Here is a 218,569-nt window from a genome sequence, read left to right as displayed (position 1 = left end):
TGAACATGGGGTCCTGGATTCGAATCACGGTGAAGGATTATGAACTTGGGGATTTTTAGGGCGCTCCTGAGTCCAGCCAACTCTAATGCCACTCTAATGGGTGCCTGAATTTAGTTGGGGAAAGTATAGACGGTTAGTCGTTGTGCTGGCCACATGACACCCTGCTCGTTAACTGTTATGTGCATTATTAATTGACCTTAACATCATCTGCCATAGAGACCGCATGGTCTGAAAGTAGTAACTTTACTATAGTGCATTATGCTTATATATAAGAATTGGGCTAATTTGCAAATATTAGGAATAGTAATTAGTATAATTAGAATGTCATATACTAGATGATAAATACATATCTCTTATTATTTCTATTCTACAAGTTTCTTTGTGTTTTAGATTCAACTTAAAATAATGAGGTCATTATCGTCATTACAATATTCTTGCTAAATCCATATTTATTGCCCTTTCTTCTAATATTTTTTTTTCTCCCTTTAAGTCGCCTGAAACAACTATTTTCAGCTTGATTAGTAGCCAAAGGAGAGATTAATCTAGATGTGATGCTAAGTTGCAGAAGTGGAAGAAAAAAAAAAGGGCGGGAGATTCACATATCGCCATAATGTCCCATAATTCACTGGGTAATCTGAAAGAACATTAGAAAGACAAGAGAAAAAGCGGAGTGGGGGGGGGGGGGGGGGGAGAGACCAAAGAAGTTCCGTAAGTCGTGGCCGGCGATTCGGCTAATAACCAAGAAATCCCGCGGTGGAAAGGGGGGGGCTGGAAGAATGTGGGGGGGCCTACTCTCCCCCACACACGCTCTTGATCTGACCCTTCAATTCCAAGAACCAGCGAAAAACACGCGCCTGCGTAAATGGAAGTCACGTGAACCGGGTATCGTTCAGACTTCAGGGGCCCATAGATCAGCCTGAATATGAAAAGGGATCTTCGCAGTGTGAGTAGATCTAAAAACATGGACCGGCGCCCCCCCCCCCTTTTCATCCGCACTTTTTTTTCTCCCCTTCCTAGCCAAGGACGTGAGCCGGTTCGTGGTACTACAAATTACAGTGTTCCTCCGCGAAATCAATTCAGATATGGCTTTAGTCCGTGACAAGAGCCAATCCATCACGTCCATTTAGCTGCTGTCCACCAGGATTGGCCGGAGTGTCCGCGGCAACATTTGTTACCATTTATGACCGTAAATCTGGACAGAGATTACATTATATTTTGTTGACATTTTGCATTTGTCCATCAAATGTCTTTTGAAATGTCCACTAAACGTGTGAACTTGTTTGCCCCGCCTTCATTGGAGGTCACGTGGATGGGTGTATTTTTAGATCTGTCTTTGCCATAGTTTCTTGAACAGCTGGCCGAAAAACGAGAGAAGTACAGAAAGAGAAGCATGTTTTAAGCTGTTCCCCCGTTCAGGGAATGCAATGTGCCCTGAAGTGACGTAATCTTAGATCGAGTTGCATCAGCTTTCTTTATTAAAAAAAAATTGGTCTTATTTAACTATTGTTATCCGTTTCAGGCCTTGCTATCTATAGAGGCAGATGATGCCAAGCTCATCTATTCCTATGGCCGACGATTCACGAGGTTGTTTATGTGGTCAACACAACGACCAACCGGAAGTCCTACATCGGGATTTGAACTTGAGACTCTTTGGTTTGAAAGTCAAGCGCCTAACCACTCGACCACTACTCCCCTACTATGACTATACACATTATATACCATAGAGTTCAGGTCATATGTTTCTTGTTTAACTGCTAACGAGCGCGTTATGAGGCCAACACAATGACCTATTCGTTCAGTCCAGGTACCCATTAGAACTGAATAAGCTTAGAAAGTATGTTTTAGAGCTCATAGTAGATAAAAAATTACATAACAGCATTTAGCCTTAATCAGGACTTGAACCCTAACCTTAAGAATTTAAAAACAAAAGGTATTGATTGCTGTTATCGAACTTTGCTCTTTGACCTATTCTTTAAGTACCCCCCCCCCCACACACACACACACATCTCCAGTCTAGAAACAGTGAATAGATTGAGGCCATTTTTTTTTAATTTTCTACGTGGAAGTATTAAATTTCCTCTAAAGCTTGTGAAATTTCCCGTTTAAAAAAAATGGCGCAAATTTAATCCTTCCATCAAGGGCTTATGATGCCCAGTTAGTTTGGATTAAATTATAGCTCAGCCATTTAACGATTAGGTTTTTAAACTTAGCAAAGTAAGTTTTTTTTTTTTACTTAAAAAAACAACTTAGACTAAGTGTAGGACAAACAAGTAAATCTAGGAATGACACAAAGAAAACAATCAGAAGTGTAAGCCACAAGGTGAGAGTTATGTGCTCTTATTTGTTACCGCTGGGACAGACATGTCAATACAGCGAGCTAATTATGGCTACCACACGTGATGGGTTGTTTTTGTGTAAGCCAGTTATCTATGAGACTTAATTACTTTCTTCACCTTTGATGGAGACTAGCGACTCCTGGCCTGAGGCATTATTTTTAGTTTTAGTTGAAACACGATGGGACATCTTCATACTTATTGGTAATTAACATCAAAGTAATTTAGCATGTCTCAAAAAATAAAGGAAGCTTAGTTTGTCTTAAAAAACTATTGAAATATGATAGATGGGTATAAGAAGTTGACTTTAAAAAAATATATAAAAATTCCAAAATTCCATATGCACGAGGCAAATACTGCTCTGTTCTACTTTATCAGGAGCCAGTAAAACGATCATATTTATACAAGAAATACTTGCCAAACGATGTCAAACATGGACGTTTTTTTTTTCTATTAGAATGTATTTGTAAACACATTTTCTTTTTTTACACCCATAAACTTGACGGGTGTATCTAGAGCTACTAGTATTGTCAACTTTCATTTCCTGGTTCTTAGAGTGTAGTTAATTTACAGTTGATTTACGGTTGAACTGAGAACATGTATATACATCACTAAAAAAATATATAGGTCTATGAAGAAGTGGGCGAAAAAAAAAAAAGAACGAAATAATTAAACTCATGAAAGCGAGAGACGGGGGCTCCTAGTGATTCATGACGGGTCAATGTGAAAATGATGGAAACTCAGGGGTGTCAACATAGTCACCTATTGATCGGGAGATTGGGGCGCGGGGGTACTCATTTGTACCATAACCCAGCATCGCTTAACGCTACGAAATTTCCCCTCTTCCTCCTCCATCTCCTTCTTAGTGGGATTACATTCCTTTTCCTCGCATGGGGAGGCAATACACCCCTCCTTTACAAATATCCACACATCAATGCCCCAACACACACACACTAACTCAGCCGCCCCACAGCCCTATTTCTAAGCCTACTAAATGACGGCTTGAGGCTTAAGACTCTATAAAGATTATATTCTTTTTTTTATAGATTCATTTCGTTTGACAAACTTTTAAGAACTACTGATCAACATTCCCTTGTACTTGAAGACTAAAGAGAATACTGCGAACGGGTTAGTCAGACATAAACAGAGACAAATATAAGACAGCAGACTCGAGTAGACAGGCACTACTAGCCTGGGGCGCAGGGTGCTAGTTATTCTCAATGAACCTCTGCAGTAGTCACAGCGACGTTGTGATCCATCTCAAATAGCTGAGCATGCACATTGAAATTACACATACACACCATACATTTTTTATCATATACATAGTTATCAGCTCATACACACAGACTGTCACAGACACATTTAGCCAATTTTTAAAAAAGTATTTATGAACGTTCTATAAATAAATTACCTTCACCTAATTATTTCTAAGTCAATTCTGGAAATTCCAGTAGCTATTTATTACACAATTCATGCAGCATTTCCAGGCAAATGCAAACCAAATAAATCACAAGGGGACATTATCAGATTATTCTGACCAAAAATATACCGATACCGTTACATTTCTAATACATTGGCCAGGGAAAAAATATCTTTGTAAGGATAAGGTGGGAAGAGATAAAATAAATGTATATCATTACTGACTTAATAAATATTGTGTGTTATTTAAAACGGGAAACATTAAATTATAAGATTCTAGAAAATGAGCTTCCATTACATTTCAACAATTTAGAAATAGGGCATTCTTCAGTAGAGAATCAATAAGAAGGTAACCATACATTCTTATGTCTGTCTGTCTGTCTGTCTGTCTGTCTCTCTCTCTCTCTCTGTCTTTGTCTCTCTCTCTTTCTGTCTGTCTGTGTGTGTGTGTGTGTGAAAACAGTGCCGGCCTTGGGTAATTGGAGGCCCTATGCGAACTGAATTTCCTTACCCCCAAATGATATAGAAAAATGAAAAACACCGAAAAAAATAGAATTACGCAATTTATTATCGAAACTAATTGTATCTATTATAATTTATATCTAAACCAATAAAGGAATTAAATTCCGATAGCGCTATTCTCATAGGGTTCACCTAAAATCGCAGTAAAGCTTCTTTGACATATTCTTCCAGATATCAGATATCACGATTGAGGGCCGGATATAAGAAAGTGGTGGCCTCGAGGGATGATCTTGTGAAAGGCTCTACACCTTTTCAAAAGTTTTAATAAAAATCTATCTATTATGTAGTAGGCCTAGACATGGAGCTGCGATTTAATCAAGTTTCGCAGTTGTTGTTTTTCTTTTTAAACAAATTTGTTTTAGAGATGGGCTAGGCCCCCACCAATCGGAGGAGTAGGCTACTGCCTAGTTTGCCTATACCTAAGGCCGGCCCTGATATAAATATATCCTTGTTTCTTGTAGATTCCTATTATTTTACACGCGAGCGTTCCCTCAACACATAGACTTCAAAACTGCGAGCAGACTTCAGGAGAGTTAGTGCCCCTTAGGCGGGAAGATGGGCTTAAATAAATTTGGAGGGGGGGATTGTGTTAAAAGAGATACTTCTGCCACACTGCCTCCATCTTGATTCACGCTTACTCCGCCCCCCCCCCCCAGCCTCTTTACTGAATAATTAATTGGCTCTACACATCCGGTTTAGCTAATTGACTTATGAGAAATGGGAGGGAAAAAAAAACAAGAAGGGGAAGAAAAAAAAACATAACCATGTTCAGCTTAATCATGGCCTTAGGGTGCCAAAGCTTTGTGCGAAAGGGGAGTAAGGGGGCGTGTGGAGGAGGGAAAGCGTGAGGGTAAAATTTTGTTGACCTTGGCCTTCATTAAGCCAAATCCTCCTGTGACTGTTTATCCGCTGATGAAAACAAATATTTGCACTTACATAGATGTAAGTGGGAAAGATTGTTCGGCGCCAAAAAGGAAAAAAAAAAAAAAAGACTTCTGCTATTGAGCCATCGGGTGCACTATGTCAAAGATTTTAATTGTATGTACTTCATTACTATCATGAGTTTGTTTGTGTGTGTGTGTGTGTGTGTGTGTGTGTGTGTGTGTGCCAAGGGAGACAAGACAGGTCTACCTTGTAGTCCATCATATCGGTAATCTCCCTTTCATTTCCTGATTATCTTGTCTTCCTTTCTCTTTCTTACCCTACCCTCCCCCCCCCCCTCATCCCTTTGGGTTTTTTTTTTTTTTCCTTTTTCTCATTTTGACGGAAATATTGTTACAAACTATGTGTGATGGCGTCATCAAGTTACAAGGCTACCGAGTGAAATACTCTCGAAAACTAAAAGAATCCACGGGCTTATGACATTTTTGTTAAATTGTTTTGAGATTAGTTTCGTTTTACCGTCCCCGCCTCACCCCCCCCCCCCGCCCCCTTAGCCTTCTCAATCAGCTGGAGTGAACGCGCGTCTGTGAGTAAAAATATTGAAGAAAACTACAGTAAATTGTCTCTAGACTTTGGCTGAGATACTCCATACAATTTCCAAGATTTAAACCATGGTCTTGTTTTGTTTTGTTTGTTTTGTTTCTGCATTTGTAAATTTATTAGAGTTTGATAATACAATATTTTAAATCTAGACAGAGATACAGACAGACAGACAGACAGACAGAGGTAAATGGGAATATTGAGAAAATAGGAATGTAAGGATGGAGAAAAATAAAGAAATAAAGAAAGAGAGAGAGAGAGAGAGAGAGAGAGAGAAAGAAACTGATAGATAGATAGATAGATAGATAGATAGATAGATAGATAGATAGATAGATAGATAAATAGATAGATAGATAGATAGATAAATAGATAGATAGATAGATAGATAGATAGATAGATAGATAGATAGATAGATAGATAGATAGATAGTAGATAGATAGATAGATAGATAAATTGATTGATTGAATGAGTGAGTGAGTGAGTGAGTGAGTGATTGAGTGAGTGAGTGAGTGATTGAGTGAGTGATTGAGTGAGTGAGTGCTTGTGGTAGAGAAAGAGAGAGCAACAGAGATTGAACGAGAATGGTGAGAGAGAGAAAGAGATGGGGTGGGTGCAGAAAGATTGATAGAGAGGCGGGAGGGGGGGGGCTACAAATTATTTCTTTCCCCTCATGGCATGTGTTAAATAGAGCTTATATTTCTTTGGCTTATAAAATTGAAATCGAAAACTGGTTCCGGTTTTAATTCTATGTTTAATCTGTGGCCTGCCATTCCAAAACTTAGGACTCACCCTAGTCATCTCATTCTCGTCTGCTCTCACGTGCACGTCCTATGTACACAGAAACACGTGTTGGCGCCATTTTAGTTTTCATGTACGATAGCGCAATCTCGTGTTGCTAATGTTTTTGTTTTCGCATATCAAAAACTTAAACCTTCTGTCGTCTGCCTCTGGCAGAAAGAAACGGATTGCGCCATATCGCGACGTGTGATAATAAAATCAACAAGGACTGGCCAAGCACTGATGGAGCTTTGACATTGGATTTTCACCTTCACAGGGTCAAGGAATATGTGCTTGGAGAAACGTATTTATTCCCGCGCTTTTTTTTTTAAACAGACCTCCTCATTACAATTGCTCAGTTTCTCGAGTCTATTACCCACTTACTACAATTGCTTAGTTTCTCGAGTCTATTACCCACTTACTCTACTGGGATCGACTTATAGGCTATTCTATAAATAGACAATAAAGTACATTGCAATCGATCACATCTACTTTTTTAAATTGACAAATAAAAAATTAGCAATTGACAATGTAGTACTATTATCCTAGAGAGTATAAACACACAGACATACACACACACACACACACACACACACACACACCAACAAAGACAACTATTTAAGTCTAAAATCTGAAACTCATCGCCAGCTAGATAAAGCAACTATGGAAGTTCATTAAAATTGCAATATTCCCAACTGTGATGTCATCCGAAGGGTGGTGACTAGTTCCCCCCACCCCCTGCAGGCGGCCACAGACATCTATGAGACCTTGACCAATCTTAAGATAATTTTTTTCTCCCTTTCAGTCTAGAGTGCAGCGGTTCTCAAACTTTTAAGCTCGGCGACCCTTTTTACAATCCCCCACTCTGCCGCGACTCCCCACCCCATAAACATACGACAATAGAAGAGTAGACAATAACAATCCATATTTTCGATGGTCTTGGGCGACCCCTGGCAAATGGTCAATCGACCCCCAAGGCGGTCTCGACCCACAGGTTGAGAACCCCTGGTCTAGAGGGTGGAACTGCTGCAATTGAAAGACATATATAAATAACTACTAAAACAGGAGATTAAAAAAAAGAAGAGCGAGTGCTTTCCCTCGAATACTCGGTGCGACTCGGCCATGTACAAATCTTCATTCTCAACAGACGTATACTTTTTCTGAGTTTATACATAGGGCCAGACAGATGCGTTCCAATTTGGTTTGCTTTGTTACGGCCAGTTTATACATAGGACCAGATAGATGCGTTCCAATTTGGTTTGCTTTGTTACGGCTAGTTTATACATCGGACCAGACAGATGCGTTCCAATTTGGTTTGCTTTGTTACGGCCAGTTTATACATAGGACCAGATAGATGCGTTCCAATTTGGTTTGCTTTGTTACGGCTAGTTTATACATCGGACCAGACAGATGCGTTCCAATTTGGTTTGCGTTGTTACGGCCAGTTTATACATAGGACCAGATAGATGCGTTCCAATTCGGTTTGCGTTGTTACGGCCCGTCTATTATGTTATTAATGAACTCTAGTCCTGCTTTATAGCGGCTGTATATGTTTCGCAATAAAATTATTTATAAAATTAACAACTTCTAAAATTAATTACGATGAATGCAGATTAAGGGGATATAAATCCAGTCCTGACCTGACAGAGACGATCATAACAATGAAATATTGAATACAAATTTGGTAAAATATAAAACGGCACGAGCTATTCCTCCTGGAACACAGTGTTTTTGCGGTTACAAACTATTGACTGGGATGACACTGATCGTCGACCGGACTCTTGAAATGGATGGCCTCCCCTGATTTAGAATTGGGTTGGCATTTCATCTATAAGGAACTCATCAATTATTTACCAACACGGCAACTGAAATCCCCTCTCCCCCCCCCCCCCACACACACACTATTTTTTTCTCACATTTTTTTTTTCCTGATTTAGTGCAAGACCTTTTCTTTCTTGTTTTTTCACCCCCTGGAATCGAGACGCCCTCGTTTCGGTGTTGACCCACAGCCTCCCCCCCCCCCCCACCACACATTTTTTTTATCTCCCCCTCTCGTGTTTTGTATTAAATCTGATAGAATGTGGGCTTTCTCTTTGACTTCTCCTTGTCGCCCTAACTACAGGTCGTCCATCATGATTTTGTCGTCTGCTAGAATGAGCGGCCACTCAATCCTATTAGGGAGGATGACCAGGGTACAGAAAGAAGGGAAGCGCTTCGGGAGGACATCTTCCCTCAAAACGGATTACCCTCCCAGCGAAATTTGTTCATTTCCTCGCCATTGTCCACACTTCATCGAAAAGAGAAAAAAAAAATTATTCCTCCCTGTACAAACTGCTCATTGATTTCAAGAACAAACAAATGAAAAAAAAAATTGGGTGGAGGTTCGGTAGGGAGGATGGTGCATAAAAGTTCATTACAAAAAGGTTAAATACATAACCAAATGTACACAGAGTGACTATTGAAATCCATTACTGATTGGATAAAGAAACAAGTCAATAACCAATCACCGTTAGCGGAGAACTTAAAATCTTCAAAAACATTTTCGCGCTGTTAGTCTAGCGTCACTGGCCTATAGAAAAGATTTTTATAGCTATACTTATACATCACACAAAAAAAAAAGAAGGGAGCAAACGTAAATATTCTTGTATTGCATTACGTTTTCATTGTTACCTCTCTTTGTTTTAAATAATTTATTTCCATATAATATATCTGACGGGTATGTACTAACTTCAGCAAGACGGTCAGAGATTATTTGGTTGATCTATTTTTAGCAACATTTAAACTTTAATAATGATGTACAAAGTTATTTTAACACAATATTCTTTTGTTATGTATTCCAGGCCGTCTTGTTCTATATCCGCAAATTGCACTTTACCTAGGTCCTAGGATAATATTTCAATTATTATAAAAGAACAAAACACTGTACCACATATAAAACAGTTATATTCCATTGAAAAGAACAGAAGGACTAGGATTATCGCAACATTCCATAACAGCAACAAGAGATACTGGGTACCGTTTTTTCTTTCTGTTATACATTTTCATGATTTTTGGCCGCTGTAATAAACAAGCAAATGTGGTGATAAAATGTGCATTCAGTGGCAAGGCAAGGGCGCCGCATTTCGACCACCCAACTAGCAAAAACTTATCAAGGAGAAAAGGAAGTGACGCTCTGCGCATGCCTACAAAAGTTTTCATCAATTTCCTCCCCCCTCCCCAGCAATTTGTCAAATCCGTTAAAGAAATGGCGTTGTATATTTAGGCAAGTGACTAAGAGTAGATTACCTCCGTCGGCACCTTCAAGGGTTGCCTCCTCTGGTTAGAGTTATGAATAGGGTTACAGGGGCGCAGGGTGTTCTTGGTGAGAGTGAGACTGAACCAATATTTACATTATCTTCATAATGGAATAATGTGCTCTAAAAAAGACACAACACATACATACATACACACATACATACAGAAATACACACCTACCCACTGACAAGAGTATAATATATAACATTTCATTTCTTAATGCATGTTTTTCAATTAGCAAAGGAAGTAAAATTCCGCTTTCAGACCTTACGCTCTATAAGGCATATGATCTTAAAGTCAGTGGCTTCTATGGCTCCGTTAACGAGGAGGCCATGTAGCCAGCACAACCACCAACCGCCTTTCGTTTCCATAACTAATACCCATTAGAGTTTTGTGAATTCAGGAAAATCATAAAAAACTCTGAAATTGAAAACCTAGTCTTTTCCGCGATTCGAACCCGAAACTTTAAGCACATTACCTCTGAGAGCCCACTCCTCTTGCTACTAACATTAAAACAAAAACAGTCGCAAAAGGTTAGGGTTGGCGGGGGGGGGGGGGGGGCTTAGTCCTGGGTTTTAACTTCTTTATAAACTACGGACTCTCTAAACCTAACGAGTAACTTGACCGCGTATTGTTCGTCACGAAATACTGCTATTGTCAGATTTATTTCCCTTGTTTAAACACACACTAAATATGAAACAAAAACTTCAAGAAAGACTTATCTACTAACTTAGTACGCCCCCCCCCTCTTCCCCCTCCCCTCTACCGCACACGGGCGCACATCTCTAGGTTTGCGCAAGTCTTACGGGAAAACAGTTTTGTTTATAAACTGCTGAGATATAATGGTGAAACTTTCGGCCGCTGCGGTGAGATAATTGGTCAAAGAAAACTGCTCACTGGGGAGTCTAATCTTTACATCACAGCCTCTGTGACGGCGCCGAGCACTAAAAGCTTACTGGGAAATTATTTCGTGAAAATGCACAATATAGCACACACACACACACAATAGTAATAACTTCGGGTTACTTTCTCTTGCCAAAAACATAGCACCCCAAACAAGCACGAACACGCAGACGCAAATAGACACTCACCCGCGCGCGCACCAACACCACTGACCCAGATCTACAGACACCGAGATAGCCTGGCAAGCCTAGACAAATGACGTGCCTTTTTAAAGTTTTATCTTGGAAGGGACGGGGGTGGGGGGACTGTTGATGTTGGTTGTGTGATATCAACTGATGGGATGAAGCAGAAATGAGATATAGCGTCCACACCCCAGTATACACCACATACACTCTTGGCAAAACAGACGGAAACAAATGGTAGGAAAACACAGACCCACACCCAGACACACACCCAGACACACACTAGGAGACCAGGCACACAGCAAACTTACAAAGAGATTCGCACAACGAAAACTAAGAGACAGACAGCAAGCAAATAAGGAGACCATTACTATGTACACTCAGAGACAGACAAAAATCAAACTAAAAGACGAACAAAGCAGACTAAGAGACAGACACAAAGCAAACTAAGAGAAAGACTAACTATAATTTCTTGAAATAATATACACTTACAATCTAATGTTTGTACACGTTTCGTATGTTCCTTCAGAGATAATTTACTTCCTAGTCCAAACCTCCCGCAGAACGACGGGGGATGACAGCGGATAGTGGCATGGAACAGGGACCATCGAGAAGTCCGTATGATAGTCCAGCGCGCATACCGCATGACCAGGCAGCTAATGGAAGAGTTCTTTAATTAATGCGATGTTCCATTTAGTGCTTTAGTTTACCAGCGACAAGATTACTGTCGGTATATTTGTCTCTTCTTTGTTCCATTAAAGCTGAAAAAAAATAATTGTCGAAACATTTTTTTTTATCTTCTCAGGATCTAATTTAAGTCAGCAACAAACTGTTGCTAATTGAAGTACGCCTGAACTTGTTTTTTTTTTCCCTCCCATAATTAACTGTAGTTTCCAATTAACCCCTCGCTATCGGTCTCCTTGTTTATATTATTACAGTATGCGAGCCAGGAAAGGGGGCAGCAGCCCATGTAAGGTCTGCTCGAGTGACTTCCCCTTGCTTGGCTAGCAACGCGCCATTCCGCGTCCCTGACTACACTAATAACTACCAGTACTCAAGGGGGTGCTGCTGTTACACCGCGAACTTTGTTTTGAAGCGAAGTCATCTTAAAAGAGTAATACAGACCCTCCAAAAAAAAAAAAAAAAAGATTTACAACAACAAATGGGGTTTGGTTGGAAAGGAACAGGCAAGAAGAGGATTTTTTTTTCTACCAAGAAAACCATTGCAGTCTCGGGCATAATGAGCTGCGGTCGATGAACATAAAGATGTCATCCAGTTCGAATCTAAGATCCATCTCGTTTCTGTCCTGACTTGAATGGAATGTTTTAAGAGTGGGGGGAGGGGGGCGGCAGACGAGCAATGACCTCATCAACTTCTTCTCGGAGACAAAACGAATGTGTCCTGGAAGTTCGTTGTTGTTGTTGTTTAACTTTAAGCCATCTAAAATATCCACAACTTCTTGTCTTCTCTAACATCAGGGCCGGTCTTAGGCATAGGCAAACAGGGCAGGCACCTGGACCTCCGATTGGGGAACTCAAAAATAATATTTTTGAAAAAAAAAATGTGCAACTTGAATCAATTCTTTAAAATAGGAGAGCTCTACGTCAACTAGCCTAGTTCCATTCTGATATAACGTTTACACACTTGTTAAACTAGACACTTGTTACACTTCCATTTGGTGAAGATGTTTAAGCTTTATTACAGGTCTACTATAATTCACCTTCATAACATCTGCATGAACATGTTAAAGACGCTTACGAAGCTAAACTATACAGCATGCATATTTCTCTAAATAAATTTCAGTTAATTATTGGCTAAGATATAGATACAAATACGTTTTGAATAAATTGCATAATTTTATTATTTTGGTGTTTACTATTTACTTTTTTTTCATTGGGACCCTCAAATTCAATTCTGCTAGGGCCCCCAGTTGGATGGGTCCGGCCCTGCTTCCATATTCTATTCTTATTAATTTTCAAATTGTATAAAAGTTCTAAATTTGTATCTTGCAGGTAATTCAAGAGAATAACTTAAACCTTCCGACGTCCAATATGTCTGATGTAGATCTGTTACAGACATTTCACAACTCTAAGGTAGGTCTAGTTATATCTCACACAGACATATTTAGGCAAGTAAACTATAGACGGTTTTCCTATATCCATATTTGATCTTCACCCTTAACGGAAGTTAGGGGAACTCTTTAAAGTAAAGTACCCCTTTTAGACCTTTCAATCTATGATAGATGGTAACGATGGTATCGTGTGGCCAGCACAACGATCAACCGCCTTTACTTTCCCCAACTGATACCCATTAAAGTTGGATGGACTCAGGGGCGTCCTAAAAATCCTCTCTGAGATTTGAGAAGTCTCAAAGAAAAAAATAATAAACTTTCATTTAATAACCATTTTATGCTGCCCTCTAGATACCTCAAGTATCCTCTATATCCACATTATACTATCCTCTACTACCTCCTTTATACTATCTTCTACTTCCAGGTTTTCCTCGACGCATTGACAAAGTTATCTTTAGATTACATCGTTATAGATAAAAAAAACAACTTTCTAACAATTTTAAAAAAAAACAAACTTTTAATAACTTTTGGCGCTCTGTAAAGGTCTGGATTCGAACTCTAGCCCCCTTGATAGGCAGCCAACTGGTTTATGCCATTCAACCACACTTCCGTAGAAAGTGTGTACAGTAACTTTAATTAGGGCGGATCTTCTTAAAGTAGGTTGCCTTTAATGGGCGTCACGATGTCTACACATATCACCTGCTGGCGCTGACTAACAGAGTTAGTTCTCACTACTTAAAGAACTCTTCAATAATTCTTAGTACTTTTTCACTTCCTTCACAGAGTTGCGGCGTTGTTCCAGAAGATGGCGCCAGCGACTCCTCAGGGGAGACCATCACCAGCGACAGTGGGCGTGGCGGAAGTGACGAGGACATTAGTGCTTCGAACAATTTGTCTGGCAACCTGGGTAGGTAGTTATCATATTTGAACATGAGAAGATAGCAAGTTTTTCAGTCCAACATGTACATAAACTGGTTAAGATTTATAACAGTTCTCCAAAATCATCAGACATTTTATATTTAATCCTTCAATCAGAAGCTCGTTTCATGATTACCAAATAGTTCATAGTGCTGGATCATGATTTGGAAAAGTGTTATTCACTCTTCTAATTAAGACATTTATCGAAACTACGCCACAATACTATTTGATCTTTGGAAATTTTAGACAAGAAGGCGTGGGTTCCAATCCCGCTCCAAAAACCTCATCGAGCTCTTAAAAAGCGGAAAAATATAAATAAATACACATCTCTATGTCAAATGAACCAAAGAAAAATATTATCTTATAAAGTACAGACGTTACTTCAAAAACATTTAAAAAAAAAAGAAGATGGAAAAGTCAATAGAAAGTGAAACCATAAAAGGCAGCTCATCTTTTTTTGTGTGAATATAGTGAAGTGTTTTAGATCTATGACACTTTTGTTTAGATGGCGATACCTCGTTTGTTAATTAGTTTATAGAAACTCTATAGAAGCTAAGTAACGTCAAAAATTATTCGCCATTCGACTCGTGCCTACGTCATAACTAATGGTGTATAGAGTTAGAGATTATTTCTTTTTGTATTACTTAATGACGTCATCACACAAGGCGTTGAACTATTCGTGACATATCATAAACTTTCTTTGTCCACAAGAAACTAAATCACTTTTAGACCTTTCTTTTTTTTCCTGGCAATGTCACTCTATTTGGCGTGCGCTTGTTTAGGCAATATATGAATTTATTTCCTACAGATGGAACATAGGTCAATGGCACATTCGCATAAGATACTATCTGTATCCTACTTATCATAAGTGGTAGAACTGAAAGATTATCTCGGGGCAAGAGACACGAAAGACGTCAAAGCAAAAATGTCTTTTGTCCAATCGTTTCTACCCCCCCCTCCCCCCGCCCCCACGTTAAGACACCGGCCCATTGCTCATGATACCTTAACGGCCCTCCGATCTACGCTCCTTGTCTCACAGCGCTTGATAAGACCTTGTAATCCCCCCCGTTGTCTCCTTTCCCCCTCTGTACTCCGTGTTGAATGTTTGTGTTTCAAGTTTGTTCGTTGACTTGTTAAATGAAACTCGCCAGTGAAAAAAAAGGGGGGGGGGGGAGGCATGCAAAGAGCACTTTTGTCTCCAACGGGCCTGGCTGGGGCAGGAGCCGGGCGCTAAATGAGCAGTGGGGGAGGGGGAAGCTAATATTGACATCGCCCCCCCCCCCTTTTATTTTTTTTTACACGTCCGACGCCCCCCCCCCCTCCCCTCCTCATCTACCACAGTCACGTTCGTTGTTTGTCCGTGATCTGTCCGTCCACAGCCGGACAGTTAAAACTTTCTTAGCGTTTCTCTCCTACATTTTAGCCTTTGAACCTGGAAGCGGCGAAAGAGGCCGGGACTGGCTTTGTTAAAACAACTGAGAAACTGAAGACAATAGCCTCTTTATGTCATTTCTCAGGCTGCCTCAACAGCCTCAAAAAGCCTCCCGCATTAAAACCAGCAAACATTTGCAGCCTTCATCCTGTTCATCCATTTCAGAATGTATTCATTGTTTATACATTTATGATATCAAATAAGTCACGTGACTTAATAAGAGTCTAGGACAAAAAAAAGTTTTTTTTTTGGATTCAAAACGCTGTAAGTGCTGCAGTGTTTACTCAACTTTCTGGGAGATATTTGACAAAGATTTTCAATCCGTTCAACCATTATAGCTGCTGAATTTGTACTATTTGATTGCTATCGGAAAGAAATCATAAATTTAACATGTGATTACAATCAATATGTGGCCGACGGGCTTGGCTACCTATCAAGTGGGCTTAAATTCGAAGCCCAACTCGAGCAGAACTTATTCGATGAAAACCGAAAGGCAGCACTGAAACCTTCTCCCAGATACCGCCAACCCCCCTTCCCAACTGGTCCACAAAAGGGATTGGACCATTCCACCCACTGAGCGTGCTATAAACATGAAAGCTGCACAATGTAAAAGCTATTTATTTTTTAAAACCTTATACTTGACATGTTTATATAAGAAGTACTCACCAAGTCTTCACGTATGTAATCATAAAAACATCAATTTTTTAAATGGTATCACCGCAATAGCGTAGATGCCTTAATGATAACAAGATACTCGCAATAAAATTATTTTATTGGGTATTTGGGTTTAAGTGCAACTCGAAAGGTCGCGGGGGCCTTTGAAGCGTGAAGCCTAGGGCTGCATCCTCAACTGTCCACTCCATAGGGCCCTTCCTGCCTAGATGCAAAAATATTATCTAATTCAATCAGAATCTCCAAACTTGGCAAACTTTTTTTGAGAACCATTAAAGAATTATCATAACCTGGAACAATCCCAGCAATTACTCCATTGCATGCCGGTATAAAAAAGGTCAAAGGTCAAAACAGCAATTATGAGCACCAACTAAAACGAGACCGTTAGTGGCTACTGTTGTACATAGAGTAATGTAGAAGACTTTGAAGAAATTGTTTGATTTAAAATAACTAAACGAAATTTGCATAATGCGATCATATTGTCGTTGTTCACGTTATCTTGGTTATAACAAAAGCAAGCATGTATCTTTAAATATGATCTGTAGAGTCTACCTATTAAAATAGTGCTAGATCTACTATCGATTTGGACCAGGGACCAAGAACTGATTGACTAGTTTTTAAACGATTTTAACGTTGCTAGCGTTATGTTTGGAATTGGTATCGGTTGCCTTGCTATTCAAAGAAGTACAGGGGAGAAGTCAATAACAAAAACAATATATAGCCTGGTAACATAACTTCCGGTGTAGAAGATGGGTAAATCTAGTCTATCTATTTATCTATCTTATTCTCTCTCTCTCTCTCTCCTTAAAATTGAGAGTGACAGTTTATGTATATCTTGAGGTTGGAGGGAAAAAAAAGGGGGGGGGGGAATCACTATTTGCCAATTGGTCAAACACTGAAAACTCTGGTTTGACCGTTATAATTTCTCATAAGTATTACATTGCGTTGGCAGACGTTAAGTTTTGCAACACGATATCCAACCATTGCCGAAGAATTGTAAAATGGGAGATAAATCAACAGAAGACCATTTTATAAACTGGTATTCAAAACAGAGATCACAAAATAAATAAACACAAACAATACTCCAAGTATATAAAACCACAATATAAATTCATTTGAATAATAAATTCACAGTGATAGTGTCCAAATAGAAACATAAAAAAACAATGGACACGAGTGGACATTTTCGCCCCTTTTTATAAATCCACGACCTAACAATACTTTCTAGAACATTCTGGATTATCGTTATTGCGTTGTGTAATAACACATTTCACAAAGCGGCCTCGGGAATAACATAAATACTAGATATAGCTAAATATGTAAACATAAGATTTTAATTTCACGTTGATTTTCTCTTGTTTTCAGACGATTCCCGAGGCGGTCACAATGGAAGCTTCCAATCCAACCTAAGCACGTTCTGTAACTCTGCCAGTCTCAAGTCCAGTGTAAAAGACCCGGTCAGAGGAAGCTCCAGGAAACACGTGACCTTCAAAGACATGGAGCGCTTCAGAAACAGCATCAGATGCCAGCCCGACTCAGGGGAGAGCGCCACGTTGCCCATGACGATGCAGGAAGGCGGCACCTCCCAGGGACTAGTTTTCAACCCCGTTCGCCCCCAGCAAGCTCCAATGAGGGAGATGAACATTCCTGTTACTCGGGAAAAATCCAGCAACGATCGCTTGGCGGCGCAGCCCAACTACGGCAGCTTTTCGGGGAATCCCGTTTCTAAATATAACCCAAGGAGTTTAACGTCTTCTGCATACAACGAAAGCCTTGGGCGAGATTCTCCGAGATTGCTGACGTTTTCCACGTCAGAGCCCCCGCAGCAATCGTTCCAGAATCTCTGCAACCCGAGGTTACCTATGTACTGTACCGAGGACAACATACCCAGCCCGATGCCCACGGAGGCACAACGGGACTGGAAGACCTATCCGGTGACCGGGTGCACCGAGCCAAGCAATGGGAGCATGGCTTACACTCAGATGACCTCTCCCATCGACAAACTGTTTCATTCACAGCACAGAACATCAAGTCCCTACACCGTCCAAAACATGGCTGACCAAAGGCCAGCTCACCCCAAAGAGACCAGCTGGTCAGAGCTGCTCAACAACATGAACACATCGAAAGATAAACTTTTTCAGAGGGCGCCTTCCAACGCCTCTCTCCACCCCGACCCTCGCCTTCACTCGCCCGCCCCGCACATCCCACCGCGTCGTCACGACGTCCAGTCACCGCGAAGGGACGTCCACGCGTCGCAGGCGTCCTTGACTGGTAGAGACGTCAGCAAATTTCAGACATGCGAGCTGCCCAGAAACACCTCGTCCCATCTGGCACCCTCCAGAGACTGGACCAGCGACAGCATCGCCACCACGGAAGACGGCGATGACCAACGGTCAACGACAACGACCTCTGGGAGCTACACCATCGACAACGAGGAAGACTATTTATCATTAGAATACAAACCCAAGGACATTGTTGTATAGTAATGCACCACTATCATTAAGATAATAGGATTATCATTGCCACTAATAAAACTATCATTTATCTCGGGATTATCATAATCAGTAGTGAAGCTATTAACAAAGCCATTGGTGGACATCTTAAGGAACAATCATACGTGATACTATCAAAGTATCCTTGATAAACTTATCCAAGTCATTAGATGAAAACAGTCTTGATTATCTACAATCTATGACCATCATTGATATTAACATTGCCGTTTGTAAATTCATGGCTATGGATATTCTAATTTGTTCCATTTTCATTGTTGTGTGAAACCGTAGTGACTGTAATAAACATAGACACACGCTGAGATAAAAATATGTGTATGAAATTGTGAACGTTTATTAGAGGAATGAAACAGACACAAGACTCTCTATAAATAGATTTACTTTCAACTAGAAATGTATTATCATTAAGACATTCATTACAGCCAAGATTCAGAAGTATTCATACGATTAGTATAGAGTATTCTTTGTATAAACAGATTGTATAGTGTGATTGTTTACTATGTGTGTCTGCCCACCTTTCTCTGCGATATTGTAGAGGTGTCATGATGCAGTGGCGGCATCGCGGCCATGAAGACTCATTTAATAATCCAAATCACTATTTAAAGTAATGTTCATTTATCTGTTGTTGTTTTCTCTCCCCCTCCCCCCCCCCCCCCCACCATCAAGCAACCATCCTAACCCAGTGGCGCTACGGCCCATGGAGGCCTCTGGCCTGCCTCTTTTCTCCATTCGGATCTCTCCTGAACCTTTCGACTCCACCTCGCCCTTAAAACAGTGACACCCTAACTGCGGCCCGCGGGCCGAATCCGACCCGTGAAATAGTGTTATCCGGGTTCGACACTTCTGCTTACGGTATATGACGGGGCTAAAGCATTGGCTAGCACTTATTTCAATAATTAGGTTTCTTTGAAATAACGTGTTTATTTTTGTTGTTGTTGTTGTTTTTTTTACAATGCCTTTATGTCGACGGACGTAAGGGTGCCAAAGCTGTGCACATTATTTTGTTTGCCTAAGACTGTCTTGATGGTGAATAATTGCAACGAGATTATGCTTTAAACCAATATTAAAGGATTCATTTGTGGTGACAGTGTAATGAAATACGCTTAATAAATGAGTTTAAATAGTGGATGTTGTGAATGAGTGTTTTTTCAATGAGTGTAACGAATGACTTTGAAGATTGAAGTGAATAACTGATGAAGGTGTGGCGAATGACTTTGGTGAATTTAGTGAATGACTTTAGTCAAAGAGCTTAGTGAATGACTTTAGTCAAAGAGCTTAGTGAATGACTTTAGTGAAAGAGTTTAGTGAATGACTTTAGTCAAAGAGCTTATTGAATAGTAAAAGAGCTTAGTGAATGACTTTAGTCAAAGAGCTTAGTGAATGACTTTAGTCAAAGAACTTATTGAATAGTAAAAGAGCTTAGTGAAATACTTAGTCAAAGAGCTTAGTGAATGACTATAGTCAAAGAGCTTAGTGAATGACTTTAGTGAAAGAGCTTAGTGAATGACTTTAGTCAAAGAGCTTATTGAATAGTAAAAGAGCTTAGTAAATGACTTTAGTCAAAGAGCTTAGTGAATGACTTTAGTCAAAGAGCTTAGTGAATGACTCTAGTCAAAGAGCTTAGTGAATGACTCTAGTCAAAGAGCTTAGTGACTGAATGTAGTGGTTAAAGTGTCTGTCAGACAGATCAATGGGGGAAAAAAATGTAAATGTGTAAATAGACAACTTGGGGGAAATTGGGGCATTGTGTCCTTAGTAACACAGGGAAACAATTAAGATCAAGAGAGTGAGTAAACGGCAGGAGTGAGAGAGAGAGTATGTGTGTGTGTGAGAGAGAGAGAGAGAGAGAGAGAGAGAGTAATGCTGTGAGAGAAAGAACAAATGTAATTTATAACATAGACATTTGAATGCCGCCATTAAAACATGTACAGCCAGTAGAGGCAGTTTGTCTGTAGGGAGAATGAGCGCATGCGCAGTGTAGTGACCTTCTTTAGTCTTTATTGCACACTAATTAATTGTTAACAATATGTACATGTATCTGTCTACTGTGGTGTATAGTAGTTGTGTACTGTACAGAGGATTAAGTAGCCTACAACTCTAAACAATAAATTGGCATGTTCAAAGTTTGAAAGTACACCGGTCACATGAGTTTGAGTGATTTCATTGAATCAAAGTTTGAGTGATTTCATTGATTCAAAGTTTGAGTGATTTTATTGATTCAAAGTTTGAGTGATTTTATTGATTCAAAGTATGAGTGATTTCATTGATTCAAAGTTTGAGTGATTTTATTGATTCAAAGTATGAGTGATTTCATTGATTCAAAGTTTGAGTGATTTTATTGATTCAAAGTATGAGTGATTTCATTGATTCAAAGTTTGAGTGATTTTATTGATTCAAAGTTTGAGTGATTTCATTGAATCAAAGTTTGAGTGATTTCAATGATTTAAAGTTTGAGTGATTTCGTTGATTCAAAGTTTGAGTGATTTCATCGATACAAAGTGATGCTCGCATTTGTTATTGTTTTAATTTATATTCTAAATAAAATTATACTTTTTGTACAAATATTTTTTGTATTTAATTTAATGTAATTTTTGAACAAAATAAATGAATTGATTGAAATAAGTTTCTGTCGTTTCTGTAATTAAATGTGCGAAGTCATGTAGACAGTCATGTAGACAGTCATGTAGACAGTTATTTAGACAGTTATATTCATATTTGCTTCTGTCTCTCTTATCTCACATGTCTCCTGACTTTTAGGGATGCTGCCGCAGCGACACTAAATTCCTCCACTTTTCCCGGTCAGTAGTTCTTCTTAGCAGATACCAAGAGAGAGGCCGGTCCATTCTTGTACGTTGTCCATCCCACTTTTCGCTGGACGACCCTTTCTTTGTGCTCTCTCCACTGTACCTTGAAAGATGACTTTGGACAGTGAGTCGTGTCTTACAAAATGACCAAACCAGCTCAGCTTTCGTCTCACCACAGTATTGAGGAGTTTCTTCCTTTGGCCAGCCAGAGTGTTGTCTTCTAAAAGTAAAAGTAGTTCTAAAAGTACAGACTCGTTTGTCTGCTTTCCCTGGTGTCACGATTAGATCTGGACAGCTGCGTTTTGTCTCCCCAATCATATGGTATACACGGAGGTGCCATTAAAACATATTCAACACACTGCGTGGATATTCTGAAGAAATACATCGCCGAACTCAGTTCAATAGAGTAAGCTATACAATGAAATATAAATCACTTGTACAATGATAACTTGAATTTACACAGCAAAGTAAATACACTGGTTATCAAATGACTGTTATAGTAAAAAAAAAAAAAGAGTGATCTTTCTTGGTTACAACGGTCCGGCCCTGCTATTTTGTGAATACTTGTTCTCCCCCCCCCCCCCTCTTGTTTTATTCATGGGGTGACTATCCGCAGAAATAAGAGAGTGATCTTTCCTTTACTTCTTGCTCGTCCAAACTGTTGAGCGAAGAAGAGAATTATATATATTATAGATAGAATACTTGGAGCAATGGCCAATGATTAGTGACTAAGGACCAACAACGCAATGGCCACGATAGTTAGCTTTACATTTCTTATACAGTACCGTGCAAAGAACTTTCTGGATTGTTTATGTTATAGATAGTAAAATTTTCAGGCTTCGCTAAAGTCCAACTTGAGCCTACATTTAATTAAGTCAAATCTAGAAGGATCTTTTTTTTTTAAATTACGCACACGGACAGTTCGGGTACCACTGAGAGCTGCTATCGTGTCCTGTCAGGCGTTACACCTGGTATCTGATACTCAGCAATCTTCTGAGGCATTGCTCTCAATTTTGGTTCGATGCTATGTAAAAAAAAAAATTTATTAAAAAATTGAGTATGTAAATATTATAAAAAATGTTACATTCACACCAGTGCGTAAGAAATTAAAAATATAATAAATTAATAATAAACCTTAAAATACAAGAAGAGTAATAATTTTTTCCCCACATTGAAAAAGGTGCCGGTACGCCGTACCAGTGCATACCGACACAAAAAAAGCCCAGCATTCACACATCACCAAACAAGTGCGCACACACAGACTCTTATTTGTCCACTGACTTGCAAGCGCCAAACATTTTAGTAGGTGTTTGGAACTGGCTGGAAGAATAAAAAGACAAAATGAAAACCGCAAAAGTTGTTTTTACAAAGCTTATATCGACACACTCTGTCTGGGATATCGACACACTCTGTCTGTTTGGTAAATCGACACACTCTGTCTGTCTGTCTGTCTATCTGGTACAGATTTCGAACACGTTAGTTCTCCCATTTCCAATTTTGTGGCCAAGTTGAAACTTTGCACAATTATTTATTGTTGAAGACTACACATGAATCAATACAAAAAAACAAAACAACATATTAGTTAACTAAATAGTGTTAATAAAATTCATTTCTGTTTCATATCGAAAAATGGAAAATTATTACTGTATTGAGATATATGGCTTTAAATGTGGAGTTATTCCCTTAGATAAGCTTTTTATTTTTTTAGAAATAATTTTTTTTTTAATATTTTTTTTTATTGAATATAACCTGAACGTCCATTTGGCCTCTGTCCAGCTCTGGCGCCTTCAGTTGACTAAAGGTACCAAATTTGGGTTTAGGCTTTTTACCTTTTCCAGTGACGAGTCTATTTATTTATTTAATTGCTTGTTTTGTTGTTTGTTTTCTTAACAAATTTAAGAGATTGAGTCAGAATCTATTTATAGAAATTGGCAGCCGACTTCGTCTTTTGCGCCGACTCCATATTTTAACGAATACAATTTTAATATTTGAATTTTAAGTCTTCCTATTCTGAACAAAAACAAAACAAAAAAAAAAAAAGATTTAAAAAAATTACATTTTTAAGTTTTAGACATCCGCCAGCAGTTTATCGGATGACGTGTTGACAGTATTTACAATATACAGTTGCCTGTATGACAGAGTGTGTATACACATTTTAGACAGGAAGATTGTGGATCTAGACAACAGATCCTGCCGCGAAACAAATAATGAAATAAACGAAGGGAAGGGGAGAGGGGTGTCTGGGGGGAGGGGCGGGGAGGAGGGGGGGGGAGAAAGTTCTAGAAAGCAAGACAACCTTTTCGGAAGTCTTTGTGGCTGCACCACTAATTTTGTTCCTGCTGCTTAGTCTGCTGTATAAACAGATTAGCCATTTTTTAATTAAAGAAAGCTATAACCGATGTACCACCTGGCAAGCCTGTGTTAAACTAAGATGGCTGCTGTTGTCGATGCATCGTCTGGCAAGGTTGCATTATTGTCCCTGTTGACTGTTTTAACTGGGGGGAAAAAAATCTGGCAAGTTTAACACATACACACACACGCACACATACGCACGCAAACACACACGCACACGCACACACACGCACAGTGTTGTATCTGAAAATCATGTTTATAAAAGGATTACTGACAACTAGACCCCTTGTTTTCTATATGAGTTAAAAGTCACAGAGGCATGTGAAAAATTGTACGAAACAAATTGTAATGCGAATCATGTTTCTCTTCCTGTCCACAAAACAAAAATAATGAATGTCTACATGTCTATATATCAACTCTGTCTGTCTGTCTGGTAGAAAGTGTGTACACCTTATTTCTCCCACACCCACCCTCGGATCAACTTGAAATGTTGCACAATTTTACCCGCCAACACCAGAAACAATAAAAAGAAATTAAGATATAACCTATTAATTAATGAACTATTGGTAATCAATTATTTTGTTTGGTATCGAACAAGGGAAAGAAATTGTACGTGACAGATGTGGTGGTATAAGTGGAATAAGTCCCCCTTTTGGCGTTGCTTATATGTTTAAAACTAACGATAGATAACTATTAAACTTTCAATTTTCATAAGCACTTCTTTGGCACAGTGGTTAGAGTATTAGCTGAAGAAGGCATGAGCACGTTCGTACCACACTAACATTTGCCCAATGACTTCCTTCTTTCTCCTCCCTCGCCTTTTACCCCCCCCCCTTTTTTTCTTTTCCAACTGGTCCTGACACGTGATAGGATCATAGCGCATTGAGAAAGGTGAATCGCGCTAAACAAAACAATTGGTTACAATAGTTCTTACCATACAGATTTATTGTTGTAGGTCTAAATCTATTACAAAGTTAATTACATGATTGATCCAAAGTAATCGCTACAATTACACTTAATATAAGCTTTTTTTTTTTCTTATTTTAAATATTAATACATAACAAAGACACTAAGACTTGATATTTCTAACTATTGTATTTTCAAAATAAAGTGGAAAATTAAGCCAGTCTGTATATTAACATTTAAAAGTAGTTTTATTCTAAATATAAAGCTCGCATTGAATATACACATAAAATGCGAATGCTATTGCTTTGTATTCTTCCAGTGCCTATTGTGTTAATAAAAGGGCGTTTTGATCCATTTACACGGGGGAAAAGCTCACTGAACTTTGACTTTTGCCGTGAACTCGTGGTGTTACTATGACTACGAGGGAGTACTGTGATCATGTTTGAGGATTGTGACCAAGTGGAAGTAATAAGACCACGTTTACGTGCTGTGACGATGTGGAAGTACTACTCCTTGTAGAGGTACTGTGACCATATGAATGTGCTAAGTCCAGCCGAACATTCCTGAGGAGACAAGGCCCCATGGAGTGGTCATCAGCGAACCACGAAGAAAGAAATATACTATGTCCGCGTGGAAGTACTGTGGCCATGTGAGTATACTCGATGAAGTCAGTAATCGGGGCTAATCGCTGATAGTTTTTTAAAAGTAATTAAGTAAGACATGGCAATCCACAGGTTTTTGATCTACGAAATTTAATGGATGGCCACATCAGATAGTCTTTCGTCACTAAATAAGTCTTATATACACTTTGCAAATTCGATGAAATTCATATTCAAGAAACGTGACTGAAACTTGGTTATCTAAAAAATACATATTTTAAAACAGAACAAGACAAACTATTTTGCGTGCACACAAAATGACGAAGAGAAAAAAAAAACACAACAGAATGAACAATGGATGATACTATTTTTTTGTGTGAAGGCAAGTAAATTTAATTAACACTAAACCACTTGAAACACCACAATTACCCCTCCTCCCATTTTTAGTTGTTTTTGCTTTTTTTTAAAAAAAAGTCTCCTTTGCCTAACCCAGACATCGCGGATGGATATCAATTTGACGCCATGATCACATCAGTACATTAATGCCAATGGCAGAAGAACACATCCGCTTGTAATGGGGTCAATAAAATTCAGATCTAATCACTATGACAACCGGAAACGAACGCAGCGTGCCCGACAGCTATTGGTTGATATAAATTTAAAAAAAAAATCTTTAATAATCTCTGCAGTTTATTTTGTTAAATGTGTCCCAGCATCAAATTACTTGACATTTAAAGCTTATAATTAGTGGTTTTAGCATATATTTTGTTCTTTTGTACACTTTTTGTTAAACAAGATCTTTGTTTCATTTTGTTGTATATGTTATTAATTTAAAAATAGAACAGTTCAGGACCAAAAAAAAAAAAAACAAAAAAAAAAAAAAAAACTAAAAAAAAAAAGAAGCAGAACTGAAACATGAACTTTTATAAACTAACATTGAGTTATCAAACACAAACAAAAGATTAATAATTGGCGCCCACATGGAGAATATGCTCGAGAATTTTTTTTTATTTTATTTTTTGTGTCTTTAAATAATAAGCTAATTTTTGTGTTTTATTATATTTTTCTTTGTCTTCTTTTTAACACGCTTTTTTTTTTTTTACGGAAATGAAAGGAGGCTGGCAAAGGAAGGAAATAAATTTGGCCTCAGGCTTCACTAGTCTAAATTTCCCTGGACAGTTGGGGGTGTACGGAAGCTTGTTTACTTTCAAGGCATGCCAGTTTGGCTCGAGTGAGCTATTAAATCAGTGCGTCTTTAAGGAGTAATTGGCAAACTTTCTTTCGTTGCTGCCAAATCTGGGCGGATGCAGGCTTCTGGATTAACTGTTAATGAGATATGTCTTGATGTTATGGGGGCCATAAACAAAAAAAAAACGAAAAATTCTGGCTTGCATTTGGCAAATGACGACTTTTTTATCAGTTATTTTGGCCACACAAATCAAGGTTATATCATGATACACATAGTTTCTACCCCGTCCTATGTAGCGGTTATATCTGCAATATGATACAGTTTTAACATTCTTGTGTCAATGATGCAGTGAAAAGGTTTTAACACTCTTACGTTAGTTGTGATTATGATGATGCATGACACAAACTCAAAATCGGCCCCCGAAGTGGTCCACCCAGGCAGGCTTCAATATTTTCAGAAAAAACATCCGAATAAAATTATATCATAGACAAATGAGAGATAAGAATGGAGAAAGAAGGTTAACAGATCTTGTGTAGTGCCCCAACGGTCCCGCAGATCAAAGGATAGGTGAAAGTGAATGTAAAGTTAGATGTGAACCTGGCCTAACTAGTTCCCTTTTGAGACCCTGTGGTCTATAAGGCAGATGATGTAAAGTTCATCTGTTTTTGTTTCTCTTTAAAAAACTGCTTGCATAGCTGATTTTAAAAATTAGATTTTTCGCTTTCAAAAAAAAAAAAAAAGTAGCCGTTGCATCAGAACTTTGAATGGACTAAAATATTGTGATGTCGGATTTTCAATATCTTTTCTAGTTTACGAGATCTAAACGGGACGGACGGACAGACGGACAGACATTTCGCAGAAAACTAATAGCGTCTTTTCCCCTTTCGGGGGCCGCTAAAAATGAAGTTATGTAATGATTTCCTCGTATATTCTAGTACTTTTGAGAATTTTAGTAATGGAGGCTCAAGGTAGGATTTTACTTCTACAGGCAGAGGAGTGGCTAGTCGGAAATAAAAGGGGTTTTCATGGGTTCGCCTTTGGCGCCTAAACTCTATAAACTTACTTCTAAAGAGGCGCAAAAAAAATAAATTATAAAATAACACTCTATAAAAAAATAAAATTTATAGCACTTTTCAAAGGTAGACTCTTGTAGAATTATCGTTCACGCCTTTCTATTCTTTTTCCTTGCTTACTCCCCTTTACAACAAAAAGCATGCCAATACGAACGTGTAGCTGTGGCGTCACATGACCGGTCCTCACCACGTCTGAATGGGCTAATGAACGTCAAATAAATCCGTGGCTTACGTAGAGAAAACTGGGTCCTTTTGATTTACGGAAAGGGCACTTCACAAATGTCAGTTTTTAAGAAATTAGATCTCGCCTCAGATTAAATTTTGTTTGGCAAAGAGCATGAAAAATTCCCGCCCTCTAACCCGGCGCCCCAGACGCGTATCCCTCTCCCAAAAGCATCCGTCTCCTAGTTCTGTTGAACGCACCAATCAAAACGAATGGCTGCCAAATTTTGCGGCTGTGAGAAAGGGAGGAAATTTTTCGGGATTCAATTTTCGGAGTGATCGATGATTTGTGGTTTGTATTCTGTCTTAATCTAGGTACTGACATTCACACACTCACATGTAGTACATAGTACACACACTAACATTGGCACAAACACACAAAACGGAAAAAACACACACCTACACATACACACACACATTAATATCGGTACACGAACACTAAAATATTTCTTAGAAATTCAACCAGTGGCCTAGCTAGGGTGGGGGAAAGGGTGGGAGTCCAAATTTAAAAATCCCACCCCGGGCCCCCACTTGAGAGGGGGACCCTTAAATGAGTGTCTGAAATCTTTATTACATGTCATGATGTTGAATGTCAAAATGCAGGGGCCCTTAGAGAGGCCAAGCCCCCCCCCCCCCGGGGGGCCCCAAATCCTAAGCTACGCCACTGAATCCAACCATCTATCTCTGACGTATAACGGTTTCCGGTGGTCAAACGGGCATTAATAGTTTTTGGACAAAATGCATTCTTTATTTTCGGTTGATTAAGTCTAAATTTGTGGTCGCGAGGCAGGAGTAGGTGGGTGTCTTGGATGAGATTGGGGATGGGGGGGGGGGCGGACTTTCGATCTGAGCTGATTGATTATCTTCCATTAGATATTGGCCATAACTCAGGTTTTATTGGTGTCTGGCGAGAGAAGTCATGAGAGGATCTCGAGTTGGGAGTTTAGTCTAATGTTGGTGATGGGTGGATTTTTCTCTTTCTCTCTTTCATCACCATCTTTCTCTATCATCCGTTCTTTCTCTATGTAAATGCATTATCAATGTGAAACATCTCTCTGTCTCTCTCTCTCTTTCTCTCTCTCATATTAGGGCCTAGTGAAAAATGTTCATTTTTTTAAAATCTATCATTCATTACTTTTTAAGAGCAAAATAATCGCTTTATAATCTATATAAAGAATGAATTGTCTTTTTTAAAGGGTTTTTTAATATATTATTTATATGTTTTTCTTGTTTACATACTTGTGTCAGATCCGAACCTGTAACAAAAAGCAAGTAATGAAAAAGAGTTGGGACATAAGCCGCAAAACAGAACTCAAGTATCCCATTAGTACTCAGAAAGACACAAAGATTAAGTCACATTCCTCGTTTCATATGCTAGGACAAATTTGTACAAATGCTCCTTCTTCCCTAGTGCGAATAGAGCATTGAATGGGTTGCCTGAGCTAGGAAGGAAAACCAGGGACTTGGCAAAATTTAAGCCATTGATTAACATAGATGACTAGATGCTTGAAGAGTAGGAGGTAGTCATCTTCTTCTTTGAAGTAACGTCTGTATTTTATAAGATAATATACGATAAGAGAGTTACTATCTGGAAGTTTGTGGAGGCAGACATGGATTCCTAGGATGTAAACAGCTCGATAACTGACGTCAAAGGCTAAAAAGCTGAGGTATCCTAAAAAAAAATAAGAGAGAAAAATAAAGAAAAAAAAAAAAAAGAAAAAAGGATGACTGGTTAATCTCGGACTTGTGCAGTGGCGTAGCAACTTCATATTCTTGAATACCGATCTCACTGGTACCATGAAAAGCCAAAACATTTGTGAGGTCAAGGAAAACATTATCGCTATTTTATCAAAGGTTGTACAACTGGTTTACCAGCACCTAATAGCACTAAGGGGCAGTAACTCATTTTTTTAAAAAGAGCTCTTAGTAAAGGGAAGCAACTGTCTTAGAGATACGTGACGTCTCATCTAAACACACACACACACGCACACACAAACACACATGCACTGTCATCACCAGTGAGTAGCTTGTAAACTATATCCAAGGAAGGGCCGTCACTGGGATTAATGGAGGTGTAGAAACGCGGCTCCTTCTCCGAGTGTCCGGCCATGGTCAGTGACTAATGTAGGACCCTTACAATTCATCGCCGCAGCATTCTACTGAAACACATTTGTCATTCGACGCCCCTGCACTAAAAAGAAAGAAGCTAAAAAAAATGGATGGGAGTTGGAATGAAAGTGTACGATGGCCGCGGTCACCCGCATCTGACCATATGTCAAAGGACGGCCGGAGGGTGGCTTGACACTTGTATAAAGAAGCTCTGCGGCCATGGTCAGAACTTAGTCAGAAGTCTGCATTGGCGAACAGAGACAGTGGAGCGCAACAAAAAACATGAATCTTATCCGATGTAGACGTAGTCTTGTTAAGCTTACCAAGGATGAATGCTCACAGGAATAAGATTTAGTGTCACTTCCAACTTCAGGGGCCGGCCCTAGGCATAGGCAAGCTAGGCAGCCACAAAAAGCCCCTGATTGGTGGGCGTCTAGAACAAGACTCAAAAATTATTTTTTAAAAAGTTTTTTTCGAGGTTTTTTTTTTCTAATTTCATTTGGGAGGCACCAAATTTACTTCGCTTAGGACCTCCAACTATCTAAGGCGGCCCTGCCAACACAGACACACGTGCACACTGGTACATAAACATAGACATACATGCACACTTGTAAATCCACATAGACACACATGCACACTGGTACATACACATAGACATATATGCACACTTGTAAATCCACATAGACACACATGCACACTGGTACATAAACATAGACACACATGTACAATTGTAAATCCAAATAGACACACATGCACACTGGTACATAAACATAGACACACATGCGCACTTGTAAAACCACATAGACACAAATGCACACTAGTAAATCCATATAGACACACATGCACACTAGTACATCCACATAGACACACATGCACACTAGTACATCCACATAGACACACATGCACACTAGTACATCCACATAGACACACATGCACACTGGTACATCCACATAGACACAAATGCACACTAGTACATCCACATAGACACACATGCACACTTGTAAATCCACATAGACACACATGCACACTTGTAAATCCACATAGACACACATGCACACTTGTAAATCCACATAGACACACATGCACTTTTGTAAATCCACATAGACACACATGCACACTTGTAAATCCACACAGACACACATGCACACTGGTACATAAAACATAGACACATGCACACTTGTAAATCCACAGACACACATGCACACTTGTAAATCCACATAGACACACATGCACACTGGTACATAAAACATAAACACACATGCACACTTGTAAATCCACATAGACACACATGCACACTTGTAAATCCACATAGACACACATGCACACTGGTACATAAAACATAGACACACATGCACACTTGTAAATCCACATAGACACACATGCACACTGGTACATAAAACATAGACACACATGCACACTGGCACATAAACATAGCAGAAAGTCGTGGCTCTCGTTATAGAGTGTGTTTGTGTGTTTCTATCGTGACGCTGGGAAGAGGTTAGCGATTGGTTGTGAATGATGCAACATAGGTGGCATTGTCGTCAGCGGTCCTAGTTAGGACATACGACTCCAGAACGTGAGACTGAAAAGAAGTGTTATTGTAGTGAGTTAGATTTTGTTCAATACCAGTTCATATTATCACTAAAGCCTACCACATTTAGTTCATTTCGTACCAAGTTGATTTTGTCCATCTATATTATAAAGTAGAATGTGTGGAGTATGTATGTATGTATGTATGTATGTATGTTACTTATAGACATCAAAACCGCTTGACCAATCTTGATAAAACTAGGCAGGAATGTTCCTTGGGTACCAACTTAGACCTTAGTGAATGTATTGTAGCCCTAAAACAAATGTAAGACCCTCAAAAAAAAATAAAGTTGTCCGACTCTATTACAGCTATAGTATTTTATGAATCTAGGCCATGTCTACAATGTTGACATGAGAAAAGATAGAAAGGATTTAGACCTAGATCTAATTTTAAGAAATACACTTTGCGCAGATTATTTTTTACTTTGACACATGAAAAGACAAAAGAAGATCCATTGATTTCATTATATAATAAAATTAACCTTCAATTTTGTGTTTCAAAAGCATTTTTTACATTAATTAGTTCCTTATATCTGTGATTACAGATTTCCTGACGAACATTCTTTCATTAGACAATTCCGTAATGAATCGCGTACTAAATATTAATTCGTTTAATTGTTTACTTTATAATCCCATCCCTAGATCTAAAACTCTAATTCAACTCTAAGATGATAAAACTTCTCTTCGCACATATAGTTTTATACTTTAACACATAAACATATTAATTAAAGTCCATTCATTTCATATTTTGATCAAATAAACATTCAAATTTGGTTTTCTAAAGCTACATTCGCTTACGAAAGCTGCGAAGCCGAGTTGAGATAGGCCTAGATCTATATTCATTCATGAATCGCGTACTAAATATAATTTCGTTTAATTGTTCACTTTATAATCCCATTCATTTAACAAAGCTATCGCTCTTTTCGTTTTTAATAGATAAGAATGTATCGACTTCGGGTAAACCCATTTTCGCAAACCTAATTTTATTTTCGTAGCGAAAGAGAAATAACGTGAAAGGATCATTAGCTAAGTTTAACATACATATAAATCCAATCCACTAGATTATTCAAAAGCATTTTTTACATAAATTAGTTCCTGATATCTACAGATTTCCTGGCGAACATTCTTTCATTAGACATTACCAAATGGTTACACATTAACACATCTCTCTTCTGAGGTCTAAAACTCTTACTGAACTCTAAGAAGATAAAACTTCTTTTCGCAAAGATAGTTTTATGCTTTAACACATAAACATACTAATTATTGTCCATTCATTTGATATTTTAATCAAATTAACATTCAAATTTGTTTTTCTAAAGCATTTTTAATACATTCGTTCGCTGTTCGCTAAAGCTGCGTAGCCGTGTTGAGATAGGCTTATATTCATTCATGAAAAAAAGTTCACACATGCGCAGCACAGAACTCTAGATTAGTGTAGATTTAGATCTACGTCTACCTCAAGATCTACTTTATACTTTATACACATGAACATACAAAATTTAGTCTATTCATCTCAAATTTTAATCAAATATATGTAGGCCTACAAGCAAATGTTTTAATTTGAAAAAAGAATGGATTCAATTAAGCCTATTAGCTATTTTGATTTAATAGCTTCATTCACACTTTTTTTACTTTGACACATTCGCTTTACTTATTACATTATTATTTTGTTTAATTGTTTACAAAACACTCTCAGTGACTATATCGACAGTAATGCGCAAATAAAGACCCGCGGGTCGCGGGTAAACATATGTCTAGTATTCTATAAAAGTTACATTTAGTTCTATTCACAGAGTTATTCAAGTTACTTTAAGTTGTATAAGTTAAAATATAATACGTCTACAACGGTTTAGTTGTCTACCAGAAGTTTGGTGCTACAAGACAACGACCGTCAACCACAATTATACGCTTTGACACTACCTTTTGATAAAACATAAAGTAGATCTTTTCATCTTATCTTCTTATCTTATATAATACAGACGTTACTTCAAAAAAGAAGATGATTACGTCCTACGCGTCATGCATTTAGTCATGCATATTAACCAATGACTTAAATACTGCCAAGTCACTGGTTTTCCTGGCTAGCTCAGGCAACCCATTCCATGCTCTAATAGCACTAGGGAAGAAGGAGTATTTGTACAAATTTGTCCTAGCATATGGGACGAGGAATGTGCCTTTATCTTTGTGTCTTTCAGAGTATTTTATTAAATTTTGTTTTTGTATTTGAAGATTATGGTTCAGTGTTTTATGTATTATTGCTACTTTACTTTTGAGCCTTCTGTCCTGAAGGCTTTCTAAATTTAGTGATTTTACTAAAGGTGTTACTCTAGTCAAATGTGAATATTCGTTTGTTATGAATCGCACTGCTCTATTTTGTGTCTGTTCTAGTTTCTTAATGTTTTCTTGAGTTGAGGGGTCCCAAACAGAGGATGCATATTCTATTATTGGCCTAACCAAGGTTAAATAACATTTTAGTTTTATGTTCTTATTTGATTTATAGAAATTTCTTTTAATAAATCCTAATGCTTTGTTTGATTTTTTTGTAGTTTCATCAATATGTGGATTCCATGACAGTTTTTCATTTATTATAACACCTAGGTATTTTGCGTTTTTAGTCTGTGTTACTGGTTTGCCATGAATAAGATAAGTGGAATTAATTTGTTTTAGTTTTTTTGTTACTCTTAACAACTGACATTTTTCTGGGTGGAAAGACATGCTCCAATTTGATTCCCATTTCTGTAATTCATCTAATTCTCTTTGTAAAATATCTGTGTCTTGTGTTGTTTTTATTGTTCTATATATTATGCAATCGTCTGCAAATAATCTGACTTTTGTTCCTGAAGTAATGCAATTTGGTAAATCATTTATGTAAATTAAGAATAGTAGTGGACCCAAGACTGTTCCTTGAGGTACACCTGAGTTTACTGTTATCGGTGTTGATTTAGAGCCATTTATTATTACAGTTTGTTCATCTTTTGGGGAAGATCATCTTCAATCAATATCTCAGCCTGCTCGGGAATAACTTTATAGGATAACTAACATTACCCATCGACTTCGCCCGTTGATTCGTTCCCAGGCTATATAGGGTGTTTATTTTGCCATGCATCCCTCCCTATCGTTTTCCTGAATTTCCGAATTCAAGAATATTATTGATTCATGAGTTTAATAAATTAATGTCCAGTAAAATTTCTCGCATCGTCTTTTATATCTAAAGGCCTATCATTGGAATATTATAAATTGTAGTGGATCTATACATTTGGGAGGATGGGGGGGGGGGGGGAGATAGGTAAAGAATGTTCCATTATTTTTTAATCTAACATTCATTACTAAGAAAACTGTCCTCGTTTAATGTTAGCGAAAAGGCCTTGGCTATGTTTTATCACGCTCATATCTGCAATATTTTAAGTTTTAGTATCACTGCCTGGTAAGGCAATCTGAGTATTAAAAATAAAAATAAAATTCATAGAATCCTAAATGCTGCTGGTAAAATCATTGGCAAAAAACAAACCCCATTTGGGCAGCTGTTTGAGACAAACATCTATAAAAAAAAAAAAAAAGCTAAAAAGATTCTAGGAATAAAAAATCCCCCTTTGGGTCAGGATTTGTGATTTTACCATCACAAAAAAGATACAAGACACCGATAGCAAAGACAAACAGACACAAACACTCTTTTGTTCCCCTGGCAATCAAATCATTAAATAAGAACAATTTGATATAAACTTTTCGCACGCAAATGGCTAGGGTTTAAGGTGTGAATGTACACTTTCATTTCTTATAGTTATAAATTATGTTTTTTGTTTGGTGTAATGCACAAATTGTGAGACAAATTTACATACGGACAACAAAAGATATTATTATTATTATTATTATTATACAAATAATCGCTCTGTAAATTATGTAAAGGAGATATTATCTTTTGAACAAATACTATGCAGTAATGCTTTTCTTATTGTTTTGTTACTCTACGATCAGTATTCGATCCGTTTGGTAAGTGCGTGTTTTTTAATGGGGAAAAAAAAACAACAATCGACCAACAAAGCAAGCTTCTAAAAGGCCACAAAGGATCTAAAGGTTGAATTAATCTGCTGATTATCTAGACATATTGAATAGTCAACAGGATCTGGTGATAGGTAACTAAGGCAACAGGGCCGTCAACTCAATAAATAATGTATAAACAGTAGAATGTTTGTTCCCCTTTGATGTTGGCTGGCTAGCGTGACGAGCCAAACAAAGAACAAGATTTGGCCCGTTTAGTTTATCCATGTCTTTATAACACAACTATGGCCACGGTTCAGGGAAAAAAAAATGCCGACCAAAATGGATCGAGCTTTTTTTTGCGTGACAAACTGGCACATTGTTGAATTACGCGATATTATACACCAACATGCGAGATTGCCAGGGCGGATTCTTTAGAAGCGTCGTTTTCTTGCTACATTATACATGTGCGGAAATTTTTGGTTGACTAGGTCGCCAGGGTTAGCAACACATTTTTAGTTTCTTCAATCATCCCTGAAATCGCTATTTAATTAAAACGTGTTCAGGTCATTTTATATCCGCGATGTAATAATGTTTTTATAAACGAAAAACGTGACTTAAAAACATCCGGGCCAAGGAGATTCTACAACCAGACGAAATTTCGCCGGGAAAAGTTTTCTGGCGGGAAGAAGAAGAACAGACGTTACTGCTTTGATTAGCTGTTAGGGAAACAGACAAACGAATACGTCTCAATGATCCATCGGCGGTGCATGGGGGGAAGTCAAGCGAGTAATTACTTCACAACGGATACGCCGAGTGTTACCGGTGATACTGCAACAACGGTAAAGGGGTCTGGGGAGGCGCGTAAAGGGGGCGCCGGTAAGAAGACTCATCTCTTTAGCTTCTTTTTTCCCTCCACACCCTCGTGGGTGAATGTAGATTAAGAAATAACTAGAGGTGTTAGCGTTTTGGTTCGGAGAGTAATATGACATTTTACACGTGCTTACCGAGAGTAGGCCTAGAAATAAACGCGAGTCGTCTGCTCCTAGTTGTGAGGCGGGCGGGAAAATAAGGTAGCAACAGAAAACGTGGAGCGCCAGACGCTGGTCATCAATCCTCGCGTCTTATCTTTAAACGTCGTCTTGTCTTATCATTATAAATAATACGGCTTTCTTTTCTTTACAAGATGCGAAGAGAAAAAAATCTTTTAGCATAGTTATATTGTGTCTTCTCTTCTAGGAGTAAGTGTTATGACCTTGCTGAGAGAGATGTATTAGTCCTGGCCCAGGCAGCCATTAATATGTAATGGGATCTTGTTGTCTGAACAATCTGGATGGAATATGAAACTGGTAATAGACTACGTTACCCATAATACCAGGACGTAAACGGATAAGTTTTTTCCACCATAAATATGTTTTTTTGTTGTTTTTTTTATATCGACAGAATCTCTAATAGCCAAGGGTAATTTTAGATGTGAGCTTAGAGACTACGCTGACCATTGCTGTGGATATAGCGTGCAAGAGTGTTAGATAACATGTTTATGATTGTATCCGCTCTATTTTCATTATATACTAAACGGCTATTGAAAAGAAAGTTTACATTAAATAACTTGGATCAATCTTCAAAAAATAAACGATCTAGGTTTTATTAAAAGCCATGGTTCTAGGTTTTTGTTATGCCACGATTAGGAATTAGTTATTTGTTTCGTAAATAGGGGAAGTTTTGACGCGACTAGTAAAAACTAGACTAGGCTTTCAGAAAGAAAAGCGAAATATCAACGAGGTAAACAGACTATTCTTGGCGGCTTTACAGAGAAGGAGCTTATTATGAACGTAGAGATTTAGCTTGACGACATTCGACAGTTCCCTTCGTTATTATTTAAACTTCAGCGTCGACTAACTTATAGTGTTGACCTTTCGACTATTATGTTATTGGATTCCGTTATTTGAATTACTGTGTTACCCCCGTTTGATTTATCTGGTGTTGTTAGACACAGAGCGGAAGCGTCTAACATTTTATTTAAAGATGAATCACTTCTGTTCTGGATTTCTGTACAAGCTACACAAGCTTTGGTTTTGGGGCCCACAAGAAGTGATGACTTATATCAGACAAAAAGTTCCCTATGAGTTTGTTATAAATAATAATGATTTTATGTTAAAGAATTCTTATTTATCTTGTTATATATTTCTTAGTTGTGATCCAATTTAACGGTCTTAATTTCGAAATAAAAATTAAAAGCAAAACATACTTGGCTTGCGAACGCCGGTATGGAGAGTATAGAGGGACTTCTTATGGTCCGACAGCTACGCTGGGCAGGGCACGTATCCCGTATGGGAGACGAACGTATGCCTAAGGCAGTCTTTTTTGGTGAGCTAAAAGGTGGTCGACGTAACAGAGGCGCCCCACGGAAACGCTTTAAAGACCAGCTTAGGCGTCAACTTTCCTTGGCTGACATAGAAGAGAGCACCTGGCTGCATGCAGCGTTGGACGAGAAATCAGGAGGTCACTCACGAAGGCCGCGGGATACACATTTGAGACCAAAAGAAAATCTGCTGCCGAGGACAAACGCAGACGACGAAAATAAAATCTAAATCGACCACCTGCGGACAATGGTCATGCTTACCCTGGATGTGGCAAAATATGCAGGTCACAGCTGGGGCTACGCAGCCATGGGAAATACTGTATTCCTCATTAATCTTCGGACTCGAAGACAAGCCTTATTATAAAGTGCTAGCGTCACAGATAGCTTAGGACCTTATTAAATCTAAATCAGGCCCTCAGTTAGAGAGAGAGAGAGAGAGAGAGAGAGAAACAAAATAAAATTAGCCTAGCTAAAACTCTTGTATCTTGTCTTGTATAATACAGACGTTACTTCAAAAAAGAAGATGATTACGTCCTACGCGTCATGCATTTAGTCATGCATATTAACCAATGACTTAAATTCTGCCAAGTCACTGGTTTTCCTGGCTAGCTCAGGCAACCCATTCCATGCTCTAATAGCACTAGGGAAGAAGGAGTATCTTAATCGTTTCACTATACTAACGTAATTTATCTATCATAATTTTAATTTAGTTTTTGCACCACGTGACGTATAGATGTATGTGTGTATGTGTGTGAATACTTACTTGTTGGCATAAAACTTCTGGTGGCTGACTCGTGTCAGAGCCCTGCACGTGATAGGGTGAAGCCTCAAGTTTAGGACTATCTCACCAGCGGAGCTCATTTATTTCAGACCAGATCGATGTGAGTGATAAGTCCGTATATCAGTGCATCTTGAAACTTTCACACTCTCTGCAGGATCTCACGGGGGTACATTCATCAAGGTAGAGCTCATCTTTGATCATCTTCAGAATCTGTCTGAAGTGAGGTTACACCATCCAATCAGATCTGAGAGTGGGAAAAACTCAAAAGATAAAATAGTTATTCGCTGTCAGCCAATGGGATTGACGCTTACATGAACACATCTGGTGCCAAAGATCAAGCGATTAGCAATAAAAAAAATCAAGAACTTTTGCATTTTCTTGGTTGGGAATTCAAACCGAACACTGAACAAGTTCATAACTGAATAAATATGTTTGGTTTATCTTCACCTTCCCCTTAGTCTGTTGGACCGTTGGGGCACCACACAAGATCTGTTGACCATCTTTCTCTATTCCTCTTTGTCTTTTGCCTTTCATAGATTTTCTTTCAATGGCAGGCCCGTCCATTCGGCTGTCTTCCCATCGCTTTCTCAGTCTGCCTCTTCTTCTTTTTCTTGGTACTGTTCCCTGAAGGAAGTTTTTTTTTTTTTTGCGAGCCCAGGGGACCTTGTGATATGTTTTTATATTTAGATCTATGTAAAACATATACAATGCAGTTTTAGAACATTTAGCTTCCATTATCTTACGTCCATTTATTTCAAGTTCAAAGGTCAACACCTGAAAATAAAGTCAATAAAGTTATGCGCTCCAACTGCACAGTTCGATCATCAGTGTCCAAGTTTTATCAAGGGTAACCGCTTTCTTCTTCTGAGAGCTTCCATCGACTTTAGATACTAGGAGATGATCTTTTAGACCCTTCCTATGTTGTTGCTTGTAAAACTATTGATATCTTATCTTATTAAGTAAACTAAAGACGTTTTAAAAAAAAAATTAAAAAATTACATGCTACGCCTATTATTGTGTTAATCTAGTTTTGCATGTTAATTAGAGACTTAAGCTCTGCTTCAGGAAAACTTCTTGTTTTAGCTGTATGGATGCTTGTCTTAAAACGCTGTTGCACCATGATATAGTCGATCTGGTTGTGGTGCTCTCCGTTCGGACTGTGCCATGTGGTTATACGCGATTTTTTGTGGCATCCTGGAGCTGACATTGGAAGCGACCATGACCTTGTTATGATGACCTTTAAAGTACACCTAAAAAAGGTAACAAAACAAGGACCTACCAGGATAAAATTTGACCTGGACAAGCTGAAAGACCCCCAAGTAGCTGCCATATTCGAGGCACAAGTAGGAGGACGCTTTGCAGCCCTCAACATCTTGGACTCCAATGACCAGGATATCGATACGCAAGTCAATATGCTAAACACAGCAGTCACAGATACAGCCCTGGAAATATTAGGGAAGCTCCGCCCGCCCAAAAAACCCTGGGTAACAGAGGATATACTCCAACTCTGTGACAAGCGACGGGAGTTTAAAGGGAAAAAGCTGTCCGACCCAAAATATGTCCAAGAATACAAAAGCGTCAACAAACGGATTAGAAAGGGAATGAAAGAAGCGAAGAAAAAGTGGATAGAGAATAAGTGTCAAGAAATTGAACAGGGACTTAATAGAAACAACAGCAAAAAAGCGTACCAATTAGTAAAGGACCTCACTACTTCAAAGCATGGAAGAACCAACACAATACAAGACAAAAACAACAAATGCTTAACCGAGGACAAAGATGTGTTGAAAAGATGGACGGAATACTGTTCAGAGTTGTATAACTTTGAAATCTCAGGAGATCCAGAGATACTAAATGTCCCGACAGTTTCCAACATTGACGACTATCCGATTCTTCGCTCGGAAGTAGCAGCAGCAGTAAAAGCCCTGAAAAAGGGAAAATCGGCCGGAGTTGACAACATTCCTGGCGAACTTCTTCAGGCGGGAGGAGAAACTATGATAAACGCACTCTATATGATTTGCAACAAGATCTGGCAATCAGGAGATTGGCCCAAACCCTGGACCCAATCACTCATAATAACCCTTCCAAAGAAAGGCAACTTACAACTCTGTCAAAACTATCGCACCATCAGCCTCATAAGTCACCCCAGCAAAGTTTTGTTAAAAATCATATTAAACCGGCTAAAACCGATAGCAGACAACATCATATCAGAAGAACAAGCAGGTTTTAGACAAGGTCGCAGCACAACAGAGCAAATCCTAAACCTCAGAATACTCTGTGAGAAATATCTCCAACACCAAGAGAATCTTTTCCATGTCTTTATTGATTTCAAGAAAGCTTTCGATCGAGTATGGCACGGAGCACTCTGGGCGACAATGGAAAAGTACAACATTAATAAAAACATAATCAAAGTTATCCAGAACCTCTACAAGGAGGCCACCAGTGCGGTGTACTTCAACAATAATATTGGGGACTGGTTCAAAACCACAGTTGGAGTAAGACAAGGCTGCCTACTGTCACCAACACTCTTCAATATCTTCCTTGAAAGGATAATGGAAGATGCCCTCGAGGGCTATGAAGGTACTGTTAGCATTGGAGGAAGAAGAATTACTAACTTGCGCTTCGCAGATGACATTGACGGCCTAGCAGGGACAGAAGAAGAACTAGCTGACCTGGTGATGCGCATTGACAAGACTTCTGCAGCATATGGCATGCAAATAAATGCCGAAAAAACTCAAATTATGACCAATAGCCATCAGGGCTTTAAAAGAGGCATCAGTATTGGAGGTGAAAAGCTAACTAGTGTTAACAGCTTCAAATACCTCGGAGCTATTGTCTCAGATGAGGGAACAAAACCCGAATTATTGGCTCGAATAGCACAGTCCACAGCAGCCCTTTCAAAACTTAAAATAATGGAAAGATAAGGGCTTAGCCCTCGGCACCAAAATTAGACTGATGCGCTCTCTGGTCATGGCCACATTTTTATATGCTTGCGAGTCGTGGACGTTGAATGCAGAGCTTGAGAGGAGGATCCTAGCAATGGAATTGAGATGCTACAGAAGGATCCTAGGCATCACATTCAAAGACCGCATCACAAACCAAGAAATCAGAGACAGGGTTACTGTAGCGATCGGAGCTCATGACGACCTGCTTACTATTGTGAAAAAACGAAAGCTTAAAACCTTTGGCCACATTACAAGATCTACGGGGCTCGCAAAGACCTTTCTTCAGGGAACAGTGCCAGGAAAAAGAAGAAGAGGCAGACAGAAAAAGCGATGGGAGGACAACATTAAAGAATGGACAGGCCTGCCATTGAGAGAGGTTCTGATCAAGGCAAAAAAAAGGGAGGAATGGAGAAAGACGGTCGACAAATCTTGCCTGGTGCCCCAACGGTCCAACAGACTAAGGGATAGGTAAAGGTAAAGGTAAAGCTCTGCTTAGTCATTGGTTTTCCTGTCTGATTCAAGCAACCCGTTCCAGGCTCTAATGGGGCTAGGGAATAAGGAGCACTTGTTTGAACATATCCTAGTATATGGAATAAGAACATTGGCCTTATCTTTATGTTATTCTGGGTATTTTATTAGCTACTTGTACCTGTCCGTTATAATTCTGTGTATTATGTATTATTGCAAGTTTACGTTTTAATCATCAGGCATGCATCTCTTCTATAGGCCTGTACAACTTTGCCTATGGAACTATTGGTATAACTTCTCTAGAGGCCTGTACAACTTTGCCTATGGAACTATTGGTATAACTTCTATAGAGGCCCGTACAACTGTGCCTATGGAACTATTGGTATAACTTCTCTAGAGGCCCGTACAACTTTGCCTATGGAACTATTGGTATAACTTCTCTAGAGGCCCGTACAACTGTGCCTATGGAACTATTGGTATAACTTCTCTATAGGCCCGTACAACTGTGCCTATGGAACTATTGGTATAACTTCTCTATAGGCCCGTACAACTTTGCCTATGGAACTATTGGTATAACTTCTCTAGAGGCCCGTACAACTTTGCCTATGGAACTATTGGTATAACTTCTCTATAGGCCCGTACAACTTTGCCTATGGAACTATTGGTATAACTTCTCTATAGGCCCGTACAACTTTGCCTATGGAACTATTGGTATAACTTCTCTATAGGCCTGTACAACTTTGCCTATGGAACTATTGGTATAACTTCTCTAGAGGCCTGTACAACTTTGCCTATGGAACTATTGGTATAACTTCTCTAGAGCCCCGTACAACTGTGCCTATGGAACTATTGGTATAACTTCTCTATAGGCCTGTACAACTTTGCCTATGGAACTATTGGTATAACTTCTCTATAGGCCTGTACAACTGTGCCTATGGAACTATTGGTATAACTTCTCTAGAGGCCCGTACAACTTTGCCTATGGAACTATTGGTATAACTTCTCTAGAGGCCCGTACAACTGTGCCTATGGAACTATTGGTATAACTTCTCTATAGGCCCGTACAACTGTGCCTATGGAACTATTGGTATAACTTCTCTATAGGCCCGTACAACTTTGCCTATGGAACTATTGGTATAACTTCTCTAGAGGCCCGTACAACTTTGCCTATGGAACTATTGGTATAACTTCTCTATAGGCCCGTACAACTTTGCCTATGGAACTATTGGTATAACCTCTCTATAGGCCCGTACAACTTTGCCTATGGAACTATTGGTATAACTTCTCTATAGGCCTGTACAACTTTGCCTATGGAACTATTGGTATAACTTCTCTAGAGGCCTGTACAACTTTGCCTATGGAACTATTGGTATAACTTCTCTAGAGCCCCGTACAACTGTGCCTATGGAACTATTGGTATAACTTCTCTATAGGCCTGTACAACTTTGCCTATGGAACTATTGGTATAACTTCTCTATAGGCCTGTACAACTTTGCCTATGGAACTATTGGTATAACTTCTCTATAGTCCCGTACAACTTTGCCTATGGAACTATTGGTATAACTTCTCTAGAGGCCCGTACAACTTTGCCTATGGAACTATTGGTATAACTTCTCTATAGGCCCGTACAACTGTGCCTATGGAACTATTGGTATAACTTCTCTAGAGGCCCGTACAACTTTGGCTATGGAACTATTGGTATAACTTCTCTATAGGCCCGTACAACTGTGCCTATGGAACTATTGGTATAACTTCTCTATAGGCCCGTACAACTGTGCCATGGAACTATTGGTATAACTTCTCTAGAGGCCCGTACAACTTTGCCTATGGAACTATTGGTATAACTTCTCTATAGGCCCGTACAACTGTGCCTATGGAACTATTGGTATAACTTCTCTATAGGCCTGTACAACTGTGCCTATGGAACTATTGGTATAGCTTCTCTAGAGGCCCGTACAACTTTGCCTATGGAACTATTGGTATAACTTCTCTATAGGCCCGTACAACTTTGCCTATGGAACTATTGGTATAACTTCTCTAGAGGCCCGTACAACTTTGCCTATGGAACTATTGGTATAACTTCTCTATAGGCCCGTACAACTGTGCCTATGGAACTATTGGTATAACTTCTCTATAGGCCTGTACAACTGTGCCTATGGAACTATTGGTATAGCTTCTCTAGAGGCCCGTACAACTTTGCCTATAGAACTATTGGTATAACTTCTCTATAGGCCCGTACAACTGTGCCTATGGAACTATTGGTATAACTTCTCTATAGGCCCGTACAACTGTGTCTATGGAACTATTGGTATAACTTCTCTATAGGCCTGTACAACTGTGCATATGGAACTATTGGTATAGCTTCTCTAGAGGCCCGTACAACTTTGCCTATGGAACTATTGGTATAACTTCTCTATAGGCCCGTACAACTGTGCCTATGGAACTATTGGTATAACTTCTCTAGAGGCCCGTACAACTTTGCCTATGGAACTATTGGTATAACTTCTCTAGAGGCCCGTACAACTTTGCCTATGGAACTATTGGTATAACTTCTCTAGAGGCCCGTACAACTTTGCCTATGGAACTATTGGTATAACTTCTCTAGAGGTTGTTGTTAGTTGTTACATAATTTTTAAAGATGATACAAGCAAAGAAACGAAATGATACGATCAAACAGTAAACTTCTCTAAAAAAAAAAAAGATGAGAAAAATTGGAGGGGGGGGGGGAGGACAGACCAACCGTCTATTGACTATTGACTATTGACTATTGCATTTTTACGTCTCCCCCCCCCCCCCCCAATATCCTCTCTACAGTTTTTGAAAGTCCCGCCCTTTCATCTCGTAGTACGTGCCTATAAAAACAGTACATTCTCACGTGGAGGGAAATAATTGAGTATCACTTCTGGCTATCTCCACACAGTCCCAGGTCTTCCTTCATCGAGGAACTTATCTCAGCTTTCATCTTCAATCGAGCAGGATGCCTGGGTGAAAACAACAGCTTAGCTCTCTCTCTCACTCTCTCTTTTTTTTTTTCTTGCAGTCTATACGTCATCATAACTTCATAACTGAATTCCGTCAAACTTCGTGTCACGAGTGTTGAAAGAAAACAAGAACTCTTCTTCTTTTCACGCCTGCAAAGTTTTTTTTTTCAAACCTAACCTATATAACATATAATATTCACGATATAAATTTTTTGTAAAAATTTTTAGATCCAGAATATTGCGTAAATTTTTACTTCTAGTTCCTTGTCCTCCGCATTGGCTGGCCAATCTGTACCATTTGCGACTTTTGATTACCTGCTCTATTGGTGCTTACTGAGCTGTATGCCACAGACTGTAGACTGATTTTGTTTAGCAATTTAGCTACCATTACATAAGCATTTGTTGGTGAACGCCTGGAGCGAGTCGGCATCGCTGTTTGGTACTCTCTATGTTTCTGTTCGAGTCCGCTCGAATCGCATGGCCTTGGGGGGATCGCCCACGTTTCCTACATCTTGCGTCGCCTCTGCCGCTTGAAAACCCGCGTTGTTTTCTTTCAATATTAGACTAGAGGTGCCAGGTTTCTTTCGCTATTTTTCTCCTTGACTCTGTATCGCTCTCCCCCCTCCCACCTTTTCTCCCCCTCTCCTTCACTTACTCTCACACAAGAAAACAAAAGCTCATTATTTTAGTTCCCTCCACCCGTGATTCCCTAATCCCGTGCTTTACATGCACACAGATCAATCCCATTATGCAGTAAAAGTACACTGAGAGTCTTGCACTGTTTCTGACCACAGATGTATCTACTTCACGCCAGGGGCGAGCACGTAGCAGGTAGGTCTGGCAGAAAGACGGAAGACAGAGGTAGGGAAAGAAAACATGCTAGTCCTGACACTGAAGGAAAACACCAGGGGGGGGGTGCAGGCGGGAGAGTGACGGAACGTCGTGGGAATGATAGCAGACATCTAGAGCCGAGAGAAGAGCGAAGAGCTGAAAGAAGAGCTGAGAGCTGAAAGAAGAGCTGGGAGATGAGAGAAAAGACGATAGTCAAGATCTAGAACCATTACAGTATCCTTACACTATCGCGGAACTAAATGAGTGAACAATCAAAGCAGATAAAATACCAAACAGCGATCACTCGTAGCACTTTGGTTCAACGTCGCTTTATTTAACAGCTGAATCATGGGCGTATCTACATTGGTCTTGGCAAATCCTTTATCTGTTACTTCCATTACCCTTTCGTTCCCACCTTCCAATGTCCCAAATAATAGTGGAAGGATTTCCCAACTAATAGTGAAACGATTTCCTCTGTTGAAGAAAACAAAATTTAAAAAATAAATAAATAAACTTTTGAAAAAACTTCGCGTATATTTAGTGACATTGCGTCCTATATTTCGAATCAATCTTGTAATTAATTTTTAATGACTCAAAATTTAACCGAGCACATACAATTTTACCATGTAGGTTTGTGGCATAAAAAGGATAAACCGTTTGATTTATCAGTGGATCTCAATTTTTTTTTAACGCGCTCTGAGAGCATTTTTACAATTGGTCAAGTCAATGTATATATTTTGTCCTTTAATTGGTAATTGTGGACTTGTGGTTGACCTTTAAATTGGATGGAACCTGTTTAGCGCAACTTCCATGCTTAAAGCATTCTCAGTGCGCTGTGGCCCAATCACTTTTGTCAATCAGCCGGTGTGTGTTTGTGGGGGGAGGGTGTGAGGTGTGGGGGGACAAGAATTCCGTGCTGCCTTTTCAAAAACAATTTTAACACACACAAAAAAAGTTGATTGAGTCTGAATCTAAACCTCCATGTTGGAAGGCCTACATGTTTTGACACTGAGCTATTCAAGTGCTTGTACAAAAATAAAGTCCAACTATAAAAACAAACACTATGACATAAAAAGTGAAAGCTTATCTGAAGTTCCCAACTGAGCCTACCCCCATCTCCCAGCTCCTGTCGTTTATCGACATCTTTGTATTGTCTATGGTCTACCAAATTTTTATCGACATCTTCGTGCTGTCTATAGTCTGCCACAAGTTTATCGGCAATTTGCGCCAAACCCCAGCAACCTTCAGCCTTCACCGCGGATCCTTTGTCTAATATTATCACTACACGATTTTACTCAGAATGGTGGGGTATGAAACGGTGTGGGGGTGGGGAGGTGGAGGCTAGTCACCTGGTAAGTTCCAAGACAGAACAAACGATGCAGCTGATAGCCAGGATATATGTCACACCGGGGCGCCAATACAGAGAAATTGTGGTGAAAGGGAACTCGAGGGAGGGAAGGGTGGAATAATTGTGTTCCTTGCCCTAATTTAGATATGACGTCGTGATAGCCGATGTGAAGCAGGAGCAGCCTTCCCATAATAATCTGAGATATACTCCGTGAAACCCCCCCCCCTCCCTCCTGTTATAACATTGCCAGTTTTTGTTTGGTGGAGAGCTGTTTTCCGGGCTAATTACACCAGCGGACAGATAGGCCCCCTTTTTCTTTCATCTTTATATGTGTCCCTCTATACTGGAATAGAGCTCCTGTAGGGAGACTGGCTCTTTTTTTTCATGCGCAGAAGCACATCTGCTTAGAAGTAAATCGCCCCAAGAAAGTATTTCCAGTATGATAACGCGCGTGTTAATTATTGCGCGAGCAGAGAGTACAACAGTAATGAGATGCAAGTTCATTATGGTAGTTTTAATAGGATTATAGGATAGCTACTTTGTAAAGATCAGTTTAGAAAATGTTTTCATAATAGACATGCGCATGAATATTTTCAACGCAAGGTGACGCGAGAATTTACGGAAACGAGATTTGATGGAAAAGATAATTTTTTTAAAATGCGAGTTTATCGTCTTTTTACAATTTTTCATTCAGAATTGAAGATTATTACGTCCTAGCCCAAACCTTCTGTTTGATGGCAGGCGCTCGGCTGGGTTTAGAACCTGGGAATCGAGGTGACGATACAGAGCGCATACCACGCGACCATGCAGCCGTCGTGAGAATGTGTTCACAACATTTGATGCAGGTGTACGGTGTCTTTGCCTGAATATTTTTGTAAATCAATGATTCGTACCAGCTGAATGAGTTTTATAATTTTATAATTACTATTGATTTAATTTGATATAAGAATGTGATGCAACATAATATACACATGGGTTCAAATATCAATAAGTAGCTTACATTACATATATATATATAGATAGATAGATAGATAGATAGACAGACAGACAGACAGACAGACAGACAGACAGACAGACAGATAGATAGATAGATAGATAGATAGATAGATAGATAGATAGATAGATAGATAGATAGATAGATAGATAGATAGATATTTCTTTTCTGTTTTTTTCTTATAAATATTCCAGACCATGCCAAGTCCTAATTTCACCAGTGACTAATGGCGCCCTGCTGTCTTTTGGTTTGACCTTTTCTTCTAAGACCTCTCTCTCCGGCAATAACAATGATGTAACATCGGACAAGAACCAGAGGCTTGTCTCCAGGACTCATTTGGCCTCCTCATTTTCTTTCTTGTACAGCCACATCACGTGGCCTGCCTGGGACTGGATCATGGGCAAGATGTTTTAGGGCGGCTCAAATTAAAATGCAACTCTTGTCTTGGTGAAGTAACATTGTTATGGCCACCCCGTACCCTTACCCACCACCCTCCTAGCACGCCCTCAAGTAGTTCCCCCCCCCCCAGTGCTGGCTATTGACCCAGCCATGGCTTGACTTTGTTCAGGGGATGATATTTTCTTGGATAGGGGGGGGGGGGGAGATGTTTTAAACTGGTAAAGCAGGGGTGAGTGTGGGGTAACGAAATCTCTAACACAGATTCTATTACCTCAACATTGCTTAATAATTTCTGACGCATCGATTCAAAGGAATCGAATCAGACCATTGCCCTTATTTTGCAAACAAATTTCGTTAATAAGAACTGTTATATGGGCCGGTATTTTAAAGTACAGATTCTATTATTTCAACATTGCCTAATAATTTCTGACATATTGATTCAAATGATTCGAATCACAAAATTGCCCTTTATTTTGAAAACGAATATCGTTTATAAGACGTGTTTTATAAGCCAGTGTACAACACTGCATTAAAAATGCAGAAATAAAAGGGGAAAAAAACTTTCGTTTAAACAGGGGTCCGACAACTCTCTCTCTCTCTTTCTCTCTCTCTGTCTCTCTCTTTCTCTCTCTCTCTCGCTTTCTCTCTCTCTCTCTCTCACTCTTTCTCTCTCTTTCTCTCTCTCTCTCTCTCTCTCTCTCTCTCTCTCTCTCTCTCTCTCTCTCTCCAAATAGTTCAAAATAAAATATATATATAGGTCTGTGATTCCAACTGAGATATATCTATCATTCCTTATAACAAAATAAAAAAAATGGCTTCTCTTAACACCAAATGTTTTGTGTAGTCTTCAACAAACAAATCCATTTTATTGTGTGCAGGCCATAGACATACATTAATATAGACTGGAAAAAGGAAGTACCTTCATGTAACTTGAAAACATGTATATCTATTGTATTCGGATTTCCGAATTATGAAAAATTGCATGATCTTCACGCTGAGAGATTTAAAAAAAAAACACTAGTGATAATATTGTAATACTTATATAGGTGTGTGGCTGAAATAAATATGAATACTTAACTTTTATACTGCTCATAAATGCTGTATAATAAAGTACACAAAATTGCAAGTCACAAATTTTCGTTTCACAAAACTCTTTAATCGGCCAGTCTATATTTATGTATGTCTATGGTGCAGGCATAAATAGCAAGATTTAGTGGTGTTTCCGGTATATAAAAGACGGAAGCATTGATAAAAGAAGTTTATAAATCAACCATCTAATAATTTTGTACACTTTTTTAGCGATGAGTTTAAATCCAGGTCGTTCCCTCCCCCCCCCCCCTTTGTCTAGGTGTATTACAAATTTGATTACATGACCGATCCAAACTAATTGATACAGTATGCTCAATATAAGCTTTGTTTTCTTTGAAGGCATTTTTCTTCATTTTATTGTTTCTTTTTATATAAGCCCTCGCATATTTTGCTTGAGATTCTTCCGCCGAGAGATCTAACTTACCATTAATAACAGAAAAACTGATTTGGTTTAGACAACTTTTAAAAAAAAAAATGGTTTATTCAGATTATACTTTCATTTACACTAACACACAAGACAAACAGGTGAACGATCCAAGTCTATGCAATACTGTTGAGCAGTCAAGGTTTTTGTAATGTATATTGTTCATTATCAATTTCATCGAATTTTTTTTATTTTTTTCCTTTTATTCACTTTTCAAAAGATACATTGCATAAAATAAGCATCTAATTTTATGGTATCATAACAACAAATGTAAGAACTTTGTTCAGAATTGTTCATAGTTCTCGGTTTCCTTTGCTTGTCCCTTTTCCAGCCCTAGACATTCTAGCCACATAAGGTTTTCATCGAATTATATATCTACCGGTTATCCCTGGTTAAAACAATCTTGATGCTTGTAACATATAAAAAAATTTATCGTCTTAAAAAAGGTTTAAAGTGTTTAATTATTTTGTCACAGTATGTTATATTTTTAAACATGTTTAGAATTTTACAGTGCATTGCATTATTCCTCCCCCCCCCCCCCCCGGGCAGCACCTTACTACGCCTCCCGTTTGATTTGATCTGCCTCTGATCAGTAACCATCCATTTTTCACTCAGCTGAGACAGAGACACAATTATAAACTAATTTGCGTTTTATTCACTCTATTTAAAGGCTGAACACTGGGGAGGGGGCGAGGGGGGGGGCGAGGGGGGGGGGGTCGACTTGGGAAGGGGTGGAGTTATTCGCATGGCCGTTCATGAGTGGCCCAATTATAAGAGAGGAGAATGATAATAGAAGTCATTATTTTGGTCGATTTGGTTAACTTTCGTTTGTCTGAAGTTATTTGTGGCTCACAAAATGTGTCCTGGGATAATTTAGAGATCTAAAAAAGTATATTGAGTAGAGACGGAAGACTGTGGAAGATTCTAGAATAACGGTCCTCTAGAGGTCTCAGCGCGTAATGATAGACTAGACATTATAAATTTTGATCGACCACATCTTCTTTCTTTTTATTGACAGTCTAAAAAAAAATATGCAATAATTTATTGATATCACCATCCCTCAAACGTGAACAAAGAATGTGAGTGTCTGGTCGTTCGATGTGCGCATAGGTTTTTATCACTGTGGTCCTGTGTTCAAACCTTACCCGCAGACAAGTTCGGAAAAAACGTCATCATTTCCATTCTGAAGGAGTTATATAAAACGTCTTAGATGGATCTAAATTATACTATTTTATTATTATCTAATCTTATCGTATATAATACAGACGTTACTTCAAAAAAGAAGATGATTACGTCCTACGCGTCATGTATTCAGTCATGCATATTAACCAATGACTTAAATTCTGCCAAGTCACTGGTTTTCCTGGCTAGCTCAGGCAACCCATTCTAAATTATCAAGACAAATAGATGTCTGTTTATCTATCTGTCCACCTGTCTGATCACCGTTTATTTATTTATCCTGTACTTTTATTCTCTCTCTCTCTTTCCTATTCTCTCCCCCCCCCCCCCCCCCCCCCATCAGGGGCTCTATTTTGCGCCTGTTCTAGTTTCTGAATTTTAAAAAATTTTTTTTTTGAGTTGAGGGGAACCAAACAGAGGATTCATATTCTTATATTGGCCTAACTAAATTTAAACAGTGGCGTCACTAGGGAGGTGTAGAGGTTCGATCCCATCGGAGGACACCCATTGGGGTTGACGCCAGAATTAGAAAAATTGCATGTTGGCAAAAGTCGGCAAGTTAAAAAAAAATTAAAACTCTCTATATTGCGGGAAGCGTGGTCGAGAGGCTAAGTGCGCTTGCACTTGGCTTGTCTTGGCTACCTAGAAGGGTGCAGAGTTGCGTTTACTGAGCACCTACAGGCAGCACGGAAAACCAACTCCTAGATACCCCCTCCTCCCCACTGGTCCACAAAGGAAATTGGACCAAAGCGCTCTGAGCATGCTATAAGCATGAAAGTAGCGCTATATAAAAGCTATAATAATAATAATATTGATAACCAAACATACCTAGGCATATATTTTGTTTTCTTTAGTGCACATGTCCTAAAAGTTACATCTTAACAAGATAGGTGCAAAATCTGTCTTTCTTTTAAGAACAAAAAATCAGTTGTAATAGCATTGTAGGAATGTAGGCTCTACCCCCTTTTTAAATATAAAGTGTCCAAAGTTATTCATTTTTGTCATGTTTTTTATAGATACTGTAAAGGGACTTTCAAATTCAGGAAGATTTACTTGAATCTTTTTTCTTTCACAGCTACGTGTTCAAAATCTCCCGCCTCCCAATAGTCTCTGAATGTCTGGGAAATGAAAAGCATCATTGAATGAAACAAAATCATCTTCAATTTGTGATAGAAAAAAACTGCAAGGACTCTCAAATAGACTTGGAACTCCCCGCCCTCGATTGTCTCTGAATGTCTGGGAAATAACAGCAACATTGAATGAAACATAAACATCTTCAATTTGTGATAGAAAAAAACTTGCAAGGACTCTCAAATAGACTTGGAACTCCCCCCCCCCCCAAAAAAAAAAATGTCACCACTAAAACACAATAAGACATCTGTCGTGCCTGTACACTCAAGTTGATTCAAAACCAAAGCGTTCATCCAACTAATTCCTCGTCCAGCATCTGGTTAGGTTTATTAAATCTATTGTCATAGAGAAACAACTCAAGAGCAGGAAATTACAAGAGCCACGATTGCCTTCCCGACTTATCAGACAAGTGTTGCTTCCACTTGTAACAGACAAAAGTTACCTTCCCCTGTAACAGATTACTTGCTTGAACTCCGAGGCGAAAAACGGCTAAATTCACACATTGTAAAAGGGAATCATTATTATTTTTTAAATATTGCTATTTCACAGGTAGTAATTTGTCCCCCATTAAGCCTTCGCCCTTCAATGTCAGGTGGACATTGAACGATTCTGCTAGAAAGTTGTACACAAAACGCCAGTCCAGGGGCGCCGAGTCAATACCTCCCTGTGACTTGAATGACCAACTGTCGCCGCCCACTGCAACACTCCTGCGACTAGCTGTGACCTTTCTAACCTTCACCCGACAAGAGTGTCTTGTCCAAAGGGTAGATAATTCCTATAATTTCCATCTCTTGCGTCAACAATTCGGTCCGAGGGGGGGGATGCTCTTCTCGTGGGGGCCTGAGTTTCTCAATCATTCTGTTTCCTCCGTACTCTCCCCCCTGCTCCCATCGACTTTACTGGCGGAACCGATTGTCTAATTGCAGCTTTTGCAAATTGTATGATTAACTGCCTTCCCGCCTCCCCCCCTTTAATACCCGCCCCAAATGATAGGGTGCTCATCGTCGGGGCGTTCATAGACACCATGGCCTCCAAAAAGATTTGACCACGAAATTGAAGATCTCGCGCAGCGTGTTTGAATGGCTTGACAGTTTCGTCTGCCAACTCTATTTGCCTCGAATGAAAACCAACAGGAAGTCGTAAGTGTCACGTGTCTCTCTTTTCGTAAAAATGGCGGTAATGGAGTGGCATGACCTAGATAAACTTGCGGCTACAAGACACTGGAAATCGAGGCACCAGGGAGGTTATCTTGATCTAATGTTTCAGAACAATCTGCTATGAAGGGTTTAGTTTCATCCCAAACTTCTTTTCAATGGTAGCACCGGACGATTAACTATTTATGTTTCAATGTCATTAATATTTAAGCGTCAACTTTGACGTGTAAAAACTAAATAAAGTTGAACACGGATTAATATAATAGACTGGCTTAGTAGTTGCTCTGTGTTATGTAGTGTGTGTCAGGGGCGTAGCTAAGAATTTTTTTATCATCTGGGGGCCGGGGTGTGTGACCTCTTTGGTGGCCCCTGCATTTTGCGTAATATTAAACATTTAATGTAAAAAACACTTATTTGGGCCCCCCCCTCAAGTGGGGGCCCGGGGGGGGTTTCTAATTCTCCCACCTTCTCCCCCACCCTAGCTACGCCACTGGTGTGTGTGTTTATATGGTGACGGTGGGAAGAGGGTTAGCGATTGGTTATGACTGATGCAACATAGGTGGCACTGTCGTCACTTGGTCGTAGACTCTTAGTTAAGGGAGGTGAATCAAGAACGTGAGACTGAAAGGTTGTGTTATTGTAGTGTGTTAGATTGTGTTAAAAAAATGTTTATTATTTAAGTCTACTACATTTATTTGATCTCAAATTAACTTGATTTTGTCTATATTATAAATAAAGTGTTATTTATTTTGTTCACAAAGGGAAGTTATTCACGTTATTTGAAGTTTTATTAGTTAAGATACATTACGCCTACAGCGTTTTAGTTGTCTACCAGCAGTTTGGTGCTACAAGTCAATGACCGTAACCAGAGGCGTAGATTTGGTGGGGGAGGCATGGGGAGAATATGAAAATCTCTCCTCGTCCCCACTTGAGAGGGAGGCCAAATGAGTGTTTTTTACATTAAATATTTAATATTACGCAAAAATGCAGGGGCCACTTAAACAGGTCAATGATGGCAAATTCCTAGCTACGGTACTATATATTACAACTCTCTGGTGTCTTAAATTTGATTATGAAAAAAAAAATTCACTCTTCTAAGCTTAGTGCAGAGGTGTGATCTGTGGATCTATTTCCAAACTGCCCACCTCAGAGTGGTTATAGTTAAGGATTTGTATCTTAGATAATACAGACGTTATTTCAAAAAAAAATATTTAAAAAAAAATTATTACGTCCTACGCGTCATGCTACTGCCAAAGTTGAAAATCGCTCAACAATTAAAGAGAAACAAAATCCAGTGTTGTCTCCCTTAAAATATTCCTTCATGATTTTTAAAATTATTTGTCAGGTTTGCAGAGGTTTTGCTTCCTGACTTTAAAAAATTCTAAAATATTCATGACTTTTTAAGTTAACGGAAAGAGAAAGAATGCTATATTTAAAAGTGAAGTCACGTGAATCATATTAACCAATGGTAAAAGACGCCAATGATTTTTACATCGTTTATAAAAAAAAATGATTCTGGATCACGGCTGCCCCATTAGTGATGTCAGACATCAGACAATGACGTATGAAAGACAAAATCTGTATGCGTGTTGGTGTGTGTGTGAGTGTGTCAGTACGTCCCATTGTGTGAGTGAGAACGTGGGTTTGACATTGAATTATGTAAAGTGTTTACCCAAGACACAGGTGGTTCACGTATGCTGTGACACAAACCTTCTGTAACACATTGTCTTGGCGCGTTTTTTTGTTTTCTGTCATTAGTCATATACCGCAAGCTGTCTTCCGTCTGCCCTCGTATTCCGTTACTTTTACTTTCACTTTGAATTCGCGGATTCGTTTCCTGAAGGGAGACTATTTGGTACTTTACACAAAAGAAAGAAATGTGTTTGAAAGAAAACGGGAAATGACGAAAGAAGAGACAATGTGCAAAAATAATCGAAGAATGACCCATTAGCCTGCCAGTGTCATTATTTTATCTTGTAGGCACTTCCGATCTGTTATCATTTATTGAGAACTAGCCGGATATGAACCACGGCCTGCGGACATTAGATTAAATATTACTGATCTACTGAATTGAATTTAGATCTTTGTTAAACATGGTGAATGTTCCATTCACTTTTTGTTATTTGGCCACGAAAATAAAAGAAGAGTGTGAAAATGGGTTTACCCGTTCAGGCGACATATTTACATCAAATATGAAATACTGTGAAAACGGGTTTACCCGAGTGGTTCAAAAGTTTCGTTCTTTAATAGAGATACAGTTAGGTACTTTTTGTTTATTTTTAGGGCCCTCTGGTTGTGGAGGGGGACAATAAATGTACACTACGGTCTCCACCATGCCATACAGAACATTTATGCTAAATTTTATCAAGATCGTTAAAACGGTTTTGATTTTTATTTAGGACATATATACATACATACTCCTTACATTGTGTTTTATGTAATAGATTTTCACGTAAAGTTGTACAAATAGTAATTCACCTCTTGGTTTAGTTGTCGATGTTAACTCTCTAGTTTACACTATTGAAGAAAATTTAAAAAAAGACATAGCATAGGAAAAGAAAAGTAAGCAATATGTAGAAATGTCGAGGCGAAATATATCAATAGGATTTGTAGAGATTTAAAAAATAAAAAGACTAACCAGTCATAACAATGTTAAAAACGCTATATTGAAGGATGACTTTTGCCAACTAAATAATGTAAATTTATATTTGCTGAAAAGCTCCAGAAATTTTAACATTTAAAATTTCATAGCTCATCAACACGTCCTATATTCCGTACACCAGAAATGCCAAAAACAGCTAGCTATTTATAACTATCCGTTATAGATGGAATTTTTTTTATTTAAAAAAATACCAAGAATGTCACGTGACTCATGATTGACCACTAGTAGAAAATCACCGATGACTTTTTAATGACAAATAGATCGAATTCAATTATCAAGTCTTGTATGCTTTTTTTTCCTGAAATCATCTGGATGGGATGGACCACCATGTGTATGTCGTATCACATGTTATTATGTTATACCACAAGGCGACACCTGGTGGTGCAACTAGTGGATTTTACTTTTATGTTTGACACGCGGGGCAAAGGTCAATACTACATGAGTTTGGATAGAATGACAGTGACGTCACATTTGGGAAACAAGGTGATACTTCACTAATTAATAATCAAGAAAATTTTTAAAAAGTCTTTATAAGTAGACATTTTTTTTGTACGTTTCTCTTTTTATTTTTTTTTTCTTTCTTTTGTTTTCTTTCTTTCTTTTCTTATTTTCTCTCTATCTTTTTCTGTCTCAGTCGCTCCATATTACTTATAAACGTGGTGGCTGACGCCTAGTGTGGTTGACTATATTAGCTAAGGTCCTGGATTTAAATCTCCGTTGACACCGCGCCTTTTCTTCAAAACTCACATTTTAATCTCTGCTCAACCTTTTGCTAGCTCTAAAATTTACCCCATGCTTCAGATCTGATGAGAAAATAAAATGGGTTTGTGGTTTTGCTGGTCCCTCGTGACGCCCTCGTCAACCCTTCTGGTAACACGATGTAGGGGCCACCTATGTCTTGTAGAACCATAAGATCGCAAAAGAGAAATGCTTTAATCATTCTTTATCCATTGCACAAAACTATTTGATACTAAACAACTGACTTTTATTTAGAAATTTTTATTCCTGATGGGAATGAGTTGATACGAGTTTATTTGTGATGTAATGAATACTGTTGTAACTCTCTAAGGCAGGCACTCGATGAAAGACAAGCTGGCAACAGTATACGATGTATTTATTTAGTATAACTAGCACAAGCATCAACAAATAGTAATAGTTACTAGTTAGACTTGGACGTCTGCTATAAAGTCACAGGGAGTAATATGTCTAAGTTCTAAGAGTCCTACTTCATACCAGAACACAGAACAGACCACCGACACACTTCCCAGTGTCGCTCCAGGTCTCCCACACAGTTTCCTAGTATCACACAGGACAGCACTCAGCACCAGACTGTTCAGACTCCCATGACTTTTAGCCGGCTCACAACAGTCCTTCTTCCTGTCTCTATATGTCTTTCACTAGTCGTGTTCAGTAGTGCTCAGATGCGCACCATTAGTGTAGCGCGGGAGCGGGGTTACAACAATACGTTGTACAACAGAGTTCTATTTCAATATCCACAGCACTTTTCTGTTTGTATATTTTTCTTAAATTACTTTTTCTCATCCCATCGACTTTATCTTATTTCGACAGCGTAGGACGACTCTTTTGTTCCCCCCCCCCCTCTAGTTCCTATAAGAAAACAGATTCAGGTCGAGCAATAGAGAATGAAAACTAGGAAATAGCTGGGAGAGAGAGAAAGAGAAATGGGGAGAGAGAGGGGGAGACTTAGAGAAAAAAATAGTGAGCGAGAGAGAGAGAGAGAGAGAGAGTTAAAAAGAGCATTAGATGGTTAAAGAGAGAGAGAGAGAGAGGGGGGAGGGGGTTAGAGAGAGAGAGAGAGAGAGAGAGTTACATATATATATATATATATATATATATATATATATATAAAATATATATATATATATATATATCGAAAGAGACAGAGAGAGTTGACAGAGAGTGAAAGAGAGGAGAGTTTCAAAGAGAGAGAGAGAGAGAGAGAACTGGATAGAAAAAAAAAGAAAGACCCAGACAGAATTGAGTGCACAGGTCACTAGAGTATCGAATATTCAAATTATAATTCAGCTCTGTGACACTGATTGAAACGACATGCACCGGTTTCCGCCAAGAAGGAGGCCTGGAAGATAAACGGGCCTTTAAGCTGTGACATTTACACGGTCCTTACGGTAATTTTCGGATCATCGTTAGTCTTAATTTTCGGCTCAATGTACACAGGCTACGGAGCGCCACGAGAGACACCTAGTGTGAATTCTGAAGAGGACAATGTGAGGAAGAGAAGGGGAGAGAAAGGAAAGGGGAGAAACTACACAACGCCAAAGTGGCCAATTATCACCTAATAATAGACAGGAGACATTTCCGCGATTCTTTCCCCTCGTTCATCTAAAGAAAAGGTAACTTGGGTTTATTTGATTAGACCCCTGATGGATTCTCAAAATGTGTATAATCTCAAAGGGGGTTGGCGAGTATTTTTTTTAAATTCTTCAACAAGATATTTTTTCTTCACTGAGATATTTTGGTCCTAGAAGTTGGAAGTTTTTATTCTAATTTCTAAATGTTTTCCCCTTTCAATAGTATTGCAGGATAAGGTGGCATTCGCTTTGGTGGTAGAGGAGCCCGCCATTATTCTTTTTGGCACGCTTTTCTTCCAGAGTCCAATGCTTTTTAGCTGTCCATGGCTACTTTTCTCTCTTGTTTTGCATAGTTAGTCCACGAATCACTGCCTTACACTAATAGCGCATGCCTTGTAGACCTCCATTTCGGTAATTGTGGTTCGAGTCTAGTAAAGGTTGACACAGCCTTCCTTAATGTTTTTTTTTCTACCTCCTCTTCTAGAGACATATGTACTTGAATTGTGGCTCCCAGGTAGCAGAACTCATGTACGACATCTAGCTAGTTGTAATCAATGAAAATGGAGGAGGGTGTTGTATTAGGTGGCCCCATCACGTTTGTTTTCTTCGTGCTAATGGTTAGCCCATACTCTTTGCAGTCCTGAGAGAAGCGGGACCTTAGTGGCTGATCCTCCTCTTTCACTGCTGCTGCGTCATCTGAGAATAACATCTCTTACAGAGTCATCTTGGCTTTCGTGTTTGCCCTCAGTCTGGAAATAGTCAAAAGTTTGCCCTCGAATCTGGAATGGAGATAGATGCCTTTTGTCAAATGCTTGGCGGATACACCAAGAAGCTAGTTAATAATAGTTTTTCCGCCATGTATGAAAATCTCTAATAAAACTAAAAGCACAGACCTATATAATGTATAAATATAAATCCCTTGATTAAAAACTAGTATCCGGTAAGTCAAATAACCTATCACATCAAGACAGACATTTATTATGTTTTTATTCGGTCACATTAATAAATACCTTGTAATATGATTCCAACAGCTACACAACACACCTGTAAGCTTCCACTTTAAACTTCAATCACATTGCTTTGCCAATGAGCACAATGCCGAATTCTTTTATCCAGGGGACGCAATACGTTGTAAAATATTGACCATAGAAAGTAAACATAGTTGTCTTCCTGAACAGGATTGACGCACAGCAATTTTTTTAATGCATCATTTTAATACATTATTGACAGGGGCGGACTGGATGTCAAAATGGGCACAGGCATTTCTATACAATACCGCTCATAAATTGTATATCATATAGTGGGCCTCCAACTGCCTCGTTCGGGAGCCACCTGATTTCTTGAAGCAGTTCTATAGAAGTCTTACATAAGTCATATCTAAAGTTAATTTAACTTGGATAAAGCTAAAAGTTTGGAAGTCTACACAATTCCTCCTTCTATTAACCAACAATGTTAGAACGACATATAGAGACAACAATTTAAGATCAATACTCTTTCTGTTTTGTTGTTTAAATATTATGTAGTTTATTTTTGTTTTTTTAAATACGTTTTTTCAGTATGCGTTTCTAAGTAACCGAGACTAGTAGACTTTACAAGTAATGTACAAAAAAATAGGATATTATATTCTCAATGTGTATACTGCTTTACAAAACATTCTATATATATATCAGGGGCGGACTGGCTATATGGACATTCGGGCAAATGCCCGGTGGGCCGGTAATTAAATGGGCCTGTAGGACCACAGTAATCATCTTTTTTTTTAAATCGCGTCTGTATTTTATAAGATAAGGGCCGCATGGATGTCACTATGCCACGTAGTAAATTGTTCAAGGTTTTCTAGTATTCTCTTACAAAAGAGTGAAGTACTTATAGTCACTGTATGCATGTGTACAGCTATCGATACATTATCAAACTTGACAGAATGGTTTTGAGGACATGTTGACCTAGAATTGGATGTCCATCATATAATATACAATGCCCGGGCCGATTTTGACACCCACTCCGACCCTGATATATATATATATATATATATATATATATATATATATAAAGTAGACATTAGATGTAATACTGGTAATTGCAGAAAATCAAGAGATTTGCCATTGAGCTGCTTTTCGGCGATCACCTAGCTTGCTTTGTAATTTCATAACTTCTGTATCTTGAATGATGATTTTGATAGTGAGTCTTTTCTAACAATATGACCAATTCAGCTCAGCATTTGTCTCTTTATAGTACTGAGAGTTACTCCTATTTTGACAAACAACATGGTACACCACTATCAATTTAATACTTTTTTATTCGTTCAAAAAAGTTAAAATAAAAAATGTACTAAAAAAAATTATTTTTTTTTTTAAGTTTTTCTTTATTATTTCACTCAATCAGAAATTGAAATCAGACCACACACACACACACACTTTGTTAAACTCTGGTTTTGTTTAATAGACATCAGTCGGAACATAAAACAATAGACATGTTTTATAGTTAATACGTTTGCTTGTTTGTTGATGAAGAAGATTTTTGGGTGTGTTTCCTTTTGGTCAGTGCTTGATTTAGCTATAGGCAACATAAACTATAGCTTAGAGCCCCCACCTCTTTTTTTTGGGCATTGCCTCTTTTTTTGGCTATTGGCCTCTTTATTGGGCTTTTTTTTTTTTTTAATCAATTTTTTTTCAAAGAAAACATATAACATATTATTTTATATTAATAATAATACAAAGAAAATTTCATAAAAATAACATTTTTATGAGGGAAATAGATTTCAAAAACACATTCCAGGATTTCCAGCATGACCGTGGAGTAGGCTGCAGCAAAGTTTCATAAAATGATGACAGCAAGGGTCCAGAAAATGGTGACAGCGAAGGTCCAGAAAGTGATGACAGCAAAGGTCCAGAAAATAATGGCAAAGACCACTCATAAGATTATTTCAAATGATCCTCAAAATAAAAAATATGTTCTAAATATTTTTTTTTTTTTTTTTTTTTTTAGGAAACCTCAGCTTTTTAGCTTTTGACTTCAGTTGTCTAGCTTTGTACATCCTAGGAATCCTTGGGCTTTTGCCTCTTTTCTTTGCCTCTTTTTTGGGCGTTGCCTCTTTTTTGGGCTCTTGGCCTCTTTATTGGGCTTCTTTTTTTTTTTTTTTTTCTTTTTTTTTTCCAAGAAAACACACAAAACATCATTCTAAATTAATAAATGTACAAGGAAAATTTCATAAAAAAAAGACATTTTTATCAAAGTTATATTCCAGGATTTTCAGTATGTTCGCGGAGTAGGCTGCAGCGAAGATCCATAAAATGGTGACAGCAAGGGGTCCAGAAAATGATGACAGCAGAGGTCCAAAAAATGATGACAGCAAAAGTCCAATAAAATGATGACAGCAAAGGTCCAATAAAATGATGACAGCAGAGGTTCAGAAAAGGTGACAGCAAAGGTCCATAAAATGATGACAGCAAATGTCCAGAAATTGATGACATCAAGGGTCCAAAAACATTCACAAAAATTTGGAAAGTGTTCCTTAAAATAAGTATTCCCAAAAATTATTATTTTTTTATTATTATTATTTTTTTTTTTTAGTGACTTATGAGTTATTAAAAATTTATTTTTATTTCTATTATTTTTGCAACAATTTTTCACTTAAGAACCTAAGACAAAGGACCTCCATCCTATATCCTTAGGAATTCTCTGGGGTCTGCTAGAGTTACAAAAATGTACATATTATGAAACAATTTGGTTTCTATAAAGTACAGAGCTCAAAGTAAGTATGTGTATGAAGAGCTTACAAAATTATTTCATTTTGGAATATAACTCATTTTAAGATTAAATTCATTATTTATTTTTATTATTATTTATTGTGATAGTGTTTTTGTTTTTTTTATCAATTTAGTAGTCCATTTGCTCCATTTTCATGAAATCCTGTCCTGTTTGGGTTGTCTTGAAATTTTATTAATTTGGTCAAAGGGATGTAACCAAAAGAAATTTCCACCTTGCATCTTCCAGTCCTAATTGTCTCTCTTGTTGAAAAAAGAAATTAATAAATAGTTTATAGGTAATTTTTAGTAATTATAATTTTAAAGCAAATAAATGATGTATTAAATACATACACATGCAAATTTTAATAGTTATTATTTATACAAACACACACACACCCATACATTCAAAACTTATTTTCTTCATTGTTTAAACAGACTTTGTGAATTGATAATTTATGATAAAAATGGAACCTTCCAATTCATTGGAAGAAAATAAAGGAATCCTTGAAAAAAAAAAAAAAAAAAAAAATTCCTTGATTTAATATATAACATATGTACATACAATGGATCAATATAAAATTTCATTTGGGGTTAGCCTTTATAGTGTTTAATTTTAAAATCAACTATATTTCTATATATTTTATCCAAATCATTAGGGTTAAAATTGACATTATGATACACAGCTTTAAGTCTACTGTTCCATACTAAGTTTCTGTATTCTGATAAAATTATTAAGTTAAAATTATGTATCATCTTGTGTTTAGCTTTAGGCAACTTGTTTAAGAGAATAGATAAATTAATATTCACATAGGTTTCACAATTTCCTTCTAATAAATCTCTTACAGTATTTCTAACATTACTAAATAAAGAACATTCTAAATATAAATGCTTTTCATTGTCACCATTAACAGATTGACAAAATTTACAATATTTTACACCAGGTTTTTTCTTTGAAAATGGAGTCATCCCAAAGATAAGTCTGTAAGATATTTCTTTAGCTTTTGTTGCAATGTGTCTGTTATGAAGGTTAGTAAAAGTGTCTTTAAAATCTGTTATATTTAAATCTTTTCCCCATTTAATCCTAATAGCTAAATTTTCTTGTAACTGTTTTTTTAATGTTGTGTATATTTCTTTATATTTATTGTGTATTAAAGGTTCATTGCCAGAAAGAGTTCTTGAGATGAATCTGTAAAAGGGATGTAAGTTTGTGCCAAAATAGTGTGGAGTGTTGTTTTGTATTGGAATTAAATTGCTTAATCTCAAACCATAATAGTATATTGTAAGGGGGAAATCATTTGGATTCTTAACTACTTGACCTATGAATTTTAATCTGAGTGCACATATTTTAGTTTTGATGTCTTGTAAATTGATCCCCCCATCCTCTTTATTTTGAATGATTGTAGTATGTTTGATGTTTTTAAGTGTGTTTTTGAAGATGAAACTTCTAATTATGTTGTTTAATTGAAATATGTATTTTGTAGGGGGTTCTATAATATTGGCTAAATAGACTATCTTTGGGATGACCAAATTGTTTATAAGGATGGCTCTACCAAAAATTGTTGAACCAGTGTGCTTGTACATGTTAATTATATTGGATGCCTTAATAATAATATTTTTCCACTGATCTTCACAGAAGAAAAAAGGGTTACTATTGTATTCTATACCACATATTTTGATTTTATTTACAAGTTTAAAAGAATATTTTTCCTTAAATGTCCACTTCCCTACACCCATTATTGAGGATTTATTTATATTAATTTTAGAACCACTGGCATGGCCAAAAATTGTAAACTTTTTAACTATGTTATTAATATCATTTTCAGAGGAGGGAAAAAATGTTGTATCGTCGGCATAAGCCTTAACTTTGACTACCGGGATGGGTCCTGGGATTTTTGTTCCTTTGATAGATGGGTCAGACCTGATAGATTCTAGAAAGGGTTCTAGACAAAGGATGTATAAAAATGGGGATAAGGGACAGCCCTGTCTAACAGATCTTTGAATTGGGAAGGATTGGCTTAAGGAATGGTTGATTATTAGTCTACTGTTAGCATTGGCGTAAATTAGTTTAATAAATTTTATTAAAAAAAAGCTGATTTTACATTTTTCTAATACTTTAAAGAGATAATTATGGCTGACTCTATCAAAAGCTTTCTCTTGATCTACAGATAACAAGGAAACGCTAGAGTTTTTTTCATGACTGTACATGATAAAATCTCGAATGAAATGTGTCATTCCATCAATACTCCTGTCGGGGTGGGTGCAGTATTGGTCTTGTCCTACGAGTTGGGGAATGAAGGGTTTAAGTCGTTTAAAAATCATTTTTGTCAGCAGTTTATAGTCTGTATTGAGTAGTGAGATGGGCCTGTAGTCACTTGGAGAACTGTTATCTGTTGTTTTTTTGGCTAATAGTGTAATATATGCCTCGTTGAAATTTTTAGGAAGTTGTCCTGTTTTAAACGCGTCACTATACAGTCGCAGTAGTAGAGGGCTTATTAAAGGAAAAAAAGTCTTATAGAACTCAAATGTCAGACCGTCCGGTCCGGGAGATTTATTGTTTTGTGTCGAGTCTAGTGCTGTTTGGAGTTCGTCTAGAGTAAATGGAGTCCCCAAAAGTTCTTCGTCGGTCTGCTTCAACTGTTTACAATATTTTAGAAAACATTCTTGAGCCTCTTTGTTTATAGGTTCCATCTGGTAGATATTTGTAAAATGACTTATGAAAACATCTTTAATTTTGTCTTCGTCTTCAACTTTGGAGCCATGTCTATCAAGAACACTTGTTATGCATTTACTAGACTGAACATTTTGTTCAATCGACAAGAAAAGTTTGTTTGGGCCTTCTTGACTTAAGTAGTTCCTACATCTAACTTCTGCTCCTTTGTAGATGTAGTTATTTAATTCTTCCAACTTTAATGAGGCTTGAGTTCTATCTATTTCTTCTTCAGCGTGTAATAGTGTGTGCTTCAGTTTCTCTAGTTCTTGTTTTCTACGTGTCTGTACTAGTGTTGATATGACCTGACATTGTTGTTTTATTGAATTTTTTACCAGTGACCATGTTGTTGTTAGGTTAAAATTTGGATTGTTTGTATCCTGTAAGCAAGACTTGAATGTGTTTGAGATTAGTTCTATAAAAAGAGGTATTTCTAGAAGAGAATTATTAAATTTCCAATGACTAGTTTTCCTTTTCTTTTTTTTACTTTCCTTACTTATCGTAACTATTATTGCCTTATGGTCTGAATATTCCAGAGACTCTTCCAAATGAGCTACCTTACTTATATGGTACTCTGTTGGTACGTAAATTCTGTCTAGTCTGGAAGTTACGGGATAAGCTTTATTCACCGAAGTAGTGTCCTGACCTGTGGGATTTACACTCCTATACGAATCAAGTAATTGGAATTCACTCTCAATGTCTTTCAAGAAATTATTAATGGTAGTGTACATCTGTGAAGGAAGATTCACCGTTGTTGTGTACTGCTTGTCTAGTGTCGACGTGATGTAATTAAAATCCCCTCCTAAAATTAAACTATCCCCTCTGTATGTATCGTGTAATTTTTCACTCAAATATTCAAAAAATTCCCGTTTTTCTGTTTTTTTCGCTGGTGCATAGATGTTAGCCAGTGTAAATGTTTCATTTCTTGTTTCTACTTTTATGATGACTACTCTCCCTTTATTGTCACTATAGTTGTGGACTATTTTAAACCTATCTGATACCTGAAAAATGGCTACCCCCCTGCATCTGCTACCATAACTAAAACACCCTTCCTTAAAACCCATGTCTGTTGTGTATGTGTGTGCTTTGTGTTCTGTACCTAAATTTGTCTCTTGTAAAAAAATAAAGTCTGGTTTATACTTTCTTGATAAATATACTACATATTTTTGTTTGTTTGTGAGTCCATGAATGTTTAGAGACAAAACCGTGATGTCCTCCATGATTTTATATTTAAATGGGTTTGTTTGTAACTAAGATGTATGTGTGTTTTGGAGAAAATTGAAATGATATCGGATACCTGTAAGAGAAAAAAAGTCCGGTTCGCGTGTTTTAGTTGAGTGAACTGTGTATTTTTGTTTATTTTTCAAACTTCGAATGTTAAATGAAAGAATTGTAATGTCAGCCATGATTGTGTGTTGGTGGGTTTTTGCGTTGTGTGTGTGTGTGTGTGCCTACTATTTAAAAATGTTTATGTGTTTGGCGGTGTGTCAGGGTCCTCCCCCTCGTCGATTACTAGAGGTGGAGGAGAGTTGAGGATATCTTCCAAATCCTCCACTTCCTCTCCCGTTCTCCCCCTTTCCCTTCTCACCACAGTGCCTTCCCCCTGGTCATCTGAGGTAGAGGACAGAGAAAGAGTTCTTTTCCTGTTCGTTTTATTTGGAGAACTAGGCTCCGATCTAGCGTGTCCGGCAGTTTTCATTTTTTTGTGTGTGTTAGACCCTGTGCTACTTTCGCCTTTTTTTGGAGGGGAAAGGGTACCCATCCCACTGTCCATACATTTTTCAGGTGTTGTACCTTTTTTTTTGCTTTTTACTAGTTCGAACCCGTCTCCGTCTACCTCCGGGGGTATAGCCTTGGTCTGCCCTTTTTCATTATCTTTTTTCACGACCGACGCATACGTGCTTTTTCTAGCTTCCAAGGACCTCTCAACGTCCTTTTTAGGACCCCTAGCAGCCCTGTTGGGACATTGGTTTGACCAATGGTCTTCCTTTTGGCAGAACCAACATTGCTGCCTTCTCCCCGGTGTAGTGATTAAAACCTTGTAAGTCCTGGGGTCTTCCTCATACTTCAGTTGTATGTAATGGGGTAGCTCGGTACCCTTGCGGGGTTTAATCCAAGCCGCCCACTTGTCACTAACCCCTAGTCTAAAAGCTTCTATTTTAGAGCCTTCTGCAGCGAGGGTGCTGAAAATCTCCTCAATTTTGTTCTTAGAAATGGTGGGTGACACCCAGTGAAGCGTCACTTTAATTTTTTCTTCCTCCAGGGTGGTAACTTCCACCCTGAAGGTGTCTTCGCTTCCGAAGACCTTTCCTATGATCCTGTTCCTCACCACCGGTGAGGAAACACCCAGGAACCATAGGAAAGGGTTCTCAAAACGGTACAGGGAACCCACCTCCTCCGGCCCGAGCCTCAAGGCGGCGACGATGGACGCCATCGAAGCTCGAACTGCTCCCTGTCCGGACAGTTTTATTAGTAGAGTACCTGTACTAAGAAAGGGTTATTGCATTTTGTTTATTTTCTCCTATAAATAGAAATTGAAACTTAAAATACTATATAAAGTAGATATTCAATGTAAAACTGGTATTTGATTGAAATGTACGAGTTCGAAATTGTTTAAATTGAAATTCAAATATTTATATAAATAAACATTTATTTTGTAACATTTTTGTAATAAAGAAGTGTAAACATTTTGTATACATATTATGCTATTCTAAATTTTTATTTTAAAAAAGGGATTTTTCAAGACGAAAAATGCAAAAATTTGTTCATAAAAAGTCTCTAGAGTTCTCTATGTCATTGTACTACGGAAATAAAATACGGAAAGGTCATTGTCAAAGGCAGATAACTGTTCGAAAAAGATGAAATCTATTTTTAATTTATATAAATATTACTAGATAAACTATATCAAAGGTCAACCTTATAAAAATGTTTTTAAAAATATAGTGGGTTTTTTTTTACAAATACTGTTTTAAATCATTTAAATTGTTTTATTTCAAATATATTTCAAAACTTTAAAGAAATATTTGTAAAATAAAGCAGAAAATCTTTTGTAGGTCTATCTTTTGAAAAGCAAATGAAGTTGTATGTTTATATTATTGTACCTTTCACCATGAACCTTATCGGCCGTGTGGCAATCCCGTTGAGAGTTTGACTCTAGAGCTTAACCTAGTGAGAACAGTTCTTACCGAGAGCAGGTTTTTTTTTTTTTTTTTTTTGCTGGCTTTTTTCTTTTCTTTGTACTAAATAAAACTATGTACTACGATTACCGAATAAATGGATAATATTTTTCTGAATATATATATTAGAGATGGGAATCGAACCCAACTTTTAAAGTTCGGGTTCGGTTCGGTTCGGTCAGATTTAAGTTCGAGTTCGGTTCGGTTCGATGACGAGTATAGTTCGGATTCGGTTCGGTTCGGTCAGGTCTAAAGTTCGGGTTCGTCTCGGTTCGATGCTATGAAATTATGTAATAGCAAAATTAAGTTATAAGATTTAATGCAATTTATTAGTTAAAACTTTTTTATTTGAATTTTTACATGAAACAAATACTTTGCAATATATAATAGGCCTATGGGCAATACTTTTTCCAAAATAGTGTTGCCTAAATACATTTAAAGCGTTGTAAAAATTTCTTAATGGAGATAGAAATGAAGATGCGGCAGGTTTTCGCTCATGTCGGCAAGTGGTTTAATTCAGGGCGTGACTCGGCGCTAAGCGAATTTTTTAAAAAGGCTAATATCGATGTGCTTTCTTTCAGAAAGCACTATTCATCATAATAAAAAAAAGTCGAGGGCCATATTAAATCTAATAATAAAGAGGCAGACCTGGCCAATAGAATTATGCAAGGGACATTCTAGGTAGGCCTACATATTGCGCACGTACTTCTATAATGGGCGTGATCTTTTTAAAGAAATATTCTTCGTGTAAAGACGTCTCTATCGAGGATTTTTTTCACACATAAGTCGTCACTATTATAAATTGCAATATACGGAAGAAATTCGACTATTCTGAGACAAAAAAAATGCAGAAGAATCACACTAGCGGAGATGTTTTAAAATGTTTTCTTCAAAACGTTTTGACCCATATTGTGCATACTAGCCTCGTAAAAAGCAGTCTTCAGTTGAAAAGGTCTTATTAGAAGATAAAATGACATCTCCTACTTAATATATTTTAATTTTTAAACATGTAATTATACTAATATTCAGATAAGTTACGCTAAAAATAAAACTTTTTTTTTCGATGCCCCCTCTCTTTGTTAGTTGGTACAATTGAACCAATATAGGCGTTTTATATTTTTACCGGTAAGGACAGTATAGATGGACTTCTTATGGTCCGACAGTTATGCTGGGCAGGGCAGGGCACGTATCCCGTATGGGAGACGAACGTATGCCAAAGGCAGTCTTTTTGTTTTGGTGAGCTAAAAGGTGGTCGACGTTACAGAAAACGCTTCAAAGACCAGCTTAGGCGTCAACTTTGCTTAGCTGACATAGAAGAGAGCACCTGGTTGCATGCGGCCTTAGAACGAGTCAGTTGGAGTTCACTCCGCGGGATACACATTTGAGACCAAAAGAAAATCCGCTGCCGAGGACAAACGCAGACGCGAAAAGAAAAACTAAATCGACCACCTGCGAACAGTGGTTATGCTTGCCCTGGATGTGGCAAAATATGTAGGTCACAGCTGGGCAAGCGCAGCCATGGGAAAAACTGCATTCCTCACTAATCTTCGGACTCGAAGACAAGCCTTATAATAATATATAAACTTAATAAACTTTAAAATAAAGTTCTTATGTGAACAACTCAATATAGCCTAACTCACTAACTGTTATTACAATATTCACATATTTAATTTGAGATAGAGATGTAATATTAATGAAATATACTGATATTTAAACAAAATCTAGGTCACCACAAAACAACGTCTTTACTCTTTCATGTCTCAAGATTGTTTGCCGTTTCACATTTGCATTACGCTAATTTCAACATCTTTAATGCATAAACACCAATCAATCGCTTAACCTCTTCTTACCGCCACCAGAAAACACACACACACACTCTATGACACCCCTTTTTGTCAAGAAGTTGCGTCTCCCCATCCCCCAATTCAAGGTACTAACCATCCCCACCCACTGGAGAGGACCCAAAGTTTGAGAAACTCTGCATTAAAAATACTGATGATCAATAATGCAAAACATAATAATAGTAAAAATATTCAGGGGCGTAGATAGGAATTTTTCATCATTTGGGGGCCCGGACCTCTTTGGGGGCCCCTGCATTTTGCGTAATATTGAATATTTATTGTAAAAAAAACACTAATTTGGGGCCCCCCTCAAGTGGAGGCTCGGGGGGATTTTACATTTCTCCCCCTCCTCCCCCACCCTTTCTACGCCACTGATAATATTACAATATGGAATACTTCACAATTTTGTAAAAATAAATCACTTAATAGAAGATAATTAAAATTTATTTTAAACTAGAACACAAATGAACTTATTGTAGATATCTACACTCTCTAATCGGCAAAAAATATTCTACTCTCAACTAACAGTCATCTCAAATAAAAGTGACAATATTTTAATGTTGACTTTCTACTTACTAGGAACTAGAGTCTAGATCTAGATCTAATTAGAGGGCGCCTATTCGACTCAAAACCAATATTGCAAACAGCCCGCGAAAATTCAAGGTTAGGGGGAGAGTCGGCACATACGGAAAAACCCATGGGAATCAAAGCGCGCCGCTTTTTTTTTTCAAAATACCACCACCCCCTCCCAAGTTTTCAAAGTATAATGGAATCATTAGAATTTAAATAAAATATTTAAGTAATTATTTTTTTAAAACACAAAATATAAAAAAGGGATGCAAAAATTGCAAAATTAGTTCGGTTAAGAAAAGGAGGGTTCGTTCGGTTCGGTTCGTACCAAGCAGTTTCAAAGTTCGGGTTCGGTTCGGTTCGGTCATAAGTGAGGTTCGAGTTCGGTTCGTTCGGTTCGGGTTCGGTTCGTTTCCCATCTCTAATATATATTCATGCCAGGGGCGGACTGGATGTCAAAATCGGCCCAGGCATTTCTATACAGTACAGCTCATTCAGCTATTACGATTAATTAGATCATTATACTAACATTTGTTATACAGCATGCATAGGAGGCGACTCAAACGCAATAGGCGCCAGTGAGTTAATTGAAGTTACGTTAATCGTAGGATAGGCCTACACTAAAATGTTTACCCTCTAAGAGCCTACATCTTTACAAACCTGTAACAAAAGCCATGACTGATAATGATATGCTTTAAGCAAATTGCGGGGCTCCTGCCAGGCGCGGGGCCCTACTGGAGCAATCGGCCAAATCGGCCTAAGACCGGCTCGCAGCAGGGTAACGAAACACATACTCTCACACATTACTATGTCACACATTAGCTACCACTTTACACATTACCATTTAATACACTACCACTTTACACATTACCATTTAATACACTACCACTTTAAACATTACCATTTAATACACTACCACTTCACAATTTACCATTTCATACATAATGTCGTTTTTTTTTATCCAACATTCTTTAGTTATGAAGAGCCAAATATCTATAACTTGTAGAAAAGAAGAATTTTCGTTTTGACAATTTTTGTTTGTTTTGTTTTTCTAGTACAAATTAAAACGGCGATCCTAAAGAAATCTTCTTAGTTCTAGTGAGAAAAACTCAGTGTCTAAAAAACCGATAGCCGATTAACACGCTCGTGGTACAATTTATTTGTCGTTTTTGTTACTGCGTTTCTAAGTTTATTATTTATTGACGTCTACATATCATGTTATTTTTATCCACAAGTCTTTGCATAGTTTAATTGGGTACCAAGGAGAACTTCGTTTCATGTCATACATGTAGATTAACTTGTTTGATTTTTAGTTAGATTACAGGTCACAATATTTTTTATGTTATTATTAATAACGTGGGGGTAGCGACCCCACCCTGTAAAACCACAATTGCTACAGAAACGGCAAACTTGACACACCAAGTAGATCAAGACCTATAACAAATGGATCTAATGACTCCAATATTTTAATAGTGTATATTTCATGTCTAATAAGTACTTTTCAGGTTGTCATTATAAAGTGTTAGTATCAATTCTGCATGTTGTAGTTAGCAATTAAAAGTTGCATTGCAGAATAATCTAGCATAAACTTATTTCCATACTTAATATCTATGTTGATGTTATTTATTAGGGAATAGCGCGAACGCAGTTCCCCATACGCAAAAATTACGCACCCGAGTCACCCACATTTGGGGTGATCGCAGGGTTCAGCCCACCCGAAGTGCAATGGGTAAGCCTCGACCTGGGAGAACCGCCATCTTTTTTTTTTTTTTTTTTTTTTTTTTTTTTTTTTTTAGGAAACCTCAGCTTTTTAGCTTTTGACTACAGTTGTCTAGCTTAGTACATCCTAGGAATCCTTGGGCTTTTGCCTCTTTTCTTTGCCTCTTTTTTGGGCGTTGCCTCTTTTTTGGGCTCTTGCCTCTTTATTGGGCTTCTTTTTTTTTTTTTTTTTTTTTTTTTTTTTTTTTTTTCAAAGAAAGAACACAAAACATCATTCTAAATTAATAATTAACACAAGGAAAATTTCATAAAAAAAAAATAGATAAATAAATAAAAAAAAGACATTTTTATCAAAGTCATGTTCCAGGATTTTCAGTATGATCGCGGAGTAGGCTGCATCGAAGATCCATAAAATGGTGACAGGAATGGGTCCAGAAAATGATGACAGCAGAGTTCCAAATAAATGAAGACAGCAAAGGTCCAGAAATAGGTGACAGCAACGGTCCATAAAATGTTGACAGCAAATGTCCAGAAATAGGTGACAGCAACGGTCCATAAAAAGTTGACAGCAAATGTCCAGAAATTGGTGAAAAAAAAAAAAAAAAAAAAAAAATATTCACAAAAATTTTGAAGGTGTTCCTTAAAATGAGTATTGCCAAACTAAATTTTTTTTTTTTTTTTTTTAAAGACTTATGAGTCATTAGCATTCATTTTAATTTATATTTATATTTATTTTTATTTTTGCAACAATTTTTCCCTTAAGAACCTAAGACAAAGGACCTCTATCCTATATCCTTGGACATTCTCTGGGGTCTGCTAGAGTTACAAAAATGTACATATAATGAAGCAAATTGGTTTCTATTTAAGTACAGATCACAAAGTAAGTGTGTGTGTGAAGAGCTTAAAAAATTATTTCATTTTGGCATATAACTCATTTTAAGATTAGATTTATTATTATTATTATTTATTGTAATAGTGTTTTTTTTTTCCGTTTCTGTTTTATTTTTCAACAATTTAGTAGTCCATTTGGTCCATTTTCATGAAATCCTGTCCTGTTTGGGTTGTCTTGAAGATTTATTAATTTGGTCAAGGGATGTAACCAAAAGAAATTTCCGCTTTGCATCTTCCAGTCCTAATTGTCTCTCTTGTTGAAAAAAGAAATTAATAAATAGTTTATAGGTAGTTTTTAGTAATTATAATTTTAAAGCAAATAAATGATGTATTAAATACATACACATGCAAATTTTTAATAGTTATTACTTATACAAAACCACACACCCATACATTCAAACTTATTTTCTTCATTGTTTAAAAAGACTTTGTAAATTGATAATCTATGATACAAATGGAATCTACCAATTCATTGATAGAAAATAAAGGATTCCTTGAACAAGAAAACAATAAATAAATAAATAAATAAATACCTTAATTTAATATGTAACATATGTACATACAATGGGTCAATGTAAAATTACATTTGGGGTTAGCCTTTATAGTGTTCAATTTTAAAATCAACTATATTTCTATATATTATTTCTAAATCATTAGGGTTAAAAATGGCATTATGGTACACAGCTTTAAGTCTACTGTTCCATACTAAGTTTCTGTATTCTGATACAATTATTAGGTTGAAATTATGTATCATCTTGTGTTTAGTTTTAGGTAACTTATTTAAGAGAATAGATAAATTAATATTCACATTGGTTTCACAATTTCCTTCTAATAAATCTCTTACAGTATTTCTAACATTACTAAATAAAGAACATTCTAGATATAAATGCTTTTCATTGTCACCATTAACAGATTGACAAAATTTACAATATTTTACACCAGGTTTTTTCTTTGAAAATGGAGTCATCCCAAAGATAAGTCTGTAAGATATTTCTTTAGCTTTTGTTGCAATGTATTTGTTATGAAGGTTAGTAAAAGTGTCTTTAAAATCTGTTATATTTAAATCTTTTCCCCATTTAATCCTAATAGCTAAATTTTCCTGTAACTGTTTTTTTAATGTTGTGTATATTTCTTTATATTTATTGTGTATTAAAGGTTCATTTCCAGAAAGAGTTCTTGAAATGGATCTGTAAAAAGGATGTAAGTTTGTACCAAAATAGTGTGGAGTGTTGTTTTGTATTGGAATTAAATTGCTTAATCTCAAACCATAATAGTATATTGTAAGGGGGAAATCATCTGGGTTCTTAACTACTTGACCTATGAATTTTAATCTGAGTGCACATATTTTAGTTTTGATGTCTTGTAAATTGATCCCCCCATCCTCTTTGTTTTGAATGATTGTAGTATGTTTGATGTTTTTAAGTGTGTTTTTGAAGATGAAACTTCTAATTATGTTATTTAATTGAAATATGTATTTTGTAGGGGGTTCTATAATATTGGCTAAATAGACTATCTTTGGGATGACCAGATTGTTTATAAGGATGGCTCTACCAAAAATAGTAGAACCTGTGTGCTTGTACATGTTAACTATATTGGATGCCTTAATAATAATATTTTTCCACTGATCTTCACAGAAGAAAAAAGGGTTACTATTGTATTCTATACCACATATTTTGATTTTATTTACAAGTTTAAAAGAATAAATTTCCTTAAATGTCCACTTCCCTACACCCATTATTGAGGATTTATTTATATTAATTTTGGAACCACTGGCATGGCCGAAAATTGTAAACTTTTTAACTATGTTATTAATATCATTTTCAGAGGAGGGAAAAAATGTTGTGTCGTCGGCATAAGCCTTAACTTTGACTACCGGGATGGGTCCTGGGATTTTTGTTCCTTTGATAGATGGGTCTGACCTAATAGATTCTAGAAAGGGTTCTAGACAAAGGATGTATAAAAATGGGGATAAGGGACAGCCCTGTCTAACAGATCTTTGAATTGGAAAGGATTGGCTTAAGGAATGGTTGATTATTAGTCTACTGTTAGCATTGGCGTAAATTAGTTTAATAAATTTTATTAAAAAAGAGCTGATTTTACATTTTTCTAATACTTTAAAGAGATAATTATGGCTGACTCTATCAAAAGCTTTCTCTTGATCTACAGATAACAAGGAAACGCTAGAGTTTTTTTCATGACTGTACATGATAAAATCTCGAATGAAATGTGTCATTCCATCAATACTCCTGTCGGGGTGGGTGCAGTATTGGTCTTGTCCTACGAGTTGGGGAATGAAGGGTTTAAGTCGTTTAAAAATCATTTTTGTCAGTAGTTTATAGTCTGTATTAAGTAGTGAGATGGGCCTGTAGTCACTTGGAGAACTGTTATCTGTTGTTTTTTTGGCTAATAGTGTAATATATGCTTCGTTGAAATTTTTTGGAAGTTGTCCTGTTTTAAACGCGTCACTATACAGTCGCAGTAGTAGAGGGCTTATTAAAGGAAAAAAAATCTTATAGAACTCAAATGTCAGACCATCCGGTCCGGGAGATTTATTGTTTTGTGTCGAGTCTAGTGCTGTTTGGAGTTCGTCTAGAGTAAATGGAGTCCCCAAAAGTTCTTCGTCGGTCTGTTTCAACTGTTTACAATATTTTAGAAACCATTCTTGAGCCTCCTTGTTTATAGGTTCCATCTGGTAGATATTTGTAAAATGACTTATGAAAACATCTTTAATTTTGTCTTCGTCTTCAACTTTGGAGCCGTGTTTATCAAGAACACTTGTTATGCATTTACTAGACTGAACATTTTGTTCAATCGACAAGAAAAGTTTGTTTGGGCCTTCTTGACTTAAATAGTTCCTACATCTAACTTCTGCTCCTTTGTAGATGTAGTTGTTTAATTCTTCCAGTTTTAATGAAGCCTGTGTTCTCTCTATTTCGTCTTCAGCGTGTAAAAGTGTGTGCTTCAGTTTCTCTAGTTCTTGTTTTCTACGTGTCTGTACCAGTGTTGATATGACCTGACATTGTTGTTTTATTGAATTTTTTACCAGTGACCATGTTGTTGTTAGGTTAAAATTTGGATTGTCTGTATCTTGTAAGCAAGACTTGAATGTGTTTGAGATTAATTCTATAAAAAGGGGTATTTCTAGAAGAGAATTATTAAATTTCCAATGACTAGTTTTTCTATTCTTTTTTTTACTTTCCTTACTTATCGTAACTATTATTGCCTTATGGTCTGAATATTGCAGAGACTCTTCTAGATGAGCAACTTTACTTATATGATACTTGGTTGGTACGTAAATTCTATCTAGTCTGGAAGTTACAGGATGAGCTTTATTCACCGAAGTAGTGTCCTGACCTGTCGGATTCACACTTCTGTATGCATCCTGTAACTTCAATTGAAACTCAATGTCTTTCAAGAAATTATTAATAGTAGTGTTCCTCTGTGGAGGAAGATTTACCGTAGTTGTGTACTGCTTGTCTAGTGTGGACGTGATATAATTAAAATCCCCTCCTAAAATTAAACTATCCCCTTTATATGTGTCGTGTAATTTTTCACTCAAATATTCAAAAAATTCCCGTTTCTCTGTTCTTTTTGCTGGTGCATAGATGTTAGCCAGTGTAATTGTTTCATTTCTTGTTTCTACTTTTATAATGACTACTCTCCCTTTTTTGTCACTATAGTTGTGGACTATTTTAAACCTATCTGACACCTGAAAAATGGCTACCCCCCGGCATCTGCTACCATAACTAAAACACCCTTCCTTAAAACCCATGTCTGTTGTGTATGTGTGTGCTTTGTGTTCTGTACCTAAGTTTGTCTCTTGTAAAAAAATAAAGTCTGGTTTGTACTTTCTTGATAAGTGAACTACATATTTTTGTTTGTTTGTGAGTCCGTGAATGTTGAGAGACAAAATCGTGATGTCCTCCATGATTTTATATTTAAGTGGGTTTGTTTATAAATAGGATGTATGTGTGTTTTTGTGAAAATTGAAGTGATATTGGATACCTGTAAGAAAAAGAAAAACCGGTTTGCGTGTTTTAGTTGAGTGAACTATGAATTTTTGTTTATTTTTCAGACTTCGAATGTTAAGTGAAAGAGGTGTAATGTCTGCCATGATTGTGTGTTGGTGGGTTGTGCGTTGTGTGTGTGTATCTGACACTGTGCGTATATGTGCCTACTATTTAAAAGTAGTTCATGCGTTAGGCGGTGTGTCAGGGTCCTCCCCCTCATCAATTACTAGAGGTGCGGGAGAGCTGGGGCTATCTTCCGAATCCTCCATTTCCTCTCCCGTTCTCCCCCTTTCCCTTCTCACTTCAGAGCCTTCCCCCTGGTCATCTGAGGTAGAGGACAGGGAAAGAGTTCTTTTTCTGTTTGTTTTGCTTGGAGAGCTTGGCTCCGATCTAGCGTGTCCGGTAGTTTTAATTTTTTTGTATGTACTAGACCCTGTGTTACTTTCGCCTTTTTTTTGGGGGGAAAGGGTACCCTTCCTACTGTCCATACGTTTTTCAGGTGTTGTACCTTTTTTTTTGCTTTTCACTGGTTCGAACCCATCTTCATCTACCTCAGGGGGTATAGCTTTGGTCTGCCCTTTTTCATTATCTTTTTTCAAGACCGACGCATACGTGCTTTTTTTACCTTCCAGGGACCTCTCAACGTCCTTTTTGGGACCCCTAGGGGTAGCCCTGTTGGGACATTGGTTCGACCAATGGTCTTCCTTCTGGCAGAACCAACATTGCCGCCATCGTGACCACGGTAGTCTCCTGTGCCAGGTAAGTATGATAAAATGTGCTAGGTTTAGAGGCGTCTTTAAAAAATTAATGTAACACATTTAAGCTTTTGGCAATATTATAAAATAATAGATATTCTTAATGATAAATATTTTTGTCTAACAATCTTTTTATAATAAAAAAATATTTGTATTTTACTAACAATTATTAATCTTTTCTATCGAAAACATTGAATATTGTTTTGTAAAACATATAGTTGTGAAAAATTAGGCCCTTAAAATAATTGTGCAAACATTTCTTTTGATTACCTCCCCTATTTCTTGGGCCAAGTATTGCAGTTTGAATATCTGTTAGTTACTTCTCTTTACTTTATCGGAACTTTATCCGAAGCTTAATTGATTGTCTATGTACCAATAGTTCACTTAGAAAGTTAAACTGTTATAACAAAGTACTGAATTATTTGTACACACATGGGCGTAGCCAGGATTATTTTTCGGGGGGGGGGGAGATTTTTTCCGCCCCCCCCCAGGCGAACAAAAAAATGTATATGTATGTATGTGTGTGTGTGTGTGTACTTAATCTTTATTACATTCTGACTCTTCATTCTTTCTGCAGACGTTTATTGTGCCCTAGAATGAGTTCTTCCTGGAGTTAGTGGAAAAATTGTAGACTATCCGCCATTGTCAGCAAGGGGTCTGGGGGACAGCTGTGAGCCACCAAGCACTATTTCTGGTATTGAAAGCCAACAAAATGCATAATCTGAGGTTTCTACAGTGCATTACCCTGCTATTAAAAAGTTTTATTTCAAAAACCTAATGTGACTTAGACCCTCCCGCGCCGTTCGGCGCATTTGCCGTCAAGCTGTTTCCACAGAAATCTGTCACTGGTAATGTCGGAAGCCTCTTCCTGCTCTGAGGACCTCCATGAATGTGTGGCGCCAAGTTGTGCTAGGATGTCATCGCAACTCTTATTATGCGTAATTCATTTTGTCGGAGAACAAGCGTCGCAAACCTCAAGCGATGCTCTGTCACAATCTTACTAAGGGGTCGACTCCCAGTTTGGCATAGGATTTCCTTGATTTAGACCCGATCTCTATAACTGACTCATAAAATCTGTCTTAGCCATCTTTGTTGAGCCAAATTTAGTGTTTTTCAATTTCACTGCACTTAATTAATGCAGCCCGCCACTGGTAGAAATGTGTAACCTCTCTTGAATACGCTCTTGGAATTAGGTGACTGTAGTTTGCTTTAGATTTTATATCGAAAAGGGAAGTTTTATCGTCAAAATCATCCGTTGGAGGTTTTAAACTAAAAAATCTCTGGAATTGTTCTTTTTTTTTAATTCAAAATCTTCCTTAACTGTGCTCTTGGAATTTGGGGATAGTCGTTTGCATTTTTTTTTTTTTTGCTTTTTTTTCATAGAAGAGGTGGATATAACTGCGAAAACCCCTGGTAGGGGGTTTTAAACTCAAAACCCCTGGTAGGGGGTTTTAAACTCAAAACCCCTGGTAGGGGGTTTTAAACTCAAAAACCCCTAGTAGTTGGTTTCAAACTCAAAACCCCCTGGTAAGCGGGTTAAAACTGCTTTAAAGACCAGCTTAGGCGTCAACTTGCCTTAGCTGACACAGAGGAGAACACCTGGTTGCAGGCGGCTTTAGAACGAGACAGCTGGTGGTCACTTACCAAGGCCGCGTGATACACTTTTGAGACCAAATGAAAATCGTCTGCCGATGACAGTCGTCGAAAAGAAAATCTCAATCGACCACCGGCGGACAATGGTTATGCAAAATATATAGGTCACAGCTGGGGCTGCGTAGCCACGGGAAATACTGCATTCCTTATTAATCTTTGAACTCGGAGACAAGCCTTATTATTAGTATTATTACGTTTCATTTGCACTCATCTTGGTTTGTGTTATTTGGTATGTATATTGTTATTATTTAAAATTTGACTGCCATTGTAGCGCTTGTGCTACGTGGCACAACAAATAAAAATGTTAAATCGTTAAAATACATTGACACTTTTTTTCATTTTAGTTCAGATATTTAATACACTAACTAGTTGTAAAAATGCTTAGTAAACAACACTACCCAGCACTTATAATTTAATAATAAATGTACACTATAAACACGATTTTCTCAACATCTGCAATATCCCAACAAAATTACAAACTAGTCATCACTATAGAGTTTCATGAATGACAATTTCCTCTCAAACTGCAAGGCCCAGTCTAAGGTAAAACATGCGACCTGCTGCTTTGAGCACTGGGTTTATAAAAGCCAGATTTATAAAGTCACGTTAAGCAGTTAGGAAAATACCTTAGAATTGTCCATCTTTTTTTGTGTGTACACACACCTGCCTACATCTGCAGTGGTGGGGAGAGAAAGGCGGCTAGTATCTGGGAAAGACTTTTGTGCTGTCATAAATGACTAAGAAAGACAACCCACGAAAATCTTGACTTAGGAATTCCTAAAACAAAGATTTACTGCTGCGGGATTAAAAGTCTGTATAGAAAATACGAAAAACATGCATATATGTAACCCTGCTGGACCAAGTAGAACAAAGGACGTTTGGGCCACGAGGCCTTCATCAGCTACAAAACAAACAGAAAATAAAATAGGAATTCCTAGTTTCAATCTGGTTTGAAAGCAAGACTCTCACTTATTATTATTTTTTTTTTTGGACATTGTGATGTGTACAGAGAGATACAATGTAGCATTGATTAACATAAATTAAGAGTACTGGCAAATTATTGTATTGTGTGTCTCCATTGTGACCGAAGTCATTGTAAATTTTCTATATTTTTATTCATTATTCATGTCTCAGAATGAAGACATCATAAACTACTTTCACTGAAGTTGTTCAGTATTTCCAAATGGCATAATCAAAGTTGCCTTTATGAGGACTCTGGTCCGCTCATTTTAACGACATTTTTAAGCCACTTAAACACATTTGGTAGACATAGAAATAATATCCAAACTAAAACACAAACATAAACACACAAAAAAAACAACAGAAGAGTCGTCATGTGTTCAGCAAACAGTTTATTGAACTCAATGCTGTAGTCTAGCAGTCAATGAAATCAGTAAGTACACAATATATATATATATATATAAGTATATACACTAGACAGAAGCCACCAACACACAGCTTGGCTTAGACAGACCCACCACACCAGTACAAAGTCCTACAATGCCAGCAGTAGAAAACACTATTTAAGATCTATCATTTAGCTGTTTGAGGGTGGGAGGTGGGGGAATGAGGTGGATAGAGTTGCACAATGTGAGTTTACTTAATCCTAGATCTAAAGTCATTCAAGCCCATACTGTGTTACTCTCTCCACAAACAAACTCTATATGACTGGCTCTGCTCTTGATCAATTCTACAACCCTAACTACTACAATAAGACAAATTCCTTCATTATTTAGAACAAAGGTTCTGGACCTGTCATTTGAAAGCCACTAAAGGGAAATAATTTGGTGAAGTATAAAACATTTGTAGATCAATTTATTCTACAAAATTTTTTTAGTAGTGTGCATTACAGTGTCAAGAAAAAAAAAACAACTATTTCTGGTGGACATCTTGTATCAAGTGACAATAAAAAAAAAGTGCAGCTTTACTTGAGAGGAACCAATGACACAAGTGGCGGTACTTTAAGCACTTTTTTTTTTCTCTATTTTGAGTATTTCTTATCAGGGAGCAGAGACCATTTATTTTCACGCTCATAAGACAAAGATAAACAAACAAATTGTATCTGCAATGCTGTTTTATGGAATTAATAGAAAGTAATATAAATAAAAAAAATAATATAAGAACCATTCATAAGAATTTTCAATACTTTGTGCAATCCTGTGTTATATCTTTCACCACAAGCGCCAACCTCTTCAAATTGTTTTCAGACCAAAGCCGCAGGATTTCTAAGGTGTACATAAGATACAACGACAAGAGAGACTACATGATACTGTACCAATACCAACCTAGTTATCAAGAGCACACAGCAGTTAGTTTGAAGGTATGCAGATCAAACTTGAAAATGTGAGTGAGTAGTCAAATAAGAAATGTAACAAATCTACCAAGCAAGCGACAACTAAATGTTGATATGACCAAAAAAAAACAAGTATCACAGAATGACAGCAACTTTCGATGACATCAGCAATATTAGATGACCAAAGCTGACACGTGGAACATATTTGGAACATGATCAGGACACCTCTGTTATGAAATATTGATTTGTTTCACATCCTAAATGTATGTTGTTTTGAGTGACACTGGCAATGAAAAAATTAACTTGTGATGATGAAACACAACCTTTCTTTTGGAAATTGAGCTTATGTTGATCATAGTAAACAAAGTCGACAAAATATTTCTTAACTTTCGTCTCGACTCACTAGCCTTACCGCTAATAATCAACAGAACATTTGTTGATAAAAGCCAACAAAAATTACCCCTCAATAATGACAAGGAATAACTTTTTGCAGGCTACTTTGTAAAACCTAAGTAACAGTTTACTGGACATAAAAAGTCTGGAACAAGTAAAGTTTTTTTTTTTCTTTAAATTAAGCTACATGAGATTAATTTTTGTTAAATTCAGTTTTATGAGTATCAAAAAAAAATATTTTTTTTGTCTCTGTCACATGCAGTGAGCCTATAACTATGGACTATATCACTGAATGCATCAAGTTATTGCTTACCTACATTAAAAAATTAAGAACAAATGCCTTAATCAATAAATATAAACAAAAAACAAAATTATAATCTTTTTTTAAAGACTGTTGCCATAAAGTAGTTGAAAAAAAAAAAAAAAAAAAAAAAAAAAGTTACACTAATGTTGCATGGTGTAATAAATATGATATCCAATGTTCTAATGTAGACATATTAAGCTATGTAATGTTTATAATTATAAACCTAAAAAAATCAAAGATAATTTAAGATCAAATGCATTAAAAAATAAATATAAAACAAAAAACAAAATTGGCATCTTTTTTAAAGACTGTTGCCATGAAGAAATTGCACACACAAAAAAAAAAAATAATTTTTTAATGTTACAATAGAATTTCAGAATAAGTCTTTCCAAAATGTTCTAATGTGAAGAAATAACCTGTATAATGTTAATAAATAATGTTTCAATGTAATTAGGCCAAACCATTTAGAAAAAGAAAAGCATGTCTAGATTTCAATTATTTGTATCCCAATTCTATCATTGTGTAAGCTGACAAATGTTTGAGAACTGCAACCGTCTTCAAGGCACCAGTCAAGTGCAAAAATAGATCATAACACGTACGTAATAAATAGTCTGAGATCTCGTACAGGCCATACACGTAAAAATAAAAAGTGGAAAACAAAAAAAGAGGGCAATTCACATGTAAACATTATTATTCTAGAACAATGACATCACAAACAAACAAAAAATGTTTATCTACATTATCCAGTCATAATTTACAACATTGCATAAAGCAAACAAAAATTGTCTTTCTAGCCAGTCTTCCCAGCATGCAACCAGTATTCAAATCAAATGTCACAGGGATATCAAGGAGTGTATCATTAGAAATGTCATGTCAGGTAGGTATCTAGTTGAACTTAATCATTAAAACACAAGTGAAGTCTATAGCTTTATTACCCAAGCATCAAGGTCTCTGCCACATACACACATACATGCACGTAATGGATGAACATGGCATAAAATACTTTTAGTCCAGATAGCGCCAGGGCAATATTTTATTAACATGCGCATCGCACAGTTTAAAATTTGCTTCTAGACAAAAGAAAAAATTGTTTGGCCAACAAAATATGAAAGCACCAAGTTTGATTTCAAGGAAAGAAGCTCGTCCATCACATTCTACCTACCATCAAGCTCATCCATCACATTCTACCTACCATCAAGCTCGTCCATCACATTCTACCTACCATCAAGCTCGTCCATCACATTCTACCTACCATCAAGCTCGTCCATCACATTCTACCTACCATCAAGCTCGTCCATCACATTCTACCTACCATCAAGCTCATTCATCCCATTCTACCTACCATCAAGCTCATTCATCCCATTCTACCTACCATCAAGCTCATTCATCACATTCTACCTACCATTAAGCTCATTCATCACAATCTACCTACCATCAAGCTCATCCAACACAATCTACCTACCATCAAGCTCATCCATCACATCACACTATGTAAACTCTTCAGTATGAGGGAAATACACACTCAAATGCATAGACAGTATGAATTCAAAACTGGCCATACTGGAACTCTTTTGTGTTTTCAGGTTGTCAAACAGAACCAGTTACAAAGGATACTTATATTGTATAATTATATCAAAAGTGTTCACTTTGGTTTGAGAGTGTTTGGTAAGATCTAAAGCAATAACACCCCCAATTAACACCAGCACTGAGAATTTACCATTAGGTAGAGAGTGCATTCATTGTGATAGTGCAATGAGGCATTTTTTTTTTTTAAATGCCAGTTTGTAAATAACTTGACAAAAAAAAAAAAGATAAACTGATTTATAAAATTGTGTAAATTGTTTCAAAGTAGATACAAGAGCTTGTGGTCTCTAAGGTAGAGACTTGCTAAACCAAACTATAGAAATGTTTCAAAAGTTATCTTTCCTTGCCAGAGCTACTTTATTTCTCAATGTAGATGGCCCCCCCCCCCTAAAATTATGTAATTTCTTTTTTCAAGACAAGACCTAACCACAAGCACTTAAGCATTATGTTTTATGGTATGTGACCATCCAGTTATCTTATTTAAATACTTAGCCTCTATGGAGTATCACTGCTGATTCTTACACAGATTCATGTATTTCAATGTAAATAACCACTTTCTATGTTAAACTATTTATATACAAAGTGTAGCATTTCTTCCTAGCCCCAAACAATATAACGATTTAAAATGCAAATGTGTAAGCGTGTCTTCCTAGCACCAACTACTCTTCAATGGTTAAAGGAAGATATTTACTTCCAAATCTATTTATAAGTTGAGGTTCATAATAATTTAAAATCGTAGGCTGACCTAGCATAAAAATATCAGGCATTCTTACTCATACCAAATGAAATTATCCGAATCCGTTCCAGAATGTCGCCTCAATACCACAAGGTATTTTATATGTATTTTTCTGATACTTTTTAAAGATTTTCATGTGTTCACATAAAGAGGTCAACAAAATTTTCTATGAAATTTGTATCAGATGATCAGACGAAGACCAACCTGTCCAGTAACAATGTTAAGTCATTGAAATGTAGGCACAAAATGTCAAAGTAATATCCAGGTCAGCCAGTAAAGGGAATCTTTTGATACTGAATCCAAACTGCTTGTAACTGGAACAAGTTAAATGGTTTTTATGTTCTCTTCAGTGTCTTTAATCTTGTAACACATATATCTCTACTAGCATGTCACACATATAAAGCAGACAAAGGATTGCTTCAGTCAAAAACAGCCATCCTTCCAGTTTTCCTCAACGCGTCCTGTTGGTTTAGGTGACGGAGCATTAGCTCTGGGGAGAAAATAAATATGGGAACAAAGTGTAAATTATTTAATTTAAAAAACAACTTTGAAACTAATTATAAAAATATGGTGCAAAGCATTATCATAATATCAAGCATTTTAAAAGCAATTTTTTAATAACATAATATCAAGCTTATTATAGAGCTTTAAAAAAATCAAGGGCAATCAAAAGCTTTGGAATAATTTTAGGAATTTAAAAAGACTGGTGTTGACATGGAAATTCTATAACAGTTTATAAGATAAAATCATTTTGATTGGTCCAATGAAATGGAAATTCAGTTTGACTACAATTGACCACCTCAGCGTAACTACCTGTAACAATAACAATATAGATGCAAATATGAACAACATTCACACCATTAACTTTGCTATATTGACCTCACTTGTAGGAAAGATCATATCAGCATATAAAAATAAGTGTGCTAGGTCAGTGTTACGTATTTAATAGACTTATCTATTAAACAATGAACTCAGCTAACTCTTAGCAGTCAATGGTGACTCACAAGCTTTCTTAAGAAGACAAGACTGTATTGTTATTCTATCTCACCAGTTGGTTTTGTTTCATTATCATTTACAAAACTAAATCTCAAACTAAAAAAAGGGTGGAGAACAAAAGGAATGCTAAAAATGTGTTTTTTCCCTCAAAGTTTTCACTTTCTATCAATAAAGGAAGAAATTTAATTTGCTTCGTTTAAAAATTATTATTTTTTCTCTGCAAGTGCTAAAAGATGACTATAAACAAACATAGAACTGGACACAAATAAATACACAAAGAACAACTTGTTCACATTTAACCTAGATACCATCCTATACATTTCAAGCCTCAACTACCTTTTAAATGTGGGTAAAGAAGATCTAGTGGCAGAGTTGGGCCTCATTATCTGCCGCCTAGGAGTAGGCAAGCCACTTGTTCTCTGGGGAGATACTCCGCGTTGTTGTTGTTGCTGGGCCAGGCCAGGCAGCAAGCCCGACGAGACAACTCGTTTAGGGGTCATGTTGTTGTTGGCCCTGTAGCTGGGCTGTTGTAACCTGGAGGACATGGTCCTGTTAGCTTCTGGTGCCAGGTTCATCTCATCACTATTGACACTGTGCCTCTCTAGACTAGAGTCACTGGAGTTATGGGACTTGTACTGTAAAGCTGGTGTTGTTGGAAGACTCCGACGTCCTCTGGAGTCTAGTAATACAAAAATATTTATTGGCTAATACACATTTTGTTATAGTTTTCTTAACTAAAAACATTCAGTCTATATGATAATTTATGATAAATTTATTTGGCGCATGGGTAGACTATAGGAAATGTCGTACCTTTAATCCTTAATGAATTCTACCCATCTACTCAGTAAATACAAACAAGACGTTAAAACCAGCTTATTGATAATTGAAACATTAAAAAATTCTAGCTCTAACTACTAACATAATAAAGACTAAAAATAGTAGTCTAAAACAATTTGAAAGTATTTCAGTAGCTTCCAGAGACAAGAGTCACAAAGAGAATGGAGTGTTAATTGTAATTCTAGTTTAAAATACAAACATTTCTTTCAATTAAGTCACATTTTTTACATTTAAGGAGGCGCTGTGGTTGAGGGCTTTCTGAACTGTTAACCATGTGACACAGAAACAGATGACCTTTATGTCATCTTTCCCATGGAATGCAAGATCTGAAAGGGGAACTTTACTTTTTTTATTTACTAATTTTACTGAAACATTCTACAAGGAGAAGCTCCTCTACTTGCTTATATTACACACAGTGAAACCGATTAAGTTTTCAAGCTGCCATTTTATTGTCTGAGAGTCAGCATCTTCTTTCTGAGCCTGCATCACGTTCAAGTGATGAATACATTTATGGCTCATTGTAACATCCAGTTAAATGTGACAAGCTGATCAAAATAACTGAACCTGCCATATATCACATTTTCTCAGCATGCTACTTCAAACCATTAATTAAAATTTCAAATTAATTAAAACAGGTTTTTTTAATTAAATAAATCACAAACATTAATATTAATTCTGCCTCAATTAAAAACCTGCAACAACTAAAATTGGACTAACCATTTGAATTGTTGAGATGGAATTGCTGATTGTTGTGTGGACTGTCTGGTGGAGTGCTGTGATCTGAGCCCAGGCTACCTCTGTGATGGGAAATGTAAGCCCCTTCTACTGGAATTTAATGGTTACAAAAGATTATTTCAAAATTAAAAAAAAAAAAATGTATGTTCTAACAGAAAACATTAAAATAATTTTCAATCCTAAACACGAACAAGAAAGAGATTAATAGTTGCTAGCTGGGGATTTAAAGGTAAGAAGCTAAAATAAACACTGTCTATGTCTTTACCTACACCTCTCCTGTCCAAGTCTGCATACTGCTGCTTAACTCTCTTCTATCCAAGTATGTCTAAATAAACACCCATGAACCTTGTTCTGTCCAAGTCAACTTCACCTCCTGATTAACCCTATCATATCGAAGCCTAACAGGAGAACTGTTTTTCTTTGTTATCCACACATAGTTGGGGTAAAAATACAGCAGATGGTTTGACAGGACAGCAAACAAAATAAAATCTAAGTCAATATTCCTTGTCGACTGTTTTAAGTGAGAAGAAGAATGGGACAATCAGTAAACTAAGTAATATAAAGTTGTGTATAGAGTCAGCATTTTCCTTATAAATATTTTTGAAAGTAAATAGAGGAAAAATTCAAGCTCCCGACCAAGAAAATGTTGGGGCTGAGATACAGATGTGTGTAATCAGAGAAGAGACATTGATTTATTACTAATACAAATCAATCAGGCAACTATTGATTTAAAAAAAAAATACAATTTGTTATTTCATCAGTTGAATAAATACTTTTATTGGTTCTCCAGTCATACATACACATTTTTAAAAAATTAATTTAAGTATCCGAAGTATTTTTAGAACACTTAAAGTGTAATAGTTTCTAAAAATAAGTGAGCACAATTAAAGTGTAATAGTTTCTAAAAATAAGTGAGGACTATTCCTGTCTTTAGGATCCATCTTTTGTAGGCTTAAATGCAAGTGAATAGGAAAATCTTTTTGATTTAATTAGAGACTGCATTTTGAAACAAAAATATAAATGTCTATTTTTTTAATTTTTTTTTTTTTTTTAGAAAAAACTTTTTAAACAAAACATTTATGAAAAGTGAGATTTTCTTCCTGTTTTTTGTGAAGTCAAGATTAAAAAACAAGCTTGTTGCAAGATCATATAAATATAAAAGTATTAAATTTACCAATAATGGAACTGACAATAATAAGCTTAAAGAACCCATGATAATAACAGTTATTTTAAAAAATAATCCAATCTTTAATATGGAGGCTGAGTGACAAAGTGCTTGGCTTATGAACCGGAGGGTTCCGGGTTCAAATCCTTGAGAAGACTGGGATTTTAATTTTGAGATCTTTAGGCCACCTCTAAGTCCATCAAGCTCTAATGGATACCTGACTCAAGTTGGAAAAAAGTAAAGATGGCTGGTCATTGAGCTGGCCACAAAACACCCTCGTTAACAGTAGGCCACATAGACGACCTTTAAATCATCTGCCCTATAGCTTGTAAGGGGAAATTTACTTTTTTTTTTTTTATAAAGTTTTTACATAAAAAGTATATAATCTGTATTTGCAAAGTGTTGCATTGTAGACAAAAAAATTGGGAAAACCAATGATGTATAATATGCAAAAATAAACTTACCATCAAAACGACTAGGGCTTAACCTTGCACCGTTATCTCCTTCCATTAGTCCTTGCTTTGTTCTCAAAGCTATCCAAAACAAAAAATCTCATGTCAAATGCAGTATGTCCAATATGATTCAACAAAAGTTAAAATTTAAACATAAATAAAGGTGTTAGAGCTTAAACACAATCTACATAGAGAAATGGAGTATTAACAATGGAAAGAATGAAGATGGTTTTATTTTACCTTTTCTGTTAGCAGGAGTCATACTTTGTCTCAAACCTATAAGATACAAAGTAACCATCGTAAGAACAGAAACTACATTGAAAATAAAAAAGCTAAATATTGAATGATATGATGGAGAAATGAACAGAAAACAAAACTACTTCCTATAACTTTGGATAGTACTCACTCTCTTCTTGTTGCTTAGCAAGTATCTCAATCTCACTAATATCTGATGCTATAAGCTCCTGAGGTGGATCACCTTCTCCGTGCATAGGTGCATTTGTTCGTTTTTGTCTTGTGTAAGTACCAGAGTCAAATGCCAATTTACCCATACCTGTTGTAAAAAAAAACAAAAAACATTTAAACAAAATTTATAATCAGTGAAGTGAATATTTCTTCAGTCATTTTTCAGACAGACAGTCAATATTTAGAACAAATTAGTAATATAAATTGACTTCCTCACCAGGAGCAGCCAATCCAGATTTTCTTGGTAAAATATTTTTAATCACTGGTGTTTGGCCAGATTCCTCAGTAGACTTACTCAGTGCATAAGCTGATCTACTGGCATACGGCTGGCTACTTATAACTGGTGAACTAGAACTGTGTTTCACTGAAAAATAAGTAGGATTCAAATGTGTCACGTCATTGTAAGTTGGAATAAAACACCAATGCAAATATTAGGAGCCTGGCACAAAATAGCAACATAGGACTGCTTACTTCTAGCAGCTTCATCCAATTTACTGATAAGAGCCCTTCTTGAAGACTGCACCTCTGGACTTGGATGGTCAAAGTCTTGTCGAACCCAGGACAGGAGTTGTTCTTGAGATTGTTGTGGACTAGCAGCTTTTGGAGATGTATACAACCTATTATATAGTAATAGCGAACCTTTGTATTATGATACAGATGCTGGTGTCATGGTGTTGTATTGTTAATTAGTTTCAAAGGTGTTCTCACGGCTCACCCATAAGACTCGACAGCGTAGAGAAAAAGGGTAGGAACAGTGTTATACAGATTTAAACCTGTAGGGCAATTAGATACTTGAAGGTCTGGGCAGACACAGAAGATTTAGTAGCATTAGTTTAGGCTTGGGTTAGAGTCTCAGCCTATTTAGAGTTTTGGGGCAGACCGGACACAGCACCATGTAATGACTGTCAGGGCCAGAACTTTTTCTGCTAAACAACACATGCAGGTGTTGGGAGCACATCCCCGAGGCTGCCAGAGTGTGTTGATTGACAGGGACAATGAGCACCATGTAGAAAAAAGTTCTAAGAGACCAGGGTAAGAAAATGTTTCTAGATTACTTTTAGTGTAAGAAATTAGTTGATTGACAGATAATTATCAATGCATTTATTCTAGTAATTCATTTTGAGCCTTCTTTTAAATTATGTTACATTATATAAACATCGGGCATCGTGACTGTTTAACAGTTAGAAACTTATGATTTAATTTGTGGAGTTTTGACCTAACATTGAGCACAATGGAACAAGTGAGAGAAGAGCTTGTTGCGAGCTAAGGCGGGCTTAGCTGGGTGAGACCCCCCCCCCCCCCCCAGGTCAAAAGTTCAAAGTTGAAGTTTCGTAGATGATAGCTCTACTTATTATATTAAATTTAATAGATATCTATTCTAGTAGATATCTTGAATCTAGATCTAGTATTAGATCTAGATCTAGTAGTAAATTTCTAGCTCACAAAACTGATTTCATTTATATATGAACTTTACTTGTTTAGAATTAGAATACTTTAATACTATAAATAGATTTAAATAGATCTAATTTTCTAGAGTAGTACAGACTAGACTAGAGTTTAGTAGAGTAGTAGATCTAGAATCTAGATAGATTAAAAAATTTAACTAAAAATTAGTTTACCAGCTTTCATCTTCAACAGACAAATCTGAAAAGTTAACATCTTCATAATCCTCAAGAACCAGTTTATTACTATATTTGTTTTTCGGGACGTCGTTAGAGTCTTCCTCAGAGTTAAGGTTGTTGTTTTTGTTTATAAAATCTATTTCACCATTTTGTAGCTGGGATCCAACTCCTTGTTTACTTCTCCGCAACACTTCATTCTGTCGCTCTAATTTTTTGACGAGTTCTTGAAGCTTTTTCACTTCAAGCTGTGGATCTATAAAATCATCTGTGTTGTCCATAGTATCTGCTTAACTCTGTAAACGTACTATTGTTTATGAACACAACTTCAATTGTAAAATTATAGATCTAAAATCTTTTGTTTAACTGATGTGGAAAACTTTAACTAATGACGCCATATTGAAAACTAAATCACGCATGCGCAGTTGTTAGTAAATAAACGGAGGCGGATCTAGGCATATCGAAAGTACAAAACACAGTTTCATTGTTTTATATTATATATGTAGGTCTGGGTACTTTTCTTCCTGGTAAGGAGAAAAAAAATAGAAGTAAAGTTTTCCCTTTCAGACCTTGCGATCTATGGGGCGATGATGTAAAGGTCATATGTTTCTGTGGCCCATGGTTAACGAGGGTGTCATGTGGCCAGCACAACGACCAATCGCCTTTACTTTTCCCCAACTAATGTCAGGTACCCGTTAGAGATGGTGGACTCAGAAGCGCCCAAAGATACCGAAATTAAAAATCCCAGTCTTCAGCAGGATTCGAACCCGGGACCCCCGGTTCGGAAGCGAAGCGCGTTACCGCTAAGCCACCGCACCTCTTTACTTCCTGGTGTTACATACATTTAAGATCTACCAGCTGGCGTTCTTAGAATCTTACAGTGGCGTTCGTGTGGAAGCGGTCGTTACAGAGGAGACGATATATTGGGCCAGTGCCGTCCGCACCGGGTGACGCCCGTTAGGGCGGTGACACCCAAATTTTAAAAAATGCACTTTGGGAATAACTGACAATTAAAAAAAATAAACGACAATGGCTAAATATTGGAACATGTTATTTACAATTAATAAATAGATATTTACTTTTTTTTTTTCATTTCGACTAAACATATTTAGATCTTTTTATGAAATTTTACCAAAAGGTTTAAAATGCAATATCATACTTAATATATCAAGGAAAACGTGAAACCTTACTTTCAGATGTATGGGCCTACCAGCTGCATGTATGTATATGAACACTGCTTTGATTCAAATAAATGTTTTAATCTGGTTGCCTGGTCGTGCGGTTTGCGCGCTGGACTGTCGTTCGAATTTATCGATGGTCGAGGGTTCAAATCCTGCCCACTCCCATCCCCCGTCGTCCTGCGGGAGGTTTGGACTAGGAAGTAAACTATCTTCAACTCTGAAGGAACATCCGAAACATGTAAAACATTTTACAAACAAAACATCTCACCTATTGAATTTGTAGCTAGCAACGTAATAACAGGACACCAACCAATAGTCACTGTTTAACAAAAGACGACATTCTTCAGGCATAAAATATTACTGAAATCTCACATGTAATTAATGTCAATTTTGTAGAACTGGAAAGGAAATATAAGTGGCCGTTGAGATTTATGAAGATTATGATGTTATTTCATTTTTCTGTAAAAGAAGGAAATGTTACAATGTGTCAGTCGAATATATCATATCGAATATATTTTAGGGGATTTTTTTTTTTATTCTTGGCTAGTGCCAAGAATGGTTCTGATGATTCCTAATGGGGACTATTTAGTCACTTAATAGCAAAAAAAAACTGTATTCTTTTGTTGTCGACTATTTTCAACTTATTGTATTGAAACGAAATAGAAATTTGTAACTTAATTTAATGAGTATATGAAATTAAGTCCGATATTGGACATCTTAAAAGACAGTATGAAGAATTTATCTGGATTGGAAAATTGGAAAACTAGAACACCCGGTTACACAAACATTTGACAAGGAAGTCGTTGCTATGATTGATGCAAAGAAGAAAAACAATGAAAGGAATTATTGTACGGACTGTTTCTATAAAAGCAGAATTTTCGACATTTTGTAACTATATTAACAACGAGTCTTTATTGAATAAAGAATTTCCATGAGATGATGGAAATGTTATGTAAGTAAAACCCATATCTGAAAGTGCATTTGTAATGGTAAAAGGTTATAAATGTTTTAGCAAACAACGTAAAGATAGTAGAACCAGAATGACTGTAAGCACCTTTGTATTTTGTTTGACATAGCACACCTGACATAGCAAATTTGACATAGCACACCTGACATAGCAAATTTGACATAGCACACCTGACATAGCAAATTTGACATAGCACACCTGACATAGCAAATTTGACATAGCACACCTGACATAGCAAATTTGACATAGCACACCTGACATAGCAAATTTGACATAGCACACCTGACATAGCAAGCCTAACATCAGTTTACGTCGCGAGAGAAGATGCCTTCCCTTTGCAACTTCTTGTGAGACTAAAGAGGCCAATCCTTAATACACAACTGCGGTCACAGGTTGGGCATATGTAATCACCAGGCGCCGCTGCATTTACTCCACTTTCTTCATGTCGCGTTTTCATACATCCGTATACCGCAAACCTAACATAGCACACACTGATCAAATTCAGAAGCTATACGATTTTAAAAGAGACAAAAAAAGCTGATGAGATCAACTAAATTAGACTAAATATCTTCAAATGTCCAGAAAAGGTTGAGCTTGAATTTATATGTGGAGCTCAAAGATATGAAAATACAGCTTCAATGTCTAGAACCATGGAGTCCAAGGGGGAGTACAAGAAAATTAGTTACGTACCAACAGAATAGCTATTTAATAGATGTGTATAACATTCACTCAACTTATGTGTTCAACATTCCTTTTCAGAAATCAGCATTTTGCCAAGCATTTTTCTGATACGATTGAAATAAATTTTTTATTCTGAAATTATTGCTCTTAGAGGCCCAACTTAAGATCTTTTATTTTACCTATCTTATGGGGGGGGGGGGGTAAAGATGTACTAAAAGGCCAAAGATACACAAGAGTAGGCCTATCTTTAAACCATTGACAAAGTGGTGACTAATTAAATCATTTCTTTAACAAAACCAAAACACGTAAACGCACAGTGCTATATATAAAAAAAAAGGCTCCTCTAAACAAAAAAGTATTGTGATACAGACCAACAAAATATTAAAACAAGAAGAAAATGTCTGGCTAGCAATGACAAGATGCCGGACTCACTGTTTAAGAAAAGAAATGTGCATTGGTCGTTTTTCAACGCTGAGCTTCAAGTCCTACTGGAAGCAATATGTGATGTAGCAGATAAATTTGGAGAAATCCAACCGAAAAATTCTTCTGTTCAACAACCAACCAAGTGTTGTACTTTGTAGATGACAGTTTCAAAATATTCGCGTATATGATGATTTTCCAAAAGGTGACATTCAAACAGAAGTACCAAGACTGAGAAGAGATCTAAAGGCAGCAAAAATTATTCTTGAAGCAAAAATTATTCTTGAAGAAAATAAAAGTTGACAGTGCATGATTCATATGCTACTAAGATCTTAAAAAAAATTCTCTAAATCATTTATGATTTAACCATTAACAAAGCCTTCCACCGTTTCTTACCATCTGCTTTATTTATGGCGTCTCGTGTGAAAAAGGATTTTTAAAATTAAAATTAAGAACATTTTGAGACAAAGGAACAGACGACACATTCACAAAGGGAAATTCTATTAAATATGAGATCGTTAAAGACATAAACTTTCATTAAGTTTATTTTAAGTTTTCAAGTTTGAAATCCAGAAAAAAAAAAACCAGTGTAATTTACCAATGGTGGCATTGTTGCAAAATTGAACTATAGACTAATGGCAATGTCTTCGATTCCAAAGATTAAGGATGCGTGAAGAGTTTCACATGACTACGTAGGCCTAAACCCAGTGAACTAAAGATAAATTGTAATAACTGAATTTAAAAATTGAGCAGACACTAATTTTATAGTTGTTGAACAATCAAATAATGTAGGTAATTATAAACTATATGCATTACAGTGCAACAAACAAACGAAAAAAAAAGGTAGGGGGCGAGGGGGTGACACCCTGAGCTGACCCCATGCACCGGGTGACACCCACGCTAGTGACGCCACTGGGTTAGGCCATAGGGCTGAGTTCATTGCACTGGTGGGGAAAGACCCAACGAACATGTCCCTATCCACACATCGTTCCTCAGTTAGCCGTTTTTATGTTGGACACCTGCACGGCCAGGGCCGGTCTTAGGCCACTGCAACCTATGCGGTCGCAGTGGGCCCCGCGCTTTCATAGGCCCCGCACTAATTCTAGGTGTAATTATTAAATTGCAGAATATATACGAAAAAGTCATAGAAATCTCGTGAATTTAGTAAATCTCCTGAAAAATAGTCAAAATTGTCATTTGTGGGTGTCATTCATTGCGGAAAACGCCAATCCTACGCGAGATAAAAGAAAAAAGGCATTGTCAGCTTTCATGTAATAAAATGTAATAATTGGGCAATTTTTAACCTTTATCGGAAGTTACAATTCTTTATTTACTTTTATAGTCACTGCAGTGGCGTAGCTAGAGCATATGATGCCTGGTGCGGTACCTCATCTTGATGCCCCCCCCAAAAAAAAAAAAAAAAAAAAAAAACAACAACAAAACTAACTAAATAATAACATTGTAAAACCTTACTTTTTTGTTCAAAATATTATGTATTCATAAATCAAATATTGTTAATTTAAAAAAATCACTTTTACATAAACATACTACAAATGATTTTTACGCGCTTTCTTGCTGGCAAAAGTATCAATAATTTTATCGAAATCCATTTTTTTCCACCAGCTCTTGTTCAATGGACAAAATGGCCAAATTAGTGAGTCATCGTTGATCGCAAATAATTCTTGATCAGTTTAAGTTTGCAAAAACTTCGCATGTAGCGACGCTTACTGCAATAGTCAAAAATATGTGAATCATGATGACGATATTCGGGACTGAATCATCTAGCTGATATTTATTAATAAAATTCAAGAGCTGAACAGGTCCTTGTTTTGGAAGTTCGGAGGCCTCTGATGAAACTGTGACAAACCGTTGAAGCCTCTTTCGCTCCAGCAGAAATTCGTTTTATCAATGTCGCTAGGAGTACTATTGAGATTGATGTCGACCTGAGGATTTAATAGCTGGGAAGGCGACAAAAATTCATCTGCTACATCATGAAGTTGCTCGAATCGGGTGATTATTTCTTGAACAATCCTGTCCAAGGTAGAATAAATTTCCCTTCGTAGCTCAGAGTAGTCACTTTTCTCACCAGGCATCTTTTTCTTATGGCCAATACGTTTTTGAGGTTCTGTACTGATTCTCAGATCTGAACACACGATTTCGGCAAAGGTAATGCTGATGCTGGCTTCAGCGATGTCCTCTCGATTACTACTTAAAAATGTCTCTAATGTTTTTAGTTTGAGTGAGCAGTCTCGAATAGACAATCATTGTTTTTGAAGCTAGAATTGCGCATCATTAATTTCAGTTAATACAGGAGCCCAAAATCCAAGATAGGTGAGAAAATTAAAAGACTGAACAGCAACCAATAATCCACCTGCTTCAGATCTAGTCGATGAATTTTCATCTCTGCTAGTTAATGAGTTAATGTTAAACTCTAATGAATTTGAGCAGGCAATAAATAGTGACTTCTAGAATACGTTTTTGGACACCGTAGTTTTGACCTTTCATGACCGCAGCATTATCATAGCGTTGACCCCTGCAGTCCATTATGTCTAAGCCATCCGAACGCAGTTTCTCTAGAATCATCTCAGCGATTCCAGCAGCATGCTTGTCCTTTGTGTCGATGAAGTCAAAAATAGACTCACGAACCTGCACCCCGTCATTATCCATGACAACATACCGTAAAATTTGGGAAGTTTGATCCAGCTTTAAGATGTCAGGTGTACTGTCAAAAATAATATAGAAATATTTGGCTTGTTTTACTTGTTGTATGTTTTGTTTTTTAGCGTGATCCCCCAATATTGTAATAAATTCATTTTGTATTTGTGGAGACATGTATGTATTCGGTCTGGAACAAAGGTTAGTTCGAAGCACATGCAGAGTGGATCGTACTTTGATAGTAAATTTACTAACTCTCCAGGTTTTCGTCTCTTGTATAATCAAATCTTGGGCCTTGTTGTCCATATTGTTTCCTAATCTCAGGCGAACTTCAAGTTCCGTCCAAGCAAGCGATGACTGAATGTGAGCTCTGCTGGTCTCATGTTTTTCTATTTTCGGGGATAACCTCCACCACTCATTGAATCCATCTTTGGATTTAAATGAAGATGATGAAATCTTAACAAACGTGGCCCCTTTACATTTAAGAAGGAAGAGGGCGGTACTTACGGCCTACGAGCGCTACAAAAGGGCAAGAGGGAGCCATCAAGAGGCGATTAACACCTGCAATACTCCAAAACTTGGCATCAGCTACACTAAAGTCCTACCCATCAGATGCCATTTTCTGCTACACCGATGGGTCGGTAATGAGGGACCCCGATAGATCTGGGTATGGGGCCCTTATAGACTACACAGACTGGACAGAACCAGAGATGCCGATTTCTCCGTCTGAGCTTAAAAGGGTTTTGAGGTGCCAGCCAGACAAGTCAGTCTTGAGCACTGTTCATCATTTTGTTTACGTTACAGTATTACGTTACAGTATTACAATTAACTAGTTGGTTAAAAAAACTCGTAGAAAACAAAGGTTAGCTTATTTAAAAATATTGACATTACAATAGAATTATTTCAAAAATTAAACTATTAAGAATCATAAAGAAATGAATAAACTAGGACAATTGTTTAGAGCTAGTGCTAAGTAATATATTTGTAAACTCAATATCTAGATTAAACCAATGAACTAAACAATGAAGTAAAAAAAAGGTTGGCCTATTTTTTCTTCTCCTCTATATTACAGAGCATCGATCAGTGTAGTAACAACATGTACCGTGTGTCCGAAATAAATGTAGTAAATTAGATTCAAACTGTTCTATAGCTTACATTGTATGGAAGAAATAGTCAAGGAAATGAAACAAAATAACGACATGACTAGTTTATAAATCGTTAGTTCATGTTTTAAATTCAGTAGTTTATGTTTGTTCGTGTCCATACAATTAGCCGTTTTTACTGAAATGCTCAGGGAAATAGGAAATCAATACACTCTGGGAGAATTTTGGTGCCCCTCTCCACCTGGTGCCCTGTGCAGCCCGCACCACCCGCACATTGGTAGCTACGCCACTGAGTCACTGGCATATGGTTGCAATGTTCGTAAATTAAAGTTAATTTGATCACAATTTTGTTCATAGTAAAGAATAAATAAAATTCAAAGTCGAATTTTTTTTTCTATTACAAAATCTTAATTTTCACTTATTATCCTTATTCCCACCCAGACTAGGCCCAGCGCAATCAGTTTTGCATAGGGCCCCGCAATTGTTAGGACCGGCTCTGTGCACGGCTAATCATCTAATGGGGTACAGAGAAGGAATATGGGGGAGTTACCCCTGTGTGCTCAGCCTGGGAAACGAGTTATCGATCGGTAATAGGGATGTATATAAAAGTACCGTAATTAAAGCACTAACGGATCCAGAACTTTGGAGTAATGGTGTGGGGGGGGGGGCGATTTTTGCCAAACCCTAACCCTAAGCATGAACGCGAGTACATCACATATATATATAAGAATTTAAAAAAAAAAAACAACTCTGTATCTCAACCTGAAAAAAAAAAGCCTTTGGCTAGGGGGTCTGGGGGAGCGCTGCAAGCTCCCCCATTGGGGTCCGGGGCAAAGCCCCGCCACCAAAAGCGTTTTCTTGCATTCTTCACAACAGAAACGCATTCCCCCGACGTTTTGAAAATGTTTTTCTTGAAAAATATTCTAATATGAAATTACAGAAATTAGGAAGTGGGAGGAGAAATTAAGTGGGCCAATTAGATTCTACTTAATTTTTTTTTTGCATTTTTAGGATTCAAGCATATATTGTGAGTTATAGTCTCAAATTTTTTTATGCAATAGAAAAATATCAGTATGAGTAAATTTTGGAAAAAGGTGACTAGGAAAATAATATTTGGGTTCAGAACTCATCTCAATTGTTACTCTTATAATGAAAAATTTTGTATGAATTCTAAATTTTTCTAAATAAAGTCTTTCTTAAAAATAATTATGTAAATTATGTGCAATTACATAAACTCTGTTGCCATATTTGATTATTCTGTTTTAAAATGTCATGTTTTTGTCTGGAAAGGGGAGAGGGCGGTTAAGTGAAAACGTTAATCCTCGCTCCTTTTTATAATTTCTGCTAATGATTGCATTTGGAATTAAATAATAGGGGTGGGGCGTCTCGATATAAAAATTTAATTTATAGCATATATAAATTATATTAGTGACATATTTTTTTTTTTATTTTGTAATTTCTTAACTTAAATACAAAATGAAAAATGTATTGGTTTGTCCAATGGGCGGATTGCATGTATCGCCCCTCCCAGCTGGTACAACCCTTTTTCATTTTATATTTACTAATGATAAAATTTTAGATCAGAGTCTGTATGTGACATAATATATAAATGGGTTAAAACATCAATATGTACCTAATATTATATAGATATTTAACTAATTTTGTTCACAAACTATGATTTCTCCATAAAAATAGCCCCCCCCCCCACCTCACTGAATTGGCAAAGATACCAGAAGTGTAGCGATATAATATAAAAATTATATAGTAATTCAACTAATTTTGTTCACAAACTATGATTTCTAAATCAAAGGGTTTAGGTGGGAAGGGCAGTAGATGTATTCAAACCCCCCACCCACCTAAACGGTTAACAGGGGAACGACATAATATAAAGATCGATTAAAATATCAATAACAAGTTTTAATTATGTAGATATTTAATTGATTCTGTTCATCATCATCATCATCAAACTCCATTAGAGTGAGGGCTTGAGAGGCTCAAACCCTCTCTTGCAAAAGCCCTGGACAGAAACCCTGCTGTCTTGCGTAGTGCATAAATGTGGCCATACAGGTCGAGAATTTTGGGTTTCCCAGACCTGTCGAGACGGAGATCAGCAAGTCTGGGGCAGTCAAACAGAATATGAGGCACGGTTTCCTCTTCTTGCCCGCAGTGGGGGCACCGTGAATCAAAATTTGGCCACAGCCGCGAGCAATATGAGCCAACAGGACAGTGGCCTGTCCTGCACTGTGCTATAATAGCTTGCTCAGGCCTGGACAGCCTCCACCACGGGGAAGTGGGGTCAGGGCGCCTCATGCGCTCCCAGACTCTACGGGTTTTTTGGGACTTGTCCCAGCACTCAAACCACTTTTCCATTTCTGTTTTTTGTATTATAGCCAGGGCTTGATGAAAGCTTACAGCCTCATCAGTGGGTGGAATTTGCCCTCCCTGGTGGGCCAAAGAGTATGCAATTGTGTTGTTAACAAGCTGTGATTTCTGCTAATAAATTGGACCGCTCCCACACTCGAAAGTTTATTGGAGGGGGGGCAGGATTGATGCCACCAAATGGACCAACATACTAACAAACTATAAATAATCTAAAAATAAGTTGAATATAAATAATTAGTATATATTATTAACATTATTAATAAATTATTTACTAAAATTCGTCTAGAGCAAAAAGTTCCCCTTTCAGACCATGCAGTAAATTACCCTCCTTTAAACCAAAGAAACATTAGTTACAAAGTAGATGAAAAAAAAAAAGGCAAAACATTTTATAAGAAATTTTATTCACTATCATCGCTATCACTTTCATCATCGTCACTAGTACCATTAGCAGCTTTTTCATCTGATGCTTCCACTAGGCCAGCAAAAAAGTTCTTAGATTTGCTAAAATGTACAGGCCTTTTATTATTTTTAGAGGCCTTTTTACTAGTGTCCACCGTCTGTGTCTTGAGTTCTTCTATGTTCCAGAACTTGACTAGCTGGTCATGTGAACAGCTGGCGATGCAGGTTTTGTCAGCAGTGAGGCTCAAAGCTTCTACTGGAAAGTCACCAGTGTGTTGACCAACTAACCCAAGAACTCTATTAGGCAAGACATGGACAGCCCTTGAAATGAAATTAAAAAAAAAAATTAAAATAGATATATAACAAAATTTATTTCAAACTGGCTTTAAAGTAGAGCATAATTTTGTATTTATTAAAGCTAAACACAATAGGTAGCCATTAGCCAGATTTATTTGGATCAATTTAGTCAAGGTAGAGACTATAAGGATGCTTGCACGCTAGAAGCATAATTTTATATTTATTAAAGCTAAACACAATAGGTAGCCATTAGCCAGATTTATTTGGATCAATTTAGTCAAGGTAGAGACTTTAAGGGTGCATGCACGCTAGAAGGTTTCATCATATGGCAGAAAAACTCCTTAAATTGAAGATGTGAAGAAGAGTGCTTGGGCGCTTTCACAAAATATATAGCAACCTTAAAGTGGCTGTACAAAATATACAGCAACCCTAAAGTGGCTGTACGGTGCTTTGAAATAACTTGAAGGTTGCAGTATAGCACCGTGACTCAATGGCCTACATGACTAAAGGCACGCTTTCACACCAGATGGTTTTTTAGTCGCACTACCATGAGAGATGAACCAATCACATGGAAGTAATTTGAAATGAAAAATTTACAAAATTAGAAATAGCTAGATAGGGCATGACGAAGTAATGTTAAGTGTAAAAGTTGCAATATCACTGCAAAAACTTGTCAAACTTGTGTGGTGTAATCTCCCCAAAAAGCACATAAATCCACAGAAATGTGGGGTAAGATGGTTACTATAAATATCTACCACCAAAGAATCAACTAAATATCTACCACCAAAGAATCAACTAATCTAATTTGATATTGCCGTATTTTAATTTTTTGTTACTTCTAGCTATAATTGTGTGAACACACAAAAAAACTTAAGTTTTTTTTAAAGGCAAACATGACAAAACATTGTATGCTCTCGCTTAATTAGCCAGGATAATTAGACAGTACATATTATAAGTATAAATAAAGTAGCAAAAAAAAAAAAAGAAAAGAACTAGCCCAAACAAACATTTGCATTAACACTAAGTTTGAACAACCACATATCAATGGTGTTGTGCATTCTTTATAGAGTGGTTGAGAAATAATAAACAATTTTATGCTGTAGATTGGTGTTAAGAACAGAGAAAACGTCATCATTGGTGCCAATATACAAGAATCCCTAAATATAAAACCGATAAGAATTACTTTATAAATTCCCATCATAGGTGCCACAATATATCTATATGACTTACCTTACAAAACCATTATTAGTACCAATACATAAGACGTCATCTGTGATAGGCACCACACTATCAATCTGTTCTTTATCACAAGGAAATCTATCACTTATGTTTCCCCATTCACCCCAGTTGAAAACATTCAAGACTCCTTCTCCTGTTCCACAGACGAGCTTATGACCACCCTGACAAACCAAATAGAAAAAAAAATGAAATCTTTTATTTGTCATGAAGTTCTTAAAATCAGTAAAAAGCTTAAGAAACAAAAAATGGAATATTTAACTGAATTAATAAACCGTTGTAAAAACTAATGAAAGTTGTTAGGAAAGGAAACACATACCTTCATTTTTGCTAAACACAAAAGTTCTGAATCAAACAACTCTGATTGAACATCCATTCTTTTTCTACGAATGTTGAAAGCTGTTAATGTTCCTTCGCCACTGAAAAGAGAATGAAAATATAAAACAATATTTTGATCAGCACTAGCATTAATATCTGATTGACTCTGTCCCACTATGTGGTTTTAGGTTTAAAACTTTCACAATCGATCACATTTTTTTTTCACTAAGATGTATACTAAAAAAATGCTATGAATACAGTATCAAAACACCATCATGACAGCAGCAAAAGGAAAAATCTCTATGAGGGACTACAGGATTGTGGAATACCCAACAAACTGACAAGACTTTTACATATGACATTACACAGCTCAAAAAAGTAAATTCATAATACAGGCAGAACATTCACAGAAATTTAGGATTAAACGAGGACTAAGACAAGGAGACTTACTTTCATGCATACTTTACTGACTCAAAAGCAATAAGGAATATACACAAGAGCACAAGAGAAAACTAAATGGAGGATACACGCTAACCAGTAGATATACCAATTGTAGGAAGAATCCTCGATAGCGGTGGAAATATTTTTAAAAAAAGTTTTTATGTTCAGCAGGTCATCTCAAAAGAATGTCAAAGAACACAGGAGCCAAAAATAGTATACCGACAAAAAAAAAAAAGGTAGGCACCCCAAAGGCAGAGCCTAAACATAATGGCTTGATGATGATATAGAGGCAGATCTACAACAGTTAAAATTTCGGCATGAAAAGAAAAAGCACAGGAGAGATCTTAATGGAAATATGTGTGGATGTAGGCCAGAGGCCTCCATGGTCTGCATAGATGGATATAGAATAAGAAATGTGTCTTTATCTTTGTGTCTGAGTATTTTATTAGGCTGTGTTTATGTATTTGTAAATTTGTGCTTTAAGTATTATAGTTACTTTACTTTTCAGTCTTCTGACCTGAAGGGTCTCTAAATTTAATGCTTTTACTAAATGTGTTACTCTAGTAAAATGTGAATATTTTTTTTTTAAATAAATCTCACAGCTATATTTTGTGTCTGTTCTAGTTTCTTAATGTGTTTGTTGAGTTGAAGAGTACCAAACAAAGGACGCATATTCTAATATTGGTCTAACCAAGGTTGTTGCATGATATTTAGTAGTAGATACAAGAAATAATATTTGTACCTGGCTGCAATAATTATCTTGTTATCTTCAACAATCATATCACTAATGAACTCCTCACACTCTTTCAACTCCATGGTGGCTTGTTTTGATCTCATATCCCAAACCTAAAGGAAAGCAAGGAGAAATGTAGCCAAACAATATCAGTATTTAAGTAATTAGAATAATTATGCATAATGCAATGTAATCTTCCTCACAAAATGAATTAATAATAATAATCAAAAAGTTTTCTTATTAGTTGTCTATTTCCGTATAGTCTATGCCTATAAAGTAACATGTCATTGTCTTTATAAACAATTTAGAGCAGTTGTGATGTAAGGTGAGGATGAATATGTATATACAACACAATTCTTAGAATTACCATCTGACTTTTTGTTCTATCCTCATTTTGTTACACTCACAAAATTAAAACATCTAATATTTTAAAACTGTACAAAAATATTTAATTTTTCAGTAGATCAAAAAAAAAATTAATTAATGCTCAGTTTAACTCTTTCATTGCAAGATTTTTGTTTTTCTACTTTACAAAATAAGTTTATTTGGACAGCACTACTTTTGGTATGGGAGAAAAAAATAGTTTAAAGTTACTGATATACCTTTACAAAAACGAGCAATGGTTAATAATGCAAACTAATGATATGAAGCTTTTCAATTATATTTAATAACTTAATGGGAATAAAGTAGAGCGCCACTTCTGTGATCCATATTGTGCAGGGTACATTTTCTCAATTAAAGTATATATCACTCTCTTGATAGCAAGGATTTTTTGTTTGTTTACTCTAATAAAGCATTTCATATTGTAATTGATATTGCTAACATTGAAAACAATTGATTTGATAGAAAGTGTGACAATGATAATGACTGGAGAGAGTGATAAATTAAAGTATCGAATCATAATAAAAAGAAATTCTTTCAATCTTTCAGTTTAAAAAAAAATAGTATTTCTATTGAAGGGAGGTAATTTCTATGATTTTTGTTAGTTAATCCAATATTTAAATAGCATATAAGAAACTCTTAAAAGTTGAGCATGATTAAAAAAATATATATTACTTTAAGAACTCCATCATCATCTCCAGTAGCTACAAAAGTATCACCAGTCTGAACCATACTATAAATAGGGGATCTGAAAACAAACCAAAGACACTATTATAACATCAAACTATCAATATTATAAAGTAGAATGTGTGGAGTATGTATGTATGCGTGCATGCTACTTATAGACATCAAAACCGCTTGACCAATCTTGATAAAACTAGGCAGGAATGTTCCTTGGGTACCAACTTAGACCTTAGTGAATGTATTGTAGCCCTAAAACAAATGTAAGACCCTCAAAAAAAATAAAGTTGTCCGACTCTATTACAGCTATAGTATTTTATGGATCTAGGCCATGTCTACAATGTTGACATAAGAAAAGATAGAAAGGATTTAGACCTAGATCTAATTTTAAGAAATACACTTTGCGCAGATAGTTTTTTACTTTGACACATGAAAATACAAAAGAAGATCCATTGATTTCATTATATAATAAAATTAATCTTCAATTTTGTGTTTCAAAAGCATTTTTTACATTAATTAGTTCCTTATATCTGTGATTACAGATTTCCTGACGAACATTCTTTCATTAGACAATACCGTAATGAATCGCGTACTAAAAATTAATTCGTTTAATTGTTTACTTTATAATCCCATCCCTAGATCTAAAACTCTAATTCAACTCTAAGATGATAAAACTTCTCTTCGCACAGATAGTTTTATACTTTAACACATAAACATATTAATTAAAGTCCATTCATTTCATATTTTGATCAAATAAACATTCAAATTTGGTTTTCTAAAGCTACATTCGTTTACGACAGCTGCGAAGCCAAGTTAATTAAAGGCCTAGATCTATATTCATTCATGAATCGCGTACTAAAAATTATTTCGTTTAATTGTTCACTTTATAATCCCATTCATTTAACAAAGCTATCGCTCTTTTCGTTTGTAATAGATATGAATTTATCGGCTTCGGGTAATCCCATTTTCGCAAACCTAATTTTATTTTCGTAGCGAAAGAGAAAAAACTTGAAAGGATCATTAGTTAAGTTTAACATACATCTAAATCCAATCCACTAGATTATTCAAAAGCATTTTTTACATAAATTAGTTCCTGATATCTGTGACTACAGATTTCCTGGCGAACATTATTTCATTAGACATTACCAATGGTTACACATTAACACATCTCTCTACTGAGTCTATTCCTAGGCCTAGGTCTAAAACTCTTATTGAACTCTAAGATAATAAAACTTCTTTTCGCAAAGATAGTTTTATGCTTTAACACATAAACATACTAATTATTGTCCACTCACTTCATATTTTAATCAAATTAACATTCAAATTTGTTTTTCTAAAGCATTTTTAATACATTCGTTCGCTGTTCGCTAAATAAAGCTGCGTATCCGTGTTGAGATAGGCCTATATTCATTCATGAAAAAAGGTCACGCATGCGCAACACAGAAAGAATTCTATAAAAGGCAACTAGATTAGTGTAGATTTAGATCTATGTCTACCTCAAGATCTACTTTATACTTTAACACATGAACATACAAAATTAAGTCTATTCATCTCAATTTTTAATCAAATATATGTAGGCCTACAAGCAAATGTTTTAATTTGGAAAAATGGATTTAAGCCTATTAGCTATTCTGATTTGATAGCTTCATTCACACTATTTTTACATCGACACATTCGCTTTACTTATTACATTATTATTTCGTTTAATTGTTAACAAAACACTCTCAGTGACTATATCGACAGTAATGCGCAAATAAAGACCCGCGGGTCGCGGGTAACATATGTCTAGTATCTAATAAAACTATGAAGTACCAACATAGAAGCCTATCCCAAATACTTAATCTCTAGTACTAATAAAACTAATAAATAATTCCCTAATCATTACCAAATTGTTAACACTTTTCTAACACAAACACTAAAACATGAATTCCAAAGATTTCTGTAACCAAACTCTAAATAATTAATTTTAATGCTCTAAGTCCTACATTTTTTCTAATGCCCTAATACAAGTACTAGATTAAATAGATTTAATCAAATCAAACCATTAAAATATCTCATTGTAAAACTAAACATTCACAAATGAAATTATACCAGAGCAGGTTAGAGATGCATACATTTTTTTTTTAGTGACTATAAAAAAAATACATTAATTATACCAGAAGGGAAGGAAAAAAAAAGAGTCAATAACAAACTCTATGACTAACTCATGAGCCTTCTTTATCTTTCTTTTAAGCTTGCCTGTCTCAACATCAACACAATAAATTGATTTATCTTTTGAGGCAGAGAACAATCGTCTTCCATCGCTAGAAAATCTGAGAGCTCTGCATGCTTTCTTGTGATGTACAAATTTATGAAGTTTCTCACCATTAGATGTAGGGCTGAATCTTTGTCTGTTCAATAATTGAAAAAAAACAACAACATACTAATAATTTTTTATATGCATTAACTAAATAAATATCTTTTATTGGTATGAGGTTGATCATGGCCGAAGCCTCTAAATAAATAAATTTTGTTGATAAATAGTTACTGATACAAGAAGCCTCTAAATATATATATATATTTATTTATAGATAAAAAGCACAGCACTGAAGCATCTAAATAAATATTTTTTTATTAATAAAATTATGTATTTGCTGATGCTTCTAAAAATATATTTTACTGATATATAGCTGCTCCATGCTGAAGCCTCTAAAAATTCTGTTTATTAATATATTGTTGCTCATAGATTTGACATCAAAAAATATATTTTATTGATATATTTATAATTGCTCAACGCTGAAACCTCTAGCACCCACATTCTCAACAGATTTGAGAAAAAAAAATTGGAGGTGCATGTGACTAAGAAGAGAGAAAATGGCAAGGCTGCCAAACTAAGAATCTTAAGTTAATGTAGAGCGAGAAAATCAAATTTAATTTCTCAAAGTTCAAGCTAAATTGCGGTGGTTGAATATCTAAAGGCAGCATGGAAACATAGTCCTGGTTTTGATTCCTTGGCTCCACAAAAGACATTAATCCAGATAAAACTGAGTATCCTATGGATACATGTATTGCATAGAAATATGCAATACAAGAACGAATAATAATATATATGTAATACACATTTAGGTATAGGGTTCTCTGCGACTATTGTCAATCAAAACAAGAACAGAGCGATACAACAATTCATTCGTACCATTCTTGGTCAGACTATATCAACGCCACTCGATCAGGAAACATGAATAGGACCAAAATGCCTGTGTGCAGTCGCTGAATGAACTTTCTATGTTGTATCTGTTGTATTTATGTGTATGTTTCTGTTTTGTTGTCTTTATATGAGAAAAGAGTCCTTGTAATCACAACAACTTTCCATAAGAATCAATAAAGCAGTCTTATGTCTTATAAGCATGCATATATTATAAATTATAGACATTACTTAAACAGAAGACAATTACGTCCTACCTATTTTATGTTTAATCCAGTCATGCATTTTAATCAGTGACTTAAACTCTGCTAAGTCATTAGTTTTCAGGTAACCCATTCCATGTTCTAATAACACTAGGGAAAAAGAAGCACTGGACCAGCTAATGAATAGATCAAGAACAGAGAATTAAAAGTACTTACAATAAAACATTCCCTCCTATTTGTCCACAGGCTACAATATTGTGCGTAGGATGACATTGCAATGTTGTTATGATTTCATTGAATATTAAATCCTTAGGACATTCATCAACCTGCTGATCAAAAAAGGGTTAACATCTGGATTAGATAAAGTGATATAATGCATCTAAATATAGATTTCATTATGTACAGAAATGCTCCCAAACTTTACAATTTATCAACTAAGACGTGTCTGATAATTTTATTTATCATCTAAAGTCTGTTATCAAAAAGTTATAATTTTATTAAATTCAGAGTATTTTGGAAGAACAGTGACAATTACAAGTGTGTGCAAAATGTTGTGATATAATTTGTTTATCAGGGTTCAATGATGACTGCTTTGGCATCCAGGGGGCTAAGGGCTTTGCACTGGGGTTTGTGTAACCCTAAAAAACTCCTTTAAGTTCAGTTAAAGAAAGGGAAGCAATCACAAGGATAAACCACAGTGCAAAGCCCTCAGCCCTCCTGGATGATGGAAATGGTCATCATCAAACCAGATGGATGAACTATAGCTGGATTCGATCTAGAAATCTAAATTTATTAATGTGTCGAGAATTCAAGTTTAGACTTGGAAATGGTCATTACAGGAAATGACTAGGCCAAAAGGGTAGCAAAACAAACTCCCATCAGCGTCCCTAAGAACATTGTTCATTGTGCAGGAGGTGATTGAAAGGGAGCCCAACAGACCTTTCATAATTCTTATGCGCTACTGAGGCTTCTCAAAGGCTGTTGTATGGCCACTGTGATACTATGATACTTTGAAGGAAAATAGAGGAGGTTACCCAGTGTAATGGATCTTGTTTCTAGTCCACAGTCTTCTAAAGGACATAAGGCACAAGATGTGATGTATCTGCATATGCTTGGATCTCTCCCAGAAAGAACAATGGACCTCATTCACCAATCGTAAACAAACAACATTTAGTCACGTGATAATATTGATAACACAACAAAAACCAAACTGTCATGTGATAGCCATTATGATTTAAAAATTAGATCGTTGTTGTTTGTTTACTAATGGTGACTGAGGTCCATTGTTCAAACTTGCTAAAGAAAGAAAGCTTCCAGAGTTTTAAGAGTCCACAACTCAACTCATGCAAAATTACAAATTTAGTGTGGGCAGCTGTAGATAGTCATCAGTCAAAGTGTAATTGTAAGTAATATAATATATATATATAATATATTATATATATATATAATAATTATCACCAGAGTCTGTCTGACTGTTAGTGTTACTGCCAGTTACTGAGTTAGCAGTTACACTGTAAGTTAGTAACAGTGTAAAGTGTCTATCTTATCTTATATAATACAGACGTTAAACTTCAAAAAAGAAGATGATTATGTCCTACGCGTCATGCATTTAGTCATGCCAGTCATGCATATTAACCAATGACTTAAATTCTGCCAAGTCACTGGTTTTCCTGGCTATCTCAGACAACCCATTCCATGCTCTAATAGCACTAGGGAAGAAGGAGTATTTGTACAAATTTGTCCTAGCATATGGGACGAGGAATGTGCCTTTATCTTTGTGTCTTTCAGAGTATTTTATTAAATTTTGTTTTTGTATTTGAAGATTATGGTTCAGTGTTTTATGTATAATTGCTACTTTACTTTTGAGTCTTCTGTCCTGAAGGCTTTCTAAATTTAGTGATTTTACTAAAGGCTAAAGGTGTTACTCTAGTGACAGTCTAGTCAAATGTGAATATTCGTTTGTTATGAATCTCACTGCTCTATTTTGTGTCTGTTCCAGTTTCTTAATGTTTTCTTGAGTTGAGGGGTAAGTGTAAGTACTAAGTCTTAACTAAGTTCAAAGTTGTAACTCATTAGATTAGTATTAATAGTTTTTTAATAGTAACAATAGATCTAGAGTAACTGTGCTTTGAGTTTGACTGATGTCTGTGCGGTGTGCCCCCCCCCGATCTGATCCTGTGACTAGTGTGACGGACGTCCTGGCCTGTGGTATTTTACTATTAGTAATTAGTTTACGTGCCTAATAGTGTTACTCTAATGGATGATAGATTCAAATTATCTTGGAAAAATGTAATAAAATGTATTAGTGGAACTGTTCTAGACCTAGATTTTTGATGAAACTACAAAAAAATCAAACAAAGCATTAGGATTTATTAAAAGAAATTTCTATAAATCAAATAAGAACATAAAACTAAAATGTTATTTAACCTTGGTTAGGCCAATAATAGAATATGCATCCTCTGTTTGGGACCCCTCAACTCAAGAAAACATTAAGAAACTAGAACAGACACAAAATAGAGCAGTGCGATTCATAACAAACGAATATTCACATTTGACTAGAGTAACACCTTTAGTAAAATCACTAAATTTAGAAAGCCTTCAGGACAGAAGGCTCAAAAGTAAAGTAGCAATAATACATAAAACACTGAACCATAATCTTCAAATACAAAAACAAAATTTAATAAAATACTCTGAAAGACACAAAGATAAAGGCACATTCCTCGTCCCATATGCTAGGACAAATTTGTACAAATACTCCTTCTTCCCTAGTGCTATATTTTTATAGAGCATGGAATGGGTTGCCTGAGCTAGCCAGGAAAACCAGTGACTTGGCAGAATTTAAGTCATTGGTTAATATGCATGACTAAACGCATGACGCGTAGGACGTAATCATCTTCTTTTTTGAAGTAACGTCTGTATTATATAAGATAAGATAAGATAGATATTAAAGGCCGCCTTAGACTAGTCCAAAGCTAACAAATTTAAAAGCGAAAGTACATGCCTGGGTATTGACGGCAGCCATTACAATCAAATATATAAAAAAATATAACTTTTTAAATACTAGAATTTAAATTTCAGTGAATTAAAATGAAATATTATGATATAAAAATAAGTTAAATCTAGAACCTAGCTCTAAATTATAAATATAATTTTAAAGTAACATTTTAAATATTTTTTGATCATTAGATGTAGATCTATTTTAAAGAAGAAACCGCAGTCTGTTTATTTTTTTGTCATTAAATAGCTAGTAAAAATCTAGACTAGATCTAGAAAATATCTAATCTTATTTTTTAAATCGCACTAAGAATATAATCGGCAATAAGATTCTGTACTTATAGACTGGACTAAATTCTATTACTAGATCTAGTATAATCTAGCATCTCTGTCATCTGTATAGATCTAGATCTAGTGACAATCTAGTCTAATAAAATCTAATTATTGATTGTTCATGATAACTTCACATCTGAAGTCAGTCATCGTTTTATCCCAAGCATAGATCTAGATCGGCTTGTCGCTATGGCTAAAACTAAAAGTAAAGGGGTGGTAGAAGAAATATTTTTAAATATTCCTATGTGGCCATTTGCAGTCGTTACGGTTTCTTTGCCTGGAGTTGCATTATTTGTGTGTTTTGTCACCGCTGTAATATTCCAGTTTGATGATGTTAACGAAACAATGTGCAATGTAAGTAGATCTAGTATATTATAATCTAGTCTGATTTTGCATGAGTAAAGAAAGTCAGGGTTTAGTGTCAACACAACACTCAACTCAACAGTAACAGTTAATCTATCTAATTATCTAGATTTCTATTCAAATCAAGATCAAATACTACTGAAGTGAAAAAGCCAGATCATAAATTCATATAAATGATATATATATCTAGAAATTAGAAATATCTTTACTTAGAAGTAAATCTCTGAGAATAATCTAGTTATAGATTCTACTAGATTATAATAAAATTTAGAATCTAGATCTTTAATAAAGGAAGTTTGTCGGCCACCCAGGTTTCATCTTGCTTATCGGATACCTCACTGTAATATAAAAATTGTCTTTATTTGAATGTTTACTACCCAACTTATTCATAAATATTGTGCATGCACCATTTTGCTACACTTCCGACACATAGACCTACAGTTCCCTTTTTCTTTGAGAGAAAAAATCTGTGGTCAAAGTAGACTACTGTAAAACTGACCTTTTTTTTCCCCAAACCAGACTCTCCTTTCCCACCTATATAAACAATTTTGTTGTTTGTCAAAATAATATCTATAGTACAAAATGTATATTATATATATATATATATATAAAGTTATATGTATGTATTCTTGTGTGGGTTTGTTACATGATTCACTAAAAAAAAATTCATAACATTTAAAAGAAAGCTAATATGATGTATGCAAAAAATACTACCATTTTTTTAAACCATTTAATAGGCAACAAATATATACACAGGTTATGACTCTTGAGTGCAGAATGCTATTCAATGATAAATTGTCATCAATAGGCGGCTGAAAAAAAAGTCACAGTATTTTTTTATTATCATTATTATAGCTTTTATATAGCACTACTTTCATGCTTATAACATGCTCAGAGCGCTTTTGGTCCAATCTCATTTGTGGACCCGTGGGGGGAGGGGTATCTAGGAGTTGGTTTTCCGTGCTGCCTTTAGGCACTCAGTAAACACAACTCTGCCCGAGTCGGGTGTCGAACCTCGAGCCCCCTTCTAGGTAGCCAAGCCAAGTTCAAGCGCTCTTGGCCTCTTGACCATGCTTCCCACAGTAGCAATATCAATGTAGACCCCGAACCTGCAATTATTGATCAACCAGGTGTGCTAAAGGCATATATAAAAACCCAATATTACATTTGACATAATAGTCGACCTCGCAAGTGTTACACATTCTGGTGCTAAAATACACATTTTGACCATCAGTGCTACACATTTTGACTTTTTTAGGTAGGCAAGTTTTTTTTTTAAATATAATTTTAGACTACAGCCCAATGATAGTTGAATGAAGATTATTTACACTGTCGCCAGTTTAGTCAACAAAGTTAATTTAATCTAGAAAACAGATGACCCCACACACGGACACCTCAACCATAAAAATGCAAGAACATATATTTAAATAGCTTTATGCTCCTGCTGCTAAAATTGTCTTTCTCCCAGTCACTAGATTTTCCTTAAACTGAGTTGTAAACAACTTCTTTCATCTTTCATGTTAATAGCATACTCAGTGTGCTGTGGTCCCATCTCTCTTGTGGACCAGTAGTTAATCACTTAGTCAAGAATGAAGTGCTAATGCCTAAAATAATAGGTAACAATAGACATACAAAAGATTAAATGACCTCCTGAGACTCAAAGATATCAGGTGGACAAATTAAGCCTGTAGAATTGTGCAATCTTATCAAGGCCCATTTATGTTTCTGCAGCAGTGAAATAGGACCTCTAGAGGCAAACTGGTTTTATAATTCATTTAAAATTACACTTCATTATCAAAAACTGAATTGCATGATGTCATACAATCAGAGTATCAGTCAAGGTGGTAAGAAATAGTCAGTGCCCAGAGAAAGGTCAAATATTAATACTTTAAACTTGTAAACAAATTCAGCTCGGATCATATGCAAGCATGAAATATTTTTGATATCAATGATTACAAAATTTAAAATTTGGAGGAAAAAAATTTTTTTTTTAAGCTTAGGATAACTTCTCTAGCCAAAAAAAAAGATTATCTAATAATGTATATGTATTCTCTTCCCCCAACACAACATATTTGTCATAAATATTTCTCTAGACAAGCTGTGTTATTAAGTTCTGGAAGTTACTAGCCTTCTGAAGTTTTACTTCATCTGGGGTGACCTATCTACTTTAAGAAAGATGCTTTGTTCAAGTAGAAAAAATTGAAAAAAAGGCAGAAAGAGTTTCTAAAAAGTATATTAAGTATATTAAAATAAAACACCTAACCTAAAAAGTAAGCAGACAGCTGCAGAGTGAATACATAAACAATATGTAATATCTAAAGATAACAACAAAAACCTATGTTCATACATTAAGTCTAAGAAAATGGAAACAACAGGCATAGCGCCATTAAAAGGAGAAGACAACCTAACACATAATGATAATGATTCATAACAAACGAACATTCACATTTGACTAGAGTAACACCTTTAGTAAAATCACTAAATTTAGAAAGCCTTAAGGACAGAAGACTCAAAAGTAAAGTAGCAATTATACATAAAACACTGAACCATAATCTTCAATTACAAAAATAAAATTTAATAAAATACTCAGAAAGACATAAAGCTAAAGGCACATTCCTCATCCCATATGCTAGGACAAATTTGTACAAATACTCCTTTTTCCCTAGTGCTATTAGAGCATGGAATGGGTTGCTTGAGCTAACCAGGAAAACCAGTGACTTGGCAGAATTTAAGTCATTGGTTAATATGCATGGCTGAATGCATGACGCATAGGACGTTATCATCTTCTTTTTTAAAGTAACGTCTGTATTATATAAGATAAGAAGATTATACAATTCACACTGACTTAATCAGATGACAAATTAAATTAGCACATAAATGATCTTTTATTATTTTTCAGAAGATTTGCATGACATATATATGTGCTTTAAAAACGTAAAACAATTTTATTTAGTTTTAATTTCGTCAACTTGAATTGTGTTAATTACTTTTATGTTGGGTTTTTATTTTTGTTAAAGATGTTATTTATCAATATATTAAAACTTTTATTATTTTTTGTTACATTTTTAATAGTATAACAAGATTTAGTAAAACATGAGTTGCAATAAAATATAATTAATAACTCTTTTGTACATCTGCATACCATGAAAATAGGTGTGTCAGTTATAACTTTGAGATAGTTATTCCAATCTGCACAGACTTCTCCCATCCTTTGGAGCAAATTAGAATCACCTAATTAATGTTTGTTTAAAAACCATTGAGAAGTAATAAGTAGTATAGGACCCTCACCGTATCTGTATATATATATTCCTATCCATATTTCTATGTATATGCAAAGTATGTATTTAGTTCATTGCTATTCCTTTTAGCTGTCAACACTTGTTATAAATATATACGAGCCAACCTGCGGTGTAGCATACGCCGCTATTTAGTGACAGGTAAATACTTCCTGAAAGACACAGTTCTCCAAATGGGGTGGGTGGTTGGGCGACGTAGAGAAATAATATACAGAGAAGATTAGTTGTTCTCCCCACCCCCTCTTTTTTTTTCTAAGCCGCGCAATCTGTCGCCATGAAAGTTACATGGGGTAACTCTAGTCCGACTTGCAAAAATAAAGAGTTATCTTTCAATGGCTTTTTTATTGAGGATTAAAGAATCGGCGTTCGTTCATCTTGTCAAGCATGGCTGGGTGACGTAGAGAATAATATAAACACATGTCCTATTACACGAGTACACAAAAATACCCAGAAATTTTTTATTCTTAGATAAAATATCAAAGGACTAGCAGAAGAAGAGTCAAGACACCTTAAAAAACACATATTGTATAGAAATTCCAAAGTTACTTTTAAAAAAAAAACAACATTGAAATTTTTTTAATGCACTAAGTGCTACAGTTCAAATGATTCGGTCTTCTAAAATTTTCATTTCATGCCAGAAATCATATTGAATCATTTAAAATTGTTTCCTCCTATCAAATGTTATATGAAAATCATGTCTGGTGGATTGTTTAAAAGTGTTTCCTGTATCTCATGTCACAGGTTAAAAATTTCATCCCTTCCATCAGTGCAGTGACCGGAGTGACTCCACAGACCTACTTGTGGCGCACATGTATAGCCCTTCACTCCACACCCAGGTTTGCAGTCTGTCTGTTCACTTACAATCACTACGTCAGCCGGGCCCACAGTGTGCACCCACAGAGGTTGGCCAAATATATGTTTCTTATCAAGGTCAACTTCTGGCTGAACTTTGTTGAGAACTCCTGTCTCACTCTGGTGGCGTATATAACCAATCGAGAGAACTACCGTAGGTGGATTTAAGTTTTTATGTTGTTGTACTATATTTCATTTTTTATTATTACTTTCCCATTTCTTTGTAAAATGTCTTTAGATTTCAGTTCTTAACACATTTATATGAAAATGACTATTTGGCATATTATATTCAACAAAGGTTACTTTAAAAAAAAATTTTCATTTAATGTTTGCCATTAGCAGACCTGCCTACCGTTACGCAAAATGCGTATTCGTTACGCAAAATCTCCCAAAAATGACCGTCAGTACGCAAATACGCATTGAACTCGTCACGTTACGCATTTCGTATCCTTTTTTTTTCCCCTCTCTTGACTAGCTTACGAGCGGTCACGGAGGTCACGCTAAGCCGTCCTGTTGGGGGGGGGGGGGGAACAGAAAAAGGTGGGGGAACACATTGTGTCCAGATCTATACGTTGATTGGTTCTTAAAAGCAATTAGGTTTAGTCTAGAAATGAAGAACGCGAGATTGAGGGAGTGGCGGGTTGGTACCGTCAGTTAGCTGATACACCAACGTGTCTTTTTTTTTTTTGTAAGTTCATTAGTAGAAATTAATTATGTTTAATCCCTGATTCCCGTATTTATTTCTATAGAAAACAAATATCGAAGTGCTATCAATTCAAAACACATTGAGTGACATTGTAGATATCTAGTCTAGATCTAGAATGTAGATAACATTATTAACATATTATACAGGAATAGATCTAGCTAGAGTCTAGCTAGTCATGTGCTTACGTTATGTCATGATTCTCTACATTACTCTACTCTACAATCTAGATCCAATTTAGTTGTAGTATGATTTAGATTGACTAGATCTAGATCGATAACTATACTACCATCTAGTCTAGATCTAGACTAGATTCTTAGTCTTAGTATAGGATAATAGATCAAGAATGAAGGTAGGCCTACGAAAGTTTGGAGTAGACCTACGTTTGTAGCGGATCAACGGCATCGGTAACACTCTTGAGCCCAGATCTAGAGTAGATTATATTCATTATATAGACATAGATCCAGATCTAGTCTAGATATCATCTCTATTGTCGTATTGATTTAGATTATAGATCTAATCATGACATCTAGATCTAATATATATATATATATATATATGACAAAATAGTGGATCGCGTAAGTGTTACGCATTCTGGTGCCAAAATACGCATTTTGACCATCAGCGTTACGCATTTGGACTTTTTTTGGTAGGCAGGTCTGCATTAGCAAACATAATTGTGTTAAGCAATGCCATTTAATTGATTATTCAAATTATTAGATGTGTTTGTACTGTAGTACAGCAGCATTTATAGTAGCCTATTACGGCATTACTAATTTCTACTTCACATTCTTCTAGTCTTTTGAACCAATGGGGCACCACAAATGTCCAGTCATTGATATTCTATTCCCATCATTTCTTTATTGAGTCAAATTAACTGTAAAAAAAATTATATGTATTGAACTAAAACATAACTTGAAAAAAATCAATACTGAAGATATGGGGGGTATTTTAATTATGATTATAAATGTTACCAAAATTATCTTTTGATAAGATCAAGTTTGACATTTATTTTTCAAAATATTTTCATTCTCCTCAGCCATTCATGAGAAAATCTTTGTAGTCTTCATGGTAACATCATTAGCTTACATGCTTCTGAATACTATTCTTTTCAACTGGAGCAGAGCAGGATCGTTTAGTGAAACAGTAAGAATTACTTTTTTTGGGGACTAATTTAGCATTTGTTAGCCACATTCACATGTAGTTCAGCACATTCACATGTAGTTCAGCACATTCACATGTAGTTCAGTTCAACATAGCAATTCACTTCTCATTATATTAGCATCATCCACTGTGAAGTACTGTGGATAGTATCCACTGTAAAGTACTGTGGAAGGTATTCACTGTAAATTACTGTGGAAAGTAACTTGGAAGGCATCCACTGTGAAGTACTGTAGAAAGTATCCACCGAAATGTACTGTGAAAGGAGTTCACTGTAAAGTACTTTGGAAGGTGTTCACTATAAAGTACTGTGGAGGAGGAGATATTAGGTTTCACTGTGCCAGTAAATAGATGGACTTTTGTCAGTGGTCAAATATGTGTGAGAGTACAGTGTGGTTAGCACACCAAATAACTGCTTTAAACCTTTTTCCTTTCTTAATCCACAAAATTTCATCTTGCACTGTAGGCCTTTAACTATTGACTTCTACCGTGGGGTTGTTGTTTCTCTCGTTTTCTTTCTCCCCACCTTATCCAAGATGTCTTAAACATGGTAGTGGTTGCACCACTAAACCCCAAGTTTTCCCAAGTGCAGCAGAAGATGATATTGTTAGGGTTTGTACCCCTTAGCAGGAACTACACAACTAGCCAGTCGACTCTTTTAAGTTAGTGTTAGGAGGAATGTCCTTAATTCCTAAATGTTAATTTTGACAGGCACAGCCTTTTATATATATATATCACCATACAAATTTTTAATTAGTGGTTCTCAAAATTTGTATACACTAGTTTTCATACAGTTTCTGGATAATTGTTAAGGTTATTGATTAGAAATAGAATAAATGGCAAATGATTAAAATAGTTTCTGAAAGAGTGATCTTAAATTAGAATCCTAATATAGATTAAAAGAAAAAGAAGTCCCTGCTGAGAACATTCATCTCAAATGAGTACTTGACATTTGTTCAGGAAACAAGAGCCATTGATTCCTGCAATAGTGACACAATATTGTCATTTATTAATGTCCATAGAACCAGGTGAACTTAACCTCAAATACACTTTTGACCTTTGAGTCTTAGAGTATAATGTTCTTACTTTAATGTTAGACAATGCTATGATCATGAGGATCAGAGTTTTTCATGCTTGGAAGATTTTTTTTGCCTGGTACATTTTCAAAGTGAGGTGTCAATCTTATTGATTTGAGCTGTACCTTGCTATTTGCTCAGGTGCATGATAATTGATTGTCCTATCAATTTTCTTCTCCCAACAGGACAGAGTATCTTATTATTGGAAAAAAGTGATGTTTGCCTCTATAGCAACGGCTACAGCCGGCCTATTAGCTAGTTTTATTCTTCATCGAGTTTACTGTGTAGTTGGTGGTAAGTTTCATTTCCATGTCAAATCTATAATAGAATCCAGTTCTGCTACTTAGATTGAAAAGAACATGTTACATTTAACTGACTCTCAGCTATATTTATTTTTTTATGTAGAATAGAGTTAATTTTAAAAAATCTTAGATTAGAGCAGTAGAGAATTTTTATTTTGGGAATTTAAAGTGGTTCCTTAAATGAAACATTTGACCTGGATGTAGCTGAATTAATGGATTTAGTATATATGTATATTAATAGAATTAGAAGGCAACAACAACAGATTGTATAGTTGCATTTGCACTTAATGCCATCAAATGTAATAAATACTGGAACATTTATGAGTGAAACAATACACAAGTTTTATTATACACCCTGATCAATTGTAGTTAGTGTTTTTTTTCTTCTATGACTGCTTGGAGTCGCAATAGCTTATCTGTTGTTTTTTATTTTGGCCTACTGTTAGAGAGGGTTTCATGTGATCGGCCCAGCGAGCAACCGCTTGTACTTCCCCATTGTATGTCAGGTACAGGTAGCATCCTAAAAATCTAGGAATTTAAAATCCCACTTTTCACCTAGATTTGAACTTGAGGCACCATGCATACCTCCCCCGCCCCCCCATTATTTCATCATTATTAATTTTTTAACTAGTTTTCTTAGTTGTTAGTATGATTGACAATGTACAATGATTTTTTTTTTTCAGCCTTTAGTGTGTTTTCAGCCTGCGAGTATGTCATAGCCTACACCAATATGGGCTACCATTTCACTGCCTATCTAGATTTCAAAGACAGGTCTTTCCTGTTTGGGAGGCTCTGTCCATACCCAAGAAACAACAACGAGTCCTCCTCTCTAGCAGTGACCAACAACAATGTTAAGCTCAAGAACAAAGCTCACTAGTGTATACCTGGATGTCATGTGCAGTACGGCCCGGCACACACGCAGGCAGTGTTGTTTGCTCCTGTGGCCCCTCTTGTTGTAGAGTGTTGACGAAACACCTCATTCCACTTGTGATGTCTGGCACCTCACATATTGTAAGGTCTCTCTCTAAATGACTTGCATTTTTGTATTATGTTTTAAGTCAATGGCTTGCCTTCCTTTTGTTTTACAGTCTAGATTGTCTATGTATTTACAGCTTGCTTGGGACGTGTGAATACTACAATGTATGGCACCACCTTTCCTTTTTTAAGGCCAAAAACACTAATTTAAAAAAAAAAAACATCAACAAAAAATAATACATTTCCAAATCATTATTAGTCGATTTTAGGCACCCTCTGAGGAAGCAGAATGAAATAACAAAATAAAAAATCTTAATTATACTTTTCTATCTTTTGTTGACTGAGTTGTATACCATCACTTCCTAGTCTACCCTTGGCATTTTTCACACTCTACAGATCCACCGAAAAACTGATATATCAATGAGCACAGTTTTAAATGTTTGTAGCTTTGTTTACAAAGAAACAGAGACAAAATGGCTTGTATTGAAAATTTGTTAGTTTTTTGTCAAGTCGCTAATGAATGGAAAGAATTCCAAGGTCTAGTTGTTGATTTAAACAATATCTTGCCTGGCTTCCATGTATCATTTGTTTCATTTAGCTCTCACATGTTTCAAATTTTTAAACCTTGAATTATTTTTAAAAAGATTTTTTTTTTATCAACAAAGTTGTTAGGGCCACTTCATCTTTCTCTTGACGTGAACAATTAAATGTAACTTGATCGGAATTCAAACCCCGGACCTTCAGCTAGCCCTTAAGCACACTCTGTTAACTTGACTTGAAATGTGCAAAGAGTTAAACAGCATGTTTGTTTGTTTTATTAAATTATTTAAATTTAATTAGAATACCAGTAGAGTACATATTTGTCCCATTCCTACATATTTTAGTTTTGGGTAGATTATTATTTAGTGCATTTTTTTCCCGCTGCTCTGCTCATTTAGAGTTTGGCCCCTAGAACAAATCTGAAGTCTTTTTAACTGTAACATCAAGCTAAACTTAAAAACTTAAGGAACCATTTTTCTTTACTATAAGTCACAAGTATATAATATATAACTGTATATAAATATGTGACTAGTTGATGTAAAAGTATATGTGTGATATAAATTGATGAAATGTTTTTAATTTGCATTTCTTTTAATGTTAATTTTATGTATGCATTTAAATGGTTAACAATTCTGTTCTTGTATGTGAGTAAGTCTTATTTTACTTATTGCGTTGGTTCTTATTCCAAAATCCTTGGTTGCTTCTAAAATTCATGCAGAAGTGTTAAATCCTCACTGTTGTTTTAGATAATACACGTGATGCTCTATAGTTGACTAGGGACAACATTTGGATGTGATTGCCCAGCTGATTGATATCAATGTTTGGTGTTGTTGTCTAGTTCCTTCTAGCTAAATGTCTATTTATTGGAGAACTATGTGTGTGAACACTGTTTGTGGTTTCTATTAAATTCTATTGTTTTAGTGTCATTCTTAGATATTAAAGGAGGGTGCAATATGTATTATCTTTTCATGTGCTCTGGATGTAATCAAAGATAAAAGTTTCTTGTCTTAGACAAAATGTCCTAAAATTATGTTGTAGACTCATATGTCAGAATGTACCTTGCTGGCGTTTACTGTATGCACCATTGGTTTGCTCCTTGTTGTTAAGACTACTGCATCATATACAATTATAATGTGGGTTAATGGAATCTAGAACATGAGCTTTCATACAAACATTAGGTAGGTCTGTAAGAGACTTACATTAGTTAATTCTATTTAAATTATTGGTCGGACAATAAGTGTACTAGAGCAGTGATACCCAAACTTTTTCTGTCTGAGGGCCAAATAAATTTCCGACAGGCCTGTCATGGGCCGCAATTGGAACCAAGTCACTGTGGCTTCTTTTGTGCTTCTATTGGCAGGAGCTTTGACAGCCCTTTAACACAGCGAGTCGTTGTTTGGGCGTCACTGTATTAAAGGGCTGGATAACTAGATCATGGACCCTGGGTTACATTTTTTTTCTGTCTTGTTTGTAGGTCTTAGTCGGCACTATTTGATCTCAGAGACCAACTCATTCTTCTGCTTTGGTTGAAAATCTCCCACCAACACAATGTTTACCATGACATTTTTTTTAAAACTTTAAATGGGGTTAAAACTTTTTTCTACTTTCAAGTCATTTGTGACAATAAACAATTTTAGTTTTTAGGAATTATGACAAAAATTTGAGTTTTTTACCATTTTATTATTTATTAATGAATGTCTCTCCTATACTTTAAAAAAAAATGTGTTACAAACACTTTATATGACTTGATACTTTCATGGTAATACTACTTACAAATTAGTAATAGCAATTAGTCAGTGTTGCATTTTTACTTTTAGCATTTTCTGAATGTGTGACATAACAAATAATTTGTTGACTATTCTAGTTTTGAATATCTCAGATTTATGGTATGAAGTCTCTTGGTAGTACTTTTGGGACTCAGGAGTTCTTACTATATTTGGATATAGCAAACATCTCAAAATGACAAAGACATAGGTCTGCATGTGTCAAATGAGGGAGGGAGGGGTGATTGATAGGAGAAAAAAAATACAGTTCAGCAACTTTGTATTAATTTAGATGCATTTGTTTTGTGTGTGTGTGTGTTCCATTTGTGTGAGTGTGTAGATAAAAATTACTCTTTAAGTTACTGATCAGAGGACTTGTTACTACAAATCTTTTGAAGCAATCAAATGTGGCGCCTTAACTCTTTTTTTGACCACTCTGTTTTGTATCTCATATATATATATATATATTGTGAGGGTAGTCTTACTATACACACAAGTATTTTTTTATACACTTGTTTTGTATTGATTATTATATACACATATTGGAGGCGGGTTTATACTAAAAGTTCTTTTGATAAGTACACCCCATACACCATATTATTATGGTAAGCAGATCGGTAGAGGTTACATAGCAGCAATTGGGTTTAAAGCCTATCAGTGAATTTTTAAAGTTTTTATCTCTCTTGGTTTTGTCAACAAATAATTAAGTTAATGTCATCAAGGCACAATTATACAATCATTTCTGTATCAATTGTATATTATTATTATCATCGATGACTAACAGTCGCTGGCCATTAAAGTTGACTGGATCAGACTCTGGGTTTTATATTTGTCATTCTACATTGATGCTCATCATTTCTACTTTGTGGCTCATTGAGAAACATTCTTGAGTATTGATGTCCTTGTAACTGATGTTGGGGAATCAAATGTTAAGACCATCTAGAACTGATTGTATACAATGTTATTATTTTTTAACTCAAAATGTTTTGTTTAATTAAAAGGCTTTTAGGAATAATGATATACTTGGAAATATTTAGATCTCAACTAGGTTTAGGAGGCGCGGTGGCCGAGCGGTAAAGCGCTTGGCTTCCGAACCGAGGTCCCTGGTTCGAATCCTGGGATTTTTAGCTTCGGGATATTTGGGCGCCTCTTAGTCCACCCACTTCTAATGGGTACCTGACAATAGTTGGGGAAAAGTAAATGCAGTTGGTCATTATGCTGGCCACATGACACCCTCGTTTAACCGTGGGCCACAGAAACAGATGACCTTTACATCATCTGCCACCATAGATCGCAAGATCTGAAAGAGGAGCTTTACTTTACTACTTTACAACTAAGTTTGATTGGGGTTCTAGCATCTCTTATGGCTGACCACTTGGTAAACATAAATCTTTTTGTTATTTATTGTGTAGAGGCTGTGAGTAGTGCTTTCAGTGATTGCTGTCTATAAGAATAATAGCTTATGAGCTTTGTAATGAATATATATATATATACTAATTATTTCTTTTGATTTCTTTGTACAATTACTTGGTACAATATGTTAGTAAACGTTGTTTGATAAATATTTATACATTATATGCAACTATCCATTGTATTACAGAGCATATCACAGTTTTGTGTTGTGGTGTAGGCTATTGATCATGTAGTCATGAACTGTCGCCCTAGCTAAAGTGACTGGCCTAGTAGATTTAACTGTTAACTGTTTATTGTTTTGATACAAACAGTATTCTTTAAGGAACATTTTACCTAGCTAGTTTCCGTCCTAAACAAACCCTTTAAAATAAATGTTCTGCTTTCTGTCAAATAATTTTTTTATTCTTTTTAAAAATCTTAATGACCATCCCACTGAGTTGGTTTGATGACATCAGATACACACTTTTGCTTGTATTTAGTTTTTTAAAAGCCCTATAATAAACAATTCAGATCAAATAAAAGCACTGATGTTTTATACAATATCCAAGTACACATCTCCCCTTTTATTTTGGTTTACTGTGCTTGTGCCAGTGGAATGTTAAGGCCCTAATTCTTACATATTATTGACTTGTTTCAAAAAAAAAAGAAGATAATTGCGTTCTAGGCATTTCAATCTAGCCATGCATGTTAATCAATGACTTAAACTCTGCTAAGTCATTCTGGAAGGCAATAGTTGATTACTTTATCTTAAGACTAAGATTGCTTAATTTATTCTAATAGGAAATTTATGATTACATGACATAGACTCACTGTCAATAACCTACATAACACAATAAGATATTAATTAAATGACTACACACATACCATTTAGGTCTTTTCCACATCCTTTAATCAATGAACAACTCTGATACAGTCTGACAGTCAATGATAAGCACTGATACAGTCTGACAGTCAATGATAAGCTCTGATACAGTCAATGATAAGGACTGATAGTCTACCAGAGTAAGAAGCAAATGAGTTTTTAAAAGCATTTTGTTCTTGCCTTAATGTCACCCACTTGGAGACATTGAATGTCATTGGGGTGGATCTAGTTCTGCCATTTTCCTTTTCTTCTGCTGAATACTTGTTCAATGATCCCTTAGAATCGCAATTGATCCTTTTGTTTTCTCAACAAAGAAAATGTGTGTCCTTGCATTGTGTTTCTGATTAAGAGGGTATCATCTGGCCAGCATAGTGACCAACCACCAATGTGTGTGGTACCCACCAGAGATAACAGGACAAAGGGGTGTCCTAAAAAAATCCCCCCAGACTCAAAATCTTAGTCATCACTGAGATACTAACTCATGACCACTCTGTTCGTAAGTCAAATTCTTTTAGCTTGTTTCAGTCAAATAAACAAATTGAGCTTTACATCATCATCACCCATAGATCACAAGGCCTGAAAGGGTTTACCTTTGTACCCTTTACTGGGCCTTTACCATATATATACACATCACTTAATCAGTGTTAACAAGCCATGTGCTCACAATTCCTGGCTACAAAATTTCTACGTTCGTATTAGGTTATAGTAATATTTCCCTGCTATTTTTCTCCAGTCTTCATTGGGTCTTAGGTAATGGCTATAATTCTATGCATGTACATGTCTTGTTGTGTGTTGTTTTTTTTAAAAAAGCGCCTTCTGCTTATAGTATGTTTATTATACATTGATAAATTATTATTAAACATAGAGCTTGTGTAATCTTTGTGTGCTGGTTCTGGAGAGACACTGGCTGGTTTTATGAAATTGTGTAACACTTTGAAATAATCATTTGAAAAGTTGTCTAACGATGTCACAGGGTTATAATTTATGTATTCACATCTACTATCATCCAGCGCATTTATATGTACTATTATTTGGTATATTTACATATAGTAGGCCTATCATTCAATGTACTCTGTATAGTATCATTCATTGTATTTAGATAGTTAATACTACTGTGATGTTTCATGTGGATACTTTGTAAAGGTGCCATGTCATTATATGCTGATCATGATTCATGCATGGCGACTGTATTGTTGTTCACTGTTATAGAATACATCTCACTCTGTTACCATAGTAACGTGTTGTTCCAAAAGTAAATGTTCATGTATCATGTGTATTCCTATGGAGATTTAAAATTTAACTATATCTTCTCATCTACCGTACCTTTGAAAACAAAATCATGTTTCAGTGGTGCAATGAGATTAAAATTTTATTCACCCCCTTCCCCGTCGATTGATTTTGTTTGATTCTTTCCTGTGAAGTTCTTAGTTTATCTATTTTAAATTTTCCATTTTTATTATGATTGAATGTTATAGTTGGTTCTGATTAATTTGTATTTTCACATCCATCTAAAATGCCCATCCTAAGACCTTATAAAAAGTAATGTTCCCCTAACAGACCTTGCGATCTATAGAGCAGAGGATCTGTTTCTTTGGCCAATGGCAGAGTGTCGTGTGGCCAGCACAACGACCAGCCGCCTTTACTTTCCCCAAACTAAGGTCATGTACTCATAAGAGTTGGTTGGACTAAAAATGTTGAAATTCAAAATCCTAGTCTTCACTGAGATACGAACCCCAGGACTCTAGGTTCGGAAGCCAAGTGCTCAACTACTCAGCCACCGCACCCCCCTAAAGACCTTAAAAAGATTGAATATTATTATTATGTTTGAATGTTATTGTTGGTTCTGATTAATATTTATTTTCACATCCATCTTAAAGACCCATCTGAAGATCTTAAAAGATGGAAGATACTATGACACCACTAGTATTAGACCATTCTGAAGCTGGTCGTGTAGTAGGCTCTTCTGACTATTGTCCTGGTGGTGGTAAGTTCAAAACCTGCCCTCTGCCATTCCCAGCCTTCACGCAGAAGGTTAGCGCTAGGACTATTCTGAAACATAGGAAGTTGATAAGTAGCATGTCTACAGCTTTGTGCATGCTGTTCTCAAGCAATGTGGGGAGAATGTATCTGAGGTAGTTTCAGGTGGAAATCTCCAATAAAACATTCCTAACTTTCTTCAGGACTTGACCATAAGAATCTTAGTTTGGCTCAGCAAGCGCAAAGAGGAGTGGCTCAACCAATGGGCATCAGCCCCAGGAAGCACGGGCAGAGCTATGTACAAAGAAATAACCACGCCAAACAAACTACAATCTTCCAACTAAGAACAGGACACACACCTTTCAATTTTAATCTTAACAAAATCAATCACACAGACTCAACAATATGAAACTGTGAATCAAGCCCTCTTTCAACGACCCAATTCAATACACTTTAGGCAGACCCTATTATAACTACCAAGTCAACATAACCATCACTCTCATTGGCAGTGATGAACAACTGATTTAAAATAAGAACGCTATTTTCCCCTTGACACAGTGTGCAAAAGAGCCTTCAGCTTAGCAGGTATACGCTTACTATCTCCCAAATGTATTTTTTAAAATTATTATTATTAATGTAATAGTGAATAGTTGTAAAAATGGTATTAAATTTTTCGAACTTTGAAAGATCTAATATACCGGTATCATGATGTCGGATTTTCAAATATTTTCTAGTTACGAGATGTAAACTGGACGGGCGATCTGACAGACCACACAAAACTTAATAACGGCTATTCCCCTTTCAGGGGCCGCTAAAAATTATAGAAATTAAAGGCTTGCAAATTTCGGTATATATATATATATATATTTAATTAAAGTTGATAATCAAGTTCCGAAAAGAAATGCCGTCATAACAGTACATTTTTGTTTCTAAAAGTTTTGGTCTATAATGTTGTGTACTTAGTGACTGCTCAACTAATGATGTTAAGTTTTAGCTAATTAAAACTCATTGAAACAAGTTGCGAAGAGCAGTCGGCAATCTACATTTGGAATTTTAAAAATGTTGGCGCCTTTTTTCACCATATCCCACTTCCGAAGTCCTAACGCCCGCGCCATCTTGAGCAGGAATACACCTTCCGGTTTGTCTGCTGTAGCCAACCGTACGTTTTCTTTGAACACGCGGACCGTAGAGACGCTCCTAGAGCTCATGACTAAGCAAACCAGAGCAGACGACGGCAGTGATAAGCAGGAAAGGAAAGCTGTCAACTGGACGCAGTTGCGACCTAGATACTTGAAGCTTTCATTGATCTCTCCGAGGTCTGCAAAATGCATGAGAAACTCCCAGTAATTACTGCAGAAGGCCAGGATACGCAGTGTAGAGCCATACTGATCTGCGATGCGACGTAACAGTTTAGCGGAGATATTGCTGGACAAATTATCGAATATAAGAGAGTGGAGCAGCGGATTGGGATGCAGATCTTCGTGGCTCATGGCTCTGTTTCTAAATATGTAATGAACCATTAAAAATCGCTTCTTCTTCTTTTTCCTCGCAAGCTCTTTGCTAATTTTTTCCCAATCCAAATACATCTTTTCTAGGAAGCCAGCTTCTTGCGTGTGATCGTCGTTAACGAGATATAATTGTTTTAGTTTCTTCTTGGCCATGCTCAGGACGATTGTGGTGTTGACAGAGTGGATCGGGCATTTCAGAATGCTTATGTTTTCACAGTTCACTAGCCCAAACATGTAAGAAGCACACTGAGCATCGAAAACCAGGCCATGAGAAAAATCTAAGCACGAGATGTGTCTTAGCAAATCATTTTCTTGGAGATAGAGAAGGTAGCTTACTATGCCTGTAGCGATTGTGTTGACGGAAGAATAGAACAAACGGCTCAGACATAGCCTGAAGCTCTCGCCACGCTTGGCGGCTAAACTTTTGATGTGCTTCATGTAGTAGCTCGATATTGACTTGAAGTCCGTCAGCGTGACGTCAGGTGGGTGCATGATACTGAGGAGCTTGAGGTTCGTGCAGTTCTCTGTGATGGCTTTGAGAAGCAGGCAGTCGCTGTCGCCGCACTCTTCGGCGCCGACCAAGCTGTGAAGCCAGATTGAGCAGGACTGGAAATAGCGTCCGTAGCGCTGGATAACTATGAGCTCGCGCGTGACGATCACGCTATAGTACATGTGCAGGACGTCTATGGGGTACGTCCTATCGTTCTCGAAGTTTTCCCAGGCCAGGGGCGAGTTGATGATGCGCGCCATCGATGGGATGGCAAGGACTAGCCATTCTCGCTCGAGCCAGTGTAAGTAGGACATGATTTTCCCGATGACGACGTCGGGCATATGGTCGAATCGAGTCTCTGGTAGTGCATGCCTGGGTTTATAAGCCTCGTTCTTGGTGATGGATTTAGATCGTTTTTTGACTAGGCTAGCGTGCAGGACAATAATCCGAGTTTCACTCACTTCATTCATAGCATCACAGCTGTAGAAATATTGAACACTTTTAATTAGCTAAAGTAGTACAACTTTCATTTTTTTAAAAATCACAAAATTAATATAAAGAAAAAAAAAGTTCTCCTTTCAGACCGTGTGGTTGGTTTAGATTATCTATTCGCCGTCCACATCTCTCCTCGGCAGTGGGTTTTCTTTTGGTGTCAAATATGTACCGCGAAGCCGCCTGCTGCCAGGTGCTTTCTTCAAATGTCAGATAAAGCAAGTTGGCGCCTAAGCTGGTCTTTAAAGCGTTACGTCTGTTACGCCGACCATCTTTCAGCTCACAAAAAAAAGAGTGCCTATAGCATACGTTCGTTCCCTTACGGCAGTGTTTCCCAAAGTGGGGCACGCGTACCCCCAGAGGTACGGGAAGACTATGGAGGGGGTAAGCGTTGCACCTCATTAACTATGCAGATGTTTAAAAATGCCCATTTATTATGTTCTGTTTAAAAATTAAAGTGTGGTGACCGTGGGTGAAAAGGGGGGAGGGGGCGAGAGGTACTCAGCATTACAAAAATTATAAAAGGGGTACACATAAGTCAAAAGTTTGGTAAGCACTGCCTTACGGGATACGTGCCCTGCTCAGCGTAGCTCTCAGACTGCCGTATAAGAAATTCCTCCATAGGCTTACTGTCCAAACCGGCTTTCGCAAGAACTTCGCTGAAGGAGGTAATTTACTTACGTAGGCCTAGATATTTGTGGCTACCTGGTTGAATGTTATTGAACGATTGGCAGCTTATGCTCTGTTCTTATTCTCAAGATGGCACATTTGCTACACATTTGCTATTCGAAATGCGCAAATGTCACGTCCTGAAATCATTCAGCAGGCTAAGATAGCTTTTAAAACCCGGGAAATTCTATGATAATAATTTATTCGTGCATGTTAGATCTAATTAGAAACAGAAACTCTGCTAAGTCATCGGCATTCCTGGCTAATTCAGGCAACCCACTCCATGCTCTAATGGTACTAGCCTAGGGAAGTAGAAGTGCTTGTTACCTCTTGTAGGAAATAGATCTAGTCCTAGTAGGCCTATTTGAAATAATAAGCGTGCCTTCAGTAAATTCAGGTCAGAGATAAGATAAGATTTTACTAATTGTGTTACTCTAGTTAAATGCCAACATTCGTTTGTTCTAAATCTCGCAATCTCTAGTTCTATGTCTTGGTAGATACTTACTTTTTATTTCAAAATAATGATTAGGTGAAGGATTTCAGATAGAGAAAAAAACAAATTTAAGTATGAAACTGATGTTTTACCATGATGTTCTCAATCCCTATCAGAGTTTTAAAAACAAAGCCTTTGCTGTTGCTATGACAACACTATTCTATTCCTTTCTTTGCCATGAAGAGCTTACTTCAAGGGAGTGTAATTTCTTTCGCCGAATAAGTCAAAACCATGGATCACGTGACTGCAGCTTTTCATTTGAAATGAAAAAAAAAAAAGGTTTTTATTAGATCACTCACTAATCATATAACCCATACAACTAGTAATATAAAAAAATCGAGATGTTTATTAATATTCCAGTATTATTATTCAGCAAAGATTTTCTTAAAATATATAATTAGGTCTAATTTTACAATACTAAAATGAAAATGAAATCTAAATAAGACAAATACCCCATTGTGATTTTAGTATTCGCACCGGATTGTCATCTCGAGATTCTCGACCGTCCCATGGTTCGAACTTTGCCCGCTGCCAGTACCCCGCCGACCTGCTGGAGGTTTGGGTTAGGTTGTAGGCTAGGTTGTAGGCTAATAATCTTCAATTCTCACGGAAAACAAAAGTAGGCCTACGTGATCCTATCGTGATCGACAAAACAATTACTAAACTTTTTTTATACAGCAACCATCAGCAGTCTAATTAACTTTGCCATCACCTGCTGGTATGGTAATACTTCAGTGGCACAAAGTCTTAGACGACTAGTAGAAGAGTTTTCATCTGTTCTAGTCAATGTCTCAAGAGTTTCTATAATTTTTGAAAATGAATCCATAACTATCTTAACGACTTCTCTGGCGCTCCGGTGCGTTTTAACCAAGCGCTTAAGTCTAGTTTCAGTTATTGTGTTGATGACGTCCTAGCGGTATGCTGAAGTCGATACAAAGCTGTGTAAACGGTTCAGTGTACGTAAAAATGTTACTGAATAGATTTAACTTCAGCCCGAATTCCAGTCAAACTCAGAGAATGGTTCGAGTAGATAATGAATTAAAATAATGTCTATGAAAGTACAGAATTAATACCCCGTCAGTATCCATGACAACGTAACCTCCACATTTTGAAAAAATTGATATAGTTTTGTGATGTCAGGTGAACTGTCAAAAAAAAAATCGAAAAATATGTGTCTCATTATCACCCAATATTACATCAAGTTCCCTTTTTATTTGTGGAGACATGTAGGTGTTTAGTCTGGAACTAAGCTTAGTTCGGAGCACATTTTCTCTCAGGAATGGGTCGTACTTGGATATTAATTTCACAAACCAGTAGAAATGACCTAGATTTTTATTTGTCATTCTTGTTCACGATACCCATTAAGTGCCAGATTCTGCTATTTTAGAGTGTAAGGCATTTATTTATAAGCGCCAGATCTAGTTGAAACAAGCGTACTGAAAAATGGAGTAACAAAATGTGCCCCAGAAGAAAGTGGGTGTGTAAAAGTGCTTCGGATCGCCTGTGGTCGTTTAAGATTTTCTTTTCGCTGTCTGTCATCGGTAGCGGCCAGCCTGTGCAAAGTATTTTTAAAGTGATAATTGGCTCTCTCAGAGCAATACCACTCTTTAAAGTTAAACTAAATGCAGTTCACAGTAGCACAGAAGTCTTAGACGGCTGTGAACTACAGATAACCGTAGGTTTTATATCAGTTTCTGTCTCCTATAGCCTACTGTTATATATACCCTAATAAGAAGTGCATTGTTGTTTTTAACAGTTTTAACAATATCTAAAGGTGATTCCATGAAGTATCTTTTTAATCCACTACAAATAATTGGTTAATGGACCCTTTATCCTTTTAAAAGAAATTAATATGTGTGTGTGTGTCATTGTGTGTCAATCATTATCATCATCTTTCCTTTGGGTTCCTCACTGAACTCAGTAAAATCACGCCACTCTCCACTGTCTCTTGCTAGTTTTTTTTTTTTTTTTTTTATGGCTTTCTAGCTCTTTCCTGTCCTCTCGGCTTCATCTAGTATACTGCGTTGCCATGTTCTTTTTTTTTTTTTTGTCTTCCTCTACCTCTTGTTCACTGAGGGTTCCACTTTAAGGCCTGTCTAGCTCTGTTGTTGGTATCTTTTCTCCACTTCCTCTCTAAGATCTGCACCTCTATATTTTCTGCCCACTATTCTCCCACAGTTTGGTGTTTTCTTCTTTGTCGTACTAGTGTATTTTAAAGATATTTCTCAGACATCTGTTGATGAAGGTCTGTACTTTTTTTTTGTTTGTTCCTTCAGCTGTTCTCCATGTTTCTGAACCATACAGTAGGACCGCCTTGACATTAGAGTTAAAGCTTCTTAGTTTAGTCTTGTTTGAGATGTGCAGAGATTTCCAGGTTGGTTTTAGCTGTGTAAATGTCTGACGCGCTAGATTTATACGACGTTTAATGACTTCATCTGTTCCACCTGATACACTGACAACACTCATAAGTATATAAAAGCCTATTCAGGGAAAAGAATCCAATGCACTCTCACACAAAAGCTGGAAGATCTGGAATTTGCTGATGTCATAGCCTTATTATCACACAGACTACAGGATATGCACGAAAAGGTCACAGCTTTAAGTGAAGTATGAAAAATAGTAGGTCTCAAAATAAACCACCAAAAAAAAACGAAAGTACTTAAAGTAAACAACAAACAAATTGAAGACATAGAACTGGATTCTCAGACCATTGACCAAGTAGATCATTTTATATACCTTGTACCTTTGGAGTGTAGTCAATAAGCAGTTGGTAGCGCTTGCCAGAAGTTCGGCTTAAATATTAGTCAAAGACTAAGATACTAGTTCAGAACACAAATACTGCACTTCAAGTAAACATTAATGGCCAACCACTAGAAATTGTTAATCACTTATGCTATCTTATGCTATCTTGGCTCCATCATATCCAACAATGTTCTACTGGATAAATATATTATTTAAAAAGGATAGCCAAAGCAATGGGCACCATGTCACGGTTGCAGAAAAGAGTGTGGGACAACATATTGCTGACTAACAATACTAAAGCCTTAGTCTACCGGACCTGTGTGATGAGCACTTTGCTATACGGAAGTGAAACATGGTCAACCTACTCATGATTTTCCTGGCAGGAAAAAAAGCTGAATGTCTTCCACCTCCGATACCTAATGTGGATCTTTAAAATAAGGTGGCAAGATAAAATAACCAATGAGGAAGTGCTACGAAGAGAGCAGGGTGCCAGGACATCTGCTCTGTTATCAGCAGCAGACACCTTGGCTAGCTTGGCCACGTTCGTAGAATGCCAGTAGGTCAACTTCCACAAGACATTCTGTGTGGCGATCTAGCAGAAGGCAGGGGAGCCGCTGGTCGCCTACTTTTACGGTATACGGGTGTATGCAAACGCGACATGAAACTCTTCAAAATCGACACTAGCAGCTGGGGAAAAGTGGCACTGGATAGATCCACACGGAAAGGTTCAGGGTCTCGGATTGCAGATGCCATACACAACAGAAGCAGGACGAAGGGTGAAATGCAACGGCGCCTGGTGATTTGGTGATTACATGTGCCCGACATGTGTATCAAGGATTGGCCTCTTTAGTCACACAAGAAGAAAGGGAAAAAAACGTCTCTTGAGACGTAAAATGCCACAGAGCGCATAGATTACATTTTGTGTGTATATAACATTAAGACTTCGAATGAGACAGCACTTCTACTAATAGTATGAAATAAGTACCTTAAACAAAGTTTACAAAAGTGTGTTGTATTTTTTTTCAAGATGGCTGCGTCCTTGCAAACTAAGATAGTAGGATTTTAAAATATATTATTTTCTTTGATAATTATTCACTATGTTGTATTTTCTTAGACTTAGATTGAAAATAGATCTATAATTACGTCTGATTACCACACCAGTATCGATCTGTAGATTCCTGGTTTAGATCTATAGTATACTATGTCTTAACTACTAGGCCGGCTAGGCTTAACTTATTTATATTATATTTATAATAATTTATTATAACTTAACCCTTTTAACTTATTACTTAGTCTTAAAACTTGAGACACTTGAGTCTTGACTTAAGTTAAGCCACTTAAGCCTTTAAGTTTAAGGACTTAAGTTTAACTCTTTGTTACTCTACTTTTGACTTTAGAATTTTTAGATCTTATACACTAACTATAGGGTATACCTATACCTTAACTGCTTAACTTACTGTAATAATAATTAATATCTACCTAACCTACCTATTTAATGCATTAAAACAGAAGAGGGAACAACAGAGTTTTTTACAATCGAGACAGGTGTGAGACAGGGGTGCATCTTATCTCCCTTCCTTTTCCTCCTAGCCATCGACTACATAATGAGGAGAGCAATGAACCAGACTGCCTTTGGTATTCCATGGCATGAACAACTCCGATTGACGGACTTGGACTTTGCTGATGATGTTGCACTACTCGGGGCTACAAATAAATGCATTCAAGAAATGACGGAGAGCCTAGACAGAGAGGCACCCAAAATTGGCCTCCGCATAAACTTGGATAAGACTAAAATTATGCGAGTGGGCTATAAGGCAAAGGGTGTCCCCGTCAGACTTGGCGAGTCAAAGCTTGAAGAGCTGGACAAGTTCACGTACCTTGGCAGCATCATAACAAATGATGGAGATGCTTACCATGATGTAGCATGCCGAATAGGAAAGGCAGGGAGCATTTTCCAAAGGCTGCAGCCTATTTGGACTAGCCAAGCCATTGGACTCGAGACAAAAATACACCTTCTCAACACAGTTGTCATTCCAACTGCTACATATGCATGTGAGACGTGGAAGTCATCTTTTAAAATTGAGAAAAGACTAAATGTGGCTCAACAAAGATGGCTGAGACGGATTTTGGGAGTCAGTTACACAGACCGGATCTCAAACAAGGAAATCCTATGCCGAACTGGGAGTCGAACACTTAGTGAGGTTGTGACTGAGCGTTGCATGAGGTTTGCGGGACATGTTCTACGTCAAAATGAATTACGCACACCAAGAGTTGCGATAACATGGAAGCCAAAACGAGGAAAGCGCAAACAGGGACGTCCTCGTATTACCTGGCGACACACCTTCATGGAGGACCTCAGAACAGTGGACACCAGGTGGGAGGAGGCTTCAGACATTGCCAGTGACAGATCATTATGGAGACAGCTTGCCGCTCAATGCGCCGAACGGCGCGGGAGGACCTAAGTCTAAGTCTAACCTACCTAACCTACTTACCTACACTGCCTACAGATCTAGACTCTAGACTAGACTTCTACTAGAACTAGAGTTAGGTACTTTGATAAAAAATTTCAGACTCAATATATTGTAATGAAACTAATATAGTTAGTTAGAGCTTTTGGAACCGAGTTTATTGATACCTCATTTATGTTTCTAAGTTGATTAGAACAAAAGTTATAGCAATTTTAGTGGCGAAAATTTTGACTATATTTTTTCTTTAAAATTGTGACTGAAAAAGGAAAATTTCACATTAAAAATGCTGACTGTAGAGTAATTTAAATTTCAATGTCACTAATGATGTCTAAATAGTCTAATGATCAATGACTAAAAAAATCTAAGTCTAAGTGTAAGAGAGCAGAGGTACTTTTAATACTATTTTAAAATATAATAAGCACATGTCGACACTTGCATTTCTAGACCCTAGACCTGTTAGCAACATTGATTGTTAGGTGCTTCCATACTGCTTCTTATGCAACTATGTAAAAAAGAGGTAACTATAAAAAAGGCCAACAATCTAGTTGATGCTGCTAGCTAATGCTGAATAAGAATTTTAATAATAACAAAGGGAACCGTTGAATGTCATCAAGCTAAATATCTACGCCCACAAAACTGCCTTTCTCTAAAGCCATCAAAAGTATTCTGTTTACATTAGTCTTTCTAAAATCCTGGTCTTATTTTAATTTGTATATAAATTTGCACCATTGTCTTTCCCTTTCTAAGAAAAAAAACCTAATTCCTAATCATCCCATTATAACAATACATAGTCTGAACTGCTATTGTATTCAAAAGTTTGGTGCTAGGTTTAATCAAATAGTCAGAGATACAATTATTTATAACCTATAGATCTCTATAAACAAAAAAACAATTTAAAACCCTTCAGAAAATTACGAGATGTCAACCGGTACATGTTAACATAACCTTTAGACTTCCAACTTATTTTAAAACTTTCATCCTTCTTTAACCTATTTTTTTTTCTCTCATTCACAGGTGTTCCCAGTTTTATCCACACTAAAGCTTCCTTATTTAGAGTTAGTTCGATGGAAAAGTAGGGGACTTTTTGTCAGAAGGAAAAAACCTATTAAGAAGTGGTTTGATCCAAAGGACACATCATGGGCTGAACCTATACTCAAGCATAAAAAACTGAAAGAATCCCAGCCTGAGCCTGAACCTTCCATGCTACACATGGTTTACAGAATGAAAAGCCATTTTACACGCCCATACTGGGAAAAAGACATCCTAAAAGAATATGGTCTCTTTGAGAAGGTAACAAATATTAACAAAGTGTGTAAATTTTAATGATTGGTAACATAGACTTTATAATATATGTGGGGCAGTGGTAGTCTGTTGAGCTGTATGTACTGATGTAGATTGAAGTCAAGGTGGGGTATTTTTCTGGGATTGGTGATGTTTCTAAGTTAAAGGAGTTTCTGACATTCGTTGTAATAAGTAAACATTTTTGGTCGCTGTGTTGACCACTTAACACCCTTTTATACAATTAGTCATAAAATTGGTTAATTGATTAGTTTTTACTTTTTTTTAATTACATTTTTTACTAGTAACTTTAAATCTGAAGATTAAGGAAGCGTGCAGTATCTCATGTATATGACTATATAAACCCAGTTGGGACCTGCATATTTGTCACATTTAACTTGATTTAACACTGACAAATCATAATTATTTTAAGCTGATAACATTCTTTGGATAAATAAAGATAAAAAAAAATAATATGGCAAATATAGTGAATACATTTATATTGATTTTGCTAAGTCAATTGTTACAAGTCTTTCTTGCTTTTATTAAACAGGCCTACAATCCAGTAGTTTTGAAAAATACTCCAGAGATCAATGAAAAGCTGCGCATCGTCAAACACTTGATACGCATTAAGCCAATAACTTTTCCCTATGGACTCCCTAAAGATGAGAAGGATTACAAGCACTGCTACTTAAAAGAAAATGGAGAATTCATTGTTAGGCATCGCATTAATGACGAGAGTGATGAAGTGGCTCAGGCCTGGGCAGAGGTAAATAGGATAAATATGTTCGAATCCCTGTTTTTTAAATAAGTAGTATAAATTATTTTCATATTGGCCCATTTCTTAAAAATGGTTTTGATATTTCTCTCAAAGATGATGCTTTATTTAATTTTGAATTGAGTTGAGGCAAAACTTAATTATTCTTTACAACTAGATAGTTGTTTACTGTGCTTGTAAATTGGATGATCTATACCTTGAACACCATTTGTGTTTAATTAGCATTTTTAAGTTATGTAATCTTCAGACAGGACATATATTCCAGCCTCCATGTTTAGACAATGTAAATAATCTTTTATCCAAGAATGACTTATAGTTTTTTAAATTTTCTAAAATAGACCACAGCAAAAATTTCTTACAATAACTAAAACAAAGGACTTTATTTTGTCTAGGTCAGGGTAGTGGAGGAACAAGAAGAGGAAGAGGATATTTGGAAGATGGACAAAGAAACCATTCAAAGAGAAGCCAGAAAGACATTACTGACATACAGGCTAAGCCAAGAATACTTTAGAGAGAAATATGTTTACAAATACAATCAAGATGGCAAGGAGCATCGATACAGTGGGAAAGACAGAATAGCTAGTCACAGACAAGACTGGTACTAAAAGGAAATGGCACAGTGGATAAAAAAGATTGCTAGAACAGATATGAGTTGTATTATGGAATGTTCATTTCACAGCACACTGTTATTATTACATTTTTTACTATACACACTGTGTTATTGTTATGTTATTTAATCATATTCCTAACTAGCTAAATTACATGATTTGGAATTTTATTAAAAAAAAATAAATTATTTCGATCGCTTTAGGGCATCTTTCATACTATATCATGCTTAATGACTATGGTCCAATCTCTTTTGTAGAGGCATTCAGGGAGAAGGTTTCCATTTTACTTTTAAACCTCCAGTGAACACAACTGATCTGTACTCGAGCCCCTTGATAAGCAGCCAAGCATTTATGAACCAATAAATGGTTATCAAAAAGTATCATTTGATAATTTTAATCATCCACTTTAAAAATACAAAATATTTTCCAGAAGCTCAAAACCAGTAAAATCTGCCCATGTGGAGTGTTAATTAGAGAATGCTGACCATGTCTTTCAAAACTGCATTCTTTTACCGAGGGGCTAGAACAAGACACTGGCCTCAAAAAAAAAAAAAAAAGTCATACTGAAAGTTTCATGAACTACATCTGGTAGTCAAATATTGTTTAAAAAACAATTCTGATCCCTGATTATCCAGACCCCTTTATTTTGTGGCCATTTTAAAATGTACTTAGATGTTTCAGAAAGTAGAGCATATCTACACAGTGAGATGCACATTAACTCTTTCTCTCCTAACTGATGATACCAGCGTTGATTCCACCAGAATGTGGTAAATAATTACGGAGAGAAAGAGTTAATACATTGAGGTTCCTTATTCTGTTAAAAAATTTTAGGAAATGTGAATGAAAATATTCTTTGGGTCATTTTGACCAGACTAGATCACCAATGAGGAACTGGGGCAAAGAACAAAGCAGCAGCCCAATGAAGTAGATATCCTTCAGAGATGCTGAAATGGATTGGCCACACCCTTCCAAAGTCAGTATCTTACATAACAAAACAAGCCCTGGAGCCCCATGGAAAAGGAAGAGGGACACCTCAGAAATACATGTAAGCAAGATTTGGATGCAGATGGGTAAGATGTAGGGACAGAGAAACTTGCCCAGAACCGAGGAAGTTGGTTAACCACCTATTCCCATAGGCAGACACGAGATGAATTAAAAGAGAACTACTTTTAAGATTATACAAAACTACAGAGCCTTGTAATGATTGCTTCGAGTATCGTAGATGACTGATGTAATTGAAGAACATTTATGGAATAAGAATTCCTAATTTCTTTACGGTGTAGCTTCATCTCTAGATAGGTGCAAGGTGTAATGACACAATAGAAGGACGCTTAGAAGTTTGGGTTTAATTGTTGTATTTTTTCCGTAGTGACGAAGACTGCCCTTTTTATTCATTAAACTGTTTTGAAGTTATCTGCTGGAGTTATTCAATCTATCTATTGATTGTTCACAAACTCCCAACCAACATCTACATTTATCAACACATCCACCATCAACAAATACAACAATGGCTACAGTTTTAGGCACTTTTTACATCTTGAGCTCCCAGGGCAAGCCTCTAGCATATCCTATGGTCTGATCAAAGGATTATTCTTACAAAGTTTTATCATGATAAGACAAAAGAGTGTTAATTTCTATAAATAAGAATTATAAATTACTTTTTAGCGGCCCCCGAAAGGGGAAAAGACGTATTAGTTTTGTGTGGTCTGTCTGTCCGTCCGTCCCCTTTAGATCTCAGAAACTAGAAGAGAAAATGAAAATCGGACATCATGATATTTTAGATCATTCAAAGTTCTGATGCAACTGCTACTTTTTTCTTTTCTGAAAGCGAAAAAACTAATTTTTTAATTAAATCAATTATGCAAGCAGTTTTTTCATAAAAATACACCATTTTTACAACTATTCACTATTAATAAATATTAATAACAAACACTGGAGGCTATTTTTTAGTAAGGGAAATGACTATATACCATTTTTTTGAACACATTTATGCAAATAGTTTTAAATTATGGATAAAAAAATATTATTATTGCAAAGTTATGTAAGTTTTGTCATACTAAATATTACATTTACAAAACATGTTAACTTTTTTTTTGAAATAGAAAAAATCTATTTACTATGAAAATAAGTTGGAAATAATTTAAAACAAAAATTAATTAGTTTTTCATATTATCGCGTGAACTGCAGTGTGTTTGCAGCACGATGGAACACAAAACTAAAAGAATTTTTTTTTTTTAACGGAAATGTTTTTTTATTGAGGCTTTGAATAAGAGATCGACCCTTTACAAAACAATCAGATACTCATTACAAGACATCAGTTTGGCCAGGTTCACATCTTACTTCACATTCACTTATCCCTTGGTCTGATGGACCTTTGGGGCACCACACAGGATCTGTCAACATTCTTTTCTTTCATTTGCCTTTGATAGAATTTCATTATGATATTCTTTCTGAAAATATTGAAACTTGTCATTACCTGCTCTTTTACCTGCCTGGGTGGACTACTTCTGATAGAATTTAATATCGATATTCTTCTGAAAATATTGAAACTTGCCTTTTTCCTGCCTAGGTGGACTACTTCTGATAGAATTTAATATCGATATTCTTCTGAAAATATTGAAACTTGCCTTTTTCCTGCCTGGGTGGACAACTTCGGGGGCCGATTTTGAGTTTGTGTTTCCACACAAACTGTCTTTGTAACCTTGTTTTTTTTTTTAAGTTAGTAGTTCAAAGAGAACAAAAACATGTATTTTTTTTTTTACTTATAAAACATGATTTTATTTCAACAACACTCAAGCATGACAAGCCAAAAGAAATGACATCTTAATAATGGTGTACAAAAAATACATCTTTCACAAATACCAGTTTTAGTTCTTTGTAAGAAAACTGCTTGATTTTAGCAGAAATTTAAAAACAAAATTTAACTAGTTTTCTGGTGCTGATACTTAACTCAAAAGAATTAGTCATTTGTTTTCATTTTTTAAATCTCACAGTTCCCAGAAAATAATCTTTTTGATTCAGCCACACTTTCATTTTTGTGAATTTGTACCTTTCACAAAAGAGACATCTTATAATGAACAAAGGCATGATGACCATTGGTATTTTTGTTTAAGCCATAAGCTTATAATTGTGTATAGTCTCTAGGAATACCAGTGCATAAACCATTTGTATGTGTACATGAATTCAGTCTCATCGGTAATGATAATACTACAATAGATGATAGATTCAATAATGGTGGTGAAGTTGATGAATAATATTGCAAATCAACTCAAGCATTTGCATGACAGTAAAAAAAAAATGTATTCTGACTGGCAACAACTTAAAACTATGTTGAACTCAAACATAATGCACAACAACTGAGATATTGCACCAATAACTTTAAGGTTCTAAATTGTACACAAGCCAAATAGAAAAAATATTTCAACCATGTACAGCTTACATTGTGTCACAGAAACATGTAAACCAGGGAGACATTATTTGTCTAAGAAATGTGTTCTGTGTGATAACTGGTTCAGGGCATGAACTCACCTATACAAGTGATTGTTCATATTGCAAAGTAAATAGTTACAAAAATTTTCATGATTTTTTTTTTTTTTTACAACAATGAATTTTTGAATGAGTGATTTTTTTTTAATAAATGAATATACATGGAATATCAACAGGAACCTTGGAAATAAAAACAGGTATTTTATTAGTAACTAGTACAGTTTTACTTTTCAAAATGAAATTTATAAAAAGAAAATGTGTACCGGTACTACACCTATTAATTTATTACTTTTTACATTAAATTGTAAAAATCTGAAGCACAAAGCAAAGCGTTATTATAATTTTGATTGGTAATGTCAGCCATAGAGTAAAGTCTGTCCAAGTGAACCAATATGTTTTAAGATATTCTATACTATACCCACCAAGTCAGCTGCTTTAAGTAATGCAGGCCAGAATAATTGTCAATAAATGACTTTTGCTGCGTTACTATATTCTAACAACACCAGGCTCAAAGAAATGTGGGGAGTTTATATTCAAACAAATGTTTGTCTTCCTAGAGAACTGTAAAGGTGCTAGATATAGACTGAGTTATAGCAGAGTTTCACAATAAACTAAATGCCAAGGAGTTTTAAGTCATAGAAAGTCTAATATTTCCTATACCGGTACATTGAAATTCTTATATATTATAGTTTCGACAGCGCTACTTAAGTGCACACAAATTAAATACCAGCACCTTTTAAAACACATCAATGCTTCCTTTAGTTTGTACTCTAAACACAGAAAAGCTAGGTATATTCAGCTGCTTTAAGTAATGCAGGCCAGAATAATTGTCAATAAATGACTTTTGCTGCGTTACTATATTCTAACAACACCAGGCTCACAGAAATGTGGGGAGTTTATATTCAAACAAATGTTTGTCTTCCTAGAGAACTGTAAAGGTGCTAGATATAGACTGAGTTATAGCAGAGTTTCACAATAAACTAAATGCCAAGGAGTTTTAAGTCATAGAAAGTCTAATATTTCCTATACATTGAAATTCTTATATATTATAGTTTCGACAGCGCTACTTAAGTGCACACAAATTAAATACCAGCACCTTTTAAAAAACATCAATGCTTCCTTTAGTTTGTACTCTAAATACACAGAAAAGCTAGATATATATCCCCCCCCCCCCCAAAAGCCTTTGAAATCTCTAATAGTGAAGAAGGTTTGCAAATATTTCCTATACATTTTTTAACGACATTACTGACGTCTTTTATAACTGATACAGAAACAAAATACTGTAGAGAAATGTAGCAGTGATTAACGTTTAATCAGTATTAGTACATAGCCTGAGCTAGAATTAAATCTGGGATTAGTGGAAGATATTTATATTAGTGATTATGAAAGAACTATCTTTTTTTTTCCAAGTAATGTGTGAACAAAAGCAAGATGTATAATAATTATTTCAATAATACTTTGATCTCTGCATTGGGTTGACAGATATTATTGTGTACATTTCATTAGACTAGAATATCATACAGGAATGGAGGAGTTAGTCACAATATGACCATGGCATTAGGTTACAAGAATTATGATAAGAACACGGTGATAACATCAAGTAAAATGAAGTGTAAAATGTGGTTGATTGACTCTGTCTTTTAGCCCATGTTTTAGTTTTTTTTAAATGCACAGTTAAACAATATAGTACAGGAGGAGCTGACATTGACTCTCTGCATCCTTTTGTAAACACATCATCATACAACATTATGATCACAACTAATTAGAAATACAAAATAAACACATTAGATGATATAACTCCATAAATGCTAAGTGTTATGAGACATTTAGGGGACTTAAAATAAATCAATGTGTCATTATCTCAATTGAAAATTCAACTGAAGAACACAAAGGCTATCTGGTGCTGATACTTAACTCAAAAGAATTAGTCATTTTGTTTTCATTTTTTAAATCTCACAGTTCCCAGAAAATATTTTGTTTCATTCAGCCACACTTTCATTTTTGTGAATTTGTACCTTCACAAAGTGATTGGTTTTGCAGCACCATGTCAAAAACAATTAATATTTTAAAAACATTGCTGTTACTGGTACAGGTAATTTATTAGTTCGGGGCAGCGATACAAAACTGCTCCTTGGAACAAACATGATTTAAATAATATTAACCACCTAACCTCCATCACCAGTTATATAAATGAAAAATATCAGCATAGCCAGCAATAAAGCAAAACGTCATGTCAACTAAAAAATAACATGAGCCAAAAAAGTTAAATTTAAAAAAAAAATTGACATAAAAATTGTAAATAAAACAATGTTAATACAAGAACACTGGATAAATGAAAAGTGTTTTACAAGACAAGAGTGTAAATACATATCAAATTTGTTACTGTCATAAAAAATATACAGCTAATGATAGTAATCAAATAAAAGAAAACATAAAAAAAAAGTGACAAAGTCTACAAGTTTACAAATTTACATAGTAACATATACTTTGTGTACAACTACTCTCACTGATGTGAATCTGACAACAGCAAATAGAATGAAACAAGTGACTCCCTGCATACATACACTCAATGATAAGATGCCTTTTTTACTTAAAAAAGAAAGAGTGAGTTTTCAAGCAAGAAGTTTATACCATTAAAATACATGACATTGATGTCCTATGTAAAGAAATGTTAAAACATGGCACTTGACAGGTCAGGACAAGGCAAAGAGGATGGTGAGGGAAATAAAAAAAACATGTTTCAATGTCTGATTCTTGGAATGAGAAAAAAACCAACATTGTTAACAAATATATTAGTGTTTACCCAAAGCGTGCACTTGTAATTCTTGGACTTAAAACTGAGAAAGCGACCCAGAAAATAAACATAAAACCAGGAAAAAAAAGCCATAGCAATTAAAGAGATAATGTATGCATGAGTAATAAGTTTAGCTTTTTAATTTCATTAGTATATTCTCATGTAAACAAAAAAAAAACCCATTCATTTTCTTATCATGAATATTTTGTAACAATTTTATCAAGTCCCCTTAGTTAAAAGACACCTCAAACTGCTTCAGGTAAAAGAAGTGCTTTACTTACTTTGGCAAACAATAACATACATGATTCAAATAACAAACAAAAGTGTGCACATGAAAATAGGTACAAGAATGTCATTGGATTTGTTGATCCTTCAAGCTAAAATGTAGAACAAAAAAAAAAAAAGTTTTGATTAAGCTTTTGGCTTTTGTATTCAGTACAATGTTTGATGGATCCCAGATTTAGTCAAACTAAACCATGCGATCAAATGTTAGTAAGAGAAAACAGAATTAGAAACAAATCACTACTATGAGAGTCTTGTCCATAGCTATAAATACATATTAAAAGAATACAGCTAATTGATTGTATCCAAAACGAGAGATGACCAAGCCATCCAAAACAAAAGAGGCTAACTCTCTCAACCTCAAACTTTTCCAATTACCATAAAACCAAATGATAACTTAATCTGAGAGAAAATACTTTCTGGTATTTAAGCCTCTTCTGCTGCCTTCAATCGTTCATGCTCTGGGCTGGCCGGAGGTTTCTCATCAGCTGGAACGCTGACAGTTAAGTCCTGGTATACACCTGCATTGCGAGCAGACGACATCTGGATCTGCATCTTCTTCTCTTTGTCCATCATCATTGATCTGAAGGATGGAAAGATTCAAAACAATGGATTAACTACTTCTATACAGTAGCATCAAAAATTATTAATGTAATACAGGAAAACTAAGAAAATAGAAATAGAAAACACAAGTTTTCAACAATATTGTCACATAATGCCAATAACTGGTCCATTTTTTCACTTATCCATCTATGCTCTGGTCTCCTTGGAGCAGTTTAAGATTATGTATTTGAAATAGAAAATAAGTAAATAGAGGATTAAAGAGTTGTTCTCAATAATCTAGGATGTTTGGCTGAGAGGCCAAAACTTCTTAGCTATGCTTAGCCACCTAACAAAGGGGTTGAAGTTTGAATCTCAACTTGAGTAGACTTGTGTTTGCTAAGCCCCTAAGGGCAGCATGGAAACCTCCCAGATACCCCTCCTCCAACTGGTTCACACAAGAGTTCACTAAGCATGCCCCATCCCATATAAAAGTAATTACCAAAAAAAAATCTTTAAATTGGTGAAATTCTGACATCCATTAATCTATCAAAGAAATATTTTTAAAAAATTTCTTTTGGCAGATTATTGTTAAAGATTAAAAAAAGTAAATAAAAAACAACAATTCATTGATTTTTATTTAAAATTTGAGGTCTGAATTAAAGTTCTTTAGTGCAACCATTTCTTTAAGAGTGGCTGAGATTGCATTCAAGGCAAACGACAGAGAGGAATGGATAAAATTGGTCAACAGATCATGGGTGGTGCACCAACGTTTCAAAAGATTAAGGGATAGATGAAGTTGGGGTGAAGAATTAAATTAGGAAAGAGTTAATTTCTATTTACTTTCATATACTATGATAAAAAATAATCTGATAAATTATTCAAATATTTGAAGAGCCATATTTCAAGAAAGAAGACTTTCAACTCTCAAGAACTATACTAGTCAGGACAGTCTCAGTTTGGCCTAAATTGTAATCAATGTTAATAAATATACTAATGAATTTTCTTTACACTTTTACCAAATCAGATTGGGATCAGGGATGAAGAAAAACCTGGCAAAACTGACACATTTACCAATTACCTGATTTACCTTACATTACTTAATGACTTTTAAATGCAAATATTTATATTACAAATATAAACTCACTGTCGTCTTCTCTTGAAAAGGACAACTCCAACAATGACAGCAGCACAAACAAACACACCAACAACAATTACTGCAATGATAGCCCCTGAAAAATTTTGTTTTTCTATTATAGTCCTGTATAATTTATTTGAAACGTATTTATAAAAACTTTAAGAAAGATACCTATTTAAAATGCTTAACATCAGTTATGTACCTTTGTTGCCTTTGCTGCTATCGTCATCTTTTTCTGTTTCTGTGCTATTGGTTGTAATGTTCAGACTCTGAACTGGCAATGTACCGGTAACTAAAAAAAAAAAATATTGAAAAAGACTTATTATATGAATAGTTCTTGACATATTTATAATTAATTTATGTCTTTAAAGAACAAATAAAAAGTTTCCCTGTTTGTTTCATAGTTATAAATTTTAACTGAAAATAAAAGAACTATATAATTTTTGTGAAAAATGTGATAAATAATTACTCAAGCAAAGATGGGTAACTCGGAATAAAAAATCCTAAAAAATAAACATAATGAAAAAATAATAAAATTTAAGAGCTACTACTATTAATAATAATTAAAAAAATAGAATGATATGTCTAGTTTCAAAAAAATATATTCTAATACCTTTAATATAAATATAAAAAAGCTTAAAAAATACTCATTTTCCCAGATAAGGGTTTGTACAATGGGCCTATGGTCTGTTTGTTTGAAAAATTCTTTAAGCAAAAAAAAAATCTTCCCAATTTGACTAAAAATAGAATTAGTAATCTTCTATATTAATTTGTAATCATGCTTGCAGAAAGACTAGAAGAAACCTTTTATTAAATAAGCTTAAAGCAAGCATATTGCTACAATTGTTTAGGACAAAAAACATTCTTGACTGCAGAGGAGCTAAAAGTTAAAAAAAGATTTAATGTTTTCAATATAATCTACACTTCCAATCCTTTACCTCCAATTACGTTAGCAGTCTCTCCTGGATCCACATTACTGGAGAAAGTTATCTCTATTACAAGGCATACAAACAGAAATACAGATGCTAGTTTTGCAGTGCTAGAAAACATTGTCCTGCAATATGGAATTTAGGTGTACCTGAAGATGTAGTAATCTGCAAGGAAAAAAAGATAAAAAATAATTAAGTGCATTTTAAAATTAAAACTAAAGCCTAATAAAATATATAGAAAAAATACTAAAAAAAAAACAACAACAAAAAACAAAGCTTAACTAAGGATTAGAACTGCAAAATCACTGCCATAATATCTCATAACTGCAGGGTTTAACTCACTTTTCTATATAAAACAAAATTAATTACTAACCACGAATTGGTTAATTTTTTTTGTTTGATTCATGAAAAATTGTGCAAAATTTCAACTTAACCTGAGAATGGGAAGTGGGAGAAAAAAAAAACTTCGTACAAAATTTGTATCAGACATTGGAAAACATTAAATCAAAACTTGTGCACTTTTAAAACTTTTGAACAATTTTTTTTAAACAAAACAATTTGTTAATTGAACAATTAGATCTTCATCTAACAATTTATTTTCCCATATCATGCACTCATTTATGAATTATGTCAAGTCAAATGGTTTTCATTGTCGATGCAATCAGCCTAAGTCCTTAATGGTAACCAAACATTTTGATCCTCAGTGTAGATATATTACATCCAGAAACTAGTCTAGATCAATCCCTCTGTACTATAAACAAGGGTAGATACTTTATTGATTTGATTAGATCTAGACTATAGATCATGATCATCTTGATCTCTATCAGTGGTCTTCAATGAGGGCAAAAATTATAATTAGTTTGCTTCTAATTTAAGAACAGAAACAATGCTAGAGATTCCTTTTTTTAAGTTCCCTTTTTCTATAAACATTGAAAATTCCAGCAAAGAGAAAGACTTGCCAATATGCATTTACTTCTTCCAGTGTTTTATTGAATAGCCACAAGATAAATGTATGTCTTTGTGTCTACTTTGCAAGAAAATATTTTCAAATGAAGCAATTCGGTCTCAGGAACATATAGCGCAAACATCTCGGCAAAAGGACAAAATAGGAATTTTATAAATAAAAAAAAAAACAACAACGCAAGACTATTCAAACAGTATTTAAAAAAAACAACAACAGCAAAGCAGAAGATACATATTGTAGAACCTAAATCTTATGACGTAAACCACAAATAAAAAAATATAAAAAATCAGCTAAATGAGAAGTCATTTCCCCAGTGAAGCATCAAATTCCCAATAAGGTTCTGAAAGTATTATCGATATTTGACACTTTGATTCAAAGACGGATTGATGAAATTGCAGGTTGTGAAGCAACAACTCATAAGGAAACTTCAAATTAAAGAAAAATATTTCTTTATCAAATGAGTCAGCTTTGATTTACTTAGCTAGGTAAAGTATTATGTAAAATATTTTCATGGTCTTAATAAGGAGCTTTTCTTTTTCTGAAACACTTAGATCTAGATCTATATTAGTATACAAGAATCTAGATCTATTAAAATTTATTGACTTAGAAGATCTGGAAATTAATTATAGATGTACCTATTTTTTTATGTTGATATATAGATCTTCCTTATCTTCTTATATGATATAGACGTTACTTCAAAAAAGAAGATGAATACGTCCTATGCGTCATGCATATTAACCAATGACCTAATTTCTGCCAAGTCACTAGTTTTCCTGGCTAGTTCAGGAAACCCATTCCATGCTCTAATAACTCTAATAGTGCTAGGGAAGAAGGAGCATTTCAGGGTTCCCCCACTATTCTCAGATTAGGATTTTAGGAGATTTCCAGGAAAAAATATTCAATTTCAGGAGCGGAAAAACGCAAACTATATCTATATTTAGTAATAAATATAAGAATTACCATATACATGTATAAACATTTTTTTTTTCTTTTCAAATTAGCAAATTCAAAAGTAACTGATTAAAGAGTAAAAAAGTACTAGTAAACCAATAAGCCTATTTGCACTACTCTATATATATTGCTTGTATTAGTCAACACGAAGAATTAATTAAAATCTCTTAAAACAAATTGCAATGTATAACACATTATCAATATCAGTTACCTATTTCAGTGGAAATCTCTTTCATTAATAGTTTTTATTAACAATAGCTAGCTCTGTCTTTAAATCTATAAAATCTAGCTCTGAATCACAAAGCTAGAAGTGAATTTCAAAGTAAAACCATGAATAGTTTAATTTTATATAGCAGCTTATACTATATAGACCATATTACACTATACTGTAAGCCCCATCTGGCCAGGGTGGCTGCCTGGTCGTGCGGTTTGCGCGCTGGACTGTCGTTCGGATTTATCAACGCTCGAGGGTTCAAACCCTGCCTGCTCCCATCCCCCGTCGTCCTGCGGGAGGTTTGGACTAGGAAGTAAACTATCTTCAACTCTGAAGGAACATCCGAATTATGTAAAACATTTTACAAACATCTATTTCACAATCTAGATTTATAAAACTAAAACTAAGAGAGATTCCAGAATCTAAATAGATCTCTATTAGATCCAGAATTCTAGAAATATAATCTTTACCGTATATACTCTAAGGCCTCCACCCTAAACTAAAGTATTCAGTAAAGTCAAAGACAGTAAAGTAGAATAGTAGGCCCGATATGACTGATGTCAAAGTCAAACTTTGAAATTTTGGCCTATAGCCTATAGGTCTAGAGTCTAGTAGTATATATCTAGACTAGTATATATATATCTAGACTGAGTATAAGTATAATATTAATTGTATACTATATTAACAGTATTAACTATATAAAGTATATATATAGACATTTTATAGTACTCAGTATAGGTATAGGTGTAGGTGTCCGAATACTATAGTATAGTGTCTATAGTAACTATAAGACTATAAGTATACTACTATAGACACTATACACTATAGTGTGACTATAGTGACTATAGTTAAGTTACATAGTATTATAATAGTTAATAGTATGTATATACTAGTATAGACTAAGTATAGCATAATCATTATCATAATGATAAATAAATGATAAACTACTGACACTCTTTTTAACTTTTAGTATTATCAATAGACAATTGAGTAATTGACTATTACTATTAGTATTAAGTACTATTATTATTAACTTTAAGTTTTACGAATCATTTATAATCTAGATCTAGATAGATTAGATCTGGGTCTAGATCTAGATATTATAGAATAGATTAACAGATCTATAGATGTAGTTACTCTTAATTCTAGAATCTAGACTACCTACTTAATCTTGTAATGTAATGGATAGTATTAGTTACTCTTAATTCTAGAATCTAGACTACCTACTTAATCTTGTAATGGATAGTTACTCTTAATTCTAGAATCTAGACTACCTACTTAATCTTGTAATGGAGAGTGTCTTTCTGTTTAAGGTATCGATTTGGTCTACACTAAATTTCTGGTACCAAATTTCTTAGATGTTGACTTCTAAAACAAAGGTAAGCAAATTACGCGACACAGTAAATTGATGAGTGATGTCACTTCCGCCGGATTAGTCATTGGCATCGACCTGTGGGAAACTCCGCAAGCACAGGGAACTCAATAAACAAATTATTTATATTTAGACTCTAGATCTATATTAGTATATAGATCTAATCTAGATCTAGAATCTAGAGCTATTTTTACTGCAAAGCAAAGGGTAACGAAGATTACGATTACCTAGAAAAATGTCCTCGTTTGATGTTAGCGAAAAGGCCTTGGCTGTGTTTTACCATGCTCTGACAGTCTCATAATACTCATATGATCATATCTATTTTAAGCTTTAATATATAATATCACTGGCAATGGACGTAACCAGGAATTTTTTTTTTCGGGGAGGGTTTGGGTTGGGGATTTCCCCGCCACATATATATATATATATATATATATATATATATATATATATATATATATATATATATATGTATATATATGTATATATATGTATATATATATATATATGTGTTTGTGTGTGTGTGTGTGTATATATATATATATATATATATACCTCAAAATATGCATCTAGTTGGTCTTCAATACCGGTAATAGTGCTTCGCCCCGCGCTGGGTGAGCTCCTTCTGTCTCGGAAGACAATGGATGCGTCCAGATGAGTTACTGGCTTTGGTTACGTCTTGAGATGGGGCAAAGTGAGGCGCAAAGACCTCTCCCACCGTCAGAGACAACCCGTGGCGTCCATACATTACGCCAATCAAATTTGACTTATAACCCGTAACTGTTGTCTCCCGTATTGTTTTAGCCGCTTTGCAGCAGCACCAGAGTTTCCTCTCCGTGGCGCATTCCTGGGCCTTAGATAAAGAGGTCATGGGTGGCCCATGCGTCATGATCCCTCTCTCGACCTTGCTGATGTGATCCAAAGAAACGCTTCGCGTTACATTTGGCACCAGGTCAGTTGCAGAAGCTGCCGGAGAGAATTTCAAAGCTGATACTCCCAACGCCTAAGGGGCTTCACTCCTGATTTTTCCTCGAGGTTGTCTCTTGAAGTCTTATTACCGCAAGGCAGCGGGGATTTGAAGTCAGAGTACCCCTCTATTAGATTAATTGCCTTACTAGGATGACGAGCTCCATCTGCCCGAAGCTTCTGGTTTTGTGGCGCCAGGTGTCCGATTTCACCCCTTCACCTGTTAGTAAGAGCAGTTTCGCCGGGCTTAGTATCTAAGCCACACGAGCAGGCCAGGTGCTGGACTTAGTTGTCAGAGGCTAACTGAGACGCATGCCTTTAGGAGTATTTTTATAGACAATGGGAGCTTATCCCCATTGACACCCCCTGGCCATGACAACCTTTAATTATATACACACACAAACAAATATAATTTTTTTTTTGGCGGGGAGGGGAGAAAAAAATCCCCCCCCCCCCGAAAGAAAATCCTAGCTATGCTGCGAGCTCACCCAGCGCTAAGCACTATTTCCGGTAACGAAAACCAACAAAATGCATATTCTGAGGCATGGGCTTGGCAAGGGGGGTGGGGTTATTGGGGTTCAACCCCCCCCGAAATGAAATCCCCCCCCCCCACCGCGGGGGGGGGGGGACGAAATGAAGTGACTGATTTTTTCTTTCATTTTGTTTATTTTAGTTGCGATTTTAATACTAAATCATCACTTACCACAGCACAGCCGAGGGGGTTTTGAGTTAAAAACCCTCTACCAGGGGGTTTTGAGTTTAAATCCCCCTACCAGGGGGTTTTGAGATTTAAAAAAACTCTGTAAGGGGGTTTTGAGGTACAAATCCCTCTACCAGGGGGCTTTGAGTTTAAAACCCCCTACAGGGGTTTTTGAATTTTAAACCCCCTACCAGAGGTTTTTGCAGTTAAATCCCCCTCTTCTATAAAACAAAACAAAACAATGCAAACAACTATCCCCAAATTCCAACAGCACAGTTAAGGAAGATTTTGATTTTAAAACCCCCTCAAAAATTTACGATAAACCCCCTCTTCAATATAAAAAAAGCAAATTACACACTCAAAATTCTATGAGCGTAGCCAAAGGGGTTTTGAGTTTAACCCCCCCCCCCCCTCCTCCAGTTGGGGTTTAAAGCTAAAAAGTACCTCTTCAATATAAAAAAAAAGCAAATTACACACTATAAAATCTATGAGCGTAGCCAAAGGGGTTTTGAGTTTAAATCCCCCTCCTCCAGATGGCTTTTTCTTTAAAGTTTAAAACCTCTCCAGATGGTTTTGAGTTTAAAATTCCCCTATAGAGCTTTTAGAGTTGAAAACCTCCCTCTTCAATATTATTTTAAAGCAAACTACAGTCACCAAATTCTATGATCGTAGCTAAATGGGGTTTTGAATTAAAAATAAAAACCCTCAACAGATGATTTGACGAAAAAACTTTCCTTTTCATATAAAATTTAAAGCGAAATACTGGCATGTAATTCCAAGAGCGTAGTCAAGAAAGGTTACAAATTTCTACCAGTGGCGTGGGCTCCATTAATAAAGTGTGAATAGTCTTCTGCCGAAATTGAAAATCATTAAATGTGGCTCAACAAAGATGGCTAAGACAGATTTAGGGAGTCAGTCATAGAGATCGGGTCTAAATCAAAGAAATCATATGCCGAACTGGAAGTCGAATCCTTAGTAAGGTTGTGACAGAGCGTCGCATGAGGTTTTGCGGGACATGTTCTCCGACAAAATGAATTACGCAAAATAAGAGTTGCGGAAAAAGCTTGCCGGAAAATGCTCCGAACTGCGCGAGAGGGTCTAAGTCAGTAAGAATAGCACATTAGGTTTTTGAAATATAACTTTTTAATAGCAAGGTGTAACAACACTTGTGCCAGATGTAACAACATGCACGATGTTACGATGTGTTGTTATGCCGGGGATTTTACTTGAATTCAATAGTTAACAAAAATGACGATCTAGAATGACAATCGACGATTCTTTGATAAAACAAAACTCTGGAACTTTATTAAATACAACGTAAGTACAGTTTATGTACAAATTACAAATCAATGAGCATATTACAAAGGCTTTTCAAACAGAGCTCTTAGAAACGTGACTGACTACAAGAACATTATTTTATCGACTGACTTTTACTTTCTTACTACCGCCAATTCTCTGGCGCTAACTCTTTTCAAAAATGTCTTTGTTTAAATTCAAATCAACCAATAGATTTCAAACATACTAATTACGTCCCTTGGGTAAATCCTGACTTGAATTTCAAGTGTCTAAATTTGAGGATTAAATCCCGAGACTCATGTCGATGGCTTATATTTCTTTCAAATAAGAAATGTACACACAATTCTATAATGTGATCTGTGACATATTACCCCCCTCTCCATTTAGCATTTGTATGGTAATAGAAATGCTCATATGTATTAAAATATTTAAATATACACAAAATACCATACATGAAATTATAGAAAAATGGTTGAGGTAACATATGACAAAATAAAGTAAAATTGGAGATAAAAAAATATGTAAATGCAGTGAATAAAATTATTGATGACTTTGAATATCTGTCTCACTATTCAAGTGGTTATGAAAGAGACAATGCTTGTCATGAACAATATTAAAAGTTGTACAAGGCATAATACTTGGATAAATTAAATCTTGAATTGAATAGGTTACTTCTCTTCATGGTGCCTCATGATAATATTAAAATATGACATTATAACTCATTTGGGTAATAGTACTACTGAAATTGTGTACATGGAAAAATATATTGCATATGAAAAATTGACATAGAAAAAATAATTGTGATAGTACATGACAATCTTCTGAGAAAATAATACTCAATGTGATATAAATCTCAACATGTGTGAAGAATTGAAAAATTCCAATTGTCTGTCATGTATCTGTACCATTATAATAGGATATATGCAATAATATTCGACCTGAAATAAAATGCTCATGATTTAAAAATTAAGATGTCTGATGCATGTCATATGCAAAGATGCTGAAACATAATAAACAAAGTATCTTGAATGAGTGACTTTCCTCAGTGGGTTGCTTGTTGCTAAAATAAATATAACATCTGATATAGAACTCCTGTGGAAAAAGTGAGTAAACAAATTAATTTATTAATTAAATATAACTGGATAATGTTCTTCCTTGACGAGTATGAATGATAATGGATCAAGTGACACTAAATATGGTATAGTACATATATAAAATGTAAGTGTGAAGTTCATAACCCTTCTGAGTTGCCGTCATGGATGTGTGTACGCGTTTTCTAAACTTGAAGAAAATGTCTTTCAGTTTATGAAGCTGTTGTCTCCATGTCATATTGAACTCACAGATAATGTCTGATTGAACCGCGTTTGAGTTTGGTGAAAATAAGAACTGTCCGAAACCAAAACTCAATTTTCTGGTTGATGAACTTTGACGCTGTAGAACAATGGTAGCAGAATGCTTTGCATTAGAATGTTCAATAGAGCAATGACTGAACATGTCTGAGTTCAATCGGTCAATACAGCAATGTTGAAGAAGTTCATTTGTTCCTTTCTGAAGAAAAGTTGCCCCTTGAGTAGAAGGAGGATGAAACTTGGTGTTGTCAATGTTATTGCTTTCTGAGTTGTTTTCAAATTGCAGTAATGGGAATGTTTCAGAAACACTGGTAAGGAAATCTGCATGGTCTGGAAACACTTTAGTGTCCTTCACTTTCTGTAGTGCTATGTCATCCAGAGTGATGACCTTGGGAATGTCAAATTGATTTGATGCTGGTAATGAAACATCTATCTCAGGAATGGGTGTTGATGATGTTTCTTCTTCCTCAGGAATAGTTGCTAAGCTTGTAAAATTATCAACTTCTGCTTTGATGTCTTCATTATCTGTTTCATGGTAATGTTCAAACATATGAACATGAAATACTTTGGTAACCTTGTTGACATTGATTTCATAAAGCAGGTTGGAAATCTTTCTGGTGATGGTAAATGGACCTTGCCATTTGTAAAACAGTTTGTTACTGAAATCTGGTAACAGTAAATTGATTTGATCTCCTTGAGCAAAATATCTTGATTTCATGTGTTCATGTAATATTCTTTGACTTCCAATGTTCATGGTTGTAATGGCTTCTTGAGTTGACTCACATTCTTTCAAATGAGGAATACTTGTATGAGTGTTAGAGTCAAGTTGCATAGTTTTTCTTTTGTCTGGTATAGCCAAAGTTGATTGAATAAAAATTTCTTTGTTATCTGCTTCTGGTTCATGAGACTTGTCTTGATGGACTTCAGTTTGACCAGTTAGATTTCTTGTATCATTGCTGGAGACTCTGGGCATGTCGTCTTGTTCTTCAAAGTTCAACAATGGACATTCGGGAATTGGAGGTGGACTTATGACCGGTAGGGATGGGCTTGATGTAACTGGGGGTGTCCATGTTGAATGTTCTTGATTATTGCTGGCTACTGGACTAGTAACTGGTTCTGTTGCATTCTGCATAACTTGAGTAACTGAGGTAGCCATGTGATTATTTTGGCTAACTTGTTCAGGTGCCAAATGTTGTTGTCTGGACATGGATCTTGTCATTACTGCCAAACATTTTTGCCCTTGCTCTATGGCATTTGTACATTCAGCAAGTTCTTGAGGAGTGCATTCTTTAACTCCTTCTATGTTTCCAATGATTAGGTCCACTGGTAGATTGGGTGTTACTAATGCTTTTGTTTGACCACTGAAGAATGGTGTAGTAACATAAATGATGGCTTCAGGTAACTTGCTGACAGTTCCGTTGAATGCAGTGACTTGGACGTGGTTGCCTGTGAAACGGTTTGCGTGTACGAAGCGTTCATGTACTAATGTGGACGTGCTTCCGGTGTCACGAAGAACTTCCACCTTCTTGTCTCCTACAAAGCCTGGATAAAATTTGAGACCATTGGACTTAGCAATGACTGTCATAGTAGAGTGCTCATTGTAATAGCTTCTGTTATATGAGCTTCTGTTTGGCATATATTGTGGTCTGGAGTCCTGTGAATGACTTCTGTAGCGAGGTTTGTTATCTGGTTTATTATTTCCAGGTGCTTTGTTGAGATTGTATTGCTCTCTATTGATGTATCTTTGAGTTGGTGATGTGGGTCTATCAAAATTTTGATTTTTGGAGACTGCCTGTTTTTTCCAACATTCATGAGTTTGGTGACCCTTTTTATGGCAAAATGAACATTCTGTGGTTCTGCTGCGGCATTGAGACGTGAAATGTCCTAGTTTATGACATTTGTTGCATTTGACTTTGTCATCTGACTTATATCTTGCATTTTTGTCTTGAGCAAAGCAGACAAAATTTTCTTCAACAGATGGTTTGACTGACTTGTTTGGATAGGCTGCTCTATATTGTCTGATGATCTTGGTTAATGTCTGTATATCAGTAGGATTTCTCTCTATAATGTAGGATTGAATATCTTCCGAGTGAGCATGGGTGATGTTGTCGATAATAATATGTTGACGAAGAGCTTGGTAACTTTCTTCTATTTTGGCCATGGATACCCATCTATCAAACCACATTGACATATTAGCTACAAAAATTTGAGGATCATCATTTTGCTGTGGCCTTTCATTATAAAATTTCTTTCTATAGTTGGCTGAAGTTGCTCCGTATTGGCGCAGTAGAGCTTCCTTGATATCAGAGTAAGTGCTGCGTTCATTGATGGACAGTTGTGAGCAAATGTTGACAGCTTTGCCAGTCAAAAGGGTGAGGAGTGAGCTCGACCAATGTGCTTCAGGTAGACCGGATGTTGTAGCTATTTCTTCAAATCTTATGAGATACGAGTCCATATTGTCAATGTTTTCGTTGAAAGCCGATATTTTGTTCATTAATCTGTATTTGTCAAACATATTTGAGTGACCTTGAATTGGAATGCTTTCTTTATTTTGCCTTTCGAATTCCATTTTTTCTTTTTCATGTTGTCTTTGCTTTTCGGCGTCTTGCAATTTTTTTTCTTCTAATTGCATGCGTTTTTCAGATTCTTGCTCTTGGTATTCTTTTTCTTCTTGTTTCTCTGCCCACTGCCACTGGTCTGGTTTTGGGATATGCTTTTCTTTGGCTAATTCTATTAATTCGAAGAATCGTTGTGTTCTAGCACTGGAAGCCATATTTAATTTTTTTGTTAGTTTCTTGTATTGGAGCAAAATGTTCAATATCTGGATTTTGGCTTTATCTCAGATATAATAATAATATAATGAAAAAGTTCTTGAAGCCTCAATTTGCTAATAAATTCTTGACAGTAGACTTGTAGTTACTGGAGTCGTATGATTGAATATATAGATCTATTGAGCCGATGTACTTTTTACTGGTTTAACAGTTGGTTAAATCTGGTCTTCTGTTTACTTTGTGCTGCACAAATGATTATTTACTGGTCTTCTTTATAATGCCAGTTATTTGATTTACTGGTCTTTTTTATAATGCCAGTTATTTGATTTACTGGTCTTTTATATTGCCAGTTATTTGCTTTACTGGTCTTTTTTATAATGCCAGTTATTTGATTTACTGGTCTTTTTTATACTGCCAGTTATTATGTATATTGGTCTTATTCCTTTTGCCAATTACATATAATAATAGATTTCGTGAGTTAGACGTAACTCTAACGAAAATCTTTATAAATAAATTATCGATAACCAACTGACCTGTTAAACACAGAAATTCTGTCCTCCGTTAAATAAGAATGAAGTTCCTTTGAAGAGTTTTAGAAATTGGTCCTAGATCTTGAATAAATTTCGTTAAAAGTTGTCCATGAACTTTTGTTAGTCGGAGAGTGCCAAATGTAACAACACTTGTGCCAGATGTAACAACATGCACGATGTTACGATGTGTTGTTATGCCGGGGATTTTACTTGAATTCAATAGTTAACAAAAATGACGATCTAGAATGACAATCGACGATTCTTTGATAAAACAAAACTCTGGAACTTTATTAAATACAACGTAAGTACAGTTTATGTACAAATTACAAATCAATGAGCATATTACAAAGGCTTTTCAAACAGAGCTCTTAGAAACGTGACTGACTACAAGAACATTATTTTATCGACTGACTTTTACTTTCTTACTACCGCCAATTCTCTGGCGCTAACTCTTTTCAAAAATGTCTTTGTTTAAATTCAAATCAACCAATAGATTTCAAACATACTAATTACGTCCCTTGGGTAAATCCTGACTTGAATTTCAAGTGTCTAAATTTGAGGATTAAATCCCGAGACTCATGTCGATGGCTTATATTTCTTTCAAATAAGAAATGTACACACAATTCTATAATGTGATCTGTGACACAAGGTAATGCACTGTAGATACCTCAGAATATGCATTTTGTTGGCTTTCAATACCAGAAATAGTGTTTGGTGGCTCACAGCTCTCCCCCAGACCCCTTGCTGACAATAATAATAATAATAATAATGGCGGATAGTCTGCAATTTTTCCACTAACTCCAGGAAGAATTCATGCTATGGCACAATAAACGTCTACCGAAAGAATGAAGGGTCAGAATGTAATAAAGATTAAGTACACACACACACACATACATACATATAAATTTGTTTTTTCGCCTAGGGGGGGGGAGGGCGAAAAAATCTCCCCCCCCCCCGGAAAAAAAATCCTGGCTACGCCCATGTGTGTACAAATAATTCAGTACTTTGTGTTTAACTTTCTAAGTGAAAAGAGGTACAGAGACAATCAAGCTTCGGATAAAGTTCCGATAAAGAGAAGTAACTAACAGATATTCAATGTTGATGTCTAAGGGCTGAGCCGAAGGCTCTTCGAGCCCTAAGTTTGAAAAAAAACCTGCTTGGACGCCAAACAGTAAAAAAAAAAACCTGTGTGAACACACAGTTCTGTTTGGGAGAGACCCTAGACAATGCCTATATAAAGCATTGATGTTGACCGATGCATTTGGCCCCCAACGCGTGGGCTAGACACGGCCGAAGGCCGAGAATACACCGGGATCTTCTGCCATTTTCCTTCAATGTACCAAGCTAACTGTGCGGGACCCGCCATTTATGTAACGGTCCCTTTGAGGAACAGCGCATGGATCGGTGACAGGTTTGTGGGGACTTTTTCACCACACCGCCCGTGCAATGAGTGGACTCTCGTCTACCCGTGGGCATCCCCACGGGAGTCTTGTGTTGCTACCCATTTAGCCTAGCCACTTCCTCTAATGGCCGTTTCCACGCGGGCGCCACGATGAGGCAGGGCAACGTGCCCGCGACAGATATTCAAACTGCAATACTTGGCCTAAGAAATAGGGGAGGTAATCAAAAGAAATGTTTGCACAATTATTTTAAGGGCCTAATTTTTCACAAACTATATTTGTTTTACAAAACAATATTCAATGTTTTCGATAGAAAAATTAATAATTGTTAGTAAAATACAAATATATTTTTTATTATAAAAAGATTGTTAGACAAAAATATTTATCATTAATAATATCTATTATTTTTTAAATTTTATTTTATAATATTGCTAAAAGCTTAAATGTGTTACATTAATTTTTTAAAGACGCCTCTAAACCTAGAACATTTTATCATACTTACCTGGCACAGGAGACTACCGTGGTCACGATGGCGGAAACGGAAAAAAAACAACACTATTACAATAAATAATAATAATAATAATAAATCTAATCTTAAAATGAGTTATATGCCAAAACGAAATAATTTTTTTTAAGCTCTTCACACACACACTTACTTTGTGATCTGTACTTAAATAGAAACCAATTTGCTTCATTATATGTACATTTTTGTAACTCTAGCAGACCCCAGAGAATGTCCAAGGATATAGGATAGAGGTCCTGTGTCTTAGGTTCTTAAGGGAAAAATTGTTGCAAAAATAAAAATAAATATAAATATAAATTAAAATGAATGCTAATGACTCATAAGTCTTTAAAAAAAAATAATAAAAATTTAGTTTGGCAATACTCATTTTAAGGAACACCTTCAAAATTTTTGTGAATATTTTTTTTTTTTTTTTTCACCAATTTCTGGACATTTGCTGTCAACATTTTATGGACCTTTGCTGTCACCTATTTCTGGACATTTGCTGTCAACATTTTATGGACCGTTGCTGTCACCTATTTCTGGACCTTTGCTGTCATCATTTATTTGGAACTCTGCTGTCATCATTTTCTGGACCCATTCCTGTCACCATTTTATGGATCTTCGATGCAGCCTACTCCGCGATCATACTGAAAATCCTGGAATATGACTTTGATAAAAATGTCTTTTTTTTTATTTATTTATCTATTTTTTTTTTTTTATGAAATTTTCCTTGTGTTAATTATTAATTTAGAATGATGTTTTGTGTTTTTTCTTTGAAAAAAAAAAAAAAAAAAAAAAAAAAAAAAGAAGCCCAATAAAGAGGCAAGAGCCCAAAAAAGAGGCAACGCCCAAAAAAGAGGCAAAGAAAAGAGGCAAAAGCCCAAGGATTCCTAGGATGTACTAAGCTAGACAACTGTAGTCAAAAGCTAAAAAGCTGAGGTTTCCTAAAAAAAAAAAAAAAAAAAAAAAAAAAAAAGATGGCGGTTCTCCCAGGTCGAGGCTTACCCATTGCACTTCGGGTGGGCTGAACCCTGCGATCACCCCAAATGTGGGTGACTCGGGTGCGTAATTTTTGCGTATGGGGAACTGCGTTCGCGCTATTCCCTTATAAAAACTACAACATAGGTATTAAGTATGATAATAAGTTGATGCTACATTAATCTGCAATGCAACTTTTAATTGCTAACTACAAGAGGCAGAATTGATACTAACACTTTATAATGACAACCTGAAAAGTACTTTAGACATATGATATATACACTATTAAAATGTTGGAGTCATTAAACTTTTTAATAGCTAGCTAATGCACTGTAGATACCTCAGAATATGCATTTTGTTGGCTTTCAATACCAGAAATAGTGCTCGGCGGCGGGGCTTCGCCCCGCGCTGGGTGAGCGCTGCGAACTCCCCCACACCCCCTTGTTAGCAAGGGCGGGGAGTCTACAATAAACAATAAACGTCTTCCGAAAGGGTCAGACTGTAATAAAGATTAATTATGTATACACACACATATATATATATATATATAATTTTTTTCCGCGGAGGGGGGGGGGAGAAGCCCCCTCAACCCCCCCCCCCAGCCCGAAAAAAAATCCTGGCTACGCCCATGTTCTGAGGTATCTATAGTGCATTATCCTGCTATTAAAAAGTTTTATTTCAAAAACCTAATGTGCTATTTTTAATGACTTAGATCCTCCCGCGCCGCTCTGCGCATTGGGCAGATAGCTGTTTCCACAAAAATCTGTCACTGGCAATGTCTGAAGCCTTTTCTTACCTGCTCTGAGGACCTCCATGAAAGTGTGGCGTGAAGTTGTACTAGGATGTTACTTTTTGAGCTTTCCTCGTAATGGCCTCCGTGTCATCGCAACTCTGGGTATGCGTACTTCACTTTGTCGGAGAGCATGTCCCACAAACCTGATGCGACGCCCTGTCACAACCTAACTAAGGGGTCGACTCCCAGTTCGGCATTTATGTGACTGCTAGTGAATACATTAATCGTGACGACCTAAATCCAAAGCGAGGCTGTAGCTTAGCTAGATTCAACGGACAGTTGAGGCGAGGCTTTCATAGAGGTAACATCGCTTCATGGTAGCGACTGAGACTACACTGCTCCCATTATTAATTAAACAGTTATACTTCATACGCCTGTTGGTTGTTCACGTTATATGTGGAGTTGTATTATTCGTCTGCATGTCTGTAACCATGAACTCGCTAGTAATTTGACGCGTACAGAAACACGCAACCTATTTGTTGAACAGTAAAAGTTATAGGCCTACAGACGCAGATTAGACATTACATCTCTACACTGGCTGCCTGGTCGTGCGGTTTGAGCGCTGGACTGTCGTTCGGACTTATCGACGGTCGAGTATTCAAACCCTGCCCGCTGCCATCCCCCGTCGTCCTGCGGGAGGTTTGGACTAGGAAGTAAACTATCTTCAACTCTGAAGGAACATCCGAAACATGTAAAACAAACATTTTACAAACACTACTTTACAAAACAACGCCTTGTTTCAACTTTAAAAAAAATTCACATTTTTTGTAGTGTTAAAAGATCTCCATCTCCAGTCTAATAATAAGGCTTGTCTTCGAGTCCGAAGAATAGTGAGAAATGCAGTATTTCCCGTGGCTGCGCAGCCTCATCTGTGACCTACATATTTTGCCACATCCAGGGCAGTCATAACCATTGTCCGCAGGTGGTCGATTTAGATTTTCTTTTCGCCGTCTGCGTTTGTCCTCGGCAGAGGATTTTCTTTTGGTCTCAAATGTGTATCCCGCGGCCTTCGTGAGTGACCTCCAGCTGTCTCGTTCTGAGGCCGCATGCGTCTAGATATAATATAATATATTTGTGGCATAGACACATATTAATCATAATAAAGAATTGCGCGTCGAATGAAAGAAAAAAAAAACACTTGTTTTTGGGTTTATTGATCCTCATTATGAACGGGGTTATATTTGATGATTTAGAGACACCTAGAATCTTGTTATTAAGTACTAAAATACATACAAGATTCATCCCTTGAAATTCTAATGCCAGGAGCACGAGAATGTTCTTTATAGCGTATTTCATCTTTGTAACCAGCTACTACAGATTCGGTAATGTAAATCCAAAAAAAAATGCACAATGTAGAAATTATAAAGTAGAAATGAAACAGAAAAAGATCTGGCTCTACATTTAATATTATTCGACTATAAATTATACATTTTGCATCTAGACTTCTATAAAGTAGAATCTACTCTTTACTATAGTGGTCGAGAGGCCAAGTGCGCTTGAACTTGGCTTGGCTTGGCTACCTAGAAGGGGGCTCGAGGTTCGACACCCGACTCGGGCAGAGTTGTGTTTACTGAGCGCCTAAAGGCAGCACGGAAAACCAACTCCTAGATACCCCCTCCCCCCCACTGGTCCACAAATGGACCAAAAGCGCTCTGAGCATGCTATAAGCATGAAAGTAGCGCTATATAAAAGCTATAATAATAATAATAATAATAATAATAGTCAAGAATTATTTTATTGTTTTTCTAATCTTTTATTAATTATAGATGCAGTTGTCACGATTGTACTTTGGGAGAATATTGTAGTTGGACTAAAATGCAGAGAAGATACAGACAATTAATAATCAATTACAGAATAACTCTAATCCAATTGAGAATACTCGTAACAAATGGCTAATTGTAACATTGGCCAACGGCCATGAACAATGACCAATCAAACGTGAATAAAGAATAGCGATCCGGATAGCTAGCTCTACGCTCCTTAAATATTGCTGTCCAAAGATTCTCTTCTAGACGCTTAAAGAAGCCACTGATAGTAGATTCTCGAAACTTCTACCTGGACTCTACATAATGTTTATGCAAATCAAGGTTGTCTAGAGGGGACTGCATTATTGTCCCATGCACACGCAATGTGACTTTATAATAAGGACAGTTGATTTCCTGATGGTCAGCCTTTATTGTGTGCTGTCGAGAGTGACATTATACTCACATATAGAGTATTTAGCGCTTTTTGAAAGGAACACCTGCAATTTATAAGATAAGACGAAATTGGGACGTATCGGATCTAAATAGATGCATAAACGCTTATAAGGGGAAATATTTGGGGTTGGGGGGGGTGGGTACACGAGAAGGCTATATCACAAGGTCCTCAGGTCTCGCAAAAAAGTTTCCTTCATGGAAAAGTACCAAGAAGACGAAGAAACCGATGTGAAGAAATGGAACGGGCTTATCGTTGAAAGAGATATAGCTGATGTACTTAGAAGAAAACATTATTTCAGTGCTGGATGGCGGGATATGGCGTTCGGGGTCAGGGCCGGTCTTAGGCCACTGCAACCTATGCGGCCGCAGTGGGCCCCGCACTTTCATAGGCCCCGCGCGATGCGAATTCTAGGTGTAAATTATTAAATTAAACCATTTTAACTTATTATTTAAAGGTTCCAGGAATTCTCCTAAAATAAAAAAAAATATAAGAAAAAGTCATGAAAATGTCCTGAAATTATTAAAATCTTCTGAAAACTGATGCAAATCTCCTTAAAACAGACAAAATTGGCATTTCGGGGTGTTATTTAATATGGAAAACGCCAATACTACTCGCGATTAAAAAAAACCGGCATTGTCAGCTTTCCTTTAATAAAATGTAATAATAGGCCGAATTTTAACCAAAACAAGAAGTTCAAATACTTAATTTACTTTAATAGTCACTGGCATACAAATATAGATCTAAATCTATCTCGACCTCTTAGAAAAAAAAAACGATATTTTTCTAGTCGATTTTAAATCTAAAAGGCAGATCTGAATGTTTATCGGCTTTTTGTTGGAAAACTACTATCTACTGTAGACGGCTCGTAAAGTTTATTTGACACTGATTTTGTACTTAGTAAAGTATGAATATAATTCAAAGACGAATTTATTTTCTAATACAAAATCTTAATTTTCACTTATTATCCTTATCACAACCCAAATTAGGCCCCGCGCAATCCGTTTCGCATAGGGCCCCGCAACCTGTAGGACCGGCCCTGTTCGGGGTTGGAACCCAGGATCTTCAAGACGACAATCCAGACTGCATACATCATGTCCATGCTATTTACACGATTATGCAATTTTCTGACCAAAAAAAAAAAATCCTTTTGATTGAGTGACGTGTAAAAGGGCGATCGTTCACTTGATCTGTCATCATCTTTTTTTTTTTTTTTTTACTAATTGACACATGCTACTTTATAATTATAGCTTGTCGCCTTGAAGTTTACCTGGCAATACTTAATAACTTGTCTATTTGAAGGGCACCTGGCAAGTTTTCTGGAAAAGAAAAACGTGACGGAAGGCGAATCTTTAAACATGTCTTGCTCTGCAAAGACTGTTGTCAACGAGAGCACGGGCAATTGTATTACTTGGGCAGAGATAAGCAAGACTGATACAAAGACTCACGAAAAATATGTGATTGCATTATACCATAAGTCTAGAAAACCCGAAGACAGAGAACAGGTAAAACTAAAATAAAAATGTCTTAGTTTCAGTGGCGTTGCTGGGGAGGAGGGGGGGGGGAGAATTTGAAAATCCGACCGGGCCCCCACTTGAGGTGGGCCCCAAAATTAGTGGGTTTTTTTTTTACATTAAATATTAAATGTAACGCAGAGGCCTTCAAAGAGGTCAAGCTGCCCACCCCGGTCCCCCCAGTGATGGAAAATTCCTAGCTATGCCCCTGCTTAGTTTAGTTTATGACTAGATTCTATGTTAGCGCAAGGAGAGAGATAGTGACAAAGATAGGTAAGGACAGGGAAGAAGCATTTTCCTCAACCCTAGAAAAAAAAAAGCGAAATGTCTCCTAGCAGGCTGTTTATTTTTTTTTCTCTCTTCGGCCATCTCCATAGCAACTAGTCCCTGCAGCTGGCCTGATTTCGCGGAAATGATCGTATTTAGCGACCATAAAAGGCAGCAGCGTTATCACTCAGGTTATAGGCCTGGCCATTTTTTTTTTTTTTGGCGGTGGCAGAAGGTTTGGAACAAAGAAAGTCAGTTGTAGACAAAATCTCGCCGAGAGAAGTTGTACCATTATTATCCTGGGCATGCTACCCTGCCTCATAGTGACGCCCGGGTGGAAACGATCGTAGGAGGAAACGATTAGGCTAAAGGGTAGCAAAACAAGACTCCCGTGGGGGTGCCTAAGGGGGTGCGAGAGCATTCTCATTGCACTGCGCGGAGTTGTAAAAAAGCTCCCTCAACCTTGTCACAATCCAGGCGCTGTTCCTCAAATGGCTTGTCCCGCACGGTTAGCCTGGTATAGAGAAGGAAAATGGCGGGGGTCTTAGTGTATGCGGCCTCTTGCCGTGAGTCCGACCCACCCGCCAGACAGAACAGTGTACACTGTTCCTATTCAGGCCGGTGAGAGGGAGCTCTTGTTCACTTTTGCTGGCCTGGAGTTCCACTCTACCTGACAGTTTCAAGAAGAAGAAGAAGTACCATTATTATATCTAGTTTTAATTACGAGCTTGAACGAAGATAGTTAACTTGTATACTTTTATTGTGCATTTTGTATTTTATTCAAGTGATTCTTAGTTCCAGAATTAAAGCTTTGTGTTTATTGTTGAAGGGTCTTCTTTGTTTGAATTAACAGTTGTATTTGAATCTCAGTTGAATTTGAAGATCCCATTTGAGCGTTTAGTAATCGTTTGAAATAGAAATCTACATTTAATAGTTACTTAAAAATCAAGACAATTTTGTAGTAAACTCAAGACATCTTTACATCGAAACAAAAGATCTTCACATCTAGCAGAATTTAAGTCATTGGTTAACATGCATGACTAGATGCATGACGCGTAGGACGTAATCATCTTCTTATTTTAAAGTAACGTTCGTATTTTAAAAGAAAAGATAAGAAATAAAGAGCCTTCCCAAGAGCCAAAAGAAAAATGGCTGCTTCTTCAGCTTCCTTCTACCGCCAAAGCAAATGTCGCCTTCATCTTGCGTTTTCTTTCTGCACTGGATTGTCTCTCCAGAATAGAGCTCCACAGTCACACGAAAAAGTACCGTCTGAGATGAACCAATTTCGTTTTACGGCTGAAGGAGACCAACAGTATAATTCAGTAGCACTCCACCTGCTGACTTTCAATTCGCAGAAAATAGTGCAGTAGTAACTAGACAATGAATACAGCACACACAAGGACACATCAGTTACAACGCAGGGTACATCAGTGACAACGCAGGGTACATCAGTGACAACGCAGGGTACATCAGTGACAACGCTGGGTACATCAGTGACAACGCAGGGTACATCAGTGACAACGCTGGGTACATCAGTGACAACGCAGGGTACATCAGTGACAACGCTGGGTACATCAGTTACAACGCATGGTACATCAGTGACAACGCTGGGTACATGCATTTAACAGACTCAGGACACATCAGTGACAACGCTGGGTACATGCATTTAACAGACTCAGGACACATCAGTGACATTGCAGGGTACATGCATTTAACATACCCAGGACACATCAGTGACAACGCAGGGTACATGCATTTAACACACTCAAGACACATCAGTTACAACGCAGGGTACATGCATTTAACACACCCATGACAGATCAGTGACAATGCATGGTACATGCATTTAACACACTCAGGACACATCAGTTACAACGCAGGGTACATGCATTTAACACACCCAGGACACATCAGTGACAACGCATGGTACATGCTTTTAACACACTCAGGACACATCAGTGACAACGCTGGGTACATGCATTTAACATACCCAGGACACATCATTGACAATGCATGGTGCATGCATTTAACAAACTCAGGACACATCAGTTACAACACATGGTACAACAGTTACAACGCAGTGTACATGCATTTAACATACCCAGGACACATCATTGACAATGCATGGTGCATGCATTTAACAAACTCAGGACACATCAGTTACAACGCAGGGTACATCAGTGACAACGCAGGGTACATGCATTTAACACACCCATGACAGATCAGTGACAATGCATGGTATGTCTTCATCTTCTTTCTGCACTGGATTGTCTCTCCAGAATAGAGCTCCACAGTCACACAAAAAAAAGTACCGTCTGCATGTCTTCGCGACAACTTGGCACAGTTAGGATCGACCTTTTGGCGATTGTCTTGTACAATTCTTCAGACTTGGCTGAGAGATTTTGGTTGACAAATTTCATTTAAATATCGTAGGGCTGTGCGTGTGATTTTGGGCGCTTCTCCTTGTACAACGCACTTATATCATACAGGGGTGGAGCCAGCAGAGTTCGTGGTCCATTTTAGCTCGGACCGTTTTTTGAGGGTCCGTTTTGGCGCGAAAAGTGCTCTTGTTATTGTTTAAAACACACTTTTACACTAAACACTTTTTTTTTCACATTGCTATACTATAGTACATAGGAAGTATACTCCCTATCCCTTCCACACAGCAAGGAAGTTTAATAAAGGTTTTAACAAGTTCATGAATACATGAGATCTAGGCATCTGCCTAATCGTGTGGTAGATGCTCTGGAATGTCGTCTGTTTCGATGGTCCGGGGTTGGGACTCGGAACCTCAGGCCGTTTTGCAACAGGTTTGAGCAGGTACATCCTATAGGCCTACTCGTAAAATAACAAAAGAAATGCCCCCTGGTGAAGTATTTTTTTTTACAAAACTTTCTCTTTGTCTGGCACAAATTTGTACACATAATTTCTCCAACTTCTCATTGTCAGATCAAGCTCAAAATTTGCATAGTTATTTTTTGTTGATGACAACACACGAATCAATTTAAAAAAAAAACAACCAGTTAGTTAATTAATGAGTGGTTATTAATAAATTTGGGTTTATAAAGAAAAAAGAGAAATAAGTGTTGCAGTATTGAAATATGTGGTTGTAAATGAACAGGTCTTGTGTTTTTTTAAAGTATTTTTTTTTTTAGTTTAATGGACCGAGTACGTGGAAATATAGCATGACTGGAGCCAACTTTGATGCAGATAATGGATCAACCCCGTGCAATAATATCGATACTATGCAGATACTTTTGCATATTCCACATGTCCAATTACAAGACGCCGCAGATTACCTGTGCTTGTTGGGGTTAAATGCTACTTTCGACCTAGCCGAAACACTCTACGTAATTCGTAAGTATAGACATTACAGACAGACAGACAGAGTGAGTTGATGTAAGCCTTGTAAAAAGGAAGTACAAGTGTGTGTGTAAGTATCTCGGCTTAGTACAGAGGTTCTCAACCTGTGGCTCGCGACCCCCTTGGGGGTCGATTGACCATTTGCCAGGGGTCGCCTAAGACCATCGAAAATATGAATTGTTATTGTCTACTCTTAAATTGCTGTATGTGTTTTGGGGGGGGGGGGGTCGCGGAAGAGTGGGGGATTGTAAAAAGGGTCGCCAAGCTTAAAAGGTTGAGAACCGCTGAGCTTAGTAGAAACGTACTGGATGAAATTGCGAATTAAAAAAATCGTTTCGATAATCGCTGCCATTTCGATCTTGAAAGGGGCTCAGTTGTTCTATTTTCACTGTAGGTAATAACAGGTGAAATATTTTGTTTCCACCCCAAAAATGAGTCATTCAGCTAAGGTTTTGACTTGTATATAGAGTGTGTTTGTGTGTTTGTGTGTGTGTGTGTGTGAGAGAGAGAGAGAGAGAGAGAGAGAATTTAAGTCACTGTTTAACATGCTTGACTAGATGCATGATGCGTAGGACGTAATCATCTTCTTTTTTGGAGAAACGTCTGTATTTTATAAGATAAGATAAGAAGAGAGAGAGAGAGAGAGAGAGAGAGAGAGAGAGCAGAGAATGAATGTTGGCATGATGTAATGTCTTGACAATAATCGTCTCAGTAGCATGTCCACTTTATTTTAACACCAGCAGTTTCCTCAATGTACCGAGTATAATCCAGTATCGAATGAAATTTGGATTTGGCATAAGTATATACAAACATGACACACCAGTCAAGAAGCTAACACACAGGACATCAGAAATACAATAGAAATATCAATAGTTTTACTTCCACTAAACGGGGTTAAAAGACCACACGAAGAATGAGGAGAGGCCAATATGCAGGTCGTTACTGGGTTGGCGTGGTCGTTGTGCTGGCCACATGACACCGTCGTTAATCGTGGGCCACAGAAACAGATGACCTTTACATCATCTGCCCTATAGACCACAAGGTCTGAAAGGGGAACTTTACTTTTTTTTTACTGGGTTGGCGTGGGCATATACTGCACTCATCCTTACTATTTGGAATTGAATACGTTGATATATATATATATATATATATATATATATATATATATATATATATATATATATAATTAAAATAAAAATCTTATCTAAAGGGGAATAACTCCTTCCTTAAAACTATAGCTACCAATAATTTACAATTTATTTCTCTTATCTGATATCAAACAAAATTATTAATGAACACTAATTAATTAATTAATATAGTTTTTTAGCGGCCCCCGAAAGGGGAAAAGACGCTATTAGTTTTGTGCGAAATGTCTGTCCGTCTGTCCGTCCGTCCCGTTTAGATCTCGTAAACTAGAAAAGATATTGAAAATCCGACAGCACAATATTTTAGACCATTCAAAGTTCTGATGCAACGGCTACTTTTTTTTTCCTGAAAGCGAAAAATCTAATTTTTCAAATCAGTTAAGCAAGCAGTTTTTTAAAGAGAAAAAGCTAATTAGTATGCATTATAATTTAAACCTAATTTAAAACGAATAGTAATCTTGTAAACTTCATTTTCCTGAACATTATTTTTATTGCGGAAATTTTTTTTTTTTTTTGAGGATTTGAACAAGAGATTGAGCCTTTTCAGAACAATTAGATCAATTATAAGATATCAGTTAGGCCAGGGGAGTTGAGGTGGCTGAGCGGTAAAGCGCTTGGCTTCCGAACCGGGAGTCCTGAGTTCGAATCCTGGTGAAGACTGGGATTTTCAACTTTGGAATCTTTGGGAGCCTCTGAGTCCACTCAGCTTTAATGGGTACCTGACATTAGTTAGGGAAAATTAAAGGCGGTTGGTCGTTGTGCTGGCTACATGACACCCTCGTTAACCGTAGGCCACATAAACAGATGAACTTTACATCATCTGCCACAAGGTCTAAAAGGGGAACTAGTTAGGCCAGGTTCACATCTAAATTTACATTCACTTTCACCTATTCTTTGATCCGCGGGACCGTTGGGGCACTACACAAGATCTGTTAACCTTCTTTCTCCATTCTTATCTCTCATTTGTCTTTGAAATAATTTCATTTGGATGTTCTTTCTGAAAATATTGAAGCCTGCCTGGGTGGACCACTTCGGGGGCCGATTTTGAGTTTGTGTTTTCACACAAACTGTCTTTTGTTAGGTACCATAAATAATTGTCTAAAGTAAAAACTTGATCGGAGAATGCGTGAGGGAAAAATAGTGGTAACAAGTATTTAAGAGGACTAAACCCAACATACTTGAGTATTAGTTTACCAGTAATTAATTGTCTAATTCGTTACTTTCTTTTTTTTTTATTGGTTTCATGTTTTGTCTATGTCAATAAATAGTTTTGCGTATATTTCAGCTTGATCCGAGAATGGGTGTGGGAGAACTAACGTGTACACCCATTTTACCAGACTGACAAACAGAATAGACTCGGTATAAGCTATGTAAAGACTAGAAACATTTAATGTTTATATTATTATTCAATTAGCCCCATACCAGTCTTAAATTTGGTAGGTAAAGCATGTCTTCAAATTGAGATTTTAACTAAACCAGGAGATATGGTATTCACAATAGAGAAAGGATGTTCTGATCACACTTGTGAAGTTTCCATTTCATACCTTGCGATCCATCGGGCAGATGATATACAGGTCATCGTTTCTATGGCCCACGGTTAACGAGGGTGTCATGTGGCTAGTAAAATGACCAACCGCCCTTACAACTAATGTCAGGTACCCATTTAGAACTGGGTGGAATTTAAGGCGCCCTATTTAAAAAAAAAATCCCAGTCTTTTTCAGGATTCAACCGCGACCCTCGGTTCGGAAGCCAAGCACCCTACCACTCGGCCACCGCGCCTCAGCTGATTGGATTTGACAGGGCCCTAAATGACGTCCGTTAACTGCACAATAATGATTAATATATAATAAAAGTTTACGACGGAAGTAATTATCTTTCAATAACAATCATTATAATTTCTCTTTAGCCAAAGTATCTCAAATGACGACTAGAAAGTGGCTAAATGATGATATACCAAGACGAGGAGATGTCAGGGACCCAGTCGAACCCATTCCTGAAAGCGTTAGCGAGACATCAGTTGAAGAGACAACATCAGTTGACGAGACAACATCAGTTGACGAGAGCAACAACACCATTACAGTCAAGGGAGATAATCACAGTACAAAAGCAACAAACTCGGCCATTTTACTTCCACTAATATGGAGTTATCTTTGCTTTGACATTGTATTTACATTTTAATGAGACAAAAAAAAAAAGATATATCTTTCATTCACATCTCTATCTCATTCGTTCTCTTTCCTTCCCCATCTCTCTCTCTCTCTTTCTCTCTCTCTCTTTCTCTCTCTCTCTCTCTCAAACTTTCTCTCTCTCTCTCTCACTTTCTCTCTCTCTCTCTCTCTCTTTTCGTCCAGTCTGTAGGGTTTATTAAGCGATCACAAAAATAGTTTCGAATTTTTTGTTAGCCCTTCATTCTATCCTGACTGTTCACGTTACAGCCTGCAACAATAAACCAACAGAAATCTTTAGGATGAGAGTCCAAATCTCTTTTCACAATGTTTGAACTTATACAAATCAATCTTGACATTTTCCCCTTCGATCTAGTTGAATTTAAAGTCATGTAAATCGAAAGGAAATTAAAAAAAAAAGGGCATGTGACTTTCATTATGTTTTATTTGCTAATTAATGTTAGATTCAATTAAATTTTGCTGACAACAGACATGCCTCAAAGAAACGGCAGCAAGTTTTTTTTCCAGACAGAAAACATCTCCGGAAATCAATCTGTTGATACGTTTAAATAATCCCGTCATGCTTCATTCTAGCTCGAGAGTTTCAAGCCATTCAATCCGTCTCCCTACAACTCAATTACGAAAGCTGATTGGAGGTTTATGTCCCAAAAGGGACGGTTTAGGGACCAAAGACAACAATTATATGTGATGATGGTTCCTAGAGGCGGACAGGCTATAAGTGCATTAGGCACTCAATTAGCCGGTGGGCTAGCAATTAAATGGACTTTTCAATGATAGTAAGTCCCGCAAGAAGATTTTATATCGTTCTCTTATAAAAGGGGGCCCATAGAGCGTTATACATTTCCATCGTTTACCTTTTATAGAAGATCTTTAACAGACTTTACATGCAAAGGTGTACCAAGTGACTCGTTGCGTCTGTGCTAGTGATCTTGATATGGAAAGTAGTTTGTTTTTCACGGGCGTCATAAGCATTGGGGTGTTGGCGTTTTCAACGTTAGTAGCGATATATTGATGGAATCTGAAGATGTCCCTTGTTGGTCTCGGCCTTCGACCTCGCACCAATTAAAAAAAAAAAAAAGGGGGGGGGGTGAGAATGGCAGAAAGAACCGTGACCACGCAAAACGGATGTGATTATTTGATCTTCTAGTTGATGGGGGAAGTACAGACAGATGGGTTGGTGAATAGCCTATCGCTCATTTATGGCAACTTGAAGAAATCCTTCCCTCTGATCAAGGGTCTCAATGTCCAGTTGCTTGACTTTCTCTGACTACTAATATCATGGAAACGTATCATTCATTATAAACTCTGCCTATTAAATTTTATTTTATGAATGTAAAAATGAGCATACAATATGCATGTTTACTTGATTCGTTTTCAGTAGACCATTAGTATGTATCTCGACATAGCAATGTGCAAAATTGCATGAAATCGGATTTTCTATAGCTTTACTAGTTGTTGAGATCTGTGACAGACGGACGGACTAACAGACAGAACATAAATAACTCATAATGGCTTTTTTTTTTTTCAAGAACCACTAACAAAAAAGCCCTAAAGCAGGGGTTCTCAACCTGTTGGTGGCGACCCCCTTGGGGGTCGATTGACGATTTGCCAGGGGTCGCCTAAGACCATCGAAAATATGGATTGCTATTGTCTATTCTTCTATTGCTGTATGTGTGTGGGGGGTCGCGGCAGAGTGGGGGATTGTAAAAAGGGGTCGCCGAAAATAAAAGGTTGATAACCGCTGCGCGGCCTAAAGCATAAAATGGCATATCGGTCCTATAAGAAAAGTAAGTAAAAGTAATTGCAAATCAATAAACAGGAGAGATAATTTTCAAGTGTTAAAGCCTGAAACAATTTCCTCAGTTTTCTCCCTTAGTGTCTATTTTTTTTTTTTTTTTTTTTCTCGTTTGTGATGCAGTCTTTGTATGTGATACCTTGGATCTTTCTGAAGCATCTCATTTCCATTCCTCCTCTCTAGCCCTGCAGTTATCGTTCAAGAATCACAAGCATATCAGAATGTGGACATGACCAAGGAGCGCATTAAAATCTTTAAACAAGAAAAACACTACATGCTATTTTTAAAAAGGCTATAGGCCTACCTCAGCGGTTCTCAACCTTTTAAGCTCGGCGACCCATATTTACAATCCCCCATTCTGCCGCGACCCCCCCCCCTCCCCACACAGCAATAGAAAAATAGACATTAACAATCTATATTTTCGATGGTCTTAGGCGACCCCTGGCAAATCTTCAATCGACCCCCAAAGGGGTCGCGATCCACAGGTTGAGAACCCCTGGACTACCTCCTTTATGCAACGCATTGAGCGATTGTTTTTCACTTAAAAAATACATGAGTGTTAGATTTACAAACATTTTTTTTTAACCCCACCCTCCTTCTCCCCAAATTGACATTTATTTACATTAATTTATTTTTTTACTTTGAGAAATTATAACGGCCAAACTAGAGTTTTCCCCCATGTGGCCAACGAGCTAGTCATTCTTTGATCAGCTGTTCAATTCATAGGAAAATCGTTAGAGTAGTATTCGAGATCATCGTTTGCCCTCCATGAAGGAGTGACCTGAACAGAGGTATTGTAAAAATCTAAATCTATTATTTAAATATTTCTCGTATTATAGTTGTTTCCCCTCCCCCCCTCCTTTGCTTTTTCTAACTTCCAAGTCTATTTCTTTTAATCTGACTTGCTAACTGGTTGAATCACCGTTCAGGTCCTTATCTATGAGTTAAGGTCTGGCTGCTCCAAAATGTTGACTTCAAATTGGGTACTACTGCCTAACGTATCTATACCAAGGCTTTCAATAATAATAGCAAAAAAATACTGGCAATGTCTTGAAGATTCCGAAAGTTAAAGGATGAGTCACGTGTTTCTCGTGACTACGCAAACTTATTTTCAACCTACATATTTTCCCGTATCTCGTACAGACAAAACTCTTTGATTACATGGTTTGCAATTAAAATAGATTTCTACAACAGAATACCGACTGCGTTAAAATAGGAATAATAGCTTCACTATATAGTTGCCTAAAATTATTTAAAAACATATTTACCACATTTGTATCCAATCTAACACATTTATTATGTATTGAAAACATAGCAAATTAATAATACTATTGAGAATGAATAAAATTACTCACAAAATTGTGTAAGTTTCGGAAAGCTATTAACCAAATATTCTCTTTGATTAGTTTACAACATCATAATTCTTATACGCCACTGAAACTATTACTGAAATATAGAAAATGAATAGACTTCTTCAACAGAATACCGACTGTGTTAAAATAAGAATAATAGCTTCATTATATAGTTGCCTAAAATTATTTAAAAACATAATCACCACATTAGTATTCAATCTCACACATTTATTATGTATTTAAAACAAAGCAAATTATTTACATCATCGATTTCGTAGTTCTCTGTAGAGGATCCTTGTATCATTTTACCATCCATACCAGCGTTCGCAAGGACATCGCTGTTTGTAGTGCAGTCTCGCCACAGTATGTCCATGATGCAGCGCAAGTATCCTTGGTGAAAGCGCTCAAGTAGTCTTCCTTGCATTCCGTATAGTGTCCATGACTCGGATCCATATAGAGTATTAATAATATAAACAACCAACATTGACATCGCTGCACCATTATCTCACAAGTATAATAATAATAATTGTAATAATATATAAAAGTAATAAATAAAGTAATATTACTTTATGGAGCAGAGACCTGGAGAACCACCAACACCACCATGATAAAAATCCAGGCATTCATCAATACCAGCCTGAGGAAGATTCTTATGATCCGCTGGCCAGACAAGATCTCAAATCTAGAATGAGGAACTGTGACAAAGAACAAAGCAGCCGCCCATTGCAGTAGATATCCTTCAGAGACGCTGGAGATGGATAGGTCACACCATCCGCAGGCCTGCATCCAACAGTACAAGGCAAGACCCAACCTGGAACCCCCAAGGAAAAGGAAGAGGGGACGGCCCAGGAATACATGGCGCCGTAATTTGGAAGCAGATGGGCAAGACGTGGGGACAGTTAGAGAGACTCGCCCAGAACCTGGAGGAAGCTGGCTGGTGGCCTATGCCCCAGAAGGGACCACGGGCAGAGATGAGATGAACTAATAATTAATTTATTAATGGCAATGTCTTGGATTCCGATGATTAAGAATGAGTTCAGTGTTTCACATGACTACGCTAATCCAGTTGCAACCTGCCTTTTCCCCCAGCATCTCGTACAGACCAGCTATCTAAAATAACAATACACCCTGTTGTTATATCAACCGAAGGAATAGTGATAACTCACCTCGCTGACACATTAGGAGCCGTAAGCACCTCTACTAAGATCCTCATTACCTGTCTGAGGGCAGTACAGCTGCAGACCTGCCACATCATCAGAACATTTCTCAGTGGACACTGTTGAAGGGACTACAATGAATTTTGTTTCTCTCTAACGAAGCTCGGCTCTGGCAATGCCCCAGAAAAAAAAATTAATTCATAATAGTAATAACAATGTACAATGATTTTTTTTCCCCTCTATCGAAGCTCCACCCTAGCAGTGCCTTAGAATAAATATTAGTTAGTTTCAAACATAATAAAAACAATATGGATAGACATATATTAAATTAATATATATGTATAATATTAGTCCTGACTACTTCATTGCTTTTACCAAAGACGCTGGCATTCCATCCTGGACATACAGTGGCAACACCGCTCTACAAACAGCGAACAAACACCGGTATGGACAGCATAGATCGACTTCTTATGGTCCGACAGTTACTCTGAGCAGGCAAGGATCCCGTACGGGGGACGAACGTATGCCAAAAGTAATCTTTGAGCTGAAACGTGGTCGACGTAACAGAGTTGCTCTTTAAGACCAGCTTAGGCACCAATTCTGTTTCAACACACAATGCTATTCTGTTTCAAACCACAATGCTATTATGTTTCAACCCACAATGCTATTCTGTTTCAACCCACAATGCTATTTTGTTTCAACTCCACAATGCTATTCTGTTTCAAACCACAATGCTATTATGTTTCAACTCACAATGCTATTCTGTTTCAACCCACAATGCTATTCTGTTTCAACCCACAATGCTATTCTGTTTCAACCGACAATGCTATTCTGTTTCAACCCACAATGCTATTCTGTTTCAACCGACAATGCTATTCATTAAAAAACAAAATTGAAATACAGAAAATAATTCTAAGTATGAAAACAAACTTTTTTTTTCATATTAATTCTAATGAAATAAAAAGCATTTTATACAGGAAGATCCTTTCTTCATCATAAAAGGAATAGCTTTGGATAGATTTATACTCTTGTTTTTGTATATCCCGTTTTCCGTGTTCCAATGCTCACTACGCTCAGGTCTCATCTCTGTTTGGACATGTGAGGACAGATGTTCCGTCTTGCCTTAGGCATTAGCACGACCAGCGTTAGGCATTAGGCAATCTGGATGTAAAAAATAACACCCCTTTTTCTGCATCAAGAGTCAAAGTCGAGCCCCTCCCCTTCCATAAAGTTAGGTACGCCTTTTTATTTAGCTCAACCACACACACATGCATGTAAATAGGTAGGTAGGTAGGTAGGTATTTAGGTAGGTAGGTAGGTAGGTAGGTAGAGAGAGAGAGAGAGAGAAAGAGAGAGTTTTATCTCAGAATATGATGGTAAGAGAGAGACTGAGATAGCGTGTGTGTGTATTAGTTAGAGAGAGAGAGAGAAAGAAAGAGCTTAAGTGTTACGTTAACCACTGAGGCAAAACATACAACCTGGATACCTTCACCTTTCTGAGAGCTTCACCTTGACCTTACCAAGCTCCCCTGATGTTTTCTTCCGATACTAACAAATATACCTTTGACATCACAAAGATAATTTTTTTCTTCATTGCAGAGCAAAGTCTCCTTGTAGTGCTAGTGTCTTCTCTTCCCACAATCCAACACGACTTTTGAACTAAAAAATTTACATAATTATAATTCTACCTGTTTATATTCTTTCGCATATGAAAAAGTAAACGCTGTGATTATTTGGTCAGTGTAACGTCCCTTTATGTTTTCATCAGAAGTCCTCTTGTTAATACCAGAAAAACATAAATAATACTTTTAAAAAACAAAGCTGATATGAAGTGTAATTGTATCAATTAGTTTTGATCATTATCAGCTCTGTCTGTCTGTCTGTCTGGCCAAAAGTTGGTACACATTATTTCGACACCCAATCTCGGATCAAGCTGAAAATTTGCACCATTATTTCTTTTACCTGGCAACAGAATAATCAATTTAAAAATATAACCAGTTGATTAGTTAAATATTGATAATTAGATATTTGGGATGGTTTCTTGAACAAAGGAAAGAAATTGTACTTGAATAGTCATAGGAACCTCACTAGCAGAATGGTTAGTATGTCAGATTGAAGATGCATGAGCAATGATTTCAAATGCAGGTCGTTCTCCGCCCCCCTTTTTTTTTTTTTGGTACATGCTTTTAAAAACCGATTAAGGTAAAATTCACCCAGATATCATTTCTTTCTCCCCCCCCCCCCCCCCCCACCACCATATTTTCCCAACCGGTCCAGATAAGTGATAGGATTATAGCATATTGAGAAAGCTGTAAGCATGAAATAGCGCTAAACAAAAACAATTAGTAAAAAATAATTCTAATCGCACAGATTTATTATGGTTAGTCTAGATCAATTACAAATATAATGACACGACTGATCCAAACTCATTGATACACATTAATATAAGCTTTGTTTTGTTTTTTTTATTAGGATCACATCACATCTCCTTGGTGAAAATCAATTTTCCAGACACACAGGGCATACATAAGTTTTCGATCTAAATCTGCTTCCAAAGTCTTTAAACCGGCTTACAGCGCTGTGTTGTTCAATGCGCCCAATCATATGTGTGTTTCTTCACTACTTATATCATCAACAACTTCATCGTCGACATTCTTTTTTTCCTGAACTCCTTCCTCTCATGGGCGCTGAGTGACAGCAACACAACGTGCAGGGGAGGATCGAAGGGTGGAGGAGTAATAAAAAAAAAAGGCGCTGCCAACGAATGATGCTGGGAGGATGAAAAAAAAAAAAAAGATGGAATTCGAAACAAATCATATAATATTGTTGATGACTTCTTCCATACCCTCTCCCTGTGCTTCCATCACCTTATGCTCTCTCCTCCTCTCTCCTCTTACTCCCACATTACTCTCTACTCTTCCTCTTCACCCAGTTCCCCACTCATTATATATTTTTTTTTGGGGGGAGGGGATTGTGTGTAATATATTTCGTAGTGAGCGAGGGGAATTCGGCACTGCGCTCACACATTCACGGGGATCTTACATAGCATCGATCTGGTCGTCAGCCTACCACCAGCCCCGCTCTGTAACCTAAGAGTCTGGTGTTGGCGCCCCTACGCCCTCGCGCCCCTTTTCCTGTACTCTAAAACCAAAATAAAAAAAACAAAAACTAGTGGAGATGAATTTGTTTTGTAGATCTTCATAGTATGTGGTTTAGTCTGTTTGTTTGTTTTTAACGGCTGCTGTATTTGTGTCATTCGCCTTCAAGGAATTTATCAATCTCGCGGTAAGTAATATGACCATCACACTACGTTAAACATTCTGTAATTAAACATTTTTGATAGTTTTACCAACATACGAATCACAAAATTAACTTCATAAAAAATATATCAAAATTTGCATATACCACTACGTACTTTGCATAACGGTTCTCAAGTTGGGTTGGAAGGACTATTTTTCAGCATAAATTTATGGTAAGTACCTACAGTGACAATTTAAAAAAAAAACTCTCTTAAGGGGTTAGATAGATAGATGGGCGCCATTAAAACAATTGCTGAAGAAGAAGGGACTCGTACCAGGGCCGGCCTTAGGCATATTCAAACTAGGTAGCATACTAGGGCATCTGATAATCTAAGGCCGGCCCAGCTCATACTATATATGACTCAATTTTGTTATTGTATTTTTTATTTTGGATTATCATTCTAGCTTTTTTAATCTGCTTAATTTCTTTCTGAGTTATAAATTGTATTTAATAAGTAGCCTGCACTAGATTCTAATCTAAATCATCCTAAGTAACAACCATTGCTGTGTGACAACCCTGGGGGATGGTGGTTTCGAAAGTAGGTATATAGTCACCATAACAGTGATTGCAAAAAAGTAAACACGTATCTATTTACTACATTAATTATACAAACAAATAATGTGGCCTAAATATTTCCTTTCAGTTAAGATATTAATTAGGCTTAATTGAGCAAGTATATACTTTTAATAATTACTTTGTATTCTTTGAGTATGGAATATATACATGTCTTCTCTTTATCACTATATACCTACTTTTGAATTCCCTCCTTCCCCAGTATAGAGACTCTGTATACAGTGTGATAAACTCATTTTTTATAGACCTGAAGTCTTACAGTTTCATCGTAAAGCTTCTGAACTTCTCTTTCTGATTATTAACGAACAATTTTAATCAAACGATGATGCCGCATTGTTTTCCATTTACGCCGGTGCAGCATATTACAATCAGATGATCTGCCTTGTATTCATACTGAGTTATTACAGATTAAATTAAGGTATCCAAGCTCTCACATTATAAATAATATTTCACTAAGATTTACGAAGATATATGACACAATGATTTCACACTAAACCTATTGGCTTAGCCAGTGTGGCGCAAATTTTCTTTTAAATAAATACATTTTTATAGCGCACCATTCATCCAATCTCTTTTGTGGGCCTGTTGGGAATGGGGTATCTGATAGAAGACTTCCGTGCTGCCTTTAGACGTTCAGCGAACTCTTCTTGAGACAGTATTCTAACTAGAGCCCCATTGACAGGTAGCCAAGCGGGTTTTGCCTCACAGGCAAACATCCCTCGATGTGTAATAACTAACAGGTGTCCACAGGTATCTGATAGAAGGCTTCCGTGCTGCCTTTAGACGTTCAGCAAACTCTGCTTGAGACAGTATTCTAACTAGAGCCCCATTGACAGGTAGCCAAGCGGGTTTTGCCTCACAGGCACACATCCCTCGATGTATAACAACTAACAGGTGTCCACAGGTATCTGATTGAAGGCTTCCGTGCTGCCTTTAGACGTTCAGCAAACTCTGCTTGAGACAGTAAGCTAACTAGAGCCCAATTGATAGCCAAGCGGGTTTTGTCTCACAGGCACACATCCCTCGATGTTTAATGACTAACAGGTGTCCACAGGGGCAATAGGAAGCTTGACGGATCCTGATACTTACAGGATGACTAACAGGTGTCCACAGGGGGCAATGGGAAGCTTGACGGATCCTGATACTTACAGGATGACTAACAGGTGTCCACAGGGGCAATAGGAAGCTTGACGGATCCTGATACTTACAGGATGACTTGGTCTGTTTTTGTCACACACAACCTTCTTGTGTATCACAAGGGGGGGGGGGGGGTTGGAAGAAGAGGCACCGTCATATTCTTGAACCTGGGCCATGTGTACCTTGCTTCACCACTGACTGAAGCTATATGTGTATGTGTGCGTGCGCGCGCGTTTATATATGTATAAATTTATGTAAAATAATTGTTCTGTCTTTCCGAAAGTGCCTCGTATTTAAGTTAAACTAGTATTTGATTTAAACGCGGAGATAGACGTTTGTGATTTCTTTGATCAAAAGATGGCTAAGGTCCAAAGAAAATATTATTAACTCTCTAAGCTTCATTATTGGCTCCATATTAGCTCCATGAGAATACGGAGGTGGGTACAGTTAAAAATTAAAACAAAACAACAAATGTTTGTAATTTTGTTATTTCTTCTTCTTCTTATTATTATTATAGCTTTTATATAGCGCTACTTTCATGCTTATAGCATGCTCAGAGCGCTTTTGGTCCAATCTCATTTGTGGACCAGTAGGGTGGAGGGTATCTAGGAGTTGGTTTTCCGTGCTGCCTTTAGGCGCTCAGTAAACACAACTCTGCCCGAGTCGGGTGTCGAACCTCGAGCCCCCTTCTAGGTAGCCAAGCCAAGCCAAGTTCAAGCGCACTTGGCCTCTCGACCACGCTTCCCACTTCTTCTTGAACCTAAATCGACCTCAAACGGATAACGGTTACGTCTGCGCTGGTTGCAGTGGCAAAATATGTAGTTCGCAGATGGGACTGCGAATCCACGTGAAAAACTGTACCCTCCCCCCAAACTGCCTGGTCGTGCGGTTTGCGCGCTGGACTGTCGTTCGGATTTATCGATAAGTCCCGGGTTCGAACCCTGACCGCTCCCTTCCCCCGTCATCCAACGAGAGGTTTGAACTAGGAAGTAAACAATCTTCAACTCTGAAGGAACATCCGAAACATGTCAAACAAACAAAACAATTATACTTCTGACTCGAAGAATAGCCTTATTATTATTTCTTGAATGATTAATCTTTTGAGACTCTAGATCTAGGTATTTGATTAAAACTGAAATACTGATCAAGTAGAGCTTAGGAGGAAAATGTGCACACCTAAAAATAGAAACCAATTCTGAGCTTTAAAGAGCAACTCCCATATCCAATTTTCATCCATCATAAGTAGAATATACATCATTGTTATGGGCCTTTACAGTGCTCCTTTGAAATAAAGTGCACATTAATTGCGTATGTTTTCCACCTGTTTCAAGATGTTGTACAGTTAGTTTTAGCCAGCATCTGCACTCTAAGTTGGCAACTGCCTCACCACCGGCTATATCAACTCACTCCTTCTGTCTGTCTGGTACAAATTATGTGCACGCTGCTTTTCTCACTTGCCAGTCTCGGATTAAATTAAAACTTCGAACAATTGTCCCTAACAAAACACGAATCAATCCAAAAAAAATAACCAATTTAATTTAATACTGATAGTTAATAAATGTGTTCGGTATAGAAAAAGGGACATAAAACTTACAGCATTGATGTAAATATGGAGTTCTCCCCCTTACATAAGATTAGGTTCTCATTACGTAGCTAACAAGTGTATCCTTATCTCTTTCTCTTCTTTTTCTCTCTTACTGAGTTTTAAATTGATTTAATTTAATTTTGATTGTAAATGGGATTAGCTTTTAATTTGGAACCCCCCCCCCCATTTCGACGTTATTAATCTAAATTAGACAACTCAGCGTGTAGAATTATGAGTCTAGCTTTAAAAAATGACGCACACTTAAATACATGTCGAGGCGGCATAATATAAAGCGTATAATAACCAGTGTCTCCAAAAAAAGAGGAAGCTCTGATTCCTTTGCCTGTTTACGCAGTGGCTCATTCAGTTATTGACTTCCAAGTAGTGTAATAGCCATCTCTAGTTCCGACAATCACTGATCCATTTATATTGCTAATTAAACGCTGTTTTTTTTATTTATTACAAGATTGTGTGATCAGGTCATTGCGTTCATCTAGTGATATGTATGTTTGCTTGGACGGAGTTGGCCTGTTGTGAAACAAAAGTCAGCGCAGCGTCATTAACTCTTTCATTCCTAATCGACGATACCAACGTTGATTTCAATCCATTAAACTAAATGGATTTTTTGGATTTATAAACTTAAATTTGTGTTGTGTAAAAAAGAGCATGCATTCTCCTGCAATGCAATACCAAATGTAACATTTTCTGATAACAAACGAAAAAGTTATTAAATTTTAATCCTAACAGGATAGTGAAATATAAATGAGCAAAATAAATAATACTATCGAAACGAGGAAAATAATTACGGAGTGAAAGAGTTAAAGTCTTCAATTGGTAGTCAGAGCGAGAAGAACGAGCATCGCAGCTTATACACTGTTACGCACTGTGACTAACGTAGAGTTGATTTCAGACTAGCATTCCACACCCGGCTTCGCTCTCGTTGATTTCTTCCTAGTGTAAAAGGACTATTCTGTTGTTTTTTTTTTCTGTTTCACTTTCAATAAGCAGACGTTTGGTCGTTGTGCTGGTCACATGACACCCTGCTCTTTAACCGTGGGCCGAAGAAACAGATGACCTTAACATCATCTGCCCTATTGATCGCAACGTCTGAAAGGAAAAATTAACTTTGTCTCCCTCCTGAGTAGCATTATACAATATAGTCTATTTCTAGTTTAATAGGTCTTCATATAAGTTGGAGGATTTTTATCTTATCTTATCTTATATGATACAGACGTTACTTAAAAAAATTAATAAAATACTCACAAAGACACAACCATAAAGGCACATTCCTCACTCCATATGCTAGGACAAATTTGTACAAATGCTCTTTCTTCCCTAGCGCTATTAGAGCATGGAATGGGTTGCCTGAGCTAACCAGGAAAACCAGTGACGTAGCGGAGTTTAGGTCATTGGGTAATATGCATGACTAAATGCATGACTCGTAGGACGTAATTATCTTCTTTTTTTGAAGTAACGTCGGTATCATATAAGATAAGATAAAAAAAAAAGGAAAAGGATATGCTAATTTTGTATTAAATCGTCTTTAAAAGACAATCTATTGGGTCGAAATTTTACTGCTGCGATTTCGATCATGAAAGTATCTTTATTATCCTAGATCCAAGGTAGGTGATAACTGTCTAAAGTTTTCGTATTTCTTCGTCCACGGCAAGTGTGATAATTCTTGATGAGGGATGAGTCAGGGCACTTTGGAATACAATATAGATGGTAAGTAGATTGGCTGCGTACATTTTCAATGTATTTATTTTTTACAGGGAAATTAATGACACTTAGCCACGTGACGTAGACAATAAATTTAAAAAAATACGAATCGGAAAAAAATTGGACGAAATAAATCAATAACTACCAAGCCTTCTCACAAAGAAATGTCTATATTGGGTCTAGTCAATTTTGGACTTGATAAGTGGTAGGTACAGTCGACTGCGGCTTTTCCCTTATTTATGCGTGATAAAACTTATTAAATGTTTCTAGCATTACTTCAATAATTTATTGTTAAATTTTATAATGATAATAATAATGATTTATAATAATAGTGGGAAGCGTGGTCGATAAGCCAAGTGCGCTTGAACTTGGCTTGTCTTGGCTACCTAGAAGGGGGCTCGAGGTTCATCCGACACGGGCAGAGTTGCATTTACTGAGCGCCTAAAGGCAGCACGGAATGAGATTGGGCCAAAAGCGCTCTGAGCATGCTATAATCATGAAAGTAGGGCTATATAAAAGCTATAATAATAATGATTGTTTGTATACGAGGCCGTACTTGAAGAAAGTTTATATTGATACAGATCTACTAAGGTCACGCGCTAAACAAAGGCCTTCACCTTCACCTTTCCTTTAGTCTGTTGAACCGTTAAAGCACCACACATTATCTGTTGACCGTCTTTCGCCATGGATAGAATGTCTTGCAATGACAGCCACGTCCATCCTTTTATCTACAAATACACAAATTCAATACAATTTTTTAATAAATGCTGTAAGTGTATGACAAAGCAACTGAACGAAGGATGAAATAACATCTCACAGCTTTAATGCCTAATAAAATACACAAACTAATGCGACAGTCCGAGCTCGTGGTACACAGCTTTCTTGTGATATGCCATACCAAGGCGGAAGTAAAGTCTGTCCTCCTCTACAGTCATGTCATTGTCTCGTGCGGAATCGTGCGCTTATGCGCACCATAAGCACTGGTGCGGAACTGCAACATTATTATCCAGGGCTGGATTTAAATACATAAAGTCCCTATGCATTTCCGTGGATGTCCCCTGCCCCCTACCCTCCTTAAAAGACTTGAAAATGCGTTTATGTTACTGCTTTCGAGTACATGAATCTCATTTTCAATATAAAAAAAAAACCTCATTTTTAATTTTTAAAGTTTTAAAGTTTTCTTGTTCTGAACAGCTGCCTTGTCTACACTGCCTTAAATCCGGCCCTGATACAAAGTCTAGTTGATTTAGCACATACAATCTGTTAGGGCTTTTAAAATAACTAATACTGAACTGTTCAACAAATCTATCATTTTATGCATCCACAAAAAGCTATTAGTAAAAAATTATAACAAAAAAAAAAACAACAAATAAAAACACAAGGGGTAAGGACTTAAATTTTTTTTTAACCTTGACCTTTGAACTTTGGGGCGTGGTGACTGAGAAGTTAGGTGCTTGGTTTTCCGTTTTTCGGGTCCTGGGCTCTAATCCCAGTTGGATTTTGAATTTTGGAATTTCTTGGCCACCCTTGAGTCCAACAACTTTAATGGGTACTTGACATTAGTAGAGGAAAATGATGACCTTGAGCCACAGAATCAGATAACCTTTACATCATCTAACCTATCGGTCGCAAGATCTGAAATGGAAACTTTACTTACTTGACCTTGAACTGATCTGAACTTAGGTCTCCGCTCCTCTTCAGGTCTGCATGTAATTCCCAATTATCTGTTCTCGTCACTTTAATGACCTCTTCAATGTCTGTATCTTCTCATGCTCGTAACCCAACTGGTAGAGTGGCTCTAAGTAGCTTGCATGAGAATTCTTACTTGACCTTGAAGTTATCAGAATGTACTGGAATCTCCCGCTGTCTACTTCAGGTCTATAGGTATTTCTCAATTAGCTGTTCACATCACTTTATGCAATACTGACTTCCCAAATGTCTGTATCTTCCCATGCTCATGACTCATGCGTAAAGTGGCTCTAATGGGAAGCTTATTAGGAGCTTGAGAGAACTTCCACTAACAAAAATCTGAAAGTGTCTTGGAGTCATCTTCTCAACTTACAAAACGAAACTGGAACAAAGGGAGATAATTGAGTAAAGTGGAGTAACAAGTATAATTCAAGTTGAAATATGATTTTTATTTATTAATGATCCCAGTGGGAAATGTTTATATAAAGGATGAGTTAATAAAATAAGAATGATATCAAAAGTCATTAATTATAAACCTTTCCACGACGTTTGCACATCATTAACTATCTGAAAAGGTAACATTAGACTGGAGTTATGCAGTATGTGTGAATAGTAGCTTGCTTTAACAGTGTAGGTAGTCTAATTTATTGTAACTACAAAATATCTACATACTCTAGAAACATTTACTGTAATAAGTATATATCTCTATGCATGTTGTATTATTAAAAAGTCTGTGTATGTACTATCCATATATACATGTATGTTTCAGTTCCGTTCACTGCACATATTAGCTATTATACGTTACGTCTATTGGGACAAGGGACGTATGGTGGCTGAGTGGTAAAGCGCTTGGCTTCCGAACTGGGAGTCCCCGGTTCGAATCCTGGTTAAGACTGGGATTTTTAAATCTCGGGATCTTAAGGACGCCTCTGAGTCCACACAGCTCTAATGGGTTCCTGACATTAGTTGGGGAAAAGTAAAGGCGGTTGGTCGTTGTGCTGGCAACATGGTAACCTCGTTAATCAGAGAAACAGATGACCTTTAAATCGTCAGCCCTATAGATCGCAAGGTCTGAAAGGTGAACATTATATTCAGAGCCGGACTTGAATGCGGTCGCAGTGGGCCCTGCACTTTCATAGGCCCCGCGCTAATTCTAGATGTAAATTATTAAATTTAACCATTATATATATATTTTCCGGAGGTTCCTGTAATTCTCCTGAAATTGAAAATATACGAAAAAGTCCTGGAAATCTCCTGAAATTATTAAAATAAAAATATGCAAAGCTGTTATTTTCAACCTTACGCGCGATAAAAAAATTGCATTGTCAGTTTTATTTAATAATTTATTGCAAAGACTAATGTATTTTCTAATTCAAATCTTAATTTTCACTTATTATCCTTATCTCTATATTGAGACTGGGCCCCGCGCGATCCGTTTCGCATAGGGCCCCGCAATTGTTAGGGCCGGCCCTGATTATATTGGCACAATAACATGTAAGATTTTGTGGCAGAACTTGTATGACTCAACACAATCTGCAGCACAGGTTAACACTAAACGTCTTGAAGGTATAAGCCTCTGTGAGTCCGATTAAAGAGTAGTACAAAAGCAAACTTTCCTAATAAATTGCTATCTCAATTTCCTTCAAAACAATCTCAGTAACTCAATTAAGATTTCGAAATTTTCCCAAAAGTCCGAATTTAGATGATATTTAAAAAAAAAAGAGTAAGTTTGTACATCTTTCTGTGGTTAACAGATGACGCAGAGGTATGACCAGCACAATGACACCTCCTCTCACTACACCCCAATTATTTGTGACCTCATTAACACAACGATATTAGAGATAATGAAGTAAATAACATTACTGAGAAGAACGAAAATTTAATTAGCTATTTAAACAATTAATGGTTGAAAGTGCTAAAAGAATTAATTGAAGAAAAATATTAGAGCTTTCCATTGACTTTATAAAGCAAAACAAAACCAAAAAAAAATGGAAAGAAATTAAAGATAGATTTATTGTCTGTCTAGATATGTCTGATTGTAAAGCTATTTAAATGTCTGTCTAATGTTTGCACTCAAGATCTCTAGACGTTACAATGTCACCAGTATGAACACAGCTTTTGATAAGGGTTATATCTTTGACTAGCGCAATGATATTTCTCGTCATCACCAACAGCACTAAACCATTGAGTGACGTCAGAAAGAAATGATTACAGCAAGCAAGGCTCCTTACTCCTTTCTCTAGGAATCCATCCGCATCAACATATTAATAGACAGATCGTTGCTGACTTTGTCGACGTTCAACCAACGTTGTTCTCGTGACTTTATGTTCTTCTTTATTATATCTATTAAATCTAAGTCAAGCAATCAACGAACGGAAGTAACAATCTATATATATAAAATTCTCTTCGTCGATCAAGAGTTTGGACGAGAAGAAGAAGTAAAGGAAAGATCACTCTCTTATTTCTGCGAATAGTCACCCCACGAAAAAACAAGAGGGGGGGGGGAGGGAGAGAACAAATATTCACCTGTCACTACGTATGACTGCCTGGTCGTGCGGTTTGCGCACTGGACTGTCGTTTGGATTGATCAAACCCTGCCCGGTCCCATCCCCCTTCGTCCTTCAACTCTTAATGAACATCCGAAACATGTAAAACATTTTACAAACATTAAATAGCAGCGCCGGACTTAACCATTGTGACCAAGAAGTCATGGAAAGAGAACAAGTAATCTACTATGTATATTCACCCGTCACTAAATAGCAGGGCCGGACTTAATCATTGCCAAGTTTTGTGTAGGGAAGCGGATAATAAGTGAAATTTAAAATTTTGTATTAGAAGATATATTCGTCTTTGCATTTTATTCATTCTTTACTACATACAGAATTACTTTAATAGCATTGCCTGTGGTTAAGTCATACAGTATATCATAAAAATTCCATGAACAGTTTACGCACCGCCTTCTAAGCCTGGATCTATAGGCCTAGCATTAGAATTTTTATACTCTGAGCAGATTTATACATTCGCTTAACAATGTTTTTTTTTGCGGGAAAGGAGGGGGGTGGGGTAGTTGAGCGGAGTTAAAATGCTCCATTTTTTTTTAAAATCTATCATTCATTAGTTATCAGTAATAAAATGATCGCTCTTACAAAGGTTGGTATAAAGGAGGACATATTTGAAAAACAACTTTTTTAAAAAATGCTTCCTGTACTTAAAGAGTGAATTTTAATGTACAATAGTAATGTAAGTCACAGTTCAGTTTTCATACTGTTAACATGTTCATATGAAATGTTATGCTTTTGATCTACACTACAGTGCCGTTCTTAAAAACTTTATTATTGTTCATATTTTCTTTTGATATCTGCAAAGTTTTTGATCAGATGTTTCAGAAATTTAGCATGATCTTTCTCTCTCTCTTTTAGTAATTATCATTAAAATTATTTCATATTCCTGCTTTTCGTTTGCTGACGTTTGATAAGTGGACCTTTTGAAGAAACAGTATTTACTGGATGATTGCTGTGTTCGAATAAAATTATTCACAAAGGTATAAAGCTTAATTTTTTTTATGCAATTTCAAGATTAGCACCGATGTGAACAACTCAACGATCAGTATACCATTTGCATATAGCCTTTTCCTTAGTGTAAAGTTTGTTAACTTTCAGGTATGTTTATTTCCATTCTGGAAAGGAGCAGTATTGAAATTGATATAAATATTGAAATTGAAATAAATACTGAAATTAAAAAATACATTGGATAAATTGTATTGACGTTTTTACATTTTCTTTAAAATGATAAACTCTAAGTCCTAGCTCGTATCTTTTTTTCTTGATCATTCTTATATGATACAGACGTTACTTCAAACAAGAAGATGATTACGTCCTGCGCGTCATGCATTTAGTCATGCATATTGTTGTAAACTTGTCCCCCCCCCCCGACTGACCATTTTTTCCCCATGTGAGAACTTTTTAAATTTTGTTTATGTTTGGAGGCGAAACTGACCTGAGCGAGTGTGTTGATGTGTAAAGTAACTGGAGTTATGACCTAAGCGAGTGTGTTGATGTGTAAAGTAACTGGAGTTATGACCTGAGCGAGTGTGTTGATGTGTAAAGTAACTGGAGTTATGACCTGAGCGAGTGTGTTGATGTGTAAAGTAACTGGAGTTATGACCTGAGCGAGTGTGTTGATGTGTAAAGTAACTGGAGTTATGACCTGAGCGAGTGTGTTGATGTGTAAAGTAACTGGAGTTATGATCGCGGATTTTTCAATGGAGGATTGTTTTTTTCTTGAATCGGTTTTTGTGACTAGTTGTATGTACATTTGATTAGGAGAACTGTGAAATTATTTCCATTACTTGGAGTATTGACTGTTCATAGTGGATTGTGCTTCTGCAACCAGAAGGATATCGGCGACCTGACAATCGGTGAGTTAACTTTCTTTAGTCTACTCTAAAGTCGTAACAATATCAATCAATGACCTAAACTCCGCCAAGTTACTGGTTTTCCTGGATAGCTCAGGCAACCCATTCCATGCTCTAATAGCACTAGGGAAGAAGAAGCTTTTGTACAAATTTGTCCTAGCATATGGAACGAGGAATGTGCCTTTATCTTTGTGTCTTCAGAGTATTTTATTAAATTTTATCTTTGTATTTAAAGATTATGGTTCAGTGTTTTATGTATTATTGCTACTTTACTTTTAAGTCTTCTATCCTGAAGGCTTTCTAAACTTAGTGATTTTACTAAAGGTGTTACTCTAGTCCAGGGGTGGGCAACATTTTTGTATCGAGGGCCGCATTTTAAAAAGTTTGGGCATGACGGGCCGCATATATATATCTTAGAAAGATAAGCTTGCTGTGTAGAATGTCTTTAATTCATATATGCATTGTATTACGATTTTTTTTTAAATTGCTATTGTCTTTTTATATCACAATATCCCCACAAATATGCAGTTGTACTTAACGTGCAATGTTTTACTTCTTACACTCGCATAATGTTTCTTAACTGTGAAATGTGAAACTATCTTACTAGTTGTTACCCATGTGACTGCTGTCAAATTACAGTCAGTCAACATTGTCCAGTGATTATACTTGTTTAGTTTCCACAAAAAATGCTTTCCCACTGAATGAAACAATTTATGTTCCGGAAGTTAAAAGTCGGGACGAGCGAAGCCTGCCCCTGTGGAGCATCACCTGAGAATGCTGACCATGTCCTTCAATGGTGCATACTAAATCAAGGGACCCGAACAAGGCTCTCCAAAGACTATTCGGAGAACTGCCTGATCTGGAAACCACTACGCGGTTCATCTCAGATATAGGATTACTGATTTGAACCCTTCAACATGTAAAATGAGAACGAAGAAGAAGAACTGATGTATGTGTACACAAATAGTGTGAACAGCAGCAAAGTTTTTTAAGTGTGGAAATACAGCTTCTGGCACCCATAAGACTCCCGTGGTAGTGCTGACTGGAACTTCTCTTTGCTTTGAGTTATGTCCTCTTGAGCTGAATCGGCTTCTCTTAATAAGTGTTGTACTTTTAATCATTTCACTAAAGATAGTTTCACCTTTCAGCAAAGGAAAATGACAAAAAAATTTTTTTTCTGGTTGCCTGTAGAAATGGGAAAACCTTGTTTGAAAAGATTTAACATTTCATATGTAAACAATCAATTGCAATTCTTAAATAAGAGCTGCCCTTGGTTAACTCCCCTAGCTCTATTAAATTCTATTACTTTACTTTCCTACTTTTCCATTTATTAGTGTTCAAATTGTATGCAGATTTGTGCAAACTTTCCTGTTTCAAGTTTATGGTTCTCAGTCAAAGATCGAGCTCCATAAGTTGTTACACTTGCTATCTTGTTTCAAGCCTACCCAACACTCAGACATTGTGTCTTAAATTGACTGTATTGAAATTGATGTATAGCCAATAAGCATATTCTTCATATACTTAAAACTAATGAGACAGTTCAATAATTTATATAGATATTTTTTTTAAATATTTGCATTTTTATATCTATATACTGTGGGCACACCTGATTTCTGTAGGTGTCGCATAAAACACCTCGGCGGGCCGCATGTGGCCCGCGGGCCGTAATTTGCCCACCCCTGCTCTAGTCTAATGTGATTATTCGTTTGTTATGTTATATCTCACTGCTCTATAAGATATTAATTATACAATAAGTCAATTTATTTAAGTCCGAAGATGAAGGATGAGTATCTCACGTGACTACGAAGACCCGGTTCTGACCTGCATGTTTTTGTCATAACTTACGCATACAAAGTTATTGTCCACCGAGAATATTTAAGCTCTAGTATCACCGTCTGCCTCTATGTGTTCAATTTTGGATTGAATACTATGAATATAAGATTAGAGCTTGAACACCTTTAATTTAGATTAGCGATGTAGGAACAGGTAAATTGTGTCAGTCGACTATGTTTAACAATCTTTACTTCTTTGCTTGTCTCACGTATTTAGTTGTTATCCTGAACAAGTAGATCTATTGGCTGTATGTATTGGCTGGCTTTCAGGTGTAGAGGCAGCTGATGTTATAACATGACAGCATTGAACAACGCATGATTAGTTTGGAATGACTTTCCAGTAAATACACAAAAACTAGAGATTATCCAGTTAATTACCTCTTCATTTTTATTGAATGTTTTTTTTTCCATCTTCTTCATGTTTCTGTTTCTATTCAGCTGTGCCTCCCTCCCTTCCTCTCTCTACCTCTGTCTCTATCACTTTATTTCTGTTTACTCTCTCTTCGTTCACATTATACTTTCTTTCTCTCTACCCTCTCTCTCTCTCTCTGTCTCTTCCACTCACACGCCCGTTTTTTTCTTTCCATCATCTCTTTCTCTTCCTCTTGCTATATCTCCCTCCTTCTCTTTATCTATCTCTTCCTCTTGCTATATCTCCCTCCTTCTCTTTATCTATCTCTTCCTCTTGCTATATCTCCGTCCCTCTCTTTATCTCTCTCTCTCTTTCTCTTTCTATCTCTCTCTTCCTCTTTCTATCTCTCCCTCCCTCTCTTTATCTCTCTCTTCCTCTTTCTATCTCTCTCTTCCTCTTTCTATCTCTCCCTCCCTCTCTCTCTCTCTTCCTCTTTCTATCTCTCCCTCTCTCTCTTTATCTCTCTCTTCCTCTTTCTATCTCTCCCTTCCTCTCTCTCTTCCTCTTTCTATCTCTCCCTCCCTTTCTTTATCTCTCCCTCCCTCTCTCTCTCTTCCTCTTTCTATCTCTCCATCCCTCTCTTTATCTCTCTCTTCCTCTTTCTATCTCTCCCTCCCTCTCTCTCTTCCTCTTTATCTCTCTCTTCCTCTTTCTATCTCTCCCTCCCTCTCTTTCTTCCTCTTTATCTCTCTCTTCCTCTTTCTATCTCTCCCTCCCTCTCTCTCTTCCTCTTTCTATCTCTCCCTCCCTTTCTTTATCTCTCCCTCCCTCCCTCTCTCTCTCTTCCTCTTTCTACCTTTCCCTCCCCTCCCTCTCTCTCTTTCTGTCTCTCCCTCCCTCTCTCTCTCTTCCTCTTTCTACCTTTCCCTCCCTGCCTCTCTCTCTTCCTCTTTCTGTCTCTCCCTCCCTCTCTTTATCTCTCCCTCCCTCTCTCTCTCTTCCTCTTTCTACCTTTCCCTCCCTCCCTCTCTCTCTTCCTCTTTCTGTCTCTCCCTCCCTCTCCTTCACATACTTGTAGACTAACATCTCTCTCTACACTCCTTAAGATACCAATCAGTTCCAGCTCCTATTTGCTGTGTACAGACGTCTATTGTCTCGCCCAGTTACCATCGCTGTCAAGTTGATCTCTCGTCAGATCTTTTGATATCTGTCATGATAAAGCTAACCATGAAAAGTCACCACATGATATGCTAGATTGCTAGAGATGAATGCTGTCTTGACGAGATGTTTGCTGACTTCTTGAGCGAGGCCAAAGCGAGTTCTTGTTTCACTCTCTCTCTTCTATCCTCCAATAGCACCAAGCCCAGTATTGACATTTTGATTTTAGGATGTTAACAGCGGTTAAAAGCGATCTTAACCAACACTGGACATAGTGTAGTGATGTTCTTTCTCTCCGGAAATAATTTGTGTTTACCGGAGCATGATGTAAATAAGTGAAGCCTTTTGCAGCAATTAAATAAGAGGCTCTGTGAAGACGTAAATACGTGGAAGCCCTGCGAAGATTTAAATAAGATGAGGCCCTGTACAGGAATAAAATAAGATGAGGCCATATGAAGATTGTAATACGTTGTGGCCCTGTGAAGATTTATATAAGATGAGGCCCTGAATAGGAATAAAATGAGACCCTTTGAAGGATTTAATAAGTGGAGACCGTGTCAAGAATTAATTACGATGAGTCCATGTGAAGGAATTAGCTAGATCCCATGTGTATTGCAAGCTTTGAAAGCCTCTACTTTGTATAAGTCAACCTTTGAGTGTAAGGCCCCTCGGTGGCTGCACTGTTTACACTACCGTAAATCCGGCCCTGTTATTTACAGGTGATTGGTCTTATTGAGTATAACTGTATTTACTAACTTCACAACGCAATCAGATTTCGTTCACGTTTAAGCGAAATTTTGGTTGGCAGGGAAATAGTTGAACACTCGACTTGCTTTTAATAATTTAACTGTACGGAATTTAGCACTTGTGATATAAAGGGAAAGTAATGTTTGAAGGATTACGGTCACGACATGGCCTAAATTGTGCCGATGTGCCGAAAACTCAAAACTCAAACTCTGCGATCTGTAGACACAGCCCGTGCTGATATTACTTCAATGATTAAAAAAAAACAACTTCTTAAGTTGTTTTTGAATTATGTATTGGGTATCTTTATACCTAACATTGTAATTAGATCTGTACACAAGAATGAACAGTAATTAGATCTGTATACAAAAATCAACAGTAATTAGATCTGTATACAAGAATCAACAGTAATTAGATCTGTATACAAGAATCAACAGTAATTAGATCTGTATACAAAAATCAACAGTAATTAGATCTATATACAAGAATCAACAGTAATTAGATCTGTATACAAGAATCAACAGTAATTAGATATGTAACAAGAATCGACAGTAATTAGATCTGTATACAAGAATCAACAGTAATTAGATCTGTATACAAGAATCAACAGTAATTAGATATGTAACAAGAATCGACAGTAATTAGATCTGTATACAAGAATCAACAGTAATTAGATCTGTATACAAGAATCAACAGTAATTAGATCTGTATACAAGAATCAACAGTAATTAGATCTGTATACAAGAATCAACAGTAATTAGATCTGTATACAAGAATCAACAGTAATTAGATCTGTATACAAGAATCAACAGTAATTAGATCTGTATACAAGAATCAACAGTAATTAGATCTGTATACAAGAATCAACAGTAATTAGATCTGTATACAAGAATCAACAGTAATTAGATCTGTATACAAGAATGTGATTATTATTTGATTTTACAAAGTACGTTATTAGATCTTCATGTTTACGTTGTCAATACTTTCTATTTTTATCCTTGACTCTATATTTATAAAAATCTACAATTGAAAGCATTGAACTGTCAAGGTTCCAGTTAAAAACTTGCTTTAAGAAAACATTCTCCTAAATCTGTATTCTCAGTCGCTTCCTAGCCATCATCATCATCATATCATCCTCATCAGCTCCTCTGTCCCTTAACAGTCGTTATAGGAGTGCTGCGACAGTTGACGTAACCAGATCCCTCCACTTTTCCCGGTCAGCAGCTGTTCTTAACAAGATATCAAGAGAGAGGCCGGTCCATTATTTTATGTCCAGCCAGATTTTCTTTAGAGGACTTCGAGCTCCGTCCCTCTGTACCTGGAAGAATGACTTTTGATAGTGAGCCGCGTCTTTGCTAGGACACATTTGTACAAATGCTCCTTCTTCCCTAGTGCTATTAGAGCATGGAATGGGTTGCCTGAATCAGCCAGGTAAACCAGTGACTTGACAGAACTTAAGTCATTGGTTAACTTGCATGACCAGATTGACCTAGGAACACGCGCAGGAGGAAATCATCATCTTTTTTTAAAGTAACGTCTATATTTTATAAGATATCTTCTTATCTTATATAATACAGACGTTACTTCAAAAAAGAAGATGATTACGTCCTACGCGTCATGCATTTAGTCATGCATATTAACCAATGACTTAAATTCTGCCAAGTCACTGGTTTTCCTGGCTAGCTCAGGCAACCCATTCCATGCTCTAATAGCACTAGGGAAGAAGGAGTATTTGTACAAATTTGTCCTAGCATATGGGACGAGGAGTGTGCCTTTATCTTTGTGTCTTTCAGGGTATTTTATTAAATTTTGTTTTTGTATTTGTAGATTATGGTTCAGTGTTTTATGTATTATTGCTACTTTACTTTTGAGCCTTCTGTCCTGAAGGCTTTCTAAATTTAGTGATTTTACTATAGGTGTTACTCTAGTCAAATGTGAATATTCGTTTGTTATGAATCGCACTGCTCTATTTTGTGTCTGTTCTAGTTTCTTAATGTTTTCTTGAGTTGAGGGGTCCCAAACAGAGGATGCATATTCTATTATTGGCCTAACCAAGGTTAAATAACATTTTAGTTTTATGTTCTTATTTGATTTATAGAAATTTCTTTTAATAAATCCTAATGCTTTGTTTGATTTTTTTGTAGTTTCATCAATATGTGGATTCCATGACAGTTTTTCATTTATTATAACACCTAGGTATTTTGCGTTTTTAATCTGTGTTACTGGTTTGCCATGAATAAGATAAGTGGAATTAATTTTTTTAGTTTTTTTGTTACTCTTAACAACTGACATTTTTCTGGGTGGAAAGACATGCTCCAATTTGATTCCCATTTCTGTAATTCATCTCATTCTCTTTGTAAAATATCTGTGTCTTGTGTTGTTTTTATTGTTCTATATATTATGCAATCGTCTGCAAATAATCTGACTTTTGTTCCTGAAGTAATGCAATTTGGTAAATCATTTATGTAAATTAAAAATAGTAGTGGACCCAAGACTGTTCCTTGAGGTACACCTGAGTTTACTGTTATCGGTGTTGATTTAGAGCCATTTATTATTACAGTTTGTTCTCTCCCTATCAGAAAGTTTTTAATCCACTGATGCAGTGGACCATTAATGCCGAAATATTTTAATATTTTAAGCAAACTATGGTGGTGAACTTTGTCAAAAGCCTTAGAAAAATCTAGTAAGATAGCATCTATTTGTTCACTATTATCTAGATACGATATGATAAGATAATATCATCGAACCAGCTCTGCTTTCGTCGGGTTTATAATATTTCTTTTTGTTTTTATAGTAAATATTAGCAAAATCCATAACATGTTTTCACAAGGAGGTGAATGGACACACAAAGTAAATACTACATCTTAGTGAAGTGACACTAGACCATAAAACGGGTTGCCTGAATCAGCCAGGAAAACCAACAACTTTGCAGATTTTTAGTCTGCAATTAAAATTCACGACTAGACTGACACATAGATACGCCTAGGACGTAATTGTCTTCTGTTATGAAGGAACGTCTGTAATGTATAAGATAAGATCTGGGTTACATAGCCTAGCAGAAGAGTTGCATCCTTTACTTTCATTCGTTTTGCTACCTCCAAAAAAAAAAAAGAAGGTCTATGTACTCTTTTCGTCTTAATGATGTGGCGCGCAGGTGAACCTTACGTTATTAGCTACTTGAAGCGGTAGGCCTTCACTCAAACTTATTGTATTTATTCACGTCCGCTGACACGTCAAAGCCGCTCTAAAAACTGATGAACTTGTTACATAGTCCAGTGTATAGAAGGCGATACTAGAGTGGGCTTTATGGTATAAATAAATAATAATAATAAAAAAGCTTTTAAATAGCATATATATATCATGCTTTTTGCTGACTTAAGGAGCTCAGTAAACACAACTTTGCTCGAGTCGGGTGCCGAACCTCGAGCCCCCTTCATAGGTAGCCAAGCTAAGCCAAGTTCAAGCGTACTTAGCCTCTCGACCATTCTTCCCGCAACGCTTTGGTGCCGAACAAGCATTCACTAGTTTGAATCCCCGCCAGTGTTTAATTCGTTTATTAAATCGAGATACGTTTGTTTCTTTAGTTTTGAACGCCCCTCCCCTCCCCCCCCCCAAGCTACTCCATAAATATAAAGTGATTGCACTTAGCATGCTATAATAACATTTGAGACCTGCCCTACAAAATGCCCAGCAGGGGCCGGCCTTAGATAATTTGGAGGCTCTAAGCGAAGCGAATTTGGTGGCCCTCAATGAAAAATAAAAAATAATCATCGAAAAAATATTACTTACATCCTAGTGTACTCCAATAATAACACTGAGGACAAGTTTCGCTATTTTGTCTCTAAAATATTTGTTTTGATTCCTATCGGAGTCCCTGGGCGCCTACCAAGTGTGCTAATGGCTATGGCCGGCCCTGTACTCAGTTTGACTCACTACTATCTAATTGTGGAGGCGCAGTGGCTGAGCGGTAAAGCGTTTGGCTTCTGTACTAAGGGTTCTGGGTACGAATCCTGATGAAGGCTGGGATTTTTATTTCGGGATCCTTGGGCGCCTCTGAGTCCACCCAGCTCTAATGGGTACCTGACATTAGTTGGGGAAAAGTAAAGGCGGTTGGTCGTTGTGCTGGCCACTTGACACCCTCGTTAAACGTAGGCCACAGAATCAGATGACCTTATAGACCACAGGGTCTGAAAGGGGAACTATCTAAATGTAAAATCATCAAATTTACGCTATTCCAGTCTGTAGGTGTGGTCAGACTCGATAGGGTTAACTTAGATTACAATACTCTTTAGCGCTCTAAAGGCAACCTGGAAAGTCCCCCACATGAGCTACTCCATGACTTTCTCCGAATGTAAAGTGATTGCACATAGCGTGCTACACTAACACGGATACACGTCCTACGAAAGGCCCAGCTTAACTCTCTACTTCCTAAGTGTAAATTCATTAAACCCACGCTATTGCAGCCTGTATATGTTGTCAGACTCATTAGGGTTAACATATATTGGAACTAATGCCAACATTTAGGTCATCATACTTAGCACTTGACGCGAACTATTTGCAAATGGCGCCCACCGTTGTATTGGCTCAACGAAGATGTAAATGCCTTCGCGTTACTTAGTATAATGTATTCATGCGCTCACCCTTTGCACTTCTATTAATGGTAGATAAATTGGCAACGTCAACGTCTGAGCTATAGTGAGTGGAAAAAACGCGCATAAAAATATAGATCTAAGAAGTGGCTCCGAATAGCGTTCTTTATGCAGTTTTGTTGTTAAAGACTATTAACTTACAAAAAGATTCATGCGCGGCTGAACAAAATAACGAAGATGCATTGCTAAAAGTTTGCCTGACATCTAATTTGAGTTAGCACAAACGAGGGATTCTGACAAATTATCTGCTTTCTAGTCACCGGCTTAATTCGATATTACACCGTCTGACTGTCGTATTTAAAAGCAAGGTTCATTTAATAAATATATTGAAAGGAAACCTGTTTGTAATCTCATATTAATAGCGACATGAATCTCCTATCAGGCTAGACTTTTTGTCTTCACAAACATTTAGAGTTGGCAAATACAGCTGAAGAACAAAGGAGATTTATTTACAATGAAAGCCATAGCTTTGTTATTATTGCGCAAATTGCTGTTAGACAGAAAACTATCTAGATCTAGTGATAAAAACTTATGGAACAAACTAATCTATCCGTGCAATGAATGTAGGAGTATATTGAATCCAAAAGGTCTGGACATTAATGTTGTTACATCTGGGATGTATGCATGACTGAGTGGCCTTTCTACCTAACAAGGGATCCTGAGTTCGATTCCAGCAGACATTTTTTTTTTACTTTTCAGCTGAGTTGTGTTAAAAGGCAGAACGGCAGCCTTTTCCAAAATATCCCTTCCCAGCATTCCCAGATAAATAAATCTCACTAGAGGGCACTGAGCATTAAGGATTTGCCTGAAAGAGCAATAATCAAATCTACAAATAGGAACTGTCAAACTTTTTGAATGTATGTAGGGAGATTCAACATCTTTAATTCTTTAGTTGCTTTTGTAAACATTAACGTAGTTGGCAGCGGTTCAAACCTCCAATAGTTCGTCTTAATGGATAACACACGAAATATTGTAGAAAGAAAAGTGGTCCTTAATCATTTACATTTTTTGGGTCTGCTTGATATTTAAAAATACATGCTCCATTTGTCTAAAAAACTGTCATTTTGTGTCCTGTCTTCAATTGAACACTATATGACGTACTCGGAAATATTTCATTTAGAGGGATTCTCACTTTCAAAGTAAATGTATGAATCCTGCCTTAAGGCTAAACATAGTTTTGACAATCTAAACTTTTGTTCAGGCATTTTTGTTTTGTCCAGATGAATCACTATAGAGTTAATAATAGGCTTAGAACTAGCCGAAGTTTTATTGACTTTGTTAGGTTAGAAAGCTGACATATAAGTTTGTTTTGTTTTTTTGACAGATCCTACTTTTGGATTTATTTTTACCGTGATCTTTTATTTATTGCAGTGAGATGTGGATTTCCAACTCGCTCTAGAAAGATTGTTTAGACAATAGAGATATGTCTTTGTTCTTTGGAGAGCTTTTTGTTTTAATTTGGCTGTTAGAGAGAGAGACAGAGAGGGAGAATAAGGGAGAGAGAGAGAGACAGAGAGGAAGAATAAGGGAGAGAGAGACAGAGAGGGAGAATAAGGGAGAGAGAGAGAGAGAGAGAGAGAGAGAGAGGGAGAATAAGGGAGAGAGAGACAGAGAGGGAGAATAAGGGAGAGAGAGAGAGAGAGGGAGAATAAGGGAGAGAGAGACAAAGAGGGAGAATAAGGGAGAGAGAGACAGAGAGGGAGAATAAGGGGGAGAGAGAGAGAGAGAGGGAGAATAAGGGAGAGAGGGAGAGACAGAGAGGGAGAATAAGGGAGAGAGAGACAGAGAGGGAGAATAAGGGAGAGAGAGAGAGAGACAGAGGTAGAGAGAAAGAGAGAGCAAAATATAAAAAAGTTGTATATGACCTAGAACAGTTGTTGATTTCTATGTTGTAAGCACAACGTATTAACACCATTATTTGTTGTTGGTGGTGATGTTGGTGGTGATGTTGATGGCGGTAGTGTTGGTGGTGTAGTTGTTGGTGGTGTAGGTGTTGGTGATGTTGGTGGTTGTGGTTTTGGTGGTTGTGGTGTTGTTTGTGGTGGTGGTATTGGTGGTGATGGTGTTGGTGGTTGTGTTGTTGTTTGTGATGGTGGTTTTGGTGGTGGTGGTGTTCTTTTGGATGCTCTAGAGTACTCTAGACTAAGGCGATGACCTTCATAATCTATATATAATGTTACTGCGCCTAGAACTCATTTCGTTACAATTACCTATTCAGTAATAATCAGTACAAAAAATGTGTGTATCACGTGTTACCTGCACTGTAAACAAGCCCTTCATTTATTTATACTTCATATATCTGGTGTACTGAACACTCCACATTTTTCCTGTTACCTCCCTTGGCAAACGTAATCACACCTAGGTGTAAATGTATTGAGCTGTATGGTCAATAACAGGTGAAATATACAACGCTGTGTAAACAGGTGCGTAGCCATTTGTTTTTACTTTTCTTGGTGAGGTTCTTCCTAGTGATCCGGAGTGAAAGATGTTTGTATGCATCCACTGCACCTATCTCTACTCCATAACACTTGTATGTGATTTGACGCCAGACAGTTTGCGTTGTGTGTGTCTGTGTGTGTCTGGTTGTGAGTCTCTGCATGTGTCTGTGCGTCTCTCTGTGTCTGTGTGTGTCTTTGCATGTTTTTTGTGTTTTATTTGTGTGTGTTTTTGAGGGTAACAAAGACGCTTTACTAGTTTAAAAGATTTAGAAATATATAAATCTATTACTTCGGCTTCCCAGCACCCTCTAGTTTAATACCTAGCACACTAGATAGGGCGCAAATGAAAGAAAAAGAATACAGAAGATACAATAGGAAAAAAAGAAAAAGTCGGAAGACAAAATGACACCGAAACAAAAATAAAAGAAAGTAAAATAAGAAAGAAGGGTAAAAGAAATTAAATGGTAGAAATTAAAAAAACAAATTTAAAAAAAAAGGAAGAAAAAAAAAATTGCAAGAAAGAAAACTTGGAAACAAACCAAATATGAAAAATATGACTTTTTTTTTCCTTTTGATGTTAATAGAATATATAGATTTCGATTGGTTAATTTTTTGATTGATTCATGTTTTGTTGTAAACAATGACTAATTGTGCAAAGTTTGAAATTGATCTGAGAATGGGAAATGGGAGAAATAACGTGTTCAAAATTTGTACCAGACTGACAGACAGACAGACAGATAGAGTGAGTTGATGTAAGCTTTGTAATAAGCAAGAACGATAGACAGTGGAAAAAGTAAAGAAAAAAAGGGATAAAAATGGATAATTGTATGCCCTTTGTTTCATCGGTGGTCCATTAGAGTAATCATACACAAACACATATACATACAAATATTCACCTAAACACAAACATAACAAACACACATAAATACGCAAGTACTGATATACACACATCTTTGTTCACACAAATACACACATACAAATCAAAAGATTTGTATTCGAAGTTGATTAGTGTGTTGCAGTCAGTTTCTCTGTGCTGTGTGTGTGTGTGTGTGCTGTTCTTGGAATCTGGTCTCAGTTGTCTCTCCTGAATATTTCATCAACTTGTTTACAACTCAAGGCGGACACAAAAGGAAATGACCGAGAAGGGAGATAATCTGAGTTTTAATGAAATTGTGTTGGCGAAATTTCATTCTATTTTTTTCCATTGTCTCTGTGCATGTTATGGATGGAGCTCTGGATCTGCGTGTAATGATATGAGCCTGTGTGTGTGTGTGTGTGTGTCAGGTCTTGCTGAGAGAGACTAGCAAACTACGTCAACTTCTTCTTTCTCTTTCTGCCTGTCTGCCTGTCTGTCTCTCTCTCTCTTATCTTATTTAATCTTATATAATACAGACATTACTTCAAAAATGAAGATGATTACGTTCTACGCGTCATGCATTCAGTCATGCATATTAACCAATGACTCTCTCTCATATAAAGATCAGCTTAGGCGCCAACTTGCCTTAGCTGACATAGAAGAGAGCACCTGGTTCCATGCGGCCTCAGAACGAGACAGCTGGAGGTCACTCACGAAGGCCGCTGGATACACATTTGAGGCCAAAAGAAAAATCCACTGCCGAGGACAGACGCAGACGGCGAAAAGAAACTCTAAATCGACCACCCGCGGACAATGGTTACGCTTGCCTTCGATGTGGCAAAATATGTAGGTCATAGCTATGGCTGCGTAGCCACGGGGAATACTGCATTCCTGACTAATCTTCGGACTCAAAGACAAACCTTATTATATATGTATTAGGCTCCTCCAGTTGCACAACGACTATGGTTCTGTTTCATCTCGTTAAGAAGATTTTCATCATGATTGTAGAGCCTTATTCTGGAGTCATTATGTCCACATACAACGCAAGTACAAGTGTATTTGACTTGGTGACAGAGGAATCAGCCATATTTCGTTTGGCCTACTAATCTCCTAGAGCTGAGGTCACATGTCATCACTTGGTTCTGTTGTTTGTTGTAAACATGTTTTACATTTTTAGGATGTTCCTTCAGAGTTGAAGATAGTTTACTTCCTAGTCCAAACCTCCCTCAGGACGTCGGGGGATGGGAGCGGGCACGGTTTGATCCCGGGACCCTCGATAAATCCAAACGACAGTCCAGCGAGCAAACCGCACGACCAGGCTGCCATCCAAGGTTGTCATCGCCGAGACAAGGATTAGAGAGGGGAAGAACTGGTACATTGCCGGATTTCTTTGACGTGCTCTAAAGTAATTAGTCTCAGCACCATACTCGTCCTAAAATGTTTATTTTTAGATACAGTGATTGTCTCAGCGCCCCATTTTTTTTTAATGCTTCCACTACATGCGTCGCAATAGCCTCAGTGAACCAGTACAGTCCCTGGCCTTCACATGTGGATTATTTGACAGAAGTGATACATATCTCGGAAGTAAACATACAGCCAAGAAAAAAAATATTACAGAACAGTGTAACCATGTTGGAGTCTACACATTCCACTTAGCTGGGGAGCTTCGAATTCGAATGCCGATGTAGACAAGAAAATCTTAATTTTGTCAGAGTTATAGGGTTAAAACTAACGTAAGAGTTATAGAATTTGTTAGGTAAGTGAGCTGACATATAGGTTGTTTTTTTTGACAGATCCAACTCGAGAGTCTGATGGATTTCTTTGCTTAACGTTTCCTGGGGAGTCTGTAATGATCTCGCTTTATACATTAGAATATAAAAAAATGAAAGCTAAGAAGTCGACTTCATTTTGACATCGATGTTCAAAACGACTTTTGAAATACTCCCCCTTCGATCTTCACCCCCACCCCACTCACACACACACTCGCACATACACATTTTCTTTTTTTTTTAAATAGCAGTATACCTACTATGTGGATCTATATCTCAACCACCATTGGGGATTTTTATCCTTGGCGAATAACTATAATTAGCTTTTCGACGTATCCGGTTCACAGGAAGGGATGCGTTGATAAGCTATGTATTTTAGAGCTGTTTATTCTAAGCTCTTTCGATTATAGCAATGAAACATTTTTAACATATCAGTTGGCAACAGTAATCTTTTAGTATTGCGTCCTTGACATTGTTTAGAATCTGAAATTTTATTTTGAAAGTCCTTAATACTAACTCCACTGTCTGTACTTCATATTTTGTAGATCTGAAAGTCACATTAGTTAATTACTTTCTTAGACTACAATTTACTGTAGTAAGTTTATGATAGACTACTGTTGTTGTTTTTTATATTTTTTTTTATTGTTAATTATTAAACTCTGACAGTGAATCTGAAAAAAAAGGACATAGCTATTAATTTAAAACATCATTTCATATATACAGCCATATTTTTGATATTAATTTCTTTTATTACGACACTACGAATATTCCATTCTAAAAATATCTCAGGAGAGATAACTCATTTCTCAAATGAACAGAAAACTAGACTAATATTATTATTTTGACCCCGAGACGTCAATATTTTAAAATTGACTCTGTAGCTTCAAGTCTCTCTATCCTAAAAAAAAATTGATTATTTAAAAGGCTTAAAGGATGTGTGGTGTAATCCTCATCTGAAGCCACTCCGTATCAATAACAACTCTTTTTTATTACATTTGAAATCCATTTTTCCTTTTAGCGGGTATCTGGATTTTGTATCTGGATTCTCATACACTTTTTTTTTCCAAACTTCACTTTCTACAATGGCAGACTTTTTGTTTATTGACAGATATACTGAGTATAGAAAGTGTCTTTTAGCTTCAGATATACGAGTGCATTCTTTACATCTTTTAGCTCCGACATTTCTTTTCCTTACATAAAAAAAAATCAGAATATAAAAACAAATACTTTATATAAAAAAAAGCTTATATTAAGTGTATCAATTAGTTTGGATCAGTCATGTCATTAAATTTGTAATAAGCCTCAGACGTCAATCTATGAAGAGGACTTATTCAGCGTATACCACCACTTCAGTCAAGTACTATTTCTTTCCCTTTTTTTGAGATACATAACAAAGTAATATATTACCTATAGTTAATTAACTAGTTGGTTAATTTTTGCTATTGACTCTTGTGTTGTCAGGTGAAGAAAAATAATTGTGCAAAATTTCAGCTTGATCCTAGATTGGGTGTCGGAGAAATAACGTGTAGTAACTTTTGGCCAGACAGACAAACAGACAGACAGAATGAGTTGATACAAGATTTAGAAAATATTTATTTATTGAAGAGATTTGTTTTGTCTAGCATGACGGGGAAGAGGAGAGGGTCTAGGAACTATTATCTACCACTATAAAATATGTACTTTATAAGTCCCACAATGCCACTCTCGGGATTCTGCTTTTTCATGTCCGGGGTCACTTATTTGTCAGACCTCGTATTTTACATATTAATTAACCACGCTGCTTATTCACTAATTCTCGCACTCTCCGAGGACTAGTAAATAAGAAAAATGTAACCCGTTGTCCTGTTGGTCTAGTACAGAAACGATATTGTATGATCGAAACCGCAGCGATTCTTTTTTCTCAATTTCGACCCAATATGTTTTCGAATGACTACATAATACAAAATTAGCACTAGGACAAATACAAATAATGTAAAGGTCATCTGTTTGTGTGGCCCACGGTTTAACGAGGGTGTCATGTGGCCAATACAACGACTAACCACATTTACTTTTCCCCAACTAATGTCAGGTACAGATTAGAGCTGGGTGGACTCAGAGGCGCCCAAAGATCTCGAAATAAAAAAATTTCAGTATTCACCAGGATTTGAACCCAGGACCCACGATTCAAAAACCAAGCGCTTTACCGCTCAACCACCGCGCCTCCTGTTCCATCAGATTTGAAGATAATTTACTTCTCAGTCCAAACCTCCCGCAGAACGACGGGGGATGGCAGCGGGCCATGTACCATCGAGAAGTCAAAACGACAGTCCAGCGCGCATACCGCACGACCAGGCAGCCATGGTTACGTGTGGGGGCAACCGCTCCAGGCCTCGCGCCTTGGAGGTGTCCCGCGATAAAGAGACATAATATAACCTTGTCCAGCGCCATCCAGCTATGTGCAGAAGGTACCTTCTAGCTTGTGCACTGTTTGAGACTGGACTCAGAATGAATGTTTGCAGAAGAGAAACAGATTTCGCCCAAGTCTAGGAGCTAAATAGAATCTGCGTTGAAAGCGGTCTGTTGTCTGTGTCTCTAACGTCCTATTAATGAACACTAATAATTAATTAATGAGTTGCCTCCCTTAGATTTGTTACAACATACTTTGTCAACTTCAGTCCATCGTACAAATATTCTTTGCCCTGACCATGATTTGACACCTTCCCATTGGCCCCGCGCTCTGCTAAGGGCGCCACTGCTGAATCATTTGGTGTAATTCCACCTTTACAGACGGTACAGTTGCCGTTCACTTGAAAGTTAGTGTCAATTTGACTTTTACTTTCTTCTGTCTGGGTCATGCTATGTAAAGGTGTAGCAGACTGTAGCTAAGTGTCAATCAAAAGTAAAGCCCTAGGAATAGTAAGACCTTGACCTTTCCCTTATTGTTTAGCGCTCACGTCTTGATATTGTAAATCCACCAATTACTTGTTCTTCCTTCTGCACCCATTGGTTAGATCAGGCAGTTCTCCGTACAGTTTTTGTTCTATAGGAGGGTTTTGGGGCCAGAGTCGTGTTCAGACCTCTTGATATAGTATGCAGCTTTGAAGGACATGCTCAGCATTCTCTGGTGATGCTCCACATGGGCAGGTTTCGATCGTCCCGACTTAAAGCGTCCGGAACATTTGTTGTCTTATTCTGTTGTGTCCGGTTCTGAGTCGAAAGAATTATGCGTTGGTCATGTCGAGATAGCTTATAATGGGCGTCATTTTTCTTGTAATGGACCTCATTCACCAATCGTAAACATACAACATTAGCCACGTGATAATATTGATAAAACAATGGGGAAAAAGACTGTAAACACGAGGAGAAGCAACATAAAAGTTCTAGAAACCATAGAATCTGGGGAAATAAACCCAAACACCAACCCTTCTCTATACATTTACCATTTCACTTCTAAATCTCCCTACAACCCCCCCCCCCCACTACCACTGACATGACTACTACCAACACAGCCTCTACCAGTTAATTACATCTTACTAGCCCCTAAGGGAGAGGCAGACTGGAAGGACAAATATTATTTCAATATTATCGATCTTGCCCCGATTTTAATATTTTATGAGCGCTCACTTTAGATACCAAAATATGACTGAAGTAGATGTAAGCTTTTAGTTTAGAGGCTACAAAATATGGCAGAAGTAGGCTAGATGTTAGCTTTTAGTTTAGAGGTTACAAAATATGACTGAAGTAGATGTTAGCTTTTAGTTTAGAGGTTACAAAATATGACTGAAGAAGATGTAAGCTTTTAGTTTAGAGGTTACCAAATATGGCTGAAGTAGATGTAAGCTTTTAGTTTAGAGGTTACAAAATATGGCTGAAGTAGATGTAAGCTTTTAGTTTAGAGGTTACAAAATATGGCAGAAGTAGATGTAAGCTTTTAGTTTAGAGGTTACAAAATATGACTGAAGTAGATGTTAGCTTTTAGGTTAGAGGTTACAAAATATGGCAGAAGTAGATGTTAGCTTTTAGTTTAGAGGTTACAAAATATGGCTGAAGTAGATGTAAGCTTTTAGTTTAGAGGTTACAAAATATGGCTGAAGTAGATGTTAGCTTTTAGTTTAGAGGTTACAAAATATGGCAGAAGTAGATGTTAGCTTTTAGTTTAGAGGTTACAAAATATGGCAGAAGTAGATGTAAGCTTTTAGTTTAGAGGTTACAAAATATGGCAGAAGTAGATGTTAGCTTTTAGTTTAGAGGTTACAAAATATGGCAGAAGTAGATGTAAGCTTTTAGTTTAGAGGTTACAAAATATGGCAGAAGTAGATGTTAGCTTTTAGTTTAGAGGTTACAAAATATGGCAGAAGTAGATGTTAGCTTTTAGTTTAAAGGTTACAAAATATGGCAGAAGTAGATGTTAGCTTTTAGTTTAGAGGTTACAAAATATGGCAGAAGTAGATGTAAGCTTTTAGTTTAGAGGTTAGAAAATATGGCAGAAGTAGATGTAAAGTTTTAGTTTAGAGGTTACAAAATATGGCTGAAGTAGATGTAAGCTTTTAGTTTAGAGGTTACAAAGTATGGCTGAAGTAGATGTAAGCTTTTAGTTTAGAGGTTACAAAATATGGCAGAAGTAGATGTAAGCTTTTAGTTTAGAGGTTACAAAATATGGCAGAAGTAGATGTAAGCTTTTAGTTTAGAGGTTACAAAATATGGCTCAAGTAGATGTTAGCTTTTAGTTTAGAGGTTACAAAATATGGCTGAAGTAGATGTAAGCTTTTAGTTTAGAGGTTACAAAGTATGGCTGAAGTAGATGTAAGCTTTTAGTTTAGAGGTTACAAAATATGGCAGAAGTAGATGTAAGCTTTTAGTTTAGAGGTTACAAAATATGGCAGAAGTAGATGTTAGCTTTTAGTTTAGAGGTTACAAAGTATGGCTGAAGTAGATGTAAGCTTTTAGTTTAGAGGTTACAAAATATGGCAGAAGTAGATGTTAGCTTTTAGTTTAGAGGTTACCAAATATGGCTGAAGTAGATGTTAGCTTTTAGTTTAGAGGTTACCAAATATGGCTGAAGTAGATGTAATCTTTTAGTTTAGAGGTTACAAAATATGACTGAAGTAGATGTAAGCTTTTAGTTTAGAGGTTACAAAATATGACTGAAGTAGATGTAAGCTTTTAGTTTAGAGGTTACCAAATATGGCTGAAGTAGATGTAAGCTTTTAATTTAGAGGTTACAAAATATGACTGAAGTAGATGTAAGCTTTTAGTTTAGAGGTTACAAAATATGACTGAAGTAGATGTTAGCTTTTAGTTTAGAGGTTTCAAAATATGGCTGAAGTAGATGTAAGCATTTAGGTTAGAGGTTACAAAATATAGCTGAAGTAGATGTTAGCTTTTAGTTTAGAGGTTACAAAATATGGCAGAAGTAGATGTAAGCTTTTAGTTTAGAGGTTACAAAATATGGCAGAAGTAGATGTTAGCTTTTAGTTTAGAGGTTACAAAATATGGCAGAAGTAGATGTAAGCTTTTAGTTTAGAGGTTATCAAATATGGCAGAAGAAGATGTTAGCTTTTAGTTTAGAGGTTACAAAATATGGCTGAAGTAGATGTAAGCTTTTAATTTAGAGGTTACAAAATATGACTGAAGTAGATGTAAGCTTTTAGTTTAGAGGTTACAAAATATGACTGAAGTAGATGTTAGCTTTTAGTTTAGAGGTTTCAAAATATGGCTGAAGTAGAAGTAAGCATTTAGGTTAGAGGTTACAAAATATGGCTGAAGTAGATGTTAGCTTTTAGTTTAGAGGTTACAAAATATGGCAGAAGTAGATGTAAGCTTTTAGTTTAGAGGTTACAAAATATGGCAGAAGTAGATGTTAGCTTTTAGTTTAGAGGTAACAAAATATGGCAGAAGTAGATGTAAGCTTTTAGTTTAGAGGTTATCAAATATGGCAGAAGTAGATGTTAGCTTTTAGTTTAGAGGTTACAAAATATGGCTGAAGTAGATGTTAGCTTTTAGTTTAGAGGTTACAAAATATGACTGAAGTAGATGTAAGCTTTTAGTTTAGAGGTTACAAAATATGACTGAAGTAGATGTTAGCTTTTAGTTTAGAGGTTACCAAATATGGCTGAAGTAGATGTAATCTTTTAGTTTAGAGGTTACCAAATATGGCTGAAGTAGATGTAATCTTTTAGTTTAGAGGTTACAAAATATGACTGAAGTAGATGTAAGCTTTTAGTTTAGAGGTTACAAAATATGACTGAAGTAGATGTAAGCTTTTAGTTTAGAGGTTACCAAATATGGCTGAAGTAGATGTAAGCTTTTAATTTAGAGGTTACAAAATATGACTGAAGTAGATGTAAGCTTTTAGTTTAGAGGTTACAAAATATGACTGAAGTAGATGTTAGCTTTTAGGTTAGAGGTTACAAAATATGGCAGAAGTAGATGTAAGCTTTTAGTTTAGAGGTTACAAAATATGACTGAAGTAGATGTTAGCTTTTAGGTTAGAGGTTACAAAATATGGCAGAAGTAGATGTTAGCTTTTAGTTTAGAGGTTACAAAATATGGCAGAAGTAGATGTTAGCTTTTAGTTTAGAGGTTACAAAATATGACTGATTTAGATGTAAGCTTTTAATTTAGAGGTTACAAAATATGACTGATTCAGATTTTAGCTTTTAATTTAGAGGTTACCAAATAGATTCTGGAGTAGGAAGAAGATTTTAGAGTTGGAGGAAAAAGATTCTCGGATAAGAAAGAAATGCTTCTAAAGTAAGAGAAGATAGATTCTAGATCTAGGCTGTAGAAGTATATTATAGTAGAAATAGATTAAAGAGTCTGTAGAAATAGATCCTAGAGCTAGAAAAAGTAGGCTGTAGAAGTATAATATAGTAGAAATAGATTAAAGAGTCTGCAGAAATAGATTCTAGAGCTAGAAAAAGTAGGCTGTAGAAGTATATTATAGTAGAAATAGATTAAAGAGTCTGCAGAAATAGATTCTAGAGCTAGGCTGTAGAAGTATATTATAGTAGAAATAGATTAAAGAGTCTGCAGAAATAGATTCTAGAGCTAGAAAAAGTAGGCTGTAGAAGTATATTATAGTAGAAATAGATTAAAGAGTCTGCAGAAATAGATTCTAGAGCTAGGCTGTAGAAGTATATTATAGTAGAAATAGATTAAAGAGTCTGCAGAAATAGATTCTAGAGCTAGAAAAAGTAGGCTGTAGAAGTATATTATAGTAGAAATAGATTAAAGAGTCTGCAGAAATAGATTCTAGAGCTAGGCTGTAGAAGTATATTATAGTAGAAATAGATTAAAGAGTCTGCAGAAATAGATTCTAGAGCTAGAAAAAGTAGGCTGTAGAATTATATTATAGTAGAAATAGATTAAAGAGTCTGCAGAAATAGATTCTAGAGCTAGAAAAAGTAGGCTGTAGAATTATATTATAGTAGAAATAGATTAAAGAGTCTGCAGAAATGGATTCTAGAGCTAGAAAAAGTAGGCTGTAGAAGTATATTATAGTAGAAATAGATTAAAGAGTCTGCAGAAATAGATTCTAGAGCTAGAAAAAGTAGGCTGTAGAAGTATATTATAGTAGAAATAGATTAAAGAGTCTGCAGAAATAGATTCTAGAGCTAGAAAAAGTAGGCTGTAGAAGTATATTATAGTAGAAATAGATTAAAGAGTCTGCAGAAATAGATTCTAGAGCTAGAAAAAGTAGGCTGTAGAAGTATATTATAGTAGAAATAGATTAAAGAGTCTGCAGAAATAGATTCTAGAGCTAGGCTGTAGAAGTATATTATAGTAGAAATAGATTAAAGAGTCTGCAGAAATAGATTCTAGAGCTAGAAAAAGTAGGCTGTAGAAGTATAATATAGTAGAAATAGATTAAAGAGTCTGCAGAAATAGATTCTAGAGCTAGAAAAAGTAGGCTGTAGAAGTATAATATAGTAGAAATAGATTAAAGAGTCTGCAGAAATAGATTCTAGAGCTAGGCTGTAGAAGTATATTATAGTAGAAATAGATTAAAGAGTCTGCAGAAATAGATTCTAGAGCTAGGCTGTAGAAGTATATTATAGTAGAAATAGATTAAAGAGTCTGCAGAAATAGATTCTAGAGCTAGGCTGTAGAAGTATATTATAGTAGAAATAGATTAAAGAGTCTGCAGAAATAGATTCTAGAGCTAGAAAAAGTAGGCTGTAGAAGTAGAATATAGTAGAAATAGATTAAAGAGTCTGCAGAAATAGATTCTAGAGCTAGAAAAAGTAGGCTGTAGAAGTATATTATAGTAGAAATAGATTAAAGAGTCTGCAGAAATAGATTCTAGAGCTAGGCTGTAGAAGTATATTATAGTAGAAATAGATTAAAGAGTCTGCAGAAATAGATTCTAGAGCTAGAAAAAGTAGGCTGTAGAGGTATATTATAGTAGAAATAGATTAAAGAGTCTGCAGAAATAGATTCTAGAGCTAGGCTGTAGAAGTATATTATAGTAGAAATAGATTAAAGAGTCTGCAGAAATAGATTCTAGAGCTAGAAAAAGTAGGCTGTAGAAGTATATTATAGTAGAAATAGATTAAAGAGTCTGCAGAAATAGATTCTAGAGCTAGGCTGTAGAATTATATTATAGTAGAAATAGATTAAAGAGTCTGCAGAAATAGATTCTAGAGCTAGAAAAAGTAGGCTGTAGAATTATATTATAGTAGAAATAGATTAAAGAGTCTGCAGAAATAGATTCTAGAGCTAGAAAAAGTAGGCTGTAGAATTATATTATAGTAGAAATAGATTAAAGAGTCTGCAGAAATGGATTCTAGAGCTAGAAAAAGTAGGCTGTAGAAGTATATTATAGTAGAAATAGATTAAAGAGTCTGCAGAAATAGATTCTAGAGCTAGAAAAAGTAGGCTGTAGAAGTATATTATAGTAGAAATAGATTAAAGAGTCTGCAGAAATAGATTCTAGAGCTAGAAAAAGTAGGCTGTAGAAGTATATTATAGTAGAAATAGATTAAAGAGTCTGCAGAAATAGATTCTAGAGCTAGAAAAAGTAGGCTGTAGAAGTATATTATAGTAGAAATAGATTAAAGAGTCTGCAGAAATAGATTCTAGAGCTAGGCTGTAGAAGTATATTATAGTAGAAATAGATTAAAGAGTCTGCAGAAATAGATTCTAGAGCTAGAAAAAGTAGGCTGTAGAAGTATAATATAGTAGAAATAGATTAAAGAGTCTGCAGAAATAGATTCTAGAGCTAGAAAAAGTAGGCTGTAGAAGTATAATATAGTAGAAATAGATTAAAGAGTCTGCAGAAATAGATTCTAGAGCTAGGCTGTAGAAGTATATTATAGTAGAAATAGATTAAAGAGTCTGCAGAAATAGATTCTAGAGCTAGGCTGTAGAAGTATATTATAGTAGAAATAGATTAAAGAGTCTGCAGAAATAGATTCTAGAGCTAGGCTGTAGAAGTATATTATAGTAGAAATAGATTAAAGAGTCTGCAGAAATAGATTCTAGAGCTAGAAAAAGTAGGCTGTAGAAGTAGAATATAGTAGAAATAGATTAAAGAGTCTGCAGAAATAGATTCTAGAGCTAGGCTGTAGAAGTATATTATATTAGAAATAGATTAAAGAGTCTGCAGAAATAGATTCTAGAGCTAGGCTGTAGAAGTATATCATAGTAGAAATAGATTAAAGAGTCTGCAGAAATAGATCCTAGAGCTAGAAAAAGTATGCTGTAGAAGTATAATATAGTAGAAATAGATTAAAGAGTCTGCAGAAATAGATTCTAGAGCTAGGCTGTAGAAGTATATTATAGTAGAAATAGATTAAAGAGTCTGCAGAAATAGATTCTAGAGCTAGGCTGTAGAAGTATATCATAGTAGAAATAGATTAAAGAGTCTGCAGAAATAGATTCTAGAGCTAGAAAAAAAAAGATCATAGAATTAAACAAAATAGATGAAGATAACAGAGTATGTTATTTCTAGCAAAATTGTAACTCAAATTTTATGTTTTATTCACAAATATATAATAATAAAGCTTGTCTGCGAATCCGAAGTTTAGTGAGGGATGCAGTTTGCCCGTTGCTGCGCAGCCCCAACTGTGACCTACATATTTTGCCACATTCAGGTCAAGCATGACCATTGTCCGCAGGTGATCGATTTATTCACAAGATATATAACTTCAATAAATACATATTGGTTTATCGTAAGTAACGCATATTGTGTTCTATCATAACCTCGCAGTATGCGCGCTGGACTGTCGTTCGTTGGTCTCGATGGTCCCACCGCCATCCGCGTCGTCCCGGGACAAGGGAGTAGATATATTCAACTCTGAAGGAATATCCGAAACATGTAAAAACATTTTATAAACAGACTATTACAATGATTTCTACTTATACAGCAATTTCACCTCTCGTTTTCAGACCTTGCGATCTATGGATTAGATGATTTAATTTTCCCCAACTAATGTTAGTTACCCATAAGGGATCTGCTTGGGCTCAGAGGTGCCTAAAGGTCCAAAAAATTAAAAATCCCAGTTTTGACAAAAATTCTAAGCCGGGACCCGTCGGTTCAGAACCTAAGCGTTTTAACCACTCAGCCATCGCATCTCCTTTTTCGTAAAGAGATCTTCTGTAAGTTTGTTTTTCACCCAAACAACAATCCCAAGCATACTTTTGGATATTAGATTATTAGAATGTACTTCTGAACCACCCATTAAATCATTGTAACAATTAGAAATTGAAAATTGTTTTATTTAGCTACAGCTAAATCATCAATATATTTTTTTAAGCATAATATTTTTTTTATATTTCAATTCTGCAATAATCCTAATTGAATAACGCCCCAAAACAAATCTCCACGAATTGCTAAATCTGGCTACATAGACTTTCAGTTTCAATCAATAATGTTTCCTTCACTGCATTGGATTCAACTGAACACTAGGTGGCGCTCCTATCAATGGAAGCACTGACATTCAACATAGTCCTGTGTAGTCTGTAGACCACGTGGTCGTCCCCCCCTCCCCCCAACCGATCTCCATAGATATAAACTCACTAATACGTGATTGTAGATGTACGTCCCCTCCCAAGTGACCAAGGAGGCCACATTTGGCCTTCTCATTATTTTCTCGGCCATCTGTCCCATTGGTTGGTTGGGAAGGTGGCCAGCAAGTAAATCAATATGTTACACAAACAAACTCGGACCAAGTCTTACAGCGTGGGATGGTTGAGAAACATTGGGTATCTTGTTAAGTGAAAAAAAAAATATATATGTAGATAGATAGATAGATAGTTAGATAGATAGATAGATAGATAGATAGATAGATAGATAGATAGATAGATACATACATACATAGAGATAGATATAGATAGATATAGATATAGATAGATATAGATAGATAGATAGATAGATAGATAGATAGATAGATAGATAGATAGATAGATAGATAGATAGATAGATAGATAGATAGATAGATAGATAGATAGATAGATAGATAGAGTTATAGATATAGATATAGATAATCTTTCAACCTTACATATGACAATTAAAGAATTGAACTTCAATGTATATATAGTGATATAAAATGGTCTCAAGTCTGTAATGAACTTTTTCAGTAATACAGTTACAGAAACCATTTAATGAGTTCTAAATACGGATTATTACTGAACAAAAGAATAATAAATTTCGTTTTATTGTACAAATACATTAATACTGATATATTTATACATGTATTCTTAGTAATACTTAATTATGCTGATAACTATTTCTACATCCTTACCAAATATTATATTTTGCAATTCTTATGATTATATTTGGTCAAAAAATTTTATGACTACATTTAGATAGATTCCTTGTGGCATAATTTTGAAATCATTTAATGTGATTCTATCTACTTACTTGTAAAGTTCCCCTTTCAGACCTAAAAATCCAGAAATTAAGAATCACAGTCTTCATCGAAATTCGAACCCAGGACATCAGGTTAGGAAGCCGAGCGCTTAATCAACCCCCGCCTCGCCAGTTCAGGATCTCCAGCCATGATTCGATGTTGTCTCATTTTAGTGCATAAGATAATTTTATTGATACAAACAAAAGAAAAGAAAATATATACAACTAGTCGACCCGCGGCGTAGCATACGCCGCTATTTAGTAAAAGTATATTTAGTTACGGGTGAATGCAGAGAAGATTACTTGTTCTCCCTCTCCCCCCTCTTTTTTTTTTCGCCGCGAAAGTTACGTGGGGTAACTCTAGTCCAGTTGCAGAAATAAAAGAGTTATCTTTCAAATGATACGTGTCCCGCATGGTCGGGCGACGAAGAAAATTATATATATATAGATTGTGTGTGAGTGTTTGTGAGTCCATAAGTGTGTCGTGTGTGCATGTGTTCATTTGTTGTGCTTACATGCTATGTTTACGGGCATGTGTTCTGTGTTCATTTGTGTATATGTGTGCATATGAGCATGGTTGTGTTGCATGTAAGTGCTAAAGCACCTGGTGATTACAGATGCCCAGCCTGTGACCGCAGTTGTGTATCAGGGATTGGCCTTTTTAGTCACGTGAGAAGTTGCAAAGGGAAAATATCACAATGTCTACAGTAATCTAATAAATTTTCTAACAAAGTTGAATATTTTTCTTTCAAAATGAGCTCTCGCTGTCTCATTAAATGGAAAAATAACATTAAATTGTCGGTAATAATTTAGTCTAAATCAACTGAAATATCGATCAACTTTGAGCATAATACAAACCTAGCCTGCCCTAGACCTAGCCTGCCCTAGACCTATCCTATTCATGTTTATTTCGATGTTTTTAAAACTTGTCAGGTAACTTCAAACCAATTCAACTCGAACACATGTGGCCAGACAGTAGTGTGTCTGGGTGGAGAAAATAAAACAAAACCGCGTGGCTACCCATCAAAGACGGTCGAGTGTGAATACCGCCTCGAGTTGTCTTTGACGAGCGCCTAAAGGCAGCAAGGAAACATTTTCCCCAGATACCCCCTCCACCCACTGGTTCTTAAAGAGA

At 36.4% G+C, this 218,569-nt stretch overlaps 9 protein-coding genes, 1 long non-coding RNA gene and 2 pseudogenes across 26 annotated transcripts in view; 7 read left to right on the top strand and 5 right to left on the bottom strand.

Annotated features, from left to right (window-relative positions):
• Positions 1–20,209, top strand: part of LOC106061448 (protocadherin-9-like) — a 70,452-nt gene extending 50,243 nt beyond the window's left edge. For both annotated transcript variants that reach the window (XM_056038876.1, XM_013219599.2), the window contains exons 4-6: positions 12,926–13,006; positions 13,768–13,891; positions 17,372–20,209. In XM_056038876.1, the coding sequence (XP_055894851.1) occupies positions 12,926–13,006; positions 13,768–13,891; positions 17,372–18,489 (1,323 nt within the window). In that variant the 3' untranslated portion in view covers positions 18,490–20,209. The remainder of the gene's footprint in view (positions 1–12,925; positions 13,007–13,767; positions 13,892–17,371) is intronic.
• Positions 20,210–62,039: 41,830 nt separating this feature from the next.
• Positions 62,040–63,534, top strand: LOC129927626 (uncharacterized). The gene is made up of 2 exons (XR_008779238.1): positions 62,040–62,161; positions 63,098–63,534. It is a non-coding gene; the product is annotated as an uncharacterized LOC129927626 (long non-coding RNA).
• An 8,543-nt stretch (positions 63,535–72,077) lies between these two features.
• On the bottom strand, positions 72,078–72,215 carry LOC129927936 (U1 spliceosomal RNA; annotated as a pseudogene).
• A 10,887-nt stretch (positions 72,216–83,102) lies between these two features.
• Positions 83,103–91,478, bottom strand: LOC106061447 (SLAIN motif-containing protein 2-like). Of its 2 annotated transcripts, none has more exons than XM_056038908.1 (10): positions 91,058–91,478; positions 89,910–90,055; positions 89,656–89,802; positions 89,380–89,526; positions 89,214–89,249; positions 88,986–89,054; positions 87,339–87,446; positions 86,121–86,463; positions 83,927–85,278; positions 83,103–83,626 (listed from the first exon to the last, which is right to left on the bottom strand). In XM_056038908.1, the coding sequence occupies exons 1-9, from the start codon at positions 91,336–91,338 to the stop codon at positions 85,212–85,214; spliced, it is 1,344 nt and encodes a 447-aa protein (XP_055894883.1). In that variant the 5' UTR covers positions 91,339–91,478; the 3' UTR covers positions 83,103–83,626; positions 83,927–85,211. The 2 variants fall into 2 exon arrangements, with proteins under 2 accessions (XP_055894883.1, XP_055894884.1); XM_056038909.1 differs by having other exon boundaries at positions 87,339–87,443.
• Positions 91,479–100,830: 9,352 nt separating this feature from the next.
• Positions 100,831–111,354, bottom strand: LOC106061483 (WD repeat-containing protein 55-like). Of its 2 annotated transcripts, none has more exons than XM_013219644.2 (8): positions 111,318–111,354; positions 108,533–108,645; positions 107,137–107,322; positions 104,927–104,999; positions 103,880–103,983; positions 102,698–102,797; positions 102,373–102,542; positions 100,831–101,166 (listed from the first exon to the last, which is right to left on the bottom strand). In XM_013219644.2, the coding sequence occupies exons 1-8, from the start codon at positions 111,336–111,338 to the stop codon at positions 100,845–100,847; spliced, it is 1,089 nt and encodes a 362-aa protein (XP_013075098.2). In that variant the 5' UTR covers positions 111,339–111,354; the 3' UTR covers positions 100,831–100,844. The 2 variants fall into 2 exon arrangements, with proteins under 2 accessions (XP_013075098.2, XP_013075099.2); XM_013219645.2 differs by having other exon boundaries at positions 108,533–108,642.
• A 333-nt stretch (positions 111,355–111,687) lies between these two features.
• LOC106061446 (post-GPI attachment to proteins factor 2-like) lies at positions 111,688–126,333 on the top strand. The gene is made up of 5 exons (XM_013219596.2): positions 111,688–111,997; positions 116,044–116,308; positions 117,897–118,003; positions 119,280–119,388; positions 120,080–126,333. The coding sequence occupies exons 1-5, from the start codon at positions 111,833–111,835 to the stop codon at positions 120,271–120,273; spliced, it is 840 nt and encodes a 279-aa protein (XP_013075050.1). The 5' UTR covers positions 111,688–111,832; the 3' UTR covers positions 120,274–126,333.
• A 1,459-nt stretch (positions 126,334–127,792) lies between these two features.
• LOC106061445 (uncharacterized) lies at positions 127,793–130,775 on the bottom strand. Of its 2 annotated transcripts, none has more exons than XM_013219595.2 (2): positions 130,671–130,775; positions 127,793–129,404 (listed from the first exon to the last, which is right to left on the bottom strand). In XM_013219595.2, exon 2 carries the CDS (start codon positions 129,392–129,394, stop codon positions 127,925–127,927), a length of 1,470 nt encoding a protein of 489 aa, XP_013075049.2. In that variant the 5' UTR covers positions 129,395–129,404; positions 130,671–130,775; the 3' UTR covers positions 127,793–127,924. The 2 variants fall into 2 exon arrangements, with proteins under 2 accessions (XP_013075049.2, XP_013075048.2); XM_013219594.2 differs by having other exon boundaries at positions 130,591–130,748.
• Positions 130,776–134,232: 3,457 nt separating this feature from the next.
• LOC106061481 (uncharacterized) lies at positions 134,233–138,553 on the top strand. The gene is made up of 4 exons (XM_056038910.1): positions 134,233–134,374; positions 136,803–137,078; positions 137,620–137,835; positions 138,237–138,553. Exons 1-4 carry the CDS (start codon positions 134,348–134,350, stop codon positions 138,447–138,449), a joined length of 732 nt encoding a protein of 243 aa, XP_055894885.1. The 5' UTR covers positions 134,233–134,347; the 3' UTR covers positions 138,450–138,553.
• A 2,648-nt stretch (positions 138,554–141,201) lies between these two features.
• LOC106061444 (uncharacterized) lies at positions 141,202–151,461 on the bottom strand. 5 transcript variants are annotated; one of them, XM_056038915.1, is made up of 5 exons: positions 151,350–151,461; positions 147,631–147,786; positions 146,895–146,984; positions 146,702–146,786; positions 141,202–145,597 (listed from the first exon to the last, which is right to left on the bottom strand). In XM_056038915.1, the coding sequence occupies exons 2-5, from the start codon at positions 147,740–147,742 to the stop codon at positions 145,441–145,443; spliced, it is 444 nt and encodes a 147-aa protein (XP_055894890.1). In that variant the 5' UTR covers positions 147,743–147,786; positions 151,350–151,461; the 3' UTR covers positions 141,202–145,440. The 5 variants fall into 5 exon arrangements, with proteins under 5 accessions (XP_055894890.1, XP_055894887.1, XP_055894888.1 ...); XM_056038912.1 differs by lacking the exon at positions 151,350–151,461 and adding an exon at positions 151,029–151,188; XM_056038913.1 differs by lacking the exon at positions 151,350–151,461 and adding an exon at positions 151,025–151,186.
• Positions 151,462–161,608: 10,147 nt separating this feature from the next.
• On the top strand, positions 161,609–161,746 carry LOC129927935 (U1 spliceosomal RNA; annotated as a pseudogene).
• Positions 161,747–163,593: 1,847 nt separating this feature from the next.
• Positions 163,594–173,106, top strand: LOC106051962 (uncharacterized). The gene is made up of 4 exons (XM_056038911.1): positions 163,594–163,732; positions 165,909–166,111; positions 169,543–169,744; positions 172,803–173,106. The coding sequence occupies exons 1-4, from the start codon at positions 163,684–163,686 to the stop codon at positions 173,072–173,074; spliced, it is 726 nt and encodes a 241-aa protein (XP_055894886.1). The 5' UTR covers positions 163,594–163,683; the 3' UTR covers positions 173,075–173,106.
• A 7,288-nt stretch (positions 173,107–180,394) lies between these two features.
• LOC106076380 (glycine receptor subunit alpha-3-like) overlaps positions 180,395–218,569 on the top strand; it is a 114,295-nt gene continuing 76,120 nt past the window's right edge. For 6 of the 9 annotated variants that reach the window (XM_056038536.1, XM_056038532.1, XM_056038528.1 and 3 more), the window contains exon 1: positions 180,395–180,671. The gene's annotated coding sequence lies outside the window, so the exon portion shown is untranslated. Of the gene's footprint in view, positions 180,672–185,599; positions 185,707–187,741; positions 187,965–190,856; positions 190,931–218,569 lie in introns of those variants that run through there. The other 3 variants (XM_056038533.1, XM_056038534.1, XM_056038535.1) reach the window with 3 other exon arrangements.

This window comes from Biomphalaria glabrata, chromosome 8 (assembly GCF_947242115.1).
Source record: "Biomphalaria glabrata chromosome 8, xgBioGlab47.1, whole genome shotgun sequence".
Lineage (NCBI taxonomy): Eukaryota > Metazoa > Mollusca > Gastropoda > Planorbidae > Biomphalaria > Biomphalaria glabrata.
The sequence above is the reverse complement of the archived record's forward strand: the minus strand, read 5'-3'. Positions and strand labels throughout refer to the sequence as shown.

Coding starts and splice junctions, on each gene's coding strand:
- LOC106051962 (XM_056038911.1), top strand. CDS start 163,684: ATGTTCTTTATAGCGTATTTCATCTTTGTAACCAGCTACTACAGATTC. Junction 163,733..165,908: donor AACCAGCTACTACAGATTCG/GTAATGTAAATC, acceptor GTCTATTTGAAG/GGCACCTGGCAAGTTTTCTG. Junction 169,745..172,802: donor CGAAACACTCTACGTAATTC/GTAAGTATAGAC, acceptor ATTTCTCTTTAG/CCAAAGTATCTCAAATGACG.
- LOC106061481 (XM_056038910.1), top strand. CDS start 134,348: ATGGCTGCGTCCTTGCAAACTAAGATA. Junction 134,375..136,802: donor CGTCCTTGCAAACTAAGATA/GTAGGATTTTAA, acceptor TCTCATTCACAG/GTGTTCCCAGTTTTATCCAC. Junction 137,836..138,236: donor TGGCTCAGGCCTGGGCAGAG/GTAAATAGGATA, acceptor TATTTTGTCTAG/GTCAGGGTAGTGGAGGAACA.
- LOC106061445 (XM_013219595.2), bottom strand. CDS start 129,394: ATGAATGAAGTGAGTGAAACTCGGATTATTGTCCTGCACGCTAGCCTA.
- LOC106061447 (XM_056038908.1), bottom strand. CDS start 91,338: ATGGACAACACAGATGATTTTATAGATCCACAGCTTGAAGTGAAAAAG. Junction 89,527..89,655: donor ATCTGGATTGGCTGCTCCTG/GTGAGGAAGTCA, acceptor TTTTTACAACAG/GTATGGGTAAATTGGCATTT. Junction 86,464..87,338: donor CCATCTCAACAATTCAAATG/GTTAGTCCAATT, acceptor TTGTATTACTAG/ACTCCAGAGGACGTCGGAGT.
- LOC106061446 (XM_013219596.2), top strand. CDS start 111,833: ATGGCTAAAACTAAAAGTAAAGGGGTGGTAGAAGAAATATTTTTAAAT. Junction 111,998..116,043: donor TTAACGAAACAATGTGCAAT/GTAAGTAGATCT, acceptor CTCATGTCACAG/GTTAAAAATTTCATCCCTTC. Junction 118,004..119,279: donor CAGGATCGTTTAGTGAAACA/GTAAGAATTACT, acceptor TTCTCCCAACAG/GACAGAGTATCTTATTATTG.
- LOC106061483 (XM_013219644.2), bottom strand. CDS start 111,338: ATGGCTGCCGTCAATACCCAG. Junction 102,543..102,697: donor TGTGTTTAGCAAAAATGAAG/GTATGTGTTTCC, acceptor TTGGTTTGTCAG/GGTGGTCATAAGCTCGTCTG. Junction 101,167..102,372: donor ACTAATAATGGTTTTGTAAG/GTAAGTCATATA, acceptor TTTCATTTCAAG/GGCTGTCCATGTCTTGCCTA.
- LOC106061444 (XM_056038915.1), bottom strand. CDS start 147,742: ATGTTTTCTAGCACTGCAAAACTAGCATCTGTATTTCTGTTTGTATGC. Junction 146,985..147,630: donor GACTGCTAACGTAATTGGAG/GTAAAGGATTGG, acceptor TTTTTTTTTTAG/TTACCGGTACATTGCCAGTT. Junction 146,787..146,894: donor TAGCAGCAAAGGCAACAAAG/GTACATAACTGA, acceptor AAAATTTTTCAG/GGGCTATCATTGCAGTAATT.